At 46.0% G+C, this 288,358-nt stretch overlaps 2 protein-coding genes across 5 annotated transcripts; one reads left to right on the forward strand and one right to left on the reverse strand.

The window, feature by feature from the left end:
• Window positions 1-13,569: 13,569 nt before the first annotated feature.
• On the reverse strand, window positions 13,570-54,601 carry mbd4 (methyl-CpG binding domain protein 4). 3 transcript variants are annotated; one of them, XM_070895825.1, is made up of 9 exons: window positions 54,547-54,601; window positions 35,380-35,673; window positions 30,061-30,845; window positions 26,854-26,931; window positions 26,634-26,768; window positions 25,165-25,314; window positions 20,582-20,685; window positions 17,912-18,063; window positions 13,570-14,736 (listed from the first exon to the last, which is right to left on the reverse strand). In XM_070895825.1, the coding sequence occupies exons 2-8, from the start codon at window positions 35,640-35,642 to the stop codon at window positions 17,986-17,988; spliced, it is 1,593 nt and encodes a 530-aa protein (XP_070751926.1). In that variant the 5' UTR covers window positions 35,643-35,673; window positions 54,547-54,601; the 3' UTR covers window positions 13,570-14,736; window positions 17,912-17,985. The 3 variants fall into 3 exon arrangements, with proteins under 3 accessions (XP_070751926.1, XP_070751927.1, XP_070751928.1); XM_070895826.1 differs by lacking the exon at window positions 54,547-54,601 and adding an exon at window positions 51,244-51,297; XM_070895827.1 differs by lacking the exon at window positions 26,854-26,931.
• A 242-nt stretch (window positions 54,602-54,843) lies between these two features.
• ift122 (intraflagellar transport 122 homolog (Chlamydomonas)) lies at window positions 54,844-241,121 on the forward strand. 2 transcript variants are annotated; one of them, XM_070895828.1, is made up of 29 exons: window positions 54,844-55,035; window positions 55,419-55,485; window positions 64,166-64,250; window positions 66,713-66,791; window positions 70,536-70,612; window positions 71,313-71,379; window positions 73,367-73,507; window positions 80,342-80,417; window positions 99,691-99,882; window positions 104,426-104,564; window positions 111,870-112,072; window positions 122,550-122,687; window positions 124,423-124,587; window positions 125,913-126,110; window positions 130,923-131,063; window positions 139,383-139,436; window positions 145,274-145,435; window positions 146,310-146,476; window positions 167,877-168,048; window positions 170,059-170,161; window positions 170,484-170,624; window positions 175,957-176,054; window positions 182,586-182,686; window positions 190,961-191,126; window positions 206,136-206,247; window positions 227,529-227,657; window positions 228,720-228,796; window positions 236,952-237,116; window positions 239,892-241,121. In XM_070895828.1, the coding sequence occupies exons 1-29, from the start codon at window positions 54,977-54,979 to the stop codon at window positions 239,979-239,981; spliced, it is 3,564 nt and encodes a 1,187-aa protein (XP_070751929.1). In that variant the 5' UTR covers window positions 54,844-54,976; the 3' UTR covers window positions 239,982-241,121. The 2 variants fall into 2 exon arrangements, with proteins under 2 accessions (XP_070751929.1, XP_070751930.1); XM_070895829.1 differs by lacking the exon at window positions 125,913-126,110.
• Window positions 241,122-288,358: the final 47,237 nt, after the last annotated feature.

The raw sequence follows: 288,358 nt of genomic DNA on the forward strand, positions 1-288,358 counted from the left end.
GTCTCCTCTGGTCATCAAACCTACGACCACGGGACACAGTTTTCCTTTATTGACTCCATCAAAACTGCATGATTTTGAACATCTCTAACAAATCTCTTAACCTTCTCTGCTCTAAGGAGAACAACCCCAGCTTCTTCAGTCTCTCCACACAATTGAAGTCGCTCATCCCTGGAACCATTCTAGTAAATCTCTTCTGCTCCCTCTCCAAGGCTTTGACATCCTACATAAAGTGCGGTGCCCAAAATTGAACACAATACTCCAACTGAGGCCTAACCAGTGTTTTATAAAGGTTTAGCATAACCTCCTTGCTTTTGTATTCTGTTTCTCTATTAATAAAGCCAACAATCCCAAATGCTTTTAACAACCTTGTCAACTTAACCTGCCACCTTCAAAGATTTGTGTACACACACCCGCTGTCTCTCTGTTCCTGCACCCCCTTTAATATTGTAGCATTTCGTTGATATTGCCACTCCTCATTATTCCTATCAAAATGTATCACTTCGCACTTCTCTGTGTTAAATTTCATCTGCCTTATGTCTGCCCAGTTCACTGGTCTGTGTCCTTCTGAAGTCTGTTACCATCCTTCGGTTTACAGCAGTACCCGAATGGAAGCATTTCCCAGCGACTTTTGCAATTTCATTTTCAAAATGTTTGATCTGTGAGTGTCCAGTGCAGTCGTGAGGGGATGTCAAAGTCGGAAGAGACAAACTGTCTGCCTGGAGGTAAAAAATCCCATGGCACTATTGGAAAAAGAGGAGGAGAGTTCTCCCAGTGCCTTGGCCAATATTTACTGAGCTCACTGTGTGCAAATTGGCTACTGCATTTCCTACATTACAACAGTGACTACACGTTGGCCATAAAACACTTTCAGATGTCCTGAGATTGTGAAAGGTGCGATATCATTCTTTACTTTCATATGAAATATCACTGAGTAACAGCATCAGCTCTTATTGAGTTTGAGCAGATAGATATAGCACAGTTAGGTTGCATTTTATTCACATGGTATTTTAGTGACACACACTGCTCAGATTATCCAGGTGTAATGAGACAAATAGGAGTGAGTGCTGCAGCAGGAATGGGGAGCAAATGTAAAGGAGGTTCTTCGATAAAAGTTACACATGCATTACCCAAAGAGATTTTGACCTCTTCTGCCTGAGAAGAGCCTGCTAATCTGTCCTACAATCTTTGTTGCTGGGGAGTTCCAGAACCAGGGGTCACAGTCTAAGGATAAGGGGTAAGCCATTTAGGACCAAGATGAGGAGAAACTTCTTCACTCAGAGAGTGGTTAACCTGTGGAATTCTCTACCACAGAAAGTTATTGAGGCCAGTTCGTTAGATATATTCAAAAGGGAGTTAGATATGGCCCTTACGACCAAAGGGATCAAGGGGTATGGAGCAGGAAAGGGGTACTGAGGTTGAATGATCAGCCATGATCTTATCGAATGGCAGTGCAGGCTCGAAGGGCCGAATGGCCTGCTCCTGCACCTAATTTCTATGTTTCTACAGGGTTTGGAGTATAGAGCTGCACGAATTCTCTTTTCGGAGCAGTCGAAACCAACAAGACAGCTGCAAGTGCAGCTTCAGAATGATCCTATTTGTACGCTAAGTAGACAAGTCTGTGTGTGATATTGGTGAATTGTGTTAACCTTTACTAGCACATGACCATTTACCTTTGCACCTCTAGTTCTATTCTGCTCTATCATCCACAGTTATGGAGGTGATAGTTTTTTTATTCGTTCATGGGATGTCGCTGACAAGGTCAGCATTTATTGCCCATCCCTTATTGCTCTAAAGAAGGTGGTGATGAGCTGCCTTCTTGAATAAACCTTTTCTTTTAGAGGGGCAGTAAGAGTTAACCTCATTGCTGTGGGTCTGGAGCCACATGTCGGCCAGACCGGGTAAGGACGGCAGATTTCCTTCCCTAAAGGACATTAGTGAACCAGATGGGGCTGAAATTGCCCTCCGCCCCAAACAGGACGCACCTTCCATTGGAGCGGACAATCCGGGGGAATTCAGCTCCTTGGGGGTTTTTTGGAGCTTGGCGGATGTGGGTCATCAGGGGGGTGGAAGTGCGGGCAGGTCGGAACGGCCGTCGCTCTGAGTCTTCATGGCCGCGTTGGTGACATCAGCACGACGCGGGTGTGCCAGGCTGCCTGTTGGCCTACTCGCCTGGCCGAACCTGTGGCCACCATTGTCGGGCCAACCTGGCAATCAGCCGACAACTAAAATAAAATGGCGGCCGCGGCAGTGCGCCCTCCCCGTTAAGGGCGGATGCGTCGCCCAGCCACAAGAAGCTTCCCGCCGGGAAAAGCTGTTGGGGGCATTGACCGGCGGCTGATCCACTCCCGCGGGGCAATTTCCCATGGGGGGCGGAAAGGGGGTCGGCACCAGCCGGTAAGGGGTTGGCGACATGGGGCAGGAAGACAGCCAGGGTGGTCCCGTACACCGCTTCAAAAATAAAGGAGGGCAATTTTCAAAATAGTAGCACCTCCGACCGAGCAGGGACTCCTTCCCAAACCGTGGTCTCCTCTTTGAGGAAGTCACGGCTCTTATAGAATCTTTGGAATGTCAGCTGGTTTGCTGGCCACAGATGCATTATTGATCAGGGCCAATAACTTCATCACTTTCACCATGCCCCAAACAGCAGCAACATAAGGCAGCAGACTTCGACAAGACTGCTGGCATTCCCACAGCTCAGGACACCTTCTGCACCCATGCTGTCACTTGTGTCCCTGACCATAATACTGTACCCTAAATGATCGTGGAGGGATTCTTTAAATCTCAGTGTGGACCGGGTATGAGAGACCACCAGCATAGCAGATCAATGCCGACTTGGCGATGATACCTAACAATGCCTTCATTTTGCGGCAATGATTAGAACCATCTGTGTTTGAAGGGGAATGAAAGGGAAACCAAGATTCCTTCATTGTCGCTAAGTCAAAATCCTGGAACTCCCTACCCAACAGAATTGTGGGAGTACCTTCACCACACAGACTGCGGCGTTTCAAGAAAAAGGTTCACCATTATCTTCTCAAGGGCATCTTGGGTTGGGCAATAAATGCTAGCGACGCCCATTTTCTGAGAATGAATTAAATACAAACTTACATGATTGTAAGGAAGTAGCCCCAAAAATGGGGTTTGAAAAATTGCTAAACTTTGGGGAAACCAACAATGAAAACCTGTGTGTCTATAGGTTACTACTTCTTATTTGCTCGAGTACCTAGTGTACTTTTTAATGTTTAGTTTTGTTAATTTATGTTAAGTGTTGCAAATTTATGAACACAAGAATAAAGAAATATTCGTTGCTGATTTCATTCTGTGACTTTGGTAATCGATGGGAACTCGAGGCCTCGATTGTAATCTTCCAAGTTTAGTCTCTCTGGTATGAATTAATTTTGATGATGTTATTGGTAGTTTACAAGCCAGCTGAATAAATTAAACTCTCGCTCAAAAAATCAAAGACTGAAGCAATTGTGCAGACTGTAAAATTCGACCCTGGGTAATTGCACTGATCCTTGTCGTTGGTTGGTATAACTGCGGGTATATTTTGGACTGGTTATTGTAAGACAGTTCAACTGAGCTACATTTTGGGCATCTAAATGTGGATGGTAAATTTCCAGCCAATTCTTTGTTGAGGAATTATGGTGAAAGGGTTAGCGATCATCCAATGTTCCTTGATTAATGTTCCTTACAAGTTTCACAGGTTCACTGATCCAACATCTCGCGGCCTCGACTGTAATCTTCCAAGTTTAGTCTCTCATGGTATGAATTAATTTTGATGATGTTTTAGGTAGTTTACAAGCCAACAAGGTGTAACTGAATAAATTAAAACTCTTGCTGAAAAATCAAAAATTGAAGCAATTGTGCAAATTGTAAAGTTTGTGTTTGCTGATGTGACATAGAAACAATGAGGGCCAAGTAAAGCCCCCTTGTCCATCCAGCCTGCTCCACATAACTGCAATGCCTCATAGGTCACAATACGTACACTCTGCACCAATGTTCCCTCTAAAATGTTGTTGTTGTGGGTGGTCGGTTCTTTCAATGTGAGTTAGCTTGAGCGGCCGCTCACGCACAATATTTGAAAGTTTGTGAGCAGCCTGCACGATAACTTCAAGCAGTGAGCACTGCACCATCATTGCCTCTATTATTGATTTCAAATTAATGCATCATCAGAGAGACAGGATGGTGTGCCAGTTTCTGTCCACTTCACGATCGGGGCATGGCGGCCCCGACCTGCGAGGGAACATCTGCAGCAGGTCGGGGCCTTAAAAGGAGTGGCGAGTGGCCCTGGAACCAGCGTAGTGGCATACCACTCCAGGGAGCAGCGTGAGCTGGTACAGGAGAGCAACGGCAGTGAAGAGGGCGACTGGATGTCACCATAACCCAGGTCGGTGATTGGAGCGTGGGCAGGTACAGCAGGAGCGACGAGGTCGGGTGAAGGAACGACAAGAGATTGTAGAGGGACGTGATCGAGGCCCAGGAGAGGCGGAGTTCGGGGCCAGGGACAGCACGGGCCAGCCCACACTGCGATATGTGTGTGCACTAGGTCCCTGCAGCAGAGCTGGTCTCCAGTCGTCTTGGTCAATCCTTGCCATTGGACCAAGACCTAGCTCTGTCAAGCCCGTGTGGTGGCTGGTGTGCACCACACGTTAAAAAAATCCAAGCACAGGCATCTTCCACCCTTCAACATGTAGCTCGGGATCCGGAACATTAGGTCTTTCATTGAAATAACTGTGAACTCATTGAACTCATCCCTTTTTGGCATGGAAGCAAGTCATCCTCGATTCGAGGAACCACCTAAGAAGACTTTCAAGATTGGTGGAGCCTGCGCACAGCATCGAGGGAACATTGTTCCCCACCTATAGCCATAGAATCTCTTGGGAAAGGCAAAAAAAAGATAAAACCCAGGACAATTAGGGGGAAAAAAAATCTGGAAAGTTCCTCTGTGATTCCTTCGGCGATTGAAACTTGTCCCGGAGATCACATGGACCCTGATTAATGTCATGCAGTATCTAATTCTTGTACAAGGTGATCTCTGCCCTAGCCAGAATCAAGTCTAGCTCTCGCCCGAAGAAATTGTGGGATTTACCCCATCAGCCGACAGGATGTCCCACAGGTCCACAGTTCTCTGGGGAAAGCAGAACTGGCTAATGTCTAACAGCGATAACTTGAAATTGTGACTCCTGGTCCTCCCGAACCTATTTATTTGAAACAGAATGTCTGCACAAACACAGCTTATTACCTTCATTATCTTATAAACCTCGATCAAACCACCCATAAGTCTATGCTTCTCTAAAGTCTAGACTCAGCTCTTCTAGCCTATCTTGGTAACTAAGATGATTTAAACTTGTGTGTTAGCGAAGTCCAAAGCTCCATGCTAATGAATAGCCTGTGAAAAAGGGATGGAACAGGTCACCGCAAGCTGTCTAGAGAGCACAAAGGTTTCAAACTGCATTCATAACTACATTTAAAGAGGCAGTCCACTGAACTGACCAAAAGCAACTGATGAAAATCTTTAATATAATTCTCCGTCAGTGATGTTTGACATTGTCACCTCGACCGATTGATGGAACTCGAGATGTTGAGGGCAATTTCCCACTTCCACCCAAACCACTTTCATTTAAATCTCTCCTGCCGATTGCCAGTGGTGGGAGACCAGGAAATCAGTCGGATTCCGCTCTGAGCCGGCAGCTTGAGAGAGAGGCCTCCGTAAAATTCATGTGGAGCCAGGAGGAGCTCTTGTCCCACAAAAACTCTCCCAAAATTCTTTGGGCCTTTACTTGAGTAGACATCCCTTTAAGACTGTTGGTGGTCCCTTTAAAATCACCTGTGGTCCCTTTAAACTACCGGTGATCCCTTTAAGACCACCTGTGCTCCCTTTAAAGCCGTTAGTGGTCCCATTAAACTGCCGGTGGTCCCTCTAAGGCTGCCAGTGATCCTTTTAACGACTGCTGGAGGAACGGGGAAACACTCTTCAAGGGTACCGAGGCAGGCAGGGCCTGCTGGAAGGGGCACTTTGAAGATCTCCTCAATCGAGACTCTGCCATTGACTGCCTCAACTCCATCCTGCAGCATACCCGCCACCATCTCAGTAAAACCCCAACGCTTCACAAGGTAGAAAAAGCCATGAGACAGCTTAAGAACAACAAGGCTACAGGAGCAGATGGAAGCCTCGCTGAGGCCATAAATATAGCGGAGGGGCACTGTTGGCGCGAATACATGACATCATCTCTCTTATCTGGAGGGAGGAGAGCATGCTGGGAGATCTCACAGATGGAGTGACCTTGACCATCTTTAAAAAAGGGGACAAGTCCGACTGCGGCAACTACAGAGGAATCTAGAGTCCTCCTCAATCATCTTCTCCCTGTGGCTGAGGAGATTCTCCCAGAGTCACAGTGCAGATTTCATCCCCTCCGGGGCACAGTGGACATGATTTTTGCAGCGCGTCAGCTGCAGGAAAAATGCAGGGAACAGCGCCAGCCCTTATACATGGCCTTCTTTGCCCTTACAAAGGCCGTTGACACTGTCAACCACGAGGGTCTGTGGAGCGTCCTCCTCCGTTTTGGAGGCCCCCAAAAGTACATCACCATCCTCCGCCTGCTCCACGACGACATGCAGGCCGTGATCCTTACCAACGGATTCATTACAGACCCAATTCACGTCTGGACTGGGATCAAACAGGGCTGCGTCATCGCCCCAACCCTCTTCTCAATCTTCCTCGCTGCCATGCTCAACCTCACAGTCAACAAGCTCCCCGCTGGAGTGGAACTAAACTACAGAACCAGTGGGAACCTGTTCAATCTTCGTCGTCTCCAGGCCAGGTCCAAGACCACCTTGGGACGACGCCTGTGTTTGCGCAAATGCAGATGTTGAACTACAGGACATAGTCGACGTATTTACTGAGGCGTACGAAAGCATGGGCCTTACGATAAACATCCGTAAGACAAAGGTCCTCCACCAGCCTGTCCTCGCCGCACAGCACTGCCCCCCCCAGTCATCAAGATCCACGGCGCGGCCCTGGACAACGTGGACCATTTCCCTTATCTCGGGAGCCTCTTATCAACAAGAGCAGACATTGATGACGAGATTCAACACTGCCTCCAGTGCGCCAGTGCAGCCTTTGGCTGCCTGAGGAAAAGAGTGTTCGAAGACCAGGCTCTCAAATCTGCCACCAAGCTCATGGTCTACAGGGCTATGGTAATACCCACCCTCCTGAGACATGGACCATGTACAGTAGACACCTCAAGTTGTTGGAGAAATATCACCAACGATGTCTCCGCAAGATCCTACAAATCCCCTGGGAGGACAGATGCACCAACATTAGCGTCCTCGACCAGGCCAACATCCCCAGCATTGAAGCACTGACCACACTTGATCTGCTCCGCTGGGCAGGCCACATTGTTCGCATGCCAGACACAAGACTCCCAAAGCAAGAGCTCTACTCGGAGCTCCTTCACAGCAAACAAGCCAAAGGTGGGCAGAGGAAACGTTACAGGGACACCCTCAAAGCCTCCCTGATACAGTGCAACAATCCCCACTGACACCTGGAAGTCCCTGGCCAAAGACCGCCCTAAGTGGAGGAAGTGCATCCGGGAGGGCGCTGAGCACCTCGAGTCTCGTCGTCGAGAGCATGCAGAAATCAAGCGCAGGCAGCGGAAAGAGTATGCAGCAAACCAGTCCCACCCACCCTTACCTCAACAACTATCTGTCCCACCTGTGACAGGGACTGTGGCTCTCATATTGGACTGTTCAGCCACCTAAGGATTCATTTTAAGAATGGAAGCAAGTCTTCCTCGATTCCGAGGGACTGCCTATGATTGATTGCTGGAGGTCCCTTTAAGGCTGCCAGTGATCCCTTTAAGGACTGTGGTTAGGCCGCACACCCCATTGTACAAATGGGGTCCTACAGTCGGCATTATACGTGATTTGTATATTTAAGCAGCCTGCCACCAGAAATATATCCCTCTGAAAATGGAATCACATGGGCCTTGGGCGTGTGAGGTGTACAAAATACCACCCTCCAAACCCCACCCCAACCCCCTCCCCCCCAAGAGAGTAGCTAAAGTAAACGTTGGTCCCTCAGGGGATGAGACTGGGGAATTAATAATGGGGCACAGGCAAATGATGGAGACTTTGAACAAATATTTTGTATCGGTCTTCATAGTAGAAGACACTAAAAACACCCCAACAATGGATAATGAAGGGGCAATAGGGAGGAACTTAAAACAATCACTATCAGTAAAGAAAAAGTATTTGGTAAAATAATGGGGCTAAAGGTGGACAAGTCCCCTGGACCTGATGGCTTGCATCCTAGGGTCTTAAAAGAAGTGGCTGCAGCGATAGTAATTTGGTTGTAATCTACCAAAATTCCCTGGATTCTGGAGCGGTCCCAGCCGATTGGAAAACCGCAAATGTAATGCCCCTATTTAAAAAAGGAGGCAGACAGAAAGCAGGAAACTATAGACCAGTTAGCCTAACATCTGTCATTGGGAAAATGCTGGAATCCATTATTGAGGAAGCAGTAGCAGGACATTTGGAAAAGCATAATTCAATCAAGCAGAGTCAGCATGATTTTATGAAAGGGAAATCATGTTCTTTGAGGATGTAACGAGCAGGGTGGATGTATTTGGATTTCCAGAACTTAAGAACATAAGAAATAGGAGCATTTGACCTGTCGAGCCTGCTCCGCCATTCAATAAGATCATGGCTGATCTGATCATGGACTCAGCTGCACTTCCCGTCCGCTCCCCATAACCCTTTACTCCCTTATCATTCAAAAATCTGTCTATCTCCGCCTTAAATATATTCAATGACCCAGCTCCACAGCTCTCTAGGGCAGAGAATTCCATAGATTTACAGCCCTCAGAGAAATTTCTCCTCATCTCAGTTTTAAATGGACGGCCCCTTATTCTAAACTATGTCCCCTAGTTTTAGTTTCCCCTATGAGTGGAAATATCCTCTCTGCATATCCACCTTGTCGAGCCCCCTCATTATCTTATATGTTTCAATAAGATCACCTCTCATTCTTCTGAACTCCAATGTGTATAGACCCAACCTATTCAACCTATCTTCATAAGTTAACTCCCTCATCTCCAGAATCAACCTAGTGAGCCTTCTCTGAACAGTCTCGAATGCAAGTATATCCTTCCTTAAATACGGAGGCCAAAACTGTACACAGTACTCCAGGTGTGGCCTCACCAATACCCTGTACAGTTGTAGCAGGACTTCTCTGCTTTTATACTCTATCCCCCTGGCAATAAAGGCCAACATTCCATTTGCCTTCCTGATCACTTGCTGTACCTGCATACTAACTTTTTGTGCTTCATGCACAAGGGCCCCCAGGTCCCTCTGTACGGCAACACTTTGCAATTTTTCTCCATTTAAATTAAAATGTGTCTCCTCCCTTCCCCATTGTATGCATTGTGGGAGCCCATAAAACCCTCCTGCCCTCTAGGACTAAGCTCCCTATCGGCCGGTATAAAGACGGTTACAGGCTTGGAAGGAACATTTGCATCGTGGTCTGTCAGACCGTTAAATAGCCTGCAAATCCTTCCACTACTTCACACTGTTCCCCAAGGGAAGAGTGCAAAGATACAAAAACAATTGCCCTTAGAAGGGCCTAATGCAAAGCCTCTGCTGAACGCTTTGGTTACTTTTAATGGAACAGTTGCTGTCACCAACAATGGGAAGAGAGTCTTGCAGTTCAAAACTGTAGCAGATCCACATCATTAAAGTGTTTCTAGAATCCATGGGGCTCATGTATTTCTAAGATCGGGACCACCCATATGGCTGCCTCTCTTCTACTTCCTCCTCCTTTATCTCCAGTCTTTCTATCTCTATACTCTCTTTTCCCCTTGTACCTTCTCCAAGCTCATCCCATTCACGAGAGCCTCTCCCTGCCGCAATGCTAGCTGATAAAATCAGTATCTCCCTTTCCTCAGGCATCTTCGAGCTCGCTTCAAAACCACTACCATCACCTCCTTGTTAAAACGGATCTTGACCCAGTTGTGTTCTCAGCTTACTTTCTCCAATCTCTCCTTGCCCCTTGACTATTTTGCTGTCTGTCTCCCCAGAAACTCCCTGTTTGAATCCCTTCAGGCCAGCGTCCACTCTCAGAGCACTGAAAAGGCCCTATCTAAAGTCAGGAATGGCATCCTCTGTGACTGTGATCATGGTGCTTTATACCTCCTTGACTAATTTCAGCATTTGACATGGTTGATCACACTATGCTCCTTCAACATCGCTCCTCTGTTGTCCATCTCTATGGTATTACCCTTGCAAGATTTCAGCCAGTGGATCTCCAGCAATGCCTTCTCTTTCTACCCCTGCACTGTCACTTCTGCAGTTTCCTGTGTTTGAGTGACCAGCATTGGACAGAGTACAAGATGTCGTCTGATTAGAGTTCTGTACCTTTGAAGCATAGCTTCCTGTGACCGCGAAGATTTTCTCAGAACCTACTTCTTCAGCCGCCCTCATTCCATCCTGCTAAGTGTTCATTCACCACCTGGTGTGAAGCCAGTGCAGCAGTTTGTAAAGTTCAACGTCGCAGGTAACTGAAGAGCTGATTAGTCAGCTGTGATGTTCCACTCATGCGCATTGCTTTTGCTCCGAGAACCTCCCCCTCATTTGTAAAACTGCAACACCACAATGAATTGACCAGTTGTTCAGCAGCTAGAATGTTGGAAACTGCCACTGTCATACAAGCTAAACTCTCTAAGCAAAAGCAGTGCATGCAGGTAGATCAGGCGACTGATGTGATCTCAACTCTGGGTAAAATGGAGCACAGCCAGCCACTAAGCTGCAGGGCTGATGCAAGAAAGGGGTTTACCCCCCCACTGCTGGAGGGTGTTTGAATATGACTCACAGCTAATCAGCACTTATGACCAAGGAGCAGCTACAGAAAGGTTCATTTGCTGTTTGAAATAGGCTGTTGGAGCTATGGAGCACTGCGCAGGTGCTCTAGTCACAAGGGGAATTGAGATATTAGTGAGCCCAGACTCCAAGTGCCTCAGGTGTTTCTGGATCATGGTATGATACCCAGTGAGCCTCAGAGCCCACAGCGCAGAGAGCCAGTGCCAGCACGCGGCAGCACTACACGGTGCTGAAAATCACATGATCAGCCTAGAAGATGGGAAATATCACAATGACAGATCGCTTTACACACTAGACTACTGACCAAATGGATCTACAATTAAAATACAAGCAAACTATTCAGCAGCATAACTGGAAACAGTCCACGAGAAGTCAATGGCCCAAATGTTGCTGTTAACAGGTTATCCAATGGCCCGTCTCCGCTCATTTGCTGCCAAAACCCTCATCCATGCCTTTGCTACCTCTAAGCTGGATTATTCTAATGCACCCCTGGCCGGTCTCCCACCTTGCACCCTCCGTAAACTTGAGCTCATCCAAACCTCAGCTGCCCATGACCTAACTCGCACCAAGTCCCACTCACCCATCACCCCTGTTGACCTACATTGGCTTCCAGTCTGGCAACGCCTCAATTTTAAAATTCTCATCCTTGTTTTCAAATCCCTCCACGACCTCATTCCTCCCTACCTCTGTAACCTCTTCCAGCCCTACAACCCACTGAGATATCTGTGTCCCTTCAATTCTGGCCTCTTGCTCATCCCAGATTATAGTCGCTCCACCATTGACAGCCGTGCCTTCAGCTGCCTGAACCCAAAGCTCTGGAATTCCCTCCCTAAACCTCTCCATATCTCTTCCATAAAAACTACCTTTCTGACCAAGCTAGTGGTCATCTGTCCGAGCATCTCATGTGGCTCGGTGTTAAACTTTGTTTGGTAACGCTCCTGTGAAGCGCTTTGGGACATTTTATTACCTTAAAGGTGCTATAAAATTGCAAGTTGTTGTTGCTGTTAAGACCTGCCCTCGCACGTTTAGGAGATGTGGGGAAACCGCCTGCGGGTTCGTTTTCTGTCCATCTTTCCCTCCCTTCCTACGGGCAATTGTCTGATCTCTGCTCTGCACGTCTCCAAGACAACGAGCTGAGATTGTGACTTGTTGTATAGAGGATTTGGATGTGAGCTCACTATAACAAGGGTGGAATGCTGGTCTTGACAGGCTTGTGTATTTTAAGGAACAAGAGTAACAAAACTTAAAATAACAGAACTCGAGAAGCATTGTCTGCGAGAAGTGGACAGGTTCACAAATGTTTGGAGGGGAGGGCTAAACAGCATGATTAAAATGTTAACGCATTATTTAGCAAATTAATATGGACATGTGTTAAGATAGTTTAGTGGTGATGCAGAAAGTCCCAACGATGGAATATAATTACTAGCCATCTGCTAAGCTGCAAAAACTGTTACCATTTGTTGACTTCTTCCAAGGAATTGCTTGAACTTCGCAAAAACTGTATCTCGCTGTCTGCTTCACCATTGAAGTGCATTGAATGGTGTGACATTGCTGTATTTGTGGAATAGATGTGCACTAAACTCGCCACAGGAAGTTGTCATGTCATTTCAAGTCTTAAGTACCCTTTTAACAACATGGTAAGTGTTAATTACTGCCAATCAACTATTATAAATGTGGTGTCATTCCTTCAGGTATCAATTGTTGTTGGAAATTTTAAAAATTTAATTTTTAAAAACTTTTCCTTTCTGTCCCCTTTTCCTCCCCTCCTTTTATTTCTCTCTACCTGATTTGACATTGAATTCATCCACTCTAATTCACACTTCCTGCTCCGTCCTTGCACTGTTAATTTCCCAATCCTTCAATCTGATTGGTTAAGGAGATACATAGCTGTTTCCCCTTTTCACTCGGTCTCCCTCGCTGCGCCATTTTCAGCCTTCCTGGAAATAAAAATGGTGGAGACCACAGACAGCATATGGTCTACTCAAGATCAACAAGGGAGAAAAGAGAAACAGATCACAGTGAGGCCCGCTCCTTTATATTTAGAAGAATGAGAGGGGATCCCATAGAAGCATATAAAATTCTGATGGGATTGGACAGGTTAGATGCAGGAAAAATGGGAAGTCCAGAACCAGGGGTCACAGTCTAAGGATAAGGGATAAGCCATTTAGAATTGAGATGAGGAGAAGCTTCTTCATTCAGAGAATTGTGAACCTGTGGAATTCTCTACTACAGAAAGTTGTTGAGGCCAGTTCGTTAGATATATTCAAAAGGGAGTTAGATGTGGCCCTTACAGCTAAAGGGATCAAGGGGTATGGAGAGAAAGGTATGGAGAGAAAGCAGGAACGGGGTACTGAAGTTGCATGATCAGCCATGATCATATTGAATGGTAGTGCAGGCTCGAAGGGCCGAATGGTCTACTCCTGCACCTATTTTCTATGTTTCTATATTCCCAATAAAACTTGTAAGACTTATCTTAATTAGGTCAGGTTTTTATATCTTGTAAGATTTACGACTTGACTCTACACTTCGAGTTCGAACTTGTGAGACAAAACAATGCAGACACAGGATGTTTCTTCAACCACCCCAATCCAGGAGTTATCTTTAGTTAGAATAATCAAAAGAAATACATCAATTTACGATAGCATTAAACACACAAAAATTTCTTAATGATTAGCTCACACTAACCTATCCTGTTAAATCCCTTATAACGGTTAAAATTACCTATCACTTAAGTGATTAAAAGAAACTTGGACACTCACACCAGATCATGGTCAGCGATTGTAAGACTTAACCCCCTGAATTCTCTTGGCAACTAGCCAGGTTGCCAGTTTTCTTGACTGCCTCAGCCCCCTAGCTCACATGTTACAGCCATTTTGTACTGTTTTTCTGGATATCTGCCCAATGTGTACCTCATTTGTCTAAGTTTAAAACAGACAAATCATTCTCTCAACTCCTGGACAGTACATGAATTCCTTCATTTCCTGGACAATCTGATTTTTTTTTTTACAATTCTCAGAGCTGTGAGGACAAAGGAAACCTCTCTTCGATGAATTCCCTTACCTCCTGGACAGTCTTTTGCACAGTTCCCAGACAAATGTTTTTCGGCTGTGAGGTGTTAAACTCGTGAGAAAGTCTCTTAACTTTGCACAGTATTCTGGGTCATTAAAAAAATGGTCAAGCCATGTTGTCAGCCATCTTGGAGCAGTTTGCAAGCACAGTTATTGGCAGAAAAATGAGATGAAAAAAATGGGAAAGATGGACAGAAAATGAATCAGGAGGCTGTTTCCCCACATCTCCCAACAGCCTTTCTGGGAATGAAACTGGTGGAGACCACAGACAGCATGTGGTCTACTCAAGATCAACGAGGGAGAAAAGAGAAACAGATTATAGTGAGGCCCGCTCCTTTATATTCCCAATGAAACTATAAGGACCAAAATAACCATCTATTTTATATCTTTTTCTTTTATTCAATACTTGAACAAAGTATAAAATTAAAACACATTTCTATTCCACACAATGACAAATTCAGCATCGACACACTATAATTACACAAGTTTCTAAAACCCAATTCATGTTACTGTCCTTTGGAAACAGCTCCTTATGGTGAACAGAAAATCTCCTTTTTGCAGACGGTGATGTGAATGGCATTCCAGCATTTGCCCAGATTCCCACAGAGCCAGTGCTCCTGATTTTCCTGAAGTCTTAAAAATTCCAATGAGAAAGTATTGCCCCAGTGTGGGAGGCATTCCATAAAAAAGTGAGAGGAAGGAGAGTAAAATAATATTCCGGTGGAAGAGTGCCAGTACGTTCGGCCCTCGCGCACTGCGCCATGGAGCGGGACAGTGCAGGGTGTTCCTGTAAGTCCTTATCGTAGCCAAAGGAAAAGGAGAGAAAATGTAATCCAACAACAAGCCAGGGAGAAGAGGGTGAGTTACTCTTCAGCTTTGACAATCCTAAAAACTGAGCAACACACCAGATTGTGAGACAGACAAACTTATTTTTCCCTTCGCCCGTGATCCTTTATCGCTTTCTCACTGGTTTTAATCCTCTCTGGCACACTGCAATTTGTGCCAACTAGCTCAACAGCCCCTTATAACCTTCACTCCCACCGGCTAAAGTTCAAGCAACAGTTTATGGCCACTGTAATGTAAAATTAGTTGAGGTGAGTTAACAAGTGGTAATGTTGAAACATTTGCTGACAGAGCTGATGTGGAGAGCAAAAAAGTACATGAAGCCTTCCATTCCGACAGTGCATGCTGTCACGTGCCTGTAATAACCCGGGGCCCTGCTTCTGTTGCTGAATGTATGTGCCCCTTCTTAACCTTTCTGGCCAATATTTACCCCTCAAATACCATCACTAAAACAGATTATCTGGTCATTATCACATTGCTGTTCGTGGGAGCTTGCTGTGTGCAAATTGGCTGCCGCATTTCCTACATTAGAACAGTGACTACACTTCAAGAGTATTCATTGGTTGTAAAGCACGCTGGGACGTCCTGATGTTGCGACAGGCGCTATATAAATGCAAGTTTTTCTTTGCTTTTCTAGACTACCATTCATGCTCGGTCTGAGGGGATAGGGAAGGAAGAGGGGCACTAAGGGGGCAGTTACAGCAATACTGCCTTGAAGTTGCTTGAACTTTGAAAAGGTCTGGTAATGTCAGGCAGAGATCAGCACAGCCAAATTAAATAGTCCACAAGTCTGACCCCGAGCTTCCTGCAACTTGTCATTTTAATTCTCCGTCCCACTCCGACCTCTCTGTCCTCGGCCTTCTACATTGTTCCAATGAAGCTCAAGGCAAGCTCAAAGAACATCATCTCATCCTTCGATTCGGCACTTTGAGCCTTCCAGACTCAACATTGAGTTGAACAATTTCAGATCATAGCCACTGCCTCCATTTTCCAGGCAGCAGGTGTTGGTAATGTTTCCATGTTGCCATTTACAGCTCCTCTAGACCCATCTTGTGTTTCTTTACTTGTGCCATTACCACCTCCTTTTGCCTTGCACCATTGTCCTTTTGTCATTTAATCACTCCTGCCATCCACTCTATCACAGACCTTCCCTTTTGTTCTCTCCTCCCTGCCTCTGTACTTATTTAAAATCTGTTACATCTCTGACTTTTTCCAGTTCTGACAAAAAGTCATTGACCTGAAACGTTAACTGTTTCTCTCTCCTGACCTGCTGAATATTTCCAGCATTTTCTGTTTATATTTCAATAAAACAGTTGATTGTTTAAACTGCTGAAAGTTGGAAAACGTATGCAGACAGGGTCTAGAGATCAAATCAGAGACTTTGAAGTTTTATTACAGCATAGAGCTTCTTTAAAAAAAATTCTCCAAGATGGGCTCCTAAAAGTGTCTGTGCAGGCCGTTTCAATATATGCTAACAGATCTAATATGCAAAGTTTAATTTCAACTTTAGATTTTGTCCCCTCCCACACTATTTACTAGCCTGAAGGCACTGACTCAAGCTGTGGTGCAGCATTTTGATGCCAGATGCCCTCTGATATTTCATCGAAGGAGACATTTTTTAATGTGACCCCAGGCAAGAAGTTTCAGCAGGTTACTTTCCCACGTGAGGCATCACAGCAATACCTGATCCTCTCCTGACCACGGTTAGTGGGGGTCACAGGATAGTGATCGGGAGCAGGAACCTTGGCCGATTTCAAGTGTAGAACCTTTACTGCTGCGCTGGGCTTTATCCCGAAACTATGCAAGGAGCCTGTATTTCTCTTTGCATGTTAGGAAATATTAAACGCAAAATGTAATTTCAACTTACAACATTTATGTAGCCAGATAAAAAACCTATTCTTTCTGTTGTGTTTTCTACATTTCTTCGCTAAGTGGTCTGTTTTTCTGGCTTCCTGTCTGTAGGAGGAGCAGCTCAGGATCACTAAGTGTGCCAGAAATCGGACATCAAGGACATCTCCCAAATACGACTGATTGGGACAGCAGAATGGTTACCATGGCAGGGCAGTCGATCGATCTGATCACTGTGAAGATTTAATAAGACTGGTGACAGGGAGGTCTTAAGCTTCAATCCTTTCAAATTCTGTTTCAATTGCTTGTAACATGTGGAAAAGTGGCTCAAATATGGGGGACAAACTCTATTTCACACATAACACAATATATCACCCTGTGTATTGAGGCATATGCACTGGACAATAATAAGTTACAATGTACTTGATTATCTCAGTTTCACGGTCATATTTCAGGGACGTTATCAGAGAACAGATTTGGTTAAGCAATTCCTCGATTTCAAAATTTTCATCCTTGTTTACAAATCCCTCCATGGCCCTCACCCCTCCCTATCTCTGAAATCTCCTCCAGTCCCACAGCCCCCCCGAGATGTCTGCGCTCCTCTAATTCTACTCTCTCGAGCGTCCCTGATTATAGACGCTCCACCATTAGTGGCCGGGCCTTCTGATGCCTGGGCCCCAAGCTCTGGAACTCCCTGCCTAAACCTCTCCGCCTCGCTACCTCTTTCCTCCTTCAAGATGCTCCTTAAAACCTACCCCTTTGACCATCTGCCATAATTTCTTCTTATGTGGCTTGATGTTAAATTTATTTGTTTGTCTTAAAACGCTCCTGTGAAGCGCCTTGGGACGAAAGGCGCTGTAAAAATACAAGTTGTTGTCGAATGAGAAAAAATGGTGGTTCACAGTGACATCACCAAAAGCTGTTGCTAATATAGTTCCCATTTAAGATCAGATCTGCCTGTAATTGTATAATCCTGTTCTCACCCAATATCCACTTTCCTATAGGGTAGCAGAAGCAGGAATCTGGGTAACATTCCCCCCCCCCTCCCCCCCTCTAGTCTAAGGGCTGTTGAGGCTAATTGTAGCACATGGCAAAGATCAGCTAACTCAGCACAATTAAAACTGTTGCTATTTGGCCTGTCCTGACTTTGTACCACTCTGTCACGTCTTTACCCACCATCGTAGGGAGCTAACTCTATTTCCTTAGCTAACATGATATAAGCAGAATGCATGCAGAGATATGGGATCTGTTTCACATCCAGCCTGCGGCATTGATCATACCTCACTTTGGAGTTATCAGAGCACCACAGAATACGCAGCTTATGAAAGCACTGTATCGTCAGAATAATGTATGGCTAGGACAGGCCGAGTATCTCCTGGTTCTCCCAAAGCCACGCCCAGTATTTGTTGAGTTTGTGATCTTGAGGTTGTACCTGGGAAATAAAAATGAATGATGAGAAGAGAATCTCCTGTTTTTGTGTGCCTGGAGTGTAGCAGGGAGGTAGCTTTCTTCCCACAATTCATCAGAGAGTTCTACTGTCATGTCACTGAAGAGAGGTGCACAGGCGAGATCAGGCATGTTGCCAGAGGGAGGGCTACTCTTTGGCCCACCTCCTAATGGCCGGTTTCAGAGTGGCATTCAGGGAATCCCAAGTCTCAGGCTGAGATGCTAGAAGGTGCCTTATATCAATCTCCCGTGGCACTGTTAGTGGCTGGTCTGAATTCAGAAGCACGGTGCGAATGTTGGGGTTCACCTGGTCTGCCCCTTTAAGACTGCTCAGGTACTCTCTGCGGGGAAATCGTCTAAACAGGTATTGAGACCTATTCAAGTCGAATTAATATTGTTGTTGGGCGTTTTCCCTAGACTGGCAGCTGCTTGGATCCTATTGGCTCAAGAAACGCCCCAAGGTATCTCAAGGCCAGAGAAACAGCAGGAAAGGCTGCATTTAGTTCTCATTTTGTATATCAGAAAAATAAATTTTTTCAGTTGTGATTTGTTGGTGTTTTATACAAGGCGTAAGATCGGGAGTGCAATGGATACTCTCAAAGCTTTAATATTTATACTAGCTGATGCTTGTGTTTATTTTGACAAGTGTGCAAGTCATAAACCACCAGGCCCAGGATTAAATCAAGAAAAGGGAGAATCTCAGCCAATCACAGATAAACACAAGCAAAGGACTGACAGAAATAGAAAACGTGACAAATAGCGTGACACAAAATTGTGCCACAGGAAGTGACTCTGCAAGTATTATAGATAGATGGATGTTTACAAAATGGAGCCCAAAGTGAAACAAATTTTAAACATTATTACACGAACACAGCGAATGTTTCAAGCACGGGGAGCTGGTATGAAGCGCTTCTTGCTTGTGTTGAATTTGGGCGCTCTCAATCTGATTTTACAGTCCCACCTTATCCCCAAATGAATTCCATTTTCCTGTCTCTTCCCATCTGCTTTCGTATTCTCCAGTAATTATCTAGTATCTTTTTCAAAACTATAATCAATGTAGCATCAATCACCACATGCGACAAACATTCCACATTCCTGTCATTGGTTGCATCAAGACTTTGTTCTCATTTCCCTCTTGTATCCAGTCTTTTGATTGAAATGATCGGCTTGTAGCTTTGATTTATCAACGACTTGATGTAAACACTCTACGTTCACCTTGTCCTTCCTTTACTTTGAATATATCCAACAAATCCCTCCCTTCAACCTTTACAGTTTGAGAAAAACATAGCCATAGTTCCTCTAGCTTCATATCGCAGACTCCTCGTCCATAGAATCATCATGGTAAATATCACTCTCTGCAGGGCTACTGTATCCCTTCTATAGGGCCCAACTTTGGCCATGACTTGCATCAATGTTTTTGGAGTAAGTTGTTTTTTCTGGCATAAATTAAAAAATGCCATTTTCCCCAAAAAATTTCCTCCAGAGTAAGTCAGTTAGGTACTATTTTTTTTAGTTCAGTTTACGGGAGGCCATTCGGCTTTGGGATGGGTCAGCCGGCAAAGACGCATTGGGGGAGGGGGGGGGGGGGGAGGGAGAGGAAAGGCAGGGCTCGACGGCATCTCGGGAAGGGTTCTGACAGCTGGGAGGGTGAGGAGCATGCGTGCAGACTCCACTGCGCATGCGACAGCTGCCGGCAGTGTTTTCAGCCCAGGGCTGTAGCTCCGCCCCCCCCACTCCACCATGGACGCCACGCCAGGACCTGTGACACTCGGCAGAGGGGCCAGGATACTAAGAAAGTTTTTTATGCCCTTTCCAGAGCACAAAGTCGGCGCATAAAGAGTCAGTGCACCAAAAAAAAAACGGGTTGGTCAAAATTGGGCCCATAGTGAGGAACTCAAAAGTGAACAATATTCGAGATGTGGCCACAGCATCATCTTGTCCAGAGTCCATCATAACCTCTTGGTACTTCTTGGTATTTAATTTCTTGCTGTAAACCACAAAATCCCATTTGCTTTTTAAAAGTCTACTCACTTTGTTCCTGTACTACATTGTGAAACTTGCAAGTAAATTTCCATTTTTTATTCTGTATCACCTCACATAGTTCTGCATTAAACTGCACCTGTTACTTATACGCTCATTCTCCCCGACAGTTTGCTGCTCCTCCCAGCTTGGCATCAACTGTAAAGTTTGAAACCCACACCTTTATGTACAGATTATATATATATAGAAAGCAAATGTAGTTCCAACAGTAATTGATGGGCTGCCCTGATAGCCACATCTTGCCAGTCTGAGAAGAGCTCAAGCTTCATGCAAAAGAAGCAGAGTTTAATTCTCAACACCTATAGCCCAAAAGAACATGTGATAACACGCATGCTACTTCACAGATTGAGAAAAAGGAAATGTGCATTTATATTGCATTAATCACATACTCAGGATCTCCCCGTGCTTCACTGCTGTTGAAGTTGTTTCAAAGTGGAGTCACTGATATTCTTTTTAACTCTTACCTCCTTCCATTCTTTGACACAAAAAATCCTGTAGGAATCATTCCCGTACTTCCCGATTCCATGCAGTTCAATCGGGTACCTCCACTGTTTAGTAAGGAACTCATCTGTTACATAAAATACAAAAGCAATGAAAATACCTCCCAGCACATAACTGCAGTAAACAGAAACATACAACCAGACTGGAGGGGGATCAGTGCTCTGTCTGATGATCATGGACATACTTTACTGTAGGATCTTGCGGAGACATCATTGGTGGTCCTACAAATCCCCTGGGAGGACAGACGCACCAACATTAGCGTCTTTGACCAGGCCAACATCACCAGCATTGAAGCACTGACCACACTCGACCAGCTCCGCGAGACTCGCAAAGCAAGCGCACTACTCGGAATTCCTTCACGGCAAACAAGCCAAAGGTGGGCAGAGAAAATGTTACAGGACGCTCTCAAAGACTGATAAAGTGCAACATCCCCACCAACACCTGGGAGTCCCTGGCCAAAGACCGCCCTAAGTGGAGGAAGTGCACCCGGGAGGGCGCTGAGCACCGAGTCTCATTGCTGAGAGCATGCAGAAAACAAGCGCAGGCAGCGGAAGGAGCGTGCGGCAAACCAGTCCCACCCACCCCTTCCCTCAACGACTATCTGTCCCACCTGTGACAGGGACTGTGATTCTCGTATTGGACTGTTCAGCCACCCAAGAACTCATTTTAAGCGTGGAAGCAAGTCATCCTCGATTCCGAGGGACTGTCTATGATGATACTTGCTGTAAAGCTGACAATTAACTCCAGCCACGTGTCCTTGCAGAAATGTTGTTTTAGACGTGGAAATTAATCACCATGTTCAACAGTCACCAAATCAAAGCTATTCCGAAAGCTACACCTGTAGAATTTCTGCTTGCCCAACAGAGTGTGAGCACACTGCCACCGCACCCCCCCCCCCACCCCCCCCACCCCGCCGCCATTGGGATACACCCCACTTACTTAAGGCCAGAGAGCTAAGGCACAGGTCGGACAAGACAATGTTGAGAGACACCCAGGGTTACTTGCTGAAGTCTAAGTTGATCAAACCTCACAGCCCATCAGCATAAAGATCTGGTAATTGCCCATTGTTTGACCATGTAGGGCTACCCTACCTATCTGGTTTGCAGCTTTTACAGAGAATGACAGAGAAATTTAAACAGGCCATTCAGCCCAGCCAGTTCGTGCTTATCCTCCATGAGCAGTATCCGAATCCCGTATCTCTTTATTCCCCTTTCCTTCAACCACCTATCTAACCTGTTATTAAATCTGGACATACTCTCTGCTTCTGTTACCAACTCTGGTAGTGAATTCCACAGCCCCACAATCTCTGGAAAATAAAGTTTCCCCAGGTCTCTGTCCTAAATCTCTTACATTAATCTTGTATCTATGACCCCCTCATTCTAGACCTCTCAATCACTGGAAAGTTTATTTCTATCTACTCTACCCCCATCCTGTCAGAATTTTAAACACCACTGTCAAATCACTCTGTAATCGCCTTTGATGTTAAGGGCAGTCACTCTCACCTCACCTCTTGATTTCAGCTCTCTGTTCTATTGAAAACGGTCCCAATTTTTCAAGTCTTTCTTTACAGTTGTATGTCCTCGCACCAGGCAGCATCCTAGTGAATCTATGCTGTACCCTCTCTACTGTCTCAACATCCTTCCTATAGCCTGGAGCCCAAAACTGCACACAGTACTCCCACTGTGGCCATACTAATGTTCTCGATAGATTCACCCATCTCGACTTTTATATTCTATATAAAACCCAGTATCTATCTTGTATTTGGAAAAGGAAAAATTTAGAAGGCTATGTGGAAAGAGCATGGGAATGAGACTAATTGGATTGCTCTTCAAAGAGCTGGCACAGACACCATGTGCTGTATGGCCACCTGTACTGTATGATTCTGATTCGATGAATTTAATGGCCCGGTCAGCTTTCACCACTGGCCCCAAAGGACGCTTCGCACAAGGATTTTGCGATCCCTGTGTTGAGAACTTAGGGTTTTCCGACCTTCAATTCAAATCAACGGCAGTTAGTGGGGATTCCCTTGTGTGAACTGCTGGGACATCAACAAGCTGTCTAAGCAGCTAATCACAACACAGATTTCTCACAGACAGCAAACAAGTAAGTTTCTAAAATTCTAATTTTTTTTTTTACAAATGTTAGAGAGAGCAAAACAAAGATTAGGTTCTCTTGTATGGGTAAAAGGCAAACCTGAAATAAAAATGGACAAACTTTAAAATAAAACTTTTTGAAAAGTTTCTTAAAATGTTTTAATTTTTATTAAAATGGACAAATTCACATTGCACAAAATTAAAATTAGTTTTCCTGGCCCTGAACATATGTTTAGCTGTAATAACGCTGTTAAAACTCCAGTTACATCTAATCCCTTTGGGTCCACTTTTAGTGGGGAATTTAACTGCAGAAGAGCCGAAGTTATTGCCAGTTTCAAGGATTTGGTTGATTACACAGATTGCCGGCTCTGTATGGGGAGGGGCACAGCGCAGCCAGTTTCCGAGCCGTCAACGACTGACTGCAACTTTGGGATTTCCACATGCGCCCAATCCCCAACCTGCAGTCAGTTTCAAAGGTGGAATGATGGCGAATGCTGCCAGTCTGCTGTCACCCCACCGCAAATTCCAGGCGAATAAAAAGCAGAAGCAAATAATGCTGAAAATGCCACCAAGGCATTTCCCCTGCACAGACCTGACCCTCACTCTGGGCTGGGGGCTCACGTTCTGCTTCAGTCCCAGAGTTGGAAATTTCATCGAGGTCGTGGATTTCCAGCTCCTGAGTGTGAGACACAAGATGCATTGAGCAGTTTTCATTTGGAAATAAAGAACGGTGAGGTGAGCTATGGGAGGAATGAAATCTAAACTCAAAAGGATTTCAGTTATTCAGCCATTTAATAAAGTATCTGAGCTATCTGTTGTCTGGCTATCTCCGAGGGGCCTGATATTTATGCGAAGCGAAGTACACTGCTCTGATGCAGAGCTTGGACACTGGTGGAGTCGCTGAGCCTGCCAGACACTGCGGGGAGTGGCCAATAACCACTGGTTTAAGCCGTGAACTTCTGAAGTGCCAATGGTGGGAAAAACCTCCGACAAAATGACAGCTTCAGCAAGAATTGTGAATCCACCAATGGGAATTGGGGTAGAAATCTTACATTTATTTAAATAACGGAGAAAAAGGAGGAAGGTTTGGGGGAAGGAGTTGGATTAATAAATGAATACAGGTACTTCTGTATTAAGCAGATTCATAGTGGGAGGCAGAGCAAAAACTTTGGCAGAAAAAAAATCAAAGAGCAAGTTATTATTTAAATGGAGAAAGATTGCAAAGGGCCACAGTACAGCGGGACCTGGGGGTACTTGTGCATGAAACACAAAAGGATAGTATGCAGGTACAGCAAGTGATCAGGAAGGCCAGTGGTATCTTGGCCTTTATTGCAAAGGGGATGGAGTATAAAAGCAAGGAAGTCTTGCTACGGCTACACAAGATTTTGGTGAGGCCACACCTGGAATACTGTGTGCAGTTTTGGTTTCCATATTTACGAAAGGATATACTTGCTTAGGCAGTTCAGAGAAGATTCACTCGGTTGATTCCAGAGATGAGGGGGTTGACTTATGATGAAAGGTTGAGTAGGTTGGGCCTCTACTCATTGGAATTCAGAAGAATGAGAGGTGATCTTATCGAAACGTATAAGATTATGAGGGGGTTTGACAAGGTGGATGCAGAGAGGATGTTTCCACTGATAGGAGAGACTAGAACTAGGGGGCATAATCTTAGAACGAGGGGCCGACCATTTAAAACAGATGAGGAGAAATGACTTCTCTCAGAGGGTTGTAAATCTGTGAAATTCGTTGCCTCAGAGAGCTGTGGAAGTGGGACATTGAGTAAATTTAAGACAGAAATAGACAGTTTCTTAAACGCTAAAGGAATAAGGGGTTATGGAGAGCATTCAGGGAAGTGGACCCGAGTTCATGATCGTATTAAATGGCAAAGCAGGCTCGAGGGGCCGTATGGCCTGCTCCTGCTCCTATTTCTTATGTTCTTATAATGGAAATAACTGGGAATAAGAGGTTTTGGGGAGGCAAATAGTGTTATAACGATTATATCAGTTTCAGTACAGTGTGCAGAGTTTTACCTTGGGTCAGTTGCATGCAATGTTCCTGTATTACAGTGATGGACAAACACTCGCATTTTTAGGCTGCAGGAGGACTGAGGTAAAGATCAGAAACTACACTAAAGCTCCCGGACCACCTGTGAACAATGTCACAGGAGATCGACTACTAAAAAACAAAACGTTGTAAATGACAGGTACTGGAGGATCAAGAACATACGGGGTTACGGGCTGAAAGTGGGGACGTGGGACGAAGCACAGGTGCTCTTCCAAAGAGCCAGCACAGGCACGACGGGCCGAATAGTCTGCTACTGTGCTGCAAGTTTCTGTAATTCCCACATTACTGTAACTTGGAAGAATGTAGAGAGATAGCTTCACAAACAGACTGAACAAGTGAAATAAAACGTATCACCATATGCCAATGGAATAGCAGCTGAGAAATAATACCAGAAAACTTAGTGATAGCTTTGGCTCTCAGCTCATACAAGCCCAGTGGTTTCAGCAGCTCTGCCACTTCCTTCCAATCAGCACCTCGGGCCACTTCAGCAGAAGGGTATCTCTCCAGGAAGTCCCACAGCACAGGAATGGCCTTTTGACCTGATGCAAGGAAAAAACTTCTGATCAGAATCATTTCAAATAAATGTGTGTGATGATCGAAACGCTAGGTAGCACAGCTGGACAGTGCAATGCTATTACAATGTTTGCATCCTGGGTCAACAGCAAACTCTCCCAGGGCAGGTAAAGAACAGGTTAAACACGGACTGAAGCACCTCCTTTCTTACCAGAGGTTTAACAATCACACTATCATTCATCCACTCGGCTCACAACTGCATACCTCATCTTGGATGACCTAGACCCACCGAACTGGGGTTTTATTGAGTCTTGTGATTGGATAAGGCACTAACAATGCAACAGCTCTGCAACTAATTTGTTTGAAACTATAAATCAAGTGGCCCTTTATTAAAGGGACACTAAAACCAACAAATGTAATCCTTTCTGCCTCAGAAATTCCTTACATTCCTATTCCATAATAGCCATTTTTGTGTCAGATAAATTCTGTGTCAAACTTTGGGTAGTTTTGTGCTGTGAACTTGTATCACTTTAGAAAATGGGTTAAGATAACTCAAAATCTGTGTTTCCGGGCTGGACAACAATCCAGGTGCCAGAGGTGAAAGGACAGTGTGTTCACCCATTGCCTACTGATAAGAATGTTTTGAAACGGATATTGCTGATGTTGGTAAAAATTCAGCAGGATTATTAAGAGTTTTCTATTAATAAACAACTTGTTAAATTTGATTTTGTTGCCTAATATTTTTATTTTTGAGGCTGCCTTTATTAGCCCTAAGATGGTGGTGGGCCACCATCTTGAATCCCTGCAGTCCTTGTGAAGGATCTTCCTCGATGGCACTATCCCCTTCTCCCTCTACATTATAGCCCATAGCACTAGGAGAGAGAATGGTTGGTCAGCCGGCCCTCTCTAGGGATCTGCTGCCTGGTAAGTGCCACCCGGGATGTGCAGCAGTGATCCGGCATGACCCGGCTTCCCATAGAGAAGTGACCGGATACCATGGCGCCTCCCTCGAGTAACCTGCTGCAAACAGGAAACTCACTGCGTGGGCGCAAGGGGGCGGAGTTGGGTGTGAGGGGGATCCTGGGTCTGGGGAGGGGTGGGTTGGGTCTGGGTCGGAGGGGGTTGGATGCGTGGCCACAGGCCATTCTGCAGCACTTGAACACCAGAATCAGACTGTGCCTGTTAGCATAAAAGCTCAGAAGCGTGAGATCGTTTTTCATTATAGCGTCAATAAATCAGTCTCTACTGAACAGGCTCCAATAGTAGGTGTAGCTGACTAACCCAGACCTGACCCTCTCACTGCCAGCTTCGAGGTATCTCGTGTCACTCACTCAGGCTAACTCACCAGAGGTTTTGTTAAGAAATATGGTTGCAATAAGAAGCTTCCAGGGATCATGAAAGAGCGTCTCTTGGACCAGTTTAAACGGTGAACGAGGAGGCGTCCACTTGGCGAAGGCTTTCCGCTGCGGAGGGCTGGATGCTGCAAACATACACGGAACGCTCATACCACTGGTCAGTGCCATTTCACATTACATAACAAGCTGGATAACAATCACACTCTGTACCTTCTTTGGAATATTTCCTGGAAAAGTACGGACTGGTTTTCCTCCTGTCCTGCTTCACTCTTGGAGAATGCTGATTCTCTATGTAAAAGAAGGACCCAATTGGGTTTGAGCAGTTACGAGATCTCAGGTATTTGTGATTAGCAGGAATGCAGATTGGCACTGTCAAATGGCAATTAAAAACTCACTTTGTAATAATAAATCAATCAAGAGCAATGGAAACTCACAGTAAGAGTGAATGTGACATTAAGGCAGCAGTTTGAATTGCTACCTCTCTTCCCTCAGTTAACCAGCCACCCACAGCCAGGGTCTTGTGCTCCACCAAGGATTCTATTAATCAGCCGCTGGGATGGATACGAGAAGGGTTAGGATTAACTCTTGCTCCACTGCAGGAAAATACTTGTGCTCCTCACAGTTGATTTTGGGGGATTGTATGTAAGAAGGCAGATCCTACTACCCAATGGTGCCTCAGTATAAGTGTTCCTTGTAGGGGGAGTGCTGAGCTCAGTGGCCAGCTGCCATGTGTCTCTGCACATTTCCTGTTCCCAAGCATATTACCAGGAAATGACTAACAATATGCCTTTACTGAAACCTACCTTCAATCCAAACTTTCAAGGCTGAGATTGCTAGATTTTTGTTAGAAAAGGTATCAAGGGAGATGGAGCAAAGGAGGGTAAATGGGGTTCAGGTACAGATCAGCCACAATCTCATTAAATAGCTAATAGGCATGGCCTACTCCTGTTCTAACGTAACAGGATCGAGGGACTGAATGGCCTCCCCCTGATCTAATATATCAGGTTCGAGGGGCTGAATGGCTTCCCCCTGTTCCTATGCAATAGGCTCAAGGGACTGAATGGCCTCCCCCTGTTCCTATGCAATAGGCTCAAGGGACTGAATGGCCTCCCCCTGTTCCTATGCAACAGGCTCGAGGGGCTGAATGGCCTCCTTCTGTTACTTTCTGGTGTCTGCTCCTGTTCATTTCGCAGGGAAGCAGAAACAATATAAAAACAGCAAAGAGCCAAAAACAGCAAGTAATACTGGGGCACTGTGCCTCTCCCTAGCATCAATCGGAGGGTGAACAAGACTGTTTGCAACCTAGGTGTCATATTTGATCCTGAAATTAGTTTCCAGCCACATATCCACGGCATAACTAAAACCGCCTTTTTTTACCTCTAATATCGCCCGCCTCCGCCCCTGCCTCAGCTCTTCTGCTGCTGAAACCCTCACTCATGCCTTTGTTACCTCTAGACTTGACTACTCCAACTCACTCCTGGCCGGCCTCCCACATTCTACACAACGTAAACCTGAGTTCATCCAAAACTCAGCAGCCCGTGTACTAACCCTCACTAAGTCATGATCACCCGTCACCTCTGTGCTCGCTGACCTACATTGGCTCCCAGTTAAACAATGCCTCGATTTCAAAATTCTCATCCTTGTTTACAAATTACTCCATGGCCTTGTCCCTCCCTATCTCTATAATCTTTTTAAGTCTCACAGCCCTACATGATGTGTGCGCTCCTCAAATTCTGCCCTCTTGAACATCTCTCATTATAACTGCTCAACCAGCGGTGGCCGTGCCTTCAGCTGTTTGGGCCCTAAGCTCTGGAACTCCCTCCCTAAACATCTCCGACTCTCTACCTCTCTTTCCTCCTTTAAGATGCTCCTTAAAACCTACCTCTTTAAACAAGCTTTTTGTTATCTGCCTTAATTTCTTCTTCTGTGGCTCGGTGTCAAATTTATCAGTTTGTCTTGTCACACTGTTGTGAAACGCCTTGGAACGTTTTACTACATTAAAAGCGCTATATAAATAAAAGTTATTATTATTATGAGAAAGGTTGGCACCTGAGTGTGCCTCATCTGGTAAACTCCTGTGTACAGGTTGAAGGCTTCATCAAAGGCTGGATGGTACTTTGAAAAATCAATCACCCAGGTCAATTCTTGTGTCATCTCCTGGTGTCTTTTACAAGCATTGCCGGAAGTGCAGCAGCAGGGGACTGGAGCATGGGCCAGCGGACTTAGATGTAGAAATAAAATGAGAATTACAATGGCCTAGTGGGGAAAGGTACTGCCGAGTGTGGCACTGGGCCATTCAGACTAGAAATCACCAGGTTCAGTTACTGACCTGTGCTGGGTTCACTGGTTTCACCTGGAGCAACAGTTGAGGCAGCATAAATCACCTCAGTGCTCCTGGGTTTTGGGGGGGGGGGGGGGGGGGGGGGAGAAAGTGATCAGCCCGAGTCTCACTCGATTCCTAAACAGCAATCTGTACAGGTATGTGTGGGAGCACAAGCCCGCATTTCTGAAACGCTTGGCTTCGGCATGGTCTGGAGATATCGAAAGGGTTAAAAGTTGGAAGATTGAATTAAAACAGGATGATTGGATCAAAACAGGCTGCTAGACAATATGGAGCCAGTTAGCCATTGAAATGTGTAGCTGGTTATTTATCTGTATGTTAAGCATTTGAGTGTAACTTTGTTACTATGCGAGGAAACGATTCATGACATTATCTGCATGTTAAATATTTGAGTGTACCTTTGTTACTACGGTCTGGTTTGTGTACAGTAGTTCAGAAAGCAGTTAGTCGTGATTTCAGGACAATGCCATTTTGATTCTACATCGTCTGCATGTTAATTGTCTAAACGTACGATACAAAGTTCAAGGGCTTTTTTGGTATAAAGATGAGAGTTTTCCACACACACACTAGACACTCGGAAGGTGTGTGCCTCACAAGCAGCCACTGGAAATCGGAACAAGCAGAAAGTTGGCTTATGAAGTGTTTGTGTCTCAGTAGCTTTCATGCTGGGTTTGTATAGTATGAATGTTTAAATAAAAGACCTGATCCTGCCATTTACTACAACTTAGTATGTGTGTAATTCGACGTTTAAAGCAACAAAGTGAAAAGAGCAAGAAAGCTGTACAACAGTATGCATGGTGTCGGGCGAGAACAGGACTGGCCTGGCTGCGATGCTATTACGGTTGAACAGTCTGCCGCCCTGTCCTGACTCGTGCCCGAGTCCACTTGAAGTAGCTTGTCTCGGGTGCTGGAGGGCTGGCCAGAGCTGTGGAACTGTTGCGCAGCGCGACTAAGCACTTGGAGAATTTAAGAAACCGTGAAATCGGTTTGAGGCAAAAAGAAAAATAGAAAGAAAAAGATACAGAACATTTGGCAGCGGTGATAGCAAATGTAGAATTATCCTTTAAATGTAGTACCATGGGTTTTCAGCAATGTAAACCTGTCCCCATCAGAATCCCTAGTGCTTCTGTCGGAGTCTTCACAAGTAACCTTTGATTCTGAGCGGTGTGCGTTTGAAGGGCCCATGCCCAGTTTTAGATCCGATGCTCCAGGGAATGTGACAGCATCAGCATTGGCCTCCTTGCTCGCCTGCGCCACCTGCCTGTTAAACTCAGGTACCACAGCCACAGGCACCCCGGCTTCTCCCGCTTTCAGTTCCACTGGGTCCTCACTTTCAAACGCCTGCTCCTTTAGAAGCAGCTTTTTGCTTTTTGCTGCTTGCTGTTTGGACTTTCGACTGCTGGCTTTCCTCTCGCCTTTGGGGCTTGTTTTTCTTCTGTCTGCCAGCGTTCCTTCACCCAGCTCCCTCTCTTCGGCTGATGGCCATTCTTTCTCTCCCGCTCTCGCAGACCATTCTCTCTTGGAACTCTTTCTCAGACTGCTGGGGTTTTGCAGTTTTGTGCCTTTTTTAGGTTTCTGCTCGGAGTTGTTGGTAACCTCTGCCTGCTTCCGTCTTTTGCCCCGAGGGCAGATACCCTCAGCTTGTCCCTCCTCTCTCTTTACACGTGACGATGTCAATGTGCCAAGGCCTTGTGAGGTGCTGTGGGGTGCTGTGTGCTTCGCTGGGGCAACCTTTTCCCGAGCACAGCCTCGCCACAAGACAGTGAAGTTAAAGTCTTTGGCCTTCAGGTTTTCCTCTCCAGCAGTTCTCTGAAAGTAATTTTCCAGCTCCTTTGCAGATCGAAATCGCTTCCCCTGAGGACTAAATAAAAGAATTTGAATGTATATAAAGCCAAAACAGCCGTGCTTTTTTCAGGAATACAAAGAGCAAACAATTGCTTCATCCAATTCGCTTCCAATAAAGAAAACTAGTCGATTTCCCAATGGCATTGGAACAGGATTGTCGAGGCCAAGACTCATGTGAAGCAGGGTGGGGGATCATTGGGCTAGGGGGAGGAGATGGAATTTGGTACGCATTTTTAAATAATAGATTTTGTTCTTATTTTTATATAGTGCCATTATGTTCATATTTGTGATAAAAACTTATGTCAACTTATCATACAATAATGACACCTCCCGGTCAATGTTGCATTTTAAACGTGTGCTGAATTACTTATATCTGCTCGAAACCAGCTTGCATTTTGTTTTTGGTGACATTATGGGCAAATGGGATATACAAGCAAATCTAAAATAAAACTTGAACTCTTATGACTAGTAACTTACTGACCTCTGAATGCAACACACGCCATTAGATATTTCTCCTTTGGTTATAGGGGAGTGCAGGTGACCTATATATTTTTAATTCATTCTCGTGATGTGGGTGTCACTGGCAAGGCCCAACATTTATTGGCTCTCCCTAGTTGCCCTGAGATGATGGAGGTGGACCTTCTCGTTCTTGCTTGGCCACCTCAGAGGGCAGTTAAGATTCAGCCACGGTGCGTGACTGGAGTCACACATAGGCCAGGACAGGCAAGGACGGCAGGTTTCCTGCCCTAAAGGGCATTAGAGAACCAGTTGGGTTTTTATGACAAAACAGAAGCTTCATATGTTCACTTTTACTGATCCCAGCTCTTTATTTCCAGGTTTTTTAAAAAACTGAATTTAAATGCTCAATCTCTGGACTATTAATCCAGTAACATAACCACTGCACTACTGAACCCCGACAACTATTTTGTGTAAAACCATAAATCAAGTGCCCCTTTAGTTAACCGGGGGGGGGGGGGGGGCACTAAAACCGACAATTAAACCAATTAACTTTTTACCAGAAACTTAAATCAAATTAAAATTTGGTTGCCGGGGGTGATGATGCACTCCAGTCCCTCCGGCGCCCACCTCTCACAGAAGGCCACGAGCGTACCGGTGGACACCTCGTGCTCCATCTCCAGGAACACCCTGGCTCGGATGTACCCGCGGAAGAGAGGCAGGCAGTCGGGCCGAACGACCCCCTCGATCAGCCGCTGCCTGGACTGGTTAATGGCCACCTTGACTGCACCCCTACATGCAGATCATATCCTCTCTGAGATGTCCCTTTTCCAGCGTAGCAAATTCTCCCAAGGTGAAGACTCTTGCACCACCGTACCATGCAGTCCTTTCAGCTGTTGGAATGGTCCTGGTGGTTACAGGCCTGTCATTGTGTAACACTGGGGTACAATAGTGGGAGGTACAGATCTGTCAATGTATAACAATGACAGACCCATACCCACCAGTACTGTACCCCAGTGTTATACAGCGACAGACCTGTACCCACCAGTACTGTACCCCAGTGTTAGTGACAGACCTGTACCCACCAGTACTGTACACCAGTGTTATACAGCGACAGACCTGTACCCACCAGTACTGTACCCCAGTGTTAGTGACAGACCTGTACCCACCAGTACTGTACCCGTGTGTTAGTGACAGACCTGTACCCACCAGTACTGTACCCCAGTGTTAGTGACAGACCTGTACCCACCAGTACTGTACACCAGTGTTATACAGCGACAGACCTGTACCCACCAGTACTGTACCCCAGTATTAGTGACAGACCTGTACCCACCAGTACTGTACCCCAGTGTTAGTGACAGACCTGTACCCACCAGTACTGTACCCCAGTGTTAGTGACAGACCTGTACCCACCGGTACTGTACCCCAGTGTTAGTGACAGACCTGTGCCCATCGGTACTGTACCCCAGTGTTATACAGCGACAGACCTGTACCCACCGGTACTGTACCCCAGTGTTAGTGACAGACCTGTACCCATCGGTACTGTACCCCAGTGTTATACAGCGACAGACCTGTACCCCAGTGTTAGTGACAGACCTGTACCCACCGGTACTGTACCCCAGCATTATACAGTGACAAACCTGTACCCACCAGTACTGTACCCCAGTGTTAGTGATAGACCTGCACCCACCGGTACTGTACCCCAGTGTTAGTGATAGACCTGTACCCACCAGTACTGTACCCCAGTGTTAGTGACAGACCTGTACCCACCAGTACTGTACACCAGTGTTATACAGCGACAGACCTGTACCCACCAATACTGTACCCCAGTGTTAGTGACAGACCTGTACCCACCGGTACTGTACCCCAGTGTTAGTGACAGACCTGTACCCACCAGTACTGTACCCCAGTGTTATACAGCGACAGACCTGTACCCACCAGTACTGTAGTGGCATGCCTCCACGCTGACGGGCCGCACAGCGCTCTTTTTATGGCCCCGACCTGCTGCTGATGGTTTCTCGCAGGTGCAGGAGGGCGACGGCAACGAAGAGTGACGTCAGCAAGGTCCAGGTTGGTGATTGGAGCGTGGGCAGATACAGGTCGGGGCGAAGGAGCTGATCAGTGTCCAGGGGAGGCGTGAGTTCGGGGCCAGGGGCAGCACGGGCCAGCCCACACTGCGATATGTGTGCGCACTAGGTCCGTGCAGCAGAGCTGGTCTCCAGTCGTCTTGGGTAATCCTTGCCACTGGACCAAGACCTAGCTCTGTCAATCCGTGTGGTGGCTGCTGTGCAACGGTCACCACAGGTTAAAAAAATCCACACACAGGCATCTTCCACCCTTCAGGATGTAGTTCGGGATCCGGAATATTAGGTCCTTCCTTGAAACATCTATTAGCTCATCGTGGAAGCAAGTCATCCTCGATACGAGGGACTACCTATGATGATGATGATGGTGTTCTGGTCCTCCAGCCTGGGAATATTTCAATGGAAACTCTTTCAACCAACGCCCGGCTTCAGGAAGAAGAGATTAACAGCAAGAAGTAAGACTGGAGTTGGAAGAGTGAGCTGCCAGTTAAATACTGCAGTGTAGGAGGAGCAGAGCAACAGTGGATAGGAATGGGCAGGTTGAAATGAAAAAGAAAATGAACTTGTGGTGGTAGCCGACACGAAAAGGAGACATTTCGTGGACAGGAGCTCTGGGATTTTGATGAAGGTCATGGAATTTTCCAGCTTTCTGGTGGAACTTTGGGAGCCAGTCTTATATGCAAGAATATACAATGGAACCAAACTGAAGATAGCTTGCGCCAGGTAACAGCGAAGTCTCGTCTCCCTTGCCCCATGTTTCTCCCTCCCTCTTCTTAAGGCAGCGATTAACATGTGCAGCATCTTGTGCGGGTTCATTCTGCATGTGGGAACCCGGACATTAATTTCCTGCAGGTTATTCAACTGCAGAGCCATCACAGCCAAACCTAGTCCTCCTTACCATGTTACACAAAACCATGCCTTGGTATTTTTTAGCAGGTATCACAGGACCGGTGATCATGAATAGAACTCCAGCTGATTTTTCACCTTGCCAGCCCAGGCACACTGATCCCAACCGTAGTGGCCCACTGCCACCCTGAGATCCGCTAACAGAACACAGGCCACCTAGAACCTGGGTCTCCTTGAACTGTCTGGCTCAGCTCCACCTAAGGCAGTGCATTTACCCACTGATCGATTAGTGGAGGCCCAGGAGAATCATGGAAGGATGCGTCACATGGGCGGAATATCCTTCTTCATCGGTATTGATCTTGGAGAAGTTCTTTAATGTTCCACTGTCTCTGGCAGTTGGTTGGAATGAATGAAGTGCAGACATGGGTTTTGTTTTCCCTTCCTTGCCCGTGACTGCTCCGAGTCTACTGCTGATTTTACTTTTGAAGTGGCCCCTTGAAGGGGCATCAATGTGCCCGGCGTGTATTCCTCCAATTTTCTCCCGTGCCTTCCCCCCGATGAGATGTCCAAGATCAGATTACCCACTATGTGGAGGAACAGTACACTGGTACATTTGTGCATTGGTCTTCCATTGTGCATTCACCAAGGGAAAGCGCAGGACGGGCCAATAGCGAGGTGGTGAGGCTCACACTGCGTAATATGAATTCCATGTAGAGAGGTGTCTTGTGGGGAGCAGGAAGGAAGGAGGACAGTAGGGGTGTGTTTGAGTTTGTGTATGTATTGGCACATGCGGCAGAGCCTGGATCCCCTTGCCACTGGACCAAGACCTTGCTCCGTCAAGCCCGTGTGGTGGCTGATGTGCAACGGTCATCCCATGTTAAAACAATTCACGCACAGGAATCTTCCACCGTTTAAAATGAGTTCATCGGTCATCTGAGTACTCATTTTTGGTGTGGAAGCAAGTCATCCTTGACCCCGAAGGACTGCTTATGATGATGATGATGATGCATTAGTCTCAGGTCTAGGAGGGTTCCTGAGATTAGTGAGTCCAGGGACTTTAGGGGGAGGATCTAAATTAGCTGTAAAAATGTTACATTTCTTCACCATGCTTGTGTAACAAAAGACACTACCTGTGATTTATTTAACAATTAGAATATTTCCCACCTTAAAATGTAAATGTCGGATTTTCCTGCTGACTTCCCAGTCTGTCTTTCTTTCACTATTCTCTTCCATCCTTCAGGAAGTTCAGGGCAACATTCCCGGGATATTTCAGGATCCAAAGCCGGAATGATAGGCCCAGTTTCAGACAATGAAGACTTTGTCTTTCCAGTGTCCACCAATCCAGGGTCGAAGACATCTTTCTTTGGTGATTTCTTCTGGACACAGTGTTCACCTTTGCTGACCTCACTGCAAGGAGGCACTTCCATCAGGCAAACTTCCTGTCAATTCTTCTCCTTGCTGAAAACACAGCACAATTAATTTCATTCATATTTTGTTTTCCCCATTCTAAAAATGTATTCTTCCGACTGTATTGTATAGTTATCATGATGAGAGAGGTCAATGATGGTGAATGAATGTACTTATAATGTGGTCTGTATCAGGCACTCCCGGGTGCGGCATAGCACGGACTAGGTGTAGAGGAAAATTCCCTCTATGCTGCCCCAAATGCTCCATGGTCTAGCTGGACAGCAAACATCCTCTATGTTGCCCCCAAAATATGCCTTAACCTCAACTTCAGAAAACAATCGGAATGGGCCATGTCACCCTGGTGGCCTCATTATGTGCCAATTAGTGTCAAGCTATATAGGCAGTTCCAGAATATCGATGTACCCATTAGACATTGGCCTGAGGATTTCCAAACTCACATCATACGGGACCTGCAGGTGCTGGTAATGGTTCTGTTGTTGACATTTACACCTCCCCTGGACCCACCTTTTGTTCCTTTATTGTCCCATTACCACCCCCTTTTGCGTTGCACCATTCATCGCTTTTGTCAATTAATCACTCCTGCCACCAATCCGATCACGGACCATCCCTAGCCCTTTTCCCTGCCTCTGTACTTGCTTATAAACTGTTAAAGCTCTAACTTCTTCCAGTTCCAATGAAAGGCCATTGACCTGAAACGTTAATTCTATTCCTCTCTCCACAGATGCTGCCTGACCGGCTGAGTAGTTCCAGCATTTTCTGTTTTTATTTCACACAGGACTTGCAAGTAGAGAGGAGACTTTCCTCACATCACTATCAGCAAGAGGGAGAGCAAAAACGGAACTACAGGCCCGTTAGCTTAAAATCAGTTGTCAGAAAATGCTGGATTCCATTATTAAGGAAGTGGTAACAGGGCACCTAGAAAATCATAATGCGATCAGGTAGAGTCAACATGGTTTTATGAAAGAGAAATCATGTTTGAAAAATGTATTAGCAGGGTAGATAAAGGGGAACCAGTGGATATAATATATTTGGATTTTAGAAAGGCATTTGATAAGATGCACATAAAAGGTTGCTGCGCAAGATAAGGGCACATGGTGTTGGGGGTAATGTATTAGCATGGATAGAGGATTGGTTAACGCACAGAAAACAGAGAAGGGTCATTTTCAGATTGGCAGGCTGTAACATAAGAACTAGAAGCAGGAGTAGGCCATTTGGCTCCTCGAGCCTGCTCCGCCATTCAGTAAGATCATGGCTGATCCGATTCCACTTCCCATCCGCTCCCCATAACCCTTTACTCCCTAATCGCTCAAAAATCTGTCTATCTCCACCTTATATATATTCAATGACCCAGGCTCCACAGCTCTCTGGGGTAGAGAATGCCAAAGATTCACGACCCTCAGAGAAGAAATTCCTCCTCATCTCTTATTGTGAAACTATGCCCCCTAGTTCTAGACTCCCCCACAAGGGGAAACATCCTCTCTGCATCTAACCTGTCAAGCCCCCTCAGAATCTTATACGTTTCAATAAGATCACCTCTCATTCTTCTAAACTCGAATGAGTACAGGCCCAACCTGCTCAACCTTTCCTCATAAGACAACACCTTCATCTCAGAAATCAACCTAGTGAACCTTCTCTAAACTGCCTCCAATGCAAGTATATCCTTCCTTAAATGAGACCAAAACTGTATGCAGTACTCCAGGTGTAGCAGGACTTCCCTACTTTTGTACTCCATCCTCCTTGTAAGAAAGGTCATCATTCCATTTGCCACAAGGATCAGTGCTGGGGCCTCAGCTATTTACAACGTATAATAATGACTTAGATGAAGGGACCGAGTTCAATGTAACCAAATTTGCTGACGATATAAAGCTAGGTGGGAAAGTAAGCTGTGAGGAAGAGACAGTCTGCAAAGGGCTGGTTAAGTGAGTGGGCAATAAGTGGCAGATGGAATATAATGTGGGGAAATGTGAGGTTATTCACTTTGGTAGGAAGAATAGAAAAACAGAATATTTTGAAATGGTGAGAAACTATTAAATGTTGGTGTTCGGAGAGATTTAGGTGCACCAGTACAAGACACACAGAGTTAGCACGTAGATACAGCAAGCAATGAGGAAGGCAAATGGCATTTTAGCCTTTATTGCTTGCGGGTTGGAATGCAAGAGTAAGGAAGTCTTACTACAATTGTACAATTGTACAGGGCCTTGGTGAGCCCACACCCGGAGTACTGCGCACAGTCTGGGTCTCCTTATTCAAGCAAGGATATACTTGCCTTAGAGGCGGTACAACGAAGATTCGCTAAATTGATTCCTGGGATGAGAGGGTTGTCCCATGAGGAGAGATTGGGCCTATACTCTCTGGAGTTTAGAAGAATAAGAGGTAATCTCTTTGAAACAGATAAAATTCTGAGGATAGATGCTGAGAGGTTGTTTCCCTTGGTTGGAGAGTCTAGAACAAGGGGGCATAATCTCAGAATGAGGGGTCATCCTTTTAAGACTGAGATGAGGAAGAATTTCTTCACTCAGAGGGTTGTGAATCTTTGGAATTCTCTGCCCCAGAGAGCTGTGGATGCTTAGTTGTTGAGTATATTCAAGGCTGAGATAGATAGATTTTTGGAGTCTAGGGGAATAAAGGGATATGGGGATAAGGCAGCAAAGTGGAGTTGAGGTCGAAGATCAGCCATGGTCTTATTGAATGGCGGAGCAGGCCTGATGGGCCATATGGCCTACTCCTGCCCTATTTCTTATGTTAGAGAGAAGCACCATGCACAACGGAGAGTGACTTCATTAGTAACACTGGATTTATAGCACTCACTATTTTATGCTATGCATTGTAAATTATGTTTAAACTTCTAGTGTTGTGATACTATTCCTGACAGCACTAGAATAACCAACAATGTGCTATTTGATAAACTGCTCAAAATATTCTCAATGAGAAATATAGCAGAAACTTTTAACCAAGAAAATTGTAACTGTTATTTCAATTCAGCTTATTGGCCCCAAGTTTCCACACGCTACAAAACGGGCGCCCCTCCGAGCCGGGCGCCCATTTTTCGTGCCGAAAAAAAACCGCGCAATTCTGGAGCGCCCCGCACGCGCTGTGTGAAGGAAACATTGGCACTCGGCCATTTTTGTCGTTCTTTGTAGCTGTTTAATTTTTGAACATTTTTTAATAAAAGCACATTGCCATCAACACTGAGGCTTCTTGCAGCAGTGAGAAGGCTGCAGGAAGCCTCAGAAAGTTGAGGCAGCCGTTTCCCGACGGCCTCCCCCCCCTGCCGTCGGTGAATGGCTGCTCAACTTGTGAGGCTTCCTGCAGCCTTCTCACTGTCTCCTTCCCCCCCCCCGCCCGCCGTCGGGAACGGCTTCCTCCTCCCCCATTGCGTTCGGTCGGTCGGTCGGGCCCGCACTCCCTCCCCCACACCCCCCCCCGTCGGGAACGGCTTCCTCCTCTCCTCCCCCCCCCCCCCCCCGCGGGAATGGCTGCCTCAACTTGTGAGGCTTCCTGCAGCATTCTCCCTGGCTGAAGCACTTTCACACAGGTAGGAAGATGGTTTATTTAATCTTTTCTTTGCTTATAAATGTTTATTCAGGTTGGATTTATTTGTATAATATTTGTATAAGTATAAATAAGGATTTATTATAGAATTTAATGACTTCCCCCCTACCCCCCCCACCTCGTTCTGGACGCCTAATTTGTAACCTGCGCCTGATTTTTTAATGTGTAGACAAGGTTTTTTCAGTTCTACAAAAATCTTCACTTGCTCCATTCTAAGTTAGTTTGGAGTACGTTTTCACTGTGGAAACTTTGAAATCAGGCGTCAGTGGCCGGACACGCCCCCTTTTGAAGAAAAAATTCTGTTCCAAAGTGAAACTGTTCTATCTGACTAGAACTGCAGAAAGAAAATGTGGAGAATTGCGATTTCTAAGATAGTCCGTTCTTCACCAGTTGCTCCTAAAAATCAGGCGCAAATCATGTGGAAACTTGGGGCCATAAAGTTATGAAAAATTGTCCAGGGTTAAATGGAATTACCCCACTAGGAGTCTAAAGGTTGAGGTGAAAGTAAACTGCTTCAAATGCTGCGAGTACGGAGAAATCTTCAAACAATGTCATAAATTTACAAAAACACAACTGTATTTAAAAAGTAGTGCAATTCTTTATAGATACCTCCTGCTGCTTTACTCTCAGATAAAAATCACATCCAATTAGCTTGGTCCCCTTCTCAAAGCCAGGTGGCTAATATCAAATATTTGTGTCACCGATTGCACTTGCAATTAAAACTTGGACAGAAGTGATTCAACTGTCCCCATTAAAGTTACATAACAAATACAGCAACGTAGGTATTCATTCAGCTGGTCTACTTCCAACCAAGTGATTAAAAACTGGACTGCACCCAAAATTCTCTATAGATATGTATTCTATGATTAGGAATATATCACTGGAGTAAAATAATTGCAGAAGAAAACAGAAATCGCTTGCGCAGGGTAATATCCAGAGTCAGGAAAAAATGTGTTTCCTTCATAAATGAAAGACTTGGATTTATAAAAATATCACGCCCACCGGACATCTCAAAGCACTTTACAGTCGATTAAGTACTTTTGGAGTGTAGTCACTGTTGTAATGTAGGAAACGCAGCAGCCAATTTGCACACAAGCAAGTTCCCTCAAACAGCAATGTAATAATGACTAGATAATTTGTTTTTGTTATGTTGATTGAGGGATAAATAATGGCCAGGACACCGGGGATAACTCCCCTGCTCTTCTTCGAAATAGTGCCATGGCATCTTTTATGTCCACTTGAGAGCAGACGGGGCCTCGGTTTAACAATGTCAAGATTTTATAGTCAAGTTTGATAGTGGAACGAATTGGGCTGAAAAGGAAATTTGGGAAAATAGAGGATGGCACAAAAGTGAAGTGAATCACCCATCACTTTAACAAAGCAAATTTACTGAAGCAGTCAGTGATTATCCAGACCTTCATGATATTGAAAGATACAGGCCTCAAATATATTTGCAACATCACCAACCATTTTACAAAACTTGTTTCGCTCTCCAAAACCGTATTCCCAGTTATTTACATGATAAAAAAAAAAACTGTTCCACCTCCCATGGTGAACTTTCAGGATTTGATTAAGATTCAAGTTGTCGTGTATCTTACATTATTATATATAACTGTATCCTAACATGCTATACATGACTGTAATAAGATATGACCTGTAACCACCAGCATAGCTTATACCAGGGGTGCACTTGCAAGAGACAGGTATATAAGGGCAGGTCTCAGGCAAGTGTAGCATTCCAGAGCTGTGAAATAAAGGTGCAGGTCCAGAGTGACCTTGACTTCACTACATGCCTCGTGTGAATCTGTACTGAGGGGACAGGACTTTACAGTGGCGACGGGTTATGGGATTACAGAATCCACAGAATGGCGAACAACGGATCAGATGAAAAGTACAATGCGGGAGACAATTGGAAGGACTTGAAAGAAAGGCTCCAGCAAAGCTTTGTAACCAAAGACTGGTTAGGCGACGATAAGGCAGACAAGAGAAGAGCCCATCTCTTGACCAGCTGTGGCTCGAAAACATACACTTTAATGAAGGATCTGTTGGCACCCGAGAAACCAGTAAGCAAGTCGTTTGAAGAATTGAGCACACTGGTAAGAGACCACCTGAAGCCAGCGAGCAGCCTACACATGGCCAGACACAAGTTCTACAACTACAGACACTGTGTGGGCCAGAGCATACCCGACTTCGTGGCGGAACTTCGGAGGTTGGCTAGTTTATGTGAGTTCTCCGATGAACTGAGGAGAGAAATGCTGAGAGACTTTTTCATTGAAGGAATAGGCCACGCAGGTATATTCCGAAAGCTCATAGAGACCAAGAACCTGACCTTAGAGGCAGCAGCAATGGTTGCACAGACATTCTTGGTAGGGGGAGAAGAAACGAGGTTGATTTACAATGCAGGTACGACAACTAACGAAATATTGGAACAAGAAGTTCACAGCACTAAATAAGCTGCTCCTCCCACACACAGACAAAACCGGGAGAACAGGTTCTCGACAGCAGGCAGAAGCCATCAAGGCCACAGGAACGGCCGTTCACACCTCATCAACCCACAATGCGAGCAATCAACTACAAACTGAGAGAAGCTCAAGAGAGATCAGCCAGACGCAGCTCATCCTTTGGAAACTCTTTGAACAATGGGAACAGGTCTGTGCTGGAGGTGTGGGGGTGGGCACTCGTCAAGGGGATGTCGATTTCAGCAGGCTGTTTGCAGAAATTGTGAATATACAGGGCATTTGGCCTGCATGATTAGTGGGAAAGCGGGTTGTGTAGAGGACACAGAGAGGCTGCAAAGAGACTTAGATAGGTTAAGCGAATGGGCTAAGGTTTGGCAGATGGAATACAATGTCGGAAAGTGTGAGGTCATCCACCTTGGGGAAAAAAAACAGTAAAAGGGAATATTATTTGAATGGGGAGAAATTACAACATGCTGCGATGCAGAGGGACCTCGGGGTTCTTGTGCATGAAACTCTTTTAGAGTCTACCTGTAAAACATAAAACATTAAACCGTGCCACCCGCCCTGGATGACAGAGCAGACATTTACAAGGCCCCTTTTTTCTTTTTTGTGTTTTTCTTTTTTTTGTGGTTTTTTTTTGGGGCGCTAAAATCACATTTTTTCCAGTGCCCCCTATAAAAGGGGAGGGGGACACTAAAAGCACCGGCAATTAAAACAAATTAAACTTTAAAACGTAAAATCAAATTAAAATTTGGTTGCCGGGCGTGATGATGCACTCCAGTCCCTCCGGTGCCCACCTCTCGCGGAAGGCCGCGAGCGTACCGGTGGACACCGCGTGCTCCATCTCCAAGGACACCCTGGACCGGATGCTTGTGCATGAAACTCTTTTGAGTTTACCTGCAAAACATAAAAACATTAAACGGTGCCACCCGACCTGGGTGACACTCCAGACATTTACAAGGCCCTTTTTTTCCCCCCCCTTTTTTTTTTGTGTTTTTCTTTTTTGGTTTTTTTTTGGGCACTAAATTCACAATTTTCCCCAGTGCCCCCTATAAAAGGAAAGGGGGACACTAAAAGCACCGGCAATTAAAACAAATTAAACTTAAAAACGTAAAATCAAATTAAAATTTGGTTGCCGGGCGTGATGATGCACTCCAGTCCCTCCGGTGCCCACCTCTCGCGGAAGGCCGCGAGCGTACCGGTGGACACCGCGTGCTCCATCTCCAAGGACACCCTGGACCGGATGTAAGAGCGGAAGAGAGGCAGGCAGTCAGGTTGAACGACCCCCTCGACCGCCCGCTGCCTGGACCGGCTGATGGCACCCTTGGCCGTGCCCAGGAGCAGTCCTACGAGGAGGCCTTCGGACCTACCCGCTCCCCTCCGCACAGGGTGCCCAAAGATCAGGAGAGTGGGACTGAAGTGCAGCCAGAATTTCAGGAGCAGCCCCTTCAAATAGTGGAACAGGGGCTGCAACCTTGTGCACTCCATAAAAACATGGAACACGGACTCCTCCAGACCGCAGAAATTGCAGGCGGCCTGGGAGTCCGTGAACCGGCTTAAAAATTTGTTGCACGGCACTGCTCCGTGCACCACCCTCCAGGCCAAGTCCCCGATGAATAGTGGGAGGACCCCTGCGTAGAGTCTTAAAAAGTTAGTTTGCAGGTGCAGCAGGTAATCAGAAAGGCGAATGGAATGTTGGCCTTCATTGCGAGAGGATGGAGTACAAAAGCAGGGAGGTCCTGCTGCAACTGTATAGAGTATTGGTGAGGCCCGCACCTGGAGTACTGCGTGCAGTTTTGGTCACCTTACTTAAGGAAGGATAAACTAGCTTTGGAGGGGGTACAGAGACGATTCACTAGGCTGATTCCGGAGATGAGGGGGTTATCTTATGATGATAGATTGAGTAGACTGGGTCTTTACTCGTTGGAATTCAGAAGGATGAGGGGTGATCTTATAGAAACATTTAAAATAAATGAAAGGGATAGACAAGATAGAGGCAGAGAGGTTGTTTCCACTGGTCGGGGAGACTAGAACTAGGGGGCACAGCCTCAAAATACAGGGGAGCCAATTTAAAACCAAGTTGAGCAGGAATTTCTTCTCCCAGAGGGTTGTGAATCTGTGGAATTCTCTGTCCAAGGAAGCAGTTGAGGCTAGCTCATTGAATGTATTCAAGTCACAGATAGATAGATTTTTAACCAATAAGGGAATTAAGGGTTACGGGGAGTGGGCGGGTAAGTGGAGCTGAGTCCATGGCCAGATCAGCCATGATCTTGTTGAATGGCGGAGCAGGCTCGAGGGGCTAGATGTCCTGTTCCACGTTCTTATGTTCTTATGTGCAAAAAAACGGCAGCTCGGCTGGTATACGAATCGGATGGGTCAGAAAGCGGACCAGAAGATGGTGGGGACAGTACCCGGGAAACCGGTGTACAGCGGGTCAACACGATCAATGGCCGCTGCTCTTACAACAGGACGCCTCCTATAATGATGAGGGTCCTACTCAACGGGATAGCTGTCAACATGGAGCTGGATATGGGAGCGAGTCAATCTCTCATGGACGCTCAACAATTTGAACAACTGTGGCCGCATAAAAGAGACAGACCAAAACTCACAAGGGTCGACACCAAACTAAGGACCTATACCAAAGAAATCGTACCAGTCCTCGGCAGTGCCATGCTCTCCGTCACACACAAAGGGACAGTGAACCGACTTCCCCTGTGGATTGTCCCCAGAGACCCCCCAGCACTGCTGGGGAGAAGCTGGCTGGCAAACTAAACTGGAAATGGGATGATGTCCATGCCATGTCATTAGAGGAACGGACCTCCTGCTCAACAGTTATAAAGCGATTTGAACATCTCTTTCAGCCAGGTGTGGGCACTTTCAAAGGGGCCAAAGTCAAAATCTACATCACACAGGATGCTAGACCGGTCCATCACAAGGCCGGAGCTGTACCCTATGTGATGAGGGAAAAGATTGAACACGAACTAGACAGGCTTCTGCGGGAAGGCATTATATCACCTGTGGAATTTAGCGACTGGGCAAGTCCCATCGTCCCAGTCATGAAGCCTGATGGATCCGTACGAATCTGTGGGGACTACAAATCTACCATAAACAGAGTCTCCATACAGGACCAGTACCCGCTGCCCAGAGCGGAGGACTTATTTGCCACATTGGCTGGAGGTAAACTTTTCTCAAAATTAGACCTCACATCTGCGTATATGACGCAAGGATTGACCGAGGAATCCAAGCTACTCAATTACTTTGGTAACTTTATGCAGAACTTAAGCACGGTGCTGGAGCCTCTCCACGTGCTACTCAGAAAGGGGTGCGATTGGTTTTGGGGGGACGCACAGGAACGCGCCTTCAATAAGGCACACAACCTTCTGTGTTCCAACGGTGTTTTGACTTTCTTTGAGCCAGGTAAAAAGCTAGTTCTCACATGCGATGCGTCAGAGTATGGGGTCGGGTGTGTTTTGCAACCTGTCAATAGTGCGGGCAAATTACAACCCATAGCTTATGCCTCCAGGTCACTTTCGCGGGCGGAGCGCGGGTACGGAATGGTAGAGAAGGAGGCGCTCGCGTGCGTGTATGGTGTCAAAAAGATGCACCAATACCTTTTCGGGGCCAAGTTCGCGTTAGAAACCAACCACAAGCCCCTCACGTCCCTCCTATCTGAGAGCAAGGCAATAAACGCCAACGCCTTGGCGCGAATTCAACGGTGGGCACTCATGCTGGCATCCTACGACTATACCATAAGGCACAGACCAGGCACAGACAACTGTGCCGACGCGCTCAGCAGGCTACCCCTGGCGACCATGGAAGGGTCTGACGAACAGGACTGTGAGATAGTCATGGCAACCAATGTCTTTGAGTCCACAGGTTCGCCCATGACGGCTCGCCAAATCAGAGCCTGGACGGCCAGCAACCTCACGTTATCCTTAGTAAAAAAATGTGTCCTAACCGGTGACTGGACAGAGGCTCGTGATGCCTGCCCCGAGGAATTAAAACCCTTTCACAGGCGCATGCATGAGCTATCACTACAAGTAGACTGCCTGATGTGGGGCAGCCGAGTAGTCATGCTTCTGTGAGGCAGAGAGGCATTTGTCCAGGAGCTCCATCGCGAGCACCCGGGGATCGTTCTCATGAAGGCCATAGCCAGATCTCACGTCTGGTGGCCTGGTATTGACGCGGACCTGGAGCTCTGCATCCGAAGGTGCACCATTTGTGCCCAACTCAGCAATGCCCCCAGGGAGGCTCCACTGAGCCCCTGGCCATGGCCTACCAAACCGTGGTCGCGGGTGCACGTAGACTATGCGGGCCCATTCATGGGCAAAATGTTCCTCGTAGTTGTAGATGCATTTTTAAAGTGGATCGAATGCACCATTTTAAACTCGAGCACAATCTCCACCACTGTGGAGAGCCTCGCAACCATGTTTGCAACGCACGGAATCCCTGACATATTGGTCAGTGACAATGGTCCGTGCTTCACCAGCGCAGAATTCCAAGACTTTATAATTGACCACGGCATAAATCACGTCAAGACGGCACCATTCAAGCCGGCCTCCAACAGCCAGGCGGAGAGAGCAGTGCAAATCATTAAACAAGGCATGCTTAAAATCCAAGGTCCCACGCTGCAGGGTCGCCTGTCGCGACTGCTGCTGGCATACAGATCTCGTCCACACTCGCTGACTGGGATCCCCCCGCGCAACTGTTGATGAAAAGGACTTTAAAAACAAGACTCTCATTAATCCTCCCAGACATGCACGAAATCGTTGAGGCAAAGCACCGTAAGCTGACTGAGTACCATGACAGAAATTCGAGGGGGAGATGGAATGAGATAGGGGACAAAGTGTTTGTACTAAACTATGGCAGGGCTCCCAAATGGCTTGCAGGGACAGTAACGGGCAAGGAAGGAAACAGGCTACTGGTAGTACAAGTGGATAATGGCAAAACCTGCCGGAGGCATGTAGACCAAGTCAAAAGCAGATTTACCAACAACACTGCGGAACCAGAGGCAGACTACATTGTGGAACTCGCAACACACCTGGTGGACAGACAGAGGGAACAACCTGAGGAAAAGGCAATCCCAACAGACAGCCCAGGCGAGTCAACAACAATCACACCAATCGAAACAGACAGCCCAGGCGAGATACCAGCAACCACACCCAAAGAAAAACAGACACCAAGGCAAACATCTGAACCACCATTCAGACGCTCCACGCGAGAGCGTAGACCACCTGAGAGACTGAACCTATAAAGACAATAAGACCCTGGGGGAGGGTGATGTCATGTATCTTACATTATTAGATATAACTGTATCCTAACATGCTATACATGACTGTAATAAGATATGACCTATAACCACCAGCATACCTTACCACCAGGGGTGCACTTGCAAGAGACAGGTATATAAGGGCAGGTCTCAGGCAAGTGCAGCATTCCAGAGCTGTGAAATAAAGGTGCAGGTCCAGAGTGACCTTGACTTCACTACATGCCTCGTGTGAATCTGTACTGAGGGTACAGGACTTTACACAAGTACTTTAAAAATAAAATCATCCCTCCCCAAAACCATTCTTTTTTCAGTTATTTACAGGATTTCAAAAGATTTTTCCTGCTCCTTGCTACCTATAATGGAAGCAATCACTGGTTTTCAAACTGTCTAAGGAAGTGCTTGCCTATGTCAAGTCTCCAATCACCAATTGCAGAGAGGGGAATTTTCCATCGTTTGGACCTGGTTGACGGACCACAATAATCAGCACTAAAACACCTCACAAACATCACCTCCGACTATCTGGCAAATATCTGTTTCCCTCAATGATATCGAAAATCGTTCACCCCAAACACTGGTCGCTCAATGTGATAAACTGCATAAAACACAGAAAAAATAAATCTTTTCATTTGTGCTTTCGTTCTGCTTACTTGTGTCTTATTGTTGCTTGTACACTTATTTTGTGGCAGTTAAAGTACAGTCCAACATGCGTTGTCAGTGTACTAACAATGCACATGGTTATTAAAATCACATCAATATGCTTCCAAGACTTACGTTTCGTATCCAATAGAGGACAGTTGTTTATTTTTAACGCATGAATGCTCGTGTTACTGACTCTCATGACTGAGAATAGTTGATCAAAAGACCAAACATCCATAACATTATCTCTTGAAAGGAACATAGAAACATAGAAAATAGGTGCAGGAGTAGGCTATTCGGCCCTTTGAGCCTGCACCACCATTCAATAAGATCATGGCTGATCATTCCCTCAGTACCCCTTTCCTGCTTTCTCTCCATACCCCTTGATCGCTTTAGCCGTAAGGGACATATCTAACTCCCTCTTGAATATAATCAATGAACTGGCATCAACAACTCTTTGCGGCAGGGAATTCCACAGGTTCACAACTCTCTGAGTGAAGAAGTTTCTCCTCATCTCAGTCCTAAATGACCTACCCCTTATCCTAAGACTGTGTCCCCTGCTTCTGGATTTCCCAACATCGGGAACATTCTTCCCGCATCTAACCTGTCCAGTCCCGTCAGAATCTTATATGTTTCTATGAGATCCCCTCTCATCCTTCTAAACTCCAGTGAATAAAGGCCCAGTTGATCCAGTCTCTCCTCATATGACAGTCCAGCCATCCGAATCAGTCTGGTGAACCTTCGCTGCACTCCCTCAATAGCAAGAACATAGAAACATAGAAAATAGGTGCAGGAGTAGGCCATTCGACCCTTCAAGCCTGCACCGCCATTCAACGAGTTCATGGCTGAACATTCAACTTCAGTACCCCATTCCTGCTTTCTCGCCATACCCCTTGATCCCCCGAGTAGTAAGGACTACATCTAACTCCTTTTTGAATATATTTAATGAATTGGCCTCAACAACTTTCTGTGGTAGAGAATTCCACAGGTTCACCACTCTCTGGGTGAAGAAGTTGCTCCTCATCTCGGTCCTAAATGGCTTACCCCTTATACTTAGACTGTGACCCTTGGTTCTGGACTTCCCCAACATTGGGAACATTCTTCCTGCATTTAACCAGTCTAAACCTGTCAGAATTTTAAACGTTTCTATAAGATCCCCTCTCATTCTTCTGAACTCCAGTGAATACAAGCCCAGTTGATCCAGTCTTTCTTGATATGTCAGTCCCGCCATCCCGGGAATCAGTCTGGTGAACCTTCGCTGCACTCCCTCAATAGCAAGAATGTCCTTCCTCAAGTTAGGAGACCAAAACTGTACACAATACTCCAGGTGTGGCCTCACCAAGGCCCTGTACAACTGCGGTAACACCTCCCTGCCCCTGTACTCAAATCCCCTCGCTATGAAGGCCAACATACCATTTGCTTTCGTAACCGCCTGCTGTACCTGCATGCCAACCTTCAATGACTGATGTACCATGACACCCAGGTCTTGTTGCACCTCCCCTTTTCCTGATTTGTCACCATTCAGATAATAGTCTGTCTCTCTGTTTTTACCACCAAAGTGGATAACCTCACATTTATCCACATTATACTGCATCTGCCATGCATTTGCCCACTCACCTAACCTGTCCAAGTCACCCTGCAGTCTCATAGCATCCTCCACGCAGCTCACACTGCCACCCAACTTAGTGTCATCCACAAATTTGGAGAAACTACATTTAATCCCCTAATCTAAATCACTGATGTACAATGTAAACAGCTGAGGCCCCAGCACATAACCTTGCAGTAGCCCACTAGTCACTGCCTGCCATTCTGAAAAGTACCCATTTACTCCTACTCTTTGCTTCCTGTCTGCCAACCAGTTCTCAATCCATGTCAGCACACTACCCCCAATCCCGTGTGCTTCAACTTTGCACATTAATCTCTTGTGTGGGATCTTGTCGAAAGCCTTCTGAAAGTCCAAATACACCACATCAACTGGTTCTCTCTTGTCCACTCTACTGGAAACATCCTCAAAACATTCCAGAAGATTTATCAAGCATGATTTCCCTTTCACAAATCCATGCTGACTTGGACCTATCATGTCACCTCTTTCCAAATGCACTGCTATTTCATCCTTAATGATTGATTCCAACATTTTCCCCACTACTGATGTCAGGCTAACCGGTCAATAAATACCCGTTTTCTCTCTCCCTCCTTTTTTAAACAGGGGTGTTACATTAACTACCCTCCAGTCCATAGGTACTGATCCAGAGTCGATAGACTGTTGGAAAATGATCACCAATGCTATTTCTAGGGCCACTTCTTTAAGTACTTTGGGATGCAGACTATCAAGCCTCAGGGATTTATCGGCCTTCAATCCCATCAATTTCCCTAACACAATTTCCCGCCTAATAAGGATATCCTTCAGTTCCTCCTTCTCACTAGACCCTCGGTCCCGTAGTACATCCAGAAGGTTATTTGTGTCTTCCTTCGTGAAGACAGAACCAAAGTATTTGTTCAATTGGTCTGCCATTTCTTTGTTCCCCATTATAAATTCACCTGAATCCGACTGCAAGGGACCTACGTTCGTCTTCACTAATCTTTTTCTCTTCACATATCGATAGAAGCTTGTGCAGTCAGTTTTGATGTTCCCAGCAAGTTTCCTCTCGTACTCTATTTTCCCCCTCTTAATTAAACCCTTAGTCCTCCTCTGCTGAATTCTAAATTTTTCCCAGTCCTCAGGTTTGCTGCTTTTTCTGGCCAATTTATATGCCTCTTCCTTGGATTTAACACTATCCGTAATTTTCCTTGTTAGCCATGGTTGAGCCACCTTCCCCGTTTTATTTTTACTCTAGACAGGGATGGACAATTGTTGAAGTTCATCCATGTGATCTTTAAATGTTTGCCATTGCCTATCAACCGTCAACCCTTTAAGTATCATTTGCCAGTCTATTCTAGCCAATTCATGCCTCATACTGTCGAAGTTAGCTTTCCTTAAGTTCAGGATCCTAGTTTCTGAATTAACTGTGTCACTCTCCATCTTAATGAAGAATTCTACCATATTATGGTCACTCTTCCCCAAGGGGCCTCGCACAACAAGATTGCTAATTAGTCCCTTCTCATTACACATCACCCACTCTAGGATGGTCAGTTCTCTAGTTGATTCCTCGACATATTGGTCTAGAAAGCCATCCCTAATACACTCCAGGAAATCCTCCTCCACTGCATTGCTACCAGTTTGGTTAGCCCAATCAATGGGCCCAAGTTTCCACATGATTTGCGCCTGATTTTTAGGAGCAACTGGTGGAGAACGGACTATCTTAGAAATCGCAATTCTCCACATTTTTTTTTCTGCAGTTCTAGTCAGGTAGAACAGTTCTACTTTGGAACAGAATTTTTTCTTCAAAAGGGTGCGTGTCCGGCCACTGACGCCTGATTTGAAAGTTTCCACAGTGAAAACGGACTCCAAACTAAAGTAGAATGGAGCAAGTGAAGATTTTTGTCGAACTGAAAAAACCTTGTCTACACATTAAAAAATCAGGCGCAGGTTACAAATTAGGCGTCCAGAACGAGGTGGGGGGGGGAGGGAACTCATTAAATTCTACAATAAATCCTTATTTATACTTCTACAAATATTATACAAATAAATCCAACCTGAATAAACATTTGTAAGCAAAGAAAAGATTAAATAAACCGTCTTCCTACCTGTGTGAAAGTGCTTCAGGCACGGAGAATTCTGTAGTCAGCCTGAGGCGCCCGTTCTTTTCCGCCGGGGGGGGGAGGAAGGGGCCTATTCTGCCCGCGGGGGGAGGGAGAGAGAGGAGGTGCCCGTTCTTTCCCGCGGGGAGGGGGAGTAGAAGGCGCCCGTTCTTCCCGCGGTGGGGGGGGGGGGGAGAGAGAGGAGACAGTGAGAAGGCTGCAAGTGCTGATGGCAATGTGCTTTTATTAAAAAAATGTTCAAAAACTAAACAGCTACAAAGAACTACAAAAATGGCTGAGTGCCAATGTTTTTTTCACACTGAGCATGCGCGAACGCTCCAACGCGCACACGCAGCGTTGCCGGCAAGAAAAAAACTAATTTAAATAGTACCCGCCCCCTCCCACTTACAAAATCGGCGCGAGTATAGGCTCCGCCCCCCTGGGCGCCGCGCCAGGCAGACAAGGAGCTGCAAAACGCTCCAGAATCATAATTTTTTTTTTAGGCGCCGTTTTAGGCGCGAAAAATAGGCGCCCAGCTCGGAGGGGCGCCCGTTTTTTATCGTGTGGAAACTTGGGCCCAATATGTAGATTAAAGTCGCCCATGATAACTGCTGTACCTTTATTGCACACATCCCTTTTTTCTTGCTTGATGCTGTCCCCAACCTCATTACTACTGTTTGGTGGTCTGAACACAACTCCCACTAGCGTTTTCTGCCCTTTGGTATTCCGCAGCTCCACCCATACCGATTCCACATCATCCAAGCTAATATCCCTCCTTAGTATTGCATTAATTTCCTCTTTAACCAGCAATGCCAGCCCGCCTCCTTTTCCTTTCTGTTTATCCTTCCTAAATGTTGAATACCCCTGGATGTTGAGTTCCCAGCCTTGGTCACCCTGGAGCCATGTCTCCGTGACGCCAATTACATCATATCCGTTAACTGCTGTTTGTGCAGTTAATTCGTCCACCTTATTCCGAATACTCCTCGCATTGAGGCACAGAGCCTTCAGGCTTGTCTTTTTAACACACTTTGCCCCTTTAGAATTTTGCTGTAATGTGGCACTTTTTGTTTTTTGCCTTAGGTTTCTCTGCCCTCCACTTTTACTATTCTCTTTTCTATCTTTTGCCTCTGTCTCCCTTTTATTTCCCTCTGCCTCCCTGCATAGGCTCCCATCCTCCTGCCATATTAGTTTAACTCCTCGTCAACAGTACTAGCAAACACTCCCCCTCGGACATTGGTTCCGGTCCTGCCCAGGTGCAGACCGTCCGGTTTGTACTGGTCCCACCTCCCCCAGAACCGGTTCCAATGTCCCAGGAATTTGAATCCCTCCCTTCTGCACCACTGCTCAAGCCACATATTCATCTGAGCTATCCTGCCATTCCTACTCTGACTAGCACGTGGCACTGGTAGCAATCCTGAAATTACTACTTTTGAGGTGCTACTTTTTAATTTAGCTCCTAGCTTCCTAAATTAGTCTCGTAGGACTTCATCCCGTTTTTTTACCTATATCGTTGGTACCTATATGTACCACGACAACTGGCTGTTCACCCTCCCTTTTCAGAATGTCCTGCACCCGCTCCGAGACATACTTGACCCTTGCACCAGGGAGGCAACATACCATTCTGCACGATTTAAGAATAGGGTGAATGGGCTGAATGTTGGGCAGCTAGGGTTAGAAATCAAAATGAACAACACCCGTCCTTTTTTACTGCAATAACAAGGTTTATTAAAAGAATACTAAAGCTAAAAGTGCTGCAAATTGGCAGGATAAATGGTCGGTAGATAGTGTAAAAATATTGCGACACAGGCCGAGGAGAAACCATTAACTCATCAACACTGCAGTCTCGGTGGGACAACAACTACAACAACTTGCATTTATATAACGCCTTTAACATAGTGAAACGTCCCAAGACGCTTCACAGGAGCATTATGCGATAAAGATTTGACACGAAGCCACATAAGTAGAAATTAGCGCAGGTGACCAAAGGCTTGGTCAAAGAGGTAGGTTTTAAGGAGCGTCTTGAAGGAGAAAGAGGTGTAGAAAGGCAGGGAATTTCAGAGCTTGGGGTCCAGGCAGCTGAAGGCACGGCCACCAATGGTTGAGCGATTATAATCAGGGATGCTTGAGAGGGCAGAATTAGAGGAGCGCAGACATCTCTGGGGGGAGGGGGTGGTTGTGGGGCTGAAGGAGATTACAGAGATAGGGAGAGATTTGAAAATAAGGATGAGAATTTTCAGAACCCAATGTAGGTTGGTGAACACAGGGGAGATGGGAGAGTGGGATTTGGTGCGAGTTAGGGCAGGGCTACGAGAGACCATCAGCAGCAGGTCGGGGCCATAAGAGGAGCAGCGAGCGGCGGCCATGGGCGCGAGCTGGTGCAGGAGGGAGACGGCAGCGAAGAGTGACGTCATCAAGGTCCAGGTCGGTGATTGGACTGTGGGCAGGTACAGCAGGAGCAGCGAGGTTGGGGCAAAGCAGCGGCGAGAGATCGTAGAGGGACGTGATCGAGGCCCAGGAGCGGGGTGAGCTCGGGGCCAGGGGCGGCCCGGGCCAGCCCACACTGTGATATATGTGCACACTAGGTCTGTGCAGCAGAGCTGGTCTCCAGTCGCCACTGGACCAAGACCTAGCTCTGTCAAGCCCGTGTGGTGGCTGGTGTGCAACGGCCACCACACGTTAAAAAAATCCACCCACAGGCATCTTCCACCCCCTCAGGATGTAGTTCGGGATCTGGAATATTAGGTCCTTCATTGAAACACCTGTGAACTCATCCCTTTTCGGTGTGGAAGCAAGTCATCCTTGCTTCGAGGGACCGCTTATGATGATGATGATGATGAGGACATGGGCAGCCGAGTTTTGGATCAGCTCTAGTTTACGAGTATGTGGGAGGCCAGCCAGGAGTATGTTGGAATAGTCAGGCCCAGAGGTATCGGTGAGGGCTTCAGCAGCGGATGAGCTGAGGCAGGGTCGGAGACGGGCGATGTTAGGGAGGGGGAAATGGGGTATGACAACACGTCAGGACGGAGCTGTCGGGTTAGTGTCCGGGTGCCGAGATGAGCAAATTCACCAAGCTCTGGGGAGGAAAAAAGCAATTAAAGCAAAATACTGCGGATGCTGGAAATCTCCGCGGGTCAGGCAGCATCTGTGGAGAAAGAGTTTGTTTTGGGTCGACGACCTGTTTCTCTCTCTCCACGGATGGTGCCTGACCCCGCGGAGATTTCCAGCAACTGAAGCAGCCCGGACCGCAACTCGCAGAGCCACCCGTGCGGGTTTTTATCACCGCCCGGCCCGGCGCCGCTCAGCACTCACCGCCAGCCCGCCATTTCCGCAGCTTCAAATCTCGCGCACAACCGCTCCGTCCACATCTCGCGGGATTTGACCCGGGGGTGGGAGGGGGCGGTGCGCATGGCCCCCACTGGCGGATGCTGGGGAGGGGGAGGTGCGCATGCGTCCCCGCTGGCGGTTGCTGGGGAGGGGGCGGTGCGCATGCGCCCCCGCTGGTGGTTGCTGTGGAGGGAGGGGGCAGTACGCACGCGCCCCCGCTGGCTGGTGCGGGGAGGGGCGCATGCGTCCAGTTGGCGGTTACGGGGAGGGGGCCGTGCGCATGCGTCACGCGCTGGCAGATACTGGGAACGAGGGACGGTGCGCATGCGTCCCCGCTGACGGTTACTGAGCGCGAAGGGCCGAGCCGGCAGTGAGCGAGCGACTGAGGCCGGCCCCGGGGCAAGACAGCGAGAAGATGCGGGCCGTCCCCACCTGGATCGACAGGGTACACGACAGGGAGAAGGTCGAACAGTGGTGAGGAGAGCGGGCTGCGGCCGGGCGCGCACCACCCCCTACCACAATTCTCCCTCTTGCTACGTAGTAACGCGGTTTCTAATGTAAACAGGCCGCGCCGAACATAGTGTGTGAGGGGGAGAGGGACAGTACACCTGGGGATGGGGGTTTAATACACCGAGGGGACAGGGGTAACACCGTGGTGATGGGTGGGGGATACACTGGGGAGAGGGTAGGCAGGAAATAAGACGCCAGCGGTGGAGTAAAGTGTGTGATAATGCTGGGAGGGAAATAAAACCAGCCTGTCTACTGTATTTAGTTATTGGAAGAAATTCCTGATTATGTTTTCACATCAGTTCATTGCTTCTAAATTTACAAAAATATTTATTTTCACATCTCTGCAGTATTTATGACATCGCATTCAAACCAGATGGAACCCAGCTGATAGTAGCAACGGGAAACAGAGTTCTGGTATGTTCACAATCTCTGTCGATTTCTCACTTTCCATACGTATGTCCTGGTAGATATCGCATGGCGTTGCTCTCAGTGAGTCCTCGTCATTGTGTTGCCTTGAGCTCTCTGTCCTTGTGACTCCATGGAATGCCAGAACGGGCATTGATCTTGTGGGCACAGATACTGGTGGTGATGATCTGCCCCAGAATGGACTGTGGAGCGACCAACCGTTGGGGGAGGAGCATATTACCAGACAACCCATCCATGTCCTTCACAAACAAAACCCAACATGGCCATCAATGTGGAGCCCAAGAGAATAAAACACTGCTCGACAGATACACCTAGTGCCCAGATACCGCAACTACATGCAGACTCAAAGTTGTGCTTTTAGACTATTCCAGCACCACAAGCTGTCACATTCACTGGAAAATCCTGTCAAAAAACTTACAAACATCATCAGAGAAGCAAAACAGGCAGCCGTAAACACATTTAAATTGAGAAATCCCATAGAGATGTTTACATTGGATTTCAGTGCAAGATGTGACAGAAATACTGATTTAATACATACTAATTCGTACACTTCTGTGAATGTCACATATACACAAATCATTCTTTTTGCTCCTTTTTGAACTCCCAACATATTAAGATGCCCAAATGGACACAAAACTGTGGCCACAGCACTGAATTGTACAGGTATTAATAACCTGTTCTGACCAATCCTAAGCCCATCTAATCCAACTAGTTTGTCTCGATCCCTTCTGAATGCAGGCAGTCTTTGTTGCTTATTAAGATAAGACTGTTCTTCGGTATGTTTTATAATATAGCAGTGTCTCTTCCGTAAAAGGGGTTTAGCAGCTTTGAAAGTAGAAAAGTCCTCAGGCCCGGATGAAATGCATCCCAGGCTGTTGAGCGAAGTAAAAGAGGAAATAGCAGAGGACATGACCATCATTTTCCAGTCCTCTTTGGATATGGGCATGATGGCGGAGGATTGGAGGACTGCTTATGTGGTACCCTTGTTTAAGAAGGGGAAAAAGGGATAGGCCGAGTAATTACAGGCCTGTCAGCCTAACCTCAGCAGTGGGAAAACTATTGGAAAACATCCTGAAAGACAGGTTAAATCTGCATTTGGATAGGCAAGGATTAATTAGGGACAATCAGCACGGATTTGTTAAGGGAAGATCATATTTGACTAACCTGATTGAATTTTTTGAGGAGGTAACCAAGAGGGTCGATGAGGGTAGTGCGTGCGATGTAGTATATATGGACTTTAGCAAGGCTTTTGATAAGGTCCTGCATGGTAGACTGGTTATGAAGGTTAAAGCCCATGGGTTCCAGGGCAAAGTGGCAAGTTGGATCCAAAATTAGCTTAGAGGTAGGAAGCAAAGGGTAATGATTGATGTTTTTGTGACAGGAAGGATGTTTCCAGTGGGGTTCCACAGGGCTCAGTACTGGGTCCCTTGCTTTTTGTGGTATATATCAACGATTTAGATTTGAATATAGGAAGTATGATTAAGAAGTTTCCAGATGACACTAAAATTTGCTGTGTGGTTGATAATGAAGAGGAAAGTCATGGGCTGCAGGAGGATGTCAATCTACTGGTCGGGTGGGCAGAGCAGTGGCAAATGGAATTTAATTCAGAGACGAGTGAGGTGATTCACTTTGGGAGGGCTAATAAGGAAAGGGTATACACATAGAAACATAGAAAATAGGTGCAGGAGTAGGCCATTCGGCCCCTTGAGCCTGCACCACCATTCAATAAGATCATGGCTGATCATTCACCTCAGTACCCCTTTCCTGCTTTCTCTCCATACCCCTTGATCCCTTTAGCCGTAAGGGCCATATCTAACTCCCTCTTGAATATATCCAATGAACTGGCATCAACAACTCTCTGCGGTAGGGAATTCCACAGGTTAACAACTCTCTGAGTGAAGAAGTTTCTCCTCATCTCAGTCCTAAATGGCTTACCTCTTTTCCTTAAACTATGTGCCATGGTTCTGGACTTCCCCAACATCAGGAACATTCTTCCTGCATCTAACCTGTCCAGTCCCGTCAGAATTTTAAATGCTTCTATGAGATCCCCTCTCATCCTTCTAAACTCCAGGCCCAGTCGATCCAGTCTCTCCTCATATGTCAGTCCTGCCATCCCGGGAATCAGTCTGGTGAACTTTCGCTGCACTCCCTCAATAGCAAGAACGTCCTTCCTCAGATTAGGAGACCAAAACTGAACACAATATTCCAGGTGAGGCCTCACTAAGGCCCTGAACAACTGCAGCAAGACCTCCCTGCTCCTATACTCAAATCCCCTAGCTATGAAGGCCAACATACCATTTGCCGCCTTCACTGCCTGCTGTACCTGCATGCCAACTTTCAATGACTGATGTACCATGACACCCAGGTCTCGTTGCACCTCCCCTTTTCCTAATCTGCCACCATTCAGATAATATTCTGCCTTCGTGTTTTTGGCACCAAAGTGGATAACCTCACATTTATCCACATTATATTGCATCTGACAAATGTTTGCCCACTCACCTAACCTGCCCAAGTCACCCTGCAGCCTTTTAGCGTCCTCCTCACAGTTCACACCGCTATCCAGCTTAGTGTCATCTGCAAACTTGGAGATATTACACTCAATTCCCTCATCCAAATCATGAATGTATATTGTAAATAGCTGGGGTCCCAGCACTGAGCCCCGAGGCACCCCACTAGTAACTGCCTGCCATTCTGAAAAGGACCCGTTTATCCCGACTCTCTGCTTCCTGTCTGCAAACCAGTTCTCTATCCACGTCAGTACATTACCACCAATACCATGTGCTTTGATTTTGCACACCAATCTCTTGTGTGGGACCTTGTCAAAAGCCTTTGTAAGTCCAAATACACCACATCCACTGGTTCTCTTGTCCACTCTACCAGTTACATCCTCAAAAAATTCTAGAAGATTTGTCAAGCAGGATTTCCCTTTCATAAATCCATGCTGACTTGGACCGAACCCATCACTGCTTTCCAAATGTGCTGCTGTTTCATCTTTAATAATTGATTCCAACATTTTCCCCACTACTGATGTCAGGTTAACCGGTCTATAGTTACCCGTTTTCTCGCTCCCTCCTTTCTTAAAAAGTGGTGTTACATTAGCTACCCTCCAGTCCATAGGAACCGATCCAGAGTTGATAGACTGTTGGAAAATGATCACCAATGCATCCACTATTTCTAGGGCTACTTCTTTAAGTACTCTGGGATGCAGACTATCAGGCCCCGTGGATTTATCGGCCTTCAATCCCATCAATTTCCGTAACACAATTTCCCGCCTAATAAGAATTTCCTTCCGTTCCTCCTTCTCACTAGACCCTCGGTCCCCTAGTACTTCCGGAAGGTTATTTGTGTCTTCCTTCGTGAAGACAGAACCAAAGTATTTGTTTAACTGGTCCGCCATTTCTTTGTTCACCATTATAAATTCACCTGAATCTGATTGCAAGGAACCTACGTTTGTTTTCACTAATCTTTTTCTTTTCACATATCTATAGAACCTTTGGCAGTCAGCGGTAGGCCACTTAATAGTATAGATGAACAAAGGGACCTTCTAGTGCTTGTCCACAGAACCCTGAAAGTAGCAGGCCAGGTGGATAAGGTGGTTAAGAAGGCATACGGAAGGCTTGCCTTTATTGGCCGAGGCATAGAATATAAGAGCAGGGAGGCTATGCTTAAATTGTATAATACTTTGGTTAGGCCACAGCTGGAGTACTGCGTGCAGTTCTGGTCGCCATATTATAGAAACATAGAAAATAGGTGCAGGAGTAGGCCATTCAGCCCTTCTAGCCTGCACCGCCATTCAATGAATTCATGGCTGAACATGCACTTCAGTACCCCGTTCCTGCTTTCTCACCATACCCCTTGATCCCCTGAGTAGTAAGGACTTCATCTAACTCCCTTTTGAATATATTTAGTGAATTGGCCTCAACTACTTTCTGTGGTAGAGAATTCCACAGGTTCACCACTCTCTGGGTGAAGAAGTTTCTCCTCATCTCGGTCCTAAATGGCTTACCCCTTATCCTTAGACTGTGACCCCTGGTTCTAGACTTCCCCAACATTGGGAACATTCTTCCTGCATCTAACCTGTCTAAACCTGTCAGAATTTTAAAAGTTTCTATGAGGTCCCCTCTCATTCTTCTGAACTCCAGTGAATACAAGCCCAGTTGATCCAGTCTTTCTTGATAGGTCAGTCCCGCCATCCCGGGAATCAGTCTGGTGAATCTTCGCTGCACTCCCTCAATAGCAAGAATGTCCTTCCTCAAGTTAGGAGACCAAAATTGTACACAATACTCCAGGTGTGGCCTCACCAAGGCCATGTACAACTGTAGCAACACCTCCCTGCCCCTGTACTCAAATCCCCTCGCTATGAAGGCCAACATGCCATTTGCTTTCTTAACCGCCTGCTGTACCTGCATGCCAACCTTCAATGACTGATGTACCATTACACCCAGATCTCGTTGCACCTCCCCTTTTCCTAATCTGTCACCATTCAGATAATAGTCTGTCTCTCTGTTTTTACCACCAAAGTGGATAACCTCGCATTTATCCACATTATACTTCATCTGCCATGCATTTGCCCACTCACCTAACCTATCCAAGTCACTCTGCAGCCTCATAGCATCCTCCTCGCAGCTCACACTGCCACCCAACTTAGTGTCATCCGCAAATTTGGAGATACTACATTTAATCCCCTCGTCTAAATCATTAATGTACAATGTAAACAGCTGGGGCCCCAGCACAGAACCTTGCGGTAACCCACTAGTCACTGCCTGCCATTCTGAAAATTACCCATTTACTCCTACTCTTTGCTTCCTGTCTGACAACCAGTTCTCAATCCACGTCAGCACACTACCCCCAATCCCATGTGCTTTAACTTTGCACATTAATCTCTTGTGTGGGACCTTGTCGAAAGCCTTCTGAAAGTTCAAATATACCACATCAACTGGTTCCCCCTTGTCCACTTTACTGGAAACATCCTCAAAAAATTCCAGAAGGTTTGTCAAGCATGATTTCCCTTTCACAAATCCATGCTGACTTGGACCTATCATGTCACCATTTTCCAAATGCGCTGCTATGACATCCTTAATAATTGATTCCATCATTTTACCAACTACTGAGGTCAAGCTGACCGGTCTATAATTCCCTGTTTTCTCTCTCCCTCCTTTTTTTAAAAAGTGGGGTTATATTGGCTACCCTCCACTCGTTAGGAACTGATCCAGAGTCAATGGAATGTTGGAAAATGACTGTCAATGCATCCACTTTTTCCAAGGCCACCTCCTTAAGTACTCTGGGATGCAGTCCATCAGGCCCTGGGGATTTATCGGCCTTCAATCCCATCAATTTCTCCAACACAATTTCCCGACTAATAAAGATTTCCCTCAGTTCCTCCTCCTTACTAGACCCTCTGACCTCTTTTATATCCGGAAGGTTGTTGGTGTCCTCCTTAGTGAATACCGAACCAAAGTACTTGTTCAATTGGTCCGCCATTTCTTTGTTCCCAGTTATGACTTCCCCTGATTCTGACTGCAGCGGACCTACGTTTGTCTTTACTAACCTTTTTCTCTTTACATACCTATAGAAACTTTTGCAATCCGCCTTAATGTTCCCTGCAAGCTTCTTCTCGTACTCCATTTTCCCTGCCCTAATCAAACCCTTTGTCCTCCTCTGCTGAGTTCTAAATTTCTCCCAGTCCCCGGGTTCACTGCTATTTCTGGCCAATTTGTATGCCACTTCCTTGGCTTTAATACTATCCCTGATTTCCCTTGATAGCCACGGTTGATCCACCTTCCCTTTTTTATTTTTATGCCAGACAGGAATGTACAATTGTTGTAGTTCATCCATGCGGTCTCTAAATGTCTGCCATTGCCCATCCACAGTCAACCTCTTAAGTATCATTCGCCAATCCATCCTAGCCAATTCACGCCTCATACCTTCAAAGTTACCCTTCTTTAAGTTCTGGACCATGGTCTGTGAATTAACTGTTTCATTCTCCATCCTAATGCAGAATTCCACCATACTATGGTCACTCTTCCCCAAGGGACCTCACACAATGAGATTGCTAATTAATCCTCTCTCATTACACAATACCCAGTCTAAGATGGCCTCCCCCCTAGTTGGTTCCTCGACATATTGGTCTAGAAAACCATCCCTTATGCACTCCAGGAAATCCTCCTCCACCGTATTGCTTCCAGTTTGGCTCGCCCAATCTATGTGCATATTAAAGTCACCCATTATAACTGCTGCACCTTTATTGCATGCACCCCTAATTTCCTGTTTGATACCCTCCCCAACATCACTACTACTGTTTGGAGGTCTGTACACATCTCCCACTAACGTTTTTTGCCCTTTGGTGTTCTGCAGTTCTATCCATATAGATTCCACATCATCCAAGCTAATGTCCTTCCTAACTATTGCATTAATCTCCTCTTTAACCAGCAATGCTACCCCACCTCCTTTTCCTTTTATTCTATCCTTCCTGAATGTTGAATACCCCTGGATGTTGAGTTCCCAGCCCTGATCATCCTGGAGCCACATCTCCGTAATCCCAATCACATCATATTTGTTAACATCTATTTGCACAGTTAATTCATCCACCTTATTGCGGATACTCCTTGCATTAAGACACAAAGCCTTCAGGCTTGTTTTTTTAACACCCTTTGTCCTTTTAGAATTTTGCTGTACAGTGGCCCTTTTTGTTCTTTGCCTTGGATTTCTCTGCCCTCCACTTTTCCTCATCTCCTTTCTGTCTTTTGCTTTTGCCTCCATTTTGTCTCCCTCTGTCTCCCTGCATTGGTTCCCATCCCCCTGCCATATTAGTTTAACTCCTCCCCAACAGCACTAGCAAACACTCCCCCTAGGACATTGGTTCCGGTCCTGCCCAGGTGCAGACCGTCCGGTTTGTACTGGTCCCACCTCCCCCAGAACCGGTTCCAATGCCCCAGGAATTTGAATCCCTCCCTTTTCAGAATGTCCTGCACCCGCTCCGAGACATCCTTGACCCTTGCACCAGGGAGGCAACATACCATCCTGGAGTCTCGGTTGCGGCCGCAGAAACGCCTATCTATTACCCTCACCATTGAATCCCCTATCACGATCGCTCTCCCACTCTTTTTCCTGCCCTTCTGTACAACAGAGCCAGCCACGGTGCCATGAACTTGGCTGCTGCTGCCCTCCCCTGATGAGTCATCCCCCTCAACAGTACCCAAAGCGGTGTATCTGTTTTGCAGGGGGATGACCACAGGGGACCCCTGCACTACCTTCTTTGCACTACTCTTCCTGCTGGTCTTCCATTCCCTATCTGGCTGTGGACCCTTCTCCTGCGGTAAGACCAACTCACTACATGTGCTACTCACGTCATTCTCAGCATCGTGGATGCTCCAGAGTGAATCCACCCTTATCTCCAACTCCGCAACACGGACCGTCAGGAGCTCGAGGCAGATACACTTCCCGCACACGTAGTCGTCAGGGACACCGGAAGTGTCCCCGAGTTCCCACATGGTACAGGAGGAGCATAACACCCGACCGAGCTCTCCTGCCATGACTTAACCATAGGAAGGACGTGATTGCACTAGAGAGGGTGCAGAGGAGATTTACTAGGATGCTGCCTGGAATGGAGAATCTTAATTATGAGGACAGATTGGAGAGGCTGGGTTTGTTCTCATTGGAACAGAGGAGGTTGAGAGGAGACCTCATCGAGGTGTACAAAATATTTAGGAGCCTGGACATAGTGGATAGTAAGGATCTATTTCCATTGGTGGAGGGGTCTATTACGAGGGGCATAGTTGTAAGGTGGTTGGTGGAAGGTTTGGAGGGGATTTGAGGGATGGCTTCTTTATGCAGAGGGTTGTGGGGATCTGGAACTCGCTGCCTGGAAGAGTGGTGGATGCAGAAACCCTCACCACTTTTAAGAGATGGATGGATGGGCACTTAAAGTGCAGTAACCTGCAGGGTTACGGACCTAAAACTGGTAATTGGGATTAGACTGGATGACATTTTGTTGGACAGAGCAAATATAATGGTAAGTACTGCAGGGAATCGAATATGGCCAGGGTGATCTCGACTAGTTTCGATCGCCTGGATGGGTCGCGGAGAGGAATTTTCCCAGATTTTTTCTCCCTAAATTGGCCTGGGTTTTTATCTGGTTTTTGCCTCTCCCAGGAGAACACATGGCTCCGATTGGGGTGGAGTGCAGAATGTTTCAGTATAAGGGGTGTCGCAGTTGTGTGAGGCGGACTAGTTGGGCTGGGTGCTCTTTGCCTTTCCGTCATTGTTCCTAGATTTATATGTAATCTTTAGGGCTGCTGACCAAGGACCATGTGGCTCTTGTCGGCCGGCGCAAACACGATGGGCCTCCTTCTGCGCTATGTATCATTAATGAATAACAATTCCTGGAAGGGCTCGGTTCCCAGGTGTAAGAAGGATTTCTGGAATTTCCCCCCCCACGAGGTGGAGGTGGGGGCAGGGGGTGAAGTTGGAGTGCTTGCATCTGTAACAAGTGCAAGCAAAGGACAGCCATGCAGTTGAGGTAGGAAGGCCCTAAAGCAACCTTTCACCTTAATAGGTTAGGACGAGTAAGCATAGGGGATCATTCGAGCGGGCCAGGCACTTTGTGCCATCTACAGTGTGGATGGAGATGTAAAGATGTGACGTAAAATATACCGTGTTCTATTTCTAGGTATACGATACTTCTGATGGAACTCTCATTCAGCCACTCAAGGGACACCGGGACACTGTCTACTGTGTGGCCTATGCTAAAGATGGTAGGTGACCAGGGTTCTATACCTGAGGAATAGACTAATATTCCTTGCACAAATGTTTATTTTGTTAGAGACTTGTTTTCAATTATGTTTTCTCTCCTTGTCTTTAGATTTTATTGCCCCTTTCACATATATTCGTAACACTTATTGACCATTGTGCAATTTCTCTCTCTAATTATACCCAAGTATATCAGCTCCTCTTGGCACCCACTCTATGACAGCTTGTTTCTATCAGGAGCTCTGTCGGCACAGAAATTGAGGGGGCGGATACACATGTACTGAGTAAACCTATATCGAATTTGTTTCCTAAGGCTGAGTATGGATCCCCGAGTGCAATTGCTCTCTGGTAACTTGCACAAGTGACCACTTACCACGTGTGAGCCCAGACAGTGTGTTGGCAGAGCACTCAACCATATAGGGCATCACAACCAAGTCTGATCCTGGACTTTTTCGACACCCAAACATGCACTTTCTAGCAGGGGTCCTGGTGGATAATGATTTACAGCAGCAGCCCCAACCGGTTTCCCCTCCTTAGCACACGGCGCTGAGACCATTGCACTCATCAGGCCAACATCCCCAGCATCGAAGCACTGACCACACTTGATCAGCTCCGCTGGGCAGGCCACATTATTCGCATGCTAGACACAAGACTCCCAAAGCAAGCGCTCTACTCGGAACGCCTTCACGGCAAACAAGCCAAAGGTGGGCAGAGGAAATGTTACAAGGACACCCTCAAAGCCTCCCTGATAAAGTGCAACATCCCCACTGACACATGGGAGTCCCTGGCCAAAGACCGCCCTAAGTGGAGGAAGTGCATCCGGGAGGGCACTGAGCACCTCGAGTCTCATCGCCGAGAGCATGCAGAAATCAAGCGCAGGCAGCGGAAAGAGCGCGCGGCAAACCTGTCCCACCCACCCCTTCCCTCAACGACTGTCTGTCCCACCTGTGACAGACTACGGTTCTCATATTGGTCTGTTCAGCCACCTAAGAACTCATTTTAAGAGTGGAAACAAGTCTTCCTCGACTCCGAGGGACTGCCTATGATGCACCAAAGGTTTCTCTAAGCAAACGCGGCTAACTCAGCACAGACTGATAATTGAATTAGGAAGCTCCTGGTCTGTTTTACTGACTTTCTCATCAAATCAGTCCTGGTGTTTCTTAGTTGAGTGACTGAGCGTCTCTTCGCAGGCACTGGTTATGGTGGCCTAGAGGGCAGACCAAGCACTGTGGGAACTCTGCATCTTGGGGTCATCGAGGGTCACCAGGTTGGCAGTGAGGCGCTGACTGTATAGGGCTCTCTTAGCTGGGTCTTTGAGTGCCCCAGCGTTGATTTTTCTGTGGCTTTGCTTCTATCGCTGGGCTATATTAATATTGATGACGGAACGGATTAGGCGGTGGTCCGTCCAGCAGTTGTCGGCTCCTGTCATGGCGATGTCTCCGCAAGATCCTGCAAATTCCCTGGGAGGATAGGCGCACTGAAGTCAGTGTTCTCGACCAGGCCAACATCCCCAGCATTGAAGCACTAACCACACTTGACCAGCTCCGTTGGGCAGGCCACATTGTCTGAATGCCCGACACAAGACTCCCAAAGCAAGTGCTCTACTTGGAACTCCTACTCGGCAAGCAAGCCCTAGGTGGGCAGAGGAAATGTTTTAAGGACACCCTCAAAACCTCCTTGATAAGGTGCAACATCCCCACCGATACCTGGGAATCCCTGGCCAAAGACCGCCCTAAGTGGAGGAAGTGCATCCGGGAGGGCGCTGAGCATCTCGAGTCTCATCGGCGAATGCATGCAGAAACCAAGCGCAGTCAGCGGAAGGAGCGTGCGGCATACCAGACTCCCCACCCACCCAACTACTGTCCGTTCCACCTGTGATAGAGACTGTAATTCCCGTATTGGACTGTTCAGCCACCTGAGAACTCACTTTTAGAGTGGAAGCAAGTCTTCCTCGATTTTGAGGGACTGCCTATGATGATGGATGATTTACTGACTTTATCAGCCGAGCCGCTGGAGCCTCAGTTTGATCCTGAACCAAGTTCAGCAATTTTTTTCATTGCAAGTTTCATTTTGTTCTGTTTCCGCCCCATAACATCTCTCATTGTATGCAGGTCTGTACCAGTACTCTGTGCAACTGGCCACTAGGAGGTGTGTGACATTGGCCCCAGAACTGGCCTGTAAATTAAAAAAAAACTTCTTGCATCCTGTCTTTCGGGAGATTTGCTCGGTGCTAACTTGTGATATCATGGCTTGTATGAGGAGCTCACTTATGACACGTTGCCAGTGAAGACCAGATGTGTTGAGCTACTATCCACTCATGATGGCAGGAGCATGTTATTCAGACTCACCAGAATAACATGTTCCTACAATTGAATCTACAATTTTGAAACTCAGGTTGTTAAGTTTGTGAGTGAAAATGAATTTGCATTTGTTTGTTTTCTGAATGAATTGACCTTGATCATCTTAGGTAAGCGATTTGCATCGGGTTCCACTGACAAGAGTATTATTATTTGGACCTCTAAACTGGAAGGCATCTTGAAGTATACGTGAGTTTCTTTTATTTGTTTCTCTTTCTCCTCAACTGTTCATTGTGGATCTCTTGGAAATATTTTTGCATCGAAATGAAAAGCAAATTCTGATTTAAAAGCCGGTGTCATGTTTCTATGCGTCGTGTCATGCGTCTATGTTTAAAACATGAACAGAAAAAATGAAGAAGAAAAGGTAACCGCTACCTTTCCCTTAGCATTGCTTATAGGTCCAGGAGAAGGTGGGACAGCAGGTGAGAGGCAGAGCAAGGAGCAAGGGACAAGTGGCAGGCAAGGGCCGAAGCTCACGAACGAGCTTCAGCCCAAAGTGAGGAGGGAAGCCAGCAGTAGGAGTCAGTGAGTGAGAGCAGATTAGAGCAAAGGTAGAGCTGGCGGTTACAGGGTTGGAGCCTGCTGCCAGATGTTATGGAGATATGTTACGATTCACCCTTGTATGCTTGCTGGGCTGTAAGTGGTGAAAATATCACGATGCTGAAAAGGAGCTGAAAGTTTTTCCCCAACCCCTGATATCATGAAAAATAACCAATCAGAAAGGGAGGGGTGTTTTTCTTTTCCCCTTAGTTTCTAATTGGTTATCTTTACAGTCGAAACAATGAATCAGTCAGCAAACTGGCAGTGCATGTCAGGAACCTCAAACTGGGACATACGCTGGCAGTGCATCAGTCAGGAACTTCATGCATAAGGCTTCAGACTCGATTTCCCTTTTGAATCTCAAAGGCAACTCATTGGCAGTGTTATAGAACACTTCACGTATAAAAGCAAAAACTGGAAGCATTCAGGAGGCAGTTCAGGACTGTCATGTGGGAGACTAGATTTCTATGGAATGATGAATTAGATGGGTCGATTGGACCCCCACGTCCACAATGATCTTTGTGAAACTCTGTAGAGAAGTGAGAAGAAACGTATAGAGAGAGGGGAACAATGAGAACACGAGTTGGGCACAGATACAGAGACCATAATGAGCCACCGCCATTCATAGAGAGGCAGAGAAAGTGTCCTACACAAAAGGGATTAGAATCATAGAATAGTGCAGCACTGAAGGAGGCCATTGGATGACCATTGAGTCTGCGCCAACTCTGTCGAAGAGCAATCCAGTTAGTCCCACTCCCCCTTTCCCCATACCCTTGCAATTCTTTTCTCCTTCTAGTATTTATTCAATTCCCTTTTGAAGGCTACTATTGAATTTGTATCCACCACCCTATCATGCAGTGCGTTTCAAATTCTTAACTACTCGTCGGGTAAAAAACGTTTTCTTCATGTTGCCTCTGTATCCCCAAGTCCAAGCCATTAATGTAAATCAAAAACAGCAGTGGTCCTAGTCAATGTTCCCTTTACATTTTTTTTGTGCATGATCCCTTTAAATTTGCTGCGCAGTATCTTTTCCAGCGGCAGGAACTGGTGAGCTGCCTGTGTAGGACTTTGCGATTGTTGCACGCCTGCGCACCTTGGGGAACATTCGTCCTAGTTACTCAACCCTGGGGAACACCACTGAGTACCCATCCTCCAGACTGAAAAACAACCATTCACCACAACTCTCTGTTTTCTATCCCTTAGCCAATTTTGTATCGATGCTGCTACTGTGCCATTTATCCCATGGGCTTCAATTTTTCTAACAAGCCTAATATGTGCTACTTTATCAAAAGCCTTTTGAAAGTCCAGATTCACAACATCAACTGCACTGCCCTCATCAAAAAAACAAAATCAAGTTAGTCAAAAACAATTTGCCCCGAACAAATTCATACTGCTCTCCTTTATTAGTCCATGCTTGCCCAAGTGACTGTTAATCTTCTTCCAGATTATTGGGTGTAATTTTAATCCCCAAAACCATCTGGGTTTGGGTCGGGTGGGATGTTAAAAAAATATTAAAATCACAAACCTGACCCAAACTTGCCTCCAGTAGTCGGTTTGGCCAATTAACAAATATAATGAGGCTGCGTGCCTCACATTGGGCCCAAGTTTCCACATGATTTGCGCCTGATTTTTAGGAGCAACTGGTGGAGAACGGACTATCTTAGAAATCGCAATTCTCCACATTTTTTTTTCTGCAGTTCTAGTCAGGTAGAACAGTTCTACTTAGGAACAGAATTTTTTCTTCAAAAGGGGGCGTGTCCGGCCACTGACGCCTGATTTCAAAGTTTCCACAGTGAAAACGTACTCCAAACTAAAGTAGAATGGAGCAAGTGAAGATTTTTGTAGAACTGAAAAAACCTGTTCTACACATTAAAAAATCAGGCGCAGGTTACAAATTAGGCGTCCAGAACAAGGTGGGGGGGGAAGGGAAGTCATTAAATTCTATAATAAATCCTTATTTATACTTATACAAATATTATACAAATAAATTCAACCTGAATAAACATTTATAAGCAAAGAAAAGATTAAATAAACCATCTTCCTACCTGTGTGAAAGTGCTTCAGCCAGGGAGAATTCTGCAGCCGTTCGTGCCGCTGAGCGGGGGGGGGGGGGGGGGGAGAAAGCAGTTTGTTGTTGTGGAGGGGAGGGAGGGGAAGGAGACAGCGGCTTGTTGCCGCGCAGAGGAGGGGAGGGAGGGGAAGGAGACAGCGGCTTGTTGCCGTGGAGGGGAGGGAGGGGAAGGAGACAGTGAGAAGGGAAGCCTCTGTGCTGATGGCAATGTGATTTTATTAAAAAATGTTCAAAAATTAAACAGCTACAAAGAACTACAAAAATGGCCGAGTGCCAATGTTATTTTTCACACTGAGCATGCGCGAACGCTCCAACGCGCACGCGCAGCGTTGCCGGCAGGAAAAAAACTAATTTAAATAGTACCCGCCCCCTCCCACTTACAAAATCGGCGCGAGTGTAGGCTCCGCCCCCCTGGGCGCCGCGCCAAACAGACAAGGAGCTGCAAAGCGCTCGACAATAGCGCGTTTTTTTTCTGGTGCCGTTTTAGACGCGAAAAACGGGTGCCCAGCTCGGAGGGGCGCCCGTTTTTTTATCTTGTGGAAACTTGGGCCCATTGAACTTATCATGTGGGTTTAACTCGGCAGCTAAAGGGAGTTGAGGACGGCCTCATCGAAAATGTAAGTTCCTTTACAGTATTAATTGTGGGCCAAGAGGAACCAAAGTGCTTCCTCCCAGTCTACCAAACCTCCCTGCTTTCCTGCCCGCCAACGGACCCTCACCCCCTCCCCCCGGAATGCAAAGACCTCCCCCCCGCCTTTGTGATCGGACTCACCCTGGATCGGAGATCGGACCCCACACCCCCAAGATCTGCCCCCCTCCCCACCCATGCTACCTATAAACAGCTGCAGGCTTCCTATCTGCTCCTGGCCTGTGACCTCTGGAGCATTACCCTGTCCGACAGGGAGTAAATCACGCTGGCTTGAAAAAGATGATGCACGTTGTGACGTTAAAACTGCATGGTGTGCGGGGAAACCCAGACTTCCAAAATTCCTCCCCCCCCCCCCCCCCCACCGGGCATGGCTCCAGTAAATTATCGGGGCCATTGTTTCTAAAAGCTTCCCCACTATGTGGGGAAAGTGGGTTAAAAGCAGAAATGTGTTTACTGCAACCAAGCATGTGTGGGAATTTGGATCGAGCTTTTTACGTGGACTGGTCAAATATGTGGGGACTGACAAACACAGTTGCTCTGTTTTATTTATTTTTTTATATATATATATAACTCAGAATGCCAATGGAAGATTAAAAGTCAAGTGCTAAATATCTGTTTATGATCTAATCTGTAATAACTAACCTTTTTTTGGTGTTTTCATGCCAATCTACAGACATAATGATTCCATTCAGTGTATTGCGTATAACCCAGTCACTCACCAGCTGGCTTCCTGTTCCTCCAGTGACTTTGGTAATTTGATATTTAATGATATTTTCAAAAACCTAAAGAATAAGTTACATTCGCATTTTTACTACTCATTATTATTTACTTAGATTGTACAAAATGATTTTTTGTTGGAAGTAAAATTTGAAGGAATCAGAAGTGAACAGGCAGAAGTAAATAATCAGGGCAGCCATAGAGACTTCTTCAATAAGGTGGCAAGGATTTCTGCATGGAGAGTGACCCGGAATTTCAAGCTGGGATGACGGCAAATTGGCAGCATTCGTCTTCATTCTGCATTTAAAACTGACCGCAACTTCGAGATTTGGCGCATGAGCAAATGCAGACTGAAGTTGCAGTCTGTCATTGTCAGCGCTTCTGGTCAATTAATTTTGGGGTAGTTGAAATCCCCAGTGTCTTTCCATTTAGTATATACTCCCGTTCCTTTTTCCCATCCAAAATTATTACCTCACACTTCCCCGAATTGCATCTGCCACCTATCTGCCCATTTTGCGACCCTGCCCATGTCCTCCAGAAATCTAACAGTCCTCCTCACTGTTTGCCAAACCCTCTACTTTTGAAATAAATACTGCAAGTAGATTAGAAACAAACTTTTGAGTTTACAGAGTGATTTGACTGAATTAATAGATTGAGAGATTTGAATTCACATATTAATTCACATAATAATTTAACTTAATTTTGCCTTGGTGTTAAAATTATTTCAATGCAGGTTTGTGGTCTCCGGAGCAGAAATCTGTCTCCAAGCACAAAGTCAACAGCAAAATCACCTGCTGCAGGTAATCTAGTCTTTTCTACTCGTATCATTGCTCTCATGGGTTTTAAACATGTTTCCAAGGCTGATGGTTACAAACTGTTTGAGCTTTCCTTTTGCAGTTGCAAACTTCCAGGGGCCAAAATTGCCCCTTTCTCTAAGAGCCATGACCGCCTCAAAGAGGTCGGTAAGGACTCACCGCTCAGTCGGCGCGGAGGAGCTGCCATTTTGCACTCCTTTAGTTTTCCCGCTGTGTCGTACTGACCGGCAACGGCCCCCTTTTGGAAATTGCCCCGCGGGAGCGGCGTCGCTGCAGGTCAATGCCACTGGCAGCTTTTTCTGTCAGTGCCCTTTTTGTGGCTGGGCGGCACGGCCGCCCTTAAAGGGGAAGTTGCACTGCCAGCGACTCCATTTTATTTTTTTATTGTCAGCTGACTGCTATGTCGGGCCGACAATTATGCCCGCAGGTTCGGCGGGGCCGCTGACAGGCAGCCTGGCACCACCTCTTGGGTGCCAGGCTGCAGGTCCAGCCGAAACCCTCCCTGGTGGCCCAGTGTTTGCCATTAAAGTGGCTGCAGAGTTCGCAGTGGCCCTCCCCTTTAACTGAAAGAGAGGGACGTTGTGATGCGACAGCGCTACGCGACATGTCCGCGTCGTGCTTCGTCATCAGTGCGGGGCTGATGACTTGGAGCATCGGCCGCTCTGATCTGCCACCACTTCTGCCTGCTAGTGGTGAACCGACCCCACTTCGGCCCCTCTCCCCACACCAACACCGCTCCGACCCGAAACATCAACCAAAGAGTTGAAAATCACTGGAATGTCTGCCACGTGCATTGCGGCGGATGGAGTGCCTAAATAGGTGCGCCCCGTTTCGGGCAGAGGGAAATTTCGGCCCTCCAGTCTGTTGGTCCTTTGCAACAATCCCATGTTGAACAGCACAGACAATGCAGTTTACTTGTTCTGGACAATTTTCCTCATTGCTGGTCAAAGGATTAGTCTGTGCAGCTGGAAAGGGAACCACAAATTTATCAAGCTCAAAATATCTTTGCAACAAGTTTTAAAGAACCAGAATTTAACTAAAGATGATTGGATCAGAATGATTCAGAAGTATTTAATTTTGTTTGTGTAGATATGACAAATATGAACATAATGCATCTCATACTTTGTGGTTCTTAAAAGCACTTTCAGATTTTAAACAAACTTGCCAAGAGATCTGCTTCCAAAACTGGCCATAATCTGAAGCATAGGTATCATGGCCCGAAATATCTGGGTTGGGAGGGCAATAAATTGGGATTTGAGTATTTACGGGGACTAGGAATTTCTGATGGGGCTGAATTATGCTGGGGCTCCGCTGATGAAGCATCAGGCAGAAAGTCCCTTTAATTTCAGGTTGGGCTGAAGAAGCTGGCACACACAAGTGACAGAGTTAGGAATGGATGATGTCATTCATCCTACATTCTGGGACCTCCGCCATCCCATCCCATCCACCCTTCAGATTGTGCAGCACTGTTTAAACAACGCAGTTTGCCAGAACCCTTTCATCAAAGTACTTAGTTAAAGGGTCACTGAGATTGGTCGTGAAGACTTTTGGCCATATCCTGGGACCTACTGCAGGTCTTGCAGAAATCTCTTCACTCTTGTACTTAGGAAACCATCCCCTAAATTTCAATTTTGCACGACCCTTTATAAATACTGTATTCCAGCACAAGTTCTGAGCTGGAATCCCACTTTATATGATCTATTTGCTGGAGGAAGAGGAAGAGCAGTAAAGGAAGCCAAATGAACCAGGCAGCAGCAGAGGAGAGCCAGACTTACCCAGTACTACCCATCCAACAGGATGTATGGATCATAGTATACCCCTGCATGGAATCTGTGCCTTCAGGGGGCGAGCAGAGAGAATTTGTCAACAAGAATAAGTTCAGTAGCAATAGTCTTGAAATACAGTTGCTGTAACTTTGCCTCATTAAAACAATGTTTCCTAAACCTGTCCTTTTTTTGCTATTATTTGCTAGTTGGACAAATGACGGTCAGTACCTGGCCGTCGGCCTGTTCAGTGGTATTGTAAGTATCCGAAGTAAGAGTGGAGAAGAGAAAGTGAGAATTGAACGACCCGGTGGTGCCCCTATATGGTCAATTTGCTGGAATCCATCCAAGTAAGTAAGGAAACTAACCTCAGTGTGAATGGGACCAAACCCTTTGTGAGCTTTTAAGATGATTATCATTCCAAGCCAAGTAAAACTGGTCAAAACAGTGATTGCAGCCAATGCTGATCAAGTAAGATCTAGTGGTAGGTGTGCTACATTTATATTGATGTGAAGTACAGCTATTGGAAATTTAAACCCTTTGTTGGCTGGGGTCTTGATTTAAACCCAGTCTAGACTAATGAGACGAAAATCTCTTCTCTCCTGGCTTTTAGAGCATTTAAAATTGTGTTTGGGCAGTCTCAACCTAGTTCTCAATTTGTTTGGTTCTTCAGCAAAAACATCCATAATTCAAAACGAATCGGCATTGAATTGGCAATTTTACTCGGAGACAATGAAAGTGGCTGGTGTGGAGAGTGAAGAAGTGCTGTTGGTGCAGTGGTGATGCAGTTCTGAGCTTGCACATAGTTCTCTCTGCTTCGCATCAACAATACTGCCACGTACCTGTGATGTACCCAAGGTGCAAGTGCTTGATACCACCTCTGAGTGACAAATGGAAACAGTTTTTCATTCTCCAGCACTGTTGAGCTTCATCTTAAGTCAGTTCACAATAAGAAAATTAAAAAATAGATCCCTTTTTATTTACAGTACTTGAGGTTACCCATTGGTCTGACAGTCAGTAATCCTGCTACATTGGGCGAGGCAGTACCAAGAATCTAATGTTTATTCTCCTAAGAAATACTGTGAAACAATTTTTTTTAATCAATCCTGGGATGTGGACGTCGCCAGCAAGGCCAGCATTTATTGCCCATCCCTAATTGCCCCTTGAGAAGATGGTGGTGAGCCGCCTTCTTGAGCCGCTGCAGTCCGTGTGGTGAAGGTGCTCCTACAATGCTGTTAGGGAGGGAGAATCCAGGATTTTGACCCAGCGACGATGAAAGAACGCCGATATATTTCCAAGTCAGGATGGTGTGTGACTTGGAGGGGATCTTCCAGGTGATGGTGTTCCCAAGCACCTGCTGCCCTTGTCCTTCTAGGTGGTAGAGGTCGCGGGTTTGGGAAATGCTGCCGAAGAAGCCTTGGCGAGTTGCTGCAGTGCATCTTGTAGATGGTACACACTGCAGCCACGGTGCGCCGGTGGTGGAGGGAGTGAATGTTGAAGGTGGTGGATGGGGTGCCAATCAAGTGGCTGCTTTGTCCTGGATGGTGTCAAGCTTCTTGAGTGTTGTTGGAGGCAAATGGAGAGTGTTATATCACACTCCTGACTTGTGCCTTGTAGATGGTGGAAAGGCTTTGGGAAGTCAGAAGATGAGACATTTGCCACAGAATACCCAGCCTCTGACCTGCTATTTTAATCACAGTATTTATGTGGCTGGTCCAGTTAAGTTTCTGGTCAATGGTGACCCCAGCATGTTGATGATGGGGTATTCGGTGATGGTAATGCTGTTGAATATCAAGGGGAGGTGGTTAGACTCTCGCTTGTTGGAGATGGTCATTGCCTGGCATTCGTGTGGCGCAAATTTTACTTACCACTGAACAGCCCAAGCCTGAATGTTGTCCAGGTCTTGCTGCATGCAGGCATGGACTGCTTCATTATCTGAGGAGTTGCGAATGGAACTGAACACTGTGCAATCATCAGTGAACATCTCCACTTCTGACTTTATGATGGAGAGAAGGTTATTGATGAAGCAGTTGAAGATGGTTGGGCCTAGGACACTGCCCTGAGGAACTCCTGCAGCGATGTCCAGGGCTGAGATGATTGACCTCCAATAACCAAAACCATCTTCCTTTGTGCTGGGTATGACTCCAGCCAGTGGAGAGTTTTCCCCCTGATTCCCATCGACTTCAATTTTACTAGGGCTCCTTGATGCCACACTCGGTCAAATGCTGCCTTGATGTACTCACCTCACCTCTGGAATTCAGCTCTTTTGTCCATGTTTGGACCAAGGCTATAATGGGATCTGGAACCTAGTGGTCCTGGCGGAATCCAAACTAAGCATTGGTGAGCAGGTTACATAACAAGAAATAGGAGCAGGAGTAGGCCATATGGCTCCTCGAGCCTGCTCCGCCATTTAATACGATCATGGCTGATCCGATCATGGACTCAGGTCCACTTCCCTGCCTGCTCCTCATAACCCCTTATTCCCTTACCGTTTAAGAAACTGTCTATTTCGGTCTTAAATTTATTCAATGTCCCAGCTTCCACAGCTCTCTGAGGCAGCGAATTCCACAGATTTACAACCCTCTGAGAGAAGAAATTTCTCCTCATCTCAGTTTTAAATGGAAGGCCCCTTATTTTAAGATTATGCCCTCTAGTTCTAGTCTCTACAATCAGTGGAAACATCCTCTCTGCATCCACCTTGTCAAGTCCCCTCATAATCTTAAACGTTTCAATAAGATCACCTCTTATTCTTCTGAATTCCAATGAGTAGAGGCCCAACGTACTCAACCTTTCCTCATAAGTCAACCCCCTCATCTCCAGAATCAACCGAGTGAATCTTCTCTGAACTGCCTCCAAAGCAAGTATATCCTTTTGTAAATATGGAAACCAAAACTGCACACAGTATTCCAGGTGTGGCCTCACCAATACCCTGTATAGCTGTAGCAAGACTTCCCTGCTTTTATACTCCATCCCCTTTGCAATAAAGGCCAAGATTCCATTGGCCTTCCTGATCACTTGCTGTACCTGCATACTATTCTTTTGTGTTTCATGCACAAGTACCCCCAGTCCCGCTGTACTGCAGCACTTTGCAATCTTTCTCCATTTAAATAATAACTTGCTGTTTGATTTTTTTTCTGCCAAAGTGCATGACCTCTCACTTTCCAACATTATACTCCATCTACCAAGTTTTTGCCCACTCAGTTAGCCTGACTATGTCCTTTTGCAGATTTTTTGTGTCCTCTTCACACATTGCTTTTCCTCTCATCTTTGTATCGTCAGCAAACTTGGCTACGTTACACTCGGTCCCTTCTTCCAAGTCGTTAATATAGATTGTTGGTGAGTAAGTGCCGCTTGATAGCATTGGCGACGACACCTTCCATGACTTTGCTGATGATTGAGAGTAGACTGATGGGGCAGTAATTGGCCGGATTGGATTTGTCTTGCATTTTGTGTGCAGGACATACCTGGGCAGTTTTGCACATTGTCAGGTAAATGCCTGTGTTGAAGCTGTACTGGAACAGCTTGGCTAGAGGCACAGCTAGTTCTGGAGCACATATTTTCAGCACAACAGCCGGCATGTTGCCGGGGCCTATGGCCTTTGCTGTATCCAGTGCGCTCAACCATTTCTCGATATCAAGTGGAGTGAATTGAATTGGCTGAAGTCTGGCTTCTGTGATGGTGGGGACCTCATGAGGAGGCTGAGATTGAGCATCCACTTGGCACTTCTGGCTGAAGATGGTTGCAAACGCTTCAGCCTTGTCTTTTGCACTAACGTGCTGGGCTCCGCCAACATTGAGGATGGGAATATTCATGGAGCCTCCTCTACCCATTAGTTATTTAATTTTCCATCACCATTCACAACAGGATGTGGCAAGACTGCAGAGCTTTGATCTGATCCGTTGATTGTGGGATCGCCTAGCTCTATAGCATGCTGCTATCACTGTTTAGCATGCTTATAGTCCTGTGTTGCAGATTCCTCAGGTTGGCACCTCATTTTTAGGTTTGCCTGGTGCTACTCCTGGCATGCCCTTCTGCACTTCTCATTGAACCAGAGTTGGTTCCCTGGCTTGGTGGTAATTGTAGAGTGAGGGATATGCCGGGCCTTGAGGTTACAGATTGTGGTGGAATACAATTCTGCTGCTGCTGAAGGCCCACGGTGCCTCACGGATGCCCAGTCTTGAGTTGCAAGATCTGTTCTGAATCTATCCCATTAGCACTGTGGTAGTGCCACACAACACGATGGAGGGTGTCTTCAGTGTGAAGACCAGACTTTGTCTCCACAAGGACTGTGCGTTGGTCACTACTACAAATGCTGTCATGGACAGATGCATTTGCGACAGATAGATTGGTGGGGATGAGGTCAAGTAGGTTTTTCCCTCATGTTGGTTCCTTCGCCACCTGCTGCAAGCCCAGCCTGGCAGCTATGTCCTTCAGAACTTGGCCAGCTCGGTCAGTAGTAGTGCTACCAATCCACTCTTGGTGATGGACATTGCGGTCCCCCACCCAGAGCACAGTCTGTGTCCTTGCTACCCTCAGTGCTTCTTCCAAGTGGTGTTCAACATGGAGGAGTACTGATTCATCAGCTGTAAGTGGTGTTGAGCAGGAAGTTTCCTTGTCCATGCTTGAACTGAAGCCATGGGCCTTCATTGAGTCCAGAGTAAATGTTGAGAACACGCAGGGCCACTCCTTCCCGAATATACCACTGTGCTGCCACCCCTGGAGGCTGTGCTGCCGGTGGGACAGGACATGCCCAGGGATAGTGGTGAAGTCTGGGACATTGGCTGAAAGGTATGATTCTATGAGTATGACTATCAGGCTGTTGCTTGACTAGTCTGTGGAACAGCTCTCCCAATTCTGGCACAAGTCATAGAAACATAGAAAATAGGTGCAGGAGCAGGCCATTCGGCCCTTTGAGCCTGCACCACCATTCAATATCATGGCTGATCATGCAACTTCAGTACCCCACTCCTGCCTTCTCTCCATACCCCCTGATCCCTTTAGCTGTAAGGGCTACATCTAACTCCCTTTTGAATATATCCAATGAACTGGCCTTAACAACTTTCTGTGGTAGAGAATTCCACAGGTTCACCACTCTCTGGGTGAAAAAGTTTCTCCTCATCTCGGTCCTAGATGGCTTACCCCTTATCCTTAGACTGTGACCCCTGGTTCTGGACTTCCCCAACATTGGGAACATTCTTCCTGCATCTAACCTGTCCAATCCCATCAGAATTTTATATGTTTCTATGAGATCCCCTCTCATTCTTCTAAATTCTAGTGAATATAAGCCTAGTCGATCCAGTCTTCATATGTCAGTCCTGCCATCCTGGGAATAGTCTGGTGAACCTTCGCTGCACTCCATCAATAGAAAAAATGTCCTTCCTCAGATTAGGAGACCAAAACTGCACACAATACTCAAGGTGTGGTCTCACCAAGGCCTTGTACAACTGCAGTAAGACTCCCTGCTCCTATACTCAAAACCCCTTGCTATGAAGGCCAGCATGCCATTTGCTTTCTTTACTGCCTGCTGTACCTGCATGCCTACTTTCAATGACTGATGTACCATGACACCAGGTCTCGTTGCACCTCCCCTTTTACTAATCTGTCACCATTCAGATAATCTGCCTTCCTGTTTTTGCCACCAACGTGGATAACTTCACGTTTATCCACATTATACTGCATCTGCCATACATTTGCCTTCTTAACTAACCTGTCCAAGTCACCCTGCAGCCTCTTAGCATCCCCTCACAGCTCACACTGCCACCCAGCTTAGTGTCATCTGCAAACTTGGAGATATTACATTCAATTCCTTCGTCTAAATCATTAATATATATTGTAAATAACTGAGGTCCCAGCACTGAACATTGCGGTAGCCCACTAGTCTCTGCCTGCCATTCTGAAAAGTACCCTTTATTCCTACTCTTTGCTTCCTGTCTGCCAACCAGTTCTCTATCCACATCAATACATTACCCCCAATACCATGTGCCTTAATTTTGCACACTAATCTCTTGTGTGGGACCTTGTCAAAAGCCTTTTGAAAGTCCAAATACACCACATCCACTGGTTCTCCCTTGTCCACTCTACTAGTTACATCCTCAAAAAATTCCAGAAGATTTGTCAAGCATGATTTCCCTTTCATAAATCCATGCTGACTTGGACCGATCCTGTCACTGCTTTCTAAATGCGCTGCTATTACATCTTTAATAATTGATTCTAGCATTTTCCCCATTACTGATGTCAGTCTAACTGGTCTATAATTCCCTGTTTTCGTTCCCTCCTTTTTTAAAAAGTGGTGTTACATTAGTTACCTCCAGTCCATAGGAACTGATCCAGAATCTATAGAATGTTGGAAAATGACCACTAATGCATCCACTATTTCTAGGGCCACTTCCTTAGGTACTCTGAGATGCAGACATTCAGGCCCTGGGGATTTATCGGCCTTCAATCCCATCAATTTCCCAAACACCATTTCCTGACTAATAAGGATTTCTCTCAGTTCCCTCAGTTCCTCCTTCTCGCTAGACCCTTAGTCCCCTAGTATTTTCGGGAGGTTATTCGTGTCTTCCTTAGTGAAAACAGAACCAAAGTATTTGTTCAATTGGTCTGCTATTTCTTTGTTCCCCATTATGAATTCACCTGATTCTGACTGCAAGGGACTGATATTAGTCCCCAGATGTTAGTGAGGAGGACTTTGCAGGATCGACTGGGCTGGGTGTGCAGTGTCCAAAGCCGGTGTCTAGGTCCATGCTGGGTGATTGGTCTGGTTTTATTCTCATCATTGTTTTCCGTAGTGGTTTGCTACAACTGAGTGGTTTGCTCGGCCATTTCAGAATTGCAGTGAACATAAGTCGAAACATAGCCTCTGGGCAGTGACAGTCTAATTCCTCCTCTTTCCTCAATACTCTGCAATGTTTCTGTTGAGTACTTTAGATTTAAACATTCAAAAAACCTTCCTTTCTCTTTCGTTTTGCCCAAAGTTAGGGTTTGTTGTCTTTTAATATGAGTTAAACATTGATCATCTCTCCCAATTAAATGAGGCAAGTGGTTCACTTGACTGCTTCCTGACCAGCACTGTTATCATTATGATTGATACCATACATCAAAAACTTGATGCGTACTCAATTATGTAAATCATTGTGATATACAGTCAATTAATGTCTTGTGAATTTTGATTCTGGATCGTGCAGAGATGAACACACTGACATCCTTGCTGTGGCAGACTGGGGACAACGACTTTCTTTCTACCAACTGAGTGGCAAACAGGTATGTCTGGGAACATTTCCTGACCGTCTAAGGAAACGTCACAAATTGGAAAATGTGTGTTGTTCAGTTATTCAATCTGTATAAGAAAGAGGTCCATCTAGCAAGCGCTTTGTCCCTCCTGTCACGGTTCCTGTCACACTTTGGTGTCCCAAGAGTAGATATGCAGATTTCCTCCAGGTGATTGGCTCAAATTTCCTATTCATATAACAGTATCAAAATAAAAGTGATAAGATGTAGAATCTACCAATCAAACAGAAAGGATGTGGGCAAATAACCTTAAGGAGCCTAGTAAAGGTGTAATGAATCAGGCATGAATAATCAGCAAAATCCTACAAAAGAAGAAAGGAGAAGCTGAACTACATAAGAACATAAGAAATAGGAGCAGGAGTAAGCCACACGGCCCCTCGAGCGTGCTCCGCCATTCAATAAGATCATGGCTGATCTGATCATGGGCTCAGCTCCATTTCCCTACCCGCTCCCCATAACCCCTTATCCCTTTATCATCCAAATATATTTTGAAGTTCCTTTCAATAGTCATTTTCTTCCTCCAGCAAGTTCAGCAATTACACTTGGTATTTGTAAGAACACTGGGCTCAGTATACCGACAAATATAGGGCCAGAATTTTCTGTCAAAATAATGAGGCTGAAGGGATACCTTATTGAGGTGTATAAAATTATGAGGGACCTAGATAGAGTGAATAGGAAGGACCTATTTTCCTTAGCAGAAGGATCAACAACCAGGGGACCTAGATTTAAAGTAATTGGTAGGAGGTTTCGAAGGACTTTGAGGGGAAATTTCTTCACCCAGAGGGTGGTGGGGGTCTGGAACTCACTGCCTGAAAGGGTGGTAGAGGCAGAAACCCTCACCACATTTAAAAAGTATTTGGATATGCACTTGAAGTGCCGTAACCTACAGGGCTACAGACCAAGAGCTGGAATGTGGGATTAGGCTGGATAGCTCTTTGTCGGCCGGCACGGACACGATGGGCCAAAATGGCCTCCGTCCGTGCTGTAAATTTCTATGATTCTATGCTAATGGCGCTCACCGTTATTTATGGGTAAATGGTACAGTAACTTCAGGCAAGGAGCAGACATGCGGTAAAATATGAATCTAAAAGTTGCTGTCTGAGTTTTTCTCCCTTGTCCCCCCCACCCCTCCCAGCCAGGTCAATTTTTAAGTCCCAACTGCTGCCCCAGTGAGATCAGCTAATAGTACAGAACACAGATTGAACCTCGGACCTCCCTGTAATTGCCACAGCCATTGGGGCAAGCTTGAATTTTGAAAATATTCAAAGATTGCTCATAGCCATTTGTTTCAGAGTTGTCTGACATGTCTGCAATGATGTGCAGATCCTGCGGTATACTGGCCTCCTGCTGAGGACCACTCTTCATTCAACAAGACACCACTGCCTTCTGACTTTTGCAAAAAGTTTTATTTCATCGCCAACTACGTATCTTATGAAGTGGAACTGGGGGAACTTAATGAATGACAAAAATTAGAAGCAGTTGAATAAACTAGAAGCTTGCAATTTATGACATTTTGGTGTTTTTGCTCAGTTCGACCCTGCATTTTTATTGTCAAGTCCAGACTATTAAAACTGCAGACCCTATAATATAAAGTTATATTTTGACATTGTGCCTTGCTTTATTTGTTTGCAATGTTTTTGTAATGGTCTCTTGACCTTCATTAGATTTTCCCTTCCTGGTCAAAAGGGTGAGTTGGCAACTTGTTCCCAGACCTGGACCTGTGTGGCTCTTGACTCTGTCATAAGAGATGCACCAGAGTGTCCTGAAGTTTCTTCACCTTACCCTTCCCTGTTGGGAATCACATTGCCGGTGCTTTTTCCTGACCGCATAATGCAATCATAAAGGAAAACCTAATACACACTCAGCGAACCACATTACACCACCATCACACCGAGTGCGGAGCAGGCTCGAGGGGCCATATGGCCTAATCCTGCTATTTCTTATGTTCTTCCGTATGTATGCTGTAATGGCATAATGATACATAGCCCTCCATGCAACAGACATCTGAGTGGTGTATCTTTGCCTGCTATTGTTATACTATAGATTCTATAACATAGAAACATAGAAAATAGGTGCAGGAGTAGGCCATTCGGCCCTTCGAGCCTGCACCACCATTCAATAAGATCATGGCTGATCATTTCCTCAGTATCCCTTTCCTGCTTTCTCTCCATACCTGTTGATCCCTTTAGCCGTAAGGGCCATATCTAACTCCCTCTTGAATATATCCAATGAACTGGCATCAACAACTCTCTGCAGTAGGGAATTCCACAGGTTAACAACTCTCTGAGTGAAGAAGTTTCTCCTCATCTCAGTCCTAAATGGCCTACCCCTTATCCTAAGATTGTGTCCCCTAGTTCTGGACTTCCCCAACATCGGGAACATTCTTCCCGCATCTAACCTGTCCAGTCCCGTCAGAATCTTGTAAGTTTCTATGAGGTCCCCTCTCATCCTTCTGAACTCCAGTGTATAAAGGCCCAGTTGATCCCGTCTCTCCTCATATGTTAGTCCTGCCATCCCGGGAATCAGTCTGGTGAATCGTCGCTGCACTCCCTCAATAGCAAGAACGTCCTTCCTCAGATTAGGAGACCAAAACTGAACACAATATTCCAGGTGAGGCCTCACCAAGGCCCTGTGCAACTGCAGCAAGACCTCCCTGCTAAATCCCCTAGCTATGAAGGCCAACATACCATTTGCCGCCTTCACCGCCTGCTGTACCTGCATGTCAACTTTCAATGACTGATGAACCATGACACCCAGGTCTCGTTGCACCTCCCCTTTTCCTAATCTGCCGTCTTTCAGATAATATTCTGCCTTCGTGTTTTTGCCCTCAAAGTGGATAACCTCACATTTATCCACATTATACTGCATCTGCCATGCATTTGCCCACTCACCCAACCTGTCCAAGTCACCCTGCAGCCTTTTAGCGTCCTCCTTACAGCTCACACCGCCACCCAGTTTAGTGTCATCTGCAAACTTGGAGATATTACATTCAATTCCTTCATCTAAATCATTAATGTACATTGTAAAGAGCTGGGGTCCCAGCACTGAGCCCTGCGGCACTCAACTAGTCACTGCCTGCCATTCTGAAAAGGACCCGTTTATCCCAACTCTGCTTCCTGTCTGCCAACCAGTTCTCTATCCACATCAGTATATTACCCCCAATACCATGTGCTTTGATTTTGCACACCAATCTCTTGTGTGGGACCTTGTCAAAAGCCTTTTGAAAGTCCAAATACACCACAACCACTGGTTCTCCCTTGTCCACTCTACTAGTTACAGCCTCAAAAAATTCCAGAACATTTGTCAAACATGATTTCCCTTTCATAAATCCATGCTGACTTGGACCGATCCTATCAGTGCTTTCCAAATGCGCTGCTATTTCATCCTTAATAATTGATTCCAACATTTTCCCCACCACTGATGTCAGGCTAACTGGTCTATAATTACCCGCTTTCTCTCCCTCCTTTTTTAAAAAGTGGTCTTACATTAGCTACCCTCCAGTCGATAAGAACTGATCCCGAGTCGATAGACTGTTGGAAAATGATCACCAATGTATCCACTATTTCTAGGGCCACTTCCTTAAGTACTCTGGGATGCAGACTATCAGGCCCTGGGGATTTATCGGCCTTCAATCCCATCAATTTCCCTAACACAATTTCCTGCCTAATAAGGATATCCTTCAGCTCCTCCTTCTCACTAGACCCTCGGTCCCCTAGTACTTCCGGAAGGTTATTTGTGTCTTCCTTCGTGAAGACAGAACCAAAGTATTTGTTCAATTGGTCTGCCATTTCTTTGTTCTCCATTATAAATTCATCTGAATCCGACTGCAAGGGACCTACGTTTATCTTCACTAATCTTTTTCTCTTCACATATCAATAGAAGCTGTTGCAGTCAGTTTTTATGTTCCCGACAAGCTTCTTTTTGTACTCTATTTTCCCCCTCTTAATTAAACCCTTTGTCATGCTCTGCTGAATTCTATATTTCTTCCAGTCCTCAGGTTTGCTGCTTTTTCTGTCCAATTTATACACCTCTTCCTTGGATTTAACACTATCCTTAATTTCCCTTGTTAGCCACGGTTGAGCCACCTTCCCCGTTTTATTTTTACTCCATAAGAACATAAGAATTAGGAACAGGAGTAGGCCATCTAGCCCCTCGAGCCTGCTCCGCCATTCAATAAGATCATGGCTGATCTGGTCGTGGACTCAGCTCCACTTAACCGCCCTCTCCCCGTAACCCTTAATTCCCTTATTGGTTAAAAATCTATCTATCTTTGACTTGAAAACATTCAATGAGTTAGTCTCAACTGCTTCCTTGGGCAGAGAATTCCACAGATTCACGACCCTCTGGGAGAAGAAATTCTTTCTCAACTCGGTTTTAAATTGGCTTCTCCGTATTTTGAGGCTGTGCCCCCTAGTTCTAGTCTCCCCTACCAATGGAAACAACCTCTCTGCCTCTATCTTGTCTATCCCTTTCATGATTTTAAATGTTTCTATAAGATCACCCCTCATCCTTCTGAACTCCAACGAGTAAAGACCCAGTCTACTCAATCTATCATCATAAGGTAACCCCCTCATTTCTGGAATCAGCCTAGTGAATCGTCTCTGTACCCCTTCCAAAGCTAGTATATCCTTCCTTAAGTAAGGTGACCAAAACTGCACGCAGTACTCTAGGTGCGGCCTCACCAATACCCTATACAGTTGCAGGGATGTACAATTGCTGAAGTTCATCCAGGTGATCTTTAAATGTTTGCCATTGCCTATCCACCGTCAACCCTTTAAGTATCATTTGCCAGTGTATTCTAACCAATTCACGCCTCAAACCATCGAAGTTACCTTTCCCTAAGATCAGGACCCTAATTTCTGAATTAACTGTGTCACTCTCCATCCTAATAAAGAATTCTACCATGTTATGGTTGCTCTTCCCCAAGGGGTCTCACACAACAAGATTGCTAATTAGTCCTTTCTCATTACACATCACCCAGTCTAGGATAGCCAGCTCCCTGGTTGGTTCCTCGACATATTGGTCTAGAAAACCATCCCTAATACACTCCAGGAAATCCTCCTCCACTGCATTGCTACCAGTTTGGTTAGCCCAATCAATATGTAGATTAAAGTCACCCATGATAACTGCTGTACCTTTATTGCACGCATCTCTAATTTCTTGTTTGATGCTGTCCCCATCCTCATTACTACTGTTTGGTGGTCTGTACACAACTCCCACTAGCGTTTTCTGCCCTTTCGTAGTCCGTAGCGCCACCCATACCGATTCCACATCATCCAAGCTAATGTCCTTCCTTACAATTGCATTAATTTCCTCTTTAACCAGCAACATCACCCCACCTCCTTTTCCTTTCTGTCTATCCTTCCTAAATGTTGAATACTCGTGAATGTTGAGTGCCCAGCCTTGGTCACCCTAGAGCCATGACTCCGTGATGCCAATTACATCATATATGTTAATTGCTATATGCGCAGTTAATTCGTCCACCTTATTCTGAATACTCCTCGGATTGAAACACAGAGCCTTCAGTTTGTCTTTTTACCATCCTTTGCCCCTTTAGAATTTTGCTATAATGTGGCCTTTTTTGCTTTTTGCCTTGGGTTTCTCTGCCCTCCACTTTTACTTTTCTTCTTTCTATCTTTTGCTTCTGCCCCCATTCTACTTCCCTCTGTATCCCTGCATCGATTCCCATCCCCCTGCCATATTAGTTTAACCCCTCCCCCAACAGCACTAGCAAAACACTCCCCCCAGGACATTGGTTCCGGTCCTGTCCAGCTGAAGACCGTCCGGTTTGTACTGGTCCCATCTCCCTCAGAACCGGTTCCAATGTCTCTGGAATTTGAATCCCTCCCTTCTGCACCACTCCTCAAGCCACGTATTCATCTGAGCTATCCTGCGATTCCTACTCTGACTAGTACGTGGCACTGGTTGCAATCCTGAGATTACTACTTTTGAGGTCCTACTTTTTCATTTAGCTCCGAGCTCCCTAAATTCGTCTTGCAGGACCTCATCCCATTTTTTACCTATATCGTTGGTACCTATATGCACCACGACAACTGGCTGTTTACCCTCCCCCTTCAAAATGTCCTGCACCCGCTCCAAGATGTCCAAGGTCCTTGACCCTTGCATCAGGGAGGCAACATACCATCCTGGAGTCTCGTTTGCGGCTGCAGGAACGCCTGTCTATTCCTCTTACAATTGAATCCCTAATCACTATCGCTCTCCCACTCTTTTTTCCTGCCCTCCTGTGCAGCAGAGCCATCCACGGTGCCATGGACTTGGCTGCTGCTGCCCTCCCCTGATTAGTCGTCCCCCTCAACAGTACCCAAAGCGGTGTATCTGTTTTGCAGGGGGATGACCTCAGGGGACACCTGCACTACCTTCCTTCCACTGCTCTTCCTGTTGGTCACCCATCCCCAATTTGGCTGTGTGACCTTTACTTGCGATAAGACCAACTCACTAAACGTGCTATTCACGTCATTCTCAGCATCCTGGATGCTCCAGAGTTCATCCACCCGCAGCTCCAGTGCCGCAATGCGGTCTGTCAGGAGCTGCAGCCGGATACATTTCCCGCAAATGTAGTCGTCAGGGACACTGGAAGCGTCCCTGACTTCCCACATAGTACAGGAGGAGCATAACAAGTGTCCGAGCTCTCCTGCCATGACTTAACCCCTAGATTAACTTAATTTGGCAACAATAATGCTAAAGGTTACTTACTGATAAAGAAAAGAAAAATAAAAAACTACTCACCAATCACCAGCCAATCACTTACCCACTTGGCTGTGATGTCACCTTTCGATTTCTTTCTACTTCTTTTTTGCCTTCTCTCCCTGCTGCAGCTGCACCAGCTGGGCCTTCATAGGCCGCTCCGACGTCCCTGAACTCCTGCCTCTCCGACTGCAGCCGCCTCTCGACTGCCGTTGGGCCTTTATAGGCCGCTCTGACGTCCCCGAACCTCTTGCTGTGACGTCACACTTAGTTTTCTTTTCCTCCCAGGTCGGGGAGTCAGCACTGGTGGGGAAAACAAGACAAAGCAACACCTCCCGTTCTCAATTGCCCAAACTCTCCCACTTACCAAACTCTTACCTTTGCACTCTGACTTTGCACGCTGCACTCTGAGCAAGACTGCACCAAGCCCCCTCTTTTTATGCTGTTCCTGGCTGACTCACCACTGGCCTATTTAGGGAACCAGTTTTACTAGCTCTCCAATTAACTAAGCTAGCTTGCTTGTTTGTCTCTGCTTAAACCGACAAGAATCCTATCTGTTTAATATTGCAATTTTACTTAAACTTGTAATCTTATTTTACCTTTAGAAGCTACTAGAATTGTCACTAGTAATTTACACCAACCTTGAAATGGTTTAAAAGGGGATAACCCTTAAAGTTCTCCCACTTACCAAACTCTTACCTTTGCACTCTGACCTGCCGATGCACTCCCAGACAGAATTCATATCTGAATACAGAGAAACATAGAAAATAGGTGCAGGAGTAGGCCATTCGGCCATTCGAGCCTGCACCACCATTCAATAGGATCATGGCTGATCATTCCCTCGTACCCCTTTCCTGTTTTCACTCCATGCCCCTTGATCCACTTAGCCGTAAGGGCCACATCTAACTCCCTCTTGAATATATCCAATGAACTGGCATCAACACCTCTCTGCGGCAGGGAATTCCACAGGTTAACAACTCTCTGAGTGAAGAAGTTTCTCCTCATTTCAGTCCTAAATGGCCTACCCCTTATCCTAAGACTGTGTCCCTTGGTTCTGGACCTCCCCAACATTGGGAACAATCTACCCGCATCTAACCTGTCCCGTCCCGTCAGAATCCTGTATGTTTCTATGAGATCCCCTCTCATCCTTCTAAACTCCAATGTAAAAAGGCCCAGTTGATCCAGTCTCTCCTCATATGTCAGTCCAGCCATCCCTGGAATCAATCTGGTGAACCTTTGCTGCACTCCCTCAATAGCCAGAATGTCCTTTCTCAGATTAGGAGACCAAAACTGAACACAATATTCCAGGTGAGGCCTCACCAAGGCCCTGTACAAATGCAGTAAGACCTCCCTGCTCCTATACTCAAATCCCCTAGCTATGAAGGCCAACATAACATTTGCCTTCTTTACCGCCTGCTGTATTGTATGCCAACTTTCATAGAAACATAGAAAATAGGTGCAGGAGTAGGTCATTCGGCCCTTCGAGCCTGCACCGCCATTCAATGAGTTCATGGCTGAACATGTAACTTTAGTACCCCATTCCTGCTTTCTCGCCATACCCCTTGATCCCCCTAGTAGTAAGGACTACATCTAACTCCTTTTTTGAATATATTTAGTGAATTGGCCTCAACAATTTTTTGTGGTAGAGAATTCCACAGGTTCACCACTCTCTGGGTGAAGAAGTTTCTCCTCATCTTGGTTCTAAATGGCTTATCCTTTATCCTTAGACTGTGACACCTGGTTCTAGATTTCCCCAACATTGGGAACATTCTTCTTCATCAATGACCGATGAACCATTATACCCAGGTCTCGTTGCACCTCCCCTTTTCCTAATCTGCTACCATTCAGATAATATTCTGTCTTCGCGTTTTTGCCCCCAAAGTGGATAACCTCACATTTATCCACATTATACTGCATCTGCCATGCATTTGCCTAACCTGTCTAAGTTACCCTGAAGCCTCTTAGCGTCACCCTCACAGCTCACACTGCCACCCAGTTTAGTGTCATCAACAATCGGAACCAATGTCCTCGGGGGAGTGTTTGCTAGTGGTGTTGGGGAGGAGTTAAACTAATATGGCAGGGGGATGGGAACCAATACAGGGAGATAGAGGGAAACAAAAAGGAGGCAAAAACAAAAGACAGAAAGGAGATGAGGAAAAGTGGAGGGCAGAGAAACCCAAGGCAAAGAACAAAAAGGGCCATTGTACAGCAAAATTCTAAAAGGACAGAGGGTGTTAAAAAAACAAGCCTAAAGGCTTTGTGTCTTAATGCAAGGAGTATCCGCAATAAGGTGGATGAATTAACTGTGCAAATAGATGTTAACAAATATGATGTGATTGGGATTACGGAGACGTGGCTCCAGGATGATCAGGGCTGGGAACTCAACATCCAAGGGTATTCAACATTCAGGAAGGATAGAATAAAAGGAAAAGGAGGTGGGGTAGCATTGCTGGTTAAGGAGGAGATTAAGGCAATAGTTAGGAAGGACATTAGCTTGGATGATGTGGAATCTATATGGGTAGAGCTGCAGAACACCAAAGGGCAAAAAACGTTAGTGGGAGTTGTGTACAGACCTCCAAACAGTAGTAGTGATGTTGGGGAGGGCATCAAACATGAAATTAGGGGTGCGTGCAATAAAGGTGCAGCAGTTATAATGGGTGACTTTAATATGCACATAGATTGGGCTAACCAAACTGGAAGCAATACGGTGGAGGAGGATTTTCTGGAGTGCATAAGGGATGGTTTTTTAGACCAATATGTCGAGGAACCAACTAGGGGGGAGGCCATCTTAGACTGGGTGTTATGTAATGAGAGAGGATTAATTAGCAATCTCGTTGTGCGAAGCCCCTTTGGGGAAGAGTGACCATAATATGGTGGAATTCTGCATTAGGATGGAGAATGAAACAGTTAATTCAGAGACCATGGTCCAGAACTTAAAGAAGGCTAACTTTGAAGGTATGAGGCGTGAATTGGCTGGGATGGATTGGCGAATGATACTTAAGGGGTTGACTGTGGATGGGCAATGGCAGACATTTAGAGACCGCATGGATGAACTACAACAATTGTACATTCCTGTCTGGCATAAAAATAAAAAAGGGAAGGTAGCTCAACCGTGGCTATCAAGGGAAATCAGGGATAGTATTAAAGCCAAGGAAGTGGCATGCAAATTGGCCAGAAATAGCAGCGAACCTGGGGACTGGGAGAAATTTAGAACTCAGCAGAGGAGGACAAAGGGTTTGATTAGGGCAGGGAAAATGGAGTATGAGAAGAAGCTTGCAGGGAACATTAAGACGGATTGCAAAAGTTTCTATAGATATGTAAAGAGAAAAAGGTTAGTAAAGACAAACGTAGGTCCGCTGCAGTCAGAATCAGGGGAAGTCATAACGGGGAACAAAGAAATGGTGGACCAATTGAACAAGTACTTTGGTTCGGTATTCACGAAGGAGGACACGAACAACCTTCCGGTTATAAAAGGGGTCGGGGGGTCTAGTAAGGAGGAGGAACTGAGGGAAATCCTTATTAGCCGGGAAATTGTGTTGGGGAAATTGATGGGATTGAAGGCCGATAAATCCCCAGGGCCTGATGGACTGCATCCCAGAGTACTTAAGGAGGTGGCCTTGGAAATAGTGGATGCGTTGACAGTCATTTTCCAACATTCCATTGACTCTGGATCAGTTCCTATGGAGTGGAGGGTAGCCAATGTAACCCCACTTTTTAAAAAAGGAGGGAGAGAGAAAACAGGGAATTATAGACCGGTCAGCCTGACATCGGTAGTGGGTAAAATGATGGAATCAATTATTAAGGATGTCATAGCAGTGCATTTGGAAAGAGGTGACATGATAGGTCCAAGTCAGCATGGATTTGTGAAAGGGAAATCATGCTTGACAAATCTTCTGGAATTTTTTGAGGATGTTTCCAGTAGAGTGGACAAGGGAGAACCAGTTGATGTGGTATATTTGGACTTTCAGAAGGCGTTCGACAAGGTCCCACACAAGAGATTGATGTGCAAAGTTAGAGCACATGGGATTGGGGGTAGTGTACTGACATGGATTGAGAACTGGTTGTCAGACAGGAAGCAAAGAGTAGGAGTAAATGGGTACTTTTCAGAATGGCAGGCAGTGACTAGTGGGGTACCGCAAGGTTCTGTGCTGGGGCCCCAGCTGTTTACACTGTACATTAATGATTTAGACGAGGGGATTAAATGTAGTATCTCCAAATTTGCGGATGACACTAAGTTGGGTGGCAGTGTGAGCTGCGAGGAGGATGCTGTGAGGCTGCAGAGCGATTTGGATAGGTTAGGTGAGTGGGAAAATGCATGGCAGATGAAGTATAATGTGGATAAATGTGAGGTTATCCACTTTGGTGGTAAAAACAGAGAGACAGACTATTATCTGAATGGTGACAGATTAGGAAAAGGGGAGGTGCAAAGAGAACTGGGTGTCATGGTACATCAGTCATTGAAGGTTGGCATGCAGGTGCAGCAGGCGGTTAAGAAAGCAAATGGCATGTTGGCCTTCATAGCAAGGGGATTTGAGTGCAGGGGCAGGGAGGTGTTGCTACAGTTGTACAGGGCATTGGTGAGGCCACACCTGGAGTATTGTGTACAGTTTTGGTCTCCTAACCTGAGGAAGGACATTCTTGCTATTGAGGGAGTGCAGCGAAGGTTCACCAGACTGATTCCCGGGATGGCGGGACTGACCTATCAAGAAAGACTGGATCAACTGGGCTTGTATTCACTGGAGTTCAGAAGAATGAGAGGGGACCTCATAGAAACATTTAAAATTCTGACGGGGTTAGACAGGTTAGATGCAGGAAGAATGTTCCCAATGTTGGGGAAGTCCAGAACCAGAGGTCACAGTCTAAGGATAAGGGGTAAGCCATTTAGGACCGAGATGCGGAGGAACTTCTTCACCCAGAGAGTGGTGAACCTGTGGAATTCTCTACCACAGAAAGTTGTTGAGGCCAATTCACTAAATATATTCAAAAAGGAGTTAGATGAGGTCCTTACTACTAGGGGGATCAAGGGGTATGGCGAGAAAGCAGGAATGGGGTACTGAAGTTGAATGTTCAGCCATGAACTCATTGAATGGCGGTGCAGGCTAGAAGGGCCGAATGGCCTACTCCTGCACCTATTTTCTATGTTTCTATGTTTCTATGTTACACTCAATTCCTTCATCCAAATCATTGATGTATATTGTAAAGAGCTGGGGTCCCAGCATTGAGCCCTGCGGCACTCCACTAGTTACTGCTAGCCATTCTGAAAAGGACCCGTTTATACCGACTCGCTGCTTCCTGTCTGCCAACCAGTTCTCTATCCACGTCAGTATATTACCCCCAATACCATGTGCTTTGATTTTGCACACCAATCTCTTGTGTGGGACCTTGTCAAAAGCCTTTTGAAAATCCAAATACACCACATCCACTAGTTCTCCCTTGTCCACTCTACTAGTTACATCCTCAAAAAATTCCAGAAGATTTGTCAAACATGATTTCCCTTTCATAAATCCATGCTGACTTGGACCGATCCTATCAGTGCTTTCCAAATGCGCTGCTATTTCATCCTTAATAATTGATTCCAACATTTTCCCCACCACTGATGTCAGGCTAACTGGTCTATAATTACCCGCTTTCTCTCCCTCCTTTTTTAAAAAGTGGTGTTACATTAGCTACCCTCCAGTCGATAAGAACTGATCCCGAGTCGATAGACTGTTGGAAAATGATCACCAATGTATCCACTATTTCTAGGGCCACTTCCTTAAGTACTCTGGGATGCAGACTATCAGGCCCTGAGGATTTATCGGCCTTCAATCCCATCAATTTCCCTAACACAATTTCCTGCCTAATAAGGATATCCTTCAGCTCCTCCTTCTCACTAGACCCTCGGTCCCCTAGTACTTCCGGAAGGTTATTTGTGTCTTCCTTCGTGAAGACAGAACCAAAGTATTTGTTCAATTGGTCTGCCATTTCTTTGTTCTCCATTATAAATTCATCTGAATCCGACTGCAAGGGACCTACGTTTATCTTCACTAATCTTTTTCTCTTCACATATCAATAGAAGCTGTTGCAGTCAGTTTTTATGTTCCCGACAAGCTTCTTTTTGTACTCTATTTTCCCCCTCTTAATTAAACCCTTTGTCATGCTCTGCTGAATTCTATATTTCTTCCAGTCCTCAGGTTTGCTGCTTTTTCTGTCCAATTTATACACCTCTTCCTTGGATTTAACACTATCCTTAATTTCCCTTGTTAGCCACGGTTGAGCCACCTTCCCCGTTTTATTTTTACTCCATAAGAACATAAGAATTAGGAACAGGAGTAGGCCATCTAGCCCCTCGAGCCTGCTCCGCCATTCAATAAGATCATGGCTGATCTGGTCGTGGACTCAGCTCCACTTAACCGCCCTCTCCCCGTAACCCTTAATTCCCTTATTGGTTAAAAATCTATCTATCTTTGACTTGAAAACATTCAATGAGTTAGTCTCAACTGCTTCCTTGGGCAGAGAATTCCACAGATTCACGACCCTCTGGGAGAAGAAATTCTTTCTCAACTCGGTTTTAAATTGGCTTCTCCGTATTTTGAGGCTGTGCCCCCTAGTTCTAGTCTCCCCTACCAATGGAAACAACCTCTCTGCCTCTATCTTGTCTATCCCTTTCATGATTTTAAATGTTTCTATAAGATCACCCCTCATCCTTCTGAACTCCAACGAGTAAAGACCCAGTCTACTCAATCTATCATCATAAGGTAACCCCCTCATTTCTGGAATCAGCCTAGTGAATCGTCTCTGTACCCCTTCCAAAGCTAGTATATCCTTCCTTAAGTAAGGTGACCAAAACTGCACGCAGTACTCTAGGTGCGGCCTCACCAATACCCTATACAGTTGCAGGGATGTACAATTGCTGAAGTTCATCCAGGTGATCTTTAAATGTTTGCCATTGCCTATCCACCGTCAACCCTTTAAGTATCATTTGCCAGTGTATTCTAACCAATTCACGCCTCAAACCATCGAAGTTACCTTTCCCTAAGATCAGGACCCTAATTTCTGAATTAACTGTGTCACTCTCCATCCTAATAAAGAATTCTACCATGTTATGGTTGCTCTTCCCCAAGGGGTCTCACACAACAAGATTGCTAATTAGTCCTTTCTCATTACACATCACCCAGTCTAGGATAGCCAGCTCCCTGGTTGGTTCCTCGACATATTGGTCTAGAAAACCATCCCTAATACACTCCAGGAAATCCTCCTCCACTGCATTGCTACCAGTTTGGTTAGCCCAATCAATATGTAGATTAAAGTCACCCATGATAACTGCTGTACCTTTATTGCATGCACCCCTAATTTCTTGTTTGATGCTGTCCCCAACCTTACTACTACTATTTGGTGGTCTGTACACAACTCTCACTAGTGTTTTCTGCCCCTTGGTATTCTGCAGCTCCACCCATACCGATTCCACATCATCCAAGCTAATGTCCTTTCTTACTATTGCAATAATAACCAGCAATGCCACCTCCTTTCTATCTATCCTTTCTAAATGTTGAATACCCCTGGATGTTGAGTTCCCAGCCTTGGTCACCCTAAAGCCATGTCTCCGTGATGCCAATTGCACCCGTTAACTGCTATCTGCTGTTTTAATATTCTTCTTTGGCTTTAAATTTTAGTTGTCTGCCCCCCATTTTGTTAAGTTACCATCCCTCCCCACCACACCCATCATGGTACACTTGCTGAGAGAGAGGGTAGATGGCCTTCTATCTCTCTGCTTATGTCATTCTCTAACCAGGCCATTGCAAGATGTGTAACATTGCTCAGTGCTGAGTATAGTGGGCATGTTACTGGACAAGTAATGCAGAGGCCTGGACTAATAATCCGGAGATGGGAGTTAAAATTCTACCATGATAGTTGGGGAACTTAAATTCAGCTAATTAAATAAATCTGGAACAAAAAGCTAGTATCAGTAATGGTGATCATGTAACTACCGGATTCTTGTAAAAACCCATCTGGTTCACTAATGCCCTTTAGGGAAGGAAACCTGTTGTCCTGACTTGGTCTGGCCTATATGTGACTCTTGTTGACACTTAACTGCCCTCTGAAATGGCCTAGAAATCAACTCAGTTGTGTCAAAAAACATAATAAGAATAAAACTGTATGGACCACTCCGCCATCTGATTCGGACACGACAAAGGCACACCCAGCCCAATCGACCAGTAAAATCCTCCTCGCTAACATCTGGAGATGTGGCAAAATTGGGAGAGCAGTCCCACAGACTAGTCAAGCAACAACCTGACATAGCCATGCTCACAGAATCATGCTTTTCAGCCAACATCCTCCATCACCATCCCTGGATTTATTCTGTCCCAAAGGCAGGATAGACCCATCAGAGGTTGCAGCGCAGTGATATTCAGTCAGGAGGGAATGGCTCTGGGAGTCCTCAACATTGACTTTGAGCCCATGAAATCTCATAGTATCAGGTCAAGGAAACCTGATTACCACCTACCGTCCTCCCTCAGCTGATGAATCAGTACACCTCCATGTTGAACACCACTTGGAAGAAGCATTGAGTGTAGCAAGGGCACAGAATGTCCTCTGGGTGGAGACTTCAATATCCATCACCAAGAGTGGCTCACTACTGACCGAGCTGGCTGAGTCCTGAAGCCAGATTGGGCTTGTGGCAGGTGCTGAGTGAACCAACATGAGGGAAATACCTACTTGACCTCGACATCACCAATCTACCTGTCGCAGATGCATCTGTCTGTGACAGCATAGGTAGCAGTGATCACCGCACAGTCATTGTGGAGACAAAGTCCTGCCTTCACACTGAGGACACCTTCCATTGTGTTGTGTGGCACTACCACCGTGCTAAATGGGATAGATTCAGGACAGATTTAGCATCTCAAAATTGAGCATCCATGAGGCACTGTGGGCCATCAACAGCAGCAGAATTGTATTCCACCACAATCTGTAACCTCATGGCCCGGCATATCCCTTACTCTACCATTACCACAAAGCAGGCGCCTAACCCCGGTTCATTGAGGAGTGTAGAAGAGCATGCCAGGAGCAGCACCAGGTGTCCCTAAAAATGAAGTGCCAACCTGGTGAAGCTATAAGACAGCTAAGCATCGGGAGCCACATGCTATAGATAGAGCTAAGCGATCCCACAACCAATGGATCAGATCAAAGCTCTGCAGTCCTGCCATATCCAGTCATGAATGGTGGTGGACAATTAAACAACTAATGGGTGGAGGAGGCTCCATGCTGGGTCCTCGTGCTGGGTTCCACCAGCATTGAGTGTAAAAGACAAGGCTAAGGCGTTTGCAACCATTTTCAGCCAGCAGTGCCGAGTGGATGATCCATATTCGCCTCCTCTTGAGGACCCCACCATTGGTCTTCAGCCAATTCGATTCACTCCACGTGATATCAAGAAACGGCTGAGCGCGCTTGGTACGGCAAAAGCTATGGGCCCCCGAAAAAGTCTTGGCTGTAGTGCTGAAGATTTGTGCTCCAGAACTAGTCGCGCATCTAGCCAAGCTGTTCCAGTACACTGGCATCTATCTGACAATGTGGAAAATTGCCAGGTATGCCCTGTTCACAAAAAACAGGACAAATCCAATCCAGCCAATTATCGCCACAACAGCTCACTCTCGATCATCAGCAAAGTGATGGACGGTGTTGACAACAATTCTAACACACAGCACTTGCTCTCCAATAACCTGCTAACTGATGCCCAGTTTGGGTTTGGCCAGGATCACTTGGTGCCAAACCTCATTGCAAACTTGGTGAAAACATAAAAGAACAGAATTCCATAGGTATAGTCAGAGAGACTGCCCTTGACATAGAAACATAGAAAGGAGGCCATTTCGGCTCATCGTGTCTGCGCAGCCGACAAAAAGCCACACGGCCCACCGTCAGCAGCCCTGAAGGTTACATATAAACCTATGAACATTGAACAATGGCAGAAAGGTAAAGAGCATCCGCCCCACACAACTGCGATACCCTATGTATTGCAACATTTTACACTCCACCCCAACCGGAGCAATGCGATCTCCCAGGAGGGAAAAACCAGATAAAAACTCCGGCCAATTGGGGGAAAATAAATCTGGGAAAATTCCTCTCCAACCCATCCAGGCGACTGAAACTAGTCCAAGGGATCACCCTGGCCTTATTCGATTCCCTGCAGTACTAACCATTGTATCTGCGCCAGCCAACAAGAGGTTATCCAGTCTAATCCCAATTACCAGCTCCAGGTCTGTAACCCTGCAGGTTACGGTACTTCAAGTGCTCATCTAAGCACCTTTTAAATGTGGTGAGGGTTTCTGCATCCACCACCCTTCCAGGCAGCGAGTTCCAGGGTCTCACAACACTCTGCGTGAAGAAGCTTCCCCTCAAATCTCCTCTAAACCTTCCACCAACCACCTTAAAACTATGCCTCCTCGTAACTGACCCTTCCACCAAGGGAAATCGGCCCTTGCTATCCACTATATCCAGGCCCCTCAAAATTTTATACACCTCAATGAGGTCTCCTCTCAGCCTCCTCTGTTCCAAGGAGAACAAACCCAGCCTCCCCCATCACATTCAATGGCATTGCCATCGTTGAATACCCCCATCAACATTCTGGGGGTCACCATTGACCCAGATATCAAGGCAGCATTTGACCGAGTGTTGCACCAATGAGCCCGAGTAAAATTGAAGTCTGTGGATCACGGGGAAAATATTTCACTGGCTGGAGTCATCTCCAATGTTCCCTTTAAGCTGCGTGGCCATGCAGCGCCCCAGGGATCTCGTGCAGCCGGCTTACTGGCTTTTCAATGCAAAAACCACACATGCTGGCATTTTCTATGGGCCTTGCAGCATGGCACCAAAAAGAATTACTGTGTACATTGGTCACACCAAGCATAAAGGTTGTGGTTATTGGAGGACAATCATCTTGTTGCAGGAGTTCCTCAGGGCAACATCCTAAGCCAAACCATCTTCAGCTGCTTCGTCAATGACCTTCCCTCCATCATAAGGTCGCTGATGACTGCACAGTGTTCAGTTCCATTCACAATTCCTCAGAAAATGATGCAGTCCATGCCCACATGTTGCAAGACCTGGTCAACATCCAGGCCTGGGCTGATAAGTGGCAAGTAATATTTGTGCCACACAAGTGTCAAGTCGTGACCATCTCCAACAAGAGAGAGTCTAACCACCTCCCCCATCACATTCAATGGCATTGCCATCGTTGCATACCCCCACCATCAACATCCTAGGGGTCAACATTGACCAGAAACTTAACTGGACCAGCCACATAAATACTGTGACTAAAATAGCAGGTCAGAGGCTGGGTATTCTGCGACAAGTGTCTCACCTCCTGACTCCCCAAAGCCTTTCCACCATCTACAAGGCGCAAGTCAGGAGTGTGATAGAATACTCTCCATTTGCCTGGATGAGTGCAGCTCCAACAACACTCAAGAAACTCGACACAATCCAGCAAAAAGCAGCCCGCTTGATTTGCACCCCATCCACCGCCTTCAACATTCACTCCCTCCACCGGCGCACCGTGGCTGCAGTGTGTACCATCTACAAGATGCACTGCAGCAACTCGCCAAGGCTTCTTCGGCAGCACCTCCCAAACCCACGACCTCTACTGCCTAGGAGGAAATGGGCAGCAGGTGCATGGGAACACTACCACCTACATGTTCCCCTCCAAGTCATACACCATCCTGACTTGGAAATATATCGCTGATCCTTCATTGTTGCCGGGTCAAAATCCTGCAACTCCCTCGCTAACAGCACTGTGGGAATACCTTCACCACATAGAGTGCAGCGGCTCAAGGCGGCTCACCATCATCTTCTCGAGGGCAATTAGTGATGGGCAATAATTGCCGGCCTTGCCAGTGACGCTCATGTCCCGTGAATGAATAAACAAAATAATATCACCTCATCCTTATGAATGCCACTCTTACACCCCGCTACAATGGTACTCCACAGTAACTACGCTTCAGAAGTATTACGTTGGCTGTAAAGTGCTTTGGGACTTCTGAGGTTGTGAAAGGTGCTATATCAAGGCAAGTCTTTCTGTTTTTCCACTGCACAGGCCAATTAGTGAGAACTACACAGATTAACATTAAAAGCTGGGGTTCTTGGATGCAGCTTTAACATACTGTAATAATTGTTTAAATTGTGCTATGCAGTATTAGTAATGAGCACAGGAACAAATTCAGATTACTGGTAACATCTTTGTTAATGTAATGGATAGTGTAAATTTAGGGTGATTTCAATCCATGAGTTTAATTCTTGCAACTTGCTGCTGATAAACTGCATTAATCCTCACAGCTATTTCCATGTAAGCTATGTAGGTTGACAATAGCCTGCGGGCACACAATAAGCTGCTTTGTTTTAAATGTATGGAACTTTAGTTAGTGGGAATTATCATAAGCTGATTAATTATACTTTGAAATATTGTTTTTCTTCTGTGAATTTAAATTCTTAAAAACTAGATTGCTTAATGTTGAAAAGCTGCACCAACTGAATTTGATTATGTTTTGCAAAATACCGAATTGTATCTGAATTCCAGATTGGAAAAGACCGGGCACTGAATTTTGACCCCTGCTGTGTCAGCTACTTCACAAAAGGAGAGTATATTGTGATGGGAGGCTCCGATAAGCAAGTGTCTTTGTACACGAAAGATGGGGTTCGTCTCGGTAGCATTGGAGAACAGCAATCCTGGGTGTGGACCTGCAGAGTGAAGCCAGACTCCAATTATGTTGTAAGATCCTCTTTGGTTCATCTTTGATAGATGTCAGTCTTTGTGCACACTTAAGGCTGTGTAGTTGATACACCTCCAATCTCTTTTGTAATAATAATGCAAAAGATTTGATTCGTCCAGCAGAATTCTTGAGATCATCTGTTGTCCTGTATGATAGCATATTCTGGATGTCTAGTGGTTTGAAGTCCATAGTGAAAACCTTCAACAGATTTCAAAACTGAATGCTCATCCTTTTGCTTCTGCCAGTATATACAGTGAAACCATACTAAAAGATTTCCTTTTCAAACTCATCCAATCCCTTAAAGAAACAGTGACCTGGAAATTCAGCCGAGCAGCGCCTGTTTTAAGGTGTCTCAATTGCCTCTTAAGCCTCCAGTATGGCGGGGAGGAAGAACACATTCATTACGAACCAGAAATGCACCACCCGCCATGTTTGTAAAAGCCAAAAAATCGGCCTGCACTGCCCACACCTTTGCATATCCAAACAAAAAGCCTGACACCTGTTAGAGGCCCCCCTCTGCTAGATTAGTTTGCCCTGAAGTAGCTGCTGTCGGCTGCCCTCAGGAAAACCAGTCATAAATGTGGCCTAACACCCTAACACACAGTCATTAATGAGACTTAAAGGCGGCAATCAACAAGGTGAATTTTTAAAATATGCGAGGATGTGGAACCGGGGTGCCCCGACCGACCCCACATTAAAAGAATGTGAGCTGTTGGTGATCACCGCTGCTCCGCCCACCCTCGGCCATTGCCAGCTTCTGATCTGATTGCCCATCCTTCTGACCCGGTTGCTCCCCTTCCTCACTGAATGACTTGGATGAAGGACTGAGTGTAATGTAGTCAAGTTTGCTGATGATACAAAGATGGGTGGGAATGCAAATTGTGAGGAGGACACAAAAAAATCTGCAAAGGGATATAGATGGGCTAAGTGAGTGAGCAAAAATTTGGCAGATGAAGTATAATGTGGGAAAATGTGAGGTTATCCACTTTGGCAGAAATAATAGAAAAGCAAATTATAATTTAAATGGAGAAAAATTGCAAAGTGTTGCAGTACAGAGCGACCTGGGGGACCTTGTGCATGAAACACAAAAAGTTAGTATGCAGGTACAGCAAGTAATCAGGAAGGCCAATGAAATGTTGCCCTTTATTGCAAGGGGGTAGAGTATAAAAGCAGAGAAGTCCTGCTGCAACTGTACAGGGTATTGGTGAGACCACACCTGGAGTACTGCGTACAGTTTTGGTCTCCGTATTAAGAAAGGATGTAATTGCATTGGATGCTGTTCAGAGAAGGTTCACTAGGTTGATTCTGGAGATGAGGGGGTTGACTTACGAGGATAGGTTGAGTAGGTTGGGCCTACACACATTGGAGTTCAGAAGAATGAGAGGTGATCTTATTGAAACTTATAAGATAATGAGGGGGCTCGACAAGGTAGATGCAGAGAGGAGATATCCACTCATAGGGGAAACTAAAACTAAAGGACATGGGGCCCAAGTTTCGAGCCGCGCCTAGAATGGCGCAGTCCCGACCTGGACGCCCGTTTTACGCGCCACAAAGGGCGCCTAAAAAAAACTTCCAGATTCTCCAGCTCCCTGCAGGTCGTTTGCAGCTCAGCTCAGCGCAGCAGGAGCTGTAGGGGGCGGAGCCAGGTCTCTGCGCTGAAAACAGTGCCGGGACCTCTGCACATGCGCGCTACAGTGGGCGCGTATGTGCAGTAGCTCCAGGCGCCCAAAACTGTGTGGGAGGGACCGAAGCACGCAGCCCCTAGCCCTTGCCAAATGGCCTCACTGGGGCTGCGTGAATAAGGCTCCTCCTACGCCCAGCTCCTGCTTCCTCCCGACCCGACCCGACCCGACTCCTGCTCTTCCCCATCCCCCCCCCCCCCTCCGGACCCGGCCCGACTCCCGCTCCCCCCCCCCCCAACTGGATCCGACCTGACCTCCCTCTCCCTCCCCCCCGAACCGAACCGATCTCCCACCACCCCCCCGACCCCGACCCGCGCTCCCGACCCCAACCCGCGCTCCCCCCGACCCGACCCGCGTTCCCGACCTGACCCAACGCCACCTACCTGTAAATCTGGTGCTGGGGACGGGCCCTGCCCGAAGTCTTGGGCCCGGCCCGTTCAGCCTCCCTCCCCCTTCTCCTTCCCCCTCCTCCTTCCCCCTCCCCCCATCTCCTTTAACCCCCCCATCTCCTTTCCTCCCATCTCCTTTAACCCCCCCATCTCCTTTCCCCCCCATCTCCTTTCCCCCCCCTCTCCTTTCCCCCCCATCTCCTTTCCCCCCCCTCTCCTTTCCCCACCTTCTCCTATCCCCCCCTTCTCCTTCCCCCCCTTTTCCTCCTCCCCCCCTTCCCCCCTTCTCCTCCTCCCCCCCTTCTCCTCCTCCCCCCCTTCTCCTCCTCCCCTCCTTCTCCTCCTCCCCCCCTTCTCCCCCTCCCCTTCCCCTTCTCCTCCTCCCCTTCCCCTTCTCCTCCTCCCCTTCCCTTTCTCCTCCTCCCCCCTTCCCCTTCTCCTCCTCCCCCCTTCCCCCTTCTCCTCCCCCCCCTCCCCCCTTCCCCCTTCTCCTCCCCCCCCTTCTCCTCCATCCCTCCCCCTTCCCTCCCTCTGCTCCCCCCCTCTCTCCCTCTACCCCCCTCCTCCCCCTCCCCTCGCTGTCAGAAACACAGACACTGACAGACAGAGAATGAGAGACACACACAGACAGACAGAGAGATAGAGACACTGACAGAGACACACTGGGGGGGGGGGGGGGGGGGCATCCCAGCCGGTGCTGCAGTCGGTAAGTAGAAAATGTTTTATTTATTGATTTAAAAAAAAAATTATTTCTTATTAATTTTTTTTGATTGATTTATTGGTTGATATATTGATGTTTTTATCATTTATTATTGATGATGGCTCTTTATTTGTAAAACTGAAGTGTTTAATGTTTGTAAACTTCCCTTTAAATGCCCCCCCCATTCCCTACGCCTGATTTGTAACCTACGCCTGATTTTCTAAAGTGTAGACAAGGTTTTTTCGAGCGTTCAAAAATCTTCACTTACTCCATTCTAAGTTAGTTTGGAGTAAGTTTTCACTGACGAAACTTTGAAAACAGGCGTAAGTGGCCGGACACGCCCCCTTTTGAAAAAAAAATTCTGTTCCAAAGTGAAACTGTTCTAACTGACTAGAACTGGAGCAAACTAAATGGCGAGAATTCCGATTTCTAAGATCCTCCGTTCTACACCAGTTGCTCCTAAAAATCAGGAGCAAATCATGGCGAAACTTGGGGCCATAGTCTTAGAATAAGGAACCGCCCATTTAAAACTGAGATGAGGAGAAATTTCTTCTCTGAATGTTGTAAATCTGTGGAATTTTCTGCCCCAGAGAGCTGTGGAGGCTGAATATACTTAAGGCAGAGATAGACAGATTTTTGAGCGATAAGGGAGTAAAAGGTTATGGGAAGTGGGCAAGAAAGTGGAGCTGAGTCCATGATCTGATCAGCCATGATCTTATTGAATGGTGGAGCAGGCTCGAGGGGCCAAATGGCCTACTCCAGCTCCTATTTCTTATGTTCTTTTGTTCTTACCTGAGGGCGATCTTCAAACATGCTTCACCGGGCTCTCCATAGCTTAGCGGCTCGATCAAAATGCCCAATTTCTGGGGCGCCTCAGGCTTCAGGTAAGTGAGCGCGCTCGAATTTCTAGGCCAGTGTGCTTTCATTGTTGGACATAGAATTGTCAATAATCCAACTGTCAGCCTCAAATTTCCTTTATTTATCCCTGTTGAATGCATGTTTAGAGCTGCCCTGTTGAATGCATATTTAGACAGAGCTGTGAGGATAAACGAAGAATAGCTATCGTCACTGTTTCCTACATTACAAGTGACTACACTTCAAAAAATACTTCATTGGCTGTAAAGCTCTTTGGGAATCCGATGGTCGTGAAAGGTGCTTTAGAAATGCAGGTCTTTCTTTTGCATTACAATTGTTAGCGATTTCTCTCAGGTTTTTTTTGGTTAATTTGTGCAGGTGAGTACACTCACATACTGAACCACTTGGTGGCACCTGTTTTTACTGTTTTCAATATAGTTCCTGTGATTGTAAAGCTGCAATAATGATTAAAGTGAGACTTGCATTTATATAGCACCTTTCATGACTACCGGATGTCTCAAAGCGCTTTCCAGCCAATGAAGTGCTTTTGGAGTGTAGTCACTGTTGTAATGTGGGAAATGCGGCAGCCAATTTATATACAGCAAGCTCCCAAAAACAACAATGTGATAATGACCAGATAATTTGTTTTTTTGTTATGTTGATTGAGGGATAAATATTGGCCAGGATATTGGTGTTGTAATTCAAACCGTGTAACAGAATGAAATTTCAATTGTCATTTGTATTTCATCGGAACATAGGAACAAGAATAGTCTATTCAGCCCCTCATACCTGTTGTGCCATTTAATTAGATCACGGTTCAACTGTACCTCAAAGGTTTCCATATTATTGCTTCTCTTTGTACTATTATTCTGTGGATAATGAGCACGTGCAAATGGTTCTGTATTCTTGCTCCAAGGTTGTCGGCTGTCAAGATGGTACAATTGCCTTTTACCAAATCATTTTTAGCACAGTGCACGGCCTGTACAAGGATCGCTATGCCTACAGGGACAGCATGACTGATGTTATTGTCCAGCATCTCATCACAGAACAGAAAGGTGAGTCCTTAGACAAAGGTGTGAGCAGTTGCAGCTGGGGCTACCCCATACCATTGTAGTTAAACTGACCGTATCTTAGTAATCACTGATAAATGTCAGATGCATCAAAGGCTGCAATGAGTGGTCTGCATCTTTGGAATCAAGTCTGCCTGCTTCAGATAGGTATCAGATTCAGCTTTAGACTCAGCAAATATAAGGCAAAAAGCTGCAGATCTGAAAACAAGTGCAGGAAATACACATCAGATGAGACAGCAACCACAAAGAGAAAGGAAATCTTGAAGAATCGGGTATACATTTCAGCTACTAATTTGTCCTTTCTCTTTACAGATGTTGACTGATCTGTTCATTTCCAGCATTTTCTGCTTTAATCTAAGTTACAGACTGAAATTGTGGCATCCTTTAACAGAAGAGATTCGTTTAAATTATTTAATGAAAGTATAGGTTGTTGCATGAAGTTCTAAATCAAATTAGAGCCTGTTGTTGGGTGCAGTAACCATTTAAAATTCTAGACTAATCCACATTTTATGTAAAAATATTAATGTAAGAGATTTAATTTGACTCGCCTAGCATCATTCTTGAAATCAGTGTAATTTTTCTAATCACCAGCATCATTGAATCATAGAATGGTTACAGCACAGAAAGCTGTGGAGGTTGGATTATTGACTATATTTAAGACGGAGAGAGACAGATTTTTGAGCGATGAGGGTGTAAAGGGTTATGGGGAGCGGGCAGGGAAGTGGAGCTGAGCCCATGATCAGATCAGCCATGATCTTATTGAATGACGGAGCATGCTCGAGAGGCCGTATGGCCTACTCCTGCTCCTATTTCTTATGTTCACAGAAGGAGGCCATGCGGCCTGTCAAGCCTGTGCCGGCTCTCCGCAAGAGCACTTCAGCTAGTCCCACTCCCCTGACCTTTGCCTGTAGCCATGCAATTTTATTTCTTTCAGGTACTTATCCAGTTCCCTTTTGAAAGCCATGATTGAGTCTGCCTCCACCAACTTTTCAGGCACTGCGTAAAATAGTTTTTATTCTTGTTGCCTTTGGTTCTTTTGCCAATTGCCATAAATCTTTGACCTCTGGTTCTCGACCCTTCCACCAATGGAAACAGTTTCTCTCTACTCTGTCTGGACCCCTCATGATTTTGAACACCTCTATCAAAACTCCTCTCAACTCCTTTATCCTTACACCCTGTTTTGAACAAGGGTGTAACATTTGCAATTCCCCAGTCCTCTGGCACCATCCCCGTATCTAAGGAGGATTGGAAGATTATGGCCATTACCTCCGCAGTTTCCTCCTTGACATCCCTCAGCATCCTGGGATACATCCCCTCTGGTCCTGGTAACCTATCAACTTTAAGTACAGACAGCCTTTCCAGTATCTCCTCTTTATCAATATAAGAAATAGGAGCAGGAGTAGGCCATTTGGCCCCTCGAGCCTGCTCCGCCATTCAATAAGATCATGGCTGATCCCATCCAGTATCTCAACTACTTCTTTCACTTTGGCAGCATTTTCTTCCTTGGTGAAGACAGATACAAAGTTCTCATTTAGTACCTCAGCCATGCCCGCTGCCTCCATGTGTTAGTCTCCTTTCTGGTCCCTAACCGGCCCCACATCTCCTCTTACTACCCGTTTATTGTTTATGTGCCTACAGAAGACTTTTGTATTCCCTTTTATGTTAGCTGCCAATCTATTCTTATACTCTCTCTTTGCCCCTCTTATTTTCTTTTGCACTACCCCTCTGAACGTTCTATATTCAGCCTGGTTCTCACATGTATTCTCAACCTGACATTTGTCACATGCCCCCTTTTTCTGCTTCATCTTACTCTCTCTCTTTTTCATCATTGAGGTAGCTCTGGCTTTAGTTAGCCTACCTTTCTCTCGTGGGAATGTACCTAAACCATCTCCTCTTTAAAGGCCCTGCCATGCCTCTATTTATTCGACTATTAACTAACTTACATAAATAAGTTTTTGGGGTCGAAATTTTCTTTATAACACCGTCCGTTAGCACCGGTGCTGGGCGGCAAAGGCCCAATGTCGGTGTTACATAGAAACATAGAAAATAGGTGCATAGAAAATTGAGCCTGCACTGCCATTCAATGAGTTCATGGCTGAACATGCAACTTCAGTATCCCATTCCTGCTTTCTCGCCATACCCCTTGATCCCCCTAGTAGTAAGGACTACATCTAACTCCATTTTGAATATATTTAGTGAATTGGCCTCAACAACTTTCTGTGGTAGAGAATTCCACAGGTTCACCACTCTCTGGGTGAAGAAGTTTCTCCTCATCTCGGTCCTAAATGGCTTACCCCTTATCCTTAGACTGTGACCCCTGGTTCTGGACTTCCCCAACATTGGAAACATTCTTCCTGCATCTAACCTGTCTAAACCCGTCAGAATTTTAAACGTTTCTATGAGGTCCCCTCTCATTCTTCTGAACTCCAGTGAATACAAGCCCAGTTGATCCAGTCTTTCTTGATAGGTCAGTCCCGCCATCCCGGGAATCAGCCTGGTGAATCTTCGCTGCACTCCCTCAATAGCAAGAATGTCCTTCCTCAAGTTAGGAGACCAAAACTGTACACAATACTCCAGGTGTGGCCTCACCAAGGCCCTGTACAACTGTAGCAAGACCTCCCTGCCCCTGTACTCAAATCCCCTCGCTATGAAGGCCAACATGCCATTTGCTTTCTTAACCGCCTGCTGTACCTGCATGCCAACCTTCAATGACTGATGTACCATGACACCCAGGTCTCGTTGCACCTTCCCTTTTCCTAATCTGTCACCATTCAGATAATAGTCTGTCTCTCTGTTTTTACCACCAAAGTGGATAACCTCACATTTATCCACATTATACTTCATCTGCCATGCATTTGCCCACTCACCTAACCTATCCAAGTCACTCTGCAGCCTCATAGCATCCTCCTCGCAGCTCACACTGCCACCCAACTTAGTGTCATCCGCAAATTTGGTGTTAAGTGGCGTCCACGGCTTGGGAGAAATTCGGATGGCTCTTTGGTAGAGGTACCAAGAAGTAACGCTGCACCGTCGAACACCACCCATGTGGTGACGTCATCCAGGGTTCAACACCCCCTTGGCGCCGTTCCCACGATATTTGATTTGTGCGGACGCCTAACGGCAAGGCGTCCCTACTGCCTGGGATCATCGCGGTGCTCGGGCGTATTCGCCCAGAGATCCAGCTAAGTTTTTTTTCTTTAGTTATTACATCTTCTTTTCATTAGTTGGAACAGTGGGGAAGTTTGTGTGTGGGTCGGGGAAGTTTGAGGGTTTTTTCTTTCTTCCCTTTTCTTCCCGTTTCCCAGCGAGCATGGTGGCAGCCTCCCGATGCGAAATTCAGTCGGCCTCCTGAGCTCCCGCCCGAGGATGAGTGTGCAATGCCACTTTTAGCGCTGCACCTAACGGCAGGCGGTAAAATCAGCACTCAGGCCATGACACCGCCTCAAAAACAGCAGTACCCAATATCGAGCCCTAAGAGTCTTAAAGGTCGGGCCTACCTTTATCTCCGGGTGCTTCTCTCGCTCTCTTAGTTAAAGTCTTTATTCACTAGATTATTTATAGTTATATTAATTAGTTTCTCTGTTAAGTTAGAGAGAATAAAATGCTAATATTCACCCACCAATCACCTACCTGCTGTCCTGTGACGTCACGCCTTGATTTTGCTGTTGTTTGGGAATGCGCTGGATTTGTATCTACTGCTGCCGACTCCTCCCAGGTCCACCTCACTGTATGTACTGGAACATAAAATATAGGTGCAGGAGTAGGCCATTCGGCCCTTCGAGCCTGCATCACCATTCAATAAGATCATTCCCTCAGTATCCCTTTCCTGTTTTCTCTCCATACCCCTTGATCCCTTTAGCCGTAAGGGCCACATCTAACTCCCTCTTGAATATATCCAATGAACTGGCATCAACAACTCTCTGCGGCAGGGAATTCCACAGGTTAACAACTCTCTGAGTGAAGAAGTTTCTCCTCATTTCAGTCCTAAATGGCCTACCCCATTTCCTTAGACTGTGTCCTCTGGTTCTGGACTTCCCCAACATCGGGAACATTTTTCCCGCATCTAACCTGTCCAGTCCCATCAGAATCTTATACATTTCTATGAGATCCCCTCTCATCCTTCTAAACTCCAGTGTATAAAGGTCCAGTTGATCCAGTCTCTCCTCATATGTCAGTCCAGCCATCCCTGGAATCATTCTGGTGAACCTTCGCTGCACTCCCTCAATAGCAAGAATGACCTTCCTCAGATTAGGAGACCAAAACTGAACACAATATTCCAGGTGAGGCCTCATCAAGGCCCTGTACAACTGCAGTAAGACCTCCCTGCTCCTATACTCAAATCCCCTAACTATGAAGGCCAACATACCATTTGCCTTCTTCACCGCCTGCTGAACCTGCATGCCAACTTTCAATGACTGATGAACCATGACACCCAGGTCTCGATGCACTTCCCCCTTTCTGAATCTGCCGCCATTCAAATAATATTCTGCCTTGGTGTTTTTGCCTCCAAAGTGGATAACCTCACATTTATCCACATTATACTGCATCTGCCATGCATTTGCCCACTCACCTAATCTGTCCAAGTCACCCTGCAGCCTTTTAGCGTCCTCCTCACAGCTCACACTGCCACCCAGTTTAGTGTAATCTGCAAATTTGGAGATATTACATTCAATTCCTTCATCTAAATCATTAATGTAAATAGCTGGGGTCCCAGGACTGAGCCCTGCAGCACTCCACTAATCATTGCCTGCCATTCTGAAAAGGACCCGTTTATCCTGACTCTCTGCTTCCTGTCTGCCAACCAGTTCTCTATCCACGTCAGTAATTACCCCCAATACCATGTGCTTTGATTTTGCACACCAATTTCTTATGTGGGACCTTGTCAGAAGTCTTTTGAAAGTCCAAATACACCACATCCACTGGTTCTCCCTTGTCCACTCTACTAGTTACATCCTCAAAAAATTCCAGAAGATTTGTCAAGCATGATTTCCCTTTCATAAATCCAAGCTGACTTGGACCGATCCTGTCACTGCTTTCCAAATGCGCTGCTATTTCATCTTTAATAATTGATTCCAACATTTTCCCCACTATTGATGTCAGGCTAACCGGTCTATAATTGCCAGTTTTCTCTCTCCCTCCTTTTTTAAACAGTAGTGTTACATTAGCTACCCTCCAGTCCATAGGAACTGATCCAGAGTCGATAGACTGTTGGAAAATGATCATCAATGCATCCACTCTTTCTATGACCACTTCCTTAAGTACTCTGGGATGCAGACTATCAGGCCCCGGGGATTTATCGGCCTTCAATCCCATCAATTTCCCTAACATAATTTCCCGCTTTATAAAGATAGCCTTCAGTTCCTCCTTCTCACTAGACCCTCGGTCCCCTAGTATTTCCGGAAGGTTATTTGTGTCTTCCTTCGTGCAGACAGTACCAAAGTATTTGTTTAACTGGTCCGCTATTTCTTTGTTCCCCATTATAAATTCACCTGAATCTGACTGCAGGGACCTACGTTTGTTTTTACTAATCTTTTTCTCTTCACATATCTACATAAGCTTTTGCAGTCAATTTTTATGTTCCCAGCAAGCTTCTTCTCATACTCTATTTTCCCCCTCCTAATTAAACTCTTTGTCCTCCTCTGCTGTATTGCAAAATTTTCCCAGTCCTCAGGTTTGCTGCTTTTTTCTGGCCATTTTATATGCCTCTTCTTTGGATTTAACACTATCCTTAATTTCTCTTGTTAGCCATGGTTGAGCCACCTTCCCCGTTTTATTTTTACTCCAGACAGGGATGTACAATTGTTCAAGTTCATCCATGTGATCTTTAAATGTTTGCCATTGCCTATCCACCGTCAACCCTTTTAGTATCACTCGCCAGTCTATTCTAGCCAATTCACGTCTCATATCATCGAAGTTACCTTTCCTTAAGTTCAGGACCCTAGTCTCTGAATTAACTGTGTCACTCTCCATCTTAATAAAGAATTCTAACATATTATGGTCACTCTTCCCCAAGGGGCCTCGCACAACAAGATTGTTAATTAGTCATTTCTCATTACACATCACCCAGTCTAGGATGGCCAGCTCTCTAGTTGGTTCCTCGACATATTGATCTGGAAAACCATCCCTAATACACTCCAGGAAATCCTCCTCCACCGCATTGCTACCAGTTTGGTTAGCCCAGTCAATATGTAAATTAAAGTCGCCCATGATAACTGCTGTACCTTTATTGCACGCATCCCTAATTTTTTGTTTGATGCTGTCCCCAACCTCACTACTACTGTTTGGTGGTCTGTACACAACTCCCACTAGCGTTTTCTGCCCTTTGGTATTCCGTAGCTCCACCCATACAGATTCCACATCATCCAAACTAAAACATGCAGGCCTCCCAGATGTATCTGTAATTCTGTTCACTTGCTACTTTACAAAATTTAAGAGACAAGCAACTTTGTTCTTCAACCCCCAAAGTCCCTTATTCTGTTACAGTATTTATGTTGTCGTAATAGTGTAAAAGTGTCGAATATGAGTTGGTGGCTTGTCCATTACCAGCATATGTGGGAAAATCGTGATGTACATTGCCACTGCTAAAATCGTATTTCCCCAGTTATTTACATGACTCAAAGATTATAAAATATATTTTTTCTCGCTCTTACTTTCCATGGTGGGTTTGCAGTTGTGAGCATACCCACTGTCGAGTCCTTACTGACCAGCCCCTGAACAGGCAGTGCAGACTGATAGCCCGACTCTGGCCGCAATTTCTGAGCATCCAAGTGCCTCAGGAATATCTTTCCTTGATCCTGGTGCAAACATTAATCACCCTCAGTAACACAAAAAAACTCAACGGAGGTTGCTTAAAATCCTGCATGTTATTAATCCAAGGCGCTAGTTTTCAGCCAGAAGCATTTTTTAATCCTGGAGCTTGCCCAAAATATTAGAATAAGTCTGAGCCCAAAAGTAACAGCAGAGTCAATGCTCATGATGTCATTTACCTCATTTGTTGTTTGTGTGATCTTGCCGTGGTCAAACTAACAGTGACTACACTTCAAAAGTAATGAAATGGCTGGAAGCATTTGAGATTGCCTGAGAATGTAAAAGGTGTTGCATAAAAGCAAGCTTGTTCTTTCTTATGGTGAACTGTTTCTAACTGATAAATTTCAGTAGGAGGCAGGAAATCCCTTCATCAGCTCACAGCGAGGAATTATACACTTAGCAGTCAGTTCAGTCAATTCAAGCGCATGTTATTTGATAATGCCGAGTCACTGCAATTGTGATGTACACTTTCCTGTTTCCTAGTGCGGATCAGATGCAGGGAACTAGTGAAGAAGATTGCTATCTATAAAAACCGACTCGCAATCCAGCTGCCGGAAAAAATCCTGATCTACGAGCTCTTTTCCGAAGATAATACTGACATGCATTACCGGGTGAAGGAGAAGATTGCGAAGAAATTTGAATGCAACCTATTAGTTGTCTGCTCCCAGCACCTTATCCTGTGCCTGGTATGTTGGCTAATGGAAGTTTCAGTTCGTAGCCATATCATAGTCAGTACAGTTACTTTGTTATAGTATTCAACATAGCTGGCTTTCCAAAGAATGTCTTTCTCTAAACACTTTCATTAATAAGGTATTTTCAGGCAGCTGTTGATGGACAGCATCAGATACAAATCTAGAATTTTGACAGAAGCAAAACAGTATGGATATTGGAAATCTGAAATAAAAACAGGAAATGCTGGAAATACTCAGCATCTGTGGTGAGAGAAACTGAGTTAACTTTTCAGGTTGTTGACCTTACTTCCGACATGGCAAAGGTTAGAGGTGTAACAGGTTTTAAGCAAGTACAGAGGCAGGAAAAGCGGGGAGGGGAGGAAAGAACAAAAGGGAAGGTCTGTGATAGGGTGGAAGGCAGGAGTGATTAAATGACAAAAGGGACGATGGTGCAAGGCAAAAGGGGTTGGTCATAGGACAAGTAAAGAAATACAAGCTGGGTCTATAGGAGCTGTAAATGGAAACAGCAGAAACATTACCAGCAACCGCTGTCCAAATAAATGGGAAACAGGTTATGATCTGAAATTGTTGAACTCAATGTTGAGCCTGGAAGACTGTAAAATGCCGAATGGAAAGATGAAGTGCTGTTTCTCAACCTTCCGTTGCTTTATTGGAACAGTGTAGGAGGCTGAGGTCAGGGTGGGAGTGGGACAGAGCCTTAAAACGACAAGTGACCGGAACAGAGGTGTTCGACAAAGCGATTACCCAATCTGTGTTTGGTCTCCCCAATGCAGAGGTGACCACATCATGAGCAGCAAATACAGTATACTAAATTGAAAGAAGTACAAGTAAATCACTGTTTCGTCTGGAAAGAGTGTTTGGGGTCATGGAACAGGAGGAGGTAAAAGGGCAGGTGTTGCATCTCCTGCACTTGCACGAGAAGGTGCCCTGGGAAGGTGAGGGGGTGGGTGTTGGGGGTGATTGAAGAGTGGACCAGAGTATTGCGGAGGGAACGGTCTCTTCGGAATGTTGAAAGTGGAGGGGAGAGGAAGATGTGTTTGGTGATGCCATCGCGCCAGAGGTGGCGGAAATGGTTGAATGTGGAGGATGGTGGGGTGGAACGTGAGGACAATGGGGGTCCTATCGTGGGTCTGGGAGGGAGGGGAAGGGGTGTGGGCAGAAGTGCAGGAAATGGGATGGTCATGGCTCAGGGCTCTCAATCATAGTAGAGGGGAATCCTTGATTGAGGAAAAAGGAAGACATATCGGAAGAGCTGGTGTGGAAACTTAGGAGAATTATTTTTAACCTGAAAGGACAATAAAGCCTTAGAGAGCATGTAGTGTAGATTGATCAGGATGATACCAGGGATGAGGAACTCTAGTTATGAGGAGAGACTTGAGATACTGAGACTATCTCCACTCGAGCAGAGAATGCGAAGAGAAGATTTAAAAGAGGATTTTAAAATTAAGGTTTTAATAGGGTGAATAAGGAAAGACTATTACCTCTGGTTGGGAAGTCATTGATTTAAAGTCATCACTGAGAGTGAGAAGAGAGGTTAAGGAAATTGTTTTTAATCAGACGATTATAGAGCATGGAATGGTTTGCCAAATGAAGCGGCTGATGCAGAATTTTACTTCTTACGAGAAGAGTGGATAAATATTTAAAGCAGCAGCAGATACAGGGCTATGAAGAGAGCATGATCATAGAATTACTCTGGATTGCTCTAGTAAAGTGCCGGCCCAGACCTGATGGGCTGAGTGGCCTCCTGTGCTGTAAACTGTTTTGGCTTTACAACAAATGAGATATATTGACTAATTATATAGTCTACTCCTGTTAATTCAGTCAATTTTTGCCCTAAATGTGTGAATTACCCAATAATATTAAGCAATATTGGGGCCATGTGGCCTACTCCTGTTCCTATATCTTATGTAATATGAATAATGCAGCTAAAAAATTGAATTATCACAATTTAAATTTAATAGATTTGAATTAAGAGTAAACCGTATTTTAAATTGGGTTTAAGCATTTTATCACTTTAGTTAGAGACTTTGTTACAAGAAATCCATAAAAATACTCCGTCTGTCCCATGCCCAACACTGGTTGTCTCTGCAAATCTTTGATGCAGTCCAGTACATTCTGTGACTGATTTACATAGGAACAGGAGTGGGCCATCAGCCCGACAAGCCTGTTCCACCATTCCCTTCTTAGATAGTCCTTCTTATAGAGGATGACTTGCTTCCACCAAAAAAGGATGTTTCAATGAAGGACCTAATATTCCAGGTCCCGAACTGCATACTGAAGGGTGGAAGATGCCTTTGCATGGATTTTTTTTAACGTGTGGTGGCCATTGCCATTCAATGAGCTCATGGCTGATCTGTATCTTAATTCCATCTATCTGCCTTGACTCCATATCCTTTTATACTCTTGTCCATCAAAAATCTATCGCTCTCACATTTGAAATGATTAATTTAGCTAGCACCGACTGCTTTTTGTGGAAGAGAGTTCTACACTTCTACCACCTTTTGCGTGAAGAAGCGTTTCCTAGCTTCTCTCCTAAATGGCCAGGCTCAGATTTTAAGGTACTTCTCCTTGTCCCAGAGACCCCCCCACTAGTGGAAAGCGTTTCTACCTTATCAATTCCTTTCAAAATTCCCAAGACCTCAAACAAACCATCCCATAACCTTCTATATTCCAGGAAATCCAGCCTGGTTTAAGCCATAGAGAGAGTGCAACAAAGGTTCACCAGACTGATTCCTGGGATGGGGGGAATTGTCCTGTGGGCAGAGATTATATTCTCTAGAGTTTAGAAGAATAAGAGGTGATCCTATTGGAACATACAAAGTTCTTACAGGGCTTACAGGGTAGATGCAGGGAGGATCTTTCCCCTGACTGAGGAGTCTAAAACCAGGGGTCACAGTCTCAGAATAAGGGCTCGGCCAATTAGGGCTGAGATGGTGAATCTTTGGAATTCTCCACCCCAGAGGGCTGTGCAGGCTCAGTCTTTGAATATATTCAAGATAGATTTTTGTATATTAATGGAATCAAGGGATGTGGGGATAGTGCAGGAAGGTGGAGTTGAGTTAGAAGATCAGTCATGATCTTATTGAATGGCGAAGCAGGCTCGAGGGGCCGAATGGCCTACTCCTGCTCCTATTTCTAATTCTTAAGTAACCTCTCCTCATAATCTAACCCTTGGAGCCATGGCAACATTGTGATAAACCTGTGCTATACTCTTTTCAAGGCCAATATATCCTTTCCTAGGTATGGTGCCCAGAACTTAGATCACATCTGGAGTACATGTAGTCTAACCAGGGCTTTGTATAGCTGTAGCAAAGCTTCCTCCCCTTTATATTCTAGCCCTCTAGTTATAAAGGCCAAAATTTAATTAACCTGTTTGATTATTTTCTTTTACCTAATAATTAATACTGGGAACAATTCCCTGAATGTCAAGTAAATGACCAGTGACACATTCTTCCACTTAAAAACATCATATTAAGACTTCTTAGGGGTGTTAATTCGCTTTTAATTCAGGTACTCAATCTGTGTGCTTTTTACATTTTCTCACAACTTGTGAGTTGTATGACACAAAAGTCCCACATTTTATTTGTATTGATATGTCTGTAACAATCTTAGTTTCAGAATGTAACCAAGTAGTTATTGTATTGGCTGGCCTCAGTGGGTAGCACTGCCCCCTCTGGATTAGAAGGTTGTGGGTTCAAGCCTTATTTCAGCACTTGAGCCCATAACCTGGGCTGACACTTCAGTGCAGTACCAAAGAAGTTCTGGGTTATCAGATTTGCCATCTTTAAGATGAGATATTAAACCAAGGTCTTGTTTACCTGTTCAGGTGGATATAAAAGTTCCCAGAGCATTATTGAAAGATGGGAGTTCTCCCGGTGACCTGGTCAACACTCATCCCTCAACCTATCCTATCAAAACATATTGGGGTAGAAATTTGTCTTGGGCGTTAGCACTAAACGGGCGATAGCGCATCGGTCGCCTGCTATACTTGATAGTCAATTCTGTTAAAGTCAACGGAACTGAATAACGGGCAGCTTATACCTTACTACCTGGTTTGCGGACCCTGCCTACGTCCACTTTCGTCCCCATTGACTGACTGACTGTTCATTTCAGTTGCTCTTTGTGAAATGTTGCTGTGTGCTGATTGGCTGCTTCTTTTGCCTAATTATAGTGACTGCACTGCAGAATATTTCATTGGCTTTGGGATGCGCAGAAGATGGGGTCTATATAGGAGGACTGTATAAGGAGGACTATATAAGGGCTATATGAGGAGAGCTGTATAAGGGGGGGGGCTGCATAAGGGGGGCTGTTTAAGGAGGGCTGTATAAGGGGGCTATATAAGGAGATTTGGTTCTCCGTTTTTTTTCGGCGCACCTCCGAGCCCCCCGCGGACATTGTAGAGCAGAAGCAATGCCAAAAAAAAAGACTTGCGATTATGACCGATTCTCGGGCTGTCTGTCGAGGTGGCGTGGCGCAGAACAAAGAGAGGGATGCTGAGCTAGGTCTGTGCTGGCCATGCGGGGGGGGGGCCTGATTGGAGTGCCTGTGAGTGCCGGCAACAGATGCATGCGCGTTGCAGCGTTCGCGCATGCTCAGTGGGGCATTAACATTGGCAATCAGCCATTTTTAAAGGGAGAACTTCTCTCTGAGTTTTGGATGCCTGCAACAATGTTTTGAAAGCTATAGGAGTACTGTTTGGAGTACTCTGCAAGAAATCAGCTGCTAAACTTCCACAAGGAGTGCTGCATAGGTGAGAATCATTCATTGCTGCAAGCAAAATAAGGACTTTGTGTTTTGAAAAATCACTGAGTGTCAATTCAATAGAGCAATGCAATACCGTGCCCCAAGAATGAAGAATTTCACGCATCAAGAAGTGGAGGTACTAGTTAATGTAATCGAGGAAAGATGGCAGGAGCTGGATATGAGCAACAGAGATCACGCAAAAGTGCCACCCAAAGAAATTAATAAACGCTGGAACAAAGTTGCAGAAGATTACTGCGCAGTGGTGAATACCATGAGAAGTGGAAGGCAGTGTAAAAAGAAATGTCACGACCTTGGTCAAGCAGTTAGTGTAAGTAATATTTTCATTTGTCAATGGAATTGCATCTGTAAATGTGACCATCTGTTTTTGTCCCACCCAACAGAAAGACACCCTCTCAAACAAGTTGTGTTTCATCTTTGCAGAAGAAATTGGCCCACAACAAAAGGGAAAGAACTCGGAACAGGAGGAGGCCCGCAAAATCTGCACCCACTGACACCCTTGGAACAGAGGGTCGCTGCTTTGATGGATTCTAGCTGGAGAAAAGCAATCAGTACTGCACAAGCTGGGCTCACATGCGAGGGAGAGGGTAAGTCCTGCAAATTCATCGTGGCCCTTCAAATCAACCTGCTGCCTGGCCTGCTACGTGTGAGCCTACTTATGCCACCAATCCTGCCCCCTCCTCTGCTGTTAACCATTTGACTGTTCTATTATATTTTGCAGAACCTGATGCCAATCCTGAAGATACAGAAGAAGATTCAGACGCAGGCGAGCCAGACCAACTTTGTAGGGGGGAGAGGGTGGCCATGGAGAGGTATGAAGGGGAGAATCTTGAACTTGCACTTCCATGATTTCTGATTCGTCATTCCGTGGTTTGAGCATGGCCAGTCCCTGCATAGTGCTTTATGTTTTGGCCCGACATTGGATGCTTTCGAAAGTTCAGAGGTTGCGGGTTCCAGTGCTGCTGGAAAGCAGTATGGAACAATCAATGCCCCAATATCCCAGCCTGCGCCTCCCAGTGCTGCTGGAGTGCAGTATGGAACACTCAATGCACTACCGTCCGAGGTTCTGGGTCCCACTCCTGCTGGAGTGCAGTATGGAACATCAGGGACCCACTGTCCGAGGTTCCGGGTCTCGCTGCTGCTGGAATGCAGCATGGAACACCCAAGGCCCCACCGTCCCAGCCTGCAACTCCCAGTGCTGGTGGAATGCAGCCTGTAACACCCATGGCCACATCTCCCAGCCTGCGCCTCACTGGAGGGATTCCACTAGACAGACCCAGGGCGAGGCCAAGGAGAAATGTAACACGCTGTCCTGAGATGGAGGGTGCAACAGATGTGGCTCAGGTGATGGCATTGGGTATGGAGACCAATGATCACTCGTGAACACAGTGGGGTGGGTGATGAAGTAATGAAACTGACGGCAGAAATAGCAATACTGTCACGGGACATGAGGGAGGACATTTCAGAGGCAGCGGGAACGACGGCACAGGCCATCATGGAGGGAATATCACAGGCAGCCGAAACGACGGCACAGGTCATCAGGGAGGTAGCTGCTGCAATAAGGGAACACAGCCAGGCCAATCCACTGTCACTCCCACGGCAATCCCCGCACTAGTCTCTGTAGAGACAAAGCCGTAACCCCCAGCCCCCCTTCCACTACAACCCCCCATGAAACAGTGCACATTCACCGAGATGTGGATCTGAGATTGGTGCAGCCTTTCTTTGCTGCTGTTGTTTTTGTTGCTGTTGTTGAATTTACTCTTATAACTGTTTTCAAATGTAAATTGTTTTGTAAGTGATGTAACTTTACAAGACCTTAAGTGACCTTAAAGTTTTTAAGTGATCTTAGACTGTAAATGTTTTCACATTTTGTAAGTTATTCAATTTCGCACCTAAAAAGTGATCTTGAAGTTTGTGATTTTAGAATGTAAGATTTTGCACATTGAAATTGTTTTGTAACTTTTGTAACTTTACAAGTTTATAAGTGATCTTAAAGTTTTTAAGTGATCTTAAAGAGTCATATTAAAGTAGTTTGATAATAAAATTATTTTATTACACTAAAGTGAAGTACATTCTAAAATTTTCAATAAAATATTTTTTACATTGAACCTGAATCGTGTTCCATTAACACAACACAACATTTAGGAACAGCTGCAAAAAATAAACATGTCAAAGTGGAACAGTTGTCGCTGAGCCCTCAGGCATCAGTAAAGCAATCATGGATGAGCTGCTGGCGCAAGGCTCGAGCAATTGTTAAAGGAGCACGATGGTCCGCCCTCCTCCGATGTCGTGCTCCGGCCTCAGGCACTTGTATGGTCTCCTGATCCTCGTCATCATCCTCCTCCAGCTCCTCCTCCTCCTCCTGCTCGTCATCTGCATCTTCCACTTCGTTATCATCAGCCACTCTCACCGCAGATGGGTCGTCTTCTTCTACTACTAGCTGCTGCTGCCTCATGATGGCTAAGTTATGCAGCATGCAGCACATAACAGTGAAGTGACCGACAATCTCAGGGGAATATTGCAAGTTGCCTCCGGAATGCTCCAGACATCGGAAACGCTGTTTCAAGATGCCAATGGCCCTCTCTATGATGCTGCGTGTCTTAATGTGCGACATGTTGTATTCACGGTCAGCTTCCGTCCGGGTTACGCTTAGGGGTGTCATGAGCCAGGAGGCGAGGCCGTACCCTTTGTCTCCCAGTAGCCAGCTCTGCCCTTCTGGCTGCTGCTCAAACATGTTAGATATAGCGCTGTCGCGTAGGATGAACGCATCATGGGTGCTGCCAGGGTATCTTGCATCGACTGACATGATGTGCTGCATGTTGTCACATACGAGCTGCACATTAATGGAGTGGAAACCTTTTCTATTCCTGAACTGCTCGGCATGCTCCACAGGTGTTCGCAAGGCGATGTGGGTACAATCAATGCAGCCCTGTACCTTTGGGAAGCCAGCAATCCTGGAGAAGCCCACAGCCCTGTCACGCATTGCTTGGGTGGTCATTGGGAACTTGATGAAGTCATTCCTCTGTGCATACAGTGCAGCCGTGACCTGGCGAATGGAGACCTGTATTGCACCTTGAGAGATGGCGCACACATCTCCAGTTGTACCTTGAAATGATCCCGAGGCATAGAAGGAAAGTGCAGCTGTAACCTTCACTTCAACAGACAAGGCAGGCCACCAGCTGCTTCTCGGCTCCAACTTTGGTCTCACCAACTCACAGATTTCACGGACAACTTCTCTGCGGAAACGCAACCTTCTGACACAATCTGCCTCACTCAGGTCCAGGTAGGAATGCCTGACTCGAAATCTCCGAGGTGTGTAATGCCTCCTGCCCAGCAGCCTAAGGGCTCTGATGTTCCTGATGCGATGAGCTCTAATCAATTCTCTCCTACGTAGCACAGCGATGCATAACCATTGAATAATCCACGGCATTGAGTTTGATGCACCCATCCTTAAAGTAAAATTAAAACTTTCAAAGGTTAAAGAAGGTGCAAAATGGCAGCACAGCCCAGCTTTTCTCACTCCCCAAACAAGGTAAGAAACCCAAAGGTCTTTTGTTCTCTCCCCCTCCCCCCTTCAGTCATGTGACTTCTCTATCCCTCCTCGTCAGCATCCCCTCCCCCAAGCCTGCAGAGTTCAGCCTGCTCCCTACATAAGGAGGACTATATAAGGAGGACTGTATGAGAAAGGCTATATGTGCAGGCTTGCATATTCTTTTCTCTTGTAGTAAAGATTTAACAAGGGCAGCCTTTTTATTGATGTGAACAGAATGTGGTTTTATTATAATAGAACTAATTTACTCCTATTCAAGGACAGACAGGCAGACTGCACCCAATCCTCTTGAGCCAATGCTGAGTGCACATAAGGTATCTGAGTAACTTGCTCTCTAGCCTGCCAGCCAAAACCGCCTAAATCAAGAAGTCACTGTGCAAAGAAGTGCAGGTGGAAGCTCCTGTCATGTCACTGTGTGGCACATTGTGTTTATGCCACCCAGATCCAGTGCACATGCTGTGCAATCTGCTTCTCAATAACCTCATTGCCCTCCAGTTATAAAATACCAGGCTCTTTCTCTTCAAATATTTGTGCTGTAGCCTGTTTAATATCAGAATAGTGACTGCATTAAAACTTTTTAGCCAGCTCCAGTTACACAAATAGAAACTACAACATTAAGAATTTGTCATAGTTGGTGCTGTACAAAGGATGCCCTGGAAGTGTTGGATTTTCTAAGTTTCATGCCTGCTTGCTTTTTTATTCTTGTTCTCCTGAAGTTAGTGACTTGTGACATGCTGGTACCTTGCACCGAATGACCATTAATTCACGTGCGAGTCCAAGCACTGAATGCTGACAGGCTATTCACCTTGGGAAGGTGCATCAGGGGTCAGCTCTGTCTTCACCAAATGGCAACACAAAGTGACTTCCCGGCTTCTCTTATAGCAGTCAGGAATGGACACCCAGCCCTATTCACCACCCCCCCGCCCCAGATTGGGAGTACTGAGGTTAATTATAAGACCCAAAATGCTTCCACAGATAAAACTAGCTAACTTAGCGAAGGGCCGGGATGAAATCCAGTGTCACTCCACACACACAGTGCATTCATTGAACTTTGTCTTTAACTTTTAAAAATGTGAACTCTACAACACTTGATAATCTGTAAATTTAGAATGCTGAATATTTAACATTTATAATTAAGGGAACATATGGGAACATAAAGCAATTTCATATTCATAGTATTCTCAGAAAATAAATTTAAATCTGAAAATTGTTACAGATTTGTTTCTCTGGTTGAAATGTCACTAGATTGCTCTAGACTAGGTATGAAAATATGTTCACACCCTGCCCTGACTGAGCTAAACTAGGTCAATCACTAGACACTGCATTACATTACCATGTCTGAAGACCTCACAGATCTGTTTCACAGCTGGGAAACATAAGGTGACATATTGAATGCTATGTTTGAAGTGATTTTAAAAAGCAGAAGAAACTAAGCTGAAGAGATTTCATGAAATAAAAGATTTACTGTCCAGGCTGATACATGAAGAGTAGCCACATGGGCAAGGTAGAAGAGGGCTGTGCCCTAGTTAAGGTCAGCGCCTTCAGAGAAGAAGGGATAAAGGAAGAAGCTTTATTTAACTCTCAAATTTAGAAAAAGAAATTAGTGGTTGAAATACACTATCATTTTGAATTGGGAGGGAGAGAGTTCATCCTTAATTTTGGAAGCGGCAGTTAAAAAGAGCTGTCTAATGTTTCTCCTTTTTAAGGTGAACCTTCTCTGGTCCTTTAGTCATCCACTTGCCACACCCCATTCTTGAGCTGGGAGGACAGGCGGATGGATGACCTGCTAGCCAGCTCCCTCTGACAGAAACTGACGTGTGAGGGCAGAACATTTCAATTATAGTTGATACAAAAGCCCAAATTTGGAAACAGAATAATGAACAGCGCAGCAACTGAAAATAAATCTTGTTACACGGTTGTGAGCATCATTTGTTGTTTGAGATTTGAGTTGTTGTGCCCATTGGAACAGTTTCACTGAGACCAGGAAAGAAGTGTGTGCTAATAGAGACTTCTATTAAGTGTGACGTTTGTTTCGACTGCATTTAATCCAGACTGTAGGGCTTGCACTGATAAGAAATTCTATTATTGCCTTTTTGAATTGATGGCATTTTTAGTCAGCCATTTGAAGCTTTGCTAATGCCATTCTTCTGTCCCATGTAGGAGAAGAGATTGCAGTGCTTGTCATTCAGTGGGGTGAAGGAGCGAGAGTGGCTCATGGAGTCGCTCATTCGCTACATTAAGGTCATAGGAGGACCATCAGGAAGAGAAGGCCTGTTAGTTGGTCTAAAGAATGGCCAGGTACCGTTAACCCAGCACATGTTTGCTAAGATTATATGGGCCCAGTTTCTCTGCTCTGTTTTATGCTGTGTTCTCAGCTGGGTGGCTGCACATACCTCACAGCTGTGGTTGTTGCTTTAAGTGCTGATCGAGTTATATAGACTTGGGGAGAAAAACACGACCATTTACATTTATTTTCAGTGCTATTGGTATTATAGGAGAGATTGAGAAAGAAATAAGTAGCATGTTTAATGTTTCAGCAAGAAGGTTTAATATTGAAGCTCTGGCAAACTTCAGTCAATGTGAAGCAAGCTTGAAATGGCCTGTTTGCTTTGTTCACTTTGCCCACATTGGTGAGATCCTTCTCTCAGGCATGTTGCAAGCAATTGTGAGCAGAGATCAGCATGTCACATTGGAAGGGGCAGAGTGATTCCCAACTGCTTGTTCAAACTAGCAGGGATCTGGAGCAAGTTGGGATTCGGCCTGGAACACCAGAGAGGGGGAGGAAATTGGAGGAATGATTGCACTTGAGTTTAAAAAAAAGAACATATTCTTTAGCTTGTTTCTACTACTGGAGGAGTTCCAAATCACAGGCCATATGTTTTGAGTATGAACGAGAAACCGAATCGTCACTCTCACCCCCCCCCCTCACCTCCCTAACTCCCCCCCAGGCCCCCTCACCCCCCTAACTCCCCCCCAGCCCCCCTCACCCCCTCTAGCCCCCCTCACCCCCTCTGGCCCCCCTCATCCCCTCTGGCCCCCCTCATCCCCTCTGGCCCCCCTCATCCCCTCTGGCCCCCCTCATCCCCTCTGGCCCCCCTCATCCCCTCTGGCCCCCCTCATCCCCTCTGGCCCCCCTCATGCCCTCTGGCCCCCCTCATGCCCTCTGGCCCCCCTCATCCTCTCTAGCCACTCTCATTTCCTCTTGCCTCTCTCAGAAGAGATCTTATTGAAACATATAAGATAATGAGGGGGCTCGACAAGATGGATGCAGAGAGGATATTTTCACCCATAGGGGAAACTAAAACTAGGGGGCATAGTCTCAGAATAAGGGGCTGCCCATTTAAAACTGAGATGAGGCGGAATTTCTTCTCTGAGGGTTGCAAATCTGTGGAATTCTCTGCCCTAGAGAGCTGTGGAGGCTGGGTCATTGAATAAATTTATGGCGGAGATACAGATTTTTGAGAGATAAGGGAATAAAGGGTTATGGGCAGCGGGTGGGGAAGTGGAGCTGAGCCCATGATCGGATCAGCCATGATCTTACTGAATGGCGTAGCAGGCTCGAGGGGTCAGGTGGCCGACTCCTGCTCCTATTTCTTATGTTCTTATCCCCTCTCACCCCCCCCTCATCCCCTCTCGCCCCCCCTCATCCCCTCTAGCCCCCCCCTCATCCCCTCTAGCCCCCCCCATCCCCTCTAGCCCCCCTCATCCACTTGCATTGTGTGAAGGATATATTTAAGTAGTGTAACGTTTTGTGCTGTGAACCAATGCTGTAATGCTCAAACCATTTCACCTGGATTGACAGAGAAGTAAGACTTTATTCCAAAGATCTCGGCTGGATTCTAACCAGGGATCCCAGAGGTGGAAGGATTGTGTATTGACTGCTGTCATCCATTTTTAGAGAAAACAAAGGAGATTATACATAGATGTTACCGAAAAGAATTACTTCAAGTTTGCCACGAATAAGGGAACAAAAAACAAGCTGATGTTTTATAAATCTAATTATATATCCATTTTTTTATATTATCCATTGTAGATTCTGAAAATATTTGTTGACAACCCTTTCGCCATTGTGCTTCTTAAGCAAGCCACATCTGTTCGCTGTTTAGATATGAGTACGTCACGCAACAAACTGGCTGTGGTGGATGAGCACAATACCTGTCTGGTATATGACATAAGTACCAAGGAACTACTTTTCCAGGTAAATTGGGTGCAGTCAGGGTGTAAATATTCATCTTCTATGAAGAAGTCCCTTTGTGTGTTGCAGTATTTAATTGTAACACGGCAGTTAAACTGTAGGTACTGTTTGACATTTATACTTGTTTTTAGAGTGGTACATTGAATAGTAATGCACTGCCTAGTCAAGGAAAAGCACAACTCTGGATCTATTTACTCGAACACATCTCCTCACCAACCTCCAGCTGCGACTGGAACCTTTAGTGTTAGAGAGAAGTCAGCAGCAGTCAGCACTCGTCTACTATTAGGAACTTAAAAGCAATCCAGAAACCATCTGAATTCCTCTTAATTTTTATTTAAATGTTCAGAAAGTTGACTTTGTGTTTGAGGTATCATTATACCTGTACTGCAAACTACAAACCTGAAGTTGTGAGAGACTTATTTCCTTGAAGCCTCACATCCAACACAAACTTTCAAACTGATGCTGTTTTGCCTACAGCTTAAGCTGTGTTCTTACAAATCGAGCACCGTAATTACACTCCAACATTTAGCTTGTACCAATCACCCTACTCTGATCAGAATTATAATCCTGTAAATTAGATGCAGGTGGCATAAAGAGAGGTAGCATTTTTGGCCATTTCATTTTTTAGATGTGATTCTCATTCAGTCTGCCAATGATCCATTACCGCACTTTAGGTTAGAAGTTCATTAAAGAAGCTATTGTCATTAATTGGTGCTGTTGGGCTGTCTCACCGCCTTATCCTGTTATCATTATCATCATCATCAGCAATCCCTCGGAATCGAGGAAGATTTGCTTCCACTCTTAAACTAAGTCCAAACTAAACTAGGTGGCTGAACAGTCCAATACGAGAACCACAATCCCTGTCACAGGTGGGACAGATAGTCGTTGAGGGAAAGGGTGGGTGGGACTGGTTTGCCGCACGCTCTTTCCGCTGCCTGCGCTTGATTTCTGCATGCTCTCGGTGATGAGACTCAAGGTGCTCAGTGCCCTCCTGGATGCACTTCCTCCACTTAGGGCGGTCTTTGGCCAGGGACTCCCAGGTGTCAGTGGGGATGTTGCACTCTATTAGGGAGGCTTTGAGGGTGACGTTGTAACGTTTCCTCTGCCCACCTTTGGCTCGTTTGCCGTGAAGGAGTTCCGAGTAGAGCGCTTGCTTTGGGAGTCTCGTGTCTGGCATGCGAAGAATGTGGCCTGCCCAGCGGAGCTGATCGAGTGTGATCCTGTTATAGCCGATAGTTATCCCCAACTGTGTTCCTGATTCTGTGCTCCTGCATTGTCTTAAATGAATACTGATTACTAACAACCCGTGAAACATTCCTCCTGTATAGGAGCCGAACGCTAACAGTGTGGCTTGGAATACCCAGTGTGAGGATATGCTTTGTTTCTCTGGAGGCGGTTTTCTCAACATCAAAGCCAGTAATTTCCCAGTGCACCAGCAGAAGCTCCAGGGTTTTGTGGTGGGCTACAATGGCTCCAAGATCTTCTGCCTGCATGTGTATGCCATGTCTGCAGTCGAGGTCCCACAGGTATGCCTCATTGTACAGGGGGCTGGATATGATCAAACGTGGGAATACAGCTTTGCTGATGCTTTAGTGAGTGACTGAAGTATGGTACTAAGACCAGAGAAGCCCCTGGTTAGAATGCGCTGATCTCAGTCAGGGCAGCAGCTGACACTGTTCAATTGGCTTCAGCAGCATTGCACTAATGAGGGGGCAATAAAATCATCCAAATGATTATCAAGTGACTCCTGTTGAATGTGCATGTCAGATGGGCCTGGCTATGTTGCTTCTACAGGTGAATAGCTGCAGACACAGCTGACTAGGCTCACACCGAGGCCTGAATTTCCCCCTGAAAAAATGGGTGGGTTTGGAGCATAGGGCAGTTAAATGGATCAAAATGGGATTCCCGACCTGATCCTGCTCCAACCCGCCCATTTCCGATTTTAACAGCCAACCCGCTCCCAGGGGGAAGTACCTTAATTTAAATATTGCAGTGAGGCTGGAAGTATCTTTTTTCACCTCCGTTTTGAATTTAACTGCATGTGGATGGGTTTTCAACAATTCGTGAATCTCGCCCGTTAAACTGAGGTGGGGCTGCTGGGTCTGTGAATGTTTAAAAATGTATAGAGACATTGAAGTTGAGAACGTGGGAATTGTATAGGGACAGTATAAGCTAACAAAGAATTCATGGAGGAATAGCCATGACATCTCAGACTCGAGACTGCGAAATGTTACAACACTAACACATATTGAAACAAAACCCACAGCTTGCAGAAAAACCTCAAGGTCTTATTAAATCATGACCTTGTTAAATCATGATCTTATTAAATAATTAGATATTAACCTGAAACATTGACAGAAGGTCTTTGTTTAAAATCGGACCATGCTTGGGTCGGCTTATGAGTGGACAAAAGGAAGGAGGGATCAAAAGAGATGGGCTGAGCTGGGATGTCACTCTGGCCCTATCTTGTTATCTTTTGCCGAAAATGTTTAAACCATCGTCCCTTTACAATGTAACGTCACTTTGTCCGTAGGAAGTGAGTGCGTTCGAACAGACTTGCATTCCTTCTGTCTGATAAAGTCCCCGATCGGGATTAGCTTTTTAAATAAAAACTTGCTTTGTTTAAAGCACAAACGGTATTCATTTCAGTAATTTTGCTGAACCAGATTGAGAGAAAAGAATCGACATTTACAGGTCCAGGAGGGAAGTGGCTTTATACCGACCTCCTGGATCCAGGGTCCCTGCCTAACCCACCCACCACGATCGGCGACCCCACTCCTATCCTACCGATAATGCTGAGGCTGGCTCCGATCCTCTATTCTCCTCCCCTCCCCCCGATCCTCCTTCCCCCTCCCCCCCCCGATTCTCCCCCCCCGCCGATTCTCCCCCCCTCCCCGATCCTTTTCCCCCGCCGATTCTCCCCCCCTCCCCGATCCTCCTCTTCCCCCCCCCGATCCTCCTCCCCCGCCGATTCTCCCCCCCTCCCCGATCCTCCTCTTCCCCCCCCGATCCTCCTCCCCCGCCGATTCTCCCCCCCTCCCCGATCCTCCTCTTCCCCCCCCCCGATACTCCCCTCCCCCCCGATCCTCCTCTTCACCCCCCCGATCCTCCTCACTCCCCCCCCAATCCTCACTCTTCCCCCCCCCCCCCGATCCTCCTCTTTCCCCCCCCCCCCCAATCCTCCTCCCCCTCCCCGATCCTCCCCACAACCCGGATCCCCCTCCCCCCCGATCCTCCTTTCCCCCCTCCCCCCAATCCTCCTCTCCCCCCATCCTCCTCTCCCCCCCGATCCTCCTTCATCCCCCCCGATCCTCCTCACTCCCCCCCTAATCCTCCTCTTCGCCCCCCCCCATGATCCTCCTTCCCCCGCCCCGATCCTCACTCCCCCTCCCCCGATCCCCGATCCTCCCTCCTCCCCCCGATCCTCCTCTCTTCCCCCCCCCGCCCCCCGCCGATCCTCCCCACACCCCCCAATTCTCACTCCCCCCTCCCCGAACCTCCTTTCCACCCCCCCACCCGATCCTGACTCCCCCCCGATCCTCCTACCCCCCCCACCACCGATCCTCCTCCCCCCCTCCCCCGATCCTCCTCCCCCTCCCCCCCCCCCCACGATCCTACTCCCCCAACCTGATCCTCCCTTCCCCCCCTCCCGCCGATCCTCCTCCCCGATCCTTCCTCCCCTCCCTCCCAATACTCTCTCCCCCCCCAACCTCCCCGCTTCCCCCGCCACTTCCTCCCTCCCCCCCCCACCCCATCCCCCCCAATCCTATCTCCCTCTCCCCCCCCGCAATCATCCCTTCCCCTCCCCTCCCCGATCCCCGCTCATCCCTCCCTCCCTATCCTCCTCCTCATCCCCCGATCCCCTCCCCCTGATCATCCCCCCCCCCCAGATCCGCACTCCTCCCCCCACGCCCCCCGATCCTCTGTCCCCTCCCCGTCTTCCTCCCCCCCCCGATCCTCCCTCCCCTCCCCCCAATCCTCCCCACTCCCCAGATCCTCGCTCCTCCCTCACGATGACGAACCCCTTTCCCCCTGATTCCCCGACCATGCCACCCCCACGATCCCCCGACCGCACTGACCTCTCGCATCTGAGGCCTACCCACCCGTAGACAGCCAGCCTTTCAATCTGGCTGGCTGCGGGCGGGAATCTGAGGCCTCACACTCAAATCAGGCCCTACCGTTCCAGTCAGCAGTGCCTGCAGGAAATCTGGCCTCCCGTGTTTCCTGTCGGTCCGCCTCGGAGGCTCCCTGCCCCCAACACGCCACCGTGAGAAAATTCCGGCCATAAAGAGGCCACTAGGCGAGTTACAGACGGGCTGCTTCTGCCCCTGGATCCTGCTCCAGTTAGGGAAAGCAGCTTCAGAGAAGAAAATTGGTAAAACAATGGATTCTTTTATCATTAGGGATGTTGGTGATTCGATAGAGTGGTAAAAAGTGGATTCCTAACCCGTTAAAATTTTGTTCGCAATTAAGCTTGTCATGTATTCAACTGTGATTGTAATCCATGTATAAACTGACCTAAGTTGTACACTGTGAGAACACTGACCACTAGGTGGTGAACTTGTGGGAGACACTCCTAACCTGGACTTTCAGGTATAAAAGAGGAAGCTCCACCCACCTTCATCACTTCAGTGCTGGCTAATAAAGGTTACTGGTCACAGAGTGACCTTCTCTTTAGTATGGGCCTCGTGAGCATTTATACTGTATAGTAAGGATATATCAAAGCTGTTGGATGTATGTGGGGGATGGGGAAACAACAAATCGATTAAAGGCTTTCACATACAGATTGGAAGCCGTTTACAGAAATATAATGGCAAGAGCTGGAGTAAGATGTGTGCCTGCTTTCTTCATGGGCCATCCTAGATGTTGTGGGAAACCTAAAGTAGGATGGAAACATTTGTGGAAAAGGGAAATCTGGATGGTGATATTTGTATTTAGTGGTATTACCCGATTCAGGTGGGAGACTGGGTTAGATTCTGGCTCAGATCCAGCCCAGGCCAATTGGATTAAAGGTTGCCATTTCTGCTGAGTAAGGTTCCTAAATGAAATGAATTTGGGCAGCCTCACTTCAGTTCCTGAGAGTCAGGCGTCTTCAGCACAAAACTGCCATTAATTTACCACGAATTGGTAGTCAACTGGCAGTCTCCCAATAAGATGACTAGTACAGCGAATGGCCAACAATGGTACAGTACAGAGAACCCTATTGCTGGGGGAGAGCAGACAGTGCTTTCCTTTCTATCTAATTAGTAAATCTGCTTTAGTAGTGCTTGATAAAAGTCTTCCATTCCCACAACCCTCACCATGAGCAAAAAGATTGTCATTAAAAAAACATCAAGCTGCTTTAGACTAGATAAGGTAGAGTTTGTTGGAACATGACCAAATGAACAGGAAAACATTTATCTGACTTCATCATCATCATCATCATCATAGGCAGTCCCTCGGAGTCGAGGAAGACTTGCTTCCACTCTTAAAATGAGTCCTTAGGTGGCTGAACAGTTCAATACGAGAACCACAGTCCCTGTGGGACAGATAGTCGTTGAGGGAAGGGGTGGGCGGGGAGTCTGGTTTGCCGCGCACTCTTTCCGCTGCCTGCGTTTGGTTTCTGCATGCTCTCAGTGACGAGACTCGAGGTGCTCAGCGCCCTCCCGGATGTAGTTCCTCCACTTAGGGTGGTCTTTGGCCAAGGTCTCTCAGGTGTCAGTGGGAATGTTGCACTTTATCAGGGAGGCTTTGAGGGTGTCCTTGTAACGTTTCCACTGCCCACCTTTGGCTTGTTTGCTATGAAGGAGTTCCGAGTAGAGCGCGTGCTTTGGGAGTCTCGTGTCTGGCATGCAAAGTATGTGGCCTGCCCAGCGGAGCTGATCAAGAGTGGTCAGTGCTTCAATGCTGGGGATGTTGGCCTGGTCGAGGACGCTAATGTTGGTGATCTGTCCTCCCAGGGGATAGGGGATTTGTAGGAACATGCAGAGACATTGTTGGTGGTATTTCTCCAGCAACTTGGTGTCTACTGTACATGGTCCATGTCTCTGAGCCATACAGACTTCATATCTGACTTCACATAATTAAAGAATCTCATTAAATGGGTGTCACAGGACCTGAACCAGATTGGTTAATATAGGGAGACAAGCCTGTCTGCAAAGTACCCCATCCCATATCACACAAGCCCACCACCTAACAACTCATCCAAAGGGCCAGCTTTGACAGGACAGTACTTATGGGTTATCTCTTTCAGATTAGAAAATGCTGATTTCTAAGAAAAAACAAATGAAAAATTATTTTGTTTGGCGGATGCAGGTAGACTTGATCATAATTAACAGGCATCTCTTTCTTTTTTTAAGTCTGCACCGATGTACCAGTACTTGGAAAAGAAGATGTATAAGGAAGCCTATCAGATTGCCTGCTTAGGAGTAACGGAAAATGACTGGCGGGACCTGGCGATAGAGGCCTTGGAAGGAATGGACTTCGATACTGCTAAAAAGGTATCAATAACTGATGAGCTCCTCCATACTGGAGTGCTGGAGATAGATGTAGTGCTTCTTGAAGGGGCTCACTAAATGGGCGTACACTCGCAGGGAGAGGAGACCCTTCTTTTCTCTGGGCAGCATCCAAGGAGGCATGGTCTCAATTACTGCACCACACAGTCCCTGAATATCCGGTCACTTCATTTATTTTTGTACTTTGTGCCACCTATCCACTCATAAAACTTCCAGTAAAATCTGAACCATGGAACTGTTTTTAACTCCCGCCTATTTCCCATTCAGCTATCACAGAACAAGCTAATCACTTTTATCCATGTGTCTACCTGCCTGCCAGCCTACCTGGTGAGTGTTTATTTGTTTCCATAACACTAAGACTGTGGGCCCAAAAGTCCACATTGCCTTTTTTGGCGCTGTTTCAGATTAACGGATGATTTTTTAAGCCAATGCAGCGCCAAAAAAAGTCCGAAGTTTCGCCATTTTTCTCTTTGAATTTGGCGCAGCGCAGAAAGACCTTACCTTCTGTGGGTGGAGCTTAACTTCTGCCCTGCAAAAGTGAGGCCCCGTTCGGGTTTCCATTTAGGTTTCCAGGGCAACATGTAATTGTAAAGCTTTACTCTGTAGCTAACCCGTGCTGATTTTTCTCATGCCGACCCGCTGAGATTTCCAGCATTTTCTGTTTTTATTCCCGATTCCAGCATTCAGTATTTTGGTTTTGTATCTGTGCTGTACCTGCCCGGGGAGTGTTTTGTTGCTGAGACGCCCCGTCCCAGCTGACGGTTCGCAAATGGCCCCCCGCTGCCACCCCTATCCTAGGCCGAATGGCCCCCCCATTGCTGCCCCTATCCCAGGCCGAATGGCCCCCCATTGCTGCCCCTATCCCTGGACAAATGGCCCCGTGCTGACGCCCCTATCCCAGGCCGAATGGCCCCGTGCTGACGCTCCTATCCCAGGCCGAATGGCCCCGTGCTGTCGCCCTTATCCCAGGCCGAATGGCCCCCCCCCTATTGCTGCCCCTATCCCAGGCCGAATGGCCCGTGCTGTCGCCCCTATCCCAGGCCGAATGGCCCCGTGCTGTCGCCCTTATCCCAGGCCGAATGGCCCCCCCATTGCTGCCCCTATCCCAGGCCGAATGGCCCCGTGCTGTCGCCCTTATCCCAGGCCGAATGGCCCCCCCCCCATTGCTGCCCCTATCCCAGGCCGAATGGCCCCGTGCTGTCGCCCTTATCCCAGGCCGAATGGCCCCCCCCCCCCCCCCCCCGCCCGCCATTGCTGCCCCTCTCCCTGGCCAGATGGCCCCCCCGTGCCGCCTCTCCCCAGCTTGACTTCCACCTCCCCCCCGGGCTTCTTTAGAAGCTGAGCGCCGAGCTCCTGTGTCCGGCTGAGGGAGCGATCCTGCCGGCTGGCATTCCGACCCTGTGTGCCTCGAGCCCGGTGAGCTGCGGTTCAGTGGTGGAACTACAACTCGCAATTTACTGCAATAAATAAAGTTTCTCTCTTCCGCACAAACAAACCTTTTTAATTAGTTTGGATACAAGTCTTGTTCCCTCCCTCTAAAACCTGTAACTCAACTCCGATAAACAAGATAATGTGGGTAACACCCATTTCTATCTGACTCCAACTCGGTAAGATAAGGTTTTACAAAGCGGTGCCCAGCGCCGTTTTAAAAAAAAAAATCCTTATTGACAAAACTAGCAAAAATGGCGATATGGGTGGGTTTGACTCCTAGTGACGTCATAAAAATGTTAACTAAATAAATCGGCCTTTATCTGTTAAGACGGTGTTATAACATTGACGAAACTTGCAAAATTAAGTTAGCTCCAAAAAACACTTAGCTCAAAAAATGGAGCTAAATGGTGGTGAATTTTGGGCCCTGTGATTGTAAGAGTTTGTACTTGCTTACTGATATGCAAATTAGTATCACAAAAGGACCCACGCTGGATCAGAACGTATCTCCCTGTTACCCTTTAAATTTGCTCTCTACATTCACTCCCAACCTTAGTTTTATGCTTTGTGTTTTTTGCACGTTCTTTTCTCCAGTCAACAGCTTATCCTCCCTCCCCACCACATCTGCCGTGCTGCCACCATACCATATCTTCCATGATCTTTTTCTCTTGCTGCTCTTTCCTCAACTCAGTGGTATCTTCATGTAGAAAGGGAAGGTAGCCATGTTTCTTACTGCCCTGTTGGTGAGCATGCACCCAGGAGTGCTATAGCAAGATGAAAGCATGGTGAGACTGTTCAACAGGACCAACCGAGGGCTGAGGAGGGGGAGTGTCCTACAGTGAGTAGCAGGGGGGAGTGTCCTACAGTGAGTAGCAGGGGGGACTGTCCTACAGTGAGGGCAGGGGGAGTGTCCTACAGTGAGGGGCAGGGGGAGTGTCCTACAGTGAGGGGAGGGGGAGTGTCCTACAGTGAGGGGAGGGGGAGTGTCCTACAGTGAGGGGCAGGGGGAGTGTCCTACAGTGAGGGGAGGGGGAGTGTCCTACAGTGGGGGGAAGGGGAGAGTCCTACAGTGAGGGGAAGGGGGAGTGTCCTACAGTGAGGAGCAGGGGGAGTGTCCTACAGTGAGGAGCAGGGGCAGTGTCCTACAGTGAGGGGCAGGGGAAGTGTCCTACAGTGAGGGGCAGGGGGAGTGTCCTACAGTGAGGGGGAGGGGGAGTGTCCTACAGTGAGGGGAGGGGGAGTGTCCTACAGTGAGGGGGAGGGGGAGGGGGAGTGTCCTACAGAGAGGGGAGGGGCAGGGGGAGTGTCCTACAGTGAGGGGGAGGGGGAGTGTCCTACAGTGAGTGGCAGGGGGAGTGTCCTACAGTGAGGGGCGGGGGAGTGTCCTACAGTGAGGAGCAGGGGGAGTGTCCTACAGTGAGGGGCAGGGGGAGTATCCTACAGTGAGGGGCAGGGGGGAGTGTCCTACAGTGAGGAGCAGGGGGAGTGTCCTACAGTGAGGGGCAGGGGGGAGTGTCCTACAGTGAGTAGCAGGGGGGAGTGTCCTACAGTGAGGGCAGGGGGAGTGTCCTACAGTGAGTAGCAGGGGGGAGTGTCCTACAGTGAGGGCAGGGGGAGTGTCCTACAGTGAGGGGAGGGGGAGTGTCCTACAGTGAGGGGAGGGGGCGTGTCCTACAGTGAGGGGAGGGGGAGTGTCCTACAGTGAGGGGCAGGGGGAGTGTCCTACAGTGAGGGGAGGGGGAGTGTCCTACAGTGAGGGGGAGGGGGAGTGTCCTACAGTGAGGAGCAGGGGGAGTGTCCTACAGTGAGGGGCAGGGGGAGTGTCCTACAGTGAGGGGGACGGGAAGTGTCCTACAGTGAGGGGAAGGGGAGTGTCCTACAGTGAGGGGGAGGGGGAGTGTCCTACAGTGAGGGGGAGGGGATGGGGAGTGTCCTACAGAGAGGGGAGGGGCAGGGGGAGTGTCCTACAGTGAGGGGGACGGGAAGTGTCCTACAGTGAGGGGAAGGGGAGTGTCCTACAGTGAGGGGCAGGGAGAGTGTCCTACAGTGAGGGGGAGGGGGAGTGTCCTACAGTGAGGTGGAGGGGGAGTGTCCCACAGTGAGGGGAGGGAGAGGGGAAGTATCCCACAGTGAGGGGAGGGAGAGTGTCAAACAGTGAGGGGAGGAGGAGGGGGAGTGTCCCACAGTGAGGGGAGGGGATGTGTCCTACAGTGAGGGGAGGGGGAGTGTCCTACACTGAAGGGAGGGAGAGGGGGAGTGTCATACAGTGAGGGGAGGAAGAGGGGGAGTTGTCATACAGTGAGGGGGAGGGGGAGTGTCCTACAGTGAGGGGGAGGGGGAGTGTCCTACAGTGAAGGGTGGGGGAGGGGGAGTGTCCTACAGTGAGGGGGAGGGGGAGTGTCCTACAGTGAGGGGGAGGGGGAGTGTCCTACAGTGAGGGGCGGGGGAATGTCCTACAGTGAGGGGGAGGGGGAGTGTCCTACAGTGAGGGGGAGGGGGAGTGTCCTACAGTGAGGGGAGGGGGAGTGTCCTACAGTGAGGGGGAGGGGGAGTGTCCTACAGTGAGGGGAGGGGGAGTGTCCTACAGTGAGGGGGAGGGGTATTATCCTACAGTGAGGAGAGAGGGAGGGGGAGTGTCCTACAGTGAGGGGAGGTGGAGGGGGAGTGTCCTACAGTGAGGGGAGGGGGAGTGTCCTACAGTGAGGTGAGGGGGAGAGGGGTGTCCCACATTGAGGGGAAGGGGAGGGGGAGTGTCGCACAGTGAGGGGAGGGGGGGTGTCCTACAGTGAGGGGAGGGGGATGGGGAGAGTCCCACAGTGACGGGAGGGGGAGTGTCCCACAGTGAGGGGAGGGGGAGTGTCCTACAGTGAGGGGAGGGGGAGGGGGAGTGTCCTACAGTGAGGGGCAGAGGTGGAGAGTGTAGACACAAGGAAAGATGTTGAAGGGACAGGGGAACAGGATGGGTAAATGTGATTAGCGCTATTTGTTCGTGTGAAGGGTAAATAGCAACAAGGACTAGTTGGGCAGAATGTCCTGTTTCACTGTTGTAGCTTCCAAGTATCTCTGTACATTCTTAATTGAAATATCAATGATATACAAAGTTATGGAAGTATTCGAGTCATATTTTTCTCTACTTTCTATGTAACTTAGATTTTATTCCACTGAACTTCTGATTCGGGGTTGGATAGGTTCATTATTGTAATTACTATCGAGCGATCTGTGGGACCACCTCAGGAAATCTGTATCTTGTGGATCTGGGAATAGGGCTGTACAACAGAAGTTTAAAAATGTCTGACAGATGTCTCAGTTCCACAGCACACTGCATCAAGCAGTGCACACAAAGATAGAGTGAAAAGGCAGCAGAGGTTCATATTTTAACCATTCGGGCATGGCAGTGAAAGACCGAGTTCTCCTGGTTCTGACAGTTCATGGCCTGGGCAACCATGTCTGGGATGAAACAAGTAACTGAGGACACATGTCCTTCAGTGGAGCATAGCCTCCTCTCCAATGTTGATGGATTAGATTGGAGCACCCATGCGGAGACTTCGACTTGCCCCTGGATGGCAGAAGACAATCATTAGCAGGAGTTCCTCGGTTCTGACGTACAGACTTGTGTGTTCTTGTTTCATATTGATTGCTGAAAAATTTGAGCAGATGCGTGATTTGCTTTGTGTCTTGTATCTGTGATTTTGAGTTTTGTTTCTAAATGTCGGATTTATCTGTGACAGGATGCTCTCACAGTAGTCACCAGAGCTGCAGGACAAGTCCTCTCAGGAGCCAATTTGTTGTACTCTTTCACGTGTATGGGCTTAGAGGAGAGGTGAAATGTGGCTTTCTATTGAAATTCGGATGTTATACTTTGTTCCCCATATTTATTTTGATTAAATCCCACAATTTAAAAAAAAAATTAAACTGAGACATTTATTAATTCAGAGCAGAGCAAGTATCTCTGAGCAAAGATACATGCTGCTGCAACCACATGGCTGTAAAATCAGCTCCGATGTACGGACCACATTGTCCGCATGCCTGATATGAGACTCCCAAAACCAGCGCTCTACTCCGAGCTCCGACACGGCAAGTGAGTCCCAGGTGGGCAGAGGAAACGCTTCAAGGACACCCTCAAAGCCTCCTTGAAAAAGTGCAACATCCCCACCGACACCTGGGAATCCCTGGCCCAAGGCCGCCCAAAGTGGAGAAGCATCCTGGAAGGCACTGAACACCTCGAGTCTCATCGCTGGGAGCACGCGGAAGCCAAGTACAAACAGCGGAAGGAGCGCACAACAACCTAAGCACCCCACCCACCCGTCCCTCTGACCACCGTCTGCCCCACCTGTGACAGATACTGTAGGTCCCATATTGGTCTCATCAATCACCTGAGAACTCACATTAGTGTGGAAGCAAATCATCCTCGACTCTGGGGGGCTGCCTAAGAAGAAGAAGTAAAATGCATAGAAGAAACACACAGTGTGTTGCAAGTCTAACGTATTAAGGGATTGAGACTGTCATTAACTGAAAGAACGGAGCAAGTGGTCATCTCACCCCAAGATATTACTGCAAAATGTGCTGGTCTTTGGTACAGCTCGTTGCGATCACTTCCTCATTTGGGTTTGTTCCTTTCCTCCTTTTATTGTCAGTAGGGGTTACCATGTGATAGAAGTGGTACTGTACCAAGCAATTTGTCCTAGGGTACATTTGGATTTACTTTACTGGATGATGTAAGGGAATATCATAACCTTTATGATACAGAGAATGCTGCATACCTGGAAATAATTCAGCAGGCGTCTTCCAAATTTTTGACTGTGGGCCACTTTAGGTGTGTACCATGGAGCAAGGCAGGCCATGTGTAAAGTTTAAATCAGTGCTCCATGAATTTACAATTATCTCCAGCTGCTGGCACTGATAGTTCAAGGTGTTGAGATCGAGAAATGATCTACCATTGAGGGACCAGCTCTCAGAACAGATCTCTCCCAACCTCCAAGCGTGTAAAATTTTAAAAGTAGGAATCAATGGATCTGGATAGCCAGGCTTGTGTGTGGAACACAACTCATGGACCATAGTTTGGAAAACCCAGAAATTCTGGATTTTAATATAATCCAAAGATTTAGACAATGTCCTAAACCATGATAAATCTTGAGCTGAACTTGATAGGTGGTAGATCTTGTTTGAAAAATCTACTAGAGCAGTTAGTTAGTTGACCAGATTTACTGTACCCAGACTTTAGCAAAGCCAATGGCCTAGAAATCCTGGTCCTCTGTTTCCCGCGGGCGATCGACAGAAAAAGGTAAAAAAGATGGGCACCTACCTTATCCTGCTGCTCCCACCAGAGATCCCAGTCCTGAGGCCTCCACTCCCTGCACATCGCAGCGTGTGCACATCGGGACGGACGGAAGCTGGAGTCACATGGCACTGGGCAGCCAATCCAGGTACAGTATTTTCTCATTCCTAATAATGGGAACTCCATAAGTTGGAGTTACATAAGAATTAGGAACAGGAGTAGGCCATATGGCCCCTCGAGCCTGCTCCGCCATTCAGTAAGATCATGGCTGACCTGATCATGGACTCAGCTCCACTTCCTTGCCCGTTCCCCATAACCCCTTAACCCTTTATCCCCTTATCGTTTAAGAAACTGTCTATCTCTGTCTTAAATTTATTCAATGACCCAGCTTCCACAGCTCTCTGAGGCAGCGAATTCCACAGATCCACAACCCTCTGAGAGAAGAAATTTCTCCTTATCTCAGTTTTAAATGGGCGACCCCTTATTCTAAGATATTGCCCTCTAGTTCTCATTATTATGATTGAGAAACACTCCCCCCATCACTCAAAAACAAATAAAAAAATAGAAAAAATACATCACATATTTAAGATTAATTTAAATTAAAGTTATTAATGTCATTAAAAAAATGCCGCGATATCGGCAGTAGCGGTAAAAGTGGAAAGTCTAGCCCATGAGGTTTTGTCGATGCTTTGACTTGGGGAGTCAGGGAAGAATTTACAAGCTTTAATCCTAGAATTTGATGCAGGTATTTTTCTGGTTTCAAATAATATTGTGCTGTTTCTGAGGGAATCTTTCAATGTTCTTCCAATGTTGGGGTGTATATACTTTGTAGCAGTGTACCCCTTGCCTTACCATGAGTAATATCACTGTCTTTCTTCTATTATTACAAAAAAGTATCATACTCAGACTGAGGTTGAGAGACCAATAGCTCTCAAACCCTGCCAATAATACCCTCTCTCACCTTCCTCTGTTAAAGCCCCTGGCCTCCATTTGATGTCTCTTTATTGGGGGCTCAGTGAAATGGGCAGGGGATGGATCAGACCAAGATCCCACTCTGTGTAGCTGCATGTTGGAGCTCCAGCAAGTAGCAGCACAATATATTAAAACTGTTAAAAAAACCACTTCATATAGTATTGTACTAAAGTATAAAAGAAAAAAGAAAAGACTTGCATTTCTATAGCGCCATTCATGACCTCAGGACGTCCCAAAGCGCTATACAGCCAATGAAGTATTGTCATTGTTGTAATGTAGGAAACGTGGCAACCAATTTATGCACAGCAAGGTCCCAAAAACAACAATTTGATAATAACCAGATAATCTGTTTTAGTGATGTTGGTTGTGGGATAAATATTGGCCCCAGGACACCGGGGAAAATGCTCCTGCTCTTCTTCAAATAGTGCCGCAGGATATTTTACGTCCACCTGAGAGAGCAGATGAGGCCTCGGTTTAATGTCTCATCTGAAAGACAGCACCTCCAATAATGTAGCACTGCCTCAGTACTGCACTTGAGTGTCAGCCTGGATTATGTGCTCCAGTGTCTGGAGTAGGATTTGCATGCATGTTTTCATTTTATTTAATTCAATGGTTTAATTTATCGGCAGGCATTTATCAGAGTGCGAGATCTCCGCTATCTAGAGCTTATTAGCAGCATTGAGGTAAGGAAATTACTTTGTAAATTGTTTGACTGTTTTACTGTTATCGAGATATATTGTACCATATTTATCAATAGCGAAATGTAGGTGTAAGACTGTTGTCTCAGATCATGACTGAAACTGAGGGTACTTTAACACTGCAACTTTAGCATGAAACGCATCCCACCAACACTAAAGTTGTACTGTAAATTCAAAGTCATGATCCAACCAGACTCAGGAAGGGAATGGAGCGAGACTTCCTGGAGGGTGTAGTCTCCTACCGTTTCCTTTAGACACTGCATGGAATGTAAACGCAGTGTAGTGTCAAGTCAGCTGTAAAAGTGCCCATGGAGCTCTGGACTTCCTGGTACTTTTTGCAGTTACCTGCAGTTCATTTTCAATACTTTACAGTGTAGATATTGCCACCCCACACTTCCTAGGCTAACACAGTGTTCACAAACTGCATTGCTATTGGTCCTTGTCACATTTTGGGATTTCTGATTATGCATTAGAGGAACTTTGGTGGAACATATGTTAAAAATGTAACTATTGAGTTAACTTGAGCATTCAAAGGGTTAAATTCATGTGGCAGTAGATCTAAGCAATGTAGGTTATGGGTTCAGATGGAATAATTGGGGATTCGATAGTCAGGGGTCAGACAGACAGTTCTGCTACCGTCGACATGAAACTCATATAGTATGTTTCCTCCCTGGTGCCAGGATAAGTGACGTCACGGAGAGGGTGCCGAACATTCTGCAGGAGTAAGGGGAAGAGCCAGAAGTCATTATCCATGTCAGAACCAACGACATAGGGAGGAAGAGGTCCTGCAGTCACAGTTTAAGGAGCGAGGGAGGAAGTTAAAAAGCAGGACCTCCAAGGTAGAAATCTCTGGATTACTCCCAGTGCCACGCGCTAGGCCGATATGGCAGGTTAATGAATGACTACAGGCATGGTGCACGAGGGGGGATCTCAGATTCCTGGGACATTGGGAGCAGTTCTGTGGCAGGAGGGACCTGTTCAGGATGGATGCATTGCACCTGAACAGAGCTGGGACCAATATCCTCGCGGGCAGGTTATCTAGTGCTGTGGGGGAGGGTTCAAACTAATTCAGCAGGGGTTAGACACCAAGATGCTGTATTAAAAAGTACAAACAAGGGGCACAGAGGACTGGGAGAGACAGAGTTAGAAATAATACAGAATTAGGTGGGATCATAGACAATACAAAGAGGTCTAAGTTAGGGTTGAAGTGCACGTGTGTAAATGCACGAAGTGTGAATAAAGTTGGTGAACTGCAGGCACAAATAGCCACTTGGGATTATTGTGGCGATAACTGAGACCTGCCTCAAAAAAGTGAGGATTGTATTCTTAATATTCCTAGGTACAAGGTATTCAGGAAAGATAGGGAAGGAAAAAAAGGAGGAGGGGTAGCAGTTTTGATTAAGGAAAATATTACAGGGCTTGAAAGAGAGATGTCCTTGAGGGGTCAAAGTCAGAATCTATTTAGTTGGAGTTGAGAAACAATAAAGGAGCTACAGATTGGACCTCTTCAGTCCGGCATCCTTGGGACCGGACCGGTGCCGGACCAGAGAATTTTCCGGACCACGGGAGGTCACGCCAACCCTAGCGTTGTCAGCAGTTCCCGGTAAGTTTTTAATGTAACGGTTCATTTCGGGCGGAGACACCAACTCTTGGAGCAGTGGGGTCAATGTGTACCTGTGGGGAACATCAGTGAAGTGTCGCCATGGGCTGCAGGTCAGCCGAGTAAGATCGCCAGTGTTTACAGCGGAGGATACATCCTTCCAACTGATGTAAGGTCCAATGTCTGATCTTGTCTGTTTTATTTCACAAACTCATTCTGCTCGGTGGTAATGAAACACGATTGGCACTGACGATTAAAACAATGCACTTCAACACACAGATTGGACACATCCCTGCCCACTCCCCTATCTGTGCAGTGCATTTGAATGAAAACGAGCCTACAGCTAGTTAACACCCTGGTCTGTATTCCCTACAGATTGTCCACAAATCATGTTTCATTACCACAGAGCAGAATGAGTTTGTGAAATAAAACAGACATGTTTTACCCACCTGTAGTTTTATCATGTTTTAATCTACCTAGAATCCATCCGTCCATTTCTCTCTCTTTCTCACCCTCTCTTTTGATGTGTGAATCATACATGGTCGATTTTTTTTCTTCTATTTGTTTAAAAACTGCTATTGACAATTAGGCACGTTTTGTAGTTGAGAGGCAAAGCTGGCAGAAGTATTGCAGGCACTTTGAGCTAATGTTTAAAACAATGAAGATCGCTCATCTCAAACAAACTCTCATGATCAGACATTGGACCTTACATCAGTTGGAAGGATGTATCCTCCGTTGTAAACACTGGCGATCTTTCTCGGCTGACCTGCAGCCCACGGCGACACTTCACTGATGTTCCCCACAGGTACACTTTGACTCCACTGCGCCAAAAGTTGGTGTCGCCACCCGAAATGAACCGTTACATTAAAAAATTACCGGGTACTGCTGACAACGTTCCGACCCGATCAAGGAGGGAACTTCAGAGGCAGCGGGGAGAAGAGGAGCAGCCAGCCCCAGGACACAGCGCAGGTTGCGACCCCCCGCCGGGAATGATGCCGGACCAGGGATGTTGTCGGACCAAAGAGCCCCAGACTGGAGAGATACAACCTGTATTATGCTACTTGGTGTATCGGCTCGCGGCAGCCTCACGGGGCGCAGGGCAATGTTCGCCGCGGGGCGGAAAGGGATGATGTCATCACCGGTGGCCCGGGGCACTACCGGGACGGCGCTACTGTGGCAGCTAACTCCCACAAAATTTTGTGGGAGCTGGTAGCACCGCCCCTCCACCCACCACAGGCAAAAAGTCTTTTGTGCTATGCTGGTGCTCCCAGGGGTGCTAATGGGCGTTGCAAAACAGGGACGTATACATGGTATTCCCCAAGGTTCAGTACTAGGACCAATGTTCCTGTTAAGCGGCCGCGCAGCGGTCTGGAGGTCCCGTGCAGCCCACTCACTGGCTTTACCATGGTAATAACTGGGCATGTGCAGAAAAATGAATGGGTCGCACAGCCAGTTAAACGACCCGCGTACCCCCAAAAAATTACAGGGAACATTGACTAGGACCACTGCTGTTTTTGAGATACATTTATGACTTGGACTTGGGGGTACAGGGCACAATTTCAAAATTTGCAGATGACACAAAAGTTGGTAATGTAGTAAACAGTGAGGAAAATAGCAATAGACTTCAAGAGGACATACACAGGCTGGTGGAATGGGCTGACACATGGCAGCTGAAATTTAGCTCAGAAAAGTGTGAGGTGATACATTTTGATAGGAAGAATGAGGAGAAACAATACAAGCTAAATGGTACAATTTTAAAGGAGATGCAAGAAGAGACCTGGGACACAAATCTTTGAAGGTTAACAAAGCAGTTAATAAAGTATTTGGGATGCTGGGCTTTATAAATAAAAGCATAGAGTACAAAAGCCAGGAAGTTATGCTAAACCTATATAAAATACTAGTTCGGCCCCAGCTGGAGTATTGTGTCCAATTCTGAGCATCACACTTTAGGAAGGACGTGAGGGTGCAAAAGCGATTTGCTGGAATGGTTCCAGGGATGAGAGATTACAGTTACGTGGAGACGCTGGGGTTGTTCTCAGAGCAGAGAAGGCTAAGAGGAGATTTGATAGAGGTGTTTAAAATGAAGAAGGTTTTAGATAGAGTGAATAAAGGGAAAGCTGAAGAGCTGATAACCAGAGGGCACAGATTTATGGTGGTTGGCAAAAGAACCAGAGGAAACACAAGAAATAACTTTTTACACAATGAGTGGTTAGGATTTGGAATTTGCTGCCTGATAGGGTGGTGGATACAGATTGAATAGTGGCTTTCAAAAGGGAACTGGATAATTACATGGAAAATTGGGATTACACTGGATGACCTTTTGTTGGTCGGCGCAGATGTAATGGTAAGTACTGCAGGGAATCGAATACAGCCAGGGTGATTTCCTGGACTAGTTTTGATCGCCTGAATGGGTCAGAGAGGAATTTTCCCAGATTTTTTTCTCCCTAAATTGGCCTGGGTTTTTATCTGGTTTTTGCCTCTCCCAGGAGATCACATGGCTCCGGTTGGGATGGAGTGTAGAAGGTTTCAGTATAAGGGATGTCGCAGTTGTGTGAGGCGGACTGGTTGGGCTGGGTTACCTTTCCTTCGTTGTTCGTAGGTTTATATGTAACCTTCAGGGCTGCTGACCAAGGCCATGCGGCTTTGTCGGCCGGTGTGGACACGATGGGCCGAAATGGCCTCCTTCTACGCTGTAAATTTCTATGTTTCTATTGCAGGGAAATGGGGAAAGAGTGGCTGAGTGGGACTGGCTGGAATGCTCTTCGAAAGAGCCGGCGCAGACCTGATGGGCCGAATGGCCTCCTTCCGTGCTGTACAATTCTATAATTCTGTCTGAACCGGCATGCTTCAGACAATGAAAGTTAATTTGGACATTTCAGTGAACATTAACACCCATTGCAGTTTGGGGTGATTCAATTCATCTGAGCTCAGCAACATTAGCTGCCAGGGCAACCTGGTGTGATTCTGCTTCCTGAGGTCAGAATTAACAAAGACAATGAAACTCATTATCATGGGCAGTCAGGCCCAGAGTTTTTTTAAATACCTGTAGAATGCTGTTAGTACAGTTTGGCACAGCAAAGTCTGCAAGAAGTCTTGCTACAGCTATACAGGGTATTGGTGAGGTCACACCTGGAATACTGCGTGCAGTTTTGGTTTCCATATTTACGAAAGGATATACTTGTTTTGGAGGCAGTTCAGAGAAGGTTCACTAGGTTGATTCCGGGGATGAGGGGGTTGACTTATGAGGAAAGGTTGCGTAGGTTGGACCTCTACTCATCAGAAGAATGAGAGGTGATCTTATCGAAACGTATAAGATTATGAGGGAGCTTGACAAGGTGGATGCAGAGAGGATGTTTCCACTGATGGGGGAGACTAGAACTAGGGGGCATAATCTTAGAATAAGGGGCTGCCCATTTGAAACTGAGATGAGGAGAAATTTCTTCTCTCAGATGGTTGTAAATCTGTGGAATTCGCTGCCTCAGAGAGCTGTGGAAGCTGGGACATTGAATAAGTTTAAGACAGAGATAGACAGCTTCTTAACCGATAAGGGATTAAGGGGTTATGGGGAGCGGGCAGGGAAGTGGACCTGAGTCCATGATCGGATCAGCCATGATCGTATTAAATGGCGGAGCAGGCTTGAGGGGCTGTATGGTCGACTCCTGCTCCTATTTCTTATGTTCTTATGTAAGAAGTTAGAATACTGAGAGTAGTTGGGAGTTATTTTGTTTAAGTCAAACAACATGCCCCACTAATGTGAGGAAGCATGGTATGTTCATCATTTTGTATTATTATGCAAAGTTGTACTGATTGAGCTAAATGAGTCTTATCTTAATTGTTATGTTCACGCGTTGTTGAATAAAGCAGCCAACTGACTGGTGTTTGGCCTCATTTTACCAAGTGTTTTCTTGGTCCACCCTCAGAACGATTGATGACGTTCAGAAACCATAACTTCTAGTTCATATGTCGAGGGGATGCATTCTTACATTTCCGGGTCATGGGTAGGTATTGACCAGTGAGAGCCAGGTCTGGGAACATGAAGGGCAAGGGATCTGCTCACAGGAACGACTGCAGCCACTGAATCGGAGAAGATCTCTGCAGCAAACCCAAATTTCTAACAGAGCTTGCATTTTTTCATTTCAAGACATAATTAGCCCAGAATAAAATGACTGTAATCTGTATTTGCCTTTAAAGTTACTACAAGTGGGATATTTTTTCTTTACAGGAGCGTAAGAAGCACGGTGAGAATGACAATGATCTGTTTCTAGCAGACGTGTATGCCTACCAGGCCAAGTTCCACGAGGCAGCCAAGTTGTACAAGAAGACAGGAAATAATAGTCGAGCCTTAAACATGTACACTGACCTACGCATGTTTGACTATGCCAAGGTATTGTGCTGCTAATAATGCGCAGGAAGGTTTTCAAACTTCATTTTTGCGCCGTTCAGTTAGTAGTTTAAGTTTTAACATTCACCAGTAAGTGCAAAGGACCGAGAGCAGCTTTTCTCCTAATTTGTACTTCTTTGCATTTACTTGTACCTTCTTGATTCATCCCTTTTGTTTGCTCACTAGGATCTCTTTAGCCCCTCAGATGTTTTTAAATTACTTACATTGCTTTATATACCTGGTTCTGATGAGTTCCTGATCTCAGTTATGCTGCTGTATGGCGATGCTGGTCACTCCTGACGGGCAGGGAGGGGAGATAAGAGAAAGTTGTCACCAGACCAATTTTACATATCTTACAGTCATTGTTGGAGGGCAGCGGACATAGGTTCAGCAGCCTAGTGGTTCTGGTACTGGACTAGCAACCAAGAGGAGGTCATAAGTTCAAATCCCACTCGAGCAAGTTGTGAACTTTTAATTCGATAAGATTGAGCTGGCTCCAGAAAAAGTGACCGTGAAAGTTTCTGGATTGTTATTAGAAACCCAACTGGTTTACTGATGTCCTTCGGGGAAGGGAACTTGACACGCCTATCTGGCCTGTACTCCATCCACACTACGTATTTGAATCGTAATGATCTCACGGCAACTAAGGATGGGCTTGCCAATATCCTCCAAATCCCAACAAATAATTAAAAAGATGGAAAGGATTGTCAGATTAAGAAACCTGTTGAAGGAAGCCTGATTAAATAAACAAAAACTCCTAGTCTAGCTGGGGTTAATGAGATACTGGATATAATGCAGTATCTGTACTATGTTTGGTTTTACTGCTCGGGATGTTTACAAGAAGTAGTAATGATCCATTTTATCACAACTTCCTCAGGATTTCCTTGGCTCAGGCGATCCCAAGGACACCAAGATGTTGATTACTAAACAAGCAGACTGGGCCAGGAACATCAATGAACCAAAAGCAGCCGCAGAGATGTATCTCTCTGCAGGGGAGCATCTAAAAGCAATCGAGATCATCGGCGACCATGGTTGGGTTGATATGTAAGTCTGGGACATGGAATGAAACAGCCATTTGTATACTTGAATTAAAAAAAGGAAAAAGACCTTAAAATACAGTTATATAAAATTGATCATCTTAGATAGGGCATGCACTTCTTGCTCACAAACTTTACACCCTGTTGTCACGACTTATGGTCACGCCTTTGTCAGCATTTACCATTGTAAATTGCTATGTCAGCATTTTCCATTCAAATTTGTCAAGTCATCTGTCATGATACACTACAACCCTCAATTGTGTAATCTCGTAATTTAACCCTTTGGAGTCCGGGTATCATTCTGGTAAACCTACGCTGCACTCCCTCCAAGGCCAATATATCCTCCCTAAGGTGTGGTGCCCAGTACTGCTCACCATGCTCCAGATGTGGTCTAACCAGGGTTTGTACAGCTGCAGCATAACTTCTACCCCCTTGTATTATATTCCTCTAGATATAAAGGCCAACATTCCAGTAGCCTTTTTGATTTTCTGTACCTGTTCATGACATTTTAATGATCTATGTACCTGGACCCCAAGTCTCTTTGGACCATCACTGAGTTTAGCTTTTCACCATTTAGAAAGTACCCTGTTCTATCCTTTTTAGGTCCAAAGTGGATGACCTGACATTTACCTACATTGAAATCCATTTGCCACAGATTTGCCCATATCTATCGATATCCCTTTGTAATTTTAAGCTTTCATCTACACTGCGTACAATGCCGCCTATCTTTGTGTCATCGGCTATTTGGATATATGACTTTCTATGCCATCATCTAAGTCGTTAATAAATGCAGTGAATAGTTGAAGCCCCAACACAGATTCCTGCGGGACACCACTAGTCACATCCTGCCAATTAGAGTAGCTACCCATTATCCCTACTCTCTGTCTCCTGCTGCTCAGACAATTTCCCAACCAGGTCAATAATTTGCCCTCAATTTCATGGGCTTATACTTTAATTAACAATCCTTATGTGGGACTTTATCGAATGCCTTCTGGAAGTCCATATAAATAGCATCCATAGACATTCCATTGTCCACTACTTTAGTCACCTCCTCAAAAAATTAAATCAGTTTGTCAGGCATGACCCCCCTTTCACAAATCTATGCTGGTTCTCTCTGATCAGCTGAAAATTTTCGAGGTTCAGTCACCCTATCCTTAATTATAGACTGGAGTAATTTCCTGGCAAGCGATGTTAGGCTAATTGATCTATAATATCCTAGTTTTCCTCTCTGACCATTCTTAAATAGCAGAGTGACATATGCAATTTCCCAATCTAAAGGATCGGTTCCTGAATCGAGAGAACTTTGGAAGATTATAGTTCGGGCATATGCAATGTGTTCACCTACTTCCTTTAAACCCTGGGATGGGAACTGTCTGGTCGTGGGGATTTGTCACTCTTTAGTGTCATTATTTTCTTCATTACTGTTATTTTGCTTACGTTAATTTTATTCAGTCACTGTCCCTGATTCAATATTAGTTATCTTGGGATGTCCGGCATGCTCTTCCTCTACTGTAAATACTGACGCAAAGTCATTATTCAACATGTCCACCATTTTCTTATAATTGACAATATCACCACTTTCAGCTTTTAAAGGGCCTCCCTTGCAAGTTTCTTTTCATACTCCTTTTTGTAGCTCTTACAATCTATTTTGTGACCCTTTGCTGATCTTTGTATTTCCCATTTGCCAGGATCTTTGCTATTTTTTGCATTTTTGTATGCTTTTTCCTTTAGTTTGATGTTGTCCCTTACCTCTTTAGTTGTCCAGGGCTGGTTTTTTGTCAAGTAGCGCTCTTGCCCCTGGTGGGTATATACTGGTTCTGTATCATATTAAGTTCTTTTTTGAACACCTCCCGCTGATCTTCTGTCGTTTTACCCATTAACAGATTTGCCCAGTTTACTGTGGACAGTCTCTATCTCACCCCATTGAAGTCGGCCTTACCCAAATCTAGAATCTTTGTAGATATTTTCGTTTTTCTCTTTCAAACGCTATGTTTAACTCGATCATGTTATGATCGCTATTGGATAAATGTTCACACACAGTTAGGCTGTTAACTAAATCTGGCTCATTACTCATTACTAAATCTAATATGCCATGCCCCCTTGTTGCCTCTAGGACATATTGTTGTAGAAAACTATCCCTGACACACTCAAGAAATTCACACCTTTCTGACAGGGCTAGTCTGCTTATCCCAATCTGTATATCTAAAGTTAAAATCCCCCATTAAAACCACTTTGCCTTTGCTATACGCTTGTCTAATCTCTGCATTTATACAATCTAGCACTTCATAGCTGCTACCAGGGGGCTTATACATAACTCCCACTACAGTCTTAAATCCTTTCCTATTTCTTAATTCTACCCATAAAGTCGCCACTGCCTGCTTACCTCTCATTATATCCTCTCATCATTGAAGTGATTTCATCCCTAATTACTAAGGCTACTCTCACTCCGCCCCTCCCCCCCGCCTCGGCCATTTCCCCTATCTTCCCTGTAGACCTTATAACCTGGTATATTTAGTTGCTAGTCCTGACCCTCTTGCAGCCATGTCTCAGTAATGTCTACCATGTCATACCCTCCAATTTGAATTTGCGCCTACAGTTCATTCAATTTATTCCTTATATTCAGTTGTTTTTTAAAGAACGCTTATTTGGGCCACACACCCTAACTGTCCTTCAGCTCTAATGTTTTACTCACATGTTTCTTATTTCTCTCTCCTGGTTTACCTCTTTTAGTTTTCCTTTTACCTGTTGTGCCTAAAACACAATTTCTGACTGTTACTCTACTGTCTTCCCTTTCGTTTATTTTTGATCTTTCTGTTCCAGTACAGGTGCCAGTGTCCTGAAATGGAATTCCTCTTTCCCACACCACTCCTTTAACCACTGGTTCACTTCCCTAATCAGCTTATCCCTACGCCCATTTGCACATGGCTCAGGTAATAATCCAGAGATTATAACCTGTTCTTTAATTTAGCTACTAGTTCACGGTACTTCCCAAAAAGGACTTCTTGCCTACTCTTCCCTATGTTGTTGGTTCCAACATGGACCACAACGACTGTATCCCTCTCCAATATCCTTTCAAGCCGGTTCGAGATGTCTCTCACCCTGGCACCAGGTAAGAAAAATATAATACGGGATTTACAAAGGATGCTATCTGTCGCCCTAATTATAGAATCCCCTACAACTACCACATTATGCTTCCTCTCTTCTCCTCCCCCCCCACCCCCCCTTAGGATAGCCTGCTGCTCCAAAGTGCCATGGTCTGCATTCAGGCTGTCCTTCCGACAGTCTTTATCCTTATCCTCACAGGTAGCAAGTACATTGTACCTATTGGATCATACAATCATAAAATGGTTTCAGCACGGAAGAAGGCCATTCGTCCCATCGAGCCCATGCCGGCTCTCTGCAAGAGCACTTTAGCTCGTCCTGCTTCCTCGCCTTTTCCCCGTAGTCCTGCAAATTTTTTTCTTTCAGGTACTTATCCAACTCCCTTTTGAAAGCAGTGATTGAGTCTGCCTCCACCACCCTTTCAGGCAGCGCATTCCAGATCCTAACCACTCGCTGTGTAAAAACGTTTTTTCTTATGTTGCATTTGTTCTTTTGCCAATCACCTTAAATCTGTGTCCTCTGGTTCACGACCCTTCTGCCAATGGGAACAGTCTATATCTACTCTGTCCAGACCCCTCATGATTTTCAACACCTGCGTCAAATCTTCTCTCAACCTTCTCTGCTCTTAAGGAGAACAACCCCAGCTTCTCCAGTCTATCCATGTAATTGAAGGCCCTCATCCTTGGAATCGTTATCGTAAATCTTTTCTGCACCCTCTCTAAGGCCTTCACATCCTTCCTAAAGTGCTGTGCCCAGAATTGGACACAATATTCCAGTTGAGGCTGAACCAATGTTTTATACAGGTTCATCATAATTTCCACATTTTTGTACTCTATATTCTATGAAGCCCAAGATTCCATAAGCTTTTTTAACCACTTTCTCAACCTGTCCTGCCACCTTCAACGATTTGTTCACATATACCTGTAGGTCTCTCTCTGTTCATGCATCCCCTTTAGGATTGTATCCTTTAGTTTATATTCTCTCTCCTCATTCTTTCTACCAAAATGTATCACTTCACACTTTTCTGCATTAAATTTCATCTGCCATAGAAACATAGAAATTTACAGCACAGAAGGAGGCCATTCATAGAAACATAGAAACATAGAAAATAGGCGCAGGAGCAGGCCATTCAGCCCTTCTAGCCTGCACCGCCATTCAATGAGTTCATGGCTGAACATGAAACTTCAGTACCCACTTCCTGCTTTCACGCCATACCCCTTGATCCCCCGAGTAGTAAGGACTTCATCTAACTCCCTTTTGAATATATTTAGTGAATTGGCCTCAACTACTTCCTGTGGTAGAGAATTCCACAGGTTCACCACTCTCTGGGTGAAGAAGTTTCTCCTTATCTCGGTCCTAAATGGCTTACCCCTTATCCTTAGACTGTGACCCCTGGTTCTGGACTTCCCCAACATTGGGAACATTCTTCCTGCATCCAACCTGTCCAAACCCGTCAGAATTTTAAACGTTTCTATGAGGTCCCCTCTCACTCTTCTGAACTCCAGTGAATACAAGCCCAGTTGATCCAGTCTTTCTTGATAGGTCAGTCCCACCATCCCGGGAATCAGTCTGGTGAATCTTCGCTGCACTCCCTCAATAGCAAGAATGTCCTTCCTCAAGTTAGGAGACCAAAACTGTACACAATACTCCAGGTGTGGCCTCACCAAGGCCCTGTACAACTGTAGCAACACCTCCCTGGCCCTGTACTCAAATCCCCTCGCTATGAAGGCCAACATGCCATTTGCTTTCTTAACTGCCTGCTGTACCTGCATGCCAACCTTCAATGACTGATGTACCATGACACCCAGGTCTCGTTGCACCTTCCCTTTTCCTAATCTGTCACCATTCAGATAATAGTCTGTCTCTCTGTTTTTACCACCAAAGTGGATAACCTCACATTTATTCACATTATACTTCATCTGCCACGCATTTGCCCACTCACCTAACCTATCCAAGTCACTCTGTAGCCTCATAGCATCCTCCTCGCAGCTCACACTGCCACCCAACTTAGTGTCATCCGCAAATTTGGAGATACTACATTTAATCCCCTCGTCTAAATCATTAATGTACAATGTAAACAGCTGGGGCCCCAGCACAGAACCCTGCGGTACCCCACTAGTCACTGCCTGCCATTCCGAAAAGTACCCATTTACTCCTACTCTTTGCTTCCTGTCTGACAACCAGTTCTCAATCCACGTCAGCACACTACCCCCAATCCCATGTGCTTTAACTTTGCACATTAATCTCCTGTGTGGGATCTTGTCGAAAGCCTTCTGAAAGTCCAAATATACCACATCAACTGGTACTCCTTTGTCCACTTTATTGGAAACATCCTCAAAAAATTCCAGAAGATTTGTCAAGCATGATCTCCCTTTCACAAATCCATGCTGACTTGGACCTATCATGTCACCATTTTCCAAATGCGCTGCTATGACATCCTTAATAATTGATTCCATCATTTTACCCACTACTGAGGTCAGGCTGACCGGTCTATAATTCCCTGCTTTCTCTCCCTCCTTTTTTAAAAAGTGGGGTTACATTGGCTACCCTCCACTCGATAGGAACTGATCCAGAGTCAATGGAATGTTGGAAAATGACTGTCAATGCATCCGCTATTTCCAAGGCCACCTCCTTAAGTACTCTGGGATGCAGTCCATCAGGCCCTGGGGATTTATCGGCCTTAAATCCCATCAATTTCCCCAACACAATTTCCCGACTAATAAAGATTTCCCTCAGTTCCTCCTCCTTAATAGACCCTCTGACCACTTTTATATCCGGAAGGTTGTTTGTGTCCTCCTTAGTGAATACTGAACCAAAGTACTTGTTCAATTGGTCTGCCATTTCTTTGTTCCCCGTTATGACTTCCCCTGATTCTGACTGCAGGGGACCTACGTTTGTCTTTACTAACCTTTTTCTCTTTACATACCTATAGAAACTTTTGCAATCCGCCTTAATGTTCCCTGCAAGCTTCTTCTCGTACTCCATTTTCCCTGCCCTAATCAAACCCTTTGTCCTCCTCTGCTGAGTTCTAAATTTCTCCCAGTCCCCAGGTTCGCTGCTATTTCTGGCCAATTTGTATGCCATTTCCTTGGCTTTAATACTATCCCTGATTTCCCTAGATAGCCACGGTTGAGCCACCTTCCCTTTTTTATTTTTACGCCAGACAGGAATGTACAATTGTTGTAATTCATCCATGCGGTCTCTAAATGTCTGCCATTGCCCATCCACAGTCAACCCCTTAAGTATCATTAGCCAATCTATCTTAGCCAATTCATGCCTCATACCTTCAAAGTTACCCTTCTTTAAGTTCTGGACCATGGTCTCTGAATTAACTGTTTCATTCTCCATCCTAATGCAGAATTCCACCATATTATGGTCACTCTTCCCCAAGGGGCCTCGCACAATGAGATTGCTAATTAATCCTCTCTCATTACACAACACCCAGTCTAAGATGGCCTCCCCCCTAGTTGGTTCCTCGACATATTGGTCTAGAAAACCATCCCTTATGCATTCCAGGAAATCCTCCTTCACCGTATTGCTTCCAGTTTGGCTAGCCCAATCTATGTGCATATTAAAGTCACCCATTATAACTGCTGCACCTTTATTGCATGCACTCCTAATTTCCTGTTTGATGCCCTCCCCAACATCACTACTACTGTTTGGAGGTCTGTACACAACTCCCACTAACGATTTTTGCCCTTTAGTGTTCTGCAGCTCTACCCATATAGATTCCACATCATCCAAGCTAATGTCTTTCCTAACTATTGCATTAATCTCCTCTTTAACCAGCAATGCTACCCCACCTCCTTTTCCTTTTATTCTATCTTTCCTGAATGTTGAATACCCCTGGATGTTGAGTTCCCAGCCCTGATCATCCTGGAGCCACGTCTCCGTAATCCCAATCACATCATATTTGTTAACATCTATTTGCACAGTTAATTCATCCACCTTATTGCGGATACTCCTTGCATTAAGACACAAAGCCTTCAGGCTTGCTTTTTTAACACCCTTTGTCCTTCTAGAATTTTGCTGTACAAAGGCCCTTTTTGTTCTTTGCCCATCGTGTTTGCGCCGGCCGACAAAGAGCCGCACGGCCCTTGGTCAGCAGCCCTAAAGGTTACATATAAACCTAGGAACAATGACGGAAAGGCAAAGAGCACCCAGCCCAACCAGTCCGCCTCACACAACTGCGACACCCCTTATACTGAAACCTTCCACACTCCACCCCAACCAGAGCCATGTGATCTCCTGGGAGAGGCAAAAACCAGATAAAAACCCAGGCCAATTTAGGGAGAAAAAATCTGGGAAATTTCCTCTCCGACCCATCCAGGCGATCGAAACTAGTCCAGGAGATCACTCTGGCCGTATTTGATTCCCTGCATTACCTACCATTATATCTGCGCCGTCCAACAAAAGGTCGTCCTGACTAATCCCAATTACCAGCTCTAGGTCTGTAACCCTGCAGGTTAAGTGCCCATCCAACCATCTCTTAAAAGTGGTGAGGGTTTCTACATCCATCACTCTTCCAGGCAGCGAGTTCCAGATCCCCACAACCCTCTGCGTAAGGAAGCCCCCCCTCAAATTCCCTCTAAACCTTCCACCAACCACTTTAAAACTATGCCCCCTCATAATAGACCCCTCCACCAATGGAAATCGGCCCTTACAATCCACTATGTCCAGTCCCCTCAATATTTTGTACATCTCCATGAGGTCTCCTCTCAACCTCCTCTGTTCCAATGAGAACAAACCCAGCCTATCCAATCTGTCCTCATAACTAAGATTCTCCATTCCCAGCAGCATCCTAGTAAATCTCCTCTGCACCCTCTCTAGTGCAATCATGTCCTTCCTGTAATACAGCGACCAGAACTGCACGCAGTAGTCCAGCTGTGGCCTAACCAATGTATTATACAATTTAAGCATAACCTCCCTGCTCTTATAGTCTATGCCTCGGCCAATAAAGGCAAGCATTCCGTATTCCTTCTTAACCACCTTATCCACCTGGCCTGCTATTTTCAGGGATCTGTGGACAAGCACTCCATGGTCCCTTTGTTCATCTACACTATTAAATGTGTATACCCTTTCCTTATTAGCCCTCCCAAAGTGCATCACTTCACACTTCTCTGAATTAAATTCCATTTGCCACTGCTCTGCCAACCTGACCAGTAGATTGATATCTTGCTGCAGCCCATGACTTTCCTCTTCATTATCAACCACACAGCCAATTTTAGTGTCATCTGCAAACTTCTTAATCATACTCCCTATATTCAAATCTAAATCGTTGATATATACCACAAAAAGCAAGGGCACCAGTACTGAGCCCTGCGGAACCCCACTGGAAACATCCTTCCAATCACAAAAACATCCATCAATCATTACCCTTTGCTTCCTACCTCCAAGCCAATTTTGGATCCAACTTTGCCCTGTGTTCCATGGGCTTTAACCTTCATGACCAGTCTACCATGTGGCACCTTATCAAAAGCCTTGCTAAAGTCCATATATACTACATCGTACGCACTACCCTCATCGACCCTCTTGGTTACCGCCTCAAAAGATTCAATCAGGTTAGTCAAACATAATCTTCCCTTAACAAATCCTGACTGTCCCTAATTAATCCTTGACTTTCCAAATATGGATTTATCCTGTTTTTCAGGATTTCTTCCAATAATATTCCCACCACTGTAATTACTCGGCCTATCCCTTTCTCCCTTCTTAAACAAGGGTACTACATTAGCAGTCTTCCAATCCTCCGGCACCATGCCCAGATCCAAAGAGGACTGGAAAATGATGGTCAAGGCCTCTGCTATTTACTCTTTTACTTCGCTCAACAGCCTGGGATGCATTTCATCCAGGCCTGGGGACTTATCTACTTTCAAAGCTGCTAAATGCCTTAATACTTCCTCTCTCACTGTATTTATTTCATCCAGAATATCACATTCCTCCTTGATAGCAGTATCCCAGGGTATTAAAAGAGATGGCGGAAGTTAAAGCAGATGCATTCGTTATAATCTACCAAAATTCTCTGGACTCTGGGGAGGTACCAGCGGATTGGAAAGCAGCTAATGTAACGCCTCTGTTTAAAAAAGGGGGCAGACAAAAGGCAGGTAACTATAGACCGGTTAGTTTAGCATCTGTAGTGGGGAAAATGCTTGAAACTATCATTAAGGAAGAAATAGCGGGACATCTAGATAGGAATAGTGCAATCAAGCAGGCGCAGCATGGATTCATGAAGGGGAAATCATGTTTAACTAATTTACTGGAATTCTTTGAGGATCTAACGAGCATGGTGGATAGAGGTGTACCGATGGATATGGTGTATTTAGATTTTCAAAAGGCATTCGATAAGGTGCCACACAAAAGGTTACTGCAGAAGATAAATGTACGCGGAGTCAGAGGAAATGTATTAGCATGGATAGAGAATTGGCTGGCTAACAGAAAGCAGAGAGTCGGGATAAATGGGTCCTTTTCGGGTTGGAAATCGGTGGTTAGTGGTGTGCCACAGGGATCGGTGCTGGGACCACAACTGTTTACAATATACATAGATGACCTGGAAGAGGGGACAGAGTGTAGTGCAACAAAATTTGCAGATGACACAAAGATTAGTGGGAAAGCGGGTTGTGTAGAGGACACAGAGAGGCTGCAAAGAGATTTAGATAGGTTAAGCGAATGGGCTAAGGTTTGGCTAAGGTAATGTCGGAAAGTGTGAGGTCATCTACGTTGGGGAAAAAAACAGTAAAAGGGAATATTATTTGAATGGGCAGAAATTACAACATGCTGTGGTGCAGAGGGACCTGGGGGTCCTTGTGCATGAATCCCAAAAAGTTAGTTTGCAGGTGCAGCAGGTAATCAGGAAGGCGAATGGAATGTTGGCCTTCATTGCGAGAGGGATGGAGTACAAAAGCAGGGAGGTCCTTCTGCAACTGTATAGGGTATTGGTGAGGCCGCATCTGGAGTACTGCGTGCAGTTTTGGTCACCTTACTTAAGGAAGGATATACTAGCTTTGGAGGGGGTACAGAGACGATTCACTCGGCTGATTCCAGAAATGAGGGGGTTACCTTATGATGATAGATTGAGTAGACTGGGTCTTTACTCGTTGGAGTTCAGAAGGATGAGGGGTGATCTTATAGAAACATTTAAAATAATGAAAGGGATAGACAAGATAGAGGCAGAGAGGTTGTTTCCACTGGTCGGGGAGATTAGAACTAGGGGGCACAGCCTCAAAATACGGGGGAGCCAATTTAAAACCGAGTTGAGAAGGAATTTCTTCTCCCAGAGGGTTGGGAATCTGTGGAATTCTCTGCCCAAGGAAGCAGTTGAGGCTAGCTCATTGAATGTATTCAAGTCACAGATAGATACATTTTTAACCAATAAGCAAATTAAGGGTTATGGGGAGCGGGCGGGTAAGTGGAGCTGAATCCACGGCCAGATCAGCCATGATCTTGTTGAATGGCGGAGCAGGCTCGAGGGGCTAGATGGCCTACTCCTGTTCCTAATTCTTATGTTCTTATGTTATCTGCATTGCCCCTTTCCTTTGTGAAAATAGATGCAAAGTATTCATTAAGAGCCCTACCAACATTTTCTGCCTCCACACAAAGATTACCCTCATGGTCTCTAATAGGCCCTACCCTTTCTTTAGTTACCCTCTTACTCTTAATATATTTTTAGAACATCTTAGGGTTTTCCTTAATTACCGATTTACCCACAAGTAGCTGTTTCCAGTCCACTATGGCCAAATCACTCCTCAACTTAGCAAAGTTAACTTTTCCCCAATTCGGGACTTTAATTCAGTAGGTTTGATCAAGCATTACCTTCCACTTTTGAAATCCAGGTTGACTAGTCACTAGTATATTTTCAGTTTCTAAATATTTTTCTATTATATCTTTAAGTAAAGATTCCATTATCATTCCTACCACTGATACTAACCTAATTGGTCTATAGTTCCCTGGACTTGTTCTATGTCCTTTTTAAATATAGGAATCACATTAGCTGTCTGCCAGTTCTCTGGCAGAGTTCCCTTTTCTAATGAATTTTTTACATAAATGTAACAGTGCTTCTACTATCTCTTCCCTTTAATGTGCACGGATGTAATCCATCCGGACCAAGGGTTATGACCTCTCTATATTTGATTGGTTTATCAATTATTATCCTCTTTCTATCTTAAATATATCTAATTTTTAAAAATCTCTTCTAATGTCATGTTAGTCGTCTTGGTAAATGCTGGGTCAAAGTGACTATTCTATATTTCTGCCATTTTCTGTCGTTACCTGTGAATTTATTGCGTGTTTTCCTTAGTGGCACTATCCTTACGCTGATTGGTCTTTTGATGTTTATGTGCCTGTAGAATAATTTACTATTTATTTTTATATTCCTTAATAATTTAACTTCATAGTTCCTCTTTGCCTTCTTAATTGTTTTTTTTACTTCTTTGCTAACTTCTCGCATTCCCTTTTGTCATTCTTTCCTTTATTATCTATGTACTTTGTGAAATGGCTTTTTCTTTATTTTTAATTTTACCCATATCTACTTATTCATCCATGGTCTTTCATTATTGCCTAGTTCTTGTTTTTTAGCGAATATATTTCTCCTGAGTTCTTTTTAAATATTTCCCAACATTGTTCTTTCTTCATCTGATTTTTTTTTCCAATTTATCTTCCCTAGTTCGAATCTAATTTTCTCAAAATTAGCTTTTTTTCAAATCTATAACTTTGGTCTTTCTCACTTACATCTTTCTCAGTCTTTATCTTAGGTCTTATTCATTGGTTGGTGTATTGTTGTCCTGTGAATTTCAGTGGTACCTGCCACTCCAGTAAGGTGTTGGTGTGTCTACTGCTGCATTTATCCATTAACCTGTTGGTGCCTCACTCCATTCATTTATTTGTTGATGTACAAACTGTATTACTTACTGCCTGCCCACTTTTCCATTTAATTTATTGGTTCTTGCTGCTGTACTAATTTATTAATTAATTAGGACACACAGCTGTTTGAGTTTATTAATTACATGTTGCTTACTCTATAAATTTATTAAATCATTGGTCCCTCCTGCTCCTGTAATGCATTAATTCACTGCTCCAAGAACAGAAGGACATAAGAAATAGGAGCAAGAGTAGGCCATTTGACCCCTCGAGCCTGCTCCGCCATTCAATAAGATCATGGCTGATCTGATTATGGACTCAGCTCCACTTCCCCGCCCGCTCCCCATAACCCTTTTATTCCCTTATTGCTCAAAAATCTGTCTATCTCCACCTTAAATATATTCAATGACCCAGCCTCCACAGCTCTCTGGGGCAGAGAATTCCACAGATTTACAACCCTCTGAGAGAAGAAATTCCTCCTCATCTCAGTTTTAAGTGGGCGGCCCCTTAATCTGAGACTATGTCCCCTAGTTTTAGTTTCCCTTATGAGTGGAAATATCCTCTCTGCATCCATCTTGTCGAGCCCTCTCATTATCTTATATGTTTCAATAAGATCACCTCTCATTCTTCTGAACTCCAATGTGTATAGGCCCAACCTACTCAACCTATCTTCATAAGTCAACCCTCTCATCTCTGGAATCAACCTAGTGAACCTTCTCTGAACAGCCTCCAACGCAAGTACATCCTTCCTTAAATATAGAGACCAAAACTGTACACAGTACTTATACCCCGTACAGTTGTAGCTGGACTTCTCTGCTTTTATACTCTACCCTCTTGCAGTAAAGGCCAACATTCTATTTGCCTTCCTGATTACTTGCTGTACCTGCATACTAACTTTTTGTGTTTCATGCACAAGGAACCCCATGTCGCTCTGTACTGCAGCACTTTGCAATTTTTCTCCATTTAAATTATAATTTGCTTTTCTATTTTTTCTGCCAAAGTGGATAACCTCACATTTTCCCACATTATACTGCATCTACCAAATTTTTACTAACTCACTTAGCCTGTCTATATCCCTTTGTAAATTTCTGTCCTCCTCACAATGTGCTTTCCCACCCATCTTTTTATCATCAGCAAACTTGGCTACATTACACTCGGTCCCTTCATCCAAGTCATTAATATAGATTGTAAATAGTTGAGGCCCCAGCACCGATCCCTGCGGCACCCCACTAGTTACTGTTTGCCAACCGGAAAATGACCCATTTATCCCGACTCTCTGTTCTCTGTTCGTTAGCCAATCCTCTGTCCATGCTAATATATTACCCCCAACCTCGTGAGCTTTTATTTTGTGCAGTAACCTTTTATGAGGTACCTTATCGATAGCCTTCTGGAAACCCAAATATGCCATATCCAATGGTTCCCCCTTATCCACCCTGCTCGTTACATCCTCAAAGAACTCCAGCAAATTTGTCAAACGTGATTTCCCGTTCATAAAACCATGCTGACTCTGCTTGATTGAATTATGCTTTTCCAAATCTCCCGCAACTGCTTCATTAATAATGGACTCCAGCATTTTCTCAACGACAGATGTTAGGCTAACTGGTCTATAGTTTCCTGCTTTTTGTCTGCCTCCTTTTTAAATAGGGGCGTTACATTTGCGGTTTTCCAATCCGCTGGGACCGTTCCAGAATCCAGGAAATTTTGGTAGATTACAACCAATGCATCCAGTCAATCAGTCAGTCATAGGCAATCCCTCGAAATCGAGGAAGACTTGCTTCCACCCTAAAAGTGAGTTCTCAGGTGACTGTACAGTCCAATACGGGAATTACAGTCTCTGTCACAGGTGGGACAGACAGTGGTTGAAGGAAAGGGTGGGTGGGGAGTCTGGTTTGCCGCATGCTCCTTCCGCTGCCTGCGCTTGATTTCCGCATGCTCTCGGCGACGAGACTCGAGGTGCTCAGCGCCCTCCCGGATGCACTTCCTCCACTTAGGGCGGTCTTTGGCCAGGGACTCCCAGGTGTCGGTGGGGATGTTGCACTTTATCAGGGAGGCTTTGAAGGTGTCCTTGAAACATTTCCTCTGCCCACCTTTGGCTCGCTTGCCGTGTAGGAGTTCCGAGTAGAGCGTTTGCTTTGGGAGTTTTGTGTCGGGCATGCGGACAATGTGGCCTGCCCAACGGAGCTGGTCAAGTGTGGTCAGTGCTTCGATGCTGGGGATGTTGGCCTGATCGAGAACACTGACGTTGGTGCGTCTATCCTCCCAGGGGATTTGCAGGATCTTGTGAAGACATCGTTGGTGGTATTTCTCCAGCGATTTGACGCGTCTGCTGTATATGGTCCACGTCTCTGAGCCATACAGGAGGACGGTTATCACTACAGCCCTGTAGACCAATGCATCCACTATCTCTGCAGCCTAGGATGTAAGCCATCAGGTCCAGGAGACTTGTCCGCCTTTAGTCCCATTATTTTACAGAGTACAATTCTTTAGTGATAGTGATTGTATTAAGTTCTTCTTCTCTATAGCCCCTTGATTATCCATCTTAGGATGTTTTTAGTGTCTTCTACCGTTTAGACCGATACAAAATATTTGTTCAACGTCTCTGCCATTTCTCCGTTCTCCATTATTAATTCCCCAGTCTCATCCTCTAGGGGACCAACATTTACTTTAGCCACTTTTTTCCTTTTTATGTACCTGTAGAAACTCTTACTGTCTGTTTTTATATTTCATGCTAGTTTACTTTCATAATCTATCTTCCCTCTCTATCATTTTTTTAGTCGTTCTTTGCTGGCTTTTAAAAGTTTCCCAATCCTCTGGCCTCCCACTGGTCTTGGCCTGTAACACATTAATTCACTGGTCCCTACTGCTCCAGCAACTCATAAATTCACTGGTGCGTCCTGCTCCAGTAACGTAACAACTCACTAGTGCCTACTGCTCCAGTAACGTAATAATTCACTGGTGCCTACTGCTCAAGTAACATAATGGCCTGAAAATTCGTTCGGAGGCTTCCCGTGGGCGGATGCCTCCGAACAAAATGTTTTTAATGAAAATATCTGGTGGTCCCGGAGGAACGTAGACTTGCGCTCCGAGGTCTAGCTGCGCAGTCCAGTGTACGGCCCCATGTCTTCAGGAGCTTGGGCTTGGACCACCAATCACAATGTAGTATAATGGGAGCTCCGAGCTCCCATTGTTCAATGAGAATACCCCTAAAATCAAATAAAACACCTACATAAATTTTAAAAAACACTTCACTTTTGAAAAATTAATAGAAATTGCATTAAATTAAATGTTTTAGAAATGTTATTTTAGTGAATTAAAAAAAATGTTTTAATAATGTTCAAAATAAACTTAACTGCATAGAAAGGGTTTTTAAATATAAAAATAACTAAACATTTATTTTTTATGTTTTAAAACTCTTATTGGTAAAAGTTGGCTATATGCCTGCTTTTACCAGCGTAAGAGTTTGAGGACATTCGTTGGGCAAGAGCCTCCGCCCGCGAGTGTCCTTCTCTGGGAATGCGTGCTGTGAAGTCCTTACTCTACAGTATGAAACCACACGAGGCACATTCTGGGGACATAGTCACAGGGCTCCAAAGACCTTTCTTTTTATACCTGTGTGATCAGGTAAGGAGTATCTCCCACAATTTCACCCCTTGTGGTTAAGGTGTGCATCTAGGTTGAGTGTATACAGTAATACAGTGGTGTTACATTGTGGTTACATACATGACATCATCACCCCCCCCCCACCCCCCCACCAAAGTCTTATTGGGATCATAGGTTTAGTCTTTCAGGTGGTCTATGCTATCTCGTGGAGCGCCGCAGTTGGGGCTCTGGTTGTTGGACACTAACGTGAGTGTCTGTCACCTGTGGTGATTCTGGCCTGTCCGGGCTGACCGCAGGGACTGTGCATTCTTCTGATTGCTCTTATTGCTCGTTCCCTGGCGGTGTTGTGAGTTCCATCTCATGGTCTTCTTCAGGTTCCTCCGTGTCGATGCTGAACCTTTTTTTTACTTGGTCCAGATGCTTACGGCATATCTGACCATTGTTGAGTTTTACCACGATGACCCTATTCCCCTCTTTGTCAATTACAGTGCCCTCAAGCCATTTGGGCCCCATGGCGTGATTGAGGACAAATACAGGATCATTTATTTCTATACATCTCCCCCTCGAATTACGGTCATGGTACTCGTTTTGTGTCTTGCGCTTGCCCTCAACTATGTCGGTCAGGACAGGGTGAATGAGGGACAACCGAGTTTTGAGTGTCCGTTTCATTAGTAGCTCTGCGGGCGGGACCCCCGTGAGCGAGTGCGGTCGGGATCTATAGGCCAGCAGGAGACGCGATAGGTGGCATTGTAGGGAGGGTCCTTGAATTCTGAGCATACCTTGCTTAATGATTTGGATCGCACGTTCCGTCTGGCCATTGGAGGCCGGCTTGAACGGCGCAGTCCTGACGTGATTGATGCCATTGCCCGACATAAACTCTCGGAATTCGTAGCTTGTGAAACATGGGCCATTATCATTAACCAGGATGTCCGGCAAGCCATGGGTTGCAAAGATCGCACGTAGGCTTTCCACGGTGGTGGATGACGTGCATGAATTCAGAATGATGCACTCGATCCATTTCGAGTACGCATCTACCACAATAAGGAGCATCTTACCCATGAACGGGCCCGCATAGTCAACATGAATGCGTGACCATGGCCTGGTGGGCGGGGCCTCCTTGGGGGCATTACTCAGCTGGGCACACGTCGGGCACACGTCGTGCACCTGCGAACACAGTGTTCCAGGTCTGAATCAATTCCAGGCCACCAAACGTGTGACTGGGCAATGGCCTTCATCAGCACAATGCCTGGGTGCTCGCTGTGGAGTTCCCTGATGAATGCCTCCCTGCCCTTCTGGGGCATAACTACCCGGCTGCCCCATAGTAGGCAGTCGGCTTGGATGGAGAGCTCATCCATCCGTCTGTGCAACGGTCTGACCTCAGGGCATGCTCCGTGTGCGGGCGTCCAATCCCCAGTCAGAACACATTTCTTAATCAGGGATAGGAGGGGATCTCTGTTTGTCCAGATTTTGATCTGGCGGGCTGTGATAGAGGAGCCTGCGCTGTCAAAGGCATCGACAGCCATGACCATCTCGGCGCTTTGCTCCGCTGCCCCCTCAGTGGTGGCCAGTGGAAGCCTGCTGAGCACGTAGGCGCAATTTTCAGTGCCGGGCCGTAGTCATAAGCAGCCAGCATGAGAGCCCATCGCTGTATGCGAGCTGATGCTTTGGCATTGACAGCCTTGCTGTCTGACAACAGGGATGTTAATGGCTTGTGGTCAGTCTCTAATTCAAACTTCCTACCAAAGAGGCACTGATGCATTTTTTTTACATCACAGACAGATGCAAGTGCTTCCTTCTCGACCATTCCATATCCCCGTTCTGCTTGAGAGAGCGACCTGGTGGCATAAGCCACAGGTTGTAGTTCACCCTCAGCATTGCCCTGCTGCAACACGCACCCAACCCCATAGGACGATGCATCACATGTCAGAACCAATTTTTTACAGGGGTCGTACAGGGTCAACAACTTGTTTGAACAAAGTAGGTTTCGTGCCCGATCAAAAGCCCGTTCCTGACAGTCCCCCCAATCGCAACCCTTAAGCAGGAGCACGTGTAGCGGCTCCAACAACGTGCTTAAGTTCAGCAGAAAGTTCCCGAAATAGTTCAACCGTCCCAGGAATGAACGCAACTCCGATGTGTTGCAGGGCCTGGGTGCTCGTCGAATCGCCTCTGTTTTGGATTCGGTGGGCCGAATCCCATCTGCAGCAACCCTCCTGCCCAGAAACTCACCCTCAGGAGCTAAGAACACACATTTAGACTTCTTGAGTCGCAGGCCTATCCGGTCCAGTCGGCGTAGCACCTCCTCCAAGTTGTGGAGGTGTTCCTCGGTGTCTCGACCCGTGATGAGGATGTCGTCTGGAATACGATCTTTCCAGGAATGGATTTAAGCAGGTTTTCCATGTTTCATTGAAAAATCGCGGACGCTGATCGAATGCCAAATGGGCACCTGTTATAAACGAACAGTCCCTTATGCGTGGTGATGGTGGTCAGTAGTTTAGATTCGTCGGCCAGTTCCTGGGTCATATAGGCTGAAGTGAGGTCCAACTTGGTGAACAGCTTGCCGCCTGCCAGCGTGGGGAAGAGATCCTCCGCTCTCGGGAGCAGGTATTGATCTTGTAGGGACACCGATTGATAGTGGCCTTGTCGTCGCCACAGATCCTGACAGAGCCATCCGCTTTTAGGATGGGAACGATGGGGCTCGCCCAGTCGCTGAATTTAACAGGCGAGATGATGCCCTCTCTCAACAGCCGGTCCAATTCGCTCTCGATCTTTTCCCGCATCACATGCGGCACCGCTCTGGCTTTGTGGTGCACTGGCCTGGTGTCCGGGGTGATGTGTATCATTACTTTGGTGCCTTTGAAAGTACCGACACCAGGTTGGAATAGTGAATCAAATTGTTGAAGGACTTGTGAGCACGAACTTCGCTCCACAGATCACATTGCATGAACATCCCCCCATTTCTAGTTCATCTCAGCTAACCAGCTCCTCCCCAACAGTACGGGACCATTACCCGGGACAATCCAGAGCGGCAGCCGATTCACTAACCCATTGTGTGTGACAGCCAACATTGCACTGCCTAGCACCGGAATGATTTCTTTAGTGTAAGTCCATAATTGTGTCTCAGTACGTGCTAATTTGGGTCTACTGACTTTAAGTGGCCATAGCTTCTCAAATTGCTAAACGCCCATGAGTGACTGGCTGGCCCCAGTGTCCAGCTCCATGTGTACACGGAAACCGTTTAATAAAACCCTCATCATTGGTGGCGTTTTGGTGTGTGAACTTTGAATATTCGCCACATGGACCCGCTGAACCTCGGCGTCCATCAATTTTCCCCAAAAGTCATCCTGCCTCAAAAAACCCTCTCTGGTCCATCCGCCTCATATATTAGTCTGGTTGCAGACTTCCTGCACATTCGAGCTAAGTGGCCACTGAGATTGCAGTTCCTGCAGACAAACTGTTGAAATCTGCAAGATCTAGCTGAGTGTTTTCCCCTACACCTCCAGCATGAGTTAAAGTTTCCATTGTTGGGAACAAAGGGACTATGGCCAGGTATTCCGCGCTGACTGTCCCTTTGACTGCTCTATTGGTGGGTGTCAATGGCCCCATCCCGGGCCGCATTGTCCACTGTGATGGCGTGAATGTCCGTTCAGCCTGCATTATCTCTGTTGAAGTCCTACTCTGGGGTCTATTGCTGCCTGGGGAGTGTCGGACTGCCCTGCCTGCCTGCGGGGCTCTGAGTCATATTGATGATATTGACTCCCTGATCCATCGCCGCGTTAGAGGCAGAATTGCGCGCGTATATTATTTTCGTCTCTTCCTCCCCCGCCATGAAAGTTTGAGCTATCAACGCCGCCGCTTCCAAGGTCAAATCCTTGGTCTCAATTAATTTGCGGAAAATTCCCGCATGACCGATGCCCTCGATAAAGAAGTCCCTTAGCATCTCCCCCTGCAGGCGTCTGTGAACTTACAGAGGCTGGCCAAACGCCGGAGGTCCGCTACGAAGTCCGGTATGCTCTGTCCTTCACGATGTCGGTGGGTGTACAATCTGTGTCGGGCCATATGTATGCTACTCGCCAGTTTGAGGTGCTCCCTGATCAAATTGCTAAATTCTTCAAAGGTTTTGTCCGCTGGCTTTTCGGGTGCTAGTAAGTCCTTCATGAGCGCGTAAGTCTTTGGTCAGCAGCTGATCAAAAGATGAGCCCTTCGCTTGTCGGCCGCTGCATCCCCCAGCCATTCTTTCGTAACCAAGCTTTGCTGAAGCCTCTCGACAAAATCGTCCAAGTCTTCCCCAACACAGTACCGTTCCTCTGTGCTACCGGTGGCCATTCTCGTGGGTCGTGAATTCCTGTTGCTCGTCACCAATGTAAAGTCCTTACTCTACAATATGAAACCACACGAGGCACATTCTGGGGACAAGGTCACTCTGTGACCTTAACTCTTTATTCACAGGACTCCAAAGACGATGACCCTGTGTGGGACCTCCCTTTTTATACCTGTGTGATCAGGTCAGGAGTGTCTCCCACAAGTTCACCCTTTGTGGTCAAGATGTGCATCTAGGTTGAGTGTATACAGTAATACAGTGGTGTTACATTGTGGTTACATACATGACACGTGCGATGTCATTTTGACAGATCGCAAAAGCCGGTTTTCGGTGCATGTGCATCGCGTGCTGAGAACCGGCATTTGCGAAGCCTCTTTGGGTGTATAGTGCACATCGTACACATCCGGAGAGGCCGCAATTTTCGGGCCATTAATTCACTGGTTCATACTGCTCCAGTAACGTATTGATTCACTGGTGCCTACTTAAGGTTTGTATTTCTTTACTCCCTGTGGTGTGTGTGTGGCTGTGTGTCTATACTTAATGTATTAAAACTTAAATATTTTCAGTTAAATGCTGCCCATTATACTTGCTGATCTGCTGAGGGCTGCTTCACTCTGACAATTACTTTATTCTTTTGAACTTCTTTTGTCATTTCCTATCGGTGCTGGCAGGGTCTACCATATCCCTATTCTCTCTGCTGCCCAATTAATCTATGCTCTTCCTGTTAGATAAATAACCCCACAAACCAAACCATGAAACAATGCACACACTCACGCACAGACCAAACCATGAAACAACACACACACACACACCAACCACGAAACAACACACACACACACAGACCAAACCCCCCACCTCACACACACACCAACCACGAAACAACACACACACACACACACACAGACCAAACCCCCCCTCACACACACACCAACCACGAAACAACACACACACACACACACACACACAGACCAAACCCCCCCCCCCCCACACACACACCAAACACGAAACAACACACACACACACCAACCACGAAACAACACACACACACACACACACACACAGACCAAACCCCCCCCCCCCACACACACACCAAACACGAAACAACACACACACACACACACACCAAACCACGAAACAACACACACACCAAACCACGAAACAAAACACACACACACACACACACACACCAAACCACGAAACAACACACACACACACACACACCAAACCACAAAACAAAACACACACACGCACACACACACCAAACCACGAAACAACACACACACACACACACACACACACCAAACCACAAAACAAAACACACACACACACACACACCAAACCACGAAACAACACACACACACACACACACACCCCAAACCACAAAACAACACACACACACACACACACACACACACACCAAACCCACGAAACAACACAGAGACCGACTGGAATAACCAAATTGTTTGGCACCCCTTTTCTGAATTCACATCGAAACACGGTTGAACAGTAACAAGCCGCTGTTTGTCTTCTTGCATAGGTTAATTGATGTAGCTCGAAAACTAGACAAGGCTGAGCGGGAGCCCCTATCGAGGTGTGCCTATTTTTTAAAGAAGTTGCATCACCCTGGATATGCCGCAGAGACATACATGAAAATGGGCGACCTAGAGGCTCAGGTCCTACTGCATGTGGAGACCAGGCACTGGGAGGAGGTGAGGAAGTTTGCCAGCAGCTGATGCTGAGAAACAATAACATGAATAGGCACAAAATAGTTTCCCAACGCAGGTATGTGTGTTTGTAGCATAGATATATACAGATGGTATGATTCCTCTGATCATTACTGGACCACAGGATAATTAGATATCATCATCAGTCCCTCGGAAACGAGGAAGACTTGCTTCCACTCTTAAAATGAGTCCTTCGGTGACTGAACAGTCCAATACAAGAACCATAGTCCCTGTCACAGCTGGGACAGACAGTCGTTGAGGGAAGGGGAGGGTGGGACTGGTTTGCCGCAGGATAATAAGCATGCTTACTGTGCAGCAAGCTCACCACTGACTGGTTGTGTACTGTAGTGAAAAGTGATGATATTAATGATAAAATAATGGGGATCCTGTAGTCTTAAGAAAATACAAAAGATGTGACAGGAGTCTGGGCAGTCTTAACCCAGTTCTTCGAAGTTCGGGGCCAACAAACAAAATTGCCCATAAGTAGTTGTTCTGAATCAGATAGCATAAGGTTAGATGGTGCAAGGATTGAAAATACCATACAAGAACAATAGGGAGGCCTCTCCTGAGGTTGCGGTTAAGGAACCTTGGGTGAAGAATTACTCTGGTCACTAGGTGTAGTGACATTGTAAATGGGTTTCAGGAAGATTTACTCTGTTCAGTATTTGTAAGCATGTTTAAAAAGTAAAAGATCACAGGAAACCTTCATGAGCAGACTTACAATGTTGCTCCATCAGTGCTTCCCATATTGTTGGACTGAATTCTTCACCTCTGTCGGCATTGCTGTTTTACAATTGCTTCGGAACTCAGTACGTTAGGTGATGAATGGTGTCAGTTTATCTTACATAGAAACATAGAAAATAGGTGCAGGAGTAGGCCATTTGGCCCTTCGAGCCTGCACCACCATTCAATCATTCACCTCAGTACCCCTTTCCTGCTTTCTCTCCATACCCCTTGATCCCTTTAGCCGTCAGGGCCATATCTAACTCCCTCTTGAATATATCTAACGAACTGGCATCAACAACTCTCTTGGTAGAGAATTCCAGAGGTTAACAACTCTCTGAGTGAAGAAGTTTCTCCTCATCTCGATCCTAAATGCTTTACCCCTTATCCTTAGACTGTGACCCCTGGTTCTGGGCTTCCCCAACATTGGGAACATTCTTCCTGCATCTAACCTGTCCAGTCCCGTCAGAATTTTATATGTTTCTATGAGATCCCCTCTCTTCCTTCTAAACTCCAATGAATATAGGCCCAGTCAATCCAGTCTCTCCTCATATGTCAGTCCTGTCATCCCCGGAATCAATCTAGTGAACCTTCGCTGCACTCCCTCAATAGCAAGAACGTCCTTCCTCAGATTAGGAGACCAAAACTGAACAGAATATTCCAGGTGAGGCCTCACCAAGGTCCTGTCCAACTGCATTAAGACCTCCCTGCTCCTATACTCAAATCCCCTACCAAGAAGGCCAACATGCCATTTGCCTTCTTCACCGCCTGCTGTACCTGCATGCCAACTTTCAATGACTGATGTATCATGACACCCAGGTCTCGTTGCACCTCCTCTTTTCCTAATCTGTCACCATTCAGATAGTATTCTGTCTTCCTGCTTTTGCCACCAAAGTGGATAACCTCACATTTATCCACACTATACTGCATCTGCCATGCATTTGCCCACTCACCTAACCTGTCCAAGTCACCCTGCAGCCTCTTAGCAGCCTCCTCACAGCTCACACCGCCACCCAGCTTAGTGTCATCTGCAAACTTGGAGATATTACGCTCAATTCCTTCATCTAAATCATTGATGTATATTGTCATCCACTATGTGGCGACATCTCGTACATGTGCTTCAGTCCTGCAGACTGCCTAGCTGGGGAGTCCGAAGTGGACCATTCCTGATCAGCATGGCACTGCATGCAGCTGAACCCTTTAGTACAGTGCCTAATGATGGATAATGCTGTTCTGCTTCTCATGATCTGGACTGCTGTTTCTTCTATTCAGGCCTTCTCTTTGGTGGACAGGCACCCAGAATTCAAAGACATCGTGTTCGTGCCATATGCACAGTGGCTGGCAGAAAATGATCACTTTGAAGAAGCCCAAAAAGGTGAGAATTAGTTAGATCAGCTGGGTGAAGCCGGGGCTCAACCATATTCAGGTAGGGGTAGAAATATTATCCAATTCTGGACTCATTGAGGCTGTCATTGTGTGTTCCTCTTGCGAGTAAAATGACTACACAGCTGGTGAGCACCTTCCAACTGAGCCCACAAACTCCAGTGGGGCCAGTACTGGAGGACACCAACAGGGGTCACCCAGCCTGAGGATTTTCAGGGCCACTGGGATCAGCTAATTACATGTTCATTATGAAAGATTTCTAAAGGTTTGCTTTGACTTCCTGTGATTTTTAGATCTTTTCCTCTTTCCCCCAGCGTTTCACAAGGCTGGCCGGCAGGACGAGGCAGTCAAAGTTCTGGAACAGCTGACCCACAATGCAGTTCTGGAAAGCCGATTCAATGACGCCGCCTATTATTATTGGATGTTGTCCATGCAGTGCTTGGATATAGCTCGAGGTAAGGCCGCAATTGGATGCAGTCTATACAGTGATTGGATATAGCTCGAGGTAAGACCACGATTGGATGCTGTCTATGCAGTGATTGAATATAGCTCGAGGTAAGACCACGATTGGATGCTGTCTATGCAGTGATTGAATATAGCTCGAGGTAAGACCACGATTGGATGCAGTCTATACAGTGCTTGGATATAGCTCAAGGTAAGACCACGATTGGATGTTGTCTGTGCAGTGATTGGACATAGCTTGAGGTAAAGCCGCCATTGGATGTTGTCCATGCAGTGCCTGGGTAGCCGTGCTCCTCACTCCATGGCCCAATCTGTGGAGTACCTGTTAGCCCCAGGTAGCTGTGCGCTACAGGAGTTTGCACAACATTAACCCTGACTGCCACCTCCTGCCAGGCATCATTATCATCATCATAGGCTGTCCCTCGGAATCAAGGAAGACTTGCTTCCACTCTTAGAATGAGTCCTTAGGTGGCTGAACAGTCCAATACGAGAACCATAGTCCCTGTCATAGGTGGGACAGATAGTCGTTGAGGGAAGGGGAGGGTGGGACTGGTTTGCCGCACGCTCATTCCGCTGCCTGCACTTGATTTCTGCATGCTCTCAGCGATGAGACTCGAGGTGCTCAGCGCCCTCCCGGATGCACTGCCGGGCATATTGCACTGCCTGACAACCAACTTCGTTTAGCAGCACTTCCACTTTGCCAGCCATCAAACAGCGGTCTAGAATCTGGACACCCATCACTTGCTCACAGACCCTGATTTCTGCCTCCACCTTTCTTTCGGCATCCATTGTTTAAACTGGCTGCATCTGTTAAATTTTGGTTGCAGCCATTGAAGGGCTGTGAGCTCACATTGAGTATTCACAATGGGCTGATCCCAGGATACCTGTGCACTTCCAGGCATTTCCAGTTTGTGTGAAAACAGCTCAATGCGGAGTCAGGGGACAAGCAGCAGAATGGATAGCTGGCTGGCTTCAAGGCAGAAAGCAGAGAGTAGGGGTGAAAGGTAGCTATTCACTGGCAGAAGATGGGTAGTGGTGTTCCACAAGGATCACTGCTGGGACCACTGTTCACAATTTATATTAACGGTTTAGACTTTGGAATCAAAAACACAATATCTAAATTTGCGGATAGCAGCAAATTGAGGGAGATAGTTATTACTGACAAGGACTGGAACAAGTTACAGGAGGACAGTAATAAACTTGAATAATGGGCATATAATTGGCAATTGAAGTTAGAAATAGATAAATGTGAGGTATTACATTTTGGTAGGAAGAATAGGGAGGTCACTTATTAATTGGAGGGTGAGAGCTAGCATGAAATATAAAAACAGATAGTAAGAGTTTCTACAGGTACATAAACAGGAAACAAATGTCTAAAGTAAATATTGGTCCCTTAGAGGATGACACTGGGGAATTAATAATGGGGAAAAGGGAAATAGCAGAGATTTTGAACAAATATTTTGTATTGGTCTTCACGGTAGAAGACACTAAAAACATCCCAATAGTGGGTAATCAAGGGACAATAGCGAGGGAGGAACTTAATACAATCACTATCACTAATGAAGTAGTACTCGGTAAAATAATGGGACTAAATAAAGGTGGCCAGGTCCCCTGGACCTGATGGCTTGCATCCTAGGGTCTTAAAAGAAGTGGCTGCATTGGTTATAATCTACTAAAAATCCCTGAATTCTGGGGAAGTCCCAGCGGATTGGAAAATTGCAATTATTTAAAAAAGGAGGAAGACAAAAAGCAGGAAACTATAGACCAGTTAGTCTAACATCTGTCGTTGGGAAAATGCTGGAGTCCATTATTAAGGAAGCAGTGACAGGACATTTGGAAAAGCATAATTCAATGAAGCAGAGTCAACATGATTTTATGAAAGGGAAATCATGTTTGACAAATTTGCTGGAGCTCTTTGGGGATGTAACGAGCAGGGTGAATAATGGGGAACCAGTGGATGTGGTGTATTTGGATTTCCAGAAGGCATTCGATAAGGTGCCACATAAAAGGTAACTGCACAAGATAAAAGGTCACTGGGTTAGAGGTAATATATTAGCATGGATAGAAGATTGGCTAACTTGCAGAAAACACGAGAGTCGGGATAAATGTGTCATTTTCCGGTTGGCAAACAGTAACTAGTGGGGTGCCGCAGGGATCGGTGCTGGGGCCTCAACTATTTACAATCTATATTAATGACTTGGATAAAGGGACCGAGTGTAATGTAGCCAAGTTTGCTGATGATACAAAGATGGGAGGGAGAGCAAATTGTGAGGAGGACACAAAACATCTGCAAAGGGATATAGACGGGCTAAGTGAGTGGGCAAAAGTTTGGCAGATGGAGTGTAATGTGGGAAAATGTGAGGTTATCCACTTTGGCAGAAAAAATAGAAAAGCAAATTATAATTTAAATGGAGAAAAATTGCACAGTGCTGCAGTACAGAGAGACCTGGGGGTCCTTGTGCATGAAACACAAAGGCCCCGATATTGGTGGCCTTACTGCCGACTGCCACCGAGCTTTGCTGCCGTTTTCTTTTCGCTCCCAGTTTCCACTTGGGTTGGAGCGTGCGGGAGGGGAGCACCACTGGGAACTGCCCGCTGGCGGCCAAGTCGCGTAAGTGGCCTCCCGCCCGCCGAGCTGCCAGATTGGTGCGGGCGGGAGTCGGCGCCAGCAGGGGGAAGGACCGCTGTTCTTTCCCCGATGGTAGGAATGAAGACATTAAAGAAAAGGTTAGTGAACATCTTTAAAAAACATATTTTACACCGACTTAGCTGAATGGGTTCCCCTGAAGGTGTTCCAGTGGTTTTTTTTTGGTAATGTTTTTTTAATTTTCAGAGTATCCCACTGGGCTCGACTCCATCTCGGCAGCACTTGGGCAGCAAGCTCCTTTGCTGCCGAGATTGAGAGCTCCCGCCTGCTGCAACCCAGATTGATGGCATAAGCCGTTATTTTGCCACCAGGCGGTACTGCCACCTCTTTTAGAGGAATCTTTCAGTCAAAGTACCGCCGCCATCTCAGCGGCCATCGGCAGTCCTTTGGGAAGCAAATGGGCGGGCCTTGCAGCTCATGAAAACCGGGGACAAAAAGTTAGTATGCAGGTAGGGCAAGTAATCAGGAAGGCAAATGGAATGTCGGCCTTTATTGCCAGGGGGATAGAGTATAAAAGCAGAGAAGTCCTGCTCCAACTGTACAGGGTATTGGTGAGACCACACCTGGAGTACTGTGTACAGTTTTGGTCTCCGTATTTAAGGAAGGATATACTTGCATTGGAGGCTGTTCAGAGAAGGTTCACTAGGTTGATTCCGGAGATGAGGGGGTTGACTTATGAAGATAGGTTGAGTAGGGTTTATACTTATTGGAGTTCAGAAGAATGAGGGGTGATCTTATCGAAACATATAATGAGGGGGCTCAACAAGGTGGATGCAGAGAGGATATTTCCACTCATAGGGGAAACTTAAACTAGGGGACATAGTCTCAGAATAAGGGTCCGCCCATTTAAAACTGAGATGAGGAGGAATTTCTTCTCTGAGGGTTGTAAATCTGTGGAATTCTCTGCTTCAGAGAGCTGTGGAGGCTGGGTCATTGAATATATTTAAGGTGGAGATAGACAGATTTTTGAGCGATAGGGGAATAAAGGGTTATGGGGAGCGGGCAGGGAAGTGGAGCTGAGTCCATGATTGGATCAGCCATGATCTTATTAAATGGCGGAGCAGGCTCGAGGGGCCAAATCGCGCTATTTCTTATGTTCTTAGTTTAGGTGGGGAAGGGGAACAAAGGGATCTCTGAGTACAAATACACAAATCACTAAAAGTTGTGACATAGCTCAGCAAGACCGTTTTTAAAAAAAAAGCAAACTAAGCACTAGGGTTTATATGTAGAGGTATAGAATTGAAAAGTAGGGAAGTTATGCTAAACTTGTATCGAACCTTAGTTAGACTACACTTAGTATACTGCGTACAGTTCTGGTCGCCATATTATAAAAACTATATAGAGGCACTGGAAAGGGTGTAGAGAAGATTTACAAGGATGATACCAGAAATGCGTGGGTATACGTATCAGGAAAGGATGAACGGACTGGGTCTCTTTGCTCTTGAGAAAAGAATGCTGAGGGGTGACCTTTAAAATGATGAAAGGTTTTGATAGAGTGGATACAGAGAGAATGTTTCCACTTGTGGGGAAGAGCATAACGAGAGGCCATCAATATAAGATCGTCACCAAGGCCCCAAACCTGGTGGAAGCTAGGTTCTGCCCAAGTGCCGCCCATAGGACCGCTGAGAGACCTGATGGTACTTTGGGTGGGAGTTTCGTTAAAAAGTCCTGGAATGACCGCCTGGCGGCAAAGAAACGACTTATGCCATAAATCTGGACGGCAAATGCAATCATCGGCACAGTACCGCCGAGGATTGAGTCGGGCCCAGGGAGGGGGGAACACATAAAAATAAAAATTTACACAAAAAAGCACTGGAAAACCATCCACCTGAATCGCTGTAAAAAAAAAAATAAAGAAAAGAGTTTGCTAAGCTTTTTCTGCAGGTCTTCATACATACCGTTGGGGTTAGACCTGCCTCCACGCAGCGGCCCTTCCCCTGCGGCCGCCGACTCCTGCCCGGAGCAAACTGGCAACTCGGCGGACAGGAGGCCACTTACACGCGTCAGTGGGCAGTTCCCAGCGGTCTTTCCTCCCTGCCGGCGGGAGGCCTCCACAAAACTGGCACCAAGGGGAGACCGCCCAGAAAACTCGGCGGCAGTGGGCGGTGAGTCCACCAAGTTCGGGGCCCAAGAAATCCAATGGTGAATTAAGAAGAAAAGTCTTTAGCCAAAGTGTGATGAGAATGTGGAACTCACTACCACAGGAGTGGTTGAAGTGAATAGTATAGATGCATTTAAGAGGGGTCTAGAAAAACATATGAGGGAGAAGGGAATAGAGGGTTATGCTGATAGATTTAGATGAGGAAAGACAGGAGCAGGCTCAAGTGGAGCATAAACACCGGCATGGACTGGTTGGCTGAATGGCCTGTTTTTGTGTTGTATATCCCATGTAGTCCTATGTAATGCATGGCTCCCGCAGCCACAGCATCGGGGCCAAAACATTTATCATAGTTTAAATAGATTTGCGAGATAATTAGATACATTGCTGGGAAGCTTGTGGACCAATAGATAAGTGCGTAAATGTTTACATATCAAATTGAGATGAGCTTATTGGACCTAATGGTCCTGTCTTGATAATTATGATGTAAATTTTAGCACTTGACATCTGTGTAAAATTCATTTTGTATTTTTTAATTGGGCAATAGGATTCTTAAAAACTATTTGTATATGTTTAACAGAAAAAACAGAGAAGCAACTAGAGATGCTTAAAAAGTTTCACCATTTCCAGCATCTGGCAGAACTCTATCATGCCTACCACTCAATCCAGAGATACACGGTAAGAACCTGCTGAGGTTTCATTCCAGAAATAACACTCTCAACTCTGCTTTCGACCATTTAATGTGAGCTAACTTGTAAGTATGTTTTTGCCCAGAATGGCTGTATGGCTTGTTAATTTGCGCCGAGCAACTGGAAATGGTTATGTTTCACTAAAAGATTGGCAGCAAAATTCCCCTCCGCAGCGTTGGTACTTTTGGCTGCTTTTTAAAAATTGTCGTCTGCCCGCTTCCGGCGCGGCCTGCGCTGTGCGCCATCTTGTTTGAGGGCGATAGTGCGGGCAGTAGGTGCGTGCGCCATCTTGTTGAGGGCGATAGTGCGGGCAGTATGTGCGTGCGCCATCTTGTTGAGGGCGATAGTGCAGCCAGTATGTGCGTGCGTCATCTTGTTGAGGGCGATAGTGCGGGCAGTATGTGCGTGCGCCATCTTGTTGAGGGCGATAGTGCAGCCAGTATGTGCGTGCGCCATCTTGTTGAGGGTGATAGCGCGGGCGGTATGTGCGTGGCCATCTTGTTGAGGGCGATAGCGCGGGCAGTACGTGCGTGCGCCATCTTGTTGAGGGCGATAGCGCGGGCGGTACATGCATGGCCATCTTGTTGAGGGCGATAGCGCGGGCGGTACGTGCGTGCGCCATCTTGTTGAGGGCTATAGCGCGAGTGGTACATGTGTGCGCCAGCAATACAAAGTAGGCAGATCGTGAAGTCTGTCAGCGTGGAATGCTGATTTGACACACGACCTGCCATTTTTGACGTCGCCGCTCCATTCAACGGCCTCTCCTGAACACGCACAACTGAACGTGTGTTAAGCTGCCAGGCATCTCTGAGCAGCACTACTTAAGGAGATACACCCAGTACATCTCAGTAGCTTATTGCTTTTATACTTGCCCTTGCAGAGTTTGTAGTAGTGCTAGATTGCTGTAAGAGATTTCAAAAGCTGTTGTACAGGGAGGGAGTGCTGCTGGACGTTGGGAAGGCTTCTGCCCCCACTGGAAGGCTTCTGAGTACACCACTCGCTCCCAGTCATGGGAACTCCAGTTGCAGTCCCCCTTGGGCTGCATCATGACAGGGAGATGGAGCAGAGGCAGCAAAGAAGATAAGGGAGGAGGAGGCGGGCTCTCAGCAGGAGGCCTTACCCATCTAAGGACTTCAGGGAGCACTTCTCCTACCTGAGCCTAAGCCAGGAGCAGTGTGTTCACTGAGGAGGTGGTCACAGAACTCTGCCACCTCATGGAACCAGGCCTGCAGCCTCAGAGCAGGGTGATGACTGCGCTGCCAGTAACTCTCAAGGTGACCATGGGCCTGATTTTTTTCATCAGCGGTTTCTTCCAGGCTGGAACAAGCAACATAGCAAACATCTCGCAATTTGCTGTCCATCGCTGCATCCGGGAGGTCGCAGAGGCTCTGTACACGAGGAGATAGGGCTTCATTGTCTTCTCTCTAAACAGAGAGAAACAGGAGGAGCGCGCGTGTGGCTTTGCCAGAATATTGGGCTTCCACATGGTGCAGGGTGCAATGGGCTGCACACACATGGCTTTGCGGGCGCCGCATCTCAATGGTAAGATGTACCGTAACCGCACAGGGCACTCATTTAATGTGCGGTTGGTGTGAAACCACACCTAGCACATCTTGCTGGTGATTGCCCGCTATCCTGGCAGCAGTCGCGATGTGTTCATCATGCGCTAGACCGCTGTGCCAGCAATCTTCCAGCCACTATGTTGAACCCAAGGCTGGCTGCGTGACGACAAGGGCTATCCGCTCTGTACCGGGATGGTGACTCCCCTCCACAATCCCACCACTTGTGGCCAGCACTCGTATAATGAGAGCCATGCTGTCACCAGGAACGTCATTGAGCAGACCATCAGGGTGCTGAAGCAACAGTTCCACTGCCTTGGACACGCTGGAGGGGGGAGGGGGAGGGTGTCGGCTGCATCCTCCATCACTTGGCCATCATAAGGGCGTAGCCCTTGCCACAACGGGTTCTGCGACCACCTCAGGAGAAGGAGGAGGAGGAAGGGAGGTGGCAGCCTGCCCATCCATGTTCCAGACGGGATATCTGTGAGCGCATCATCAGACTCTGGTTCCCCTGACTGAAACCCAGAGCCCCGTTGCTCAACATTTCTCACCTTACCATCCCTCTGTCACAGAACATCACAGCGTGCTCTTGGCCACAAAACCAACATTCCAAACCATATTTATAAATCAATCAATCCAGTCTTACACAACAAAGTTAACTAATCACCCTTGTGCCTCGTCTCTTCAAAGTCCACCTCACCTAAATTTAAAACCTTGGTTCATGACTTACCCTTCTCCCTTTCAAACCTGATACCAAATTCAGTCATGTTATGCTCACTGTTAGCTAGGTGTTCCCTTACTGTTGACTAATTCTGGCTCATTACTCATCACTAAATCTGGCATGTTCTGTCCTCCTTTTAGTTGAAGAACATAATGTTCCAGAAAACTGTTTCAAATACACTCAAGAAACTCAAGAGTTCTGCTTCTCGCAGTTTATGTGAAAATTAAAGCCTCTCATTATAATCACTCTGTTTTTGTAATAAGCTTCTCTAATCTCCGTATTTATGCATCTTGCTACTTCATCACTGATTTCAGGAGGTTTATCGACAACCCTCAGCAATGTTTTGCATCTTTTTCAATTCCTCAATTCTACCCAGAGCGTTTCTACTGCCTGCTCACCTTTAATGGTATCCCCCCTTTCTAATGCTGTAATAGTGTCCTTTATCAATATAGCTACTCATCCTCCATTTTCAATTTTCCTATCGTGGAATGATACAGCACACTTTTTTTGTTTGTCTTTCCCGGTCCCCTGTGCATCTTGTCTATCCTCTCTAATGCTTCTCCCTGCCATCTTAGTTTAAATTCTCCACCACAGCACTGGTTAACTTCCCTGTGAGGCCATTGGTCCTAGCTCTGTACAACCTGTCCATCTTGTACAGCTCCCTCCCACCCCAGAACTGATCCCAATACCCCAGGGATCTGAAGCCACTCCTGCACCATTTCTCCAGCCATATGTTAACCAATGTTCCTGTTAAGTTGCGCAGTCATGCAGCGGTCTTACGGTTCCATGCAGCTAGCTCACTGGCTTTTAAATGGAAAAGCCATGCATTCACGGAATTTTGAATAGGCCTTGCAGCCCATTAAATTCCCCACAAAATTAGCGGAATATTGGTGTTAACAATCTTGTTGTGCGAGGCCCCTTGGGGAAGAGTGACCATAATATGATAGAATTCTTTATTAAGATGGAGAGTGACACAGTTAATTCAGAGACTAGGGTCCTGAACTTTATGAAAAGTAACTTCGATGGTATGAGACGTGAATTGGCTAGAATAGACTGGCGAATGATACTTAAAGGGTTGACGGTTGATAGGCAATGGCAAACATTTAAGGATCACATGGATGAACTTCAACAATTATACATCCCTGTCTAGAGTAAAAATAAAACTGGGAAGGTGACTCAACCGTGGCTAACAAGGGAAATTAAGGATAGTGTTAAATCCAAGGAAGAGGCATATAAATTGGCCAGAAAAAGCAGCAAACCTGAGGACTGGGAGAAATTTAAAATTCAGCAGAGGAGGACAAAGGGTTTAATTAGGAGGGGGAAAATAGAGTATGAGTGGAAGCTTGCTGGGAACATAAAAACTGACTGCAAAAGCTTCTTTAGATATGTGAAGAGAAAAAGATTAGTGAAGACAAACGTAGGTCCCTTGCAGTCAGAATCAGGTGAATTTATAATGGGGAACAAAGAAATGGCAGACCAGTTGAACAAATACTTTGGTTCTTTCTTCACGAAGGAAAACACAAATCACCTTCCGGTAGTACTAGGGGACCGAGGGTCTAGTGAGAAGGAGGAACTGAAGGAAATCCTTATTAAGCGTGAAATTGTGTTCGGGAAATTGATGGGATTGAAGGCTGATAAATCCCCAGTCTGCATCCTAGAGTACTTAAGGAAGTGGCCCTAGAAATAGTGGATGCATTGGTGATCATTTTCCCACATTCTATTGACTATGGATCAGTTCCTATTGACTGGAGGGCAGCTAATGTAACCCCACTTTTTAAAAAAGGAGGAAGAGAGAAAACAGGGAATTATAGACCGGTCAGCCTGACATCGGTGGTGGGGAAAATGTTGGAATCAATAATTAAAGATGAAATAGCAGCGCATTTGGAAAGCAGTGACAGGATCGGTCCAAGGTAGCATGGATTTATGAAAGGGAAATCATGCTTGACAAATCTAGAATTTTTTGAGGATGTAACTAGTAGAGTGGACAAGGGAGAACCAGTGAATGTGGTGTATTTAGACTTCCAAAAGGTTTTTGACAAGGTCCCATACAAGAGATTAGTGTGCAAAATTAAAGCACATGGTATTGGGGGTAATGTACTGATGTGGATAGAGAACTGGTTGGCAGACAGGAAGCAAAGAGTAGGAATGAACGGGTCATTTTCAGAATGGCAGGCAGTGATCAGTGGGGTGCTGCAGGGTTCAGTGCTGGGACCCCAGCTATTTACAATATACATCAATGCTTTAGATGAAGGAATTGAGTGTAATATCTCCCAGCTTAGTGTCATCTGCAAACTTGGTGACGGTGTGAGCTGTGTGGAGGATGCTAAAAGCTGCAGGGTGACTTGGACAGGTTAGGTGAATGGGCAATTGCATGGCAGATGCAGTATAATGTGGATAAATGTGAGATTATCGGCAAAAACACGAAGGCAGAATATGAACTGAATGGTGGCAGATTAGGAAAAGGGGAGGTGCAACGAGACCTGGGTGTCATGTTGAGTGCTGGTGCATCAGTCATTGAAAGTTGGCATGCAGGTACAGCAGGCGGTGAAGAAGGCAAATGGTATGTTGGCCTTCATAGCTAGGGGATTTGAGTGTAGGAGCAGGGAGGTCTTACTGCAGTTGTACAGGGCCTTGGTGAGATCACACCTTGAATATTGTGTTCAGTTTTGATCTCCTAATCTGAGGAAGGACATTCTTGCTATTGAGGGAGTGCAGCGAAGGTTCACCAGACTGATTCCAGGGATGGCGGGACTGACATATGAGGAGAGACTGGATCGACTGGGCCTGTATTCACTGGAGTTTAGAAGGATGAGTGGGGATCTTATAGAAACATATAAAATTCTGACGGGACTAGACAGGTTAGATGCAGGAAGAATGTTCCCGATGTTGGGGAAGTCCAGAACCGGGGACACAGTCTAAGGATAAGGGGTAAGCCATTTAGGACTGAGATGAGGAGAAACTTCTTCCCTCAGAGAATTGTTAACCTGTGGAATTCCCTCCCGCAGAGAGTTGTTGATGCCAGTTCATTGGATACATTCAAGAGGGAGTTAGATATGGCCCTCACGGCCAAAGGAATCGAGGGGTATGGAGAGAAAACAGGAAAGGGGTACTGAAGTGAACGATCAACCATGATCTTATTGAATGGTGGTGCAGGCTCAAAGGGCCGAATGGCCTACTCCTGCACCTATTTTCTATGTTTCTATGTAACCTGTTTTACTGTTCCCCTGCTCACTAGCACTGGGAGTAATCCACAGATTACTCCCAGTGCTACTAGGGGGATCAAGGGGTATGGCGAGAAAGCAGGAATGGGGTACTGAAGTTGCATGTTCAGTCATGAACTCATTGAATGGCGGTGCAGGCTAGAAGGGCCGAATGGCCTACTCCTGCACTTATTTTCTATTACTACCTCCCTAGCTCCTAAATCTCTGTCTGTAGGAATGTCTACAGATGAGGAAGAGGAGGAGGCCACGGGTAGATCCTTGGGAAACTCCAGAGGTAACAATGTGGGGTGGAAAGAGAAGTCCCACTTAGCTATGAGGCACAGGGAGCCTCGCTCGCCAACCGTGTCTATCGTGAGATCACTACCCGTGATCTCCCATCAATGGATGGTTATGCGGGCAGTGACACTGTAATTTCCTGGTACGTGTGGCTGCTGGCGTGTACTTGGAATATCAGCCCTGATAAAGTTTAACTCCATTGTTCCCATTCGTTTATCTCCCGTTACTGATGCCAGCAGATTTCGGTGTTGTGATTTGGGATTTATTCACTATGAAGTAATAATCTTTCCAAACTTTCAGAGCCGCAAAATTCAAACGGAGAAACCAGTGAATAAAAAATAAGTACACACAGGACTGGGCTTCGAGGGCTGAACTCTCACAGCTCGGAGCTGCATGTGACCATAGGTGCAATTTGGATATCTCTGCTTTAAAAGGTTAAATTTAGTAATTTCATGAAAACGTCATGAATTTCTGTGTCCAGCATCATTCTGTCAGTCTCCTGGGAGGAATGAAGTGTGTGCACTACCTCTGCTTAAAAATAATTCCCAACTAGAGTTAGCTGGGCTGAATTAGACAACATATTAAATGCACATCCTTTGTTGTAGTGTTTTAAATCTCACTTTATTGTGCTACAATTTACATTTATTCTGATTTTCTCCTTCATCTCTGAGTGGCTGATTGTAAGGAAGGAGGGAGAGACAGCAGATATAAACCCAAAGTTAACGTTATTTTATCTTTTGCAGGATGAACCTTTTAGTTCCCACTTACCCGAAGCACTCTTCAACATCTCCCGATTTTTACTTCACAACCTTACTAAAGAAACTCCTTTGGGCATCTCCAAAGTGTATCCTTTTGTCACCTGAGCTTTTCGTATGGTACAAAAGCAAAATATTGCGGATGCTGGAAAAACATAGCAGGTCAGGCAGCATCTGTGGCGAGAGAAACAAAGTTAACGTTTCAAGTCGATGATCTTTTATCAGAATTGGAGCATGTTCTTATGGTGTTAGCCAGTGCCGTAATGCATTGGTTGTTCTGGTGCAATCCACCCAACATGGTTTTGATACAGCTGCCATCAGTACAGGAGTGATGCATGAAAGGAAGGACTGGCACAGTGATTTATTCGTAATGTGGCTGTTACCGTGGCTGCTACTAACTCTACAGCAACATTCCATGGTATGCACGCCTCCTGCGGTGCGATACATGCTCCCAATTCAAAATGCCTATTTTAGGCAATCATTTTAATCATGCAGATTAATGAAACGAAGGAATTGATCTGAGGGACCATTTATTCGATGATTAAGTAGTTATTGGAGCTGAGACTTCCTGTAAGCACTAGAAAGGGAGTCAAGGGTTATGGGGAACGGGCGGGAAGTGAAGTTGAGGCCAAGATCAGATCAGCCATCATTTTATTGAATGGCGGAGCAGGCTCGAGGAGTTCAGTGGCCGACTCCTGCTCCTATTTCTTATGTTCAAATGTTCATTGCTTGTGTTTGTTTATTTAAATTTGTTTCAAAATGTTCGGCATTAGAAGGACACAGAAAGTGAAGCATTTGGTATTACAGTGCACTGTGCCACATAGTGTGAAGGATGTGGCCTTGCAGACTCTGATCCCCTCAAATGCTGCTTTCTGACCTCACTCTCTCTGTTGGTGGAAGCTGCTAAAACAGGCTAGGTGCTTGCTCATGAAGGAGGGAAGGCAGGTATTAGGGATCATCCTTCCACGGGTCTAGGTAGTCATATAAACCAACATTGCTAAAGAGCTGCGAACAGGGCATCTGGGTGCCCTCAGAGCTGGGATAAAATACAGCCTGAAGAGTTTTGTAAAATGCATCTCAGCCAGGCGGGGTGGCCTCAGGGTCCCAGCGCCTCGAAGGGATAAACCGTCCAGGGTTCTTGCTCTTGGTTGCAATGTTGTTGCTTAAGTATCAGGCAGTATCAGCACCAGCCTCCTTTGTGATCCTATGATTGAATATTCCAGTACTTACCATGTAGGGTCACACCCGTAAAGAATAACCATCTGGATGAGGTATCCATCATCATCATCATAGGCAGTCCCTCAGAATCGAGGAAGACTTGCTTCCACTCTTAACATGAGTCCTTAGGTGGCTGAACAGTCCAGTACAAGAACCACAGTCTCTGTCACAGGTGGGACAGATAGTCGTTGAGGAAAGGGGTGTGTGGGACAGATTTGCCGCAAGCTCTTTCCGCAGTCTGTGCTTGGTTTCTGCATGTTCTCGGCGACGAGACGCGAGGTGCTCAGCGCCCTCCCAGATGCACTTCCTCCACTTAGGGCGGTCTTTGGCCAGGAACTCCCAGGTGTCGGTGGGGATGTGCACTTTATCAGGGAGGCTTTGAGGTGCCTAGCTGGTGATGTCATAGTGCAGCAGTGTAGTGCATTGGGATGGCTAGAGTAGAGAGAGAGAGCTCTGTGCCAGGAAGCAGCATATCACAAACAAAATATTGGGTTCAACATCTGGCTCAGTGTTGAAACCGGGAGAGTAGTAACTCCATGTCCAGCACTCCCACTTCAACCTATGTCAATTTGAGCATTGTAGTGCTCCAAATATAATGAGCCAAAGAACCACGATTGCATCGATGAGTGAGTTCAGATATCAAAATGATATAAGTTCAAACTTTTTAAGCCTGAAAAACTGGCATTTCTGAGGCAGGCTTTTTGTGATCCTTTTCCTGGATATTGCTATGAGGCACATTGTTTCTTTTTAAGCTTATATGGTAATGAGGCTCCAACAATCAACTGATGTGGAGCATAATTACTGTGCTGGTCATCTCATTGTAACAGACAGCCAGGTTATCATCCCACTATTGAAGGAGCTAACAATACAGATACAGCTCAGTTGGCTCCTGCAGACAAGTCCCTGTCCCAAAGTCTCTGTATGCGGTCTACCGTAGCATGTTCCGGCATGGCATTCTGAAATCTCCCATTTGAAACGCAGAGCGGGTTTCGGAACCACTCTGCATTACCCGTTTTCTTCCCTGATGTCTTGACAAAAATGACGTTGGTGCCCTGTATGGGCAGCCCGGAGAAACAGCAGTAAACAAAGGTGTCGTGAGCCGCCAGTAGTACTCTCTGTGGGGTATGTGGGGAAATAACATCTCTTGCTTGTTCTCTGATACTGCAGCCACCGGTCCCAGCTTGATTATCTCATCGGGTTTCCTCCAATTCTGCTGTAACGCTAGTTAGGGCTGCTCTGCAACTCCAGCTAAATCTGCCTGATCCAACTTTAGAATGCCAACACATTGTACTACTTCCCATTCACATCTGAATTCAAGCTCGGGATGCTGCACAATTATTTTGTGTAGCTGGTAAAAGTAAAGGTATTCAGTACTTTCTCAAACTGCTGAATACCATCTGAAGACTTTTTCTTTTTCCGTGAAGATTAAATTGGTGAAGGAAAATGAGGGGGTTTGGCAACAGTGAGAAGCACTCAAAGACTTCAAGGGAACATGGACAGTCAGCAGAATTGGCAGACAGGTGGTAGATACACTGTAGTGTAGAGAAGTTTGAGGTGAAGGAATGAAAGTATAAACTCAATGGAAAGATGCCGAAGCGTGTGAAGGAACAGACACCTGGAGATAAAACCATAAAAAGGCATTTTGGTTTTATAAATGGAGAACATGAGTAAACAGGAAATAAAATTTTGTAAAAGGCAATAAGTAGGGCACTTTTCGAGTATTTCCCCTGGGTGGCGAGCCAACAAGTTACAATTGTCACTGTTGTGTATGCAATAACTCAATAGACTGAATACTGTAAACTCCGAACAGATACAAATCTGGCTCCACTTTATTAGGGCCCGAAGTGATTACATTACAAGATGGCTTGCCTTTTATAACTGGGCCGCACACACTTGCGCACAGCACAATGACCTCCGACAGTGCTGCCACCTGGTGGCTAGTAAACCCAAGCATACATACATGACAATATCCCCCTTTAAGATATTAGTAACGATCTTTTTACAGATTGAGATGGTCCGGGGCTTCTTGCTCCCGAGTTGAACGTGTCAGTTCAACTCCAGCTTTGGGCAAGCGTTCTGAGTCTGTTATGACTGGGGGCTGGGGAGCTAATCTGATGGGAGTGGCAATGACCACGTCAGGGATTGAAAGTCCAGATTCATTGATGACAGCACAGTCCTCTGATGACTGAGGGTAGGTTGGTTGGTCACTGATTGTATCTTCCTCAGACTGTTCCGGTTCACCTGTGTGCCGCAGCTTTATCTGATCAACACGTTTCCTGCATGTCTGCCCTTTCTTGATCTTGCGTAGCAAACATGACACAAAGACTCTCAATGGTAGCTGTGGATGTGCTGGATGACATGATTGTACACTCTATCCACTTGGAATATGCATCCACCACAACTAAGAACATCTTTCCCAGGAAGGGACCTGCAAAGTCGACGTGGATCCTGGACCATGGTTTCACCGGCCACGACCACAGACTCAGCGGCGATTCCACTGGTGCATTTCTAAGCTGCATGCAAGTGTTGCACTGATGCACACATGATTCCAGATCAGAGTAAATTCCAGGCCACCATACATGAGACCTGGCAATGGCTTTCATCATGACAATACCGGGATGAGTGCTATGTAGATCATGCACAAATTTCTCCCTGCCATTCTTGGGCATAACAACACGATTACCCCACAGTAAACAATCTGATTGAATGGATAGTTCGTCTTTGCGACAGATGTAAGGTTTGGTCTCCTCACACATTTGCTTGGGTATGGCAGACCAATCACCACTAAGGACACAACGTTTCACAACCGATAATATCGGTCCAGGTCTTAACTTGTTGAGCCGTGACAGGGGTTCCTTCACTTTCAAAACCATCCATAACTAACAGTAGGTCTGCCACTTGTGGCGTTTCTACCTTTGGTGTGGACAACAGCAGACGGCTCAATGCATTGGCACAATTCTCAGTGCCAGGTCTATGACAATGACATAATCATAGGCAGATAACTTCAGCGCTCACGTCCGGATGCGGGACGATACATTGGTATTGATACCTTTGTTTTCCGAAAACAATGCAATGAGTGGCTTGTGATCTGTTTCCAGTTCAAACCGAAGCCAAAACAGGTACTGATGCATCTTTTTAACCCCATACACACAGGCTAATGCTTCTTTCTCTATCATGCTGTAGGCTCTTTCTGCCTTTGACAAACATTTTGAAGCATATGCAAGAGGTTGTAATTTGCCCGACTTATTAGCTTGTTGGAGCACGCAACCAACTCCATATGACGAAGCATCATAGGCCAATACTAGACGCATACACGGATCATAATGTACCAGCAGCTTGTTAGAACAAAGCAGATTAGTAGCTTTCTCAAAAGCTCTATCTTGAGACGCACCCCAAACCCTATGGTCGCCTTTTCTTAGCAGCATGTGCAGTGGCTCTAATAAGGTGCTCAATCTAGGTAAGAAATTACCAAAGTAGTTGAGTAGACCAAGGAATGAATGCAACTCCGTCACATTCTGAGGCTTGGGTGCATTTTTGATGGCCTTGGTTTTTGAGTCCGTAGGTCTGATACCGTCAGCAGCAATTTTCCTCCCCAGGAATTCGACTTCCGGTGCCATGAAGACACATTTCGAGCATTTCAGTCTGAGTCCCACTTTGTCCAGACAATGTAGAACCTCTTCCAGGTTGTTTAGATGTTCGGCGGAGTCACAACCTGTGACCAGCATGTCATCTTGGAACACGACGGTTCTGAGGACGGACTTCAGTAGACTCTCCATGTTCCTCTGAAATATGGCTGCAGCCGAGTGAATTCCAGAAGGGCACCTGTTGTAGATAAACTGTCCTTTGAGTGTTGATGCACATAAGTCTCTTCGATGTGTCGACCAGCTCCTGTGTCATTTGCCAACGTCAGATCCAGTTTTGTAAACGACTTCCCCCCAGCTAACGTTGTAAACAGATCATCAGCCTTCGGAAATGGATATTGATCCTGTTGGATTGTAACCTCCACAAATCCTGACAGTGCCATCACTTTTCAACATGGGAATAATAGGGCTGGCCCATTCGTTGAATTCGACCGGTGATATGATCCCTTCACGCTGGAGTCTTTCCAGTTCGATTTCAACCTTCTCCCTCAACTGCCCGAGCTTTATGATGGATGGGTCTTGCATCCGAGTCCACGTGGATCTGCACCTTGGCTCCCGTGAAATTGCCGATGCCTGGTTCAAACAGAGAGGGGAACTTGCTCAGCACTTGAGCACATGGACTATCCTCCTCAGACGACAACGCTTTGATCTCGTTCCAGTTCCATTTGATTTTTTCTAACCAGTTCTTGCCGAACAGCGTTGGAATATTGCCTGGAACAATCCACAATGGTAAATCGTGAACCGCACCATCATACGAACCTTGATTACTGCACTGCCAATCACCGTTATGAGTTCTTTAATGTACGTATGCAACTTGGCATTGACTGGACTCAGCTTAGGCCTCACAGCTTTAGTATCCCACAGCCTGTCGAATGTCCTCTGGCTCATTATTGATTGACTCGCACCCGTGTCCAATTCCATCGATACTGGCACACTATTAAGTTTTACATTAACCATTATCGGTTGGCTCTTTGTTAGGAACGAATACAGTCCATACACTTCCTCCTCTGGTATCTCGGATTGCATATTCGGATCCGCGCTATACTGGTCATCATCCACCACGTGGTGTGTTGCAGCACGCTTGCTCAGTTGCAGGCACATGCGCTGGAGATGCCCCGCACTCGAACAGCCTTTACAAATATACTGTTTAAACTGACACTGATGATGCCGATGATTTCCCCCACAATTCCAACACAGTGATATCGGATTCATTCCCGTTGGCGGACTTTGAGTAGCAACAGGTTTCGCGTATGCAGTCGTGTAGGCCCTGCCATATGAAACTCTGCCAAATGACGATACTATCTTGTTTACAGTACTTGCCGAGTTCTGATTTTTCAATTATATCTGCTTTAAGTTTTTGTCCGTTGTCATGCATGTTTGGACAATCGTGATGGCCTTGCTCAAATCCAGCGTCTCCGCCGCCAGTAGCTTACGCAGGATCACCTCGTGGTTGATGCCGATTACAAAGAAGTCCCACAGCATGTCTGCCAACGCAGTTTCGAACTTACACAGTCCAACTAAATGTCTTAGGTCGGCAACGAATTCCGATACATCCTGGCCTTCAGAACGAACGTGCGAATAGAATCAATATCAAGATGATGATGCCTTCATCTGGTTTGAGATGGTCACGTACCAGAGCACACAATGTTTCATAGTCCTTGTCCGTTGGACTTAATAGCGAGAGGAGATTCTTTGAGTCCATAGATTTTTGGACCGCAAACTGTGAAGAGGACCGCCCAGCGCCGAACTGCTTCTGCCTCTTCTTCCATTTTGTTGGCCACAAAGTACTGGTTCAAGCGGGCTACAAAGTCTGCCCAATTTTCTCCCTCCATGAATCGCTCCAGAATTCCAATAGTGCTCAGTTTTGCATGCAAAGGTTCTTGTTACCTGGTTGCCAAATGTTGTGTATGCAATAACTCAATAGACTGAATACTGTAAACTCCGAACAGGTACAAACCTGGCTCTATTTTATTAGGGCCCAAAGTAATTACATTACAAGATGGCTGGCCATTTATACCTGGGCCACACACACATGCGCACAGCCCAATGACCTCCGATAGTGGCACCACCTGGTGGCTAGTAAACCCAAGCATACATACATGACGGTCACTAAGAATGAGCAGGGAGGAGAAATGCAGAGACTGCATGAGGAAGGGACCATTATATCGAGACTATGGGAGACTAGAACTAGAGGGCATGATCTTAGAATAAGGGGCCGTCCATTTAAAACTGAGATGAGGAGAAATTTCTTCCCTGAGAGTTATAAATCTGTGGAATTCGCTGCCTCAGAGAGCTGTGGAAGTTGGGACATTGAATAAACTTAAGACAGAAATAGACAGTTTCTTAAATGATAAGGGGTTATGGGGAACGGGCAGGGAAGTGGAGCTGACTCCATGATCAGATCAGCCATGATCTTATTGAATGGCGGAGCGGGCTCGAGGGGCCGTATGGCCTACTCCTGTTTCTATTTCTTATGTTATCTTGAAGGGAAATTGGATAATTATGTGAAGCTGCGGAAGATCCAGGGCTATGAGGGAGTGTGAGTCGATGGGATTAGTTTTTAGATTGCTCTAACAAAGCCAACACAGACTTGACGGCTGAATGGAATCCTGCTTTGCTGTAAACGTCTATGGTTTGATTGAATGATTTAAGTGGTCAATGGCAGATTTACTATTTACACTTTATAGATACACTGATCCGAGGGCAGTGAGTGTGATCTGAATGAACTGTGGTCCACTGCCAGTGGATATAGTGATTATAGTGTATGAAGCCTGTTGCAGACAATGTGTATTTGCCCTGACATTGCTTCTATCCAGATTCCATTTTGCTTGTTTTAATTCTAAACATGTAAACTTGCTCTTGGAGATTATTTTTGCCCATTTTCTCCCTTGCTCCTCAATTGTTCAGACGCTGACTCTGGGCTACATTTCCGTGGGTATTGGTAGCGTTCAGTTACCTGCCCACTCGTGTGTGAGGCTCGACAGTGATTGTCAATGGAATGTCAAGTGAGAAGGTTATGATAGCTGAACCCAATTTTGTCTTCACTCAACATTCACACACGTGCTACTTTGCAGCATCTGTTACCAGCTGGTGATCAGGAACAGGATCCCTAGCTGATTTTTGCCACTCTTTAGCCAATGAGCACTGAGGCCAATTGGAGCACCCCAGTTGAAATGAGCCAAGTAAGCACAGACAATCGAAGGTGGGACTTTCTGTATGGCTTAGTGCTGTACTCGGTGGTATCTTTACCAATTATGCTATTAGACGGAGCCTCACTCTTAGAGGTTGAAACTACATTGTGTGATATTAGTAATGAATACATAATTATGAAAGTCATCTTTAAGACCCTATTAAAACAATGGGAAAAGAATTTCAGTATTACACAGTGTGCTTTCATACAAATATATCAAATCTTCAATGACTGATATCACACAGCATGATTAATTTCAGTATCATAGAGATTCTGAAGAGCAAAAACTACTTTTATTCCTTAACTCTTAGCAGTAATACTCTATATGCTCTCGCCAAGCAAAGCAAGGCCCTGGGTGCGTACAAACTGGCCCGGCACGCATACGACAAACTGCAGGGCCTACGCATTCCTGCTAGGTTCCAGGAATCCATCGAGCTGGGCAGCCTGACTATTCGATCCAAGCCATTCCATGACAGTGAGGTGAGGAGCTTCATCAGCTACTAGCTGCAAGTTTGGCAGAGCATTAAAATAGAGCTTTATGTTGAAAATAATGTAAGATTTTCTTTGTCACAGGGTGGGGGGGCTGCTATCAAACCTGGGGTGCAGTGCTGTGAACTTTTCAGTCACATATGGGAGAGATTTACTGTAGTAACAGTATGTAGCAAACACGCCCTTTTTGAATACATTTGCACATGGCAGCTTAAGCAGTTCTCACCTGCGATGTGCCAGGGTAGTGGTGGAGCTCCAACATGCTGCACCAGGCAGTGTAGGCACACAGGCTGTGGTCTACACCGCCCCACACACCTGAGTAACTGAGCTCAGCCATGTCAACTGTTGTGGAGTATTAAAAATATAACATTCTACACAAAGGTCCGTATATAGAGAAAAGAATTGTTTATTAAAACCTGATTAATCAAGGGAGAACCGGTTGCATCAATACCTCAACTGAGTGCTCTAATTGCCGGTCTCATGGGACAGGCTGCGCAATTACAATTTATACAGTCGAAATACAGTCAAAATGGTGAAACAATGTGGGGAAATGTTCCGTTGGTTATTTGCCACCAGTCCCCGCCCACCTGCTACTAATACATTGGTTCATACAATTACAGCAATATCATTGGTTACTACAGTTACATTAATTTCATTGGTTACAGTAATTTCTAATGATTTCATTGGTACATTCAGTTATGACCACCGTTGCTAGGGAAAAACTCCCTACAGGTTATGTGTTACATTTCTGGGAACGTCTTCCCAGGCTAGCTCTCACACTGTGACCTTGACAGATCCATCTGGCTATACTGATTTCAAAGGGGCTTTGTTTCTGTTATCTCGTGTGACTGGAACATGGCGGCCTCAAGCTCATTATCTTGTGAGTGCTCATAGAAGTGTTATCTCCTCAGAGAATTTCTCTGACCTTCTGTGTTTCAGCCTAATTGCTGGAATGTGGCATTCAGCTATTCGACCATAAACAAATTAAACCTTTCTCTCAGCCTTTCTTGCTTTATGTTTTAATTTTACCAAATTACTTTTCCCCTGATTAAGGTTTTCGCTCCTACAATCCCCTATTTAATCAGCTGGTAACCTCAAATACCCACCATGAACAACAATTTTCCTTTCCCTGTCTTGATTCGTGTGTCTCCCGCCCCAGTTTTGTTGATCAGGCGATAGGATTGGGACACTCACGACTCACATGAGGTAGTCGTGCCATCTTTGTGTTTGATTACCCCTTTTTGGATCTAGCAAAGGCTTTCTGTGTTCTCTGTTAAGGGCCTTGGTCAACGTTTTCGCTCTGCGTTTCTTGTACCTGCCTGCACATTCTCCCAGGAGCATCAGCACCACTATCAGCTGCACTAGGACTAACACATGGGATATAATTCTAATCCCTATCTTGTAACTTTACTTGGGTATGCCTCTTCTGTCTTTGCACTTGTTACATAACATCACCAACCAATTCAAGGCGATTGCTATCTGTACTGCCACTAGGGTATGTGAAAGGATCCTTATCCACGGATGTATAATCTCAAGTATCAAGGCGGGTTTTTCAGGTTATCCTTTATTTCACTGTTCAGTTCTTTGCCTTTATCCTTTAGCTCATATTTTTTTATGTTATTTCTTAATAATCCTTTGAGCTCAGTTAAATCTTCAAGTAACAGGGGAATTGGTGGTGCTTGCTCTTCCATGTAATCATCAATATCTTGCTTAATCTCATCGCTTTTATTTAATGTCATTGTCTTCCTGGCGTGTATGTACGTCATGCGCGCTCTTCCCATCAGCACCGATACTCTGGGAGTAAAGCAAAAGTTAGGCATTGTAATGTTACAAGTCAAGCCTCTGTAATCATAAGTTCCCAGGCTAGTTACCACACAATATTCTCCTCGTCCTTGATAGGCGTAATGTGTGGGTTCGGTTCGGGCAGGGCTTATTCCAATGACACATCCGCAAACACGCAGCTATCCTTGCTCCCGTCTCTCACTGGGTGAGGGCATATAGTTAGGCTTCCTTCTCTCCGGCCCTCGGATAAAGATATTCTCCTTATATTTCTTTCAACTGGGTGCTATTTATCCAATCTGGAACTCGCCCGGGTTGTATCTGATCCATATTGTGTCACACTTGACCGATCATCCATCTCCCATAGGCATGACATGTGTCTCTTTTCCTGTCCTCAGCATTGTCCTCTCGTTCCTGCTTATTTAGCTCGTTAATTGTTCGTACGTGGCCTTCCAATACGGATTTACCCTCTAGCAGTACTTTGGATGTTTTAGATCCTAACTCTGAAGATTCTTTCCCTATCCCGGCCTGTTTCCTCATTAGTACCTCCATCGTTCCCCTCAAACTATCGACTCCTGCTTGAATCCCCTGTATATCTAGTGCATCTACGAGAGAGGTCCCTGTACTTACTCCAGTTAGTATGTTATTCCCTATAGATCTCCTCTGTCTTCCTCCTTTGTGTCTCAACTGTTTGTGATACTCCCTTGCTCCTGATGTGTCACTAGATTTTCTCAGGATTGTGTCCAGCAATTTTGAGTACAACGCTTTAGTCTTGGGGCTAAACTTCTCTGGCAGGTATAGGTGTGTTAAATTTATGCTCACAGGTAACATTTTATGCTGCACATTGTTAAATAACAACATTCCCTCCGATCTCGTCACCAACCCGCCAGGAGTGCCTTCAGTAAGGGAGGGTGGGGGGGCAAGTAATTGGTGGTGGAGTTGTTGGTCCTGGGGTCGTGACTATAGGTTTTTGCCAATTACTCATCACTACCTGAACATTTTCTCTCTTCTTGACATATGACCCATTCTATCGCTTTTAACGAGGACGGCTCTAAGACCGTGTCCCTATCTGGGTCCAGACAATATACTATTACTTCTGTTCCAGGTTTAACTACCACGCGCTTTCCCGAGGTTAATTCCCCTGGTTTACTCTATTCAGGTAACATTTTGTGGCTTCAAGATAAACACTCCTGACACTCTGATGCCACCCCTTAGGGGCTGCTTTTTGTAGTTGTTGTACCCTCCGGTGTGGGTATACCGGGCCCCATAAGGGCGGCCTTGTAGAATCGGAAGGGTGGTGGTGATCACGTTTAATATACATTCTGTTGATAAAACACATCCTGGATATTCCAGGTTTTTAGTTAGATTCTTACCATTTCTATTTCAACCGGATTGTTTTCACCATTTCTCCGATTGTTTGCACCGTTTCTCCGGGCATGTGTCCTTTTCCAGATCCATTTTATTATAGGCAGTACCCCTAATATTGCAAATATACATCCTAATCCTCTAAAAAGTCCATCTGTCAGTTCGTCCTTCCACTCCATTCCACTTTATATTCTAAAGTGTATCTTAAGGAGTGGTTTACTGGGATTACCATTGGTTCCACCATCTATGTACCTTTATATTCTTTCAGCTGGGTCCAGTGCTTTCACCAGCCCCTACCTTTCATATTCACATAAGCACACGTATCTCCACTAATTAACACCTCATATGGTCCGCTCCACCAAGGTGCGAACCCTGGTTTCTCTGCCACCTCCTTAACCATTACCTTCACCCCCACCTCCAGGGATTATAGCCGAGGCGCTTGTCTCACCGCCTTTGTCCTCCTCCTTCTGCCTTTCTCAGACCTCCTTTCACATACCTTTCAACTGCTCACTCAATTCCCTCACATACTTTCTGATTCTGTCTCGTAGGGGTCCTAAGTCGGCTCCTCCTGTCACTATTCCTTCTGGTAGCCTCATTGCGCGTCCGGTCATGAATTCATACGGGATTAATCCCGTAGTTCTGTTTGATGTGGCACGCAGCCTCATTAATATTGTCGGTAGGAGTTCAGTCCATGCCTGCTCTATTTCCTGTATTGCCTTGCTCAAGGTGGTTTTAAGGGTCCGATTCATTCTCTCTACCATCCCTGAACTCTGGGGGTGGTATAGGATGTGAAACTTCTGCTTAATACCAAATATTCTACAAGTTTCTTTCATTGCTTGACCCGTGAAATGAGTCCCTTGATCCGAGTCAATCATGTGGTAATGGGACTGTCTCCCATTTTGCCCGTTGGAGAAGGCCCGGAGCTTCCCTGTATTTACCAATGTGCAGTATTATTTTCCTATCATTAGGACAGGCTCGATAATTTTGACTGCTCAAGTGGCACAATCCACTGGACAGACCGGCAGCCACTGGTGACTGCTGTATCGAGTAGTAAGCTATGGGTCTCATCCTATCCCCATGCATTTGTGTCACCATGGCTCCATAGAAGACTCCCTGTTTCTCACAATATACATGGAACGGGAGATCCATGTTCCGGTGTCCCAGCCCTGGAGCTGACATTAGTGCTTTCTTCAGATTACTGTATGCTGCTGCTTGTTTGGGGCCCCACTCTATAGTTTTTAAGGATGGTTTTCCCCCTTTCACCAACCGCTGTACTGGTTCTGCAATTGCTGCGAAGTTAGGTACAAAATTCCTGCAATCATTAAAGTGCCTCAGTACCTTTCAAGAAGTTAGGCACTTCCCACATTAGCATGCCCGGCAAAATTACTCTGTTCCCCGAAGGTATTTCTAGATTGTTTCCAAACCTTTTAGTTTTATTTCTTTTTTTAAAAAGAGATGCGATTTAAAATTTTATTTTAAATCTATCTCAGTATTTTGTTGTACCTTTTCTTAACCATCACAACAAAATTAACTCTTCACTGTTCCCATCCTAATTTCTGCTCCCCTTTGTAGTATTTGTATTTATTTTTGGATTACAAAATGTCAAATATTGGAATTCTCATTTATGCTTATATTTTCTAAGTGATTCACAGATCACAGAATGCAAAATACTTGTTTTATAATTGTGTGTCTAACTTCTGTTTTAGAAGCTGAACATTAAAAACTCCAATCCAAGTAGGAAAAGTAGGAATAGCATAAGTAGAAAATCATTTGCTCTGTAACCTCAAGATGTACTTTGTGATACAGTACCTCATAAATTACATCCATTTAAGCCTCAGTTTCTGCCGCAGTAGTTGAGGTAAAGTTACACAGATGTGTACTTTTATTAAAAAGGCTTCCAAACCCAAGATTTTCCAATATAACCAAAATGTTTATCAAAGGGAATCACCTGAAATATCTCAAAATCCCAATTCAAATATTGTACTGCCAATCTTTTATTTAAAATTCTTTTTACTGAGCTAGAAGCTTTCACGCCAAGGTTTTACACAAAGGAAAATGGGGGCGTACTTCCCCAGCCCGCAGCCTCAAGAGACCCATGCAGTCTTTTTTTTTAAAGCATTACAATTTCCCTTCTCCATTCTTTTTCTCATTCCTAGACTAAATTTATTGTCTTTCAACCCAATGTAATAATGATTCCGTGTTTTCTTTTGACAAGTAAGTGAACATGTCGGAAATTTTTTTTTAAAACAAACGGGACCACACATTTTTTATCTTTTGTTAAACAAACCTATCCTTTGTGCATTTCCTAGCTCCGGAACTTATCATCCGAATAAATCCGCACCTGCGTTTCTAAATTAAAATATAATTCAATTCTAGGTTCACAGTTTCTTAAAACTTCCACATCTAGGAGAGCACTACAAAGGGTTAAAAAAAACTTTCAACTCTGTCTGAAAAAGTGGGTGGCTAAAACAACCAGACAGCTCCACCATTTTTTCAAACAGGCTTTCAGACAAATGAAAAATTAATTAATTCCCACCTCAAATATTCCACAGTCTCTCTAATCAGTTTCCCCTACCCCTAGAGCCTGCAATTCCATCGACACCCTTATCGATGTATCTGTATTCTAGATACTGATTGTCCCTCTACCCGGTTCCCCTTGAACTTAGAGGCAGTACTCACATCAATACCTTATGATAGTGTCTATCGTGACTTCCTAATTCCCCCAAGTCTTTTACACCATAACAGACCTTTCACAGATTCAGGTACCACGGGCAACAGACACATCTCGTAACAGCTCACATCGGATTATGAGTGGTAATTTAAATATACTCACTCGTGATGGATCCGTATACGCTCGTCTGTAGGCTGCCCATTGTAAATCTTGCCGACTACGCCAAAATGTTGTGGAGTGTTAAAAATATAAAGCACTCTACACAAAGGTCCGTATATAGAGAAAAGAATTGTTTATTAAAACCTGATTAATCAAGGGAGAACCGGTTGCATCAATACCTCAACTGAGTGCTCTAATCGCCGGTCTCATGGGACAGGCTGCACAGTTACAATTTATGCAGTCGAAATACAGTCAAAATGGTGAAACTACACGGGGAAGTGTTCCATAGGTTATTTGCCACCAGTCCCCGCCCACCTGCTACTAATACATTGGTTCATACAATTACAGCAATATCATTGGTTACTACAGCTACATTAATTTCATTGGTTACAGTAATTTTTAATGATTTCATTGGTACGTTCAGTTATGGCCACCGTTGCAAGGGAAAAGCCCTCTACAGGTTATGTGTTACATTTCTAGGAACGTCTTCCCAGGCTAGCGCTCAAACTGTGTCCTTGACAGATCCATCTGGCTACACTGATTTCAAAGGGGCTTTGTTTCTGTTATCTCGTGTGACTGGAACATGGCGGCCTCAAGCTCATTATTTTTGTGAGCGGTCTACATAAATCTTGTGAGTGCTCATAGAAGTGTTATCTCCTCAGAGAATTTTTCTGACTTTCTGTGTTTCAGCCTAATTGCTGGAATGTGGGATTCAGCTATTCTACCATGAATGCATTAAACCTTTCTCTCAGCCTTTCTTGCTTTATGTTTTAATTTTACTAAATTACTTTTCCCCTGATTAAGGTTTTTGCTCCTACACCACCCTAGGGTTGGGATGGAGTAAAATCAAGAAAGTTAACACTTCGAATGTCATTGAGTGACTAAAGCATTGCTGTTTCCATTAGAGAGGGTGTTGGCAGGGAGTCACCATTCAGGATTGACCAATTTAACCTCACAGTACAATCACGACCAACCTGAGTGATCACTGAGTGCCACTAAGGCCCTGTACAACTGCAGTAAGACCTCCCTGCTCCTATATTCAATTCTCCTAGCTATGAAGGCCAACATACCATTTGCCTTCTTTAGCGCCTACTGTACCTGTGTGCCCACTTTCAGTGACTGCTGAACCATGACACCCAGGTCTCGTTGCACCTCCCCCTTTTCCTAGTCTGCCGCCATTCAGATAATATTCTGCCTTCGTGTTTTTGCCCCAAAAATGGATAACCTCACATTTATCCACATTACACTGCATCTGCCATGCATTTGCCCACTCACCTAACCTGTCCAAGTCACCCTGCAGCCTCTTAGCGTCCTCCTCACAGCTCACACTGGCACCCAGTTTAGTGTCATCTGCAAACTTGGAGATATTACACTCAATTCCTTCATCCAAATCGTTAATGTATATTGTAAAGAGCTGGGGTCCCAACACTGAGCCCTGCAGCACTCCACTAGTCACTGCCTGCCATTCTGAAAAGGACCCGTTTATCCCGACTCTCTGCTTCCTGTCTGCCAACCAGTTCTTTATCCACGCCAGTACATTACCCCCAATACCATGCGCTTTGATTTTGTACACCAATCTCTTATGCGGGACCTTGTCAAAAGCCTTTTGAAAGTCCAAATACACCACATCCACTGGTTCTCCCTTGTCCACTCTGCTAGTTACATCCTCAAAAAATTCCAGAAGATTCATCAAGCATGATTTCCCTTTCATAAATCCATGCTGACTTGGACCGATCCTGTCACTGCTTTCCAGATGCACTGCTATTTCATCCTTAATGATTGATTCCAACATTTTCCCCACTACTGATGTCAGGCTAACCGGTCTATAATTACCCGTTTTCTCTCACCACTTTTTTAAAAAGGAAGGAGTTACATTAGCTACCCTCCAGTCCATAGGAACTGATCCAGAGTTGATAGACTGTTGGAAAATGATCACCAATGCATCCACTATTTCTAGGGCCACTTACTTAAGTACTCTTGGATGCGACTATCAGGCCCTGGGGATTTATCGGCCTTTAATCCCATCAATTTTCCTAACACAATTTCTCGCCTAATAAGGATATCTTTCAGTTCCTCCTTCTCACTAGACCCTCGGTCCCCTAGTACATTCGGAAGGTTATTTGTATCTTCCTTCGTGAGGACAGAACCAAAGTATTTGTTCAATTGGTCTGCCATTTCTTTGTTCCCCATTAAAAATTCACCTGAATCTGACTGCAAGGGACCTACGTTTGCCTTTACTAATCTTTTTCTCTTCACATATTTATAGAAGCTTTTGCAGTCAGTTTTTATGTTCCCTGCAAGTTTCCTCTCGTACTCTATTTTCCCCCTCTTAATTAAACCCTTAGTCCTCCTCTGTTGAATTCTAAATTTCTTCCAGTCCTCAGGTTTGTTGCTTTTTCTAGCCAATTTATATGCCTCTTCCTTGGCTTTAACACTATCCTTAATTTCCCTTGATAGCCATGGTTGAGCCCTTTCCCAGTTTTATTTTTACTCCAGACAGGGATGTACAATTGCTGAAGTTCATCCATGTGATCTTTAAATGTTTGCCATTGCTTATCCACTGTCAACCCTTTAAATATCATTTGCCAGTCTATTCTAGCCAATTCACGCCTCAAACCATCGAAGTTAGCTTTCCTTAAGTTCAGAACCCTAGTTTCAGAATTAACTTTGTCACTCTCCATCTTAATAAGGAATTCTACCATATTATGGTCACTTTTCCCCCAAGGGGCCTCGCACAACAAGATTGTTAATTGGTCCGTTCTCATTACACATCACCGCATTGCTACCAGTTAGGTTAGCCCAATCAATATGTAGATTAAAGTCGCCCATGCTGTACCTTTATTGCACACATCCCTTATTTCTTGTTTGATGCTGCCCCCAACCTCACTACTACTATTTGGTGGTCTATACACAACTCTCACTAGCGTTTTCTGCCCTTTGGAATTCCACCCATACCGATTCCACATCATCCAGGCTAATGTCCTTTCTTACAATTGCATTGATTTCCTCTTTAACCAGCAACGCCACTCCGCCTCCTTTTCCTTTCTGTCTATCCTTCCTAAATGCTGAATACTCCTGGATGTTGAGTTCCCAGCCTTGGTCACCCTGGAGCCATGTCTCCGTGATGCCAATTACATTATACCCGTTAAATGCTATCTACGCAGTTAATTCATCCACATTTCGAATACTTCTCGCATTGAGGCACAGAGCCTTCAGGCTTGTCTTTTTAACACACTTTGCCCCTTTAGAATTTTGCTGTAATGTGGCCCTTTTTGTTTTTTGCCTTGGGTTTCTCTGCCCTCCACTTTTACTATTCTCCTTTCTATCTTTTGCTTCTGCCCCCATTCTATTTCCCTCTGTCTCCCTGCATAGAGATGAATTAAACAGTCTACTGTCAGCAGGAGCAGAAAGAAATCTCTGGCACACTAAAGGAAAATATTACAGGCCAAGCCTGGAAAGGTGCAAGGTTGCACCATGTGAAAGTAAATATAGAATGGAACCGTCACATCAATTGGGAAAGTAGTGGGCAAAACATCCTCAGAACCCACTGAGATCAACAGGGAACATTGCACACTTCTATGCCGCATTATACATCTCGGGTGTGTGCTACCCAACAACAGATATCTCACCACATTGCCAATGCCCCAACTCGCCAAGGAGGAGGCCCAGTCGCTAGGCTCCCAATCTCAGCCAAAGAGATCCAAGGAGCAATATAGAGCCACCAATCTGGCCGACACCCTGGATCCAATAGCCATTCGGCCAAATTTTACAACAGCGAACCCCCTCACAAAATTCTTTCTTCACATTGACATCTGCACCCCATCAGCACGACAGCTACAATCAAATTAATACATTATCATCATCATAGGCGGTCCCTCGAAGCGGGGATGACTTGCTTCCACGCCAAAAAGGGATGAGTTCACAGGTGTTTCAGTGTTCCAGATCCCGAACTAATATTCCAGATCTCGAACTATATCTTGAAGGGCGGAAGATGCCTGTGCATGGATTTTTTTTAACGTGGGGTGGCCATTACACGGGCTTGACAGAGCTAGGTCTTGGTCCAGTGGCAAAGGTTACCCACAATACACAATACAGACAAATGCTCCACCCTCAACCCCTGCTTAGCACTGACTACAAAAAGATGGTGCAGGAGGGAGGGCTTCAGATTTCTAGAACATTGGGATCAGTTCTGGGGCAGGAGGAATCTGTACAAGGAGGACCGGGTTGGGACCAATGACCTTGCAAGGAGGTTAACTCGTGCTGTGTGGAGGGTTTAAACTAACTTGGTGGGAGAGGGACACCAGGATGAAGCATTAGAGGAGATACAAGGTACACAGAGGACTGGGAGAGACAGCAATAGACTAAAGAGTAGTTCAGAAATAGTGCCGTTAATGTGTGTTTGGACTTTCAAAAGGTGTTTGATAAAATACCACATAATAGACGTGTTAGCAAAATTGAAGCCCATGTGATTAAAAGGCAGTGGCTGCGTGGATACGAAATTGATGTTGGGACCACTGCACTGCTTGATTTATATAAATTACCCAGACATGAATACACAGGGCATAGTTTCAACTCGGAAATGTCGTAAGCAGTGAGGAGGTTAGTAACAGACTTCAAGAGGACATAGAGCGACTGGTGATATGGGAAGATACATGGTACATGAAATTTAAGGCAGTGAAGTGATTCATTTTGGCAGGACGAATGAGATGAGGCAATTAAAATAAATGGTACAGTTTTAAAGTGGGTGAGGGGGCAGAACAAGTTGAGAGGACTGTTAAAAAGGCAGGCGGGCTGGAAATTGCCCATTGCCCCGATCGGGGGCGGTAACCTTCCGGTGCCAGACTTCTGTGTCCGGCCTGGAGGTCCCGCCCCTCCCCCCCCCCCCCCCCGATGCAGAATTGGGCCTTGTGCCCCTCAAAGGAAGCGGAGCGCTGTCTCCGCTTCCTTTGAGGGGCACTCCCGGGGCGGTAGCTTGCGGCTGAGTCCAGAGCTGTGCAGAAGAGGGCAGCACTACAACGCACCTCCCACTACATTAAAGGGGACGGCCGTTACGCACTCTGCAGGGCCTTTGATGGCTGCCACTGGGCCACCAGGGATGCTATCGACCAGTCCAGCTGCCCGGCACTCAAAACTGAGAGCGGGGCTGCACAATGGCGGCCTGGTCGACATGAGGGTTGCCATTGTCAGGCTGCCACAACAGTTAGCCGACAAATAAAGATGGTGGCCTGGGACGCTAAAGGCCTCCCCTTTAAGGAGCGCCATGGCGGCGAATATCGCCAGCTTCACGACCCGCAAAGCTGGTGTTGACATCTGGCCGCGCCAGCCTGCAGGATGCAAAGGGGTCGGCGCGCATGGCAATGACGTCATCGCCGGTTGCGCGTCGGCCCAGGACGCTAATTGCAGGGTGCGGCGCTGCCGGGACAGCGCCCCCCTAAACCTCCGGGGCAATTTCCTGGGAGGTGTTGGCGCTCCCTTCCCACGGGTGAAAACGCCATTGCGCCCTCCCCCCCCCCGAGGCGCTAACGGGGTATAAAATGGAGCTATTTCGCCCCCATAGAGTACAAAAGCAAGGAAGTTATGCTAAACCTTTATAAAACACTGATCCCAGCTGGAGTATTGTGGTCCTGGTTAACCCTTGCCACTGGACCAAGATCTTGCTCTGTCGAGCCCGTGTGGTGGCTGCTGTGCAACGGCCCCCACACGTTAAAAAAATCCACGCACAGGCATCTTCCACCCTTCAACATGTAGTTAGAAACATAGAAACATAGAAAATAGGTGCAGGAGTAGGCCATTCGGCCCTTCGAGCCTGCACCGCCATTCAATGAGTTCATGGCTGAACATGCAACTTCAGTACCCCATTCCTGCTTTCTCGCCATACCCCTTGATCCCCCTAGTAGTAAGGACTTCATCTAACTCCTTTTTGAATATATTTAGTGAATTGGCCTCAACAACTTTCTGTGTAGAGAATTCCACAGGTTCACCACTCTCTGGGTGAAGAAGTTTCTCCTCATCTCGGTCCTAAATGGCTTACCCCTTATCCTTAGACTGTGACCCCTGGTTCTGGACTTCCCCAACATTGGGAACATTCTTCCTGCATCTAACCTGTCTAAACCCGTCAGAATTTTAAACGTTTCTATGAGGTCCCCTCTCATTCTTCTGAACTCCAGTGAATACAAGCCCAGTTGATCCAGTCTTTCTTGATAGGTCAGTCCCGCCATCCCGGGGATCAGTCATCAGTCTGGTGAACCTTCACTGCACTCCCTCAATAGCAAGAATGTCCTTCCTCAGGTTAGACCAAAACTGTACACAATACTCCAAGTGTGGCCTCACCAAGGCCCTGTACAACTGTAGCAACACCTCCCTGCCCCTGTACTCAAATCCCCTCGCTATGAAGGCCAACATGCCATTTGCTTTCTTAACCGCCTGCTGTACCTGCATGCCAACCTTCAATGACTGATGTACCATGACACCCAAGTCTCGTTGTTTTTATTTGTCCTTCATTGAAATACCTGTGAACTCATCCTCTTTTGGCGTGGAAGCAAGTCATCCTCGTTTCGAGGGACCGCCTGTGAGGATTGTGCCAACTCTTGGCACTACACTTCAGGAAGGATGTCAAGGCCGTTAGAGAGGGTGCAGAGCAGATTTACTAGAATTCAACCAGGGATGAAAGACTTCAGTTACATGGAGAGATTTGAGAAACAGGTTGTTCTCTTTAGATCAGAGAAGATTAAAGGGAGATTTGATAGAAGTGTTCAAAATCTTGAAGGGTTTTGATAGAGTAAATAAGGATAAACTGCTTCTCGTTGTAGAAGGGTCTGTAACCAGAGGTCACTTATTTAAGGTGATTGGTAAAAGAACTAGAGGCGACATGCGGAAATATATTTTTACGCTGCGAGTTGTAATGATCTGGAATGCGCTGCCTGAAAAGGTGGTGGAAGCAGATTCAATGATAACTTTCAAAAGGACATTGGATAAATACTTGCTGGGCTATGGGGAAAGAGCAGGTTATTGGGACTAATTGGGTGGCTCTTTCAAAGAGCCGGCATAGGCACAGTGGGTCAAATGTCCTCCTGTGCTTATGATTCTATGAAGTAGTCTCCTATACGTACCATTTGATATACTGTACATCACAAATATATGAATGAATTTTTTTGAAGAGAATAATTTCAACAAGCAAATTATAACTTAAGAGCGACATCATTATAGTGATGCAGGTACATTTCCTGATCCCACACTACCAGATGGGAGCCATGCTGGACGGAAGCATGAATCAGAGATAGAACTGCAACACACTGGCACCCTTTCTCCGAACTGCATTCCCTTTGAACGTGACTCCCAGTTGGGAGTGTAGGATCAGTAAATTCAAACCAATAGATTAGACTCATCTGGAACATTGAATAACTGACTAAATTGGAACATTGCAAATGAAATGAAGAAAAGTCTATTGAGCAGAGACTGAGCAAAAAATTACTGAAAATCTGAAATAAAAACATAAATACACAGGAGTTCCATCTGCATCTGAAAGGAGAAACAGGAGGTTATGTTTCAGTGAAGGGCCTTCATCAGATATTCATCAGAAGGTTCACTAGTTACTTGTACATGAAACACAAAAGGATAGTATGCAGGTACAGCAAGTGATCAGGAAGGCCAATGATATCTTGGCCTTTATTGCAAAGGGGATGGAGTACAAAAGCAGGGCAGTCTTGCCACAGTTATACAGGGTATTGGTGAGGCCACACCTGGAATACTGCGTGCATTTTTGGTTGCCATATTTACGAAAGGATATACTTGCTTTGCAGTTCAGAGAAGGTTTACTAGGTTGATTCCGGAGATGAGGGGGTTGACTTATGAGGAAAGGTTGAGTAGGTTGGGCCTCTACTCATTGGAATTCAGAAGAATGGGAGGTGATCTTATCGAAACGTATAAGATTATGAGGGGGCTTGACAAGGTGGATGCAGAGAAGATGTTTCCACTGATAGGGGAGACTAGAACTAGAGGGCATGATCTTAGAATAAGGGGCCACCCATTTAAAACTGAGATGAGGAGAAATTTCTTCTCTCAGAGGGTTGTAAATCTGTGGAATTCACTGCCTCAGAGAGCTGTGGAAGCTGGGACATTGAATAAATTTAAGACAGAAATAGACAGTTTCTTAAACGATAAGGGGTTATGGGAAGCAGGCAGGGAAGTGGAGCTGAGTCCATGATCGGATCAGCCATGATCTTATTAAATGGTGGAGCAGGCTCGAGGGGCCCTATGGCCTACTCCTGTTCCTATTTCCTATGTTCTTATAAAGGATCTCTTTGCAGATCTTTTCGGAGTTCCTGCCCATTCCCAACATTTTCTTTTTTACTGGGAAATGGCAAGCTCCGTGGCTGAATTATTCCTTAATTTAAACATACTGTTCTTAGGGGGTGAGAGCGCTGAAAATAAACTGTATTTAGGAAGAGGCCTGAAAATTACTTCCCACCTAGCCAAGGAGATGAACTTTACAGGCTGTGGGTGTCATCAGTGTATTTATTCTCACCGGTTCCATTACATTATGTTTCTTTCCCTTGTGCTTTTCTTGTCTTTAACAATTTTGAGGCCTAATTTCTGCTCTTCCCTCACCACAGAGGATCATCCCATCTTTACGAAGATATATTTTGTTACCCTTTAAAGAACCATGTCCTCTGAGTAAGGTTCAAGCAGCCATCACAGGTGGTGGAACAAGAAACATTAATGGGTTTCAAGCAGGAACTAGACAGGTTCTTGTCAACAAATAGGACTAAGGGCTATTAGAAATGCACCTTGGGAATACTGTGGGAAGCTGGGCTAGTGGGCCGAAGGTCTTCTCCTGCGTGAAACTGTTGTCATGCTAATGACGAGTCAAAATAAGTTCCAATTACCAAGTGGCCAAGTCATCTTTAAGAACCTTTGAGCAGCATTGACCCTGTTGTTTTTGTGGTATTTGTTCTTGCCGTGCTGACTCTCCTTGCTTTACCTGTATGTGTGTATTTTGTGTAACTGTCTGTTATATTTGTACACAGGACTTTGTACCTATGTGCTACAGGTGTTCAACTAACAACCCACTACTCAACAACCAGGGAAATGTGTGCATCAACTGCCGGCAGCCCTTTGTGTTCTCTGCTTCCTCCTACGGTGAGTCTGCCTGTCACTGTGCACTGACTGGGGCCTGGTTTGCTTGTATTTACTGCTCTGAAGTTCAGCTGGAGTTAGCTTATGTACTTTTGTTTGTGTTGAGATTTTAAAACTTGACACAACTCTACCCTTAAGGTGGAATAAGACCTCTCGGTAAGCTAAGGTTCATTGGTGGAAGGGGTGGGGGGTGGTGTGTTGTTGGAGTTTGCATACATGGCAACTTGGAATGATAGCAATAGCTGAACAAAAGCTTCAAGAAAGCCGAGTCTGCCCCACAGAGCTGACGACTCAAAAACAGCCCTGAATATCACTCGAAGCTTGTCCCACTACTGGCCACCGAAGAGGGATGGAGCAGTGCTCCTTCGCCACATGCTCACAGATTCCATTTTGTACCTTCACGTTTGGATTTTCCATCCTTCCAATCTCACCAGTCAGTCCCTACACCCCCCATACAGCCTTTTCAACTGCTGGAAAGCTTTTGCTGCTTTTTTTGGAGCCTTTAAAACACTTTCCTCAGAGTACATTCAGCTTCTTACCAATGCTTAAATCACAAACAAAACCTGCAAATGCTGGAATAACCCAGCAGGCCAGGCAGCATCCGTGGGGAGAACAGAGGAATCAACATTTCAGGTACAGACCCTTCAGAACTGAATTATGTTACAGATGAGCAGCATCTAAAAAGGAATAGGACACATGGGAGAGGGGGAAACACAAGCACAGGAAAATAAATGGAATGACCTGTGATTCCTTAAATGGAGAACAGGAGATGGCTAAATAGCAGAAGTGATATCAGCATGAGATAATATTAGTTATAATGAGAGAAATCAAAGACATTCGAGACATACAAAACATAGAAAATAGGTGCAGAGTAGGCCATTCAGCCCTTCGAACCTGCAAATAGAGTGAGAATAGTTAGAGGGGTAGGGGATAATTGGTGAAAAGCGGGCACGAGAAGCTGATAATGTGGAATAGGCCCCAGTGGCCCTGGTGCCTGGTAGGGGCCTCCCATCGGAACACGATTCTGATGCGGTGTTGTCAATCAGCTTTGTTCTTCGACCAGCTAATCCACTACTGCCCAGTTTGCACCCCCGCCGAAGTTGAAAGTTACCCCCTTTGTCCCCCAAAAAAGCAATAACTAAACCCCATCATGTATTTTAATGTATGGCAGGCTGCTTTTGGTCAATACTGACACCTTGAGTACGAAATTCTCTGAAATATTCCAGTACTGTTCAGTGGGCTTTGAGATGGGTCTGACCCAAACGTTTCCATCCAGACATTTTTGCGTTGCAACAAACATGTCATATGAACACTGAAACAGTGAGGCTCCGTGGGCCAATATTTAGGACGTGCTCCCAAGTTGCTGAGCGCTGGAACTTGTGGTAGGCAGGGAAGTACAAATGAGATTAATGATGCCCTTGGAGCAGCAACACGCTATGATGGGCTGCAGTGTCATTGAACAATCTCCCAATGTGCTGTCATCTGTAGTATGCTATCTGAATCAGCCCCCACGGCCTGCACCCAGGCTGGGTGCTCCTTCAAAAACAAAATCCACAACCTCCGTTTCTTCAGCTGAGACCTGACTCTCCAGCCAGCAACATCTTTCCTCTTGTGCCACCACAGCTTGACCTGCTCACTCATGCTCTGTTGTGTATCACTCAGTGTGCTCCAACGTGGCTTACTCTTAACTGTGAAGAGCTGGCAGATCCAGCTACAGAGGGGCCTGTGTATTCTTTGTGTAGCACATTTGGAGGAGGAAAGGAGGTCAAATTGGTTTCTTGCCACTTTCAGTAGGAGTGATATCAGTGTTTCATGATATGGTCAGTGACAGTTAATACAGGAATTGAGGCAGAATCTAGTCACTAATCCGCAGCTGGACTTGTCCGATATCCCCGTCTCCGACATTCTCTCTTGCTTCCATCACTAAGGTGTGGAGTGCTTCCCCCTTACAGGTTTGCGGATTAGGAGTAATATATTTACACAGAGAGCAGTGAGAATGTGGAACTCGTTGCCACATGGAGTAGTTGAAGCAGATAGCATTGATGCATCTAAAGGGAGGCTTGATGCATACATGAGGACAAAGAGAATAGAGGGATACAAGTGCAAGTGAAGACATCATTAATGTGGAAGGGGGACTCGTGTGGAGTATAAACAGCGGCGTAGAGTGATTGTGCTGAATGGCCTGTTTCTGTGCTATAGTTTCTATGTAATCATAGCTGTTATGGGAATCTTGCTCTTGCAAAATAAAGCAAATAGAACCAAATAATGTTTTGCTACTGTAATGTATTTGCTTCATGGTTATTTGCTTAAGAATTCATAGCAACACATTGCTATTAAGAACTAGTTGGTTTATTAACACAGGTTTAACAATCACACTACACACTACCAGATCATCCACTAGGCTCACAACTATATACCTCATCGTGGATGACCTACACCCAACTGACTGGGGTTTTATTGAGTCTTGTGAACATCATGTGACTGGCTAAGCTACTCACAATGCAACAGCTCTACAAACCTGTGAACATACTCACAGGTGCTTACATTACAGTATCATACACTGTTCTCAGCATGCAGCCCAAGCATGCAGTCAGCAGTCACAAACATAATAACTAGAAAATGTCATTCACTTTGCATCCAATATCCACCCTTCCCTCACCTTCACATGGTCCATCTCCGACTCTTCCCTTCCCTTCCCTGACTTCCCTGTCTCCATTTCTGGGGATAGACTATTGACAAACATTCACGATAACCCACTGACTCCCACAGCTACCTGGACTACACTTCCTCCCACCCTGCATTCTGTAAGGACTCTATTCCATTCTCCCAGTTTCTCCGTCTCCGTTGCATCTGCTCTGATGACACCACCTAGTGCCTCTGAAATGTCTCTGGATGCTGGCCGATGCATTCGTATTTATCCCCTTGCTTTCAGAAAAGAGGAATATAAGTGGCTTATGGTCAGTTTCCAATTCAAATTTGAGCTCAAACAGATATTGATGCATTTTCTTTACCCCATAAACACACGCTAACGCTTCTTTTTCAATCATGCTGTAGGCTCTCTCAGCCTTAGACAGACCTCTGGATGCATAAGCATCCGGTTGCAATTTCCCAGATTCATTAGCTTGTTGCAATACACACCCGACACCGTATGACGACGCATCACATGCTAGTACCAAACGCTTACATGGATTATACAACACAAGCAGTTTGTTTGAGCATAACAGTTTTCTAACTTTTACAAAGGCATTTTCTTGACTTTTACCCAATACCCATTCGTCTCCTTTACGCAGTAAGGCGTGCAGTGGTTCTAACAGTGTGCTGAGACCTGGTAAGAAGTTACCAAACTAGTTCAGGATTCCTAGAAACTACTGCAGCTCCGTCACGTTCTGTGGCTTCGGTGCGTTCTCGATTGCCTCTGTCTTCGAATCGGTGGGCCTGATGCCGTCCGCCGCAATTCTTCTCCCCAGGGACTCCACTTCAGGTGCCAGGAAAATGCACTTCGAGCGTTTTAACCTGAGCCCCACGCGATTAAGCCGACTAAGAACCTCCTCCAGGTTCTGCAGATGCTCGACTGTGTCCCGATCTGTAACCAAGATGTTGTCCTGGAAGACCATGTTTCTCTGGAATATCGCGCAGCTGATCGAATCCCAAACAGGCATCTGTTGTAAATGAAGTGCGTGTTGATGCAGGTGAGGCCTTTCGATAATTCCTCCAGCTCCTGCGTCATGTAAGCCGAGGTCAAGTCCAGCTTCGTGAACGTCTTTCCTCCACCAGTTTCTCAAAAAGGTCGTCTGCCTTTGGTAGTGGGTATTGATCCTGCAGGGAGAAACGATTGATAGTTACTTTGTAACCACCACAGATTCTGATGTTGCCATCTCCCTTGAGGACTGGGACAATAGGACTGGCCCACTCGTTGAATTCGATCGGCGAAATTATGCCCTCTTGTTACAGCTGGTCCAGCTCGATCTCCACCCTCTCATCATGTACGGTACTGCTCTCGCCTTGTGATGGATGGGTCGCGCCCCCGGAATTAGGTGAATCTGCACTTTTGCTCCTTGGAACTTCCCAATGCATGGTTCGAACAGCGAGGGGAACTTGTTTAGGACCTGGGCACACGAAGTGTCGTCGACAGGCGTCATCCCAGTTCCAGCGTATCTTCCCCAGCCAGCTCCTGCCGAGCAGCGTGGGGCCATCGCCCGGTACCACCCAGAGTGGTAACTTGTGCACCGCTCCATCGTAGGAGACCTTTATAATAGCACTGCCGATTACGGGAATCAGTTCCTTTGTGTAAGTTCTCAGATTAGTGCGAATGGGAGTCAGGACTGGCCTTAAGGCCTTGCTGCACTACAATTTAGCGAAAGTCTTTTGCTCATAATGGACTGGCTCGCGCCCGTGTCCAGCTCCATTGACACTGGGAATCAATTCAATTCAACCTTCAGCATTATCGGGGGACACTTTGTGGTAAATGTGTGCACCCCATATACCTCTGCCTTCTCGGTCTAAGGCTCTGGTTCGTCGTAATCCGCCATGGATCTGTCCTCCTCTGCAACATGGTGGTTTGCAGGATTAGCAGGGTTTGCAGCTCACCTGCACTTACATTGGAGGTGTCCCATTGTTCCACAGCCCTTGCAAACGTATCCTTTGAAGCGGCATGAATGGAAATGATGATCACACCCGCAGCGCTAACAAGGTGTTAATGGCCTAGCACTCATCACCCTTGATGGTGGACTCTCAGACATCTGCGAAAGTGCAGCTGCAGGCATGTGAAGCCAGCCCTGTACGTTACGATTCGAAAACAACATTACTTTGTTCATAGCAGCAGTACTTGTGTGCTGAGAGATTTGCTTGATATTGTCACTGGTGACGACGAACGCCTGGGCTATCACTATGGCTTTACTCAAGGTTGTGGTCTCTACAGTCAAAAGTTTGCGAAGTATTACTTCATGGCTAATGCCAAGTACAAAGAAGTCCCTGAGCATGTGCTCCAAATGTCCTTCAAATTTGCAATGTCCTGCAATGCGTCTTAGCTCGGCGACAAAGCTCGCCACTTCCTGGCCTTCAGACCTCTTGCAGAACCGGCACGTCACCATCAGAACGTTTTCCTTTGGGTTAAGATGCTCCCGGACCAGTGTGCACAAATCATCATACGATTTTGCTGTGAGTTTCGCTGGAGCAAACAGATTTTTCATGAGGCCATATGTTGTTACCCTGCAAACGGTGACGAGAATCGCCCTTCGTTTGGCAGCGTTCGCTTCTCCTTCCAGCTCGTTGGCCACAAAATATTGGTCGAGTCGCTCCATGAAGGTTTCCCAATCATCTCCCTCCGAAAATGGCCACTGTTTTCTGCATTGTTGCGGTGGGGTTCGATATCTGTATCTTGTCGCCAATTGTAGTGCATGAATAAAGAGTCTGACCAGATACTGTGAGCTGAAAGTAAAGTGTGACCTTTAGTATTTTATTGCAGGTCTCCAGAATGCCTCTCCCAGCCTGTGAGGCCTCCTCAAGTACAGGTGCTCCCAAGGGATTATGGGATCCCTTGGGACTCCAGGGGTTGAGCCCTCTGGTGGTTAAACAAGGTATTTACAGGTTTACATATATAACAGCTTGCACCTCTGTTTTGCAGGAGAGTTGCCTCCACTCTAACGACCACCACTCTTCTTTGCTGCATCTGGTGCATTAACATCTTCAGTGCATCTCCATGAAATGGGGCAGTTCTCTGCATAGTGCACCTTCAACAACAACTTACCTGACAATACAGAAGCACATTCCTTTAAAGCAGCAGCAGCTTTTTAAGAGCTGCTGCAGGAGGTGAGCAGCTGACTTGCCAAAAGTCTCCTCCTCCTCCCAGGCAATCACGGTTCCGGCCATTTTCCATTTGCAAAGAACCGATTTCAGTTAGTGAGGTGAGGCCAGCCCTTCCTGCTGACAACCCGGCTGTTCTTGTCCTGGGATGTGTGCGGCCTCAAGATTGCCAGTATTGTATTTTGACCCTGTGGCAGTTCCTTGTAAACAACACTTTAAAAATGTTAATAATCTCCTTGAAGTTCAGCAGTTAAGCTGTTTTTAAAATTGGGGGAAGGAGTATCCTGTCCCTTCTGATGTTTCTGTTATTTATTGAATCCCAGAGGCATGTCACTATTTGTAGTGTATCTTTTGCCCCCTCAAAATTTCAAATCTCCTGAGGAGTCACTGTCCTCACTTATGAAAGACAGTACAGGTTGAACCTCTCTGATCCGGAGCACTCTGGTCTGGAAACATCCGTGGATCGGCATCCGTGGCGGAACTGCCGCTTTCCTGGGCCTGGGCTTGGAGCTCACTATTAAGCGTTCCCGTGACGCTCAGCACCTCACTCTGCTTCCTCATTGTGGGATTTGACTGCGCAGTGAAGGGGCATCAGACCTGAGACAGACAGAGAAATGACCAATCACCAACATTCCCCGTCTCTCCTCCCTCGCTCTGCAATCACCAGCACTGAGCTCCCCTGGTTCGGAAAATTCTCTGTTTCGGCACCAGTCAGGTCCCGAGGGTGCCGACCAGAGAGGTTCAACCTGTACCAGAAGGCATTTGACAAGGTGCCACATAAAAGGTTACTGCACAAGATAAAAGTTCACGGGGTTGGGGGTAATATATTAGCATGGATAGAGGATTGGCTAGCGAACAGAAAACAGAGTCGGGATAAATGATTCATTCTCGGGTTGGCAACCAGTAACTAGTGGGGTGCTGCAGGGATCAGTGCTGGGACCCCAACTATTTACAATCTATATTAACGACTTGGAAGAAGAGACCGAGTGTAACGTAGCCAAGTTTGCTGACGATACAAAGATGGGAGGAAAAGCAATGTGTGACAGAACACAAAAAATCTGCAAAAGGACATAGACAGGCTAAGTGAGTGGGCAAAAATTTGGCAGATGGAGTATAATGTTGGAAAGTGTGAGGTTACGCACTTTTGCAGAAAAAAAATCAAAGAGCAAGTTATTATTTAAATGGAGAAAGATTGCAAAGTGCTGCAGTACAGCGGGACCTGGGGGTACTTGTGCATGAAACACAAAAGGTTAGTATTCAGGTACAGCAAGTGATCAGGAATGCCAATGGAATCTTGGCCTTTATTGCAAAGGGGATGGAGTATAAAAGCAGGGAAGTCTTGCTACAGTTATACAGGGTATTGGTGAGGCTACACCTGGAATACTGCGTGCAGTTTTGGTTTCCATATTTATGAAAGGATGTACTTGCTTTGGAGGAAGTTCAGAGAAGGTTCACTCGGTTGATTCCGGGGATGAGGGGGTTGACTTATGAGGAAAGGTTGAGTAGGTTGGGCCTCTACTCATTGGAATTCAGAAGAATGAGAGGTGATCTTATCGAAACGTATAAGATTATGAGGGGGCTTGACAAGGTGGATGCAGAGAGAATGTTTCCACTGATGGGGGAGACTCGAACTGGAGGGCATGATCTTAGAATAAGTGGCTGCCCATTTAAAACAGGGATGAGAAGAAATTTCTTCTCTCAGAGGGTGGTGGATCTCTGGAATTTTCTGCCTCAGAGAGCTGTGGAGGCTGGGACATTGAATATATTTAAGACACAAATAGACAGTTTCTTAAATGATAAGGGGTTATGGAGAGCGGGCTGGGAAGTGGAGCTGAGTCCATGATCGTATCAGCCATGATCTTATTGAATGGCGGAGTAGGCTCGAGGGGCCATATGGCCTTCTCCTGCTCCTATTTCTTATGTTCTTATGTACAAACTACTCAGTGAGAAACCATAGCTGTAAACATGCTTTATTAGTATGAAGTAACAGAGCTAATGCTATCATAATACAGCAGTCTGCAGAAAGCCGGACACAGATCTGGTGAGGTTGTGTATCCCCATCCTATCACGGGATTCCCCTAGAGTCCAGGAATCCCAGTTTGATTCCAGCCGATTGATCGTAGTTTGGTTAGCTACTTACAGCACTAACAACCAACGCTGAGAGGGGGTCTTCTATGGAGCAAAATTCACTCCTTAGAGCTCTGGGGCAGTTCAGCAGAGTGCTCAATTAATGGTCTGTGAGAAGTTGTCTTGCTCCAAAGAAGCTTTGCAACGTAACCTAAACCCACTGCCCATGAAGGATGTCAGCATTCTGCTCAGTTTGGTCAATGCTGCATTATTTTTGTGTGTATTTTCCCCCTGCTTTTCGGGATTATTTTCTCCCCTCCCAACCTGAAGGCACTGACTCTTTACAGGTGTACACTTTCACAGCCACTGGTCAGTCTCCCACACTTTGCCCAAGTGGCCATTCTTCACACTGAGTGTCAGCAGGTTACCCAGCTTCACAGTCAAGTCCCATCGTGCCCTCACAATTTCTGCACAAGTACAATTCTAGCTGGGAGCTGCTGGAACTAGCTGATATACTCTTCATTAATAGGGCCTGAGTTCAGTTGTGGTGATTCTGGTTAAGATCAGACTCTGGAACCTGAGATCTTATGTTCTGTGGCTCCACTTCTCACTGCCTTTAACCAACTCAGCCATGAGGTGAGCCACTATTTTATATCATTCATTTTGACCTGGAAGATGGACCGTCTCTATGTATGGGATTTTTCAATTATTCTTTCAATGCTGCAGCAGCATTTTTGCCCACATCCTAATGCAGCCTCTTAACAACTACTCCTGCTTGTTCAGTTTTATAAATACTAATGTAGTGTCAGCTTGGCTGACGGATTGTTCACTTGCCACTGAGTCAAGGGCTTGTGGGTTTATGTTTCACTCCAGTACTTGAGCACATAATCCAGGCTGATTCTTCAGTGCAGTACAGAGGGTTAGTACAGTTCTTGAGAAGAATAATGTTTCCGTCAACACCCACAACAAAGAAACATTAAACCAAGGACAGGTGGACATAAAAATCTCCCATGACACTATTCGAAGTAGGACAGGGGTGTTCTCTCTTTGTCCTGGCCAATATTTATCTCCTTGCTGCTTGTGGAATCTTGCTGTGCGCAATCTGGCTCCTGCACGTGCCTGCAAAATAACAGTGGCTACACTGCAAAAGTAATTCATTGTCTGCAAGTGCTTTGGCACATCCTGAGGATGTGAAAGGTGCTATATAAATGCAAGCCTCCTATATGGCTCAGAGACGTGGACCATATACAGTAGACACCCCAAAGCACTGGAGAAGTATCACCAGCGCTGCCTCCGCAAGTCCACTGGGAGAATAGACGCACCAACGTCAGTGTTCTCAACCAGGCCAACATCCCCAGCATCGAAGCATTGACCACACTCGACCAGCTCTGTTGGGCGGGCCACATTGTTCGCATGCCTGACACGAGACTCCCAAAGCAAGCGCTCTACTCAGAACCCCTACACGGCAAGCGAGCCCCAGGGAAAACGTTTCAAGGACACCGTCAAAGCCTCCTTGGTAAAATGCAACATCCCCACCGGCACCTGAGAATCCCTGACCCAAGACCACCTTAAGTGGAGGAAGAGCATCCGGGAGGGTGCTGAGCACCTCGAGTCTCGTCACCGAGAGCATGCAGAAACCAAGCGCAGACAGCGGAAGGAGCATGCGGAAAACCAGACTCCCCACCCACCCTTTCCTTCAACCACTGTCTGCCCCACCTGGGACAGAGACTGTAATTCCCGTATTGGACTGTACAGTCACCTGAGAACTCACTTTTAGAGTGGAAGCAAATCTTCCCCGATTTCGAGGGACTGCCTATGGTGATGATAAATGCAAGTTCATTATTTTAAGTATCCTGTTTCTTTAGCCCAATTTAGTGAAAATCTTTGTTGCTGTCAACACACCCCAAACTGTTTGCTTCCTCAAAATGAAAGAGTGTAATGAAATATATAGGGCCCAAAATTCACCGTCCCCGAAGGGATGGCTACCGCGGAGTTTGGGCGGTCAATCGAAAAAATCGATGGTCCACCACGGTCGGGTAATTTTCCCTCCCCGAGCCATATTCAGCGGTGTTCACTTCGGCCGGGAACGGCGTGGTGAAGCCGATGTAAAGGTAAGTTTCCAGCGATGAGCTGTGCCGCGTGCGGGCCGCTGGAAAATTCACCGAGGAAAAGGTAGGACTTTTTCCGGCAGTGCCCCCGTGAGGTTTTTGGCCCTTTGGTAGGTAAAAAGTTTTATTACTTATTATTGTTTTAATTTCATTTTCCAGCATGCACAGTACTTTTCTTTTGATATAGTTTTATTAATTATTATTTTTAATTCATTTTCCAGCATGCACAGTAACTATCTTTTCATAAAGTTTGATGAATTATTAGTGTTTTTATTTCATTTTCCAGCAGGCGCAGTATTTATCTTTTCATATAATTTTATTAATAGTTTTGGCTCCATTAAACCTGCTGAGTGCTGCTCAGAGGTTTGCACATACTCCTGTACTTTTGTACCACTCAGGTCTGACTCTTTAGTGGAGTCCTGTGGGCTACAGAGACCTGCTTGGCAATGTTCACCTGGTGATGGGAGGAGTGTTGGATGGGCGACACCTGGTACACCTGGTCAGACGCAGGGCGGGAGAAGGTGTCGCCGTCAGCACAGTGCAGACAGGCAGCGGACAAGGGAGGCAGCAGCCATGATATGTTCATTCTGCGCCAGACTAGTGTGCCAGCCATCTTCACTGGCCCAAATCAGGATTGCGGTTGGCTGAAGCATAGAAACATAGAAAATAGGTGCAGGAACAGGCCATTCGGTCCTTCGAGCTGGCACCATCATTCAATATGATCATGGCTGATCATGCAACTTCAGTACCCCATTCCCGCTTTCTCTCCATACTCCTTGATCCCTTTAACCGTAAGGGCCACATCTAACTCCCTTTTGAATATATCTAACGAACTGGCCTCAACAACTTTCTGTGGTAGAGAATTCCACAGGTTTACAATTCTCTGAGTGAAGAAGTTTCTCGTTATCTCGGTCCTAAATGGCTTACCCCTTATCCTTAGACTGTGACCCCTGGTTCTGGACTTCCCCAACATCGGGAACATTCTTCCTGCATCTAACCTGTCCAATCCCGTCAGAATTTTATATGTTTCTATAAGATCCATCCTCATTCTTCTAAATCCCAATGAATATAAGCCTAGTCGATCCAGTCTCCCCTCATATGTCAGTCCTGTCATCCTGGGAATCAGTCTGGTGAACCTTCGCTGCACTCCCTCAATAGCAAGAATGTCCTTCCTCAGATTAGGAGACCAAAACTGTACACAATATTCCAGGTGAGGCCTCACCAAGGCCCTGTACAACTGCAGTAAGACCTCCCTGTTCCTATACTCAAATCCTCTCGCTATGAAGGCCAACATGCCATTTGTCTTCTTCGCCGCCTGCTGTACCTGCATGCCAACTGTTCAGTGACTGATGTATTCTCTTAACATCCTCCTCACAGCTCACACTGCCACCCAGCTTAATGTTATCTGCAAACTTGGAGATATTACATTCAATTCCTTCGTCCAAATCATTAATGGCTGCTTGGGTACAAGGGATGTCCCCTGTTCACTTGGCTGCTCACTCCTCTGCGGAACCCCAGGACAGTGCCAGAGCATGCAAACAATCACGCTCATTGTGTCACCAGGTGCATCATCGAGCAGTGCATAGGCATCCTCAAGCAGAGGTTCCGGTGCCTGCACCACTCTGGTGCCACCTTGCAGTACTCTCCTCAATGGGTCTCCAAATCGGCGTGGTCTGCTGCATGCTGCACAACTTGGCTATCATGAGGGGACAGCTGCTGGAGGTCGAGCCAGCAGTACCACCTGAGGAGGAGGAGGAGAAAAGTAGAAATGGAGGGCAGAAAAATCAAAGGCAAAAATCAAAAAAGGCCACATTACAACATAATTGTAAAAGGACAAAGAGTGTTAGAAAAACAAGCCTGAAGGCTCTGAGTCTCAATGCGAGAAGCATTCGTAATAAGGTGGATGAATTAACTGCGCAGATAGCTGTTAATGGATATGATGTAATTGGGATTACGGAGACATGGCTCCAGGGTGACCAAGGCTGGGAACTCAACATCCAGGGGTATTCAATATTCAGGAAAGATAGACTGAAAGGAAAAGGAAGTAGGGTAGTGTTGCTGGTTAAAGAGGAGATTAACGCAATAGTAAGGAAGGACATTAGCGTGGATGATGTGGAATCTGTATGGGTAGAGCTGCGGGACACCAAAGGGCAGAAAACGCTAGTGGGAGTTGTGTACAGTCCACCAAACAGTCATAGTGAGGTTGGGGATGGCATCAAACAGGAAATTAGAGATGCATGCAATAAAGGTACAGCACTTATCATGGGTGACTTTAATCTACATATAGATTGGGCTAAACAAACTGGTAGCAATACGGTGGAGGAGGATTTCCTGGACTAGTGTATAAGGGATGGTTTTCTAGACCAATATGTCGAGGAACCAACTAGAGAGCTGGCCATCCTAGTCTGGGTATTGTGTAATGAGGGAGGATTAATTAGCAATCATGTTGTGTGAGGACCCTTGGGGAAGAGTGACCATAATATGGTAGAATTCTTCATTAAGATGGAGAGTGACACAGTTAATTCAGAGACTCGAGTCCTGAACTTAGAGAAATGTAACTTCGACGGTATGAGACATGAATTGGCTAGGATAGACTGGCGAGTATTACTTAAAGGGTTGACAGTTGATAGGCAATGGAAGACATTTAAAGATCACATGGATGAACTACAACAATTGTACATCCCTGTCTGGTGTAAAAATAAAACGGGGAAGATAGCTCATCCGTGGCTTACAAGGGAAATTAGGGATAGCGTTAAATCCAAGAAAGAGGCATATAAATTGGCCAAAAAAAGCAACAAACCTGAGGACTGGGAGAAATTTAGAATTCAGCAGAGGAGGACAAAGGGTTTAATTAGGAGGGGGAAAATAGAATATGAGAATAATCTTGCAGGAGACATAAAAACTGACTGCAAACGTTTCTACAGATATGTGAAGAGAAAAAGATTAATGAAGATAAATGTGGGTCCCTTATTGTCAGAATCCGGTGACTTTATAATGGGTACAAAGAAATGGCAGACCAATTGAACAAATACTTTGGTTCCGTCTTCACTAAGGAAGTCACAAATAACCTTCTGGAAATACTAGGAGACCGAGGGTCTAGCGAGAAGGAGGAACTAAAGGAAATCCTTATTAGTCAGCAAATTGTGTTAGGAAAATTGATGGGATTGAAGGCTGATAAACCCCAGGGCCTGATAGTCTGCATCCCAGAGTACTTAAGGAAGTGGCCCTAGAAATAGTGGATGCATTGGTGGTCATTTTCCAACATTCTAGACTCTGGATTAGTTCCTATGGACTGGAGGGTAGCTAATGTAACCCCACTTTTTAAAAAAGGAGGGAGAGAGAAAACGGAATTATAGACTGACATCGGTGGTGGGGAAAATGTTGGAATCAATTATTAATGATGTAATAGCAGCCCATTTGGAAAGCAGTGACTGGATCGGTCCAAGTCAGCATGGATTTATGAAAGGGAAATCATGCTTGACAAATCTTCTAGAATTTTTTAAGGATGTAACTAGTAGAATGGACAAGGGGATGTGGTGTATTTAGACTTTCAAAAGGCTTTTGACAAGGTCCCACACAAGAGATTAGTGTGCAAAATTAAAGCACATGGTATTGGGGGTAATGTATTGACGTGGATAGAGAACTGGTTGGCAGACAGGAAGCAAAGAGTAGGAATAAACTGGTCCTTATCAGAATGGCAGGCAGAGATTAGTGGGGTACCGCAAGGTTCAGTACTGGGAACCCCAGCTATTTACAATATTCTTTAATGATTTAGACAAAGGAATTGAATGTAGTATCTCCAAGTTTGCAGATGACACTAAGCTGGGTGGCAGTGTGAGCTGTGAGGAGGATGCTAAGGGGCTGCAGGGTGACTTGGACAGGTTAAGTGAGTGGGCAAATAATGGCAGATGCAGTATAATGTGGATAAATGTGAGGTTATCCACTTTGGTGGTTAAAAACAGGAAGGCAGATTATTATCTGAATGATCACAGATTAGTAAAAGGGGAGGTGCAACGAGACCTGGGTGTCATGGTACATCAGTCATTGAAGGTTGGCATGCAGGTACAGCAGGCGGTGAAGGCGGCAAATGGCATGTTGGCCTTCATAGCGAGAGGATTTGAGTATAGGAGCAGGGAGGTCTTACTACAGTTCTACAGGGCCTTGGTGAGGCCACACCTTGAATATTGTGTACAGTTTTGGTCTCCTAATCTGAGGAAGGCCATTCTTGCTATTGACGGAGTGCAGCGAAGGTTCACCAGACTGATTCCCAATGTGACAGGACTGACATATGAAGAACTACTGGATCAATTAGGCTTATATTCATTGGAATTTAGAAGAATGAGAGGGGATCTCATAGAAACATATAAAATTCTGGCGGGACTGGACAGGTTAGATGCGGGAAGAATGTTCCCGATATTGGGGAAGTCCAGAACCAGGGGTCACAGTCTAAGGATAAGGGTTAAGCCATTTAGGATCGAGATGACGAGAAACTTCTTCACTCAGAGTTGTGAGCATGTGGAATTCTCTACCACAGAAAGTTGTTGAGGCCAGTTTGTTAGATATATTCAAAAGGGAGTTAGATGTGGCCCTTACGGCTAAAGGGATCAAGGGGTATGGAGAGAAAGCAGGAATGGGGTACTGAAGTTGCATGATCAGCCATGATCATATTGAATGGTGGTGCAGGCTCGAAGGGCCGAATGGCACCTATTTTCTATGTTTCTATGATCCCCATCGCCCCAGAGCTAGGAGGAGTCAACCCATCGTCACCCTGGAAGGGTCGGGTGCAGACTGACCAGCACCCTCTTGGGAGGATGCGTCCTTACAGAAAAGGAGGTGCCTGACACCTCCTGAAATATGCATCCATGCATTATGAACTGCCTGTCTTCCAGGTCTCCCCAGGAAACAATATTCTTCTGTCCTCCACACCGTCCATCAGTGTCTCCAGCTCCATATCAATGAATCTGTTGGCTCTCCTTGCGCCTCTTACACCAGCCAACTTTCCAGACTCCTTCCCCCCCTCAGGGCCTTGCTGCAAGCTCTGACATTTAAAAAGGTCAGGGAGCAGCTGGCTCATGAGAAACCCTTACCTGCCTGCTGAATTTCTCAGTGGTGATAATCCTCAAATTAAGACAGCCACATTGCTGAAAATTCCACTTTGGAAGGGTTCATTAGCGCTGGGCCCCATTTGTTCACTTTTGGAGCTGAATATGGGGTGGCCCAGCCACGAAAAAATTTTGCGCTAATGGCCACAAAAAGGTGGAGGGAGCACCAGCTTTGCAGCGGGACTGAATTTCTGGCCCATAACCTTATCCCACGTATCCTCTATCAGCCAGAGCTAAGCAGTTAACAGGATCACCACAGATTATAGTCTCTAATCCAGGTTACAGTGACATTGGGTTTTCCCTTTTATGCTTAAACAGATTTTTTTTTACAGTCCCATCATTTACAGAAAAATGAATCAAATCACAACATTGGCTGACTTTACCATTTTTAGTCACTTTATGCAAACTCTACGCCTACAAGGAAAGGCTGAAATGCAATGCTTCCCCAGTGTGAACACACATTTGGTTCTTCATTCCCATTTTACCCCCACACCGTGGCTTCAGTCCAAGGTGATTATTCAGATGGATACTTGTGTCATTGATCTGAAGTAATATAGACCCTCCCTCATTTTCTAGAAATAAATATTTAAACAGCTTAAAAAGTGAAACAACAAAGCCATTTCTCCACATTTCAATTTTGTTAAACTCTTTCTAGCAGAAGCAAGGACTTGATGGATCTCATTAATCTCAACTGTTCATTACTTGTAGTCTTGGGCTTGTGTTATATTTATTATTTATATTATGTTCAATACAGAGGAGTATTTGAGCCATACAGAGTGCAGTGAGATACTTTTGTAAGGATTTTTATATCCTTCTGTTATTGTAAAATCCTGCAGAATCAGGAGCCCTTGGTGTAATTCTCCTTGAGCTTATTACACTATTACACATGGCTAAATCCTGTTTGTTGCCAGGATACAGATCTTCTAATGAGTTAAGCAGATCTGGTATTGTTTTTAGCAGATCTGCTTGACCATTTGAAGAGTATGACGTCATACGTGTCTGGGATTTGTGCTGTGAATGCTTACAGGCAGCTCATTAGTACATACATTTCAAAGCACAATCCATACATAAAACACAAATTAGAGAGAGGCAAATGACTGCATTATAAAAATCAGATACATTCAGCAGTTTGCTTACAGACTCAATCCGCTGCCAAGTGTTGTCTCAGCATGTGTCTGTGTTCTGGAGTAACCTAGATTAACTCTTAATTTAACTACATTGGCTTCTTCTTGCTGGAGATTTTTGTTACTCTCTCTCTAGTGAGCCATTTGCACTTTTGGGTTGAGCTTTCTGACCTACGGTTAACTTTGGCCATCCAAAGAGGATATACGTGAAGAGGGATGGAAAACAAACTAGCACGTGAGCCAAATGTGCAGTCGCCAACTCCACATACACAAGTGTGTTATAAATGCAGTTCCGTTGCCTTTCTTAATTGAGTTTCCACACAGCCTTGGGAGATCTTAGGAAAATGTTGGAGTCCATTATTAAAGAAGCAGTAGCAGGACATTTGGAAAAGCATGTTTCGGTCAGGCAGAGTCAGCATGGATTTATGAAGGGGAAGTCATGTTTGACAAATTTATGTTTTTATGTAACCCATCATGCATGAATAAAGGGCATTGCTGAGGCTCATATCATCATGTGTCAGCCTGAAACCGCCCATGTCACACGACGGCAACATCACAGCAAAGTCAGATCCTGGCCTTGTACATGGTCTACATGTACATGAGTGGGGCCATTGGATAGGAACAAGAAGTGAGTCATGGCTTTCACCCCCCCCCCCCCTTTTCAGGACCCCAGGGACATGGAGGTCAATTATAGCAGCCCCTGAGAACTTTCTTTTCTTAGGATCATATGTTAACATGGCCACTCTCATGTATGATTTGATATGTATTAACAATGTACTTTATGTAACACATGTCTTAAAGGATAACACAACCTTATGATAAATTTGTATAAAACATTGGTTAGGCCACTGTTACAGTACTGTGTGGGTTTAGGCACCCCATTATAAAAAAGACATTAAAGCCATAGAGAGTGTTCAGTGTAGATTCCCCAGGATGATGTAAAGGATTAGAAACTATAGTTATGAGGAGACACGAGATACTGGGACTGTTTCCACTGGAGCAGAGAAGTCTAAGAGGAAATTTAATAGAGGTTTTTTAATATTATGAAGAGCTTTCACAGTGTGCATAGAGAAAGACTATTTCCTCTGGTTAGGGAGTCAGCGATGTGGGGTTATCAATTTAAAATTGTCAGTAAGAGAGTGAGGAGAGAGTTTGAGAAATTTCTTTCCACCCAGCATTGTTGGGGAATGGAATGCTTTGCTATGGGAAGTGGTTAAGGCAGAAAGCATCTTTTAAGAGAAAATTAGACAAAAATGTGAAATACAGGAAGACACAGTATTATTACATCGGATATACACCACAGAAACAGGCCATTCGCCCCAACCAGTCCATGCCGGTGTTTATGCTCCACTCGAGCCTCCTCCCGTCTTTCCTCATCTAAATCTATCAGCATAACCCTCTATTCCCTTCACCCTCCACTTAAATGCTATTCACTTCAACCACTCCCTGTGGTAGTGAGTTCCACATTCTCACCACTCTTTGGGTAAAGGCGTTTCTTCTAAATTCCCTATTGAATTTCTTGGTGACGATCTTATATTGAATGGCTTCCAGTTATACTCTTCCCCACAAGTAGAAACGTTCTCTCTGAATCCACACTATCATCACCCTTCAGCCTTTTTTCAAGAGAACAGAGACCCAGCCTGTTCATCCTTTCCTGATATGTACACCCTCGCATTTCTGATAGCATTTTTATAAATCTTCTCTGCACCCTCTCCAGTGCCTCTATATCCTTTTTATAATATGGCGACCAGAACTGTACGCAGTTAAGTGTTGTCTAACCAAGGTTCGAAACAGGTTTAGCATAACTTCTCTACTTTTCAATTCTATCCCTCTCGAAATAAACCCTAGTACTTGGTTTGCTTTTTATGGCCCTGCTAACCTGTGCTGCAACTTTTAGTGATTGGTGTATTTGTATCCGAGATCCCTTTGTTCCTCTATCCCACCCAGACTCGCACCCTCCAAGTAATAAGTGACCTTTCTATTCTTCCTGCCAAATCGTACTACCTCACATTTATCTGTGTTGAACTTCATTTGCTAATTATTTGCCCATTCTGCAAGTTTATTAATGTCCTCCTGTAATTTGTTGCAATCCTCCTCAGTATTGACTATCGCCCCCAGTTTGGTATCACCCGCAAATTTAGAAATTGTGCTTTTGACTCCAAAGTCTAAATCATTAATATAAATTGTGAACAGTGGTCCCAGCACTGATCCTTGTGGAACCCACCTTCTGCCACTGTGAATAGCTACCCTTTACCCTGACTCTCTGCTTTCTGTCTTGAATCCAGGTAGATATCCATTCTGCTACTTGAACCCTGACTCTGCATTCTCTGACCTTGTTCATCAGTCTATTATGGGGTACCTTATCGAAGGCCTTTTGAAAATCTAGATAAATTACATCTATTGCATTACCATTGTCTACTCTCTCTGTTACCTCTTCAATAAATTCAATGAGGTTGGTCAAGCAAGACTTTCCCATTTTGAAATCCATGTTGACTATTCATTATTATGTTTTTGGTTTCTAGATGTTCTATTTTCTCCTTTAGTAGGGATTCCATTATTTTTCCTACAACCAATGTTAAGCTGACTGGTCTATAATTCCCTGGACATGTTTTATTCCCTTCTTAAATATAGGTATTACGTTAGCTGTTCGCCAGTCTTCTGGCACGACACCTTTTTCTAACCAATTATTAAATATATGTCGGAAGGACTCTGCTATCTCTTCCCTAGATTCTTTGAGAATGTGTGAATGAAATCAGAGGTTTTATCCTCTTTGAATTTGATTAGTTTATTTAATATATCCCCTCTTTTTATTTTAAATGTACTTATCTCATTACTAATCTCATCATCCAATGTCATGTCCACCTGTTCTATCTCCCTAGTAACTGCTGAAGCAAAATAATTATTTAATATTTCTCCCATCTCCCTACCATTATCTGTGGTATTATCCGGTCTGTCCCTTAATGGCCCTATTCCCATCCCAACCTTCCTTTTTTATTGATGTGCCTGTCAAATATTTTACTATTTTGTTTTATATTCCTTGATCATTGAATGTCATAGTTCCTCTTTGCCTTCCTAATTGATTTTTTGACTTCTCTCCTAATCTTTTCATATTCTCCCTTATCATGCACTCCCCTGCTGTCTATGTATTTAATGGATGCCTCTTTCCTTGCCCTCAATTCTTCCCTTATGGCTTTATTCATCCATGGAGTCTCATTCGTGTTTAGTTTGTTCTTTTCTTTTAGCAGAGTATATTGTTCCTGCCCTCTGTTGAACACCATTTTAAATGTTTCCCATTGCTGCTGCTCTTCATTTTTTGACAATATTGTTGCCCATTTTATTTTCCAAAGTTCTATTCTCAGCCCCTCAAAATCAGCTTTTCTCCAATCTAGGATCCTGGTTTTCATGTCCTTCTCAATTAGCATCTTAAAGCGTATTATATTATGGTCACTATTACCTAGATGTTCCCTACTTTTGCTTCTGCTCTGGTTCATTTCCCATTACTAGATCCAATAGCGAATCCTAAAGCAAAATACTGCAGATCCTGGAAATCTCAGTGGGTCAGGCAGCATCTGTGGAGAGAAACAGAGCTAACGTTTCAGGTCGATGACCCTCCGTCAGAACTGGCAAATGTTTGAAATGAACAGATTCTTAAGGAGCACTGAAAGGGGGAGGGGAAGGAAGAACAAAAGGGAAGGGTGGAAAGCAGGAGAGATTTGAGACACAAAAGGGATGATGGTAATGGCATCAAATGATTAGTCTAGATAGGGTGTGAATGGCGGGATAATTACCAGCTACCATGGGAAACAGAGAGAGAGAAACTACATAAGATTGGGGGGGAGGGGGGGTTAAAAAAAAGGAGGAAAGTGAGCAAAACACGGGCAGAGGTTATGGTCTGAAATTGTTAAATTGATGTAAAGTCCCATGAAAAGGAACCCCTCTTTCCCACACCAACCCTTTGGGGAGAGAGTAGGGCTTTGGGAATTGTTTTGGATTGATACAGGGCTAGGAGAAGAGATTGGGACAGTGGGATTAATTTTGGATTGACCTAGCAAATGCTGACCCAAACACAATTGGCCGAATGGACTCCTTCTGTGGTTGTATAGGTAGAATTCCAAGGCTAATTGATTATTTTAATGCCATAGATGTTGTCACTTAAGATGTGTGAGAACTACAGGTAGCTCACGATTCTTATTTTAGGAGGTGTTGAGGGTCAGAATCTCGAAGGTGATTTTTCCTTTTGCTCCATCCTTCGGTCTCTCGTGCCAAGATTGGAGGTCAGCTAAATGGTTCTTGGGCCACCGAAACTGAGCACTGGGTGAGTCCTGGCACTCCTCTTTCTCCTAAGATTCTGAGGCAAGGCAGAGCAATCTGTGTTGTGGGTGTTGACGGAATCATTGTTCTTCTCGATGTTGGATTTGTTGTATCGCGTCACCAAAACAAGCACAGATCATGTCCCATCTATAAGAGTAAAAATAGGAGGCTCTCCTATGTTCATTGGGTAAATGCATTGCTTAATCTGGTACTAGGCCATTCAGGGAGACTCCTTTTATGTATTTAGCCAAGTGACGGTAGAGCGCTATAATTAACTTTAGTGCGTTAAGGCTCAAGAGTGGGAAAATTATCCAGGATTCCCACACCAAAAATGTATTAATTGACCCATATTGAAAATGGAGTTGTGCAGTGTCTGATGAACGCAGAATCCAACTCAGCCATGGTGAACCCCATGGTCCAGAATTAGAAAGTAAGAGTGACCATTAAATTAGATTCTCAACCCCGGCTGGACCGAAGGGAAGGAGAAAGTTGGGAAAAGAGTCAGGATAGTTATAACAATGCAGCCTGGCCTTAAACTTCTTGATTCCAAAGTTCTATAATTAATAAAATATTCATATTCAGACAAAATATTGTTTGGAAATGGAATAGAGAATTCATCATTATTTATTACAGTATTTACTCAGAGTTTCTCAAAAGGTTACTTTCCAGGTTCACATCTAAATTCAGAAACCCAGGGTTTTGATCAGGTGAGCTATGCTCTGGTTCACCACGGGGCTTTCATCTCATGACCTCTCTTGCTGTGTTTACAGAAGTGCTGCCACTTGTTCAGTTCTATTTGGAAGAAGGGATTACGGATGAGGAAGCGGTGGCCCTGATTGACCGCGAGGTGCCCAGGACAGAACAAAAAAAGGACATGTGGCAGGAAAAGAACATTGGCGGTATCCATTTTATAGTCTCACCCTGTGTAAAGCAGGCAGCGCATTGGAGCATTGACATAGTGATGCCCACCCCACCCGATTACCAAGCTCTGTTATACTGCAGTGGGGCAGTGCCAATACTAGACAGGATAATGGTAGGGAAAGTCACCCCTGGGCCACACTTGTCAGGAGCTCTTTCAGTCAGAGCTGGGATCAGGTCAGTCATGGGCGTATGTTGTCCAGAGAGAGCAGAAGGGAAAATACAATTGACGGAAGAATAATTGGAGTATAATGATATCATCAATTACTCGCCCTTGGGTTAATTTCTGTACTTTTGGAGCACTTTTAGTGCTACTAATGAGGAAAGTCGTTAGCCGCTGCCAGTGCAGCTATGCCTGCTGCTAGTGCAAATCTAACTCCCTGTCCTACTACTTAGATTACTGGCACAAAAGAACTATTAAGCACGCAGGCTGTTTGGTGCAAATTGAGTGCCTCACCAGCGCTAACGATTGAGGCAAAAGAAGCTGTGACCACTGAGCCAGTGGAGGATTTTGAGGTACGATGGCAGCAGTAGGAAAGTGCATATCCATAGCCATGCTGTGGCTGTTGTCACGGAAGAAGTGCTGCCTTGTCCGCAGCTCACCTTACGACGAATAGATTACATCATGACCAAGGCTCACCAGAAACCTTAACACCCACAAAAGAAATCCTGTTGCAGATTTTAGCTCCAACCCACAGAACCTCACATCCAATTTTAATTCTTGTGGGGTGTGGATCGGCATAGCCGGTGTCACAAGCAGCAATGAATGATATTGACTTCGTGATAGCATTCTCACCTTTTAATCAGAAGGTTGTGGGTTCAAACTCCACTCCAGAGACTTTGGGCACATAATTCAGGCTGACACTTCCGTGCAGTACTGAGAGAGTGCTACACTGTCGGAGGTGCCATCTTTCGGATGAGAGGTTCAACCACGTACAGGCTGTGACTGGTGCTCGGTTATGCTGTTGCTTAAATCACTTACTGTTATGCGCTTACTGTATTTTCCAATATGCTTTGGGCCATTTCTTTGATATTTTTTTTAGATGCACAGACTCTACAGCTTGATGACAGTGTGGCCAAGATTGAGGCAGACCCATTCACTGCAAAACTGAGCTTTGAGGTAATTTGGTGTTAAGGTAAATTAACATACAGAAATGCAAATCACCATGAGTAATTTGCATCCAACGTCACAGTAGAGGAAGAGGCCAAAATACCAGTGGGACAAGGGAAACTAAAAATATATCATGGGGAGGAACATATTGGATTTAATATCAGTTTTTCTTAAATGGTAATGGTGAAAGTAATGAGACTTAAGACAAATCTCCAACACCTGTTGGTTTCACCTAGGATATTAAAAGACATAGATGAGGAAATTGCAGATGTGTTAGCTATTATCTTCCAAAGCTCTCTTGATTCGGAAGCAGAAACACAGGCCAAGATTGGAGGTCAGCTAAATGGCTCTTGGGCCACTGAAACTGAGCACTGGGTGAGTCCTGCTCCTCTCCTCTTTCTCCTTTATTTCAGATTCCAGCATCCGCAGTATTTTGCTTTTATAGCAATAGATTGTTTCTACAGTGCCAAATTGCGAGCCCATTGGTAGGATCCAAACCACATTGGCCTTTCGTGCAGACTGCTGCATCCTTACATTGCAACACATTGAACAGGTCACCATTCTAATTTGCTGATCTCTCCTTGGTTGGCTTCGTGCACCAGCCGATGAGGTGCCAATTTCAATAGCCTCTTTCGTTTTGGATTTGCTAATTTCTGTGTGAATGCAGTTGCAGCATTGGAGTTGATGGCTTTATTCAGGCTGCCCTATGCTTGGCGTCTTCAGGCCATAAAAGGAGCAGAGGTGCGTCGGACGGGGAGCAGCGTGGAGGCCCCAACCTGCGAGAAACCACCAGCCGCAGGTCGGGGCCATAAAAGGAGCTCCTCCATAAAAGACCCGGGAGCAGCGCGAGCTGGTGCAGGAGGGGGACGACTTGGAGAAGGGCGACTGGATTGGACGTCACCAAAATCAAGATCGCTGGTTAGAGCGTAGGCAGGTACAGCAGGAGAGGTGGCAGGCAGCAGAGAAGTGGCGAGGTCAGGGCGAAGGGCGGCGAGAGATTGTAGAGCGATGTGATCAGGGCCCAGGAGAGGCCAGGGCCCAGGGGCAGTACAGGCCAGCCCACACTGAGCACTAGGTCTCCAGTCGTCTTGGTTAATCCTTGCCATTGGACCAAGACTCTTGTCAAGCCCGTGTGGTGGCTGGTGTGCAACGGCCACCACACGTTAAAAAAATCCATGCGCAGGCATCTTCCACCCTTCAGGATGTAGTTCGGGATCTGGAATGTCAGGTCCGTCATTGAAACATCCGTGAACTCATCCCTTTTTGGTGTGGAAGCAAGTCATCCTCGATACGAGGGACCGCCTAAGAAGAATGATGGGTGAATGGGACTTGGTGCGAGTTAGGACAAGGCAGTAGAGTTTTGGAGGGTAGAATATGTGAGGCCATCCAGGACTGCAGTGGAATAGTTAGGTCTAGAGGTAACAAAGGCATGGATGGGGGTTTCATCAGCAGATGAGTTGAGGCAGGGCAGAGTCGAGCGATGTTACGGAGGTCACAATAGGCGGTCTTAGTGATTGCACGGATATATGGTCGGAAGCTCATCTCGGGAAGCACACCAAGGTTGCAGTGTGGTTCAACCTCAGACAATTACCAGGGAGTGCATGGAGTTTGTGGCTTGGGAACAACAACTACTTGTATTTATATAGTGCCTTTACCGTAGTAAAATGTTCCAAGGCACTTCACAGGAGTGTTATAAGACAACAAATTTGACACCGAGCCATATAAGAAGAAATTAGGCCAGATTACCAAAAGCTTGTTCAAAGAGGTAGATTTTAAGGAGCACCTTAAAGGAGGAATGAGTGGTAGAGAGGTGGAGAGGTTTAGGGAGGGAATTTCAGAGCTTAGGACCTTGGCAGCTGAAGGCATGAATAGTTGAGCGATTATAATAAGGGATGATCAAGAGGGCAGACTTAGAGAAGCGCAAATACCTCGGTGGCGGGAGGGGGAGGGAGAGTGGGTTGTGGGGCTGCGTTGGAATAGTCAAGTCTAGAAGTAACAAAGGTATGGATGAGGGTTTCAGCAGCAGATGAGCTGACACAAGGACGGAGTCGCGCGATATTACGGAGGTAGAAATAGGCAGCCTTAGTTATGCCACGGATATGTGGTCAGTCAGAAGCTCATTTTCGAGAGAAGTGGTGGTGAGGTAGAGCTGTATTTGGTCAACGTACATGTGGAAACTGACGCTGTGTTTCCGGATGATGTTGCCAAGCGGCAGCTTGTAGATAAGAAATAGGAGGGGCCCAAGGATAGATCCTTGGGGGACACCAGAGGTAACGATGTGGGAGTGGGAAGAGAAGCTGTTGCAGGTGATTCTCTGGCTACGATTAGATAGATAAGAATGGAACCAGGCGAGTGCAGTCCCACCCAGCTGGACAATAGTGGCGAGGTGTTGGAGGAGGATGGAGTGGTTAACCATGTCAAAGGCTGCAGACAAGGTGGGCCTTTCAGAGGGTGTCAAGAGAGACACAGAGAGAAGCTGCAGGTTTATCTAAGAGGGAGTGGAGGCTGGGAGTCGGAAGGTCGAAGAGTAATGAAGGGTTGGGGTAGGGATTTGGGAGGGCAGAGTATCCGAAAGAGGGGAGCTAAAAGGAGTCATGACGACAGGAGAATGCGGTCAAGGGAGGGGTAGAGAGAAAAGGAAATGGGATGATTATGTTGTAATTAATGGGATACATATTTCCTGGTAGCAGGGAATAGGGTGGAGACAATAGTGGGACAGTCAGAGGTCCTATGGAGGGACAAAGCCAGTGTAAGCAAGACGGAGCCGGCACAGAGCATCGACCAACCGCTGTCCAAATTTAGGGATAGGAGTAGCAGGCCAGTGAAGTCTAGATGCTATCTGAAGGGTAGAGAATTGGAGGATGGGGGTTATTGCCGTAGGGATGAGAATCGGTAGCAGTGCAGAAAGATGATGCTGAAATTGAGGCATGTTGGAGGTCACCGTAGATCAAAACCACAGAGAAAATGTAAAACCACAAGCCAGCGACCCATAAAACTGAAAAACCTGCACAAGTCACCAGATAGCAAGTGAAACAGCACTGGCTAGCCAGAAGCCAACACAGCTAAAAACCCAGTAGAACCAGCTCAGCAGAGAGTCTTACAGTGTAATCCAGTGCAGAAGTGTAGTGGTGTAATCCAGTGTAGGCCAAATCACCTGCCAGCACAAATTACCCAAACAGTTGGATTGAATGATGTGTGTATACTGTATGGCCAATCACTTGTCATTGGCCAGAAATAAGGAAATGGCAGAGACATTAAACAAATATTTTGTATCTGTCTTCACAGTAGAAGACACACAAAAACATACCAGAAATAGTGGGGAACCAAGGGTCTAGTGAGAATGAGGAACTTAAAGTAATTGTAATGAGAAGAGACTAATTAGCAATCTTGTTGTGGAGGCCCCTTGGGGAAGAGTGACCATAATATGGTAGAATTCTTTATTAAGATGGAGAGTGACAAAGTTAATTCAGAAACTAGGATCCTGAACTTAAAGAAAGATAACTTTGATGGTATGAGGCGCGAATTGGCTAGATTAGATTGGCAAATGATGCTTAAAGGGTTGACTGTGGATAGACAATGGCAAACCTTTAAAGATCATATGGATGAACTTCAACAATCATACATCCCTGTCTGGAGTAAAAATAAAACGGGGAAGGTGGCTCAACCGTGGCAAACAAGGGAAATTAAGGATAGTGTTAAATCCAAGGAAGAGGCATACAAATTAGCCAGAAAACGCAGCAAACCTGAGGACTGGGAGAAATTTAGAATTCAGCAGAGGACGACAAAGAGTTTAATTAAAGGGGGAAAATAGAGTATGAGAGGAAGCTTGTCGGGAACATAAAAACTGACTGCAAAAGCTTCTATAGATATGTGAAGAGAAAAAGATTAGTGAAGACAAACGTAGGTCCCTTGCAGTCAGATTCAGGTGAATTTATAATGGGCAACAAAGAAATGGCAGACCAATTGAACAAATACTTTGGTTCTGTCTTCACGAAGGAAGACACAAATAACCTTCCGGATGTACTAGGGGACCGAGGATCTCGTGAGAAGGAGGAACTGAAGGATATCCTTATTAGGCGGGAAATTGTGTTCGGGAAATTGATGGGATTGAAGGCCAATAAATCCCCAGGGCCTGATAGTCTACATCCCAGAGTACTTAAGGAAGTGGCCCTAGAAATAGTGGATGCTTGGTGATCATTTTCCAACAGTCTATCGACTCTGGATCAGTTCCTATGGACTGGAGGGTAGCTAATGTAACACCACTTTTTAAAAAAGGAGGGAGGGAGAAAACGGGTAATTATAGACCGGTTAGCCTGACATCAGAAATGGGGAAAATGTTGGAATCAATCATTAAGGATGAAATAGCAGCGCATTTGGAAAGCAGTGACAGGATTGGTCCAAGTCAGCATGGATTTATGAAAGGGAAATCATGCTTGACAAATCTTCTGGAATTTTTTGAGGATGTAACTAGTAGAGTGGACAAGGGAGAACCAGTGGATGTGGTGTATTTGGACTTTCAAAAGGCTTTTGACAAGGTTCCACACAAGAGATTGGTCTGAAAAATCAAAGCGCATGGTATTGGGGGTAATGTACTGACGTGGATAGAGAACTGGTTGGCAGATAGGAAGCAGAGAGTCGGGATAAATGGGTCCTTTTCAGAATGGCAGACAGTGACTAGTGGAGTGCCGCAGGGCTCAGTGCTGGGACCCTAGCTCTTTACAATATATATTAATGATTTAAATGATGGAGTTGAGTGTAATATCTCCAAGTTTGCAGATGACACAAAACTGGGTGGCGGTGTAAGCTGTGAGGAGGACGCTAAGGGGCTGCAGGGTGACTTGGGCAGGTTAGGCGAGTGGGCAAATACATGGCAGATGCAGTATAATGTGGATAAATGTGAGGTTATTCACTTTGGGGGCAAAAACACGAAGGCAGAATATTATCTGAATGGCGGCAGATTAGAAAAGGGGAGGTGCAGCGGGACCTGGGTGTCATGGTTCATCAGTCATTGAAGGTTGGCATGCAGGTAAGCAGGCGGTGAAGAAGGCAAATGGTATGTTGGCCTTCATAGCAAGGGGATTTGAGTATAGGAGCAGGGAAGTCTTACTGCAGTTGTACAGGGCCTTGGTGAGGCCTCACCTGGAATATTGTGTTCAGTTTTGGTCTCCTAATCTGACGAAGGACGTTCTTGCTATTGAGGGAGTGCAGCGAAGGTTCACCAGACTGATTCCAGGGATGGCTGGACTGACATATGAGGAGAGACTGGATCAACTGGGCCTTTATACACACGAGTTTAGAAGGATGAGAGGGGATCTCATAGAAACATATAAGATTTTGACGGGACTGGACAGGTTAGATGCGGGAAGAATGTTCCCGATGTTGGGTAAGTCCAGAACCAGGGGACACAGTCTTAGGATAAGGGGCAGGCCATTTAGGACTGAGATGAGGAGAAACTTCTTCACTCAGAGTTGTTAACCTGTGGAATTCCCTGCCGCAGAGAGTTGTTGATGCCAGTTCATTGGATATATTCAAGAGGGAGTTAGATATGGCCCTTATGGCTAAGGGGATCAAGGGGTATGGAGAGAAAGCAAGAAAGGGTACTGAGGGAAGGATCAGCCATGATCTTATTGAATGGCGGTGCAGCTATTCCTGCACCTACTTTCTATGTTAATTAATATTAGAAAAGAAAAAGTATTGGAGAAATGAATGGGACTAAAAGCTGACAGATCCCCTGGACCTGATGGTTCTAAAAGTGGTGGCTGCAGAGATGGTAGGTGTGTTGGTTGTGATCTTCTGAAATTCCCTAGATTCTGGAACGGTCCCAGTGGATCGGCTGGTAGCAAATGTAACCCTGCTATTCAAGAAAGGAGGCAAAGAGAAAATAGGGTTGTACAGACAGTTAGCCTCATCGGGAAAATGCTGGAATCCATTATTAAGGAAGTGGTAACAGGGCACTTAGAAAATCATAATATTATTAGGCAGAGTCAACATGGTTTTATGAAAGGGAAATAGTGTTTGAAACATTTATTTGAGTTTATGGAGGATGTAACTAGCAGGGTAGATAAAGGGGGAACCAGTAGCTGTAGTATATTTGGATTTTCAAAAGGTATTCGATAAGGTACCACACAAGTTAAGGGCTCATGGGGTTGGGGGTAATATATCAGCATGGATAGTGGATTTGTTAAATGATAGAAAACAGAGTACGAATAAACGGGTCATTTTCAGGTTGGCAGGCAGTTACTAGTGGGGTTGGGCCTCAGCTATTTAAAATCTATATTAATGACTTAGATGTAATATATCCAAGTTTGCTGATGATACAAAGTTGTGAGGAGCACACAAAGTCTGCAAAGGGATATAGACAGGTTAAGTAAGTGGGCAGTAAGGTGGCAGATGGAGTATAATGTGGGAACATGTGAGGTTATTCACTTTGGTAGGAAGAGTAGAAAAACAATATTTTTTAAATGGTGAAAAGCTATTAAATGTTGTTGTTCAGAGGGATTTGGATGTCCTTGTTCAAGACACAGAAAGTTAACATGGAGGTACAGCTATCAATTAGGAAGGTAAATGGGTATGTTGGCCTTTATTGCAAGGGGGTTGGAATACAAGAGTAAGGAAGTTTTGCTGCAATTGTGTAGGGCTTTGGTCAGACCACACCTGGAGACTCTGTGCCTAAGGAAGGCTATACTTGTCTTAGAGTGGGTGTAACGAAGGTTCACCAGATTGATTCCTGGGATGAGAGGAATGTTCTATGATGAGAGATTGAGTAGATTGGGCCTATACTCTCTGGAGTTTAGAAAAATGAGAGGTGATTCTGAACAAAGATTCTGACAGGATTAAAGCTGAGGCTGTTTCCCCTGGCTGAAGAGTCTAGAACTATGGGTCATATCCTCAGGATAGGGGGTCGGCTATTTAGGACTGAGATGAGGAGAAATTTCTTCACTCATAGTTTGTGAATCTTCAGAATTCTCTGCTTCAGAGGGCTGTGGATGCTCAGTCTGAGTATATTCAAGGCTGAGAGCGATAGATTTTTAGACTCCAGGGGAAATAAAGGGAGATGAGGATCGGGCGGGAAAATGGAATTGATGCAGAAGTTCAGCCATGATCTTATTGAATGGTAGAGCAGGCCCTAGGGGCCTTTTGGCCTACTCTTGCTCCTATTTCGTATGCTCATATGCAACCCAATATTGTCACTGTCTCTGGGGTGACCTACAATTGCAGTAGCCGAGCAGCAAATCGCTCAGCACGTGATGAGGGTACAAGCAAGTGTCATCTTAAGGCAGTTCCTCTGCCCGATCCACCAAATGTGCTCAGGTGTAGCTGGTGAGAAAATACTTGACTCCTGGGACAAAAGCTGCTGCAAGGCATTACCTGGCGGTCGGGGATGAGACTGCATGTGTATGAGAACAAGTAACATCTCTTTGGTGCCAGTATGGTTCCCATTTTCAAAAAAGGCATCAACTCAAACCTATTCGTCTTACATTAACAACTAGCAAAATAATAGAGTTCAGGGACACCAATATCAACCTCTTAAGTGATAGCCAACATGGTTTTAGAAAGGAAGTCTGGCTGGTTCAACCCTCTTGATGTGGCATTACTGCAGATTAATAAGATACGGATTTCCACATGTAAATTCTACATTTGTCTTGTTCCCCATCCCAGTTCATTATCTCACATGAGTAAAGGGCATGGTTCCCCAGCACGAGCGAGAGGAAACAAATCAGAGGCTGCAGCTCCCCAGTCTGGTCTTGTGACATGAACCCATTGTGAAGGGAGCATTGCAAACCAAATTCTCAGTAGAATTTTGCAAATCAGTGTTTGCAAGTGTTCCAAAACAGGATTGCAGGAGCGCTGGGGGGCAGTGTTCATGGTCAGAGAATGGTGTAGCATGTGTGCACGCAAAGAAGACATCTCCAATTTAATGCCTATAATAACCAGGATTAATGGACCTTGCAGTTACCAGTTGAAATTAAATGCACCAACCCTTTTTATTAAAACTCAGCTTGTTTGCAGAACAAGTGGTGTTACCAGTTCAGTTAGCAAGCTGGAAAAGTTGTTGGCATCAAAGAGGCAGGTTTCATCTGTGTCTTGCAGGAATAGTCAGTAGTCCAGTCCAATGATGACACAGATCGCATCCATCTTTTTTTCCTGCATTATTTTTTTCCAGCAAGGAGGCTCAGATTTTGTCCCTGTGATTGTGAATCGGGAAGTTCTGCAGTCAATGAGCAGGAGGGATGTTCTGATTAAACGCTGGCCAAAGCCGCTAAGGTGGCACTACTTTCGATCGCTGTTACCTGATGTCTCCATCACAATGTGCCCTACATGTTTCCAGGTGGGAATGTCTGCAATTCTTTTACACTTTCACTCTTGTTACACCCCTCTCACCACTCCTTTAAAATCCTTGTTGTCCACCATCACCCCCACATCCCCAAGTCCCAAGTTTCTCCCAGAGATACCCTCCCTCCTTTCCTCCCTGATCCTCTGCACTGAGCGCCTCTTCATACTCAGTGATTAGAATCGTTATATCAGCTCCCTTTGACATCTCTCCTATGAATTCATTCCTCCATATTCACGCCTCCCCCCTCGAGCTTATCTCCTGCAGCCTCCCTATTCCCCTGGTTCCTATGTCTCAATCACAGACAAGGCCATCTCCAACCACTTCCTTATATCCCTCACCACCCACATCTCCTTACCTCCTTCCAATTCCACTTCCTTCTACGTCCACTCCTAGAAACATTATCTCTTCCCCCAAGTCACTTACAGCTGCACTTTCGAACTCCCACCTGCTTAAGCCAGGATTTTAACTTCACCCAGCCGGCAGGAACAATGCACATTTTACACTCTGCCCAATTTTATATCCTGGTCAACCTTCCTGGTATGGCCCCCATTTTCACTCCATCCAAGGGGCACAGACTTGAGTGTATCTGGTTTAGCCATTCATCACCAGATCTTGTTAGACAACATCTCAAATCTCCTCACTCTCCTCTGCAAAAAGTGCCCAGAACCCTAGAATCATCCTGGTAGCTAAAATAAATGCCTGGCTTATTTTCCTCACTATCAACTGCCTGCTTAAATGCCTCTCCCATTCCCCCTCCACCCTCACCTCCAACTAGTGCAAGGAGCCCATGGATTTCTTGGTGACTAAGATTGAGACCATACATTCAGCTGCCTCTGTTGCTTCCCCACTTTCCTTCGTCCACCAAGCCAAGCCTTCCCCCTGAACCTGCATCTTTTTCCAATTTCCCTCCTAACACCCTTCATGCCCTCGCTAAGCTCATCTTATCCATGAGACCCATGTCCCATTCCCCTTTCCTAAACTACTGACTACCCTACTTCCCTGCTGTCCCCTTGCTTCATTGTCCAGCTCAGTGGGACTAATGTAAGCTTGGTTTTAATGCCTTTTCTATAATGGGACACCCAAAGCTGTCCTCTGTGCTTTGTTGCCAAACCAATGTGTTGTATACATATATCATTACTTCTTCACCCTTGTATGTTATGACCATATTTATATCACCCAAAATGCTGTTGATCTTTTTTTAATGGTTTTATCTATCTGCACTTGTACTTTCAGGAAACTGTGTACAGGTTGGACCTCTCTGGTCCAGAAACATCCGTGGTTTGGCATTAGTCGGGCCTGAGGGAGAGGAGGGTTTATAAAAAAAAGAGCATCAAACCACGTTAACCATCGCTGGGAGTGGCTGTCAGTCAGCCAGTGAGTCTGTGTGGCAATTGGTTGGAGCGGCTGTCAGTCAGTGAGTGTGTGCGGCAATTGGCTGGAGCGGCTGTCAATCAGTGAGTGTGTGCGGCGATTGGCTGGAGCGGCTATCAGTCAGTGAGTGTGTGCGGCAATCGGCTGGAGCGGCTGTCAGTCAGTGAATCTGTGCGGCAATTGGCTGGAGGGGCTGTCAGTCAGTGAGTGTGTGCTTGGGTGCTGAGGGAGCCATCCACAGACGGCCAGCTCCCGAGGGTGCCGGAGCACAGAGGTCCATCATCATCATAGGCAGTCCCTCGCAATCGAGGAAGACTTGCTTCCACTCTAAAGATGAGTCCTGAGGTGGCTGAACAGTCCAATATGAGAACCACAGTCCCCGTCACAGGTGGGACAGATAGTCATTGAGGGAAAGGGTGGGCTTGTTTTCTGCATGCTCTCGGTGATGAGACTCGAGGTGCTCAGTGCCCTCCCGGATGCACTTCCTCCAATTAGGGCGGTCTTTGGCCAGGGACTGCCAGGTGTCGGTGGGGATGTTGCACTTTATCAGGGAGGCTTTGAGGGTGTCCTTGTAACGTTTCCTCTGCCCACCTTTGGCTTGTTTGCCGTGAAGGAGTTCCGAATAAAGCGCTTGCTTTGGGAGCTTCATGTCTGGCATGCGAACAATGTGGCCTGCCCAATGGAACTGATCAAGTGTGATCAGTGCTTCAATACTGGGGATGTTGGACTGGTCGAGGACACTAACGTTGGTGCGTCTGTCCTCCCAGGGGATTTGTAGGATCTTGCGGAGACACCGTTGGTGGTATTTCTCCAGCGACTTGAGGTGTCCACTGTATATGGTCCATGTCTCTGAGCCATACAGGAGGGCGGGTATTACTACAGCCCTGTAGACCATGAGCTTGGTGGTGGATTTGAGGGCCTGGTCTTCAAACACTCTTTTCCTCAGGCGGCCGAAGGCTGCACTGGCGCACTGGAGGTGGTGTTGAACCTCGTCGTCAATGTCTGCTCTTGTTGATAAGTGGCTCCCGAGGTATGGGAAATGTTCCACGTTATCCAGGGCCGCACCGTGGATCTTGATGGGTGGGGCGGGGTGGGGCGCAGTGCTGTGCGGTGAGGACAGGCTGGTGGAGGACCTTTGCCTTACGGATGTTTAGCGTAAGGCCCATACTTTCGTACACCTCAGTAAATACGTTGACTATGTCACAGATGTCCAACTTGTATTTGAATCCCTATGTCTCTCTGTTCATTCTCACCTTTCATCTCTCCATTGAGTGTATTCATATTTACCCACTGGGTTATCTTGTATTTATTCATATTTAGCATTGTTTACTTCAATTATTGCCTGACTCACTCTGCTTTGCCCAGCCCTACTTTACCACTGTTGCCCTTCACCCACAGATGTTTCACAGTGAAGACTATGAATTGCTTGTTCTTCAACACAACTGCTGCCCATACTGTCGCCGGCCAATCGATGAACCCAGTCCATGATCAACGTGGCACAGCCAAAGATTGAGAAGGATCTTTCCATTCCTTTAGTATGGGAGTCACGACCCGGAGAATTTTACATCGGGTGTTGATAGTATTTAAGGCAGCTTCTGTTGTACCTCGGTTTGCTGCAAGCTGACTCCAGAACAGGCGACACGTGTGTGTGTGGCAGGCACGTAGAGGCTGGCATTATGGTTTTAGAAAGCTGAATCCAGAACTTGAACGTGTTGAAAGATTCACTCCCGTTATCTGAATTTTGACTGTTGATCTAGTGAGTGTTTATAAAATGAAACAATAAGGACTGTATGTTACATGATGTTCATGGTTGTTAACTGAAAGAGGCTGATTCCTGTATTGGATGTGACTATTTCTAAAAGCACTGTGGCATTGGGCGCATGGTGTTTGTGTGGTGGTAGATAATTCCCTACCAGCCACAGGCTCAGTTTAATTTGCCCTAATGTCATCAGTTTTCCCCTGACCATTCCCCTCCCATGAGTCAGGTAGGCTTTCGAGAGATATGGGCTGGCAACAAGTGAGGCAGATAGAAGTCTTGTTGGGCCATAACTGGATAATAACAACTGCAAACAGGTCCCAGGGTCTGTGCACACTGTAGGGCTGACTTTACAAGTTTACTACTGGCACAGAGCCTCAGCCTTGGGGCATGATATTGGTTTGAAGTATGTTATCAAGCAAAAATAGATTCGAGGCTCCCCCACACCCTCCCCCCTGCCATCTGTAAAATTATCCCCTTTGTGTTTACTGATTTTTTTTTAAACCATCAAAAACAACTGAAGCAAATGCCCAATCCACAAGTGGTGGCTGTCCACTTAGTTCCTTTCTTCCCCCACCTATCTCCTCAAAAAACATTGCACTTAAAGCAAGAGATGCGTAACTTCACCTTATGCAAGCTCAAAGTGTTTCCTCCCTCGCTGAATAAAACAGTTGCTGCGGGTTTGAACGAACACATCCATGCTGTTTTGGTGCAATTTAAGTAACTTGTTTTGTCTCGTACCTGGATGGAAAATTAACACATTCTACAGAAACTGAAATGAGGCCACATCCACCCAAGTCAACCCGTCTACAAAAGGTAATCATAACTGTCAACATAACTACCAAAATAAACTTCAGTTGCCCATAAACAAACCCCCAGCCTATGTAGCATTTTATAGTGACTGGATGAACAACACCTTCACAAACATGTTTGGAGTGAGGATGAATTTTCTTCTCTCAGTAAGTTTAACTGAAGGGTTTGGAGCTCAGTCACGTGATGCCTACTGTGTTTTTCCATTTCACACTGTCCAACACAATCTTCTCATTTATATGCAGGGTTCGATGAAGGTTATTTTCCAGTCAGTAGTGGATGGGCAGCTTTGTGTTGTGATATTGTAGCTACGCCTGAACCAACAAAGGAGCTCACCCAAAAGATGAAGGTGTTCTGCAGATTGATAGTATCCCTGTGATTTGAGGCAGATCCAGACCCGACTGGTGGGATGAAAGTCTCGTCTCTCTGTGCATGAAATAAGCTTTGGGCAGTCACAACCAGAGAAGGCAGGTTTACAGCAAGTGTCCACATTCTGTTGTTGATGGGTACATTTTTCACTTGCACACTTCTGATAGAGTCTCGTCTGCTTGGAGAACACAGCAGGAGATCACACAATTCACAGAGATAAAATGGGAGGATTCAACCGATGCCCTGATACCTACTCCTGCTGGGCTGGGCTTCACTCCAGGAGCACCGCGCTGCAATGTTTGATCGTCAGTTGTCGATCTTATTTGGTGAGACCATGAGGTTGGATTCGGCAGGTCATTGAGATTCTCAGATTGGTGCAGTAGAAGACTTGGATTATGGTGTATTGTTTGGACAGTGTAGAGGGAGCTTTATTCTGTATCTAACCCGAGCTGTACCTGCTCTGGGAGTGTTTGATGGGACAGTGAAGAGGGAGCTTTACCCTGTATCTAACCCGTGCTGTACCTGCCCTGGGAGTGTTTGATGGGACAGTGTAGAGGAAGCTTTACTCTGCATCTAACCCGTGCTGTACCTGCCCTGGGAGTGTTTGATGGGACAGTGTAGAGGGAGCTTTACTCTGTATCTAAGCCGTGCTGTACCTGCCCTGGGAGTGTTTGGTGGGACAGTGTAGAGAGGGAGCTTTACTCTGTATCTAAGCCGTGCTGTACCTGCCTTGGGAGTGTTTGATGGGACAGTGCAGAGGGAGCTTTACTCTGTATCGAACCCGTGCTGTACCTGTCCTGGGAATGTTTGATGGGGCAGTGTAGAGGGAGCTTTACTCTGTATCTAACCCGTGCTGTACCTGCCCTGAGAGTGTTTGATGGGACAGTGTAGAGGGAGCTTTACTCTGCATCTAACCTGTGCTATACCTGCCCTTGGAGTGTTTGATGGGACAATGTAGAGGAAGCTTTACTCTGTATCTAACCCCGTGCTGTACCTGCCCTGGGAGTGTTTAATGGGACACCGTAGAGGGAGCTTTACTCTGTATCTAACCCGTGCTGTACCTGCCCTGGGAGTGTTTGATGGGACAGTGTAGATGTGTGTCTAATTTGGTTTGTACCTTATCTCTAGAGTGCTTGATTCTGACACTGGCTGAAATAAGATTCCAACCCCAACCCCTACTGACCTCATTTTGAGGACGAAAGAATTTGCCCCTCCCCCAGACGTGACGTATGCATAGAAACATAGAAAATAGGTGCAGGATTAGGCCATCCGGCCATTCGAGCCTGCACCACCATTCAATAAGATCATGGCTGATCATTCCTTCAGTACCCCGTTCCTGCTTTCTCTCCATACCCCTTGATCCCTTTAGCTGCAAGGGCCATATCTAACTCCCTCTTTAACTGGCATCAACAACTCTCTTAGGTCAGGAATTCCACAGGTTAACAACTCTCTGAGTGAAGAAGTTCCTCATCTCAGTCCTAAATGGCTTACCCCTTATCCTAAGACTATGTCCCCTGGTTCTGGACTTACCCAACATCAGGAACATTCTTCCTGCATCGAACCTGTCCAGTCCCGTCAGAATTTTATATGTTTCTATGAGATACCCTCTCATCCTTCTAAACTCCATTGAATCAGGCCCAGTCGATCCAGTCTCTCCTCATATGTCAATCCTGCCATCCTGGGAATCAGTCTGGTGAACCTTCGCTGCACTCCCTCAATAGCAAGAACATCCTTCCTCAGATTAGGAGACCAAAACTGAACACAATATTCCAGGTGGGGCCTCACCAAGGCCCTGTACAATTGCAGTAAGACTTCCCTGCTCCTATACTCAAATCCCCTCGCTATGAAGGCCAACATACCATTTGCCTTCTTCATTGCCTGCTGTACCTGCATGCCAACCTTCAATGACTGATGAACCATGACACCCAGGTCTCGCTTTACCTCCCCTTTTCCTAATCTGCCGCCATTCAGATAATATTCTGCCTTCGTGTTTTTTCCTCCAAAGTGGATAACCTGACATTTATCCACATTATACTGCATCTGTCATGTATTTGCCCACTCGCCTAACCTGTCCAACTCACCCTGCAGCCTCTTAGTATCCTCCTCACAGCTCACACCGCCACCCAATTTAATGTCATCTGCAAACTTGGAGATATTACACTCAATTCCATCATCTAAATCGTTAATGTATATTGTAAAGAGCTGGGGTCCCAGCACTGATCCCTGCGGCACTCCACTAGTCACTGCCTGACATTCTGAAAAGGACCCGTTAATCCCAATTCTCTGCTTCCTGTCTGCCAACCAGTTCTCTATCCACGTCAGCACATTACCCCCAATACCATGTGCTTTGATTTTGCACACCAATCTCTTGTGTGGAACCTTGTCAAAAGCCTTTTGAAAGTCCCAATACACCACATCCACTGGTTCTCCCCTGTCCACTCTACTAGTTACATCCTCAAAAAATTCCAGAAGATTTGTCAAACATGATTTCCCCTTCATAAAACCATGCTGACTTGGACCAATCCTATCACTGCTTTCCAAATGTGCTGCTATTTCATCCTTAATGATTGATTCCAACATTTTCCCACAACTGATGTCAGGCTAACTTGTCTATAATTACCCGTTTTCTCTCTCCTTTTTTAAAAAGTGGTGTTACATTTGCAACCCTCCAGTTGATAGGAACTGATCCAAAGTCGATAGAATGTTGGAAAATTATCACCAATGCATCCACTATTTCTAGGGCCACTTCCTTAAGTACTCTGTGATGTAGACTATCGGGCCCTGGGGATTTATCGGCCTTCAATCCCGTCAATTGCCCTAACACAATTTCCCGCCTAATAAGGATATCCTTCAGTTCCTCCTTCTCATTAGACCTTCGGACCTAGTACATCCGGAAGGTTTTTTGTGTCTTCCTTTGTGAAGGCAGAACCAAAGTACTTGTTCAGTTGGTCTGTCATTTCTTTGATCCCCATTATAAATTCACCCGAATCCGACTGCAAGGAACCTACGTTTGTCTTCACTAATCTTTTTCTCTTTACATATCTATAGAAGCTTTTGCAGTCATTTTTATGTTTCCGGCAAGCTTCCTCTCGTATTCTATTTTCTCCCTCTTAATTAAACCCTTTGTCCTCCTCTGCTGTATTCTAAATTTCTCCCAGTCCTCCGGCTTGCTACTTTTTCTGGCTAATTTGTATGCCTCTTCCTTGGATTTAACACTATCCTTAATTTCCCTTGTTAGCTACGGTTGAGCCATCTTCCCCGTTTTATTTTTACTCCAGACAGGGATGTAAAATTGTTGAAGTTCATCCATATGATCTTTAAAGGTTTGCCATTGCCTATCCACCGTCAACTCTTTAAGTATTATTTGCCAGTCTAATCTAGCCAATTCACGTTTCATACCATCAAAGTTACCTTACCTTAAGTTCAGGACCCAGTTTCTGAATTAACTTTGTCACTCTCCATCTAAAGAATTCTACCATATTATGGTCACTCTTCCCCAAGGGGCCTCGCACAACAAGATTGCTAATTAGTCCCTTCTCATTACACATCACCCAGTCTAGGATGGCCAGCTCTCTCTGGTTGGTTCCTCGACATATTGGTCCAGAAAACCATCCCTAATACACTCCAGGAAATCCTCCTCCACCGCATTGCTACCAGTTAGGTTAGCCCAATCAATATGTAGATTAAAGTAGCCCATGATAACTGCTGTACCTTCATTGCACATATCCCTTATTTCTTGTTTGCTGCTGACCACAACCTCACTACTACTATTTGGTGGCCTGTACACTACTCCCACTAGCGTTTTCTGTCCTTTGTTATTCCGTAGCTCCACCCTTACCGATTCCACATCATCCAAGCTAATGTCCTTCCTTACAATTGCATTAATTTCCTCTTTAACCAGCAACACCACCCCACCTCCTTTTCCTTTCTGTCTATCCTTCCTAAATGCTGAATACCCCTGGATGTTGAGTTCCCAGCCTTGGTCACCCTGGAGCCATGTCTCCGTGATGCCAATCACATCGTAACTGTTAACTGCTATCTGCGCAGTTCATTCATCCACCTTATTCCGAATACTCCTCGCATTAAGGCACAGAGCCTTCAGGCTCAATCAGCAATAAGAGGATTATCAGAATTATTTTTTTGACCTTGTCTACAAGGAGACTTAGAAGCTGAGTGGATGTCAGCCCGTTAATATATTGATCTTTCAGTTGTCGCGCTGTAAGACGCTAGTCAAGTTTTATTTGGAGATTATTGACACACTTGAAGGAGATTGTGCTTGAAGCACATATTTTGGACACCTCATGATTTTAGTGCAATGCGGCACGAGGCAAAAATGATTGTTTTATTGTAGATCCTACAATTATTACCAGAGCTCTTGGTATTGATCTAAATTGGAATTAAGTGTTCGAATCTCCCCTCATAGTTTGTCTACTGAAACATTCTTCCAGTTGACACAAATATGGAGGAATATTACACTGGGAAACATCTTTTAGTCCTCTTCCAGCAGACGTGAGTTCCATAAATTGTGCAGATCCTTATAAAGCACATGATGTGCCACTGTACTCTATCAATTACAGGACTAATCGGGCACAGGAATTTGACTCTAGCTATCAACTCTTACATTTAAACTTTAAAATGAAAGCCGAAGAAGAAAAGACCTTTGTGGGAAGGAGGAGAACAGCAGTGGAGAAGAAATGGTCTTTGGAGGTGGCGTTAGGGCAAGCTCAAAGCCACCCAGGGAAAATAAAATGGGCTTCACTTTCCACTGGGTGACTGAACGGCTGCTCAGCACTCCAGCCACATTGTGGGGAAGTTCCCTAGTTAGCACATGTTCGGAGGCATGAATGAGCCTCGAGCACTTGCTCAGGCTTCCAGTACACAATTTGCTGACTAAGCTAGTTTGGGTGCAGTAGGCTCATCAAGCATGGAGTAGGCCTGCATCCCCTGATAATACCGGAGGGACAATACCGACGGTGCATCTGTGTAATGGGCACCGGCCATCACATCACGTTTAAATACTTGTTTCAATGTCCAGTAAACTGCTTATACGGTGCAGGCTCGGAAGATAAAAGGCATCCTGTGACAGGTACAATAGCAGTATCAGTATTCGGAGGATGGAGGTTATTCGAATATTAGCAGTAATTACACAACACACTATCCAGAAGGGTTTCCTCTCTGCGTTTATTGTTGCAAAATCAGAAATGTGTTTAATTTCACTACAAACAACCAATACTGTGTTTTTGTTTTGTTTGATATATTTATAAATCCATGTATACGTTATTCAAATATTTTTGTCCCATATTGTCTCCTTGGGAACGCTTCTGTATATGGGAAGTTCAAATAAAATTAGTTTATTTTTACGGAATCCTTATTCGCGCTAGATAATGACACAAACTTTGTGTTTGAGATAAGAATAACTGCCTAGTCTTTCTGAGCTCTAGATGCCATTGTGACCCCAGCTGTGTCTCCGATCCTGGGGCAGTTCGCATGCAGGAGTGGGCTCCGTGGTCTCTATCGCAGGGCGGGGAAACGGTGGTGTTGCTATAGCAAGAGGTGTCTGAGTTTTACCGCTGATGGGGCCAGAGAGCACTTGCACATGATGAAGGCCCAAGGCACCCCTCCACCTACAGAGCACTGGACCCCAGGGTGTGTCAGGTGCTCCCATGACCAGCATTCAGGGCAAATGGAAACAGCGGAGGCATATTCCCGCCCATGTGTATCTTGTGCCCTAAGGACTGCCCTCTGGATCGGGGAGAAGCAGAGGTATGGCAGAACTTATCTGTGATGGCCCAGATTCTCCTCAGTCCTGTCCTGGGCTGAGAAATCTAGGCCAATGTGCTTTGGCTTTGTTCAGGCAACTCTTAGATCTACATCCATCTCCAATATCATCATCATAGACAGTCCCTCGAAATCGAGAAAGGCTTGCTTCCACTCTCAAAGTGTGTTCTTAGGTGACTGAACAGTCCAATACGGGAATTACAGTCTCTGTCACAGGTGGAGCAGACAGTGGCTGAAGGAAAGGGTGGGTGGGACAGGTTTGCCCCACGCTCCTTCCACTGCTTGCGCTTGTTTTCTGCATGCTCTTGGCAATGAGACTCAAGGTGCTCAGCACCCTCCCGGATGCTCTTCCTCCACTTAGGGCGGTCTTCGGCCAGGGATTCCCAGGTGTCAGTGGGGATGCTACATTTTTTATCAAGGAGGCTTTGAGGGCGTCCTTGAAACGTTTTCTTTGCCCACCTTGAGCTCGCTTGCTGTGTAGGAGTTACGATATAAGTCTTAAAGCACAGCACAGAGGAATTGTAGGGACAGAGATCCCAGTCAAGGACCCAAGACTGTCAAAAGGAAAATCTGGAATGATGAGATTCAAAGGCAAATGGGTGAATAATGTTACTATCTTCACAACCCTCCAGTTTATATCGAGTGGTGGTGTGACATCAGCATGTGGTCGATATGATGGAGATTCTTTAACTCTGTATCCCTCAACTAATTACATTTAAGTACACCTTCAATTGAAAACATCCATTCCTCCCCATGATGGGATACACCATATTGGCTCCCCTGACCTCCTGGGTAATGAAGTTTATTATGTGCATGAGCAAAAGGTTGAAGAACTAATGGAAAATAAATCAGCCATCAGGGCTTGGGAACAGCACTGAGCAATTCCACACCCACAGCGAGTGACAGATCCGTAGATACAGGAAGAGGTTACGGCCTCAAATTTACTTTCGCTTAGCAATTCCTAAACCCTGGTAATTCAGCTCAAAGGCTGTAGGAGATATGCCTTTCCAAAAGGTGCAGTATTCTCTGCCCCAGCCACTCCCTGTGGCACAGCATTGTATACTGCACATCTGTGAAGAAACTGCTAATCCTGCTCAGTAACAATTTTAAATTGATCCCTCATCATTGACTTCCTAACTAAAGGAAATAGTTTTACCTCTCTCGCTATGAAAACACCTCATCATTTTAAAAACCTTTATTAAATCTCTTAGCCTTCTCTGTTTCAGTGGGAGGAGAAATTCTCCAGCTCCTGGATTGGGGGCGGTAATCGGCTCAGACAGGACTTCTTGCGCCCGGCGCGAATTCACAGCCGGCCGCGAAATTGTGGTTACCGCCCCGCGGAGGAAGTTGAGCACGATCTCGTGTGCTCCAGCTCCTCTTGGGGTGCGATCAGCAGCGCTACGCGGATGCTCTGTGTAGCATTGAAGCGGTTCAACAGCCCTCCCTTTCACTTAAAGGAGCGGTCCGCTGCGCACTCTGCATGGCCTCCACTGGGCCAACAGAGCAGCGTGCAACCCAACCAGCAGCCCGGCACCCAAAACCGAGTGCCGGTCTGCACGATGGCGGTCCGGCTGAATTCAGCGTTGGGGCCTAAGCACGCCTGGTTAACCTGGTGCGCAAGCAGGCTGCCAGTGGCGATGGACACGCACATCATTCAATTAAGTTTGGATTTAAGGTTTTGACTAGGTTTTTTTGATTTTATTGAAGTGGCTTGCTGCAATAGATGTGAATTTTTTTTTTAAGTGTGTCATCATCATAGGCAGTCCCTCGCAATCGAGGAAGACTTGCTTCCACTCCTAAAGTGAGTTCTTTGGTGGCTGATCAGTCCAACACGAGAGCCACAGACCCTGTCACAGGTGGGACAGATATTTGTCGGGGGAAGGGGGGTGGCACTGATTTGCCGCACACTCCTTCCGCTGCCTGCGCCTGACTTCTTCATGCTCACAGCGTTGAGATTCGAAGAGCTCAATGCCCTCCTGGATGCACTTTCTCCACCTAGGGCGGTCTTCGGCCAGGGTCTCCCAGGCAACAGTGGTGATGTCGCACTTCACCAGGGAGGCTTTGAGGGTGTCCTTGTATGTAGGGAGTGCTGCTGGATGCTTGCAAGAGCTTGGATGGTAAACGAAGGCCTTTGAGAAGAAAGAACATGCTGGAAATACTCAGCAGGTCAGGCAACATCCGTGGAGAGAGAAACAGAATTCACATCTTGGGTCGAGGTGCTGCCTGACCAGCTGAGTATTTCCAGCATTTTTGCTGTCATTTCACATTTACAGCATCTGCTCACAGGGAAGAGGAAGACACAGGAGAGGAGGAAGCAGAACAGGATGAAGTAGATGGTAGGATGCATCCCAGACAACCCCTTTGTGGCCAGGATATCCAGGACAGTCCCAGTGACCACAGCCCCAATTCCCCTTTCAATGTTTGTCCCACATCTTACCTTCCCTCTGTTACTGACCATCAAAGCATCCTCTTGGTCACAATGCTAAAATAAAAGCCACCACAAAGCAAACTTTAAAATCCAACTTTATACATTTAGCCATCCAATATGACATTGAGAAATCTACTCATCACCCTTATGCATTCCCTTACTGTCCTGTGTGTGCCTTTGCCTATCCTACTGTACTGATGACTAACGCAGTGGTTGCAGCATGGCTGATGGAAGGCTGCTGACATTCAGTGCGGGACACAGCAAATGGCCTTGCAGGCTGACCTTGAGGAGCTGGTGGCTGCGAGTTTCAAATCAATCTTGTTCTTCTTTACTCTCCTTTCCCTCTTCTTGGTCACCTACTGACTGGGCAGGCTGCATTTCATGGGTGTGTGAAATGAGGAAGGCACAACAACAACTTAAATTTATATAGTGCCTTTAAAGTAGTGAAACGTCCCAAGGCACTTCACAGCAGTATTTTGAGAAAAAAGCAATTTGACACCGAGCCGCATAAGTAGAAATTAACACAGGTGACCAAAAACGGGTAAAAGTGGTAGGTTTTAAGGAGCATCTTGAAGGAGGAAAGAGAGGTGGAGAGGTTTAGGCAGGGAGTTCCAGAGCTTGGGGCCTAGGCAACAGAGTCGGGGAAAAAAGGTTAATTCTCTGGTTGGCAATCAGTAACTAGTGGGGTGCTGCAGGGATCAGTGCTGGGACCCCAACTATTTACAATCTATATTAACGACTTGGCAGAAGAGACTGAGTGTAACGTAGCCAAGTTTGGTGACGATACAAAGATGGGAGGAAAAGCAATGTGTGATGAGGGCACAAAAAATCTGCAAAAGAACATAAACAGGCTAAGTGAGTGGGCAAAAATTTGGCAGATGGAGTGCAAGTGTGAGGTCATGCACTTTGACAAAAAAAATCAAAGAGCAAGTTATTATTTCAATGGAGAAAGATTGCAAAGTGCCGCAGTACAGCGGGACCTGGGGGTACTTTTGCAAAACAAAAGGATAGTATGCAGGTACAGCAAGTGATCAGGAAGGCCAATGGAATCTTGGCCTTTATTGCAAAGGGGATGGAGTATAAAAGCAGGGAAGTCTTGCTACAGCTATACAGGGTCTTGATGAGGCCACGCCTGGAATACTGCGTGCAGTTTTGGTTTCCATATTTACGGAAGGATACACTTGCTTTAGAGGCAGTTCAGAGAAGGTTCACTCGGTTGATTCCAGGGATGAGGGGGTTGACTGATAAGGAAAGGTTGAGTAGGTTGAATCTCTACTCATTGGAATTCAGAAGAATGAGAGGTGATCTTATCGAAACGTATAAGAGGGCTTGACAAGGTGGATGCAGAGAGGATGTTTCCACTGATGGGGGAGACTCGAACTAGAGAGCATGATCTTAGAATAAGGGGCCGCCCATTTAAAACTGAGATGAGAAATTTCTTCTCTCAGAGGGTTGTAAATCTGTGGAATTCGCTGCCTCAGAGAGCTGTGGAAGCTGGGACATTGAATAAATTTGAGACAGAAATAGACAGTTTCTTAAATGTTAAGGGGTTATGGGGAGTGGGCGGAGAAGTGGACCTGAGTCCATGATCAGATCAGCCATGATCTTACGTTCCTATTTCTTATGTTTTTATGTAAGGCACGGCCACCGATAGTTGAGTGATTATAATCAGGGATGCTCAAGAGAGCAAAATTACAGGAGCGCAGGCATCTCGTGGGGGTTGTGGGGCTGGATGAGATTAAAGAGATATGGAGGGATTTGAAAATAAGGATAAGAATTTTGAAATCAAGGCATTGCTTAAGCCAATTGTAGGTCAGTGAGCACAGGGGTGATGGGTGAGCGGGACTTGGTGCAGATTAGGACAAGGGCAGCTGAGTTTTGGATCACTTTCAGTTTAGGTAGGGTAGAATGTGGGAGGCCAGCCAGGAGCACATTGGAATAGTCAAGTCTAGAGTAACAAAGGCATGGATGAGGGTTTCAACAGCGGATGAGCTGATGCAAGGATGGAGACAGGCGATGTTACGGAGGTGGAAATAGACATTCTTAGTTATGCTGCGGTTATGTGATCGAAACCTCATTTCAGGGTCAAATATGACACTAAGGTTACGAACAGACTGGTTCAGCCTCAGACAGGAGTTGGGAGAGGGATGGAGTCGGTGACTAGGGAACAGAGTTTGTGGTGGGGACCGAAAACAATGGCTTCAGTCTTCCCAATATTCTATTGGAGAGAATTTCTGCTCATCCAGTACTGGGTGTCTGACAAGCAATCTGACAATTTAGAGACCGTGAAGGGGTTGAGAGAAGTGGTAGTGAGGTAGAGCTGGGATACAAGATGCTGATGTTGTCATACTTTGTCTTTCTTCTGGCATTAACCTCTTGCTTTCCTGCCCTCCCCTCCACTTGCTGCCAAAATCGTTCACTGTTCCAGAGAAACATAGAAACATAGAAAATAGGTGCAGGAGTAGGCCATTCGGCCCTTCTAGCCTGCACCGCCATTCAATGAGTTCATGGCTGAACATGCAACTTCAGTATCCCATTCCTGCTTTCTCGCCATATCCCTTGATCCCCCTAGTAGTAAGGACTTCATTTAACTCCTTTTTGAATATATTTAGTGAATTGGCCTCAACAACTTTCTGTGGTAGAGAATTCCACAGGTTCACCACTCTCTGGGTGAAGAAGTTTCTCCTCATCTCGGTCCTAAATGGCTGACCCCTTATCCTTAGACTGTGTCCCCTGGTTCTGGACTTCCCCAACATTGGGAACATTCTTGCTGCATCTAACCTGGCTAAACCCATCAGAATTTTAAACGTTTCTATGAGGTCCCCTCTCATTCTTCTGAACTCCAGTGAATACAAGCCCAGTTGATCCACTCTTTCTTGATAGGTCAGTCCCGCCATCCCGGGAATCAGTCTGGTGAACCTTCGCTGCACTCCCTCAATAGCAAGAATGTCCTTCCTCAGGTTAGGAGACCAAAACTGTACACAATACTCCAGGTGTGGCCTCACCAAGGCCCTGTACAACTGTAGCAACACCTCCCTGCCCCTGTACTCAAATCCCCTCGCTATGAAGGCCAACATGCCATTTGCTTTCTTAACCACCTGCTGTACCTGCATGCCAACCTTCAATGACTGATGTACCATGACACCCAGGTCTCGTTGCACCTCCCCTTTTCCTAATCTGTCACTTTTCCTAATCTGTCACCATTCAGATAATAGTCTGTCTCTCTGTTTTTACCACCAAAGTGGATAACCTCACATTTATCCACATTATACTTCATCTGCCATGCATTTGCCCACTCACCTAACCTATCCAAGTCACTCTGCAGCCTCATAGCATCCTCCTCGCAGCTCACACTGCCACCCAACTTAGTGTCATCCGCAAATTTGGAGATACTACATTTAATCCCCTCATCTAAATCATTAATGTACAGTGTAAACAGCTGGGGCCCCAGCACAGAACCTTGCGGTACCCCACTAGTCACTGCCTGCCATTCTGAAAAGTCCCCATTTACTCCTACTCTTTGCTTCCTGTCTGACAACCAGTTCTCAATCCATGTCAGCACACTACCCCCAATCCCATGTGCTTTAACTTTGCACATTAATCTCTTGTGTGGGACCTTGTCGAAAGCCTTCTGAAAGTCCAAATACACCACATCAACTGGTTCTCCCTTTTCCACTCTACTGGAAACATCCTCAAAAAATTCCAGAAGATTTGTCAAGCATGATTTCCCTTTCACAAATCCATGCTGACTTGGGCCTATCATGTCACCTCTTTCCAAATGCACTGCTATGACATCCTTAATAATTGATTCCTTCATTTTACCCACTACCGATGTCAGGCTGACTGGTCTATAACTCCCTGTTTTCTCTCTCCCTCCTTTTTTAAAAAGTGGGGTTACATTGGCTACTCTCCACTCGATAGGAACTGATCCAGAGTCAATGGAATGTTGGAAAATGACTGTCAATGCATCCGCTATTTCCAAGGCCACCTCCTTAAGTACTCTGGGATGCAGTCCATCAGGCCCTGGGGATTTATCGGCCTTCAATCCCATCAATTTCCCCAACACAATTTCCCGACTAATAAGGATTTCCCTCAGTTCCTCCTCCTGACTGGACCCTCTGACCCCTTTTATATCCGGAAGGTTGTTTGTGTCCTCCTTAGTGAATACCGAACCAAAGTACTTGTTCAATTGGTCCGCCATTTCTTTGTTCCCCGTTATGACTTCCCCTGATTCTGACTGCAGGGGACCTACATTTGTCTTTATGAACCTTTTTCTCTTTACATATCTATAGAAACTTTTGCAATCCGTCTTAATGTTCGCTGCAAGCTTCTTCTCGTACTCCATTTTCCCTGCCCTAATCAAACCCTTTGTCCTCCTCTGCTGAGTTCTAAATTTCTCCCAGTCCCCGGGTTTGCTGCAATTTCAGGCCAATTTGTATGCCACTTCCTTGGCTTTAATACTATCCCTGATTTCCCTTGATAGCCACGGTTGAGCCACCTTCCCTTTTTTATTTTTACGCCAGACAGGAATGTACAATTGTTGTAGTTCATCCATGCAGTCTCTAAATGTCTGCCATTGCCCATCCACAGTCAACCCCTTAAGTATCATTCGCCAATCTATCCTAGCCAATTCACGCCTCATACCTTCAAAGTTACCCTTCTTTAAGTTCTGGACCATGGTCTCTGAATTAACTGTTTCATTCTCCATCCTAATGCAGAATTCCACCATATTATGGTCACTCTTCCCCAAGGGGCCTCGCACAACGAGATTGCTAATTAATCCTCTCTCATTACACAACAACCAGTTTAAGATGGCCTCCCCGCTAGTTGGTTCCTCGACATATTGGTCGAGGAAACCATCCCTTATGCACTCCAGGAAATCCTCCTCCACCGTATTGCTTCCAGTTTGGCTAGCCCAATCTATGTGCATATTAAAGTCACCCATTATAACTGCTGCACCTTTATTGCATGCACCCCTAATTTCCTGTTTGATCCCCTCCCCAACATCACTACTACTGTTTGGAGGTCTGTACACAACTCCCACTAACATTTTTTGCCCTTTGGTGTTCTGCAGCTCTACCCATATAGATTCCACATCATCCAAGCTAATGTCCTTCCTAACTATTGCATTAATCTCCTCCTTAACCAGCAATGCTACCCCACCTCCTTTTCCTTTTATTCTATCCTTCCTGAATGTTGAATAGCCCTGGATGTTGAGTTCCCAGCCCTGATCATCCTGGAGCCATGTCTCTGTAATCCCAATCACATCATATTTGTTAACATCTATTTGCACAGTTAATTCATCCACCTTATTACGGATACTCCTTGCATTAAGACACAAAGCCTTCAGGCTTGTTTTTTTAACACCCTTTTTCCTTTTAGAATTTTGCTGTACAGTGGCCCTTTTTGTTCTTTGCCTTGGGTTTCTCTGCCCTCCACTTTTCCTCATCTCCTTTCTGTCTTTTGCTTTTGTCTCCTTTTTGTTTCCCTCTGTCTCCCTGCATTGGTTCCCATCCCCCTGCCATATTAGTTTAACTCCTCCCCAACAGCACTAGCAAACACTCCCCCTAGGACATTGGTTCCGGTCCTGCCCAGGTACAGACCGTCCGGTTTGTACTGATCCCACCTCCCCCAGAACCGGTTCCAATGCCCCAGGAATTTGAATCCCTCCCTGCTGCACCACTGCTCAAGCCACGTATTCATCTGCGCTATCCTGTGATTCCTATTCTGACTAGCACGTGGCACTGGTAGCAATCCCGAGATTACTACTTTTGAGGTCCTACTTTTTAATTTAGCTCCTAGCTCCTTAAATTCGTTTCGTAGGACCTCATCCCGTTTTTTACCTATGTCGTTGGTACCAATGTGCACCACGACAACTGGCTGTTCTCCCTCCCTTTTTAGAATGTCCTGCACCCGCTCCGAGACATCCTTGACCCTTGCACCAGGGAGGCAACATACCATCCTGGAGTCTCGGTTGCGGCCACAGAAATGCCTATTTATTCCCCTTACAATTGAATCCCCTATCACTATCGCTCTCCCACTCTTTTTCCTGCCCTCCTGTGCAACAGAGCCAGCCACGGTGCCATAAACTTGGCTGCTGCTGCCCTCCCCTGATGAGTCATCCCCCTCAACAGTACGCAAAGCAGTGTATCTGTTTTGCAGGGGGATGACCACAGGGGACCCCTGCACTACCTTCCTTGCACTGCTCTTCCTGCTGGTCTTCCATTCCCTATCTGGCTGTGGACCCTTTCCCTGCGGTACGACCAACTCGCTACACGTGCTACTCACGTCATTCTCAGCATCATGGATGCTCCAGAGTGAATCCACCCTCAGCTCCAACTCCGCAACGCGGTCCGTCAGGAGCTGGCGGTGGATACACTTCCCGCACACGTAGTCGTCAGGAACACTGGTGTCGTCCCTGAGTTCCCACATGGTACAGGAGGAGCATAACACGTGACCGAGCTCTCCTGCCATGACTTAACCCTTAGATAGGCAACAACAATGCTAAAGTTTACTCACTGTTATAGAAGAGAAAAAAGAAAAACTACTCACCAATCACCAGCCAATCACTTACTCCCTTGGCTGTGACGTCACCTTTCTGTTTCTTTCTACTTCTTTTTTGCCTTCTCCCTGTAGCTGCACAAGTATGCCATTCCAGAATCATTCTGGAATGTAAAGATAAACCCCGGATTCTATTACCACTGCAAACCACCTTTTTAAACCCCTCTCCCCAGTCTCCACCCTCACCTCTGACAATAAGTGTGAGGAGCTCACGGACATCTTTGTCTCTAAGATTGAGACCACCCGTTTGGCCTCCTCTGCCTCGTCCCTTCCTTCCCCTAGCCCACCGGGCCAAACTTCCTCTTAACACTGCCTGTTTCGTGGCTATATCCAATTTCGAGGTCAAAGAGTGCTGGTGGGGATCTGTAGGACCTGAGGAGGTTGCAGAGGCAAGCTGGGCAAGGCAAGGCTGTGCAAACAATAAGATTTTAAAATCAATGTGCTGGGGGATGGGGAGTGAGTCGCGATCAGTGATGTCAATGGTGTTATGGGAATGGGACTTGGTATGGGATAGAGTGCTGGTGATTGGGCTTTGGATGAGTAAGTGAGTTGAGCATTAGAACATTAAAGACTGGAGAATGAGTCATGGATCCGAGGTTCAACAGCATTGAGATGTGACATAAGGATGGAGGTGGGCAATGGTTTGGAAGTGGAAACAGGTTTTGGTGAGTTTGAGCTCAGTTCTGGGTCAAACAGGACTCCAATTACACACTGTTAGATTAAGACTGAGTGAGCACACAGGACTGGGGCCAGGCTGAAGTATTTTTGGCAGGGGCAGAACATGATGGCTTTGATCCTGTCATTGTTAAACTGGAGGAAGCTCTAGCTATATCCATGACTTGATGTCAGACAGGCAATTGGATGTCACAGCAACCATCTTGGAGTTGAGGGTGACGGTAGAGAGGTACAGCTGGGTATCACCAGCATATGGAGGCTGATTCCATGCTTACAAATATCAGCAGAATGAAGCATTCGGGGATCAAAGCTGAAAACTTTGGGCGTACTGGAGGAGGCCACATTTGACATTGAAGAGAAGCCATTCCACGACATGTGCTGATTTCACTGGGACACGTTGGAATAGGATCATGTGGTAGCATCGAAAATGCTAACGGAAGAGCATGGAGTGGCCAATCATAGCAAAGACTGTCATGGAAGTACAAGGAGAGGTAAAATGTCACAGGTAAAGTGTTCAGTGCCATTTACAACTCCTCAGATAATGAAGCAGTCCATGCCCACATACAACAAGAGCTGGATGACATTCAGACTTGCCACACAAGTGCCAGGCAATGACCATCTCCAATAAGTGAGAGTCTAACGACCACCCCTTGACATTCAATGGCTTTACAATCACCGAATCTCCCACCATCAACATCCTGGGGGTTACCATTGACCAAAAACTTAACTTGACCAGCCACATAAATACTGTGGCAACAAGAGCGGGTCAGAGGCTGGGTATTCTGTGGTCTCACCTCCTGACTCCCCAACGCTTTTCCACCATCTACAAGGCACAAGTCAGGAGTGTGTTGGAATACTCTCCACTTGCCTGGATGAGTGCAGCTCCAACAACACTCAAGAAACTCGGCACCATCCAGGACAAAGCAGCCGCTTAATTGGCATCCCATCCACCACCTTCAACATTCACTCCCTCCACCACTGGTGCACCATGGCTGCAGTGTGTACCATCTACAACTCGCCAAGGCTTCTTCGGCAGCACCTCCCAAACCACCTGGAAGAACAAGAGCAGCAGGCGCATGGGAACACCCATAAGTTCCCCTCCAAGTCACACACCATCCTGACTTGGAAATATCTTGGCTGTTCCTTCATCGTCATGGGTCACAATCCTGGAACTCCCTCCCTAACAGCACTGTGGGAGCACCTTCACCACACGGACTGCGATGGTTCAAGAAGGCGGCTCACCACCACCTTCTCAAGGGGCAATTAGCGATGGGCAATAAATGCCGGCCTTGACAGTGACGCCCACATCCCAGAACGAATAAAAAATAAATTCACAAAGAATGTCATTGGTGACTTTGAATAGACGATTTGAGACAGAAGAGATTGAAACGGAGTGATGGAAGAGGTGAGCACAGGGTTGGGTGTAAATGACATGTTAAAGGACCTTGGGGGGAACGGTAAGGTTAGAGATGGAGCAGTAATTGGATAAGATAGATGGGTCAAAGGTGAACATTTAAAGGGGCGCTGTGATGAAGCAGGGATAGGGACTGCAATGCCTGTTGAAGATGAGCATTTACATGAGGGAGCCAAGTAGACGTGTAGCCAGGAGCTGGGTTACGAAGGGATTGAACGGGTCGGTGGTGGGTCTTGTGGAATGATGAATATGAAGAGTCCTGGGGGAAGAAACTACAGGGTGCGGTGAGGCAGTGGAGCAGAAAATGAGGCTAAACAGCCAAACGGAAGTCTTGATTCTGGAGTGAAAAAAATCCATGAATCCCTTGTGCCTGGCAGTAGAGGTGAAGTGTGGGGGAGAGGGGAAGGGGTGGGGGGAGGGAGAAGGTGATTTGCGGTGGGGTAATTTTGTTTGTAAATGTCATAAGCCTCCTAGATTATTGCAGAGTAGAAGCATGAATTGACAGCAGAGAGGGAGAGATGATAGCTTGAGATGGTCTCGTCAGATTTGATGGTGTGTAAGAATTGTAGAAATGTATGACACAGAAGGAGGCCATTCTGTGCCAGCTGGTAAACAGCTACCCACCCTGTAGAATTTACCAATATCTCGCAAAGATTCCAGGTACCTTTCCCCTGCAGAGGAGAAGAATCCCTTTCTGGACTTTTAAAATGGAAGGAAAACTTTGGGACACAAATGAATTTTAAAGAGGCAGACGAGGCCTGCAGGGGATAAAAGGGGGTGCATTCATTGAGACCCCCCAGTGTTTGGACTCATAGGAAAGGGAATTTAATTTGGAACTATCTACCAGAAAGTTTGAAATCCTAAAGTGCACATGGAAGAAACTACGAACTTTAATCGAATTTGGGATTTTTTAAAGGTGTATGTTGGGTCTGCAAGAAAAGGGGTGCGGTCAATATCTAAAGGGCCAGTTTGGACATTGGAACTAATCAAATTGTCTGCGAACTCGAAACATGCCCCTTGAAAACATTAGCATTTAAACAATCAACGATGGAAGAAACATTTATCACCGCACCCGGAGGACCCAAATGTCACATACATATTCCAACACCTTTTCAACAGGCATAGAAATATCTGGTTCAGGCCAGACTAGCACAATGGAGAGCTCACCAACTTCGAAAAGCCTATTAACGCCAGATTAAAACCACTTAATCAAGTTTCAGTTAGCTGGCTGAAAAATCGAAACAAAGAACTGAGCTAGATTTGATGGAAGATAAAGAAGCCTGTTTTTAGTATAATTGAAGTCTGTTCTAGCAGTTAGGTGTGCTTCAAGAGACACTATTAAGTTAGCAGTCTCGTTGCATAAGTTCTACACCAGCCTCGAAAAGTGGGATCCCGAAACATCGGCGAGAGGAATCTCTAAAACCCAGAAGGACAGCACCACAACAGCAAACAGGCTGTCAAAACGACTATTGGAAAGTTGCGGGCCATCGCGACCAACCCAACAGTCAACCGGAACCAACCCGACAAAACCGAAGAAAAACTGAAGATTTTTCCACTCTACAAGCTGGTCGTACGCTACCAAGGGGTACAGACTACAGAACGTGGACAACTAAGGCGAACCCCAGGGACAACTAAGGCGAACCCTGGAGTTGGAACTGTCAAAAAGAGGATTGGTGAGCATAGCCCCTGGGAATTGGGAGGAGGGAGGCTGGGATAACTTGTGTAAATGTATCTGCATTCTCCTTTTTACCCCATTTAGAGTTTAAAATTGTGAGCCTGTGGAATTCTCTACCACAGAAAGTTGTTGAGGCCAGTTCGTTACATATATTCAAAAGGGAGTTAGATGTGGCCCTTAGGGCTAAAGGGATCAAGGGGCAGAGAGAGAAAGCAGGAATGGGGTAGTGAAGTTGCAAAAATGATTAGCCATGATCTTATTGAATGGTGGTGCAGGCTCGAAGGGCCAAATGGCCTACTCCTGCACCCATTTTCTATGTTTCTATGTTTCTATGTTTCTTTTCCCCACAGGCTGCAATTTGACATTTTATTCAATGTGTTGTACCCCTCAGTGTGTATTGGTCTGTGTGTGTTATTAAAGGTGTGCCTTTTACTTCTTTTTAAACACAATAAAGCCATACCTGCTTCCTACCTTGAAACTGATTGTCCAAGTCTGTCACAGTCCCTTCATAATTCCAGTGTCTAGAACCAAGGGTGTGGGAGCGATTGGGAACCGCTCATATAAGGTCAGAAGGGAAAGCTGACCCCCTGCAAACCACCCCTTACAAGCCTAATCCCACTTTCCAGCTCTGGGCCTGTAGCCCTGTAGGTTACGGCACTTCAAGTGCACATCCAAGTACTTTTTAAATGCAATGAGAGTTTCTGCCTCTACCATCCTTTCAGGCAGTGAGTTCCAGACCCCCACCGCCCTCTGGGTGAAAAAAGTTCTCCTCAACTCCCCCTCTAATCCTTCTACCAATTACATTAAATCTATGCCCCCTGGTTATTGACCTCTCTGCTAAGAAAGAAAGAAAGATTTGGATTTATATAGTGCCTTTCATGACCACTGGATGTCTCAAAGCCAATGCTTCATTCTGCTGATATTTATAAGCATAGAATCAGCCTCCATATGCTGGTGATACCCAGCTTTATCTCTCTACCGTCACAGCCAATGAAGTACTTTTGGAGTAATGTAGGAAATGCAGCAGCCAATTTGCACACAAGCAAGCCTCCTCTGTTCCAAAGGAAATAACCCCAGCCTATCCAATCTTTCCTCATCGCTAAAATTCTCCATTCCCGGCAACATCCTGGTAAATCTCCTCTGTACCCTCTCCAGTGCAATCACACCTTTCGTGTAATGTGGTGACCAGAACTACATGCAGTGCTCTAGCTGTGGTCGAATGTGTTTTATACAGTTCAAGCATAACATCCCTACTCTGATATTTTATGACTTGGCTAATAAAGGCAAGTATCCTGTAGTCTTTTTAACCACCTTATCTACCTGGCCTGCTGCCTTCAGGGATCTGTGGACATTCACTCCAAGATCCCTCTGTTCCTCTACACTTCTCAGTGTCCTACCCTTTATAGTGTATTCCCTTGCCTTGTTAGCCCTCACCAAATGCATTTCTCCGGATTGAATTCCATTTGCCACTGTTCTGCCCACCTGACCAGTCCATTGATATCCTCCTGCAGTCTACAACTTCCTTCTTCATTATCAACCACATGGTCAATTTTTGTATCATCTATAAACTTCATCTGGGCCTGGCGATTTACCTACTTTCAAAGATGCTAAATCTCTTAAAATGAGACAGGAAGCATTGTTTATCTCAACAAATATTTCACATTCTGCCTCCCTAACAACAATGTCTGCATTGTCCCTCTCTTATCATAAGAACATAAGAACATAAGAACATAAGAAATAGGAACGGGAGTCGGCCATATCGAGTCTGCTCCACCAATTAATACGATCATGATCATGGCTGATCCGATCATGGACTCAGCTCCACTTCCCTGCCCGCTCCTCATAACCCCTTATTCCCTTATCGTTTAAGAAATTCTCTATCTCTGTCTTAAATTTAATCAATGACCCTGCTTCCACAGCTCTCTGAGGCAGCGAATTCCACAGATATACAACCCTCTGAGAGAAGAAATTCCTCCTCATCCCAGTTTTAAATGGGCGGTCCTTTATTCTAAGATCGGGCCCTCTAATTCTAGTCTCCCCCATCAGCAGAAACATCCTCTCTGCATCCACCTTGTCGAGCCCCCTCATAATCTTAGATGTTTCGATAAGATCACCTCTCATTTTTCTGAATTCCAATGAGAGGAATCTTCAGAGGAATATAGAAAGTTAAGAGGCAAAATTGAAAAGGATATTAGGAATGCTAAGAAAGAGCATGAGAAATTATTGGCCAGTAAAATTAAGGAAAACCCTAAGATGTTCTATAAATATATTAAGAGTAAGAGGGTACTAAAGAAAGGATAGGGCTTATTAGAGACCATGAAGGTAATCTTTGTGTGGAGGCAGAAGATGTTGGTAAGGTTCTTAACAAATACTTTGCATCTGTTTTCACAAAGGAAAGGGGCAATGCAGATACTGCTATTGAGGAGGAGTGCGATATTCTGGATGAAAAAAATATAATGAGTGAGGAAGTATTAAGGGGTTTAGCAGCTTTGAAAGTAGCTAAGTCCCCAGGCCCAGATGAAATGCATCCCAGGTTGTTGAGCGAAGTAAAAGAGGAAATAGCAGAGGCCTTGACCATCATTTTCCAGTCCTCTTTGGTGCTGGAGGATTGGAGAACTGTTAATGTGGTACCCTTATTTAAGAAGGGAGAAAGGGATAGGCCGAGTAATTACAGGCCTGTCAGCCTAACCTCAGTGGTGGGAAAATTATTGGAAAAAATCCTGAAAGACAGGATAATCTACATTTGGAAAGGCAAGGCTTAATTAGGGACAGTCAGCACAGATTTGTTAAGAGAAGATCGTGTCTGATTAACCTGATTGAGTTTTTTGAGGAGGTAACCAAGAGGGTCGATGAGGGTAGTGCATACTGTTGTGTATGGAGAAAGAGTCAGACTGAACACTGTGAACTCAAAGTAAAGTGTAACCTTAATCTTTTATTGCAGGTCACCAGAGTGCCTCTCCAACCTGTGAAGCCTCCTTCAATACCTGTGCTCCGAAGGGATTATGGGATTCCTTGGGACTCCAGGGGATGAGCCCTCTGGTGGCTGTATAGAGTAAATACAAGTCCACATATATAACAACACTCGCCCCCAAAGTCAATAGTGTAACTATTTACAATGTGAGTCGATCTGGGGCCCTTCTTGCCTGGTTGATCGTCTCGGTGTGAAAGCTGGTGTTGTTGAATCATTTGTTGGGCCCTCGCTGGGCTGCTGTGCAGCTGGCCTTGCTGGGCTGCCTGGTGTGTTGGGTCCTGCAGGGCTGCTGTGGATGATGGGTTCTGCTTCGTGGTCAACTGTGGTGTCAGTTGCCACTGGTGTGTATGTTCGGGGATCAAAAAAGGTAGGGTCCAAGGTGGGTTATTCAGGATAGTCCGTGAATCTGAGTTTGATTTGGTCCAAGTGTTTCCGGTGAATGAGTCCATTTGAAAGTTTGACCCGAAACACCCTGCTCCCCTCTTTGGTCATGACAGTGCCGGGAAGCCACTTGGGACCTTGTCCATAATTTAATACAAATACAGGATCATTGATTTTAATCTCGCGTGACACATTTGCGCTATCATGGTATGCACTTTGTTAAAGCCGCCTGCTCTCGACCTGTTCATGTAGATCAGGGTGAACTAACGAGAGCCTTGTCTTAACTGCTCTTTTCATGAGCAGTTCAGCAGGTGGGATCTCAGTGAGTGAGTGGGGTCTCGTGCGGTAGCTAAGCAAGACTCGGGATAGGCGACTCTGCAGTGAGCCTTCAGTTACCCTCTTCAAGCCTTGCTTGATGGTTTGCACTGCTCTCTCTGCCTGACCATTGGACGCTGGTTTAAACGGGGCAGATGTGACATGTTTGATCCCGTTATGGGTCATGAATTCTTTGAACTCAGCACTGGTATAACATGGCCCGTTGTCGCTCACCAGGACATCAGGTCAGCAGTGTGTCGCAAACATGATCCGCAGGCTTTCAGTAATCGCAGCGGACGTGCTAGCCGACATTATCTCACATTCAATCTACTTGGAGTACGCGTCTACAACTACAAGGAACATTTTACCCAAAAACGGGCCTGCTTAGTTGACGTGTACCCTAGACCACGGTTTGGAGGGCCAAAACCATAAACTTAGCGGCGCCTCCCTGGGTACATTGCTTAACTGCGAGCATATATTACATCTGTGAATGCAGGACTCTAAGTCCGCATCGATACCGGGCCACCACACGTGGGATCTGGCTATCGCTTTCATCATTACGATGCCTGGGTGGGTACTGTGGAGGCCATTGATGAAGGTGTCTCTGCCCTTCTTGGGGACCACTTCTCGATTGCCCCACAGAAGGCAGTCTGCCTGTATAGACATTTCATCTTTGCACTGCTGGAATGGCTTTATCTCTTCCTGCATTTCCAATGGGACACTGGACCAGCTCCAGTGAAGCACACAGCTTTTGACTAGAGATAATAAGGGGTCCTGGCTTGTCCAGGTTTTGATCTGCCGGGCAGTGACGGGTGACTGCTCACTCTCAAATGCTTCCATAATCATGGCTAGATCTGCAGGCTGTGCCATTTGCAATGGCAGCCTACTGAGAGCATCGGCACAGTTTTCTGTGTCTGGCCTGTGGCGGATGGCGTAGTTCTATGCGGACAACGTGAGCGCCCATCTCTGGATGTGGGCCGATGCGTTGGTATTTATCCCTTTACTCTCGGAAAACAGGGATATAAGTGGCTTATGGTCAGTTTCCAATTCGAATTTTAGCCCAAGCAGGAATTGATGCATTCTCTTTACCCCATAGACACACGCTAACACTTCTTTTTCAATCATGCTATAGGCGCTCTCGGCCTTAGACAGACTCCTGGATGCATAAGCAACCGGTTGCCATTTCCCAAAATCATTAGCTTGTTGCAATACACACCCGACGACATATGACGATGCATCACATGCTAGTACCAAACACTTATATGGATCATACAACACAGCAATTTGTTTGAGCATAATAATTTTCTCGCTTTTACAAAGGCATTTTCTTGGCTTTTGCCCCAAACCCATTCGCTCCCTTTTCGTAGTAAGACATGCAATGGTTCTAACAGTGTGCTGAGACCTGGTAAGAAGTTACCAAAGTAGTTCAAGAGTCCCAGAAACGACCGCAGCTCCGTCACGTTCTGTGGCCTCGGTACGTTCTCGATTGCCTCCGTCTTCGCGTTGGTGGGCCTGATGCCGTCCGCCGCAATCCTTCTTCCCAAGAACTCCACTTCAGGCGCCAGGAAATCACACTTCGAGCTTTTTAACCTGAGCCCCACACGGTTGAGTCGACTAAGAACCTCCTCTGGGTTCTGCAGATGCTCGACTGTGTTCCGACCTGTGGCCAAGATGTCATCCTGGAAGACCACGGTGTGCGGGACCGACTTCAGTAAACTTTCCATGTTTCTCTGGAATATCGCCGCTGCTGATTGGATTCCAAATGGGCATCTGTTATAAACAAAAAGACCTTTGTGCGTGTTGATGCAGGTGAGGGCCTTCAATGATTCCGCCAGTTCCTGCGTCATGAAGTCAGATCCAGCTTCGTGAACATCTTTCCTCCTGTTGCAAAGAGGTCGTCGGCCTTTGGTCGTGGGTATTGGTCCTGCAGGGAGAAACGATTGATGGTTACTTTGTAATCGCCACAGATTCTGGGATAATAGGACTGGCCCACTCGCTGAACTCGATCGGTGAAATGATGCCCTCTCATTGCAGCCGGTCTATCCCGATCTCTCCCCTTTCTCTCATCATGTACGGTACTGCTCTCGCCTTGTGATGGAGGGTCGCGTCCCCGGAATTAGGTGGATCTGCACTTTTGCTCCTTGGAATTTCCCGATGCCTGGTTTGAACAGCAAAGGAAATTTGTTTAAGACCTGGGCACACGAAGTGTCGTCAGCGGGCGAGAGCGCTTGAACATCGTCCCAGTTCCAACATATCTTTCCCAGCCAGTTCCTGCCGAGTAACGTGGGACCATCGCCCGGTACCACCCAGAGTGGTAGCTTGTGCACCGCTCCATTGTAGGAGACCTTTACAGTGGCACTGCCAATTACAGGAATCAGTTCTTTCGTGTAAGTTTTTAGTTTCGTGCGAACTGGAGTTAAGACTGTCCTTGAGGCCTTGTTGCACCACAACCTTTCGAAAATCTTTTTGCCCATGATGGACTGGCTTGTGCCCGTGTCCAGCTCCATTGACACCAGGAGTCCATTTAGTTCAACATTCAGCATTATCGGGGGACAATTCGTGGTGAATGTATGCACCCCATGTACCTCTGCCTCCTCTATCCTTCTCCGTGGATCTGTCCTCCTCTGCAACATGGTGGTTTGCAGGTTTAACAGGCTTTGCAGGTCGCCTGCACACTCGTTTGAGGTATCCCATTGTTCCACAGCCCTTGAACACGTACTCTTTGAAGCGGCATGAATGGAAATGATGATCACCCCCGCAGCGCCAACAAGGTGTTAATGGCCTTGCATTCATCACCCTTGATGGTGGACTCTGAGACATCTGCGGATGTGCAGCTGCAGGTATGTGTGACCTGCCCTGTACGTTACGATTCAAAAACAACATCACTTTGTTCACAGTACATGTAGCAGCACTTGTGTGCTGAGAGATTTGCTTCGTATTGTCACTGGTGGCAATGAACGCCTGGGCTATCGCTATGGCCTTACTCAAGATTGGGGTCTCTACAATCAAAAGTTTGCGAAGTATGGTTTTGTGGCCAATGCCAAGTATGAAAAGCATGTGCTCCAAATGTCCTTCAAATTTGCAATGTCCTGCAAGGCGTCTTAGCTCGGCGACATAACTTGCCACTTCCTGGCCTTCAGACCTTTTGTAGGTGTAGAACCGGTACTTCGCCATCAGAACGCTTTCCTTCGGGTTCAAATGCTCTCGGACCAGTGTGCACTGATCATCGTACGATTTCTCCGTGGGTTCCGCTGGAGTGAGCAGATTCTTTATGAGTCCATACGTTGGTGGCCCACAGACGGTGAGGAGGATCGCCCTTCATTTGGCAGCGCTCTCTTCCCCATCTAGCTCGTTGGCCACGAAGTATTGGTCGAGTCACTCCACAAAAATTTTCCCAATCATCTCCCTCCGATAATTTCTCCAGGATGCCACTTGTTCTCTGCACTTTGGGTTCGCTATCTGTATCTCGTTGCCAGTTGTTGTGTATGGAGAAAGAGTCAGACTGAACACTGTGAGCTCAAAGTAAAATGTAACCGTAGTCTTTTATTGCAGGTCTCCAGAGTGCCTCTCCAACCTGTGAAGTCGCCAAGTTTGCAGACGACACTAAACTGGGTGGCGGTGTGAGCTGTGAGGAGGACGCTAAAAGGCTGCAGGGTGACTTGGACAGGTTAGGTGAGTGGGCAAATACATGGCAGATGCAGTATAATGTGAATAAATGTGAGGTTATCCACTTCTGGGGCAAAAACACGAAGGCAGAATATTATCTGAATGGCAGCAGATTAGGAAAAGGGGAGGTGCAACGAGGCCTGGGTGTCATGGTTTATCAGTCATTAAAAGTTGGCATGCAGGTACAGCAGGCGGTGAAGAAGGCAAATGGTATGTTGGCCTTCATACCTAGGGGATTTGAGTATAGGAGCAGGGAGGCCTTACTGCAGTTGTACAGGGCCTTAGTGAGGCCTCACCTGGAATATTGTGTTCAGTTTTGGTCTCCTAATCTGAAGAAGGACATTCTTGCTATTGAGGGAGTGCAGTGAAAGTTCACCAGACTGATTCCTGGGATGAATGGACTGACATATGAGGAGAGACTGGATCAACTGGGTCTTTATACACTGGAGTTTAGAAAGATGAGAGGGGATCTCATAGAAACTTACAAGATTCTGATGGGATTGGACAGGTTAGATGCGGGAAGAATGTTCCCGATGTTGGGGAAGTCCAGAACCAGGGGACATAGTCTTCGGATAAGGGGTAGGCCATTTAGGACTGAGATGAGGAGAAACTTCTTCACTCAGAGTTGTTAACCTGTGGAGTTCCCTGCCGCAGAGAGTTGTTGATGCCAGTTCATTGGATATATTCAAGAGGAATCAAGGGGTATTGAGAGAAAGCAGGGAAGGGGTACGGAGGGAATGATCAGCCATGATCTTATTGAATGCCGGTGCATGGTCGAAGGACGAATGGCCTACTCCTGCACCTATTTTCTATGTTTCTATGAGTATAGGCCCAACCTACTCAACCTATCTTTATAAGTCAACCCGCACATCTCCGGAACCAACCTAGTGAGCCTTCTCTGAACTGCCTCAAAAGCAAGTCTATCCTTTCGTAAATATGGAAACCAAAACTGCACGCAGTATTCCAGGTGTGGCCTCATCAATACCCTATATAACTGTAACAAGACTTCCCTGCTTGTATACTCCATCCCCTTTGCAATAAAGGCCAAGACTCCATTGGCCTTCCTGATCACTTGCCGTACCTGCATACTATCCTTTTGTGTTTCATGCACAAGTACCCCCAGGTCCCGCTGTACTGCAGCACTTTGCAATCTTTCTCCATTTAAATAATAACTTGCTCTTCGATTTTTTTCTGCCAAAGTGCGTAACCTCACACTTTCCAACATTATACTCCATCTGCCAAATGTTTTGCCCACTCACTTAGCCTATCTATGTTCTTTTGCAGGTTTTATGTGTCCTCCTCACACATTGCTTTTCCTCCCATCTTTGTATCATCAGCAAACTTGGCTACGTTACACTCGGTCCTTTCATCCAAGTCATTAATATAGATTGTAAATAGTTGGGGTTCCAGCATTGATTCCTGCGGCACCCCACTAGTTACTGATTGGCAATCGGAAAATGACCCATTTATCCCGACTCTCTGTTTTCTATTAGTTAGCCAATCCTCTAGCCGTGCACCCAATCCCGTGAACTTTTATCTTGTGCAATAACTTTTTATGCGGCACCTTGTCAAATGCCTTGTGGAAGTCCAAATACACCACATCCACTGGTTCCCCTTATCCACCCTGCTTGTTACATCCTCAGCAAATTCCAGAAAATTTGACAAACATGACTTCCCCTTCATACTGACTCTGCCTGACTGAATTATGCTTTTCCAAATGTCCCGCTACTGCTTCTTTAATAATGGACTCCAACTGTTATGTATGTAAACATTACCAATGTGTAAGACTTGCCACCAGGGGACACACCTGTGGGAGACCCAAGGGTCACCTGCACACCCTTGTGGAGTTATTCTAAACGTAACAATTGGCGAAGAGTAACAGATTACGAACTTTCACGCAGTTTTGGCTGCCGTTGGTATTCTTGAGAGATTTGTTGAGGGTGATGATTGGGAAGCCTTCGTTGAGCGTCTTGACCAGTACTTCGTGGCCAAGGAGCTGGAAAAGGAAGAAACCGTGATCAAGCGCAGGGCGATTTGCCTCACCGTTTGCGGGTCCACGATATATGGCCTCATTAAAAATCTGCTAGCACCGATGAAACCAATGGACAAGGCATATGAAGATCTGTGTACACTGGTTCGGGAACACCTCAAGCCGAAGGAGAGCATCTTGATGGCCAGGTATCGCTTTTATATGCAGCACCGCTACGAGTGCCAGGATGTGGCGAGCTATGTCACCGACCTAAGACGCTTTGCGGGACTGTGCGTATTTGCTGGATTTTTTGGGGAAATGCTGCGGGACTTTTTCGTGCTTGGAATCGACCACGAGGTCATTCTTCACAAACTGCTGTCTGCCGAACCCCTAGATCTGAGCAAGGTCATCACGATAGCCCAGGCTTTCATGTCCACGAACAATAACACTAAACAGATATCACTGCAGCATCGGAACTCACCGGCAAGTACTGTGCATAAAATAACGCCTTCAGCAGGCAGAACTGTACACGGCAAGGCCTACACGCCTGCAGAGGCCAGACCTAGGATGACAAAGAGTCCGCCGTGGGGCGTGAATGCAAACCATTAACACCATGTTGGCGCTGCGGGGGTAATCATCGAGCCCATCAATGTCAATTTAAACACTACGTGAGCAAGGGCTGTGGAACAATGGGGCACCTCCAGCGAATGTGCAGACATGCTGCGACTCACCATGTGGCAGAGTCGGCAGAAGATGACCAATCTGGCGTGGATCACGCTGAACGAGTAAGAGAGGCAACTCAACCCGAGGCTGAAGAAGAAGTGTATGGGATACACACCTTCACCACCAAAAGCCCTCTGATAATGTTAAAAGTCAAATTAAACGGCATTCCAGTTTCCATGGAATTGGATACAGGGGCGAGTCAGTCAATTATGAGCCAGAAGGCTTTTGAGAAACTGGGGCAACAAGGCACAAAGGCCAAAGCTAAGCCTGATCCACACCAAGCTGCGCACTTACACCAAAGAGCTCATATCAGTCATTGTCAGTGCGGCAGTGAAGGTATCGTACGATGAAGCTGTGCATAATTTACCACTATGGATTGTACCAGGCGATAGCCCAACGCTGTTCAGCAGAAGCTGGCTAGGAAAGATCCGATGGAACTGGGATGACATCAAAGCACTGTTTTCGGAGGATGACACCTCGTGCACCCAAGTGCTAAACAAATTCCCATTGTTATTCGAGGCAGGCATCAGCAACTTCACAGGCGCAAAAGTGCAGATCCATCTAGTCCCTGATGCACAAGGACCAAGCGGTTCCATACATGATGCGAGAGAAAGTCGAGATCGAGCCGAACAGACTCCAACGAGAGGGGATCATATCGTCAGTCGAGTTCAACGAGTGGGCCAGTCCAATTGTTCCGGTGTTGAAGAGCGATGGGACAGTCAGAATCTGTGGGGACTACAAGGTAACGATCAACCGAGTCTCGTTACAGGACCAGTACCCACTACCCAAAGCAGATGACCTGTTGGCAACACTAGCAGGGGGGAAGTCGTTCACCAAGTTGGATCTAACCTCTGCTTACATGACACAGGAGCTGGCTGAACCTTCGAAAAAATTGACGTACATCAACACGCACAGAGGACCGTTCATATACCACAGATGCCCCTTTGGGATTCGCTCAGCGGCGGCCATCTTCCAGAGCAACATGGAGAGTCTGCTGAAATCAGTTCCGCGCACCGTGGTGTTCCAAGACGACATCTTGATCACTGGCCGCAACACCACCGAACACTTGCACAAACTGGAAGAGGTTCTCAAGCAACTGGACAGAGTGGGACTCAGGCTGAAACGCTCCAAGTGTGTTTTCCTGGCGCCAGAGGTCAAATTTCTGGGGAGAAAGATTGCGGCGGACGGCATCAGACCCACAGACTCCAAGACAGAGGCCATCAAGAATGTACCCAGACCACAGAATGTGACAGAGCTGCGTTCGTTCCTGAGATTCCTCAACTATTTTGGGAACTTTCTACCGGGGTTGAGCACTTTGCTGGAACCATTGCATTTATTGCTACGCAAGGGTGATGACTGGGTTTGGGGTAAATCTCAAGAGACAGCCTTTAACAAAGCCAGAAACCTGATATATTCCAATAAGTTACTTGTATTGTATGACCCGTGTAAACGTTTAGTACTAGCTTGTGATGCATCTTCGTACGGGGTCGGTTGTGTGTTACAGCAAGCCAGTGTGTCAGGCAAACTGCAACCGGTTGCATATGCGTCCAGAAGCTTATCTAGGGCGGAAAGAGCCTACAGCCTATGGTTGAGAAAGAAGCATTAGCATGCGTATACGAGGTTAAAAAAATGCACCAATACCTATTTGGGCTCCGGTTCGAGCTCGAAACCGACCACAAGCCGCTCATTTCGTTGTTCTCAGAAAGCAAAGGTTTAACACCAATGCTTCGTCCCGCATCCAAAGATGGGCGATAACATTATCTGCGTATGATTATGTAATCGGCCACAGACCAGTCATGGAGAACTGTGTTGATGCCCTCAGTCGGCTACCATTGCCCACACCGAGGTGGAAATGGTGCAACCCGCAGACTTGCTCCTTGTAATGGATGCTTTTGAGAGCGAGGGGTAACCCATCACGGCTCGTTAGATCAGGACATGGACTAGCCAGGACTCTGTGCTTTCACTAGTAAAAAGATGTGTCCTTAAAAGGAGCAGGTTGGCGGTCCCATGGAAATACAAGACGAAATTAAGCCGTTTCACCGACGCAAGGACGAAATGTCCATCCATTCGGATTGCCTCCTATGGGGGAATCATGTAATTTTGCCAAGAAAAGGCAGGGAAACGTTTATACACGACCTTCACAATACCCACCCAGGCATAGCCATGATGAAGGCTATTGCCAGGTCGCACGTATGGTGGCCCGGCATTGACTAGAATTGGAGTCATGTGTACATCAGTGCAACACTTGCTCACAAATGAGCAATGCACCAAGGGAGGCCCCACTGAGTCTTGTGGTCATGGCCCTCCAAACCGTGGTCCAGGGTCCACATAGATTTCACTGGCCCCTTTCTCAGAAAGATGTTCCTAGTAGCAATGGACGCTTACTCCAAATGAATTGAATGTACAATAATATCATCATTAACGTCCACTGCCATCATTGAAAGCCTCCGGGCCATGTTCGCCACTCATGGTTTGCCCAATGTCCTTGTTAGTGATAATGGACCATGTTTCACCAACTTGGAATTCAACGAGTTTATGACCTGCAATGGCATTAAACATGTCAGGTCGCACCGTTTAAGCCCGCATCCAATGGTCAAGCGGAATGGGCAGTCCAAACTATCAAGCAGAGCTTGAAACGTGTGACAGGTTATCTCGGATTCTGCTCAGCTACCGCATGCGACCCCACTCGCTTACCGGGGTTCCCCCGGCAGAATTGCTAATGAAAAGAGCACTCAAAACCAGGCTCTCTTTAGTCCACCCGGATCTCAATAATCATGTAGAAACCCAGTGTCACCGGCGTAACATATACCACGATCGCGCGGCTGTATCATGTGACATTGAGGTTAATGACCCTGTGATTGTTCTTAATTATGGTCATGTTCTCAAATGGGTTGCTGGCACTGTGTTAGCCAAGGAGGGGAATAAAGTGTTTGTTGTCAAACTTTTGAACGGACAAACATGCAGAAAACACTTGGATCAGACCAAACTGCGGTTCACTGACAACTAAGAACAGTATGAAAAGGACATTACCATCATTGATCCACCCACACACACCCAACCAGCAATCAACCTCGCGGTCAACCACGACGATGAACCCACCGTGCCCAACAGTCCGATCAGACCAGTCACACCGGGTGCAGCATTGATCTGACCGACTCACCCATGCCTGGACTTCAACTCAGGCGATCAACCTGGGAAGACAGAGCCCCGGGTTGCCTCAACTTGTAAATAACTTGTACATAAGACTTTGGGCGGGCGGGGGGAATGATGTTATGTATGTAAACATTACACGTGTAAGACTTGCCACAGGGGGCGTACCTGTGGGAGACCCAAGGGTCACCTGCACACCCTGGACAAGCAGGTATAAAAGGCAGTCCACCATGCTGCCTCCTCACTCTGGAGTTACAATAAAGAGACCAAGGTCACAACAGTTTGAGCTTAAGATATACAGTCTTGTGGAGTTATTCTAAACATAACACCAACATTTTCCCAACCACAGATGTTAGGCTAACTGGTCTATAGTTTCCTGCTTTTTGTCTGCCTCCTTTTTTAAATAGGGGTGTTACATTTGCAGTTTTCCAATCTGCTGGGCCCTCCCCAGAATCCAGGGAATTTTGGAGGATTACAACCAATGCATCCACTATCCCTGCCACTTCTCTTCAGACCCTAGGATGCAAGCCATCAGGACCAGGGGATTTATCTTCCTTTAGTCCCATTATCGTACTGAGTACCACCTCCTTAGTGATTATAATTGTATTAAGTTCCTCCCCTCCTTCTGTGAAGACAGATGCAAAGTATTCGTTAAGAACCATACCCACGTTTTCCGCCTCCACGCACAAACTTCCCATTTGGTGCCTAATAGGCCATATTCTTTCCTTAGTTATCCTCTTGTTCTTTATGTATTCATAAAACATCTTTGGGTTTCTTTGATTTTACTTGCCAATATTTTTTCATGCTCTCTCTTTGCTTTCCTAATTTCCTTTTTAATTTCACCCCTGCACTTTCTCTAGTCCTCTCGGCTTTCTGCAGTACTTAGCACTCGGTATGTGACATAAGCAGGCTCATGGTGCAGTCAGATCTGATGGTGGGTGAGCAGGCTAGTGCTGTGTCAGGAGTCTGGGGTTTTTTATAATTTGTGGCGGTGGGCCTTTTGCCAGGGGAATGATGAAGATGGGCGACCATGAGGCGTTTGATGGGGACCAGAAGCAAAGGAGCCCCTGAGGCCCTGAGCGGAGCATCACACCAACTCTCAGCTATGGAGAGTCCACTGGGGCTTACAGGGGGTGCATGAGGTGGAATACTCAAGGCTAGTCCAGGAACGCCCCCCTGCCATGCCCCCTGCCATGTTGGGGGAGGCGGGGGAGAGGGTGGAAGACCAGCCCATGGCCCCCTCCTACTGGAGTTTAAAGGACCAGAGAAAAAGGAGTAAATCCTGGAATAAGTGCATTTCTACCCCACCCCACCCCAGGCAGAAACTGGGCTTTCCACCTTCGCCATACCCCGGGGTAGTGGGACCACCATACCAACGTGCACAATTGGTGAGCAGAGAAAGACCAGCTGGCACATCAAGCCTCCCTACACCCCCTGATGGCTGGAACAACATAACCAAACACTTGCTTGCTCCCTATCCCATGGAATCTCCTGGGGCAGGAGAAAAAACCCCGGGCCAATATGGGAAAAAATATCCTGGAAAATTCCTCTCCGACTCCTTTAGGCGATTGAAACCATCCATCGACTTTATAAGGTCGGTAATCCCTCTGTTCAATTAACAATGAGAAGCATGAGTGAAGACCCAGTATGTTGGGTGCTTTGCCAAGCTGCGGACTGCAAGTTTGCAGAATCCTCTGCTGTGGCTGTGCACGGATTTCGATCGCCTCCATGTCAGGTGTCCATAAATAACTCTGCCAGACCTCACTTGCTTGATCAGCATTCCATTACAGGTAATGTCGCAGATAATTATCTCTCAGCCCTCAGCATGGGATTATTTTACAAACTGCCTTGTACTAATAGCATAAGCGAGAGGCTCAGCAATGGTCCTGCACAGCTGAACGTTCGAAAAGTGGGCCAAACAAATTACTGCGACCAGAAGGGCTGTGAAGCTCCTCAGGTCATCAGTCCCATGGATAGGAACAAGATAAGACCCACATAGCTCACTTCACTCCTGCTCCCAAGCCAATTTTTGTTTACATTTATTTTGCTCCTGTACAGAATATAACTCTTGAGCACAATATAATTCACTCAGTTCTTGGGAGATGAATACAGGAGGATTTTCAGACGGCCATTTTGATTTTCACTGACCACATGCAGCGTCTTATTTGCTGGCATTACGTTCAGAATAACTCCACGAGAGTAACCTTGGTCTCTTTAATATAACTCCAAAGTGAGGCAGCAGCATGGTGGCCTGCCTTTTATACCTGCTTGCCCAGGGTACACAGGTGACCCATTGGTCTCCCACAGGTGTGCCCCCTAGTGGCAAGTCTTACACAAAGGTGAGGTTCACATACATGACATCACTTCTCCCACAAAGTCTTGAGTACAAGTTATTTACAGGTTGAGGCGATCTGGCGCTCTGCGTTCCCGGGTTGATCGCCTGAGTTGAAGTCCTGGCATGGGTGAGTTGGTCAGATCATCGTTACACGGCAGCTCGGCTGGTCTGATCGGACTGTCGGGCAAGGTGGGTTCATCCTCGTGGTTGACAGCGAGGTCAGTTGCTGGTTGGATGTGTGTTGGTGGGTCATAGATGGTAGGGTCTTCGTCAAACTGTTCTTGGTAGTCCATGAATCGCAGTTTGGTCTGATCCAGGTGCTTTCTGCACGTTTGCCCATTCAACAATTTCACAACAACCACTCTATTCCCCTCTTTGGCTAAGACAGTGCCAGCAATCCACTTGGGACCACGATCATAATTTAGAACAAACACCGGATCATTGACTTCATTGGCCGCCGTGCTATCGTGGTACACGTTATGCCAGTGCTGCTGGGTTTCTACGTGATCATTGAGATCCGGGTGGAGTAAGGAGAGTCTGGTTTTGAGTGCTCTCTTCATTAACAATTCTGCTGGGGGAACCCCGGTGAGCGACTGGAGGTGCGTCTGGTAGCTGAGCAGGACTCTAGAACTGGGTCTGCAAGGAGCCGTCTGTTATGCGTTTCAAGCTCTGCTTGATGGTTTGTATTGCCCGTTCCACTTGACCATTGCATGCAGGCTTAAATGGGGCAGACCTGACATGCTTAATGCCATTGCGGTTCAATTCCGAGCTGCTGAAACACGGTCCATTATCACTGAAAAGGACGTTGGGCAAACCATGGGTAGCGAACATGGTCCTGAGGCTTTCAATGGTGGCAGTGGATGTACATGATGACATTATTATACATTCAATCCATTTTGAGTAAGCGTCCACTGCTACCAGAAACATCTTGCCTAGAAAGGGGCCAGCGAAATCTACGTGGACCCTGGGCCATGGTTTGGAGGGCCATGACCACAGGCTCAGGGGGGCCTCCCTGGGTGCATTGCTCAACTGTGAGCAAGTGTTACATTGGTGTACGCATGACTCTAATTCGGAGTCAATGCCGGGCCACCAGACGTGCGACCTGGCCTTCATCATGACTATGCCTGGGTGGGTACTGTGCAGGTCACATATAAACGTTTCTCTGCCTTTTTTAGGCAAAATCACGCGATTCCCCCATAGAAGACAATCCAATTGGATGGACAATTCACCCTTGCGTCAGTGAAAAGGCTTAATTTCGTCTTTCATTTCCCCGGGAACTGCCGACCAGCTCCCATTAAGGATGTAGCTTTTTACTAATGATAACAGGGGGTCTTGGCTAGTCCAGGTCCTGATCTGGCGAGCCGTGATGGGTGACCCCTCGCTCTCAAAAGCATCCATTACCAGAAGCAAGTCTGCGGGTTGCACCATTTCCACCCCAGTGGTGGACAATGGCAGCCGACTGAGGGCATCAGCACAGTTCTCAGTGCCTGGTCTATGGCGGATTACATAGTCATATGCAGACAATGTTATCGCCCATCTTTGGATGCGGGACGAAGCCTTGGTGCTGATACCTTTGCTTTCTGAGAGCAGTGAAGTAAGCGCTTTGTGGTCGGTTTCGAGCTTGAACCGGAGACCAAATAGATATTGGTGCATTTTCTTAACCCCGTTAAGGCAACACTTCTTTCTCAGCCATACTGTACGCTCTTTCAGCCTTGGATAAACTTCTGGATGTATATGCATCCGGTTGCAGTTTGCCTGACACATTGGCTTGCTGTAACACACAACCGATCCCGTACGACGACGCATCACATGCTAGTACTAAGCGTTTACATGGGTCATACAATACAAGTAACTTGTTAGATCATAGCAGGTTCCTGGCCTTATTAAAGGCTGTCTCTTGAGATTTATCCCAAACCCAGTCGTCATCCTTACGTAGCAATAAATGCAAGGGTTCCAGTAAAGTGCTCAACCCCGGTAGAAAGTTACCAAAATAGTGGAAGAGTCCCAGGAACGAACGCAGCTCCGTCACATTCTGTGGTCTGGGTGCATTCTTGATGGCCTCCGTCTTGGAGTCCGTGGGTCTGATGCCGTCCGCCACAATCTTTCTCCCCAGAAATTCGACCTCTGGTGCCAAGAAAACACACTTGGAGCGATTCAGCCTGAGTCCCACTCTGTCCAGTCGCTTGAGAACCTCTCCCAGTTTGTGCAAGTGTTCGGTGGTGTTGCGGCCAGTGATCAAGATGTCGTCTTGGAACACCACGGTGCGGGGAACCGATTTCAGCAGACTCTCCATGTTCCTCTGGAAGATGGCTGCCGCTGAGCGAATCCCAAAGGGGCATCTGTGGTATATGAACAGTCCTTTTTGTGCGTGTTGATGCATGTCAATTTCTTTGACGGTTCAGCCAGCTCCTGTGTCATGTAAGTAGCGGTTAGATCTAGCTTGGTGAACGACTTTCCCCCTGCTAGCGTTACAAATAAGTCCTCTGCTTTGGGTAGCGGGTACTGGTCCTGTAACGAGACTCGGTTGATCGTTACTTTGTAGTCTCCACAGATTCTGACCGTCCCATCGCTTTTTAGCACCGGCACGATTGGACTGGCCCACTCTTTGAACTCGACTGGCGATATGATTCCCTCTCGTTGAAGTCTGACCAGCTTGATTTCGACTTTCTCTCGCATCATATACGGGACTGCTCGGGCCTTGTGATGAACGGGCCGTGCCCCAGGAACAAGATGGATTTGCACTTTGACGCCTGTGAAGGTGCCGATGCCTGGCTCAAGTAATGCCGGGAATTTGTTTAGCACCTGGGCGCACGGGGCTTCATCCACCGAAGACAGTGCTTTGATGTTCCACCGGATCTTACCTAGCCATCTCCTGCCGAACAGCATTGGGCCATCGCCTGGTACAATCCATAGTGGTAAATCATGCACCATTCCATCATATGATACTTTCACTGCCGATAACAGGTATGAGTTCTTTGGTGTAAGTCCGCAGCGTAGTGTGAATCAGGCTCAGTTTTGGCCTCTGTGTCTTGTTACTCCAGTTTCTGAAAAGCCTTCTGGCTCATAATCGATTGACTCGGCCCCCTGTGTCCAAGTCCATGGAGACTGGAATGCCGTTAAGTTTAACTTTTAACATTATCGGAGGTGAAGGTGAAGGTGTGTACCCCATACACTTCCTCCTCATCCTCCGGTTGAGTTGCCTTTCCTGCTCGTTCAGCGTGATCCTCGCTGGATCGGTCGTCCTCTCCTGACTCTGCCACGTGGTGAGTCACAGGTCGTTTGCACATTCACTGGAGGTGCCCCATTGTTCCACAGCCCTTGCAAACATAGTGTTTGAATTGACATTGATGGTGTTAATGGATTTACATTAGCACTCCCCAGCAGCCTCTGAGTCACCCTAGGCCTGACCCCTGCGGTCGTGTAGGCCCTACCATGTACAGTCCTGCCTGCTGAAGGCATTATTTTATGCACAGTACTTGCCGGTGAGCTTCGATTCTGTGAAACTATCTGTTTCATGTTGTCGCTCGTGGATATGAGGCCCTGGGCTATCGTGATGGACTTGCTCAGATCTAAGGATTCGGCCGGCAGTAGTTTGCGGAGGATGGCCTTGTGGCCGATTCCGAGCACGAAAATGTCCCACAACATTTCCCCCAAAGATCCTGCAAATTCGCACTGTCCCGCAAGGCGTCATAGGTCAACGACAAAACTCGCCGCGTTCTGTCCCTCGGAGCGATGGTGCGTGTAAAAGCGATACCTGGCCATTAAGATGTTCTCCTTCGGCTGGAGGTGTTCCCGAGCCAGCGCACACAGCTCTGTGCAAGTCTTGTCCGTTGGTTTGCCTGGGACCAATAGATCTTTGAGGAGGCCATATACCGACGACCCACATGTGGTGAGGAGAATCGCCCTACGCTTGGTCTCTGTCTCAGCCGTGTCCAGCTCGTTTGCCACAAAGTACTGGTCGAGACGCTCAACGAAGGCTTCCCAATCATCACACTCAACAAATCTCTCAGGAATACCAATGGCAGCCATTTCCGTGTGAAAGTTCATGATCTGTAACTCGTTGTCAGTTGTTACGTTTAGAATAACTCCACGAGACTGTGCGGTAAGCTCAAACCATTGTGACCTTGGTCTCTTTAATATAACTGCAAAGTGAGGCAGTAGCATGGTGGACTGCCTTTTATACCTGCTTGCTCCAGTGTACACAGGTGCCCCATAGATCTCCCACAGGTGTGCCCCCTAGTGGCAAGTCTTACACACAGGCTGAGGTTCACATACATAACAGTAACGATGAGAAAGTGATTGTGTAAAGGCTCACTGTGCCTGTACCACAGTGCTCTCGGTTATTTTAATCCATTTTAAGTTACCTCTCTTCTTAGGCAGACCCTCGGAGTCGAGGATGACTCACTGCATTAAAGTGAGGGAGAATTTGATGTGAGTAAGTTAAGTGTTCATACAAAAACAGCACCAATCTGAACTGCAACCCTGAAATGTGGGTCTGATAGATTCTTTAGAGATAAGCTAGGCTCCCTTTAATTTATCTGATTGAACAAAATCTTTCATTGATATTCAGGGACAGTGTGATGTGCCAGTGCAAGAGATCACTTTTGTGTTGGCAGTAATCTTGTGGTTTCAGGGCTTCTCTTTAGTTTTCTTTCCACTCCTTGTAGTGATGGCTCAGGCCACATCACCTCACCAGGATCTTGCCAAACTGATGGATGTTTAACTTAAACCTACCTAACGTGTGTCAACAGGTAATGTGGTGCTCTTAGACAGCAGGACCAGAGATCCACCCTCCCTTCACTTCAGGGTCAATGAGATTAAATTTACTCCAATTTGTCTTCAGTCCCCACCACAAACTCTGTTCCCTCTCCACTGACTCCATCCCCCACTCGGTCTCAGACTGAACAAGACTGTTCCCAACCTGGAGCTCAGCTTCTGACTCCATACCGTCTCCATCACAAACACTGCTTACTGCCACCTCCATAACATCACTTGGTTATTCCAATGCTCTCCTGCAAGTCTCCCATCTTCCACCCTACGTAAACTTGAGTTCATCCAAAACTCGGCAGCCCGTGTCCTAACTCGCACCAAGTCCCGTTCACCCATCATCCCTGTGCTCGCTGACCTACATTGGCTCCCAGTCTGGCAAGGCCTCAATTTAAAAAATTTTATCTTTGTTTTCAAATACCTCACTAGTCTCATCCTCCAGCCCTACGACCCTCTGTGATCTCTGCGTTCCTCCAATTCTGGTCTTTTGTTCATCCCCCACATCCTTCGCTCCACCATTGGTGGCCGTGCCTTCAGCTGTCTGGGCGCTAAGCTCTGGAACTCCCTCCCCAAACCTCTCCGCCTCTCATCTTCTCTCTTCTCCTTTAACACGCTGCTTAAAACCTATCCCTCTGGCTAGGCTTTTGGTCATCTGCCTTAATATCTCCTTCTTTGACGATGTGAAGTTTCGTCTGATTACAGTCCTGTGAAGCGCTTTGGGGCATTTTACTATGTTAAAGGTGCTATAGCAATGCACATTGTTGTTTGAGTGGGAATCCAGATTTGTGGTCACCTGCTTCAATCTGCACAACTTTGCCATCAGGAGGGACCAGCCCTTACTGCCACCTGGACAGCAACAAGTACAGGAGGAGGAGGAGGAAGAGGAGGAGGAGGAAGGGGAAGAGAAGGAAGAGGAGAGGCATTGACCTCCAGAGCCCCTATCTGCCCGGTCTCTCAGACACCAGCCCATCGAGGAGCGCTTCACCTAAATCAGCCTTCCCCATTATCATCACTTGTACAATCCTTACCACTAATCTTACATCCTCCATCCAATTGCCTTCCTTCAATTTAAGGAGATATTTCATAACTCGCAACAAAAATCTATCCCAATGAGAAGGAAAGACTAAGAGAAGGGATAACCATCCATGACTAACTAAGGAAATAAGGGATGGTATCAAATTGAAAATTAGGGCATACAATGTGGCCAAGACTAGTGGGAGGCCAGAGGATTGTGAAATTTTTAAAAGCCAGCAAAGAACGACTAAAAAAATGATAAAGAGAGGGAGGATAGATTGTGAAAATAAACTAGCACGAAATATAAAAACAGATAGTAAGAGTTTCTACAGGTACATAAAAAAGAAAAGAGTGGCTAAAGTAAATGTTGGTCCCTTAAAGGATGAGAATGGAGAATTAATAACGGGGAACAGGGAAATGGCAGAGACTTTGAACACATATTTTGTATCAGTCTTCACGGTAGAAGACATTATAAACATCCCAATAGTGGATAATCAAGGGGCTAAAGGGAGGGAGGAACTAATACAATCACGATCACTAAAGAAGTAGTACTCGGTAAAATAATGGGACTAAAGGCTGACAAGTCCCCTGGACCTGATGGCTTACATCCTAGGATCTTAAAAGAAGTGGCTGCAGAGATAGTGGATGCATTGGTTATAATCTATCAAAATTCCCTGGATTCTGGGGCGGTCCCAGCAGATTGGAAAACCGCAAATGTAATGCCCCATTTAAAAAAGGAGGCAAACAAAAAGCAGGAAACTATAGACCAGTTAGCCTAATATCTGTCGTTGGGAAAATGCTGGAGTCCATTATTAAGGAAGCAGTAGCAGGACATTTGGAAAAACATGATTTAATCAAGCAGAGTCAGCATGGTTTTATGAAAGGGAAATCATGTTTGACAAATTTGCTGGAGTTCTTTGAGTATGTAATGAGCAGGGTGGATAAGGGGGAACCAGTGGATGTGGTGTATTTGGATTTCCAGAAGGCATTCTATAAGGCGCCACATAAAAGGTTACTGCACAAGATAAAAGCTCACGGGGTTGGGGGCAATATATTAGCATGGATAGAAGATTGGCTAACTAACAGAAAACAGAGAGTCGGGATAAATAGGTCATTTTCCGGTTGGCAAACAGTAACTAGTGCGGTGCCGCAGGAATCGGTGCTGGGGCCTCAACTATTTACAATCTATATTAATGACTTGGATGAAGAGACTGAGTGTAATGTGGCCAAGTTTGCTGATGATACAAAGATTGGTGGGAAAGCAAATTGTGAGGAGGACACATGAAATCTGCAAAGGGATATAGACAGGCTAAGTGAGTGAGCAAAAATTTGGCAGATGGAATATAATGTGGGAAAATGTGAGGTTCTCCACTTTGGCAGAAAAAATAGAAAAGCAAATTATAATTTAAATGGAGAAAAATTGCAAAGTGCTGCAGTACAGAGAGACCTGGGGGTCCTTGTGCATGAAACACAAAAAGTTAGTATGCAGGTACAGCAAGTAATCAGAAAGGCAAATGGAATGTTGGCCTTTATTGCAAGGGGGATAGAGTATAAAAGCAGAGAAGTCCTGCTACAACTATACAGGGTATTGGTGAGACCACACCTGGAGTACTGCGTACAGTTTTGGTCTCCGTATTTAAGGAAGGATATACTTGCATTGGAGGCTGTTCAGAGAAGGTTCACGAGGTTGATTCCGGAAATCAGGGGGTTGACTTATGAAGATAGGTTGAGTAGGTTGGGCCTATACACATTGGAGTTCAGAAGAATGAGAGATGATCTTATCGAAACGTCCAAGCTAATGAGGGGGCTCGACAAGGTGGATACAGAAAGGATATTTCCACCCATAGGAGAAACTGAAACTAGGGGACATAGTCTCAGAATAAGGGGCCACCCATTTAAAACTGGGATAAGGAAAAATTTCTTCTCCCAGAGGGTTATAAATCTGTGTAATTCTCTGCCCCAGAGAGCTGTGGAGGCTGGGTCATTGATTATATTTAAGGCGGAGATAGACAGATTTTTGAACGATAAGGGAGTCAAGGGTTATGGGGAGCGGGCAGGGAAGTGGAGCTGAGTCCATGATCAGATCAGCCATGATCGTATTAAATAGTGGAGCAGGCTCGAGGGGCCAATGGCCTACTCCTGCTTCTATTTCTTATGTTCTTATGTGAACTCCAAACTTACTGGTCTTGCCCTCACTTCGCCAAATACCAACACCAAATACCAACACAAATCCAGATAAAATAACAAATTTATCAAATTTATTCCTAAGAATGTAAGAAAATAAGAAATAGGAGCAGGATTAGGCCATTTGGCCCTTGAGTCTGCTCCACCATTCAATAAGATCATGGTTGATCTCCTACCTCAACTCCACTTTCCAGCACTATCTCCATATCCCTTGATTCCCTTAGTATCCGAAAATCTATCGATCTCTGTCTTGAATATACTCAATGGCTGAGGTTCCACAGCCCTCTGGGATAGAGAATTCCAAAGATTCACCACCCTTTGAGTGAAGAAATTTCTCCTCATCTCAGTCCTCAATGGCTGATCCCTTTTCTTGAGATTGTTAGTTCTAGACTCTCCAGCCAGGGGAAACATCCTCTCAGCATCTACCCTGTTAAGCCCTTTAAGAATTTTATACATTTCAATGAGATCACCTCTCATTCTTGTAAACGCCAGAGAATATAGACCCATTGTCTCACTCTCTCCTCACAGGACAGCTCTCTCATCCCAAGAATCAATCTAGTGAATGTTCAATGCAACCCCTCTAAGGCAAGGATATCCTTCTTTAGGTAAGGAGAACAAAACTGTGCACAGTACTCCAGGTGTGGTCTCACCAGGGCTCTATATAATTGCAGCAAGACTTCCTTACTCTTATACTCCAATCCCCCTTGCAATAAAGGCTAACACACCATTTGCCTTCCTAATTACTTGCTGTACCTGCATGTTAACTTTCGTGATTTGTGTACAAGGATCCCCAAATCCCTCTGAACACCAATCTTTACTGTTCTCCCACATTTTTCAAACATATTCTGCTGTTCTATTCTGCCTATCAAAGTGAATAAACCTCACATTTGCCAATATTATACTCCATCTGCCATGTTCGTGCCCACTCACTTACCCTATCTATATGCCTTTGCAGCCTCATTATATCCTCCTGACAGTGGATGTGGTATATTTGGATTTTCAAAAGACATTTCATAAGATACTCACAAGAGGTTGTTATTTTTTATTCGTTCTTGGCAAGGCTGGCATTTATTGCCCATCCCTAATTGCCCTTGAGAAAGTGGTGGTGAGCCACCTTCTTGAACCTTCAGAAAACTTGGCTATATTACACTTGGTCCCCTCATCCAAGTCATTGATATATATTGTAAATAGTTGAGGCCAAAACACCGATCCTTGTGGCACTCCACTAGTTACAGCCTGCCATCCCGAAAATGTCCCATTTATTCCTACTCTCTGTTTTCTGTCTGTTAACTAATCCTCAATCCATGCTAATATATTACCCCCAACCCCATGAGACCTATCTTGTGTAACAAGTACCAGGCAATGACTATCTCCAACAGGCAAGAGTCTAACCACCCCTGAGTGTGGCATCAAGGGGCCTTTATAAAACAGAAGTCAGAATCAGGGGGAAAACTCTCCACTAGCTGGAGTCATACTGAGCACAAAGGAAGATGGTTTTGGTTGTTGGAGGTCAATCATCACAGCCCCAGGACATCACTGCAGGAGTTCCTCAGGGCAGTGTCCTAGGCCCAACCATCTTCAGCTTCTTCATCAAAAGATCAGAAGTGGGGATGTTCGCTGATGACTGCACAGTACCATTTGCAACTCCTCAGATAATGGAGCAGTCCATGCCCGCATGCAGCGAGACCTGGACGGCATTCAGGCTTGGGCTGATAAATGGCAAGTAACATTCACGCCACACAAGTGCCAGGCAATGACCATCTCCAACAAATGAGAGTAATCACTGCCTCTTGACATTCAACGGCATTACCATCGCTGAATCCCCCACCATCAACATCCTGGGGGTCACCATTGACCAGAAACTTAACTGTACCAGCCACTTAAATACTGTGGCAACAAGAACGGGTCAGAGGCTGGGTATTCTGCGGCAAGTGTCTCACCGCCTGACTCCCCAAAGCCTTTCCACCATCTCCAAGGCACAAGTCAGGAGTGTGATGGAATACTCCACCACCTTCAACATTCACTCCCTCCACCACCGGCGCACCGTGGCTGCAGTGTGTACCATCTACAAGATGCACTGCAGCAACTACCCAAGGTTTCTTTGGCAGCACCTCCCAAACCCGTGACCCACCTAGAAGGACAAGGGCAGCAGGTGCATGGGAACACCACCACCTCCACATTCCCCTCCAAGTTATGCACAATCCTAATTTGGAAATATATCGCTGTCCCTTCATCGGCACTGGGTCAAAATCCTGGAACTCCCTCGCTCACAGCACTGTGGGAGTACTTTTACCACACGAACAGTTCACGAAGGTGGCTCACCACCACCTTCTCAGGGGCAATTAGGGACGGGCAATAAATGCTGGCCTTGCCAGCGACGCCCACATCCCAGGAACGAATTAAAAAAAAACAACCTCTTGTGAGTTTCTTATGAAATACCTTTTGAAAATCCAAATATTCTACATCCACTGGTTCCCCCTTATTTACCCTGCTAGTTACACCCTCAGAGAATCTATAAAAGATTTATCAAGCACGATTTCCTTTTCATTAAACCATGTTGACTCTGCCTATTCATTTTGTGATTTTCCAAGTGCCCTTTTACCATTATCATCATTATAGGCAGTCGTTCGGAATCGAGGAAGACTTGCTTCCACTCTAAAAGTGAGTTCTCAGGTGACTGAACAGTCCAATATGGGAATTACAGTCTCTGTCACAGGTGGGGCAGACGGTCGTTGAAGGAAAGGGTGGGTGGGGACCCTTTTACCACGTCCTTAATAATAGATTCTAGCATTTTCCCTACTACTGATGTCAGGCTAACTGACCTGTAGTTCCTTGTTTTCTCTCTCCCTCCTTTCTTGAATAGTGGGGTTACATTTGCTACCTTCCAATCTGCTGGGACCGTTCTAAAATCTAGGGAATTCTGGAAGCTCAAAACCAATGCATCCACTATTGTAGTGTCAGCAGTGCCTCAGTTGGTAGTACCCTTGTCTCTGAGTCAGAAGGTTGTGGGTTCAATTCCCACTCCAGGGACTTAAGCATTAAAAAAAAATCTAGGCTGACACCAGACTGAGAGGGTACAGCACTGCTGTTTTTTGGATGAGACGTTAAACTGAGGCTCTGTCTGCTCTCTCAGGTGGATGTAAAAGATCCCATGCCACTATTTCTTAGAAGAGCAGGAGAGTGTCCGAACCAATATTTATCCCTCAATCAACATCACTAAAAAACAGATTATCTGGTCATTGTCACATTGCTGTTTGTGGAAGCTTGCTGTGCGCAAATTGGATGCCACGTTTCCTACATTACAACAGTGACTACACTCCAAAAATACTTCACCGGCTGTAAAGCGCTTTGGGACATCCTGAGGTCTTGAATGATACTATATAAATGCCAGTCTTTAATTCTTTCTTTACCATTTAGTTTATATTGCATCTCCTTGTTGTTTTTACCAAAATATATCACTTCACACTTCTCTGCGTTAAACTTCATTCGAGTTGGAATAGCAGCGTAGCTGCAACATTGGGGACAGCACTGCGCCTATGTGGATATCAGATGTGTGAACATTGATGGGCACATTTATTTCCAACACCAGATTTCTGATTGGTCACCTTGGCGGAAATGGCCTGGTTTCTGATTGGTCCCCTTAGAGAACAAGACATACCCAGCAGTTTATCTGGAATATGGAATGAGATCCTGCCGCCTAAGTATTCAAGTACTTTACAAAGTGTAATTCAAGCTATTCTGACTGCCTACTCGAGACAGAACAGAACTTATATAGAACAGACAGGACTCACCCTCGTGGGTTAAGACCTTCTCCCACCCCACAAACACGTCCCTGCCCCTCAACAAGTTCCTAACCTTCCTTCCAGAATCCCCTCCCATCGAGTTTCTGACCTATGCCCGCCCAAATTCCTGACTTTCCCCACCCCTAAGTTCATGACTCTCCCCCCCGCCCAAGTTCCTTCCCTCCTGCGTTCCTGACCGACCCACCCCAACAAGTTCCTGACCTCCCCCCCACCCTGCCATAGAGGGGGCATTGTGTGGGTGTCATGGGTTGTTCACAGGTTTATTGGGTATGAAGTGAATAGTGACAGTGTCGTGACTTCCACATTTCATCCAGTCTAATGATGTCACTTGCTACACACGCACCGAGCTTTCCGACAATTCAAGGTGTAGGGGAGGAGAGGGAGAATGTGGTATGGATGTAAAGGGGGTGGGGTTGGAAGAACATGATCCATCTTACCATCTGGATCATGTTCTCGCTCTCAACTCCCCCCTTTAGACCTGACTCACATTCTTCCCCCATTCCCACTGTGCTCTCCGTGCTCTACCCCCTGGCACCCCCCCCCCCTCCCCACCAAGTTTCTAACCTCCTCTACCCCTGCACTTTGGGACATCCAGTGGTTGTGAAATGCAAGTCTTTCTTTCTTTCCTTCTTTTTTCTTTTTCTCTCAGCAGCCACCAATTTTAAAACCCTTGGACGTAGGCCATCAGTTCGCCAGTAATTTTTCTGGTTTGTTATTTGTGAAGACAGACACAAAATATTTGTTTAAACTCTGCCATTTGCTGATTTCCCACTATCATTTTTCCTGTCTCTGCATCTAAGTTTACTTTGACCCAAGTTTACTTTTGCTAATCTCTTCCTTTTTACATACTTCCTCAGGCCCCGAGGAACTCCTGCAACGATGCCCTGGGGCCATGATGATTGACCGCCAACCACCACAACCATCTTCCTTTGTGCTGGGTATGACTCCAGCCAGTGGAGAGTTTTCTCCTGATTCCCATGGACCAGTTTTACTCGGGCTCCTTGATGCCACACTTGGTCAAATGCTGCCTTGATGTCAAGGGCAGTCACTCTCACCTCACCTCTGGAATTCAGCTCTTTTGTCCATGTTTGGACCAAGGCTGTACTGAGGTCTGGAGCTGA

This window comes from Pristiophorus japonicus, chromosome 12, assembly GCF_044704955.1.
Source record: "Pristiophorus japonicus isolate sPriJap1 chromosome 12, sPriJap1.hap1, whole genome shotgun sequence".
NCBI classification, from domain to species: domain Eukaryota; kingdom Metazoa; phylum Chordata; class Chondrichthyes; family Pristiophoridae; genus Pristiophorus; species Pristiophorus japonicus.

Coding starts and splice junctions, on each gene's coding strand:
- mbd4 (XM_070895825.1), bottom strand. CDS start 35,642: ATGGAAGTGCCTCCTTGCAGTGAGGTCAGCAAAGGTGAACACTGTGTC. Junction 26,769..26,853: donor CAGGAAATATTCCAAAGAAG/GTACAGAGTGTG, acceptor GTATGTTTGCAG/CATCCAGCCCTCCGCAGCGG. Junction 18,064..20,581: donor GTGTCAAAGAATGGAAGGAG/GTAAGAGTTAAA, acceptor TTTATTTCCCAG/GTACAACCTCAAGATCACAA.
- ift122 (XM_070895828.1), top strand. CDS start 54,977: ATGCGGGCCGTCCCCACCTGGATCGACAGGGTACACGACAGGGAGAAG. Junction 131,064..139,382: donor ACTTCGATACTGCTAAAAAG/GTATCAATAACT, acceptor ATTTATCGGCAG/GCATTTATCAGAGTGCGAGA. Junction 191,127..206,135: donor AGCCATTCCATGACAGTGAG/GTGAGGAGCTTC, acceptor ATTTGTACACAG/GACTTTGTACCTATGTGCTA.